Source organism: Panthera tigris, chromosome D1, assembly GCF_018350195.1.
Source record: "Panthera tigris isolate Pti1 chromosome D1, P.tigris_Pti1_mat1.1, whole genome shotgun sequence".
Classification (NCBI taxonomy): domain Eukaryota; kingdom Metazoa; phylum Chordata; class Mammalia; order Carnivora; family Felidae; genus Panthera; species Panthera tigris.
In genome coordinates, this window is record NC_056669.1 from 36,789,841 (window position 1) to 37,078,198 (window position 288,358).

At 36.3% G+C, this 288,358-nt stretch overlaps 1 protein-coding gene and 1 non-coding gene across 2 annotated transcripts; one reads left to right on the forward strand and one right to left on the reverse strand.

Annotated features, from left to right (window-relative positions):
* Nucleotides 1–67,686: 67,686 nt before the first annotated feature.
* TRNAR-CCU lies at nt 67,687–67,759 on the reverse strand. The gene has a single exon. It is a non-coding gene; the product is annotated as a tRNA-Arg (tRNA).
* A 10,074-nt stretch (nt 67,760–77,833) lies between these two features.
* Nucleotides 77,834–218,760, forward strand: LOC122231472 (60S ribosomal protein L10-like). Its single transcript, XM_042959597.1, has 5 exons — nt 77,834–77,956; nt 79,783–79,926; nt 97,288–97,347; nt 206,990–207,067; nt 218,059–218,760. The coding sequence occupies exons 1-5, from the start codon at nt 77,834–77,836 to the stop codon at nt 218,758–218,760; spliced, it is 1,107 nt and encodes a 368-aa protein (XP_042815531.1).
* Nucleotides 218,761–288,358: the final 69,598 nt, after the last annotated feature.

Below are 288,358 nucleotides of genomic sequence, written 5' to 3' on the forward strand. Positions count from 1 at the left end.
AAGAACAGCTCTCTTTGTTCTCTGAGATTTTGTTTGGTTTGTGATCATATTTTACTGTCACACTTTAATTATCATAAAAGCAATTTTTAAATGAATGTCTGCCTCTTTTATCAGGGAATAATAGTAATTTTGATCTCTGTGAAATATGAATTCAAGTGTCCTTCACGCTTCAAACATAATGTACTGATTCAGGCCCCATTGTCATTCTCACCTGTCTATAACTATAGGAAACAAAGCTGTTTTTATTCAAAACAACAGGAGCACAAATATACCAACCCTGATATCTGGTGCTGTCGTTTTACAATGCTGCAGTCTGAATGCATTGTCATTTAATAGCACCAACTAAATTGATAGCTATTTTTTACAATTCAAAAAAAATTATACTAACAGGGTTCGAAGCCATGAAGAATTATGGTTTGTAATGACCAATTTTAACATGTTTTATAATCCATCAAAATGGGAATATTACCTTAGGGTACAATTTATTTTTCCTTATCATAAAATTCTACCATAGTTAGAACAGTCATATAAATAAAAAAATGAGTCCCTTGCAGAGGTAATGAAAGAAAAACTATTCAATCTTCCTTCTGATGTTTCACTCTAGCTTTTTTGACAGCTGAAGACACCAAAGTGCAATCAAATGCCTTTAGCACAGTAATGAAAAATGTAAGCATTAAGCAAATTTGTCCACATGAAATAATTGACAGTCATATAAAGATATTCAATTCAGAGATTTATAAAATATAAGGATCTGATCTAAATTAATTTGAAATTGCAAAGCATGAGAAGCATATGCTATTTGGCAAACTAAGGAAGTAGATTCATGTGTTTTCTATTTGTATTTATACTGTCTACGTTTATTCCTTTTTAAAAGAAATAGAAGTACAACACATGTTATGATTTTTAAAGAATGTTCTTAGCCCTGCTTCTCTGGCATTCTTTTGAGATAATAAGTAAGCCTGTTTTCTGAGCAAAGCTTCATACATGAGAAGTGGAAGCCAAAGAGAAATGAAAAACAAAGACATAGAATATTGATGAACTGAATCAAGTGATTTAGATCCGCTTTTTTTTGGAATGTCCCTTAATGACAATTGAACACAACGGCTTACTTGTGCAAAGGGAAAAGTGATTTAAATTTAAGCATGTTTATGAAAAAAAATTGTTTTCCCCTTTAATAGTGACCTTTTATTCAAAAAAAATTTAGTGATACAACAACTCAGAATGAGGATTTTTTTTCTTTAAAGTTTAATTTTATTTTGTTAGACAGAAAAAGAGAGAGTATGAGCAGGGAAGAGGCGGGGGGTGGGGGGGGGTGGAAAGGATCCCAAGCAGGCTCCAGCACTGTCAGCACAGAGCCCAATATGAGGCTCAGACTCTTGAACCACAAGATCATGACCTGAGCTGAAATCAAGAGTTGAACGCTTAACCAACTGAGCCACCCAGGTGTCTCCAGAATGACGATTTTAAAAAACAATGTAATTTACTCATTAACTAAATCCACGCTAATGAAACTCACTCTTTTAAGCTTAGGATTCTCAATATGATGAAAACAATGTAAGTTTGCACCACAGGATATTAGACCACAATGTATATACAAAGAATTTTTCTACATAGGCAGGGTTACAGTGTTGAGGATCAAGATAACTAATTATTCTCTCTGCCTAAAATTATAGTCCCTCTAAAAGCAAAAGAATTTTCTTGACCAATTGGGGCGCCTGGGTGGCTCAGTAGATTGGGCGTCCGACTTCCACTCAGGTCATGTTCTTGTGGTTCATGGGTTTGAGCCCCGCATTGGGTTCTGTACTGGCAGCTCAGAGCCTGGTGTCTGATTTGCAGATTCTGTCTCCCTCTCTTTCTGCCCCTGCCCAGCTCATACTCCGTCTCTCTCTCTGTCTCAAAAATAAATAAAACATTAAAAAAATTAAAAAAGAATTTTCTTAACCAATTGATAGAACACTATAAATGATTTCTACTCATTTCAACGAAATTTTTAAAAAGACATAAATATTGAATGTGATGTTAGAAAATCTGTCTTCTTTCAACAATATGTAAAAAGCCAAAAATTAAACTTTATTTGCACTAGAAAATAAAACACCTGCTTATTTTCATTCTTCACTGTTGAGAAAATACAAAATGGCTGATGAAAAAGTCCAATGAGCTCTTTTTCTAGGAAACCATTCATCTGGAGTACAGCTTTTGCACAGCTTTTCTTTATTGGCATTTTATGTCAATATCAAATAAGTTTGAGGCGTATTCAAGTTTTCATTATAGCAATGTCTCCAAAGATTTTGTGTATTTGAAATCTTTTGTTTTATCATTTGCATAATTCATTTACATCAGTAGCATCCTGATTAATTTCATTTTATGGCCTAGGGGTATAACAAATGCTCTTTGTTGTTTTTATTTATTTGTTTTCCTTCTAGTTTTTTTGGAATCTTTCTAACAAAGTAGAATATTGTAAATCCTTGATTAGCATTAAGCCCACCAATTTTTTTAAATAGCTTCTCACTCCAGGGGTTTATGAGCCATCAACAAAATGTGAGGAAACATGAACTAATGTTTGTTGAATTAGAAAATTCTGAGATTTTATATGCATTGTAATTTTCATCACAATAGTACAGCAAAGGTTTTATTTTATCCCTAATTTATAGGTGATAAAACAGAGTATCAGAGACATTAAGTAACATGCCTAGGGATGCCTGGTGGCTCAGTCGGTTAGGCGTCCGACTTCCACTTAGGTCATGTTCTCACAGTTCGTGGATTTGAGCCCTGCATCCAGCTCTGTGCTGACAGCTTAAAGCCTGGAGCCTGCTTTGTATTCTGTGTCTCCCTCTCTGTCTGCCCTTTCCCACTCGTACTCTGTCTTTCTCTCTTTCAAAAAAAAAATAAACATTAAAAAATTAAAAAAGAAAGAATGAAACTTGCCTAAAATCACATAAAATTAGAAGTAAGAACCAGGTGATTTAGCCCAGATCTACTTAGCTCTAAAGATTAAACAATGTAAATACCAAATCTAACTAATAAAAGAAAGAAAAACATATGATTTTTCATTTAAAAAGGCACAAAAATATTCAGTAAAAATGACTAGATATTTGGAATAAAAAAATAGGAGGGCTGGAAATACAAGGGAATTTTTATAACATGATAAAGTGTATTTACTGTTAGTCTAGAGCAAACATCATACCAAATGGTGGTTTTACGTAGAAAGTCTCTTTTAAAAATCATGAGCAAGACAAGGACTGATGCTATCACTATTCTATTAAACTTTGCCCATAAGGTAGCTGCCTCGAATTAAGAAAATAAACATATACTTTTTAGATTGACACAATCTCATTTCTTTTTCATTTTGTTACTTGTGCACTAGGGTGTCATAACCAAAAAATTATTGCCAAGACTCATGTCAATGTATTTTGTTTTTCCCTATGTTTTCTTCTGTGATTTTTATCATTTCAGGTCTTACATTTAACCCTTTAATCTATTTCAATGTAACTTTTATGATCATTAAAGACCATAAGGGGTCTAGTTTCATTCTTTTGCATGTAAATATCCAATTTTCCCAGCACAATTTGTTGAAGAGACTGTCTTTTCTGCAGTAAGTATTAGCTCCCTTATCAAATATTAGTTGGCTATACATTTGGGCTTATTTATATACATCTGTTCCACTGGTCTACAGGCTTGTTTTCAAGTCAGTATCATACTATTTTGATTATAGTAGCTTTGCAATATAGTTTGAAATCAGGAAGTGTGATGCTTTTAGCTTTTTTCTTCTTTCTCAGGATTGCTTTAGCTATTGGGGCCTTTTGTGGCTCCATATAAATTTTAAGATTGTTTTTTTCTATTTCTGTGAAAAGTGTTATAGGAATCTTGGTAAAGATTGCATCAAAAGTATAAATGTAACATCTTTGGAGATTATGGACATTATAACATTTTTAATTCTTCCAATTCATGAACATGGGATTTCTTTCCATTTCTTTGTGACCTCTTTCATTTCTTTCATGAATAGCTGATAGTTTTCAATGTAGAGATTTTTTTACCTCCTTAGTTAAATTTATTTGTATTTTACTGTTTTCATGCTATCATAAAAACGGTTGTTTACCTGATTTCTTTTCCAGTTAATTCATTCCTAGTGTATAGAAATACAACTGATTTTGTATCCTACCACTTTTATGAACTCATAGATTAGATCTAACAGTTTTTTGAGAAGAGTTTTTAGAAATTTGTATATATAAAATCATGTCATCTGCAAATAGACAATTTTACTTATTTCTTTCTGATTCTGATGCATTTTATTTCTTTTTATTGCTTCATTGCTCTGGCTCAGATTTCCAGTACTGTGTTGAATAAGAGTGGTGGTAGTGGGCACTCTTGTCTTGTTCCTCATCTTAGAAGAAAAACCTTCAACCTTTTGCTGTTATGATGTTATATTTGAGCTTGTCATATCTGTTTTTTATTATGTGGAATTATCTTCCTTCTGTCTCTAATTTGCTGAGGTTTTATCATGCATGGATATTAACTTTTGTCATATAGATTTTTGATATCTATTTAGATGATCATATGATTTTTATCTTTTATTCTATTAATGTGATGTGTCACATTCATTGATTTGTGTATACACAATATCCTTGTGCATGATGAATCATCCCAGAGATGAATCCCACTTGATAATGGTGTACAATCTTTTAATATGTTGTTGAATACAGTTTCCTAGTTTTTTCTGGAGAATGTTTGCATCTATATTCATTAGGGATATCGGCTGGTAGTTTTCTTTTCTTGTAGTGTCCTTATCTTTCTTTGGTATGAGGGTGATGCTGACTATGGAAGTGTTTCCTGTCCTTCAATTTTTGGAAGAGTTTAAGAAAAATTGATTATGGGGCACCTGGATGGCTCAGTTTGTCAAGCATCTGACTCTTGATTTGGGCTCAGGACATCATCTCAGTGTTCATGGGCTCGAGCCCCACATCAGGCTCTGTACTGACATCATGGAGCTTGGGATTCTGTCTTTCCCTCTCTCTCTGCCCTTCCCTAACTTGTGCACACTCTCTCTCTTTCTCAAAATAAATAAGTAAACTTAAAAAAAAGAAGAATTGGTTAATTGGTTTTTCTTTAAATGTGTAATGAAATTAATCAGTGAAGCCTTCTGATCCTAGGCTTTTCTTTATTAGGAGATGTTTTATTACTGATTCAATCTCCTTACTAGTAATTGGTCTATATTGGAGATTGCTAGAGGTGGGGGTGGAGGGTGGGAAAATTGAGTAAAGGTGATCAAAATGTATAAACTTCAAATTATAAGATGAGTAAGTTCTGAGGATATAACATAGAGTATGATGACTATAACTAACAACACTCTATTGAACATTTGAAAATTACTAAGAGTATATCTTGAAAGTTTTCATCACAAGGGAAAACATAACTAGGTGAGGAAATAGACATTAAATAAATTGATGTTAGTAATCAATTCACTATGTATACATATATGAAATCATTATAGTGTACATTATAAAGTTATGCAATGTTGTATGTCAATTACATCTCAATAAAACAAGAAAAAATTTTAATTAATAGTCCAGCTGAGTAACATAAAATTCTCTGTGAAAACCCTAAGAAGAATTTCTTAAGGTATGACAATTATTTGAAGCTTGTTCATTTTAAGTTTAATTTGTATCCCAAATAATATTAATAGTCAAAAAAGATTCAGAATTGAAAATGTATACCATTTACATAATATAAAAAACAAAACTGGAAATAAGTTCATTTACTAACAAGCAAATTAACACTATTTATTTATTTACTTATTTTTCTAATATGAAGTTTATTGCCAAATTGGTTTCCATACAACACCCAGTGTTCATTTAACAGGTGCCCTCCTCAATTCCCATTATCCACTTTCCCCTTCCTCCCACCCCCCATCAACCCTCAGTATAGTCTCAGTATTTAAGAGTCTCTTATGGTTTGCCTCCCTCCCTCTCTTTTTTTCCTTCCCCTCCCCCATAGTCTTAAGTTTCTCATGATCCACTTAAGAGTGAAAAAATATGGTATCTGTCTTTCTCTGTATGACTTATTCCACTTAGCATAACACTCTCCAGTTCCATCCACATTGCTAAAAAAAGGCCATATTTCATTCTTCTCATTGCCAAGAGTGTTGCTGCTTCCTGGAGTTTCTTTTGAGGAGAATTCTTTTTTTTCATCATGTTCATCATGTTCATCAGTTGATGGACATTTAGGCTCTTTCCATAATTTGGCTATTGTTGAAAGTGCTGCTATAAACATTGGGGTACAAGTGCCCCTATGCATCAGCATTCCTGTATCCCTTGAGTAAATTCCTAGCAGTGCTATTGCTGGGTCATAGGGTAGATCTATTTTTAATTTTTTGAGGAAACTCCACACTGTTTTCCAGAGTGGCTGCACCAGTTTGCATTCCCACCAACAGTGCAAGAGGGTTCCCATTTCTCCACATCCTCACCAGCATCTACAGTCTCCTGATTTGTTCATTTTAGGCACTCTGGCTTGAGGTGATATCTCAGTGTGGTTTTGATTTGTATTTCCCTGATGAGGAGTGAGGTTGAGCATCTTTTCATGTGCCTCTTGACCATCTGGATGTTTTCTTTAGAGAAGTGTCTATTCGTGTCTTCTGCCCATTTCTTCACAGGATTATTTGTTTTTCAGGTGTGGACTTTGGTGAATTCTTTATAGATTTTGGATACTAGCCCTTTGTCCGATATGTCATTTGCAAATATCTTTTCCCATTGTGTTGGTTGCCTTTTAGTTTTGTTGATTGTTTCCTTTGCAGTGCAGAAGCTTTTTATCTTCATGAGGTCCCAATAGTTCATTTTTGCTTTTAATTCCCTTGCCTTTGGAGATGTGTCAAGTAAGCAATTCCTGCAGCTGAGGTCAGAGAGGTCTTTTCCTGCTTTCTCCTCTAGGGTTTTGATGGTTTCCTTTCTCACATTCAGGTCCTTCATCCATTTTGAGTTTATTTTTGTGAATGGTGTAAGAAAGTGGTCTAGTTTCATTCTTCTGCATGTTGCTGTCCAATTTTCCCAGCACCATTTGTTAAAGAGACTGTCTTTTTTCCACTGGATACTGTTTCCTGCTTTATCAAAGATTAGTTGGCCATACTTTTGTGGGTCCAATTCTGGAGTCTCTATTCTATTCCATTGGTTTATGTGTCTGTTTTTGTGCCAATACCATGCTGCCTTGATGATGATAGCTTTGTAGTAAAGGCTAAAGTCTGGAATTTTGATGCCTCCCACTTTTGTCTTCTTCTTCAATATTACTTTTGCTATTAGGTGTCTTTTGTGGTTCCATACAAATTTTAGGATTGCTTGTTCTAGCTTCAAGAAGAATGCTGGTGCAATTTTGATTGGGATTGCACTGAATGTGTAGATTGGGGTAGTATTGACATTTTAACAATATTTATTCTTCCAACCCATGAACATGGAATGTTTTCTTATTTTTTAATGTCTTCTTCAATTTCCTTCATAAGCTTTCTATAGTTTTCAGCATACAGCTCTGTTACATCTTTGGCTAGGTTTATTCCTAGGTATTTTATGCTTCTTGGTGCAATTGTGAATAGAATCAGTTTCTTTATTTCTCTTTCTGTTGCTTCATTATTGGTGTATAAAAATGCAACAGATTTCTGTACATTGATTTTGTATCCTGCGACTTTGCTGAATTCATGTATCAGTTCTAGCAGACTTTTGGTGGAATCTATTGGGTTTTCCATATATAATATCATGTCATCTGCAAAAAGTGAAAGCTTGACTTCATCTCTGCCAATTTTTATGCCTTTGATTTCCTTTTGTTGTCTGATTGCTGATGCTAGAACTTCCAACACTATGTTAAACAACAGCGGTGAGAGTGGGCATCCCTGTCATGTTCCTGATCTCAGGAGGGAAAGCTCTCAGTTTTTCCACATTGAGGATAATGTTAGCTGTGGGGTTTTATAAATGGCTTTTATGATATTTAAGTGTGTTCCTTCTATCCTGACCCTCTCAAGGGTTTTTATTAAGAAAGGATGCTGAATTTTGTCAAATGCTTTTTCTGCAGCGATTGACAGGATCATATGGTTCTTCTCTTTTCCTTTATTAATGTGATGTATCACATTGATTGATTTGTGAATGTTGAACCAGCCCTGCAGCCCAGGAATGAATCTATTCTGAATGACAATCTTGCTGGATAAAGGATTCTTGGCTGCATATTTTTTCTGTTCATCACATTGAAGATTTCCTGCCTTTCCTTTCTGGCCTGCCAAGTTGCAGTAGATAAGTCTGCTACTATTCTTATGTGTCTACCTTTGTAAGTTAGAGCCTGTTTATCCCTAGCTATTTTCAGAATTTTCTCTTTATCTTTGTATTTTTCCAGTTTCACTATGATATGTCATGTAGAAGATCCATTCAAGTTATGTCTGAAAGGAGTTCTCTGTGCGTCTTGGATTTCAAAGCCTTTTTCCTTCCCCAGATCAGGGAAGTTCTCAGCTATGATTTGCTCAAGTACACCTTCAGCCCCTTTCTCTCTCTATTCTTCTGGAATTCCTATGATACAGATATTGTTCCATTTGATTGCATCACTTAGTTCTCTATTTCTCCCCTCATACTCCTGGATTTTTTTATCTCTTTTTCTCAGCTTCCTCTTTTTCCATAATTTTATCTTCTAATTCACCTATTCTCTCCTTTGCATCTTCAATCTGTGTTATGGCCACTTCCATTTTATTTTGCACTTCATTTATAGTATTTTTTAGCTCCTCATGACTATTTCTTAGTCCCTTGGTCTCTGTAGCAATAGATTCTCTGCTCTCCACTCTGCTTTTTTCAAGCCCAGAGATTAATTTTATGACTATTATTCTAAATTCTTGTTCTATTATATTGCTTAAATAGTTTTTGATCAATTTGTTAGCTGTCACTGCTTCCTGGAGTTTCTTTTGAGGAGAATTCTTCTGTTTCATCATTTTGGGTAGTCCCTGTGGTAACTCCAAACTGCAGGGCACTTCCCCTGTGCTGTCCAGAGAAACTTGTGTTGGGGGGGGTCGCAGTTAGACTCGATGTCTACCTCCAGCCCACCGATAGGGCCACAGACTGGTGTGTACCTTATCTTCCCCTCTCCCAGGGCAGAACTCACTGTGGAGTGATGTGGCCCCTGTCTGGGCTGGTTGCACACTGCTAGGCTTGTGGTGCTGCTTGGATGGGTTCTGGCTAAGGGCATATTAGCCGGGGTGGATCCGCAAGGTGCACAAGGGCGGGAGGGGCAGGCTAGCTGGCTTTGATGTAGGTGATCCCCTGCAGGAGGGGCCCTGCAGCACCCAGAGGGAGGCAGGTCCATCGGAGGGATGGATCCACAGAATCACAGTGTTGGGCAGTGCAAACAAGTTCAGTGACAGGAACTCGTTTCCTTTGGAATTTCAGCCGGGCAGGGGGGGGGGGGAGGGAGGTGAGAGAGGAAAATGGTGCTTGCCAGTGCATTTGTTCCCCTGCCGAGCTGAGCTCTTTCTTCCGGGGCTCAACAACTCTCCCTCCCGGCGTTCTCTTGCCCTCCCCGCTCTCTGAGAGCATAGCTGTTGACTTCTAACATTCCAGATGTTAAGTCCCTCTGGCTTTCAGAACTCATGGAGTCTGGCCCCTCATCTTTTACAAGCCATACTTCAGGGGCTCTGCCTGGCCAGGTGGACTGCCCCTCTACCTTCCCCCTCTATCCAACCAGTCTGTGTAGCACGAACCAGGTCTCTGCCCTTCCTACTCTCTTCTGTGGGCCTCTTGTGTAAGCTTGGCTCCAGAGCGTCCATTCTGCTAGTCTTCTAGTGGTTTTCTGGGGTACTTAGGCAGATGTGGGTGGAATCTAAGTGATCAGGAGGACGAGGTGGGCCCACCATTCTCCTACACGGCCATCTTCTCTCCCTCCCTCAACATTATTTGCTTTAAACCAAAAAAAGTAAATAGAAAAATAATGGGTTTTTTTACATACATAAAAAGAAGGAAAATAAGTAATAGATACAAATATGGGACAGAAAGAATCAAAAGAATCATTGGCTATAGATAATATGGCTGTCTACAAAGAATAAAAAGAATCTATATATTGGATCAGGGAAAATGGCAGAGTAGGATGACTCTAAACTACCTAGTCCCATGGATACAACTCAATAACACCCAAATCGAGTAAACAACCCAGAAATTGACCTGAAAACTGGAAAAACAAATTCCCCACAGCTAAATTTAGAAAAGAGGCCACAGTGAGGAAGGTAGGAAGGGTGGAGATACGGTCTTAGCTAAATGGAACAATGGGATGTCTATGGGATGAAGGGACACCACTGGCATGCATAGAAAAAAGAAACAGAGTCTCACAACAGGGAGACCAAATGGGGAAGACAAATCCCCATAACATTTGGCTTTGAAAACCAGAAGGGCCGAATTTTGTGAGTTCTTAAAATCAGCAGGGCTTAAAGCTTAGAACTTCAAATTTCAGCAGGCTGTGGGAGAGCCAGGAAGGCAAGAAGAAATGGAGTCCCCACCCTTAAAGAAACAGCAAAGCAAAAACCCTGCAGAGATGGAGCACAAAAGCAGCAGTTTGAAAAATACCTGGAGTATATAGGAGAGATATTTGTTTATTAATCCCAGAGTCTGTGGTGGAGGGGCAAGGATAACTAGAAGACTTGTTGAGGAGCAAAGGAGTTGGAGGGTGTCATTTCCCTCCCCTGCCACCCATCATAAACACACAGAAAGCTGCAGTAACAGGCTCAGCACCAACATTCACTACCTAACTTGCTAACAGTGCATGCTGCCCATGTGTTCTCCTATGGATATGCCCCCATAGCCAGGATTCTGCTCCAGTTTTCCTCCCACAACAGAACCACATAAACTGCCCGACATGCTTCTACTGATGTACCACCTCCAATCCTGCCTGCCCAGATCCTGGCAATTATAGGTCTCCTTCTGTTAGTGAAGAACTTTCTGGCACCATGTGACCCGCTCTTGCATTTTGCCACAGTTTGGTGCCACTGCATCTCTGGCAAATGCCTGTTATGACTCATCTCAAGGCAAAGGCAGCCCCAGGCTGGCCCACTAACAACAGAGAGACAAAACCTGCCCATAATAGGCAAAGAGAGACACTGAAGATGACTGGACTGAAGGCAAAAGTGGCTCAGCCACAAAGCAGGGCACAAATAACACACATAGGAGACACCCATGAAGCTCCAGATTCTGATAAAAAAGGACATTGCACTACAGGGTACTAAAAGAACTCTTCTTCATAAAACCACTAGTATCAAGAGCAGAAGAGACAGCTAATTTTCCTAACACAGAGAAACAGACATAAAGATTTAGACAACATGAGAAGACAAAGGACTACATCTCAAATGAAAGAATAGGACAAAATCACAGCAAGAGACCTAAGTGAAACAGAGATAATTAATATGCTTGATAGAGAATTTAAAGTATGAAGATATAGGACTTGAGAAAAGAGTGGAGAACCTCAGTGAGATCCTTAACAAAGTGAAAGAAAACACAAAAAGAACAAATCAGAGATGAAGAAATCAACTAAAAATTAAAAGTACATCAGATGGAATAAGTGGTAGACTAGAAGAAGCATAAGAATGAATCAGCAATCTGAAGGACAGAGTAATGGAAAGCAATGAAGCTGAACAGGAGGAAAAAAGATTAAAATAGAGCTAGGGAATTCAGCAGCATCATAAGTAAAATAACATTCACATTATAGAGCTCCCAGAAGAAGAGAGAAAGAAAAGAGGACATAAAATTTATTTGAAAAAATAATAGTGGAAAAATTTTCCAAATCTGGAGAAGGAAGCAGATATCCAGATCCAGGAGGCACATAGGTCCCCCAATAAAATCAACCCAAGGAGATCCACACCAAGTACATAGTAATTGAAATAGCAAAGGTATTGATAAGGAAAGAATTTTTAAAACACCAAGAAAAAAATACAAGTTACACGTAAGGGAAACCCTATAAGTCTATCAGTTGATTTTCAACCAAAATTTTGCACACCAGAGGGAGTGGCATGATAGATTCAAAGAACAGAAAGGAAAAAAAAAAAAAAAAGCTGCCTAGAATACATAACCCAGCCAGGCTATGTCATTGAAATCAAGGGAGAGATAATGAGTTTCACAGACAAGCAAAACATAAAGGAATTCATGACTACTTAACAAGCTCTACAGGAAATTTTCAAAAGGATTCTTTGAGTGGGAAAAAAGATGTTAAGTAGAGGAGTATGAAACTGAAAGTAAAAGCAGCAAAAATATGTATATCTATAAAAATCAGTCAAGTTATTCACAAAATAAAAGGACATAAAGTATGACCTCATATACCTAAACTGTGGGGAGGAGAGGAATAAAGAATAACTTCAAACTTAATCATCAACTTAATATAGACTCCTATCAGCATAAGATGTTATATACAAACCAAATTATAACTACAAATCAAAAGCCAGTAATAGATACACAAAAAATAAAGAGAAAGGAATAAAGAAAGCCAACAAACCATGAGAGAAGAGAGCAAGAAAAGAAAGGAACAGAGAAGAACTACAAAAACAATCACAAAATGAATAACAAAATGGCAATAAGTACATACCTATCAATAATTAGTTTGAATGTAAATGGACTAAATACTCCAATCAAAAGACATAGGGTGAAAGAATTAATAAATGCTGCCTACAAGAGACTCATTTCAGACTAAAGACACATGCTGATTAAAAGTGAGGGGATTGAAAAACATTTATCATGCAAATGCAAGTGAAAAGAGCTGGGGGTGGCAATAGTTGTATCAGACAGAATAGACTTTAAAACAAAGATGGTGACCTTGACAGCCCATGGAGAGGAGGAGCCCACTGAGTTTCCCTTTGAATGAGGAAGTTTACACCAAAGCTTCATTCCTGGAAAAGCAGGACAAGATGGCAGTTGCTGGCAGACATTCACATGGACAAGTCCTATCACCATAATTGACATCAAGGCCCTCTATGGATCTTGGGGAAATGGCAGGGTAGGAAGACCCTGAGCTCACCCTATCCCACTTTTTCAACTGGATATCTTTCACATCCAAGTCAATAAACTGTAAAGGGATCTGAAGACAGACAGAACAAACTCCACAACTAAATATAGAGAGAAAACTGCATCTGAAAGCTTAGGAAGATCAGAAAGACTCAAGAAGGCTGCCCATAGGAAGGAGGGAGCTATGTGTGGTGAGGGCAGAGAAATAGTCCTTCATACCATGGAGCTCACAAGGGGAAGACTAATCCTCATAACATTTGTCTTTAAAAACCAGAGGAGTTGAATTCTGTGAGTTTGTAAAACCAGTAGGGTTTGGAACCTGAAGGTCTGGAGGTCAACTGACTCAGCACTGGGTGAGTCAGAAGGGCTAGTGATAGCTGTTCCCCACTTTTGAAGAAATAGCAGCCTGCTTGAAAAGGCAACATAAAAACAGTAGTTTACACAGCACTGGGGGCAAACAGGAAGCATATCTGTTTATTCCATTTTCTGAATGTGTTGAGGGACTTCTCGGAAAATGAGGGAGCTGGCAGGTGCCAAATTCCTCCCTAACCCCTGAGCACAAGGAGAGACACTTGCAAGAAGCAGGGCTGCCCTGATACATGCTACTTACCCTGCTAGCAGGACACCATGCCCAAGAAATCTCCTGAGAACTCACACACTCCAAGTCTGTTGGCTTTGACCCTGGAGTGAAAGCACATGGGCAAACTGCCCAGCTGGCCTGGTGCACAGTAGCGACAGTGCTCAGTCCACATCATCTGCACCACACCCAGCATATTGCCCCCAGTCCCCCTCACGTGCCTCACCCAGCCTTTCACCCTGCTGTCACACTCTGCCCAGCTGTGTACCCCCAGCCATCTTTGCACCCCAGGGTGCCCTAGCACACAGCCCCTAGCCACTGTAATATGTCAGGGGATCTGGCATAGGACTAGTGTCCCAGTGTAAATTTTGCTAACACCACCACCCTGCTCCCAAGTTCCCCTTCAGACATGCTACCCCACAGCTGGCCTACGTGGGTCCCACTAATACCACAGAAAGCAAGTACAGCCCTCAACAGAGAGTCAATGCTGATGCCTGTACAGAAAGGAAATGCAACTCAGACACAACAACTGGGAATAGGGATATTCTCTTAAAGTTTCAGTTTTGGTAAACTGGGGACACTGCACTACTGGGCACTCTAGGACCTCTTCTTCATAAAGTCAATACTTTCAAGAGAAGAGCTTGAGAGAAGAGTGTCACACAGCTGACACTCTTAACATAGAGAAATAGATACATAAGGACAGACAAAATGAGGAGACAGAGAAATTTGTCCCACATGAAAGAACAGGACAAGGCCACAGCAGAGATCTAAGTGAAACAGATATAAGTAACGTGTGTGATAAAGAATTTAAACCAATGATCATAAGATTACTCACTGGACTTGAGAAAATAATGGAAGACATAGGAACCTTAACACACTAATAAGGAATAACATAGTAAAGATAGAAAAACACAATAAATGAAATGAGAAACACACTTGATGGAATAAACATCAGGTTGGAAGAATCAGAGGGACAAATTAGTGACCTAGAAGACAGAGTAATGGAAAGTAATAAAATTTAGTAAACAGAGAGAAAAGAATTATGTAATGCAAGAATAGACTTAGGGAATTCAGTAATTCCATCCAAATGTGATAGCATTCATATTATAGAATACCCAGAAGAAGAAGAGAGAGAAAGGAGGCAGAAAATTTATTTGAAGAAATAATAGCTGAAAATTTCCCTAATCTTGGGAAAAAAACAGATATCCAGAACCAGAAGGCACAGAGAGCCCCTAACAGAATCAACAAAAGCAGACCTACACCAAGATATTTTTTTAAGGTTTATTTATTTATTTTGAAAGGGGGAGGCAGAGAAAGAGGGAAACACAGAATCTGAGACAGTTTCCAGACTCTGAGCTATCAGCAGAGCAGGATGTGGGTCTCAAAGCAATGAACCGTCACATCATGACTTGAGCTGCAGTCAGGCATTTAACCAACTGAGCCACCCACGCACACCCACACCAAGATATATTGTAATTAAATTTGCAATATATAGTGATAAAGAAAAAAATCTTAAAAGCAGACACAAAGACTACAAGACACAAGTAGTTCCTAACTTACAAGGAAAGACCCATATGGCTAACTGAAGATTTCTCAACAGAAACTTTGCAAGCCAAGAGTGGCATATTCAACATTATGGATGGGAAAAATCTGCAGTCAAGAATACCCTATCCAGTAAAGATGTTATTCACAATAGAAGTAGAGACAGAGTTTCTTAGGCACACAAAAACTAAAGGAGTTCATAACCACTAAATCAGCCCTGCAAGCAATATTAAAAGGGGAGTCTTTGAGTGGAAAGGAAAAACCAAAACTCACAAAGAATGGATAAGAGAAAATCTCTGTAGTAAAACAAGTAACAAAATGGCACTAAATATATATCTATCAATAATCACTATGAATGTAAATGGACTAAACCCTCCAATCAAAAGACATAGGGTGCCAGAATGAATGAAAAAACAAGAACCATGTATATGCTGCCTAGAAGATATTCCTTTTAGGCTTAGAGACACCTTCAGTTTGAAACTGAGGGAATGGGGAAACATTTATCATGCAACTGGGTGTCCAAAGAAAGCCAGAGTAGCAATACTTTTATTAGACAAACTAAACTCTAAAACAAAGAAAATTGTAATAAGAGACACAAAAGGGCACTATTATAATAAAGAGAATAATCCAATAAGAAGATCTAACAATTGTAAATATTTATGCTCCCAACAAGTGGCACCCAAATACATAATACAATAAAAAACATAAAGGAACTAATTGATAATAATACAACAGTAGTAGGGGAATTTAACACCTCACTTACATCAATGAACACATCATCTAAGTAGCATATAAACAAGAAAGCAATGGCTTAGAATGGCACACTAAACCAGATGAACTTAAGATATACTCAGAATATTTTACCCTAAAAACAAAAGAATACACATTCTTTTTGATTGTACACAGGACATTCTCCAAAATAGATCACATATTAGGCCACAAAACAAGCCTCAACAAATTCAAAAAGACTGCAGTCATACTATGCATCTTTTCTGAACACAATGGTATGAAACCGCAAGTCAGCCACAAGAACAAATTTAGAGAGAACACAAATACAAGAAGGATAAAGAACATGCTATTAAACAATGAATGGGTCAGCCAAGAAATTATAGAAGAAATCCAACAAAAATAAAAACACAGCCCAAAATCTTTAAGATGCAGCAAAAGCAGTTCTAAGAGGAAAGTATATACCAGTACAGGCCTACATCACGAAATAAGAAAAATCTGGACAACACAACCTAACATTACACCTAAAGGAGCTATAAAAAGAACAACAAATGAAAACTAAATCCAGAAGAAGTGGGGAAATAGTAAAGACTAGAGCAAAAATAAATGATATAAAAACTCAAAAAACAATTTTTCAAAGAAGCCAAGAGCTTGTTCTTTGAAAAAAATCAATAAAATTGATAAACGTCTAGCCAGATTTATCAGAAAGAAAAGAGAAGGGACCCAAATACATAAAATCATAAATGAGAGAGGAGAAATAACAACCCCCACCATAGAAATACAAATAATTTTAAGAGACTATTATGAAAAACTATGTGCTGACAAATTCAACATAAAATCACAAATGGGAGAGGAGAAATAACAACCCCACCACAGAAATACAAATAATTTTAAGAGACTATTATGAAAAACTATGTGCCAACAAATTTGACAAATGGAAGAAATGCTAAAAAAACATGTAAATTACCAAACCTGAAATAGGAAGAAATAGAAAACTTGAACAGACTGATAACTAGCAAAGAAATTAAATTAGTAATCAAAAAACTCCCAACAAAGTCCAGAGCCATATGACTTCACAGGGATATTCTACCAAAGATTTATTTTTATTTTTTTCTGACAGAGAGAGACAGAGACAGAGCATGAGCAGGAGAGGGGAAGAGAGAGAGAGGGAGACACAGAATCTGAAGCAGGCTCCAGGCTCTGAGCCGTCAGCAGACAGCCCAACGTGGGTCTCAAACTCACAGACCACGAGATCATGACCTGAGTTGAAGTCAGTCGCTCAACCAACTAAGCCACCCAGGCGCCCCGAAATTCTACCAAACATTTAAAGATGTTAATACCTATTCTTCTCAAACCATAGAAGAAAAGGAAGAAAAAAAAATAGAAAAAAATAGAAATGGAAGGTAAACCTCCAAATTCATTCTACGAAGCCAGCATTACCCTGATACCAAAACAAAATAAAGACTCCACTATAAAAGAGAACTGCAGGACAATATCCCTGATGAACATGGATGAAAAAATTCTGAGTAAAATAACTAGCAAACTGATACATTAAAAAATTCATTCGCCATGACCACATGGAATTTATTTCTGCTTTGCAATGGTGATTCAATAGTCACAAATCAATTAACATGATACATCATATTAATAAAGGAAAGGATAAGAGCCATATGATCATGTCAATAGAAGCATAAAAAGCCTTTGAAAAAGTACAACATCCATTAATAGTGAAAACTCTCATCAAAGTGGGCTTAGAGGGAACACATCACAATATGGTAAGGCCATACCTGAAAAACTCACAGTCAAAATCATCCTAAATGGGGGGAAACTGAGAGCTTTTCCTCTATGGTCAGGAAAAAGATGGGGATGTCCACTCTTACCACTGTTGTTTAACATAGTACTGGAAGTCCTAGCCACAGCTATCACACAACAAATAGAAATAAAAGGCATCCAAATCAACAAGGAAGAATAAGACTTCACTATTTGCAGGTGACTTTATACACATATATAGAACCCAGAAGATGCCACCCCAAAACTGCTACAACTGATAAATAAATTCAGTAAAGTCACAGGATACAAAATCAACACACAAAAATCTGTTTCATTTATATAATGAACAATGAAATGACAGAAAGAGAAATTAAGGAATCAATCTCATTTACAGTTGCATCAAAAAGAGTAAGATACCTAGGAATAAACCTAACCAAATAGGTGAAAGTCTTATACTCTGAAACTATAAAACACTGCTGAAAGAAATTGAAGATGACACAAAGCAATAGAAAAATATTCCATGTTCATGGACTGGAAGAACCAATGTTGTTAAAATGTCCATACTACCCAAAGCAATCTACAGATTGATTGCAATCCCTATCAAAATATCAGTAGCATTTCTCACAGAACTAGAACAAACAATCCTAAAATTTGTATGGAACCATAAAAGATCCTGACTAGAGAAAGCAACCTTAAAAAGGAAAACAAAGCTAGAGTATCATAATCCAGACATCAAGTCATATTACAAAGCTGTGGTGATCAAAACAGTATGGTACTGGCACAAAGATAGACAGAGATCAATGGAACAGAGCAGAAAACCCAGAAATGAACCCACACTATGTGGTCAATTAATCTTTGACAGTGCAGGAAAGAATATCCAACAGGAAAAACACAGTCTGTTCAACAAATGGTGTTGGGAAAACTGGACAGGATCATGCAAAAGAATGAAACTAGACCACTTTCTTACACCATACACAAAAACCAATTCAAAATGGAATAAAGAACTAAATGTGAAACCTGAAAACTATAAAAATCCTAGAGAAGAGCACAGGCAGTAAACTCTTTGACATAGACCATTGCAACTTCTTTCTAGATATGTCTCTAGACGCAAGGGAAACAAAGGCAAAAATAAAGTATTGTGAAACATTAAAATAAAAAGCTTCTGCACAGTGAAGGTAGCAATCAACAAAACTAAAAGGTAGCCTGTGGAATGGGAAAAGATAGTTGCAAATGATGTATATGATAAAAGTTTAGTATCCAATATATGTAAAGAAGCTATATAACTCAACACACAAAAAAAGAATAATTCAATTAAAAAGTGAGCAGAAGACTTGAACAGACATTGTTTTCCAAAGAAGACATACAGATGGCCAAGAGACACATGGGAAGATACTGGAAGATCACTCATCATCAGGGAAATGCAAATCAACTCCAATGAGATATCATCTCACACTTGTCAGAAGGGCTAAAATTAGCAACACAAGAAACAACAGGTGTTGGTGAAGATGTTGAGAAAGAGGAGCCCTCTTGTACTATTGTTGGAAATGCAAACTGGTGTCTTCACTCTGGAAAACAATCTGGAGTTTCCTCATAAAGTTAAAAATAGAACTACCCTATGATCCAGTAATTGCACTACATGGCATTTGCCCCAAAGTTATCAAAATACTAATTCAAAGGGATACATGGACCCTGATGTTTATAGCAGCATTGTTGACAACAGCCAAGCTATGGAAACAGCCCAAGCGTCCATGGACTGAGAATGAATGTATAAAGATGTGAAAATTACTCAGCCATAAAAAAGAATGAAATCTTGCCATTTGCATTGATGTGGATGATGTTAGAAAGTATTATGCAAAACAAAATAAGTCAGTCATAGAAAAACAATCCCCATATAATTTCACTCATATGTGAAATTTAAGAAACAAGCAAAGGAGAAGAAAAATAGAGGCAAACCAAGAAACAGAGTCTTGAACTATCACATGATTTCACTCATATGTGGGATTTGAGAAACTCAACAGATGAACATAGGGAAAGGGAAGGAAAAATAAAATTAACACAGAGAGGAAGGCAAGCCATAAGAGACTCTTAAGTACCAAGAACAAACCAAAGGTTGCTGGAGGGGAGGTGGACAGGGGGATGAGTTAAATGGGTGATGGGCACTAAGGAGAGCACTTTTCGGTATGAGCGCTGGGTGTCATATGTAAGAGATAAATCACTGGGTTCGACTCCTGAAGCCAAGGGTACACTGTATGTTAGCTAACTTGAATTTAAATTAAAAAAAGAAAAAAAGAAAAGAAGCTATTTGTGGGAGAAAAAAGGAAAATAAAGTGATGGTTACCAGAGAGGAGGGGAGTGGGGTGACGAATGAAATAGGTGATGAGGATTAAGGAGTGCATTCATTGTGATGAGCACCAGGTGTTATATGGAAATGTTCAATCAATATATCACACACCTGAAATTAATATCACACTGTATGTTAACTAACTGGAATTTAAATAAAAATTTTAGGGGCTCTGGGGTGGCTCAGTTGGTTGAGCATCTGACTTCAGCTCAGGTCATGATCTCACAGTCCGTGAATTCGAGGCCCCGCGTCGGGCTCTGTGCTGACAGCTCAGAGCCTGGAGCCTGCTTTGGGTTCTGTGTCTCCCTCTCTCTGACCCTCCCCCATGCATGCTCTGTCTCTCTCTGTCTCAAAAATAAATAAGCAAGCATTAAAAAAAATTAAAAAAAAATAAACTTTAAAAAAATAAAACAAGAGACAAAGCAGGACATAAAGGTAATGATCCAACAAGAAGAAATAAAAATTGTAAATTTTTAGGCACCAACATTGGAGCAATCAAATATATAAAACAATAACAAACAGAAAGGAAGTAATTGAAAGTGATATAATAATAATAGGTGACTTTAACACCCTACTTACATCAATGTAGAACATCCAAGCAGAAATTAGGAAACCATGGCTTTGAATGACAGAGTGATCAGATGTATTTAACAGATATATTTAGAATTGAATCTCTTTTCCTTCCTTTTTGATAAAAATATCCATTCAATAGGGGGCCTAAGTGGCTCAGACCATTAAGTGTCCGACTCAATTTTGGATCTCACAGTTTGTGATCAAGATCTCAAGGTTTGTGGGTTCAAGCCCCTCATTGGTGTCTGCACTGACAGCATCGAGCCTGCTTGGGATTCTCTCTCCATCTCTCTCTCTGCCCTCCGACTCATGCTCTCTCCCCCTCTCCAAGTAAATAAATTAAAAATAATAATAAAAATAAAAAAATAAAGATTAAAATAAAAAAAATTGATATACAAATTACAAGAATTAGTAAGAGAATATGTAATTTATTAGATATACAATCAAGAATCAGAAAGCACTGGCATTGTAAACACTGACAAAAAATAAAATATAATGTTTAAATATATCATTTATAGATGTGGAGAAACAGAAACCCTCTTGCACTTTTGGTGGGAATGCAAACTGGTGCAGCTGCTCTGGAAAACAGTGTGGAGGTTCCTCAAAAAATTAAAACTAGATCTACGCTATGACCCAGCAATAGCACTGCTAGGAATTTACCCAAGGGATACAGGAGTGCTGATGCATAGGGGCACTTGTACCCCAATGTTTATAGCAGTGCTTTCAACAATAGCCAAAATATGGAAAGAACCTAAATGTCCATCAACTGACGAATGCATAAAGAAAGTGTGGTTTATATACACAATGGAATACTACATGGCAATGAGAAAGAATGAAATATGGCCTTTTGTAGCAACACGGATGGAACTGGAGAGTGTGATGTTAAGTGAAATAAGTCATACAGAGAAAGACAGATACCATATGTTTTCGCTCTTATGTGGATCCTGAGAAACTTAACAGAAGACTATGGGGGAGGGGAAGGGGAAAAAAAGAGAGGTTAGAGAGGTAGGGAGCCAAAGCATAAGAGATTTAAAAACTGAGAACAAACTGAAGGTTGATGGGGGGTGGGAGGGAGGGGAGGGTGGGTGATGGGTATTGAGGAGGGCACCTGCTGGGATGAGCACTGGGTATTGTATGGAAACCAATTTGACAATAAATTTCATATTTAAAAAATATAAATATGATTTACCATGGCAATATATATGTAGATACATCTAAAATGATAGCATTTTACTGTAGTACACCAAAAGACTAAATGAGTGGAAAATATATCATAATTATAAATAAGTTGATTCATAACAATTCAAGTTCTCTCCATAGTGATTAATGCCATTGCAACCTTGTAGATTCTCGTAAAACTGTTAAGTTCATTTTAAAATATACATAGAAATGCAATGACAAGAATAATAAGATATTTTGGAGAAAAAGAAAGGTGAGCAAAGGACGGGCTTGGCCTAGAAGCTGTAAAACATTATTTAAAAACTATAATTCAAGCACTTTGGCATTGATGCATAGACAGCTACATTGGTCAAAATAGAGGAGGGGTTGACAAACTCCAGCCCGTGTGCAAATTCTGGTCTGTTGTCAGTTTATGTAAGTAAATAATTTTTTTAACACAGCCATACTCATTCATTTACCTATTGTCTATGGCTGCTTTAATGCTAAATGGCAGATTTGAATAGCTGCAAGAGGGATTATAGGGTTTCAAAAGCCTATAATGTCTGCTATCTACCCCTTTAACAGAAAAATTCTGCCTACTCCTAGGGAATCTAGAAACAGACCTATTTACATATATGAAAACATGATGTATGATAAGGGAGATAGATGGTGCTGCAGGTAGGTGGGGGAAAATAGACTTTTCAATGAATAATTCTCAGGCCTTTCATTTTATAGGCCATAGGTCATTCCAGTACCATCATCACTAGCTTCTTAACCTGCTTCATATCACACTCTATTTATTGTCTGCCCCACCCCCCACTGGAATACTAGTTTTATAAAGACAGAGATGTTGTTTCACAAACTGCTATATCTACAGCTCCTAGAATAATTTTGACACATAGTAGGTATCCGGTTAATATTTGTAAATGAATAAAGGCAGAAATGAGATACCACGTAGTAAACATAAGAAGGGCAAAAAGTAAGATCTAAGAATATCAAGCATTGCAAAGATATTATATAAAGGAAGTTCTTATATAATGATGGTGGAAGTATAAATTGGTGTGAGAATTTTAATATGGGTCATCTACAACACATTAAACCAAATTCCAAGTGGTTAAAGACCTAAATTAAAGATCTACAATTTTTAATAAAAGAATATCTTCTTTATTCACACCCTGGGGAGCCTGGGTGGCTCAGTCAGTGACTCATGATTTCAGCTCAGTCATGATCCCAGGATTGTGGGGTAGAGTCCCAAATCGGGCTCCACACTGAGCATGGAGCCTGCTTAAGATTTTTTTTCTCTCTCCCTCTTCCCCTTTCCCTTACTGTCTCTCTCTCTCTCTCTCTCTTTCTGTCTCTCAAAAATTAAAAAAAAGAAAAATATCTTCGTGAAGCCAGAATAAGAAAGAATTCCAACAATGCTTAAAATTCATAAAGCTTTATAAAGGGAAAGATTTTGTTGAAAATTTTTATTATATTCAAATTACTAATCAGGAAAATGACAGTGAGTCTGCACATGCTATGCTTGCAACATAAAATTATCTTCTCTCAGATTATCTGGATGGCTAAATCCTATACCATATCAAGTTGCCTCTGAAGCAAACACTGAGACATAAATTTCACAGCAAGCAGTTTATTTGGGAAGTGGCATAAGAACAGGTAGATTAATTTTTTGAACAAGAAAGTGAGCAGATTGTTGGTATTGGCAACTGGGACTCAAGCCCTCCAGGGTCCTCTGAGAGGCTATGTGGGGCAAAGAAGCTGGCACATTGGACCCTACTCTCATCCATCATTACCTTAAGGTTACTCCTCAGATTATTATCTACCTAACACTTCTGGTATGACCCGCATGCAGACCAAGCACAGGCCTGCAGCCACGGAACACCCCCAGGCAGAGCCCCATCTGTTGCAGGATCAAGCCATCAACTGCACAGAAGTGGCAAGTGCTTGAGGGAACATGGAGACCTGGACTTCTGTACAAATATTAGCTCATCAGAGTGACTTTGTCTGATCACCCGCATGAAATATTATCCCAGTTCCATAGTCACTGTTTTCTTAACTTGCTTCATATTACACATCTCTTTATTTATTTGTTCCTCACCTGTCTTTCCTCCTTACTAGAATGCGAGTTTCATAAAGACAGAAATGTCGTTTAATAGGCTTCTCTATCTCCACCACCTAGAATGATTTTGGTGTTCACATAGTAGGTATTCAGTTAATTTCTGTAAAATAAATAAATGCACAAATGCAATGCCACTTCATAAACATTAAGGATAACAAAAAGTACAATCTGACAATATCAAGCGTGGCAAAGAGATTATATGAAGGAAATTCTTATATGATATTAGTGGAAGTATGAATTGGTGTAAGGATTTTGAAGACCAGTTTGGTATCAACAAGTACAAAGGGAAATACACTTACTCTAAGACCCGGCAACACAATGATATAGCAAAAATCTCACTCCTGGTTTATAGCTTCTGCCAATGTGTAGGAGACATATACAAGAATGTTTATAAGAGAAACATCATGAGCATATTATTTGTTGGAAGTCCTTTTATAAGTACCAAGCATTCTTGATAGTGCCTCAAATTTATAAATTTTTCTTTCTCCTTCTACCTAATGGATATAAATATTATGAAAATTGCAACTTAGATTTGTAAATCACTTTAGAATTTACAAGGCATTATTTCACTTCATGTCCATGACAATCCAGTGGCATCAATGGTGCTAAGGAAAGACTAGTAGAAAAGACATAATTCATATTATCAAGGAGACTTACTCTACATAGGTGAATAATCTATAGACAATATTAGGATTTCATTTTATAGATAAGAAAATGCAATCGCAGTAGGATTAGTTGCATTCTCCAATGATAGGAAAGTAGTTGGTATAGTCAGATTTTAAATATATTTTCACACTAAATCCATGCTTTCTCATTGTGGTAAACTAGCTATATTTTTAGTAACAACAAAATAAATATCTCAGAGAAATTAAAAATTAAATGTAATGAATTTTCAAAATGCTGGTGGTTTCTTCTATAAAACTAAAGCCAAATCAGAAAAAAAAAAGAAACTCTATCCTTATGAAAAGTCTTAGAGATGTTCATGTAAGATACAGAATTAGAAATCTGAGTTTTCCACTTATGAAACTGCAAAGACATATAAGCATATTCCACACTCCAACATATATTTTGTTTTCACTGGCAATATTTACACAATGTAACATTGTTTTTCCTTTTAAGTGGTTATGTTTGAAATTACCGATTTTTTTTAAAGCTTAAAGTTAAAAAATACACTATTAAAGAAAACAGTGAAATCATTGCTATTTTTGCTTGTTTTTAATCCCTTTGTTTAATTCTAAATGTGAAAGTGTTATTTTGTTGTAAAGGCTATTAAAGGATTAGAGAATGGAGTTGAAATCCAAAGATGTTGTGCAGGCCAGACTCTAAAATTTCAATTATGTCTTTCTGAAAGTGCTGGATAAGGACTCTGCTACAATAGTTAGTCCAAGATATTACAGCTGGAAAAATTGTCTTGCATTTAATGCCACATAATGGAGTTGCTTTATTAGGACTCTTCAAGAAGGATCACTTGGTATTTCTAGAAGGTTTTGAGCCCTGTGGTCCTCTAAATGTGAAACTCATTGTGGTGGAGAAGCAAGAGTAGAAAGAAAGTAGAGGACGTAAAAAATCGGAAAAAAAAAAGAAAAAGAAACCTTTCTTTGGCCATTAAAAACAACAACAACAACAATAACAACAACAACAACTCTGATTCAGTTCCAAAATTTTCCATAACTAGTTATGTGGTTGTGGACAAGTTTTCTAAAATGGGCCGAATTCTGTTTTCTCATTTGTAAATCAAAATTCCTACCTTATCTATGAAAAAGTTTTACTATTAGGATTGGAAGAGCTAATATATATGACTGAGTTTTTAATTTATACAAAGTTTTCATTGAAAATACTATTATAATAATATGAAAAAGGCTTACCTCACATAACTTCTTGTAAGTTTTAAATAAGTTAATGTGTGTGAAAATTCTGTCATTCATCCTTGAACAAATATTCATTCTACCTATAAGTACAACTGAGTGCATGTAGTCCTGCAGGTCTCATGTTAGATTCTGAAAATATATTAAACAGGAAATTACAGTTTCTTTAACTCAAAATTCTAGCATGTGAGAGACAAACAAGCAAATTATAATAAAAACATTCTGCTAAATGCAGTGGTGGCTTTAGAAGCACTTACAACTGGAAGACCTTACATATGAGGTAATATTTGAGGGGTGCCTGGGTGGCTCAGTCGGTTAAGCGTCTGATTTCAGCTCAGGTCATGATCTCACAGTTTGTGAGTTCAAGCCCCGCATCAGGCTCTGTGCTGACAGCTCAGAGCCTGGAGCCAGCTTCAGATTCTGTGTCTCCTTCTTGCTCTTCCCCTCCCCTGCTCGTGCTCTGCCTTTCTCTCTCAAAAATAAATAAACATTAATTTTTTTTTAAAAAAAGAGGTTATATTTGAACTGGATCTCAAAGGAGGAGGAAGTTTACACAGGCATAAATACAGAAAGTCCAATTCCGTTTCAGAAAACAATATATGCAGAAAAGCATGTGGCAAGAGAAATGTGCTATCTTCTAAAGAAACCACATGAAGTTTAGTGGAGCAAAAGAAAAATAAGCAGAAACTAGTTTGTGAATCACCTTGCATGTCAGAGAAATAATTTAGAACTTTATCTTGAAATGATGGGTGGTTAATGAACAATTCTAAGGAATGAAATGAAAATTAGGTTTGTATTTTTGGTAATGGCACTCTATATACACCATAGAAAGAATCCGCTATGTAGGAAAACACCTGGAGTTTAAAAACCAGTTAAAAGACTATTGCAATAAACAAAGTAAAACATAATGAAGATCTCAACCAAAATATTAGCATTGAGAGTAAAAAGAAGGGGTAAGAATATAGAAAAATCTGGAAGGAGTATCAATAGGGACTAATTGGAGAAAAGGAAAGAGCCAAGGGTGGTGTAAAACCAACAATAAAGGGGCACCTGAGTGACTCAATCTTTTGAGCATCCAACTTTGGCTCAGGTCATGATAGCACAGTTTGTGGGTTTGAGCCCCATGTTGGGCTTAGTGCTGACAGCTCAAAGCCTGGAGCCTGCTTCAGATTCTGTGTCTCCCTCTCTCTGTGCCCTTCCCCTGCTTGCTCTGTCTCTCTCTCTCTCTCACTCTCTCTCAAAAATAAATAAACATTTTAAAAAATTGAAAAAGAAAAACCAACAATAAAAAGGACAAATGGAGGGGCGCCTGGGTGGCTCAGTCTGTTGAGTGTCCGACTTCAGCTCAGGTCACGATCTCACGGTTCGTGAGTTCGAGCCCCGCGTCAGGCTCTGGGCTGATGGCGCAGAGCCTGGAGCCTGCTTCCAATTCTGTGTCTCCCTCTCTCTCTGCCCCTCCCCCATTCATGCTCTGTCTCTCTCTGTCTCAAAAATAAATAAACATTAAAAAAAAAATTAAAAAAAAAAAAAGGACAAATGGGTATGTTTGAGTTTATCTTGAAAGAATGAATCATGTTTAATTTACTGATCACTTTGGGGTGCCTGGGTGGTTCATTCGATTGAGCGTCCAACTTCCACTCAGGTCATGATCTCAAGGTTTGTGATTTCAAGCCCCGCGTCAGGCTTTGTGCTGACACCTCAGAGCCTGGAGCCTGTTTTGGATTCTGTGTCTCCCCCTCTCTCTGCCCCTCCCATGCTCATGCTCTGTCTGTCTCTGTCTCTCAATAATATATAAATGTTAAAAAAAAATTTTAATGTTTAATTTACTGATCTAAAACCTAGATACCTCTCTCTATATATATGTATATATGTATATGAAAATATAATTTTTCATATATATGAATATTACTATATATATTACTATGTGTTTTACTATATATATATATATATATATATTACTATGCATTTTGGTCCAATGATAACTTCTACTTCCTTTTCATTGTAGATTATTTTATTCAGATTTATGAAAATTTTTCTATCCTGATTCTGTTAGATCTGATGTTGCACTAAAAACTAGCTGTTGCTTCTATTGTTCTATTCTACTTACTTCTTGACCTTTTTATCCTGTCCTATGACCTGTAAAGATTTACTTACTAGAAATTTTTAAATATTATTACATATACCTAAATAAAGTTTAAAATAAAGATGTTCTTCCTGCAAAGAAATATTTCTGAAAAATATTAATTCTGCCACACTATTCCAAAAATGGCTTCTTTGCTACCATATAATCAGATTTGTTCTGTACCTCTGACATATAGCGTTTGGAAGGGTGTTTATTCTGCACCATGAGTCTTGGCAGAAAAAGAAGAATTTGTAGTTTTAGTATGACCTTTAAAAATCTCTGCCACATCACAAACATCTTAAGCTTCATGATTTAGCCCACAATGTGATTTCAAATGCTGTCTCTAGATACAGCCTTTTGGGCTTTTGAAAGTTAACAGGTTCACACTGCAAGTCAAGGTGACAGTATTATTAATATTATGTTATTATGATTAGTTTCTGACACAGAAGGACTTTACATAAACAACATTATTTAACATCATATTTTGTTAACTTTTTCAATACAGTTTAATAGCTTGATACAACGATAAAATGGCATCAGTGTCTGATAAATACGCATTGGATACATTAATGAATCAATTCATATCAATATTGTGAGACAATTGGTTGTTTTTATTCAGGCAATTTAACATGTGTCCACATGATACCATATAGATATTTTTTAAATCTCAGGGGCACTTATCAGTCATAGTTCTTGCTGACAATTAATAGATACCTACTCTAGTTGTCTCAAGCAGCGTTCACAGAATCAAGGGCGGGCTTGACAAAAAAGAAGCAACTATAACAGGTCTGGGGTGAGCCAGTGGGAAAAATATTGCATCACTCTCTGTAACTCCTGTGCTGTGTACCATTGTCATTGCTTCACACAACAACTGCCACTGGGCACCACTGAAGTACCCCAAGCTGCTATTGCTGGCTACCACAGTATTTTATTAATTTTTTCCTCTTTGTATCACTCACTCAAGTGACAAGGGGAGAGATGTGAGAGATATTTCTGCCGGAAGAATTTGTTCGATTGACCACAGGTCACATGCCCAAACCTTGGCTTCCAGGACTTTTGCTCTCAGGTTCTCTGGTGGGAGATGGGCATTGCATCCCACCAGTATTACACACAGTAGAGATTACTCCATAAATGGGAAGGAGAGAGTATGTTACGATGTAAGAACACAGTATGTTAGGGAGACCGTAGTTATAGTGTTCCCTCTGTGTGTGTGGTGTCTATGTGTGTGTGCAGAGCACAGGGAGAGTTGTAGGACATTAACAAGGCTGCACAATACCATTAAAGCTATTACTTTTACAACATCACTTATCACTGTGAGTCACAGTGTCTGTTTCCTCAAAGGAGTTCCTTCAGGTCAAGGAAGATAAATGGACTCTTTAAAGAGTGATATTAATTATATTAACAATAAAACAAGTTGTTTCTCCTGTACTTACTTGGTGCCTAATATATATATATATTTTATATAAGAATTTTATGTAAGAATTCACATATGCATGATTTTAAGATGTTCTTTTGGCATTTCCCATCTAATTATTTTTTAAGATCATATCATGGTGGCCCCTAGTCAAAGGGGGCTTATGAAAATAAAACAATAATTGTTTTTTTGTTGATTCCAAATAATCCCTATCCCAAAATGTGTTTGGGTCATAAACTTCCAACAGTCCCAAATGCCCACTCCATGCTGGAATTTTACCTAACAATCATGTGTGCCTTAACGTCTGAAACTGACAGTTTAGTCCCCTGAGTGTAATAATGGTCGGGAGACAGCGTTTAGTAGTCTTTTGTGTTGTTTTTAATAGAAATGCATTATCTTTACCTGTCTAGCAAACTTCTTTATAAATTGTGTTTTTGTATTTGTGGTCTTTATAAAAATGAACAGTAGGACTCAAATCATATTTGAGAGCTCAAAGTTCAGCCAAAAATTCAATTATGTAAATTGGAAAACTAATGCCAGCAAAATGAAAGCTAACCACTCAATGTTCCTTAACTCAGGTCGGGGGTAGAGGGTGCAGGGCTGTAAATAGGGAAAGGAAAAAGCTTTGCTGTAGCACTGAGAGGAGGATAAACATTTGTTATATTCAGTCTTGCAGTAATAAGGATCATCATCTGCAGCCCCTTCCATCCTAAATATATCTGCAGCCATCATTTGAGCCATTGATCTGCAAGTGTGCTTTGTACTCTCAAGGTGGCTATGCCTCACAAAGGGCCCTGTTCTCTCATTTGTGTGAATATAGATTTGTACTGCTGAACAAACAAAACAAGGCAGAAAACAAGCAATCAATGAACCCTGGGGGTAGGGTTTAAAAGACAGACAACTGGATGATGGCTGGGCATTGGCACATAGGCTAAAGGGTTTATTTCTATGAATGCACACTTCAGTTTGAAACAGATCTTTGGAAAACTGGTTTTAGATGGAAGTTAAGAGATAGCTATATTTTTTGTATTTTGTTCTGCTTTAATACTGGCTTTGGATTCTATGAGACTCAAGAGAGGCATCTCAGAAGCTGCTTTGGGGAGGGGAACATAGGAGGTTAGACTCAGAGGTCCTCATCACCTTACCTTACTTACCATCACAGCATTTCTTTTATCTGTTGAACATGTTATCTCTCCACTTAATTGAGGGATAGTTTCCTGTGCTAAGAAACTTTTTTAGATCACTGGTCTAGTTCAAGTAAATATTTCATTTTATAGTTGGCGAGGTCAAAGAGTTTAAGGTAGTAGACCAAGGACCACAGCTGGTATTAACAGAGCTGGAACTAAAATCCTATTCCCCTTTCCCAGCCTATGTGTTTACCAGGTCAAGTTACCTTTTATTCAGTTCACTAAGTGGTAGTCACTCCATCCTTGATAGTCAATCAAAGCACTCTAAGCAGACAAATTTGAGAAAGGGATTTTGAACTCTGTTATTGTTAAAGAAATAACAAGGATATTTGATATAAGACATATTTGATATTTGATATATTTGAATAATAAGGATAAAGATAACTAGAATTATTAATCTGCAAAAGACATGAAGATATGTATGAAAGCCTTCTGTTAAAATCAGTGGTCAATGACTCTCAAATTTGTCTCAGTTACACTTTATGGAAATATCTAGAAAGAAAAGAATATTTCTATGTATAAAGAATAATGGCTGGGACGCCTGGCTGGCTTAGTTGGTTAAGTGTCCAACTTCGGCTCAGACCATGGTCTCACAGTTTGTGAGTTCGAGCCTCGCGTCAGGCTCTGTGTTGACAGCTGAGAGCTTGGAGCCTGCTTCAGACTCTGTGTCTCCCTCTCTCTCTGCCCGTCTCCCGCTTGAGTTCTCGATCTCTCTCTCTCTCTCTCTCTCAAAAATAAATAAATGCTAAAAATTTTTTTAAAGAATAATGGTTAAAAAGAGGAAAAGTATTATAAACAGAGGAAAGAACATATAAAGGTAGGAAAGCATGCTAACTGCATTGATATATTTACCAATGAGGGAATAAATTAAAGTCAGTGCATTATTAAAGTAAATGTGCTCAGGTGATATTGACAGACACTTTTGAATACAAGACGTGATTCACATAAGGTACTATCTTATCATTGTAAGAATGCTGACATATGAGGAAATGATAAACACCCAGAATGCTTTTCTGTCTACAGGTTAATACCTGAGGTCTTCCTGTATAAGGAAAAGTTTAAGTGATCTTTTGTAGACAGTTATTTCCTTACTATAACCGTAAGGACCATAAGCCATTTGCCAGCTGAGAAGACAGTTTATGCCACTGTCTTCACTAAATGGCATGCATATTTTACAAGCTCTTGCCTGTCTGGTTTGTCTGAATAACTGATTCACCTTTGAGCCCAGGCAACCACGCCGCTCAATTTTAGTCAATCAGGGTCCATTTTTCATCCTGTTTTCAGGTTTCAGGTTTTAAGGTAGCTGTGTTGGATCAGCTAAAACGCAAAGCATTCGATGAAAGCTTTAAGCATGTGACCACAACTTCAAATAAATATGTCCGACTCAAAGCGTTAAGATAAAGTGCCACACATTCACACACATTCAATCAGACTATAGTTCAGAAGCACCGCTTAAGGAGATAACAGTTGTCCATGGTGTCAATTAACATTTCAGGTCATTTGAATAAGGTCAGGCATAAAGAGGCTGTAGCATTTTATCACAGATCTTCCATTTTACCACAGATCTTTCTATTTATTATAAGCTAAACATAGTTCAGGTTAATATTTTTAAAAAGAGGAACCTAACTTGGGACCCTTCCATTTTTCTTTCACAGTAACTATGTCAAATCTAATAACTAATAACCTGAAATGTAATTAGGGGAATGAATGGCCAAAACCACTGGCCTATGAGAATATTCTATTAATTGACTATATTGCAATTGCTTAAATTATTCCCATCTCCTTGTCCCAAGGACATATAATTGAATTGAAAACCATTGTTGTGAAATGAAAAGTTGGAAAAACAGCATAACATGGAAAACCCACATGATGCTTTTTTTTGAAAAGGCAGTTAGGATCACCAGGCCTCTGACACAACACACGGCATCAGCGTTAGCAACAGGACTGTGGCACAGCCCAAAAGCAAGAACTAACAGAGTGGAAGGCAGACCCAGAGCACAGTACTAGCAGGGAAATAATTTAAGTAGAAGCTAAGAAGAAGAACAGCATCTAGGGACAGTGATAAATTTGATATATGTCTAAAAGACAGAGATAAGAGGGGACTTTGTGGTCTTTGCACTTTGTTATTGATCTGCTTGCTGGGCTATTTAATGTGTCTGGTAATAATACATTATTTCCCCAGCTTCAGACTTAAAATGTGCTAGTAAAAATTAATAGAGTAAAGACTATTTTTCTCCTTTCTTGTGCATTTTTACTAGACTGCATTTGTCATGGGAATAGTAAGAAGTTACACACATTAAATAGCCCTCTTATGAGCTGTGATGATTAGTAGTTTGAGCATCAGCAAAAGGGTGTGGATAATCCTGACAAGTTAACAAAGAGCCTTCATCCTACTCTCTTGAATTCTAAGCATCCTTTACTGCATGAATTTGTGGAGTGAACATAAGCTTTGAGTCAGGCAGACCAAGCTTAAGCAAGTTATTTAACCTCATTCAGCTCATCATAAAATGGGAATAATAAGATGTAACTCATAGAGTCATTGGGAGGATTATAATGATAGAATGCTGCAGAGAAACTGCTTAACAAGTACCCGCCGCTCACAAAATGGTAGCCATTGTTATTGCCTAAAGAAGCAGACCATAAAGAATAAATATTTATAAATCAGTGTTCTAAATCCTGGTTGTGCATCAGAATCACCTGTGGAAATATTTTAAGCTGGAGACGTCATCCAATAAATATTTATTCAATAGGCACAGCACAGTCATCTCTATTTTTCAAAGAACTCCATAGGTGATCCCTATGATCAGCCAGGAGTGATAGCCACTCTTTTAAAAGTATTGTCCATAGTCAAAGAAGAACTCAAAACTTTAAAAGTGGAGAAGACTTTAACAGTCAAACACCCTTCTGCTTTTCTATTGCCATCATATTGTATACATCACATAGGAAAAGGTATGTATATACATATAAATGCTAGCAGTTGCATCTCACAAAGGAGATGTTCCTAAGTGAAACATAAATATTTGAATCAACTACCAGACACCTAAACAACTTCATCTTGGTATGACTCTGAGCATTGCTAACTCTGTTAGGACCGTGATCAAAAACACAAAAAAACAGGAGTCTGAACTCTGGCTTGTGCTTGAACTCCGGCTTGTGCTGAACATCTGGCTTGTGCTTCTGCCTTGGATTCAAGAGTTGTAAATATAACAGGTGCAAATTCTCATGCACTCCATACACAGCACTGCTTCTCTCCAGCAGCTCTACCCTCCCTTTATGTTTCAGAGCGGCATCTGGTACCTGACAAACTTCATAACCACAACCATAGTAAAGAGAAGCCAGAATTGAAAGAAATCCAATATTAAGCTAAATGCCATCATGTCTCTCAGACTATAATGATGGAATACATCAGGAGTGAGGGAGAGTGGTAGATCAGGTGTAGGAGGGCTCAGAGCAGCTGATATCAACCGTATTATTTAAACCTGAATCAATGAAAACAGTTTAGGGTAACATTTAGGTTTTTATTCTACATATTCTTTTTCCACATGAAATGAAGGAAACATATTACTTCATTAAATATTACTCTCTTTGGATACTGTTAGGAATGTTTGGTTAAACCACTACCATAAACATGTCAAAACAAACCTGTTGGAGACTTATGAATGTTCTCCATTCAGTCATTACTAATAAGAAAAATGGCAGCAATCACTTATATAATGCTTAATATTTGCCAGACATTGTTCCAAGTGTTACTCATATATTAACTCATTTAATCTTGACAACTACCATATGAAGTAGGCCATGTTTTTATACCCCTATGTGGTGTGCCACCCAGATCTCCTTTAGGAAGGAAGGACATATTTCCCCCAACTGCTAGAAGATGGCCCTCAGCAATCAGCTGTCTTTGGAGATTGCCTTCACCGAGAAATACTGTTTCACCCAAGATCATACCTCCTTCCAGAGTCAGCTCTGATCCAGTGATTAATTATGGGTATAAAGTCCTGATCCTCTTGCTGGAAGCTGGGGAAAATGCAAGGCTATCCCAGTTCCATATCTCTCCATAGATTGCCTGAAAACTTCCTTGGAAATGCATCAGAGCTTAACTTCTCTCTCTGTCCAATCTTGCTTCCAATCTTTTCTATCCATGTTCCCAAGAACACTTCCTAATAAATTTCCTGAACACAAATCTCTGCTCGGTGTTAGCTTCCCATGGGATATAATCTGCAACAAGCCACTTAGGTAATTTGGTCATCTTGATAACCCCTCAGAAATAGATGTATACCTGACATATGCTACTGATGCTGCTGAACTTGTCACTCAGCATTTCTCATTGTCTCCTTCCCTCTCCACTTCTCACTTGACTCTAAACAGAATGTTAAGATCGGGCTGGTTGCTTAGTGACCATCTAATTGGGCTTTTCTCTGTAAGAGAGACTGCATCTTAGAAAGCCTGGTATTCCTATGTCTAGCCTATAAATATTGCTAATGCTTAGAGTTCAAATTTCTGAGTCCAATAAATCACAGCTAGGTTAGCAGGAATACCAACAAGACTGGAAATTTATGACTAAGAAACTGTCTCTCGCTTATTAGGACAAAGAACTGGAATTTAGATTTTTGTTGTTTCACTATTTTGCTAATTTTGAGATTATAATAAGTCATTTTCATTGTTTTCCACCAATCTTCCCAATTCCATAGAGTTGTACAAATGTAATTCTGCATAATCTCTTCCATTGCCTCCCATTATTTTCTCCGCTCAGTATATTGCTTTCTGCTGAATCTTTTTTGATACATTGCTTCTTACTCATACACCAATCATATAGTACTGGTTGGGTCATCATGTTATTATATTACTCCCTCTCACTGGCTGTAGATGATGACTCCAGAGTGAGAATTTGATCTATAGCAGGCCAATAAGTTTTCCCCCAGCATTTTCCTGGTTGGAACTGAGTAAGAACATTACCCCAGATCTAAGATATAGCCATCATGCACCAAATCCTTCAACTCATGGAGCATGCTGGTCTGTAATGTGACAGAATAAAGACTATGAAAATGAAAGAAAGTACCAAGGATGATAAGTACCTAATTCTAGTAGTTTCTAAGGTTCAACTATGGCTCTCTTTCCCAAAATGAGTTTATTTACTCTTCAATTCATTAACCCTCCCTATTATTTAATTAAATATTTATAATTATATTTGTATTTATAATTATATTTAATGGTGACTAATATAAAATTAAGCTATATATATATATATATATGTATGTGTGTGTATACATATATATTTATATAAGGGAAGTTTGGTTTTCACATTTTTTAGAAACCTTAGAAGACATCTTATTTATAATAAAACATTACCATCTGGTGGTATTAATTTCAAACTGCAGGCAAAAGGTCCTATAGGGTCTTATATCTAACAACCATTTCCTCTATAACTTTTTCATTCTCTCCTACAGACACTGTGCAAAGAACTATTGCTGCAAAAATCTTTTATGCTGAGCCATTTATATTCTAAAAATAAAATATATAAAACTATTACATTATGACAAATGCTATAATAAAATTTGTAATATAACCTATTCATTAATTAGTTCAATTGTTATTTATTAACACCTACTATGTATCAGATACTGTTCTAGACACTGGGAATACATCATTAAGAAAGACTAGCAAAAGCCCTGCCAACATGATGTTTATGTTCTAGTGTAAAAGAAGGTAGAAAACGAACAACAAAAAATGGTAGTATATTGTGTCATAACATAATGAGTGATTTACATAAAATTGAAGGGTATAGAGAATGTTAGAAATAAAAACATAAAAATTAAATAGAATAATCAGAGAAGGATATGCTGATATCTTTGCTGATATCTAAACAAAGACCAGAAGGACATGAGAAAGTAAACTCTACAGCTGTTTGGAAAAAGGCATAGAGAAGAAAAAGTGCAGAGGCCCTAGTGAAGGAGCTTCCCTGGCATGTTTCAGGAACATTATAGAGGCCCTTTTAGCTGGGATAGAGTCAGAAAGAGAGAAAGAAAAAGAAAGTAATTCATAGAGGAAACAGGGGAGACAGAATGTATAAAGCCATTAAGGCTCCTTCAGGACTAGACTTTAAGTGATGTGTAAGCCATTGAGAGGTTTTGATATGATCCGTCTTATGTTTTTAAAATGACAGTTTAGGCTACTGTGATTAAGAATAAAATATAAGATGTAAAAGCCCATAATCAGAAAGACCTTTAGGATAGTGATACTCAAATTGTGAGTTAACAACTAGATGAGAAATCTGTGCCAAAATATAAATGAATATACTGCTTCCTGAATTGAGAAGATCTTGCCAAGGGAAAAGGTTGACTGAATTACATTGTATCCATAAGGATACTGTTCATTTATATTATGGCATAAGCTCCTCATCTCCTCATGGACCAACAGGCTATTCAATGGCTCATACTTTGAGAAACACTGCTTTACGATATTATTGCAATAACCTAAGTAAGAGATGATGGTGTCTTAGACCATGGTAGTGGTATGGATGAAGAGAAATTACCCATTTACATATAAATACAAGTAGATAGATAGATAGATGTCCACATTCTCACATGATTTGCTAATGAATTAATTACAGGGTATAAAACAAAGAAAAAAGTCAAAGAGAACATCAGTTTCCGACTCTGAGAAACTGGAGCTGCATTTACTGAGATGGGAAATACAGGAGATGGGAAAAGTTTGGGGAAGAAATCAGGATTTCAGTTTGGGGCACATTAAGTGTAAATGTCCAAAGAGAGATAACAGGTAGGCAGTTAGATATAAGATGCCAGAATTGCCCTGAGGGCAAGGTCAGGATAAGTATATACCTGCTTACATGCCATCATCATATATATGGTATTTAAAGCCTAAAACTTAGATGATATGTCCAAGTGAATGAGTGAGTGATATCTATTCTATATGTATAGACTAGAGCAGTGATACAAGAACTAAACTCTGGGACACTTTGAAATTGAAAGGTCTAAAACAAGGGCTGTCAAACTATGGCCACTGAGTCAAATCTAGACTATTTTTGGACAGACCACAAGCTATGAATAGTTTTTACATATTTTAAGGGTTAAAAAAAAGAAGGGATGAATATGCAACAGAGACCACACCTAACTCACAAAATCTAATCTGTTTACTATGTGACCATTAAAGAAGTAAAGTTGGCTGACCACCAGTCTAGAAGATATAAGAAAATGTGATCTGTAACATAGAAAGAAAACCAGTGTGGAAATCAAGTGAAGATAGAGTTATATGGAAAAGGGAATAATACTTATTTCAAATGCTGATTATAGGTCAAAAAAATGGAAACTTAAACTTGATTATTGATTGAGCAATATGGAAAGCACTGGAGACCTTGACAACATAGTGTCCAAGGAGTCATGTGAATCAAATCCTGACTGGGAAAAAAGGGGTTACAAAAAAAAAAAAAATAAATAAGGATCATTTTCCAAAGAATTTTCTATAAATAAGATCTGAGAAATGAAGCAGTCACTGGAAGGGTAAGTGGGCTTAAGATTATATAGATAGATTAGATATAGATATATATAGATATAGATATATTAGATATATAGATATAGATGACATTTTAAGAAAGAGCAGATTAAAATACTTGTTCCTAAGATTGAAAGATTAAATGACTAGGAATTATAATATCTTTGCCATCCAACACTAAGGGACAATTTAAAATAACCAGTCATGAATTGAAAGTAGAACAATAATCATGGTCTACTGCACAGAAAGAGGAATTGAGTAAGAGGGGAGCTTGATTTAACCAGCCTTGAAGTTTTGTCAACTGCATACAACAAATCAAAAGGGGGCAATTAGTTGGATGTGATAAAAGAGAGTGATCATGAAATCTAAGCTGAGTAAGAAAGAAACATTAACATGAAACATATAAACATTTACTGAGTTTTACACTTATGATTTATGCATTTTCTCTATGTACACTATACCTCACTACACATGCTTACCTAAATCTAAAAGAAGAAAGAAAGAGAAAGAAAGAAAGAAAGAAAGAGAGAAAGAAGAAAAAAAAAGGAAGGAGAGAAGATAGGAAAGAAGGAGAGAAGGAAGAAAAGACAAAATAAAGAGGACTCCAGCAGGATTAAATATAACTAAAAAGAGAAAACATTAACTGTAGGCATTCTCTTCAGGAGGTTATTAAAAAAAAAAAGAGTGAGCCATATAGGGGCAATAAGAAGAAGGGATAGGTTCCAATGGAGAATATGAAAAGACTTAGAAAGAGGGGTACCTCGGTGGCTCAGCCGGTTGGGCGTCCGACTTCGGCTCAGGTCATGATCTCATGGCCCGTGAGTTTGAGCACCGTGTCGGGCTCTGTGCTGACAGCTCAGAGCCTGGAGCCTGCTTCAGATTCTGTGTCTCCCTCTCTCTCTGACCCTCCCCCATTCATGCTCTGTCTCTCTGTGTCTCAAAAAAAATAATAAATGTTAAAGAAAAAATTTAAAAAGATTTGAAAGAATAGTTTCAGAGCGATTGAACAAAGAATGTATTAGCTCATTTTAGGAATTGTATATATGTTATAGTCAGCAAAGCTGCTCATATTAGCATTCACATCAGTCACTTTGAACTAATGGAATGGAATCCAATCATATTTCTAATATTTTCAGAAAATAACACAAAGAATCAGAATTCAAAATAACCATAGAAAAAGAGACAGATTGTAAAACAAAACAAATTCAATTAAACTAGATAGCCTTGGGAACAAAATCCAAGTGTACAAATTAAAAGGAAGGAATGGTTCTTAGGCCCAAAGTAAATGAAATTTGAGTCTTACCTCATACGTAATATGTCCATGGACCAAATAATTTATAAATCTAAGAACCATAAAATCCAAAGAAAATCTGCATCTTCTGATTCAGTATGGTCTGGTGACCAATATGTGGCAGTAAAATGGGAAGGAATGGGTAGGTTGTATCTGCCGTGCATACAACAATGCACAGACAATGGTAAGGATATAGGCTTTCTTCTTGGTATCACACCAAACAATACAGTTCAAAGTTGGCTGCATAACTATAAGATAGAGGTCATGAGCAAAAGCTAAAGAAGTTCATTTATTCTTCCAGGAATTTTTTTAGAGTGTTACTGAATATTGATTAAATACAGAACAGGCTTTTCCCAACCTGCTTATTTTAAATTCTTTTTGCCCCTTCTGAACATAGGCAAAGAAGTAAATTTGATCTTCAGTTTGTAGAATTAATTATAAATGTCAGGATATGGAGAGAAGATAGAGAGTAGAATGTCCTGATGGAACAAGGGCTGCCCCTCTCCTTGCTTCTCTCTACTTCAGCTTTTAATAGGTATAGTTTTCTCTGCCTATAAATTAAAGTGGAGGCATATTGTGTCACCAGCAGGCCAGAAGGCAGTTCCTCCTGTGCTAGTCAGGTTCATAGTCTATTCCAGCAACAATGGCTTCAGCTGCTACCCACAGGGAATTTTATTATATGGAGCCTCATTTCCTTGCCTGCAAGGCAGTGCTGAGCTTCCTCTGCCAAGATAGTCTTCTTCCTGCTGTTGTTTCTCAGCTTTGAACATCATTACATTGCTTTATACTGTTTCCACATGAATTTGGAGCTTTTCTTCTTCCTGTTTCCTGTGTCTTGCTGAGTCTTCACACATACCCTTGGACACTTAGGACATCAACAGCACCACAGAGAGGGATGCGATGAAGTCACCTAGGAAGAGCTATATCTAGCACTTGCTATGTGTAAAACTTTATCTTGCCCGGAATATGAATAATATCATGCATTCATAAATCTTTTCTAGGATTAATCAAACAAAACTTGAAGAATACACAAAAACTCATCTTAAAAATTAGAAAAATTTCAGTCCAAATTTCATGATGTCAAAGATATCTCCTGGATTCTGTGAGACTGAAGTTAGAAATCATATAAGGAGACAATTGACTCGCTTCAGCTTGTTTCTTGTATGTCCTAGCTTTAGTCATTTTGCACAATAGGTTTATTGAATTGTTCACTTCAGATCCACTTCCTTTATCTGAGGATCTCTGGGATAGAGAATCCATGGGACATGATGATCTTTGTAATTCTTGATATTATTCTCAAAGGTTAGGATGCTCCTTTGCAATACACCCATGATTTAAGGCTAACCCACATAAAATCTAACTCCCAAATGCTTCTAGGAGGAATTCTGTTCTAACTCACAGTGAGTTTTCTAAATTTTCATCTTTCTCTATCCCTGCAACCATCCCCCAGTCTATTCTAGCTTTTTATTTCCCACGTAACTAAAAAGATGGAGCAATGCTTTAGACATTTATTGAAATGTGCATGTAAATAGCTAAGTGAATTTATAGATTACATTTTCTGGTTTAAACTAAATCTTATTAAAAAGACAATTGAATTAAAAGTAGTTCATGCAAATCTTGTAAGTATCTATCCTCCCCTCCTTCCCAACACATTTTGGAGAAAAAGTCTTCCCTAAAATTAATCACAGAGATTTCACACCAATGAAGGAGCAAATGTGACCTTCTACAAAGTACTCATTCCCTACATTTTATCTTTCCTATTCACTGCTGAAGAGGCAAAATCTCTACCATGAGAAACTGCTTCTAGAAATCATGGCTTGAAATTTTGGATGTTCATTGCAGGCATTTTTATGCTTTCAGTAAGTTGCACCCCATATGGCATAGCATTAAAAATTCATCAGTAATGGGAGGAGTTAAGATAATTGAGGAGTAGGGAGACCCTAAGCTTACCTCATTCCTTGAACACAGCTAAAAAAATATCAAGATCATTTTGAACACCCAAGAAACTGATCTGAAGACTGACAGAACAAAACTGCATAACCAAAAGTAGAAAAAAATGGCCACGTTGTGGAAGGTAAGGGCTGCAGAGAGTTGAATTGGGAGAGAAAAGAAGTGCAGGTGCTGTGAATGGAAGGAAGTCCTGAAAACAAAGAGAGAGGGTCAAGAGAGAAAGGGAGAGAGAAAGGGAGAGAGAGAGAAAGAAAAAAAAGCCCATGCAGGCAATTGCACAAGAAAAACTCTTCCTGAAAACCATAGACTGGGAAAAGGAGAGGGGCCAATTACTATAAGTTTTTATAAACACAGTACAAAGTCTGAAGCTTTGGAAGTCCGTGACATTGCCAGGGTCATGCCAGTGGCCTTGGCAGTACTCCAGTGGGGAAAGAGGGCAAAGACCAAGGAGTGGGCAGTGTGGTCTAAGGATCCCCTGGGTAGCACGGGAGAAACAGTTCCCCTAATTGGAGTGCATTTGGAAGTGGAAGCACAGGGGCAAAAAGAACCAGAAGCACCAACATGCCACCCTGTTTCTTAGAATAGGAACAAAAGACACTGGGTGAGGGCAGCAAACGTTGGTGCCAGCTTTGTGCTGCACTTTACCATAAACTCCAAACCACTGTGAAGTCATGTGACCACTTTTCTGGGAAAAACAGGAAATGGCAAAGCACTGGTGAGACCCTCCCCTGGAACATTAGCATGGGTCTCCACCCAGTGGGTCCCTAAAATTTGGAGTTTGGACTTTTGAAATCCAGCCACACACCTGAGATAAAACACATGAATACTATGCTGCCTGGCAAGCAGACAGCTCTGACACAGGCAGGGTGAAGGCAAGGATCTGATGGAAGCCAGAGACAAAAGAGAGATGATTGTTTTCTCTTCTGTGAAAGCTTCCTGAGGAGAGGCCAGTGAGAACTTCCCACTCCAGGGATGAGAAAGTGTGCAATGCCATTTTTGCCCCAGCCCTTCAGCACTGACTGACTTTAGTGAGGGAAACAGGGTCACCCACTGGAAGCTGGAGCTGCGTACACTAAACCCTGCACCCCTTGTTCCCTGCAGGTGCATCTCCACTAGGGCAAGTCCACCTGAGAATCAGCGCAGCAGGCCGCATCCTCAGAAGACCAGTATAGGCCCCTCACATGCACCAAATTTACCGATCATAGAGTATTTCAGAGTGTCAGCTCTAAGGGAAATAAGATCTAGCTTCCTTTGTTTTATTTTGTTTTGTTCTGTTTTTGGGTTTTTTTTTTTGTTTTTTTTTTTTTTGATCTAGCTTCTTTTAACAAGCAGATCAAAACACACCTAGGATCTAGATTCTTATTTTATTTTATTTTATTTTATTTTATTTTATTTTATTTTTTGTTTGTTTGTTTTTGGTATCTCCTTAATATAGCCATTCCTTTAAGGAGCAGGAATACAACAGGATTTCCTAACAATCACACACAGAAGAAAACCAGTAATTTAGACAAAATGCAAGAGGGAGGAATTCACCCCAAAAGAAAGAACAGGAGGAAGTCATAGCCAGGGATTTAATCAATACAGATACAAGTAGGATGCCTAATCATAAGAACACTAGTTAGGCTTGAGAAAAAGCATAGAAGACACTAGAGAATCCGTTACTGCAGAGAGAAAAGAACTAAAACCTAGTCAGGCCAAAATTAAAAATGCTATACAATGAGATGCAAGGATGGATGAAGCAGAGCAGCGAATCAGTGACATAGAAGATAAAATTATGGGAAATAATGGAGATAAAAAAAAAGGGTAAGTAAAGGCAAAACCAGGGCAGCAGACTTAGGGAACTCAGTAACTCTTTAAAGTGTGTAATATTCATATTATAGGAGTCCCAGAAGAAGAAGAGAAAGAAAAAGGAGCAGATTTACTTGAGCAAATTGTAGCTTAAAACTATCTTAATCTGGGGAAGAAAACAGACATCCAAATCCAAGAAGTACTGAGAATTACCATTAAATTCAACAAAAGCCAGCCATCATCAAGACATGTCATTGTCAAATTCACAAAATACATAGATAAGAAAAGAATCCTGAAAGTAACAAAGAAAAAAAGTCCTTAACCTACAAAGGAAGAAAGATCCAGTTTTCAGCAGATCTGTCCACAGGAACTTGGTAGGCCAGAAGAGAATGGCAGGATATATTCAACACGCTGAATGGGAAAAATATGCAGCCAAGAATAGTATCCAGAATGGCTGTCATTCAAAATAAAAGGAGAAATAAAGAGTTTCCCAAACAAAAACTAAAGGGGTTTGTGACCACTAAATCATCCCTGAAAGAAATATTAAAAGTGGACTCTAAGTGAGGAAACAAAAAGACCAAAAGCAACAAAAAATAGAAAGGAACAGACAACATCAGCATAAACACTAACTTTACAGGTAACACAATGGCACTAAAGTCATATCTTTCAATAATCACCTTGAATGCAAATGGACTAAAGTCTCCATCAAAAGTGAGGTGATCGAGAACCATCTATCATGCCAATAGCTGCCAAAAGAAAGCTGGAGTAGCCACACTTATTACATAAAAAACAGATTTTAAAACAAAGACTGTAACAAGAGATGAAAAAGGGTATTATATCATAATGAAGGGGTCTATCCATCAAGAAGATCTAACAATTGTAAATATTTATGCTCTCAACATGATAGCACCCAAATATATAAATCATTTAATAACAAACATAAAGAAACTCATTGATAATACTACAATAACTGTAGGGGACTTTAACACCACACTTACAGCAATAGATCATATAAGTAGAAGATCAATAAGGAAGTATTACTATTCTTGATAAAAACCCTCAACAAAGTAGATATAGATAGAGCATAGCTCAGTATCATAAATGCCATAGGACAAAGACCCACAGCTAATATCATCCTCAATGGAGAAAAACTAAGAGCTTTTCCTCTATGGTCAGGAACAAGACAAGGATGTCTACTCTCACCACCCTTGTTCAACACAGCAATAAGACAACAAAAAGGAATAAAAGACATACAAATTAGCAAGGACGAAGTCAAACTTCCACTATTTGCTGATATCATGATATTCTATGTAGAAAACCCAAAGACTCCACCAAAGAATTTCTAGAACTTGTACATAAATTTAGAAAAGTTGCAGATATAAAATCAAAATAAAGAAATATGTTGAATTTCTATACAATAATGAAGCAGCAGTAAAAAGAAACTAAGAAATTAATCCCATTTATAATTGCACCCAAAACAGTAAGATACCTCGGAATAAACTTAACCAAATAGGTAAAAGATCTGTACTCTGAAACCTATAGAGCACTTATGAAAGAGATTGAAGAGGACACAAAGAAATGGAAGGAAATTCCATGTTCATGGATTGGAAGAACAAACATTGTTAAAATCTATATACTACCCAAAGCAATCTACACATTTAATGCAATCCTTATCAAAATACCAACAGTATTTATTACAGAGATAGAACAAACAGTCCTAAAATTTGTATGGAACCACAAAAGACCCCAAATAGCCAAAGCAATCCTGAAAAAGAAAAGCAAACCTTGAGGCATCACTATTCTGGACTTCAAGCTACATTACAAAGCTGTAATCATCAAGACAGTATGGTACTGGCATGAATACAGACATATATATCAATGCAACAGAATAGAAAACGCAGAAATGGACCCAGTCAATGTATACAGTCAACTAATCTTTGACAAATCAGGAAAGAATATCCAATGGGAGAAAAAGACAGTCTCTTTAATAAATGATGTTGGGAAAACTGGACAGCAACACAGAGAATGAAACTGGACCACTTTCTTACACTATACACAAAAATAAATTCGAAATGGATGAAAAACCTAAATGTGAGACAGGAAACCATCAAAATCTTAGAGGAGAAAACAGGCAGCAACTTCTTTGACCTCGGCCATAGCAACTTCTTGCTACAACGTTGCTGAAGGCAAGGGAGGAAACAAAAGCAAAAATGGGAAATTTGGGCTTCATCAAGATAAAAAGTTTCTGCACAGTGAAGAAAACAATCAACAGAATAAAAAGTCTGCCTACGGAATGTGAGAAGACTTACAAATGATATATCTGATAAAGGGTCAGTATCCGGGAGTGCTTGGGTGGCTCAGTCAGTCAAGTGTCTGACTTAGGCTCAAATCATGATCACACAGTTTGTAGATTCAACCCCATGTTGGACTCAGCACTGACACTGCAAAGCCTGCTTGGGATTCTCTCTCTCCCTCTCTCTATGCCACTCCCTGACTCATTGTTTTCTCTCTCCCTCAAAATAAATGAATATTTTTTGTTAAAGAAAACAAGGTTAGTATGCAAAATCAGTAAAGAACTTATCCAACTCAATACCCCAAAAACAAATAACCAAGTTAAGAAATGAGCAGAAGACACGAACAGACATTTTTCCAAAGAAGACATCCATATGGCTAACAGACACATGAAAAGATGCTCAACATCACTCACCATCAGGGAAATGCAAATCAAAACCACAATGAGGTACCACCACACACTTGTCAGAATGGCTAAAATTAACAATACAGGAAACAGTTGTTGGTAAAGATGCAGAGAAAGAAGAACACTCTTACACTGTTGGTGGGAATTGAAACTGGTACAGCCTGTATGGAAAACAGTTAAAATGTTAAAATATTAAAAATAAAAATACCCTATGAACTAGCAATAACACTACTACATATTTACCAAAAGAATACAAAAATGCAGGTTTGAAGTGATACATGCACCTTGATGTTTATAGCAGCATTATCAACAATATCCAAACTATGGAAAGAGCCCAAGTGTCCACTGAATGAGGAATGGATAAAGAAGATGTGGTATATATAATGGAATATTATTCAGCCATAAAAAAGAATGAAATCTTGCCATTTGCAACAATGTGAATAGAGTGTATTAGACTAAGCAAATGAATTCAGAGAAAGACAAATACCATATGATTTCACTCATGTTTGGTATTTAGGAAACAAAAGAGATGAAAAAGAAAACAGAGAGGGAAACAAATCTCAAGAGACTTTTAAGGATAGAGAATGAACTGAGGGTTGATGGAGGGAGGTGGTTGGGTTATAAGCTACGTGGGTAATAGGCATTAAGGAGAGCACTTGTTATGATGAGCAATGGGTGTTATATTAAGTAATGAATCACTAAATCATCCTACTGAAACCAATGTTATATTATATGTTAACTAACTAGAATTAATTAATTAATTTTTAAGTATTTATTTATTTATTTATTTATTTATTTTTTGAGATAGAGACAGAGAGTGCAGGAGGCTCAGAGAGAAGGGGAAAGAAAGAAAATCTCAAGCAGGCTCCATGCTGTCAGCGCTGAGCCTGATGCGGGGCTCAAACTCACAAACCATGAGATCATGACATGAACTGAAGTCCAGAGTCAGATGCTTAACTGATTGAGCCAACCCCCTAACTAACTAGAATTTAAATAAACATTTGGGGAAAAATAATCCATCAGTAATTGGTAAAAGCCATCATCACTGTGTCTGTCATCTTGAGAAATGACTCAGATTGTTCAGCTGTTGTCTTATGTTGAAGCAGACACTAAATAAAATGAAGACTAAAAGAGAAAAAATAAAAATAAATAAAAATGAATAAAAGTAGTTCAATTGAAAATAATATTCGTAAAACATCACGGCAAACTAAGAGAAGGACAAAAACAAATACAAGCTTTTTATCAGCAACACTTCAAAGGATAACAATGATGATTTCATTATATCTGAAAGAAGTTAGCAAAAACAATCAAATCATCAAGAAGACTACTTGAAATGTTGATTTTCTCTGTTTTTAGTGAACTTGAGTGTATAGTGTACCATTAGATATTGACTAATTCTTGTAAATTATATGTGTTACATAAATAAATATATGCATACGGAATATAGGTACTTGTTTTTGTCTCTATTGTTACAGGTATCATGCAAAAATGTTCAGAGATCTTTGTAGTATGGGTTTGTTAGATACCATAGGGTAGAGATCGAGTTATCTCTGCTATCAAACTTATTTGATGTTGATCAGAATGCTTTCTGGTTCCACCTCTGAATATTTCTTGCTTTCAGACCCCCTGGTATGATGTTCATTCCTTGATAACTGTACCATTTCTATTAGATAACCCTACCACCAACCCTCTGCCAAGGTTAATAACCACCTCTGTCAGTCCACTTTTCAGGTATCTCACTCCACCGGTATGATTGGAAGTCATCCCCAAACCTGCCAATTAGTTTTCCTCCAACATCTACATTTCTCAAATGGACATAGCTAATTTCCCAGTTTGTTATTGTCTGGTTCTCTAGCCTATCTAACTAAATGCCTCAAGCCTCTGTTCCAACATCCTATAATTTAGCAGACATCTACAAGATATAGTGACTGGAAGATGATAAAGAGCATATCCATTATAGATATTTGACTCCACAAAAGGAAAGCTAAAATGGGGGACTGATTGAGCTTTTTATCAATTCTTCTTTTCAGTTGATTGATTACATTTTTACCTCATTAAATGCTGTAACTCAAAACATTAACTTTTAAATGGGTCAAACTAAAATGCATATTTTAAAATTCAAAATATATCTGTCAACTTTCTGTGTGCTTGCAAAATAAACATTCCCCTTTATTGTCATTGTTATTGTTTACTTTTAAATACCATGCAGGGTGAAGCTTTTATAGTAATGAAAATATTTTTTTTCTTATTTTATAAAACCCTAATATATTTTTACAATTTATCTATCCTTCCTTTCTTTATTGGCAATGTTTGAGTCCATCTAACATTCCCTGAAATAATTCCTACTGTTCTAGCTTTTGAATTTAACTTCAATTGAAATACTTACAAGACACACTTCAGAACTAATTTTTATTTTTCATAAGCAAATGAATGTGAAATTAGCATTGGGTCAGCAGTGAAGACATCCTCTGCATTTGCACTGAAAAGCACAGTAATAAAATATAGTCTAAATGCACTAATTGACATTAGTGAATAATACAGTCAATTCCCAGTTTACCGGGATCCTTCATGTAGGTACATTTTGTTTGTGACTTTGATCCATAATCATGGCAAAATCAGACTTTCCTCTAAAACAATTCTTTCCCTAAAGTAGTTCTAGCTGTGTTAGACATGGACAGTGATGAACTCTAAATGACTCACTCCTGAACATTTGGGGAAAATACACTCAGATCTTCCTCAAAGGAGTCTTTAAAATTTTTTGCTAAATTTTCTTTGTAAATAAGAGGTGAATAAGAGGTATTTTCATTTCTAAATATCAGAAATAGATAATTTAGTAAATACATTTATAATATTCTTTATCGCACAACGAAAGGCTAATATGTGCAGTCTGACTCCCATCCCAGTCTGTTTCCCACAAAAGACAAGATTGTTGAATTATGCTCCTTTTTTAAGCCATGAACTCTTGGATTTCAATTTGGACACAATAAGGAAGGTTATAAAAGATTTTTATGATCTTTTTCCTCCAGTCTCAGAGCCAGTTATTGTGTTCTTTGTATATGAAGCAAATTATTCAAGTATTAGTCATTTCCCTTGTTATTAGCTTCTTGCTCAAACTGTGTTAAAATAAATTGTGGCCACATTTGCAGTTAATGTATTTAGATTCATTTTCTGTAATGTAGCTACAAGTAGTCAAACTACAGTGCTTAATTGGGTGGCAGTATGGCAGATTATTTCTGACAGAGGATGGGTTCTAGGTCTGATGTCAAAAGTGGTCGTGGTCAAGATGAATAGGGCAAAAAGTTCCTTTGGGGCAATAATTGGAGATGCAAAAGAGAATGTTGCTAACTCAGATTTTAAATTTCCATAAATGCCGAAGGCATATATACCCAAAGACGTGGGCTTCCTGAAGTTGTTCCTAGTTGCAACCTGGGTGAGCTTCTGTCATGTTGGGAGGCAGAAATTTCAATTATCTAGGCTTGAAATGTAAATACTTAGACTTGGGTATCAGCACTTGGAATAAAAAAGAAGGAAGAGATGTGAGAAGTATGTTAAAGAATTTGGCAAATTGATTTTTGTAGGAACAATAGTCAAATTTGACTGGCAGTTTGGGAGATGTATGACGTTAATCAATTAAAAGGGAAGTCAGAAAGGACAGAGATTTAGTGAAGGAGATGATAAATTTGTTTTAAATGTGTACTGACAGTGGCAATAAGACATACATATAGGGATATCAAACAGGCACTTGTGGGAGTTCAAGAGGACAAAAAAGGTAGTGATAGCCTTTTGTGTCTTGATCTTTAGTATGCAAAAAACAAAGCAGTAAAGTAGGAAAATGTGTGCACAATTTCAAGTCTTTTTCAAGACGTTCAGTGAATGCCTGAATTAGGTCTATGACACTCTCTAATCCATTCACTCCTTGATTCAAAAAGCATTTATTGATCACATGTTTTATATCAGGGATGAGAATGGTAGAGAAGCAACATATTTAAGCTCTTTCAGAGGTAAAACCAACAGAATTTTGTTAGAGTAGACTGTAGGAAAGACTTTCCAAAAACGTCCAGGCTTCTTAACACAGCTTCTAAGCTGACTGGAAAAAAGCATAGAGAAATTAGCATTTGAGTCCTCGGGGACAAACAATTCAGAGCTATTCCTCCAGTACTGTGATACCCTGAGTGGACTGATATGCCTAAAGTCTTTTGCTTGTCTTTGAGACTAAAGAGTTTTATCAAATCAAAAGAAAATTACTCCACTCCAGGTCATTCATTCATTCATTCATCCATTCAACATATGTTTACCTCATATCCATTTGTGCCAGGCACTGTGCAAGATGTGCTCTCTCCTCAGTGGTGTTTACAGTGTCGTATTTTCACCTGTGACAGATCAAACCATCTCTTAAGAGCATGTCCAGATCCAGGACGCTCTCCTGATTACCTGTTTTCATCCCCATTACCCTAACCATTATTTAGATATATTAACATCCTTTTAGTGAAGAATTAAGACCTTCTGAGACTAGGAATTCAAAATGCCCACTTAAAACACTTGAGATGGACGAGTATACTCTATCTAGTGTGTTTCCTTGAAATAGAAAAACACTATAAGTTGTATACCATTAATTTTTTATTAAGATTATTTTTTCTTGGAAACACCTCATACACAGGTAATATAACCTGAAAATATTCTGATTAAGAAAGAGGTAGTCTCTAATCTTTCAAAGTACCTCAAAAACATGAAATTTTACCGTGGGAGTTTTGTTTTCTACTAAAATTTCTAAGAATGTATATTCAGGCTTTAAAATGAAAGCATCTTTCTTATAAGAGAGCTTTTTTCCTTGCTGAAAACTCAGTTATGCATCAGTATTAATTGAAGGCAAATGTTCACTGACATTTTGGACAATGGCTTCTCTATTTGTTTTTAGATTTGACCTAAAAATAACCAAAGAAATGCAGGAAAATAACTTTTGCATGCCTGTAGGCAAAAGATCATCCTGTTCAGGGAAAAAGGCTACTGAGTAAATGGCTTTATCTTTTAATTGGTTAAATTCCCACCCGTTTTGTTGTGGTGTACCCTTTATAAAGGTTAGAACTTCCATCTGCCTACCCTTCCATCGGAGACTCAGGAAAGTCTCAGCTGCAGATGTGGTAGTCCCAGGGCAAAATGAGGGGAGGCTGAAGCTGCTTCCCTTCCAGTCAGAGAAGAAGACAGCATTTTCTTTTAAAAAGGCTTTTTTTCCAATCAGTTTTTTACTAGCAGCTCACTGGTTCCATAAATAAAAAGCAGCATCCTCTATAGAGTGGGCTTTCCCGTAGGTGACCTTGTGAGAACATTTCACAACAGCCCATTCCCTGAATTATGTATCTCTGGAGACCAATCAAGATCCCTTCCTTCTTCCTTCCATTTAAGTTTTAACAAAATTTCAAGATGAGAATATAATGCTTACATGACATCTGGATCATATCACCGAAATATTTTTTTTTACGTTCTCACACTTTAGAAATCGATTAAGTTGGTCCCCAACTCTATAATTAGAGAAAGTATATCTTTAAATTCTAACAGGAGGCAAGTGCAGTTTGGTCTAGAATTGTGGAATGACTAAGCCAGGCCATGCAGCTTGCAGATCTAGCTTAGACTGCCTTTTTACTAAAGAGAAGGATGAGATGAGGTTGATGTTAAGAAGAACTAATCACTTTTTCAAATACAGGAAGGAAACACATGAATGATTTATGTCAAAAAATTATATAAATGGTGTAAATCGGTCATAAGCTATATGAAATTAGAGATGGTGCATATTTATGCCTGCAGTGGCCAACACAATAATAGAGGTGACAGTAGTGGTGGCATAATAACTGTTAATGAAAAAGAAGAAAGAAAGAGAGAGAGAAAAAGATTATAGATTCCCTTGTAGTCTGGTGGAAATTAAAGATACTACTAGATAAAGGACCATAGATAACTATGCAATAATGACTATAAATTAGAGCAGCTATCCTTGGCTAACTCATATTCACCAGAAGCTAGTATTCTGATAGATACACAAGATATTCCTGTGGTGACCAGTGCACTTTCAGTACAAAAAAGAGAGAAATTTCCTATTGTTTAGATCAGCAGTTACAATTATTTCCTTTGTTTTCAGAAATGTCTAATAGGAAAAATGATCCCATAATCTGGGAGGACCAGACTTAATATCTTAGTAACCAGGGAGAGGTTAGAATAGGTGGGATGTGCTTTTGAAAAAGAGCCACAAAGAGGTAAATGGTGTCTATATCCAGCAGTCTTGATATTCTTACTAAAGTGACATTGGCAACTTGAGAAAAACAGAAGATTTAAATAAAATATGTCCAAATAAATTTCTTTAGAAACAATTAAATGAATAAAATATTTCTAGTTATCAATGAACCAGACGAAATTCAATAGCATGAATATGTAGAGATTCATTAAGAAAAATATGGCTTTTCCAAAGATATATAAACTAAGAAATACAGGCTAAAAGAAAGATGACCATAGGGACCGAGGAAACTCTAGGCATAGAGGAGTACAAGGGATTTAATGGTACTTGTTAGCCAGCACATTATGAAGATGGCTTACGGTGGAGAGAGAGGCAGTTGAAATCCAGAAGGAGTAATAAATTGAAACAATAACAAAAAAAGTGTTGTGAATGTAAAATATAGCTATTCATTTACAGTGAGTAAGTAGGAGAAGTGAGAGGCATAGAAGTGGTCATAAAAAGGATGATCATAGATCTTAAAGGTTGAGTGACTCTAAGGACAGAAGAATGCATGCACACACATTGTTAATGCCAGCATTTACTAAGGATTTACACAACATGCCAAGCTTTGGGCGATACTTTTAGCAGATAATTTCTCACTTAGTTCTAGTAACGACTGCATTATAAAGATACCGTAAGTAAATCTTACATATGAATAAACTAAGGTTTACGGAGGACAACTCTCTCAAGGCCATATGGCTAGTAAACCACATTTTCTAATTTAGGTCTGTCTAACTTTAGAGTTGATATTCTTTATCACTCAGCTTTGTTCCACCCTCTATGGTAACAACAATGAGTTGCCAAATATGAAATAGTGGTGAACATCACCCTGACAATTTTGTGTAATTGTGAGATTAAAAGGGTTTAAGGATTATCAACACATGTTAAAGGTTAATGGCAGAGGAAGAATAAGCACAAAATTATAAAAAGGGGAAAAGGGAAGAGACAAGGATAATCCTCCCCCAAAATAGACACCATAGGCAAAGGAATGACATTCAAAAGATAGCCAGTGTGGCAAAAGAGTGACCCAGAAGGACACAAAAAGCAAAGATTAATATATGGGTTCTAGAAAGTAGGGAACAAGGGATTTTCGTTGGGGAAGTAAATATGATGAGAGGGAAGTAAACATATATGAGAGGGAAGGAGAGAACTTGGGGGTTTCAAACAGTGTGTTTCTCATAAAAGAGAGATCCACAGATCCAAATAAGAAGCAGTGGGATGGAAGCAGATGAGCCGAGGAGTGGAGTTGAGGCTGAGTGGAGTGAGGGTGGAATTCTGCCCTCAGGACTCAGAGAGACCTGTGGAGTCCCCTTCATCCACTTCCCAGTTCTGTGACCTTGTGTCAGTTACTCTAGCTCTCTTGTTTCTGTCCCCTCATAGACAAAATAATAAGAAGAAATAGTAAAATCCCACAGAGTTGTTTAAATTTCTGTGATAGACCACCACATTCTAAGAAAGGTGGAACAATAAGATCAGAAGCTATGCCTTCTGATTGCCTGTGTCCCATCACTCAAACTTTAATCCACTTGTATCCAGTTTCAGCAGGATTAAGGTATGTAAAGTTTATTGTCTCTGCTTTACTAAATATATGAAATTTCCTAAAATAAAAAGGCTAGAAATATGTAATTTTTCTAGAATCCCATAAATCAGCAACATTCTCTGGAAAAAGCTACCTGGCACCGATTTCTTCCCTCTAAGAGAAATAAAATCTATTTTTTTACCTTACAGTTTTCTAAGAAGTGTGGTTTTATAAATGCCCTTGTTAATGTGTTTGCTCTCAGTAGATTCCACGGTATGAATCATATGAAAGAAAAATGCTGGGGGTGCCAAAAACTTGAAACCAACTGTCCACTGCTGAGATGCTAAGTAGGCAGGATTGCTAATTCATTATGCTGCCTTTGTCTTTATAGAGGTCACCATTACAGGACAATCCGGAAAGAGGTGATACCTACCAGTGAGTAGTGATTATTCAGTGTCATGGTGTGAAAGATCACACCATGTGAACTTGAGCCAAAGGTGCTGATTATAGAGTGGTGTAAAAATAAAATGGGTCAGAGCCAAAAATATTGCAGCTACCTAAAGAATGAGACTATGCTTCACTTTGATGGTTTGCTTAGTTCTTTCAAAAGGAAAAGTCTTTTATTTATTCCTTCACTGAGTCAGTCCAATAATCACTTATGGAGTGTCCTGACACTGTTCTGAGTGCTGGAAATACTATGCTGAATTATGCTGACGTGATGACTGATATTGAAGGGAAAAAAAGTTTATTTTTTAGACATAAAGATAATGTACTGCTATGATTTGAAGGAGCCAAATTAATAATAATGCTTTCCCTAGCCCTCATTCTAATATAGTAGAGAAATAGATAAGCAGTGAGGCAGATGGAGGTCAAAATGTCAGCTCTACTCCTGGCATCCCTGATAAATGGGAAGACTGCACCCCAGAATCAGGTATGTACGGATCCAGGCAGGTATGTACCTTCCCTGGCTGTCCCCCCTAAACGACCTGTTCCAGAAAGACCTGTAGGCATGGAGGAACAGAACAGAATCCTGGAATTTACTATCTAATGCAAAATTGATTGCCAAAGCAATTGTATCAATTACATTAGTGCCAGCAGGGTCAGAGAAGCTGCCACTACAATTCATCCTCCCAAACACTCAGGATGATATATTGATTACGATGCGGCTCAATTGAGCACCCTTCCCTGGTACTCTTGCTTTTTTCCAATGTGTCTTTGCAACTCTACTTATCAAGAGTCTGTGTCTCTAGTCCTAAAATCTGGGTTGGACTTGAGATTTACTTTAGCCAAAGGAATATGGCAAAAGAGATGGTGTGCCTTTTCCAAGGCTAGACTTAAAAAGGCCTTGCATGTTTCTCCTTTTTCTTTTAGGAACCCCAACTCTGGATAAGAGCAAGAGTGAGAACAATCCGAAGTTAGCCTGCTCAGGATGAGGTATGATGCCGAGCAGAGCTGAATTTGCCCTAATAACATCATCCTGGCCCATCCAGTCCCAGCCCACTCAGCAACTGATGGTTAACACGTGACAAACCCAGGAGAGATCAGCTTAGCTTGGGGCATATAAGCAGAATAAATAAGCTGTTCTCCAAAGACCAGCATTAAGGCACTAATATTTTAAGATGTTTTGTTATACGGTTCATTAATAGCTTGCTATTGTCATACTTATTTTCTTTAATTAATTATAATGTGATAGTTCTCAAATGGAACACATGTACATGTTCAACAGAAGATATAAACAGGTACGTACTGTGCCATGACTCTTTTGTAACAGCGAAACAAAAACAAAAGCAGAACCAAAAGAACACAAACTAAATGTCAAAAAAGGGATTTAAAAAACTGTAGTATATTGACACAACTGGAATATTACTCATCATTACAAATGAATAACAACAGATACAAGCATCATCATGAATAAATTTTAATTTTTATTAAGAGCAAATCGCAACAGTTAAAAAGACTCATTTGATATAAGAATAAAACTTAAAAGATATTATTTAGAGATACACACAGGTGGGGTAAAACTATTTTTAAAAAAGCAAGGGGATGATTAACACAAAATTCAGGATATTAGTTATTTCCGGTGGGGTAGGAAGGAGAGAAGATTGGGCTGGAGCACATGAAGGTCTTCAAAGGTCCTGCAAATGAGGTTTATTTTATGGCTTTCATTAATTCTATATCGAGGAGTTAGATTCTTTGTATGTACATTTTATAATAAATAGTGTTTTAAATAAGGTGCATTAAAGGGGAACAAACATGGAAATGAGGGAACTAGTTAGGAGGTTACTTTAACAGTCCACATGAGATATGGTAGTTTGGCATTGCCTATTAATTGTAGGAATGAATAAATGTAGATAACTTAGAGATCTGCAGCTCTACCAGTTGCTAGCTGTGTGACTTTGGACAAGCTACCTAACCTCTCTACTCCTTATTTTGTCTGTTAAACACAGAGAATTTTAGTAATGAGTCATAGATACAGAACTCTTAAAAAACTCTGGAACTAGTACACTCCAGGCATTCAGTAAATAATGAATTGTTTGGCATAGGTTCAATCACCATTTTAAGAACATTGAGATGCTGAAGCATAGAGAAATAATATTTAATAGTGTCTCTAAAGACCATGTCATCAGCCAGATGGAGGAATTAGACTTATTTATTCTAAATCTATGCAAGTTCAGAAATAAATGACAATTTTTGTGTGATCCTAAGGGGTAAAACTGTGAGCCAGAATCCGATTCCAAATGAAGAACTTTCAAACAAGAAGAGTTACAGATAGTAAACAGTGAAGTGATCTGCTTTATAAACTAACGAGTTTCTTGCTAAAGGAAGGATTCGAGATGAAAATAAATAAACATTCAGTAGTGTTGCTAATGGAGGAAGGAAGGATATCTGCCCATACTCAGTGGGATCCAATGCAGTATTCTAGAGATACAAGATGGGACTCAGTCTCAGATAGACAAAGTAATAAAATTTGGGCAGGGGCCAGTGCCTCTGTCAGTAGCCTAGAATATAGATAGGACTTATCAGTTAGGATCTGGAATAATGGGAAGTACAATGGGTCAAAACTAAAAACGAAATCAACCAAATAATTGGAATAACATTTAGAAAAGAGACAGAAGATACCAAGAATTGTGTTTCTAAGGGCCATAGTGGTGCTTATAACTCTGAAGACACAAGGGTTTAACCAGTTTTTTTTTTAATTTTTTTAATGTTTATTTATTTTTGAGAGAGAAAGAAACAGAGCATGAACAGGGGATGGACAGAGAGAGAAAGACAGACAGACGGACAGACAGACAGACAGAATCTGACACAGGCTTCAGGCTCTGAACTGTCAGCACAGAGCCCCACACGGGGCCCGAACGCATGAACTGTGAGATCACGACCTGAGCCAAAGTTGTAGGCTTAACCGACTGAGCCACCCAGGTGCCCCAGGTCTGACCTGGTTTTTGGTGAAGAAAATCTCCGTAGTCACTGTAGGGTCCAGGAGATCTATATAATACCAAACTTCATACCTGAGATAAAACAAACTGAGAGGCAAATAACACGGATACCAGTCTTTAAGTATGGTACTATATCTACTGCTAGATTTACAATTATTAAGGAATTCAGATGACAGAGCAAGGGGGAAGTGCCGTATTCCATGGCAAAAAAATACATGCTCCAATTATCAGTAGTATCTGACTGGTAATCTATTTTTGGCTTAAGCCTTTCTGTAACCAATTACATAATTTTATGATACGCTGATTTTGTGTTGTCAAAGTTCAAATGATCCAAGTAAAATTATTACTAAGCAACTTATTATTTCACTTAATAAGACAAAAGCATCCTCAGGGATAGATTTCCCATCATAAAATTTGTATTTCAATTTCTTTGCTTGTGAAACTTTTTAAAAATAAAGAATTTTGGTATAATTTTACAAACTAATAAATCCTTAAAATCTTTACATAACTAGTTTGCTTTATCCCTGAATGACAAGAAACTTCTCTGAATAATTTACACAGAACCCCAAATTTGAGTTCATCCTATGAGTTAAAACAATATTCCTCTAAGATTGTATATGTATGATTTCTAATATTTTCAAATTGTGTTTGCAAATCTATTGTTTGTATTAGTTGTAAATTATTTTTCTGAGACATAAAAATAATAGATATTTTCAAACATCTTAGTTGTGTTTATCCAATTATATTAAATAAATACTTGTTGATTAAAACTTTATGTCAAATACTGTATTGGACAATAAAGATTGAGCAATAAACAAGACAGACACAATCCCCGCCAACTGAAAGCCTCAAACCAAATGGGTAATACGGATGAGGCCAACAACCTAAAAGTTCGATGAGTGTAATGAAACCATGCTTTTGAAATATATAACACAAGGTGTTCATTGGGGCTTAGCGAAGTTACACAACTTCCCGTAACTAAGTGGTGAAGCAGGCATTGTGAATCTAGTTCCATATTATAAAACACAAGACTAAGCTATTTAACTAATATTTATGTTCATTACATAGAATTTGGAAAATGCAGAGAGGTATTAAATTTTCTATTAGTGTTTTGATTGGGGGGGTTAATTTATTTATTTTTTAAAAAATTAGACAATACAGGTTCCTGATACAACAATTCTCTTTTATTGTTTGAAATGGTATACAACAAAATGTCCTCCTTTGTCTTCCAGTCACCCTGTTCCCTGCCCCAAAGACACAGGCTGTACTCAGCTACTTATATATACTTCCAGAATGTCCCATGCATTCTAAAATATCACTTCCATATAAAGAAATAGAAAGTACTCTACCAATAGTCCACACCATGCTTTTTCATGACATTAATATGTAACCGAACATATCAGTAGGAAGGTAGATGATAGATTGATAGATGATAGACAAAGATAGAGATATAATTGCTATAAACTGAATGTTACTCCCCCCCACCACCAAGACTCGTATGTTGAAATCCTAATACCCAACTGTGATGAGATTAAGAGTGGCGCCTTTGGGAGGTGATTAGGTCATGAGAGTGGAGCCCTCATTATTAGGTTAAGTATCTTTATAAAAGAAGCCCTAGAGAGTTCCATCACCCCTTTCTGCCACATTAAGTTACTATATGAGCCACCCGTCTACAATATCTTGTTATAGCAGCCCAAATGGACTAAGACAATAATTCTTTTTGATAGCCTAACATGAAACTCCTCAACAAGCTCCCCATGAATGGATACACAGATTGTTTATTGTCTTTTGGTCTTATAAAAAAAAACCCTGCAATTAAAATCCTGAACATGCGTGTAAGTCTGAAGATTGCATACCTAAAAGTGGAATTGTTGGTGCAAAGGGTTGATGCATCTCTATTCTGAAATAAATAGCTAAATTTCCCTCCATTTGTTTGCATCAGTTAATACTCCCACCAGCAATGCTTGAGATTCCCTAACTCGCCATACCCTTACTGAGTGCATTTTCAGAATTTATACTATTTGGCCAAATAGATGAAAAATGTTACCTTGTATTTGTAACATTACAGATGAGATTGAACAACTTTCTTTTGTTTAAAATGAAATTTATTTATATTGACTGTTAAAACCCATGTCATCTGAATATTATGCTGAAGTTCTCATTCCTCTTGATTTGAATGCACTTGAAATATATTAAATAAATTAGGTTTTTGTATATGATATTAAGTGAAGCACACTTTTACAGACTTTCTTTTATCTTTGACAGAGGTGTTTTATATAATGAGGATACTCTTTGAAATTTTTAAATACTCACATTTATCAATCCTATCCTTTCTGGACTAATTTTATCTTACTTAAATAAACCTATCCAACTATAAGGTTAGTCACAATAAGTCTCCCATGTTTTCCTATAATACTTTTGTGATTGTTTTTTATATTTAAGTTTTTGATTCATATGAGAGTTTATATACATGGACTGTGAGAAGTAGGAATCTAATTATATGTTGTTCAAGATGATAATTATCAAACTATTTTTGCACTTTTGTAAAATGTACTAAGTGTCCATATGAATTTTGGTGTATTTACAGATTTTAAAATTTTATTCCACTGATAAATTTGTATATTGCTATATTGGTACCACTCTGAAAAATTGTATTTTTATTATATGATTTAATATGCTAAATGCCCATTTTATTTAGTTATTTTTATTTTCTTAAAGTTCCTTTGTATCTTCTTCCACATGAGCTTTAGAATTCTTGTACTTAGTTCAAGAAAAGAAATACCTTCTACTTGGCAATCAGGTTAAAATTTATATTGTAAATTAAGTTTTTTGGTTTGTTTTTGTTTTAAAGAGAGATGAAAAAATCTTGTTGGTATTTAATTATAATTATATTAAATGTATGAATTTATAATGTTTTTTTCTTATGAATTCAATTAAGCATCTAAGTTATTTTGGGAGAATAGACATTACAATATTGAGTGTTTCATCCAAAATATATCTCTCCACTAAATCATGTATGTTCTTATGTCTTTCAATATTTTTTTGACCTACACAGAGCTTCAAAGACATTTTCTAGGTATTTTATATTTCTTATTACTTACTGATGAGAATTTTTCTATTCTAAAATAATCACTGCTAAATTTCTTTTTATACATTTATTTGATACCTAACTTGTTTAAGAAACTCTTATTATTTCTATTTTTTAAGTTTATTCACTTTGAGAGAGAGGGACAAAGTGTGGGGGAGGGGCAGAGAGAGAGAGAAAGAATCCCAAGCAGGCTACACATCGTCAGCCTGGAGCTTGATGCAGGGATCAACCATGAGATCATGACCTGAGCCAAAGTTGATGCTTAACCGACTGAGCCACCCACATGGCCAAAACTCTTAATATTGCTAATAGTTTTCCAGTTACCCTCTTTTGTTAAGGTTTTTATACTATACATATGGTTTCATATGTATTTTTCTTTTCAATAATTATAATTTTTAATTACTGTTTCATGACCCAGAACATTGGCTGTGAGTTATTGAGCAATAGTAAAATAATAGTAGTGAAAGAGAAGTTTTTGTCCATTTTAAGTTTCAAGGGAAATGTCTCTAGTGTCAATATAAAGTGAAGAATACATAAACATAAGAAAGATTATGTTGTAAAATATCCTTCTATCACTAGTATGCTAATTTTAATTCAGAAAAGGACATTCAAGGTTTCTGTTTTGTTTTGTTTTATTTTGCTTTTAGACATCCAGTAAGAAGAGTTGTTTTTTTTTCTTTTTACATATTGACATTATAAAATAAAAAAACAACTGTGAAAAGAAAGAGAATATAAAAATATTTATGTTCATTTAGTTTGACACAATTAACTAATCATTCTCTCTACAAATATTAAACGTATGCATATTAGGTATGTCTGTGTTCAGCAGACATTCAGTAGCATTTGTCAAGAAGACAGTTAGAATTTACTCCCATTCTTTCACTTTTTTAATGCTCCCAAATACCTAGGTGAAAACTGTCAAAAACTGTGTACTGATAGGCATATTTGTTGGCTTTGTATATTTTTGTAAGGAATAAATTTGTATCTGTTGAACCCTTACTCTACGCATGAAAGTACAGTGATGGGAATAAGCAGGAAGGCTCTGGAAAAAAGATTGCCTGGATTCTAAAGCCAAGTTCTCCCACTTGCTAGGTGTCATATTATTTCATCAATTAAAGGATGCACATTTTTTAATATTTTGACATCTCTGAAATTGGTTTGCTTCTTGAAATCAATGACACAAGTCATAATTATAAACTAGAGTTTTGAAAATGAAATTATACACCTTTCAAGGACTCGTGCAATGGAGTCAATAAATTAAAATATGTTGACTTTGGATATAAGTGCCATCACCTATAAAATGTAATTAATATAACATTAATGTTAACATTAAAGGTTAATGGTAAAATATTAGATATGTTATTGCATAAGGCATTTAGTAAGTTCTCAATAAATTGATATATATTTGCTTGTGCTTAAAGATTAAAGATTCCATGCACAAAGTGCTTGATACCATATTAAGTATACTCTATTAAGTGCTAAGCAAGAACAAACTAGATACTTTTTAATGTTTCTTTTTTTTAAGTTTGTATTTATTTATTTTGAGAGAGAGGGCCTGCATGAGTGGGGGAGGGGCAGAGAGGGAGAGAGAGAATCTGAAGCAGGTTCTGCACTCGCAGTGCAGAACCCGAGGAAGGGTTTGATCTCATGGATTGATCTCATGGACGGTGAGATCATGACCTGAGCCTAGATCAAGAGTTGGTCGCTTAGGTGACTGATACTTTTTAATGTTCTCTTAAATGTAATCCACATAACAACATCATAAAGCATATTACTATCCCCATATAATAGGTAATAAAAGGTAAAATACACAGTTACTTCCTGAAAATCGAATAATGAATGCAACAAAATGATGATTCAATTGTAGATCTTTTTCTGAGTTCGGTAGTTATCCCTTTCACATTAAAAACAAAACTGCTTACAATATATAGTGATAATAACTAAAGAGATACAATTCCTTAATGTCTTATATGGCATTCAAGCTATTTATAACAGGAAAATGTAAATCTTTAGAAGTTGTAAACACCATTAATACTTTCATTGGATATTTTCTCTGATATTATATTCATGGCTGAAAGATTAATCCATTTGAGAAAATCTATGACAAATTTCTAATTAAATCCAAATAATTTCATTTTCTAAAATTTTACAACTTCAAAAGGTTCTAAATCTTAAGAGTATTTAGATATATTTATGTGTGAGGGTGAGGTGTGTATTTATCATATTCTAGTTAATAACTGAGTAACAAACAGAAAGCAACACAAATGTAAATGTTAGGGGCAATTTCTTTTGATGTTGACATAATCATTTTGGTCAATCACAATGTCCACGGATTGCCTTTAATATATAAATCTTGACTAAAAAAATGGTATCCTATTTAATATATCAGGCTTACTAAAATGTGTTTGTCTGCTGACACATTGTGATATAAATTGGTAGGATAGATTATAAGAAATGCTGAGAGGCTGAGTTCCTGAAATCTCTGAAATATTCATCATCAATTTTTTAATCTGCTATTTAGTAACTAAGCTTTCATATCATGATGGCCAAACTGAATATGTAATTCATGGAATAATGAAATGTCAAGGAAAAGGCAGCCAATGACTTGCTTATTTAAAATATTGTTTCATTAAAAAGTGGCACTTTAATGTTTGTTTATAAAATTCTAATAGTGACTGTCCTAATCTTCTATCAATATCTTAATAGCCTTATATTTGTTCCCCCAAATTTACCTTCTTCTAATAAATTACTCTTCAAGAGCTTCGCATCTAATTACATATTTGAACTTATTTGTAATATCAACTTATAATGAAGATGAAACCTTATCAGAGCAAGCAGTTCACTGCAAGTTCAAACACTGAGTGGCCATAACTCAGTAATTCAGCAAGCTGATCTGATGCTCAAAAAGTGATGATACGCAGTACCAGTTCATGCGATTACGTGGCATCCTAATGACGGCTTTGAACTTTCCCATTTAAGACTCAAATCCTGAGCCAGAATTTCAGATCTTTTAAAATTTCTGCTCTTATCCTCCTTCTGCCAACAGGAATTCATTATCTATCCACTAACAGCAAATAATTGCACAAAATAAACAGGGAGTTAATTAATTGGTATAATAAACACTAAGTGATTCATCTTAACACACTAAAATAGTAATGGGAGCCATTCTGCCCTCTTATTTATCATTGAAAATTTCTTCCTAAAGACATGAGAGGAATGTGCTTTCAGTAACATGAGCACAGATGGGCATGTCTTTATGATGAAATTGGACCCTACTACTAGGATTGATGACTCACACTACTGCATTTTCCCTCACTGAGAAGGAACTCAGTGATATTTTGCTTCTGTTATTAGTTTTCATTCCTAAATAACTGCATGGAAAGACTCCTCACCTAAGATGAAGAAAGATCCCATGTATTAAGATGAACTTTGGAAAGCTGAATTTAAATGATACAACCTTTGCCAGCTACCCTAGTCATGCCTCTAACCCAAGTTTTCACTGTTTTCTCTGCAAACCAAATGATTGGAAATTAAAATTGTCAAGGCCCTTTCAATGCTTTAAAAAGAGAGTTTAAAATTCTAGTCTAGTTGGAGTGCCTGGGGGACTCAGACAGTTAAGCATCCAACTTCAGCTCAGGTCATGATCTCATGGTTTGAAAGTTCGAGCCCTACATGGGGCTTTCTGCTGTCAGCACAGAGCTTGCTTTGGATCCTCTGTCCCACTCTTTCTTTGCCCCTCCCCCGCTTGCACTTTCTGTGTCTCTTTTAAAACAAATAAGTAAACTAACTAACTAAATAAATAATAAAATTCTAGTCTAGTGTTTGAAGAAATAAGTAATTGAAATAAAAAGAAGATCAAGAGGGAGAGGGCAGAGAGATTAAATTTGGATAAGTACAGGCCACAAGAAGGGAAGGGGCTCCAATTTGAGTTTGTGACATTTTCCGAAGGACTAAAGGGTAAAATAAATCTTAGAGGACTCAAGAAGAAGTATTGCCTTCAAAACCAAAGGATGCTGAGTCTACTGGGGAAAAAGAAAAGTCATTAACACTGAGCTATTGCTAACTTTGTATTCTGGACAAACAGCAACATATCTCATAGCTACGTTATCAAAATTATGTCTCGCCCTCAGGAGTGGATTATCCTCTTACTCCTTATGAGTTCTAAGATAACACTGCAGAACAAGAAGAAAATCCTAATTTTTCTTTTCCTCCAAATATCCTTAATGTTTACAGCATTTTACACATACTTTTACAATCATGCTAACTCAAAGAGACATACTTTATCCACAAGAGACTACAGATAAAAAAGAATTCTGCTACTGTGAGTGTTCAGAGTATGAAGTTCTGGCTTCCCGTTCAAGAGAGCCCCCATATTCAAACAAGAATATGGAAAAATCATTTAGCTATCCATTTACCATGATATGAGAACAACTCAAGAAAAGAGCATGATGAAATTGTCAGCTTTAATCAACAATCTGGGAAATCTGGGAGACTGAGGAACTTATTTCCCTGTTTTATAGAACTGTCTGCAGAACATTTTAGGAATAACAAAAATAACTTCTGCTTTACTGTTCTTTGAGACTGTCTGAAGTCTCTAAAAGTATTTGATAAAAGGTTATCTTGTATCTGTGGCAGTAATAGGACAAATACTGAACACATCAAAATTGTGAATGTGACAAATATTATGACACAATTGTACAATCACAGTGACATATACAATAAAGTATTCGAAATAAAGAAAAACACTCTGACAAGACTGTCAAGTGAAGACACTTTCATATCAAAAGAGACAACAAAATACGATCACAGTACAGGAAGAAAATTTTAAAAAGGAGAGGAGAGCACAAAAAGGCCTTGGAATCAAATGCCAAGATTTCAAAGTGAATTTAACAGAAAGCAAGACTGATGTGACTTTGGCTACAAGAGTGACAATGACATAATCAACACACCCTTGGGGGGAAAGAAAACAATAATTGGTTTTATCAGGCAGAGGAGAAAAATAACATCCAGAAAGCAGTGACAGAGGTTATGGTTAGAGGCTCAGCCACCAAAGAAAAGCAAGGGTCTGCCCTATCTGTGAGAGGGCAAGCAATGTGATCATGGGCTCCTTGGAGCACAGGATGTACAACAAACCCAAAGAATACCATGACATGTTTCTCATATTTTTTCAGTTGGGAAACTGGGTTTGTATATATCACTTTATTTATGTTTGATGTATATTGCTGGAAATTAAATATCACAGTAGTTCTCAATGGAAGTCTGTCTCTAGTCAGCAATAGTAATGTGTGTATTTTGGCTAAGAAGCTTTGTGTGACCAATCCATAGAGCAGTAACAAAATTATTTGTAGGAAAAAAAGGCAGTTCTTAGCAGTTGACATGTTGGAGACAATAAAACTTGGGCACTGAGTTAGGTTATGGCCAAACAGGTTTGAGCTGAAGAGTTCTAAGGTGAAGAAAATAGAAATACAATGATCTAGCAAAGTGTTAATGGGATATTAAAGGGATAAAAGTAAAAATATTTAAAATCACTGGAAAGCCATGAACAAAATACTTTCATTTACAAGATAATCATGACCATTATCAAAAAAAAGCAGAGAAAATCAATGGAATCTGAGTTTCTCTTCACTTCTGTTCTATTTAGATTCAAATTAAAACACACTGGCTCCCTCTCTACACTATATGTATCACTCCTTTTACTCCTAAGTAATTGGAAAACCTCATCCCAGCCTCAGAAAGAATCCCACCTTTGTTGAGCTAAACAAAAAATCTGAAGTTGAAAGAAAGGTGAAAAGGTTTTTTTTTTATTCTACACCTTACGTCACCTCAGTTTTCTGCTTCTCTGCCCCACAAGACATCAACTGCCTCTTGCAATTGCCCCTTATATTTCATCTGGCAGACCTGCTTGAACCCTCACATTCCTTAAAGCGGATTATCTACATGGCAAAGGATTTCCTCTTGTTATTATTAATCAACTAACATAAAATTCCTTTGATATCTCACTATGATGTAAACCACCAGGGTTAAGATTCAGAAGAGACAGAGGTGTGAAAGAGACAGCTTCTCATTTACTCTACCTAATCCTCATTGGGCAGGATGGTATTGTGATTAATACTATAGTCTCTGAAGTAGACTTCCTGGGTTCAAATCTAGACTGGCTTAACATTATTTGTGTGATAGTTATTTGTCTAGTTTTCATTATTTAATATATCTTGGCCTCAGTTTCTCCATCTGTAAAATGGAGATGGCTCCTACTTCAATGGAACTATCGTGCGAGCTAAATGAGAAATTACACACAAAATGCCCAGTACATAAAAAGTCTTTAATTAAAATTAGCATAACGGTATTACACGTGACTTTTTCTCACTGTCTTGGAGTTTAAATTGAGGGTCAAAAGGCTAGGAACATTATCAAAGGTATTTGGTATTTCACACCCTAAAATAAGGCACTAGACCTTCCTAGAGTCAGTTTGTGGAACAGATTCTGCCAGTATTAATAGCCCATTGCCAGCCCCAAGCTAAATAAGGGAAGATAAGGGAGACTTCAGGAAGTTAAAGTGAACTATAGCACAGACTTCTTTACAAAGAGTTTGTGGAGGTCTGTGGCAGGGAGAGGGTTGCTTGTCTACAGCAAACCTCAAGAGAGACCCTCAGAGAAATATTTATAGAGTTGGACACATGTTTCTGAGGGTTATGGAGACATCTGTGGGTACACAGGTTGTACCTGACTTATGACAAGAAGCCTAAAAGATAATAAGAGATTGGCTAGAGTGGGCAGAAAAAGGAGAGAGGGCTATAAAAGAACAAGGTGCCCATTAACTGATGGCAGAGCCCAGGGTACCAGATGTGGACTGTGTAGAGTTGGAGAGGACAGTGATCAATCTTGCACAGCACACCTACCCGGAAGAGCTTTCTGCATGGAATGGAGTGAGCTCTGCAGAAGGAGGCTAGAGGTGAAGCTAAGAATACAAATTCCAAGGCAAAGGCCATGGCTCACAGCCAGAAGAGGCACCACTTGTGCCAGAAACTTCAGAGAGTTTCTTGGGGTCCCAGGGGCAGGGGAGAATGGCATAGAGCTGCTCTGAGAAGTCCTCAAAGATGCTCCGTGCAAGAGAAATCTGGAAGTGTGCATCTACCACACTGAAAACTCTAGTGCCAAGTACTAATTGTACCCCACCAGTTGACATTTTTCTGTCTTTACCCTTCTTTTCCTGGATCCCCACTATTCCTGGGCCTGGAATTAGACAACCAGATTCCCTGTCCTCATGTGCTAGGGCTAGGCCCACTTCATGCTTGTGGTGTAGGCCTCTTTTTCTTTTACTGTTTATTTATTTTTGAAGGAGAAAGAGACAGGGTGAGTGGGGGAAGGGCAGAAAGAAAAGAAGACACAGAATCTGAAGCAGGCTCCAGGCTCTGAGCCATCAGTGCTGAGCTGTCATGACCAGAGCTGAAGTCAGATGCTTAACCAACTGAGCCACCCAGGTGCCTCTGAGTCTCTTTTAATAACATTGCCCCTTGCTCACAAGAGTGTCCCAGTTTAGATAATATGCTAATGCAGTCAACATTCTCTAGAAGAGACAGAAAAATCCTAGTGAGTGAGGAATGAGGAGGAAAGAGCAATGTGGGGAAATTATGAGCAGTCTACCAAGTCTTTCTCCCTTGCCTTTTCCTACTACAGAATTCTAAGAATGAAACAAACCCTAGGGCAGAAGAGAGCTTTCCATTAGATGACAGTCTAGAGTTTTGGGTTTTTGTTTTTAAGTAAGCTCAATGCCCAATGTGGGACTTGAACTCACAACCTTGAGATGAGGAGTCGCATGCTCTACCGACTGAGCCAGCCAGGCATATCTAGAGTTTTTATATATAAAATAAGCCTAAGGTTTTACTTCATGAAAGCAAAGGGAAAAGCTATTCAACTTGATGGAACTTTTATCAATAAGGGAAAAAGAAGTTTATTGAATAGGTTTGCAAAGTACTGGAGGAAAGTAAAACAGCTTTCTCACTCAGTCCACTGTAACCAGGGCCTTCAATACACAATTTTGCATCACATATTATTTTGTATTTGACAAATATTAACCACTGTGTGCCACTAGGAATATAGTTGTGCACAGACAAGGTGCCTGCACTCATGAAGCTTACGTTAATTGATAAGAGATAATAAACAAAAATAAACATAGAAACAAATGATGTAAACATAAAAAATACCAGATAGTGATACTTTACACACAATTAATATAAATGGATATGATAGAGAATCAGTGCGTTGTTAATTTACTTGCAACGCCAAGGAAGGCTTCTCTGAAGATACTGTAATTAGCTGAGGACTAAATATAAAAGGGACTGAGTTATCCTGAAATCCAGAAGACCATTCCAGCAAAAGGAATTCTTAAGGGAAACAAGCTTGAAAATTTTAAGGATCTAATAGACGTCTACTGTGGTTTGAGCATGCTGGAGAAGAGAAGAGGGATAGTATATGTTTTTGTAAGCTCATTACTTTATATGTCCATGGTAATAGAAGAAACCCAGGATAATTTCTAAAGTTTCAGCTTGAGCAGCTGGGTGGGTAATGGTGTCATTTACATAAACTCAGAAGATTGAAGGAGAAGCAGGTTTGGAAAGAGGGGGCTATTGTTAAGGTGCCCATGAGAAAGTCGAAGGTTTGTATCCAATAATTGGAGGACACGGGCCTTTAATTAAAAGTAGACAACTAACATTCAATGGGTACCTGGGAAAATCTCTAACTTAGAGAATCCAGAACAAACAAAGATAAGTTTAAATTTGGAAGAAAAGTAGAACGTTCATAAGAAACAAAACATTCAATATAAAATCACAATTAAGATCCCCAGAAAATGAAGATATGGTACTAAAAATGAAAAATTCAAAAGATGATTTGAAAAACAAAGGGAAATGGTAAGAAAATACCCTAGAAATTTCAATCAACAGACAAAGGCAAAAAACAGTAGAGAAAATCAAGAAATTAGAGGTCCTGTTCAGGTATAATATGAGTTCCAGACAGAGAATAAAGAAAAGGAAGAGAAGAAAACTGTCCCCATGCATCATTCAAGAGAATTTCACCAAAGTGAATTTAAAAGGCTAGGACTTATTAACAACTTAATATATGCCAGGTACTAAGTGCTCAACTCTGAGTAGTTCATTAAATGGTCACAACATCCTGTGTGATGGGTTATTATTATCACTTCTATGCAAAAGATCAGATATCCAAATGCAATATTTATGGAGAATAAATGAAGACAATGAAGTCTACAAAAGACAAAAAGGAAAATTATGTCTAATATTGAATTTTATATAACTGAGAATGAAATAAATATTTCCAACAGACAAGCTCTTGAAAAAGTTAACTCCCATCACCCCCTTTCTTCACAGCTAATAGAGGTTGTGCTCCAACAAAGTGAAGGAACACATGGAATGCAAAAAAATAGGGCTTTTAGCAGAATAAAGGAGAAAAGAAGCCCTGGGATGCTGATAAGGGAGTTCTCAGAAGACCCCTCCACACGCCCAGTGTCAGATTAGAAACCAGATTAGAAAGCTCAGAAAGAGAGCTTCAAAAACTTGAAACTGCCAAATTTTTATATCATCTAAATATATTGAGATTTAGACAACTGACAGGATTTGGGGTAGAATTAATGATAACTAAATAGAAATCATTTTACGTGAAAATGAGACAACTATTAATTTATAAGGAAAAAAAGTTTGCACCTTAAAGAGTATGTGTTATAACTTTGATAAAAACAGAGACCAGCAAGTACAGGAAGAAGGGAGAAATGGAAGAGAGGGAGGGAGGGAGAGAGGGAGGTTCAAGAAGTTGGCTATTTGAGGCACTTGGAAGGCTCAGTGGGTTCAGCATCCAACTTCAGCTCAGGTCATGATCTCACAGTTCGTGAACTCAAGTCCCACATCTGGCTCTCTGCTGTCAGCACAGAGCCCACTTTGGATCCTCTGTCCCCCTTTCTCTCTCTGTGCCTCCCCTGCTGGTTATCTCTCTGTTTCAAAATAAACAAATGAACTTAAAAAAAATATGGCAATTTATGCTGTTAATTATTTCAGCACATAATTTATTTTTTTAAGAATTTTTTAATGTTTATTTTTGAGAGAGAGAGAGAGACAGAGAACGAGTGGGGGAGGGGCAGAGAGAGAGGGAGACAGAAAATCTGAGACAGGCTCCAGGCTCAACTGTCAGCACAGAGCCTGACGCAGGGATTGAACCACGAACCCACTGTGAGATCATGAGCTGAGCCGAAGTCAGATGCTTAACCAACTGAACCACCCAGTGCATAATTTAATACATTATCAAATAATTACTTTAATAAATGGCTTACATTTTAAAATGATAAAAAATACCCTGAATTACCCTCAAAACCCGAAATCCATTATTTAATTATTTTTTTCTATTTCCCTGATGCTATTAAACATTACTCATCCCCAAGTAAAAACCTGTGATCAGCAGACGCCATCCTTGAAAGTTACTTTTCGTTGTTCATTGTTTCTCTACCCATCTGCTCCATGTCAGTTCAGGTTAGGAGGACTTGTGCAACTGAAATCTCCCTCAGAAAACAATTCCCCCAGCAGGTGTTACCTGTGAAGAGTGTGACTTCCCTTCTGATATCATAGAATCTGCCTCTCCCTCACACTGTGTACCTTGTGAGAGATTCCTTCTCCCACATGCTCCAATCCCAGAGGCCACTGAACTGAATAGCAAATGGGCATGAACTAATGAAGACAAAGCACTTATATCCCAAGCTGAAGGCAAACACTAGCAAAAGTGAAAAATAAAATTGTTTAGGAGCAGCAAAACGTCCAAATGGATATTTTTAAATCTGGTGGATTAATGTCTACTCCAAATGCATAGCTACATTCCTTGCAAGACCAAAGAGCATGAAGAACAACAGTATTAATGAATGTTCTTCTCAAAGCAAGCAGTGCAGGTCTCAAATATCTCTCTCAAAACTTCGATTTTGCAAGTTCCTCATCATGCGAGCTGTACAGAAATGAGCTACAATCCTCAGGATCACCTTTCGATGGGCTCAAATCCCAAATGTGCTTGTATAAAAATTAAGAAGGCAGCAGAGACTAGATTGGAAACACAGATAGATTTTCAGAATTGTGCCTTGTCTTTAGGGTATTTGTATCAAAGAGGAGAAATCCACAGACTGTAACACCATTTGTTTGCAGCATAAATACCGTCAGTGTGGTTCAGTCACATCTACAACACTCCATCTGCCAGCTGTGAGAAAGAAAAGGAAAGCAATTAGGCATATTATTAATCAAGGCTTGAAGTGGCAGGTTCAAGCACCACATGATTCATGATATGTGAAGAAAGATCTAGATAATGTGTTTTCTTTAACTGAAACACCATAGAAAAAATTCAGGATTAGTTTTTAAGTTTTTGACTTATTTATGGGATAGAATGACTGACCACCCAGTTACAGAAATACATAGCAAATTTATTGGAACAGAATCAGTTTTTTCCTTAACACACATGCACACGTACGCACACCATTAGTAATTCTTTGTCTCCTTTACGTGCCACCCCCGCATCCTTCTCGCCCCCCAGGATTTTCACCCTCACAATGATGAGAAACAGATGAAACACCAAAAGGACTAGGACTGTGGAGACAGAATTCTCTTCTTCTTCTAATGACCAAGCTTAGACTGGCAGGTAGGTGGCTGCCTACTAGTATGATGTCAGTCTGACCACCTCCAAAATAACTGCTCTACTGCTCACGTATCTAAATGGTCAATGAGTAAAAGACAGTGATTATACCTTCATTTGTTAGGCTGGGAAAAAAGATGGGTTCTGCTTCTTATTGTAATATGAAGGCCCATGGGTGGTATTACACACTAAGCCCCCTCGGTCACTACTGAAAAGTTTGTCATTTCACAAGAGCTGGTAGAGAGAGGAGAGAGGGAGGACATAGAAAGCACCAGGGGCTGAGAGAGCTAGCCTGTGGAGGACAGACAAGGACACAGAAAAAGGATTGTAAGGTGCAAAACACAGATGTCACCACGGTCCACAAAACACTGTCTTCTGGCCCCTTCCTACCTCTCCCGTTCTGTATTTCTGTCACTCACAGCAATATAGCCATTCTGGCTTCCATTTTCAGATTTTCAGTTTCCAGTTTCTAATCTTCTTAGGACCCATCCATATGCTGTTCTTTTGTCCATAATACTACTCCACACGCACCTGGCCAACTTCCAATGATCCTCAGAGCCTTAAATGTGGCCTTCTCAAGTAATGCTTTTCTGAGTCCCCCAGACTAAGCCAAATAATTTTATCATGCAGTCTCATGATAAAACGAACCCTCCTGAAATATTAGCTAGTGGGTTAGGCAGCAATGTTTTGAGATTCCACTCTGTGGAAAGCATATTTCTAGATATGTGACTTATCTGTAAAGTTTCTGACCTCTGGGTTCTGCCAATCAAATATGGGAGTCAAATGAACAAATATAACTAAGACGTTAAATCTCCAACAGAGAAAACCCATACATGAATGTAAGCTAATGCAGCTTAGAGTTTGGTGATGAACAGTACATAACTGAAGCCAGATGGCCTACTTCAGAATCCACTCAGTCTCAATCTTTATCAGCCATTACTTCAGGCATGTTATTTTACCTCTCCATGATTCATTTTTATTATCAGTAGAATGACTGTAAGAAAAGATCCTGCTTTTTAGAATTGTGTTCACTTTGTAAATATGTGTCCAAAGTGCTTAAAGACAGAAAGCCTGGGATAGATGTATATACTTATATAAATATTATATATTTATCATATTATAATATTTAATATAAAATACTTTATTATATTACACTTTATACTACATGTTATTATATATAATTAATATAATTATACATGAATATATATTTATATATTATAGCTAAAATTTAGTGAATGCTTAATGTTTTAAGCTAAATCCTCAGCCCTAAAAAACTCAATTCCAAAAAGCTGAGGAAATGCCAAGGTGAAGGGACCTACCAGAATCTAGCTAATCAGAGAAGTTAAAGTTCAGCAGAGAAGAGAATTTGAAGGAAAAATCCTGAAGGACGAGGGCCACACAGTTTAGTGTAATGCAAAAGAGTACATTTTCAAAAGGGACAAAAAGAAGCCTGTAAACTCAGAGACAGAAGTGACTAGGTGTGTTTAGATGAAAAGATGGTTTATTCTATCTGAATATGTGCACCATGGAATAACACCAGTAAAATGAGCAACAGGAGTTGAAGGCCTTGGGGCAGATGCTGGAGAATTTGATTCAAGAGCTAATTAAGAGCTACAATGGTTTCCTGTGCAGGGAGTAATCTGATTAAGATAATTTAGGGAAATGATAATTGTTGCTTTAATTAGAATGGATTAGAAAGGCTGAGAAATTGTCCAGCTATGATTTGATCAGCAGCAGGACTCAAAAAGAAAACTATGAAAACTGAGAAGGTATGTTTCTGGGAAGAGATGCAACAGAATTGTATTGCAGAAGCCTAATGTAGACTAACAGAAAGGATATAACCTAACAAGGATCAGGATATACTGTTATACTTGTTTGTAATAGAACTGTGTACTTTATTAATATTTAATGCAGTTTATAATTCAATGCTCTGATCTTTTTGTCGAGAGAAGAAAAATCTTCTCAGACCAGTGTTACTCGGTAATAGAATCTCCCGTATCCTTTTTTAGCCAAATTGCTAGAACAGCCTGCAATGACTGGTGACAAATCAGACCTATCAGACATATCCGCTACTTTGAAGACATTAGCCGTTAGGAGCTCAGCTGACTCACCAAATTCATTTTACATAGCTTACCAAACAGCTGTCAGACTTCAATTGATTTTGTGTCACTTGAAATCCAAGAACTTAGAAGTTAAAAGAACCATATCACAAGGTTGACACCTTAATCTTACTCACCTCTGATTCTGTGACTGACATTATTAAGAGATTAATGAGCACTTGTTCAGTGCTATTTTTATGCCTATGAACACTGTGTTCACTATCAATTCTAGTTTATCATCTGTACATTTGGTCCTTTTCAATTATCAAGTGACCCATATTCTTAAAAACGCTCCATGTTTTGAATATCTTATCTATAAGATGGATAAGAAACTATTCTTTTGGTGATAAATGACATCCTGACACCTCTCAGGAGGAAAGAGGGGAAAAGTACTTTGCATTGAATACAATGTGTTGAGTGACAAGATTTGCAGAAATTGCTTCACATTTTATGTCATTTAATCTTTTACTGAATTCTATGATGTAAAAATAACCATTGCTTTTTCCCAGGTGGAGGTGCAGAGGCTCCGGAAGGCTGAGGACCACACTCAGTGTCACGTGGCTAATAAACGTCCGGGTTAAAACATGAAGTCTGTTTTGTAAGCCTTGAATGCTTTCATATGATGCTGCCTCTCTCCTCCCCTTCTCAAGGACAAACATTCCTTGTCCTCAGAGCATGGTCATAAATCACACAGTACCACATCCCCTGCCAAACTACAATCAGGTGGGAGAGATAACCAGCCACACTGTCAACTAAGAAAACAATCAAAGGGGCAGCCAACAGCCAGTGAGGCAGAGGTGGACTGTCCTCTTGATCCAGAGAGAAAATCCACTTGCTCTGTTCACAGATTCTAAGTGTCACCCTAATGCTTGTGTGCTGTGCAGATGAAGATGGCACAGGCCATGGTCCTGAAGGCTTGAAATTTAATGGATAAAGCGAACCTCCAAACAGTGGACCCATGTAAGAATGAAGGAGAAAGCTGCTGTTTCGGAGACTAGAAATGCTTTCTATAAAAGGCGCTTTGATGGGAAGCTAGGGTTTTATTTAAATAACAACAGAGATAGGGCTTTCTTAGTAAGTGGAAAAAATAGCAGAAACAACTACCACAGCGGTACAAAATGACTTGGCTTGCTTGGAAGGATGAGCAAGCCAATGTAGACGTAGTATAAAGTGTGTTTGTGTGTGCGTGTCTCTGTATGTATATGTTGTGCTCTGCCTGTGGCTAATTCCATGACCCCGAATACACACTATTAAATTTTAAGTTTCTTTCATGAGCAGAATGAAGTCACTGAAGGGTTTTATACAGAATAGTGACATAGTAAGGACTACATTATTATTTTCACTATTACTAGCATTATTATTACTCACAGTAATAACAGTAGTCAATAATAACCAACTTTTGTTAAATGCTTATGAAGTACCAGGCACTTCGCTAAGCACCTAATAGGAATTTTTCATTGATTTCTTACACTGGTCTCATAAATTAGGAATAATTTTATTTCTGTTTGATAATGATGGAAACCAAGCCTTAGGGAAATTATCACTCTCTCAAGTTTTCACTGATAGCAAGAGCAAAATGTATTTTACCTCCTGCTATTACACTCGAATTTGTCTTTCTACAAAAATCTATTCTTAACTACCATGCTCTACTGTCCCTGCATTACATATAAAAAATGAGGTATGTAAAGGGGCAAGCTGGATCTCAGTGAGACTTGGCAGAAAGAGCAGTCATTCACCATTGGTAACAGGTATTTTCACTTCCTTCCTGTCTTCGTGAAAATTATTACAAAAGCAACTTAAGCCTTCTCCACAGTTTTCTGTAGTTGCTATTCATTTCCTTGGTTTTCTACATACTGAAACACTGAAAAAAATATGCACTCCCTGGAGATGGAAGAGGAAAATTGAGATTTCTGATATTTTGCTTTCTACTAGCATTTAAAGATCTCAATGCAATGTGCCAACATTTTCTCATTCATTCTTATCTCAGTGAAAGAGGAAGGGCAATTTCACTGATTAAAGGATGCTGTTTCTTCTAACTGCATGATTTCAGTGGCTCAAAGAAGACATGTGCCAAGAAATTTTCTAAGGTATGGTGGAAATCATACCTTAGATTTCCAAAGCAATACCATTGACTTTAAAACCCAGGGCTAGCAAACTCCAAGTTGGAGCTTTAACTTGTTAGGTAAAACATACGAAAAATCTCTTGGTTGAAAAGGAAAACAGTGAAATTACATTCTAGCCAATTCCTGAAGGCAGAGCTTTATTTTTTATAAGCTATCTCTTTGGCCTACTGTTTTGTTTTGTGTTTTTGTTTTTGTTTTTGTTTTTGTTTTGAAACCAGATACTAAGGACAGTGTCAGGATGGGAATGGAAGTGGCCATGTAGACTATGGCGGTATTCCTGAGTGTAGTGGATAAAAGCCCCAGCTTTAACCATATATCTGCCATTTATTGGCCAAATGATCTTGAAAAAGTCATTTATCTTTGCTGTTCTTTTTAAAAATTTTTTTTAACGTTTATTTATTTTTGAGACAGAGAGAGACAGAGCATGAATGGGGGAGGGTCAGAGAGAGGGAGACACAAAATCTGAAACAGGCTTCAGGCTCTGAGCTGTCAGCACAGAGCCTGACGCGGGGCTCGAACTCATGGACCACGAGATCATGACCTGAGCCAAAGTCGGCTGCTTAACCCACTGAGCCACCCAGGCGCCCCTATCTTTCTTGTTCTTAGAACAACACTGGTTTTAAGACACAACTATTAAATGAAGGCATGGAAGTCAACTGTTTCAAAGTTCCTTTTTAGTTCTCATGTTTATCATATCCATTATACCATAAATTGCTTTTCTAGAAGTATAACTAACAATCTCCATTAATTCAAATTGAAGAAACATGCATTACAAATGTCAGTATTCTAAAATGCCTGCAGGAGAAAGGCAGGTAATGTAAATAAATGTTACAAGATGGATAAAAGATAATAGGGAATTTATGTCCTCCCTTCATTCAAATCACATTTTCAAAGTCACATTTTTTTAAGAACATAACGTTAGCCAAGCAAAGGACATCTGCAGGCTAAAAAATGTTCAGGCTCTTCTTATGCAAAAGTTAGATTATATCATTTGATAATTCAGTTGTCCCCAGCTTGCTGCTTCATGTGCGTTTTTTCTTTTCAAACTTCTCAAAATAATCATCTATCTCTCCAAATAAAAAAAAAAACTTGGATTCATCTTATTTCAGTCTGCTTTAAATCAGGAATATATATTGCCTTTATTCATGTCTTTTCTTGCTAGTTGATTTGACTCTGGTGATCTATCTATCCTTTACCAATATTTACTTTTTTTGAGAGAGAGAGAGAGAGAGAGAGAGTGAGGGAAAGGGTAGAGGGAAAGAGAGAGAGAGGGAGACAAAAAGACAGTTTCAAGCAGACTCCACACTCAGCATGGAGTCCTACATCGGGTTCTATCCCACAACCCTGGGATCATGACCTGAGCCAAAGTCAAGAGTGGGATGCTCAGCTGAGTGAGCTGAGACGCCCTGTATGAACATTTACTTTTTAGGCTCCTGTGAACCTATCACCCTTGATTGTCTTAATCTGACTTCTTCTAGATCTCATGTGTGGGCTTCTCATCTTCTCTGATCAACTCTCAAATAACTGTGTTTCCTCTGGCTCTTGTTTTAGCCCACTAGCCTTCACTCTACGTGCTCTCCTCAAAGACCTCACTCATGTGGATAACATTTATGCCTATGTTAAAACACCAAAATATTTCTGAAACACCATATCTAAACACTATCTAAAACACCATAACTAGTTGTGTACCTCAGTGTTTTACAGGCACCTTAATCTCAATGCCCAAAACTGCACTTGTCATCTTCTCTGCACTAGTTACAATTCAGTCAACTCAGCTCCAAATCAATTCTTTTCCTTGCTTTATGATACTGGATCTGGATTCTGTAAACATCTCTCCTTGGTCAGCCAGCTTATTGTTAGGTTTTGTTAATAGAGGGTAATGGAGGGACATTGCAAAGCTGTAGTAGAAGCAAGGATTTCACTTCTAGATTCTAGTGTGCAGTTTTTGTTTTGTCACCAGCAGATTGGTGTGTGTGTGTGTGTGTGTGTGTCCCCAGTATTGCTTATAATATCCTTCACGGAACTATGGTCTACACTCTCCAACCACCCACCTGGCTATTCCTATGTACCAGCTTGTTGGTTCATAAACTGGTCCCCGTACATGGAGGGCATGGAGAGATGGAAGAAAAAGGAACCCACTCGAGACTGGTAGGCAGTAGGTTTATAACATAAGGGAACCTACATAGGAGTCTTATGTTGAGCAACTGCAAGACGAATAGATCTTTGCACCTATCTACCAGAATCTTAAAAGTTTATATAAAGGCTTTAATTGGGCTTAGTCATGTATACCTTCCAGATGGTCTCAACAACACCTTAATCTCTCAAGGCTATGACCTCAGAACAGCTCCCACTGTGGGAATGGTGGGCAGGACATAAATTCCAAAGACAAAAGATAGAGTGAGGAGTCTTCAATTGCCTGGTTCCAGCTTTCATGTCAACCAGCTATCACATCCTCTTGATGACCTCCTCCAGTACAGCTTAAGCCAGTGACCTCTGGCAAGTCTTTCCAGCCACTTGGCAGACCACTCTTATAGACCACTTCTGACTTTCAACCTTTGGCAAATTTCTTACAACCAGTAAGCTACATATTCCTGTTGCAACCACCTCAGTCCAGAAAGATTTGACTCTCAGTCTTGGAGTGAGAGAAATGTGCTAAGTTCTTAGTTCTTTCTTGTTTGTTGTCCCTAAACCCCAGAGGAAGTGACAATGTTTTGTTTTTGCTACTAGTAACTATACTAAACTATACTATACTACACTATACTATACTATACTATACTATACTATACTATACTATTACTGGTGTCATTTGTCCCGACTGAACCCTTACTGGTGCAAAATTAATACCAGAAGTAGTCCCAGGAGACAGACACTCAAAGATGAGATTTGGGGACATGTTTGGTCCTTCCCTTAGATTTGAATATGGTGCTGAACTACTTCCTAATGCAAAAATATATGTTGATAATGCATGGCATGCAGTGGCATCACATTTAGTCATAGTATCACTGTACTTGCTTATGATGAAGTTCTAATTTCAGTTGGACTAGATGTCTTGGATGGTCATGTGGCTGCTGCACTTAGCTGCAATAATGATAACTACAAAGACTGTAGTATGGATCAGAATCTCCTGAGTCCCAAGTATACTTGAACGCTTACAAGGAAACAACAACAACAATAACAAAAGAGATCTCTTATGGATTGATATTATTGAAAAATTAAAATCTAAATTCGGTTGTGCAGGTTGAAGGATTAAAGCATCATTAAATTCACATTATTTCCAAATTGTACATTTTAATATTAGAACATTGATTAGGAAACAATAGGCCCTTAAAACTCTGAATGAAGATGTCAGGATGGATCAAATAAAACTGAACATCTTGAACCACCGAGACACATTGAAACTCCCTTGTTAGCAGAAATAGCTTAGATTCCTGTGTCTGAAGAGACTACTCTTCCTTTGCATGAAAACTGGTAACTTCACCTGGGGCAGATGCCTTGTAAGGTTATGCTCTAGGTATCAGCTACATGGTATGACCCAAGAAGAAATAGCTTATACTCCAAATAATTCAAGAATGTGTTAATAGTTTTCAGCAAAACCCTGGGGAATATATGTGGGAGGATGGACTATAACACAAAACCAAGCAAAAGACATTCATATGTTTGCATTTGCATTGTTAAATAATCTGAATTTAATAAATGATATTCATGCACCTAGAAGTAATATCTTACTTGGTTGGTTGACTGAAACTAGGATTTAATGGCTATGTTTAATGAGAATGAGATGTTGGTACTTCCCTTGAATGATGAGTACAAATTCAAAGCTTATAGAGATGGGAATTTTGGAATGGATTAATGTGTGATCTATACAGCCACCCACAAAGGCAACCCAGAAGATGCTCCCTTCACTATGAATTGCCAATTACATTACTAAGTATAGCATATTTATCCTTTTAAATCTCTGTGGTTCCTCTTCTTAGCCAGATATGACAATGCAATTGAGATGGGCTCCTGATTTCAGTGAAGATGATAAGATTCCCAGAGTGGCAGGGACCAAGTGGCAAGACTTAACTGCCAAGGACAAGCTGAACATGTTTGCCATCAACATCAGCAGAGCTATTCCAGTAATCAAAATATTTTGGCATTCAGGGATCTCTGACAGTGACATAGCTTTCCTAGGAATGAAACAGATGGGAGGCCTACAGGGACACAATTGGAACCTATGTAACTGAAAAAAACTTTAGGGGTATATGGGAAAAGTAAACATCTAGACTTTCTGGGGATAATTAAGCATGCTGAATTGTCAGTAATTTCTTAGGGGCTCAAAATGAGACTGTACCCCATGAGTCAAAGTGGGGATTTATAGTGGTAAGGTAATAAAAGGAGTCTTAGCCAACATCTGAATGATAATGGGCTCAATAATTACACAGATTCACCCTGTTTTTTTATTTTCAACAGTCCCTGATTGTGTAATTAAAATAGACATACTTGGAAATTTGTAGAATACCTAAACTGACTCTTGGACACATAAGGTAAGGTCCATAGTAGAAAGGGCCAAACTGAAAGCCCCTGGAATTTGCATACCTACCAAAGTATTAACTCAGAAGCAATGTTATATCCCCAAAGGAATTCAAAGATTACTGCCAACACTGAAGACTTGTTAAGATGCAGGGATGGGTAATACCTATCATATGTTCACCTAAATCATAACATTGGTTGGTGAAGAAACTTGTTGCATAGATATTGGAGGATGACTGGAATATCACGAGCTTACTCAAATAATGAACATAATTGCAGCTGTTTTCTCAGGTGAAATAACTTTACTTGAGTAAATCTACACAGCCTCTGACAGTTAATATTCAGCTATTGATATGGCTAGCATATCTTCCCATAGCGGTGTATAAGGACAAATAAAAGCAGTTTTATTTTACCTGAGAAGGGCAAGAATACACCTTCACATTCTCACCTAAAGGCTTGCAGGAGACACCTCTTAGAGATGCTGACCATGTCAACATTCTGCAAAATATCCCATTCTTCCACTATGGATGATTGAAACTGATAAACAGGGAGTAGCAAATACCTTAGATTCCTTAGTAAAACATTCAGTCCAGAGAATAATCCCACAAAAATTCAGGGATCTATGACTTCATTGCAATTTCTAGGGGTACAAGCATGTGGATGGAATCCTTGCTAAGGTGAGTTGCTGCATCTCTCACCATCTATCATGAAAAAATAGGTACAACACAAAGTCAGTCTTTATGGATTTGGGAGGTAACAGATACCATAGATAAGTGTGTTACTTTGATTAATCTACTGAATCACCAGGAAATTTGACAAATTTGAGGAAAAGAAGATGCTGCAACAAGTCCAGACTACAGTGAAAACTACTTTTCCACTGTGGCTTTTTGAATGGGTAGATCTAATTACACTTAAAGCATTTTTGGCAAATAAGGATGTTATAGGGAGCCTTCTGTAAGTACAAATAGGAGAATCTCAAAAACCGTAAGTTTGGAGCAACTCTATGTTTCTTCTGCAGATTATTGCCTTTCTTAAAAAAAACTGCTTAACATCAGTTGGCTATGCAATCTGAGCTTCCTATCAAAAACAAGTGTTGGGGATGTTTGACAATAGTTTATCATCAAAGAGAAAGAGTTTAAAAGAGACTGAGTTCACACATGTATAGAAAATATAAGTTGATGGGGCACCTTGATGGCTTAGTCGGTTGAGCATCCAACTTTGGCTCAGGTCATGATCCTATGTGTCTTGAGTTCAAGCCCCACATTGGGCTCTGTACTGACAGCTCAGAACCTGTGGTCTGCTAAGGTTTCTGTGTCTCCCTCTCCCTCGGCACCTCCCCTGTTCACACTCTGCTGTCTCTCTCTCACACACAAAAATAAATAAACATTTTTAAAAAATTAAAGAAAGAAGATATAAGTTGTATGAGCAATTAGCTCAGACTTCTTATAACAATAATTCATGCTGCATTTCTTCTCCTCACTTAATTTATACCTATAGCCTCATAGAGAGTTCCATAAACAGGAAGAAATAAAGTGGATGGATGCAGTAGCAGAGACAGACTCAAGGATGACAGAAAACAACAGCAGTAAAGGAAAGTATTCCCCGTGGGCAGAGTTCAAATAGTGAATTTAGTTTTCCTCTTTGTCGGGACTAGAAGATGGCTGACTCATAAGCAGTTTTTTGATGGTTTAGTTGGGATGAAAATAGACTTGGAGGGAACAGGGATGGAAGAGAGTGACAATGTCTGGAAAGACATATATGGATGAGCCTTGAAGAATGGGAAAATACTATAAAAATATTGTTGTCCCATGTGAATGTTTGCCAAAGGAGACTTTCAATAGTATAGTGGACAAAATTATACAAATATCAGTCATTCCTTACCCCCAGCCACTTCATTACAAGGTAAATGAGCCCATGTAGAAAGTGTTCTCAATCTTAGGGATGGAGGCAATGCTTGGGTTCAAAACTTGGAATTTCTCTAACCAAATCTGACCTAGATGCTACTAATGCTAAGTATCTATTCTGCCAACAGAAAAGATCAACCCTAAACTCTTGCTAATACCACTTCCCAGTATGGGGGAAAATCAGTCAGTGAATTGGTGGCAGTTGATTATATTGGATCTTTTCCATTATGAGGAAGCAGAGATTCATCCTCGCTGAAAAAGACCCATATACTTTGAATGTGGATTAACTTTCCCTGTACATAATGCTTTTGCAAGCACCACCATTCACAGACCTATGATATTTTGCAGAATGTTGGTCCTGATTACTCACTGTGATAGTATTCCAGAGTTGCTTCTGATCAAGTAAACCTTTCAAAACAAAGGAGTGTATAAATGGGCTCATGCCAATGGAATCACTGGTCTTTTCTCTTTGCTTGTCGTTCATCTATATTTATTTATACATTGACTTTATTATTCTTCTTTCCCTTACTATTTTTATATACAAGTTGTTGGAGATCAACTTTAAAATATAATCTTTAGCACTGACCAAGAGGCACTAAATGTCCCCTCAGCTTGACTAGGTTTTAGACAGCTTTCTTTCTGACTGTAACCCATTCTACCTCCAACTTTCCATTTCTTTTTTTTTTAATTTTTAATGTTTCATTTATTTTTGAGAGAGACAGAGAGGCAAGTACGAGTGGGGGAGGGGCAGAGATAGAGGGAGACACAGAATCCAAAGCAGGCTCCAGGCTCTGAGCTGTCAGCACAGAACCTGATGCGGGGCTTGAACCCACGAATCGTGATATCATGACCTGAGCTCAAATCGGATGTTTATCCGACTGAGCCACCCAGGTGCCCTGGCAAATTTCCATTCCTTAAAGCACTTAGTTTAGAAAAGGTATTATTCTTTCTCTGACCCTTTCACATGATATCTTTTTTAAAACTTGCCAATTTTGCAACCCAGGAATTTCTTTTTCAAGGATCTAGGAGCCATCCTTTTAAAATATAATCATCAAGGCAGATAGCACTTTCATCTCCCAGTTTCTATAGGAGAGTAGAAGCCTAAGTTCTTTAACCTTCATTTGAGCTGTTACAGTAGTCACCTAATGGTTTCCACTCTTCTCCTTCAAATTCATCCTCATCTCTTGCCTCTGAATATTCTATTTAAAGAAGAAATATGGGTGTGTTACTACTTTTCTACCATCTTTAAATTGGACTCATAACCTAAAGTGATACTTACTTCTCAAACCCAGGCATGCCTATTACCACACATACAGAGATGTACCAAGAGGAATTCAAAGTATTAACATGGCACATCTTTCTGGAACCAATTTTATTCAGATATTTTTGGAAGTAATGTAACAAGCAAGTAATTTTTAAAGTGTTACTATATTAATAAGTAGGTATGTAATGAAATAGAATCCAAAATTCACATGAAATTTTAGACCAACTGATAACTAACTGATTGATTGCTATCAGTGCAGTATTATTGCAGTCTCTGTTGTTAGGTGCACTTCAGTGTGGAAGATGAAGAAGCACCAACGGACAGAGTAAAATCCAATCTCTATAATATTACATAGATTGCTGTCAGTGAGTTGTCTTCCACCTATAGTCCAATCTCATTTGCCAGAACACTGTCTCTTTACCTTTTTTTTAAATGTTTATTTATTTATTTATTTATTTATTTTGAGAGAGAGAGAGAGAGAGAGAGAGAGAGAGAGAGAGAACAAGTAAGGGAGGGGCAGACAGAGAGAGAATCCTAAGCAGTCAGCGCAGAGAGAATCCTAAGTTGTCAGAATGGAGCCCAATGTGGGGCTTGAATTCATGAACCATGAGATCATGACCTGAACCAAAACCAAGAATCCCATACTCAACCGAATGAGCCATCCAGGTGTCTCCCAGAACAGTTTCCTTAAGCCTCACCTCTTAGATGTTTAGAATTGCTTTTTCTTCTACAAATGGAACATAATTATATAGCTTCTTGTTGTCATTGCACATTTTGCCCTCACTTAAATTGTATGCTTTGTGCCCCTATACACCAAAAGGCTTCTTCCAAACTCATTCTATATTCATCCTTTAATGTGAAATTTATCTGTCACCTTCATGTTTCCCTAGCCCATGGGAAAACTAAGCTAGGATCCCTCCTCTTTGCCCACAACTACAACTGTACTTGCCATATTGTATTCAAATCACCTTCTTACATATTTATCTACTTATTTAAACAGGCAAGTTTGAGGCATAGGAACTGCGTGTCATCTATGTGTTATTCAACTATATATCCCTGGCGTATACTATCATATCTGTCAGATGGTTAATATTCCAAAAAATATTGCTTGAACTAGTAATGAACCCCATAACCAAGCGTGTATTAGGTGCTTTCACAGATATAACCTGAGTTTGATGATAATAAAATTTTTAAAATTAAGAATCTAAGGCTTTCAGGATCAATGACTTCATCTTAAACTATGCATTCTCACTGGGGGTAATAATGTCACTAAGGGGATGAAAATTAGTTTTGGGGAGGAGGAATATATTTTAGTGATTACAATGGCTCTCCACCTGAAAAAATATTATTCTGTCATTCAGTTGTCTTGGAGATCACTCAATTACCAATGATATTAAGTTCATGAAACATGCATAAAATGTATTTAAGATCAAAATATGCACAAAATGTACCTAGATCAAAAATAGATGGCTGTGATTGGAAGGCTATTTCCAGATTGATTTACTTAACCATAAATCATATCATGAGGAGCTGTACATGTCTATTGTCTGCCATTGGCTGCCTTATGAATGTTATTTATTCCTCAGAGCTTTGGTGTGTGCCATGGACTTTGAAAATAAATAACTGTATATATTTTATTATTTAATTTTATAAATGTTATTCAACCAAACAATATTTTCCCCAGTAGTCAAAAGAAAAATGTTGATAATATTTGGATGAATATCTAGCAACTAGTTAAAAGTTCTTTCCTTAATCTCAAGTCAAAAGTATGTTCACTAAAAAATAATTTTAGGAGTTTATTTGTTTTACTCTTCCTGGAAAAGTAACTGTTTTGAAGGATTTTTCTAAAATTTGATTACATTGCTATTATTATTATGTATTTATATAAATTGCTAATTTATATATGCAATTTGATACATTATAATTTATATAAGTAAATAAATTACATTAAAAGTTACTCAACAAATATAGTTAAAAGTGATATGCTAACTTCTCAATTTTTAAATTTTCTTATAACTTAAAACTGTTATTTAGTTATTCTTAACTCTTTTTTGAATAGAATAAGTCTTCTGCTTACTCATTTTAAGTATGAAGCACAGATATAAGTATAGTATATAAATAAATATACAGTATTTCTGATATTATTAAAATTTTCTGGAAGAGTAATTAGGAAGACATGTAAAAAAAGGCTCCTTAGTAGGGCAGTAATGAAAAACTAGGCTGAGAAACAGAGTCTTAAATTACACAGTCAAGAAGTGTGGAAGCCAGCATTCAATCCTATTTTTTAGCTGCAAATCCTTTTTTAAATCTCATCCCAGCTGGCTCCTGGCAATCAGAAATCTGATGGAAAAGTCATTCTACCACAAAAGCATGTTGATTTTTCCACCTCTACCTAGGGCCCCTAGTGCTCTCTTAATGGCCTATGATTCCCTGCTCAGTAGAAAAGCATTTTCTCTGCAGTCATCCTGGGAAATGCTCTTCTCAAGACCAAATACATTGCAAATCACAAAAGACCTAGAGCTTGACTTAAAATTCTATAATGTCTCTCTGGCCATCTGTGCCAAATAGGAGCTAATTAAAAAACAGTTTAAATAAAGTAAGTCCATATTAAAAGGGGGGTCACCTACAGGTGGGCCAATTCACTCTTCTAATTAGTGTCTAGGCCTAGCAGGCTGCCCACTGAGCATGCATCACAAGACATTCAACAACCATGTAGGTGAACAAACCTGAATTCTATCTTGCAAAACAAACAGACAAACAATAAGCTTAATTCCTTATATACAAACTAGCAATGTCTTCCTATTCATCTTCCCCACTTCCAAAAAGCTTTAGTGTATTGGAAATCCCTAATAGCTTTTCAAAAAGAAACTAACATGTCTTACACCCCATTTGGTCATTCTACCATGAATTACACAAAACCAGAGAAATGCAACATAGGACAAGTTACCCCTTTGTAAATTGAAGCTAAAATTACTAAATAATGAAATGCTATCCAGTTAATACAATGTGAAAGATACACAACATAAAGTAGCAAATTGTAGTCTGCGGACATTTTGGAAAGCTGAAACTAGTGACTCCAAGCCAAAGGCTGTTTTGAGGATTTGGCCAATCCGGTCAAATCTTATAAAGTTACCAACATGTTTTGTTTGCAATTATCCTGTGAGGTAAAGATTTAGAATGGGTCCTATGAAACAGAGCCCCCAGGAAACTACATGGTGAAGACACATTGTTTTAAACTAGACATGTCTGTATTTCCTGGAAGAAGTAAGGAAATAGACTTTGAAGAAGATAATTAAGAGCTGGTTATATACAACCTCCGCTGCAGTAGGGTTAATTGGAAAAACAATGTGCTACAAAGTGATTTCCACCCAAAGACATTCTTCACAAGAATATAGCAGAAGTAGATATATATGTGTTTCAAGACAGTTCACAACATCTCTCAGTTTGGGGTTGTTTTACTTTGTACAAATTTAATGAACATTTTGGCTTTCAGACCCTTCTAGGCACGGGGCTGTTGCATAGAAGAATAATATCTAGTTTCTCACAACTCACAACTAAATGGGATATAAAGCCATATAAGTCAATAACGGCAGTAAAATTTAATAAATGATACAAAAAGAGGTATATGCAAAGTGTTTTCAGAGTAAAGAGTAGTTAAGAACTAAACATTCAGGAAAGTTGCAGTTTTGCAGAGGAAGTCACGTTTGAAATTCGTCTTTTAAAATGAATGAATAATTTTTTTACATGAAAAAATCAAGGAAATTATTTCTGGTAGGGATTTGCCAATAAAAAAAATAATGAATGTGTGTAAGAAAATTTGAAAATAATTAAGTCTGTCCAGATCAATGGATGTCTCTGTGGGTAGTAAATGAAGCTGGAGAGGGAATTTGAGGTTGACTAGATCACAAAGAACTAAAGTGAACCAAATATAGGTATATAAGACTTCACTTGAAATCTGAATTAATCCATAATGATATAAATAAACAAGTGAGTAAGTAAGAATGAAGAGACAAATATCCTATGCAGAAAAATTCCAAAGATATTATGGAGATAAGTCTATGTAATAAGTTATGTTGATAAATAGGTATCCTTGATATGATGTAATAATGAAAATAGGACTTTATCTCTGTGATCTTTCTCCCAAAATCCCATAATCTCAGTCTAATTAGAAAAACCTGAGACACATATAATTTAATACTTCTCTTTATTGTCAAGATCATAAAGAACAAGTTTGAATTATTTTCTGCATCTATTGAGATAATCACAGGGCCTTTATATCATTTGTTAATGTGATGTATCATGTTGATTGATTTGCAAATATTGAATCAATCTTTCATCCCAGGAATAAATCCCACTTTATCGTGGTGAGTGATTTTTAGTGTATTTTTGAATGAGGTTTGCTAGTATATTCTTGAAGATTTTTGTATCTATGTTCATCAGGGATATTGGCCTATAGTCCTTCTGTCTCTCTCTCTCTCTCTCTCTCTCTCTCTTTCTCTCTCTCTCTCTCCTTCTGTTTTTGTCTGGTTTTGATATCAGAATAATTCTGGCCTTGTAAAATGAATTTGGAACCTTCCTTTTCTCTTCTATTTTTTGAAGTAGTTTAAAAAAAATAAGTATTAACTTTTCTTTAAATGTTTGGTTGATGATTGTTTCCTTTGCAGTGCAGAAGCTTTTTATCTTCATGAGGTCCCAATAGTTCATTTTTGCTTTTAATTCCCTTGCCCTTGGAGATGTGTTAAGTAAGAAATTGCTACGACTGAGGTCAGAGAGGTTTTTTCCTGCTTTCTCCTCTAGGGTTTTGATGGTTTCCTGTCTCACATTCAGGTCCCTCATCCATTTTGAGTTTATTTTTGTGAATGGTGTAAGAAAGTGGTCTAGCTTCATTCTTCTGCATGTTGCTGTCCAGTTCTCCCAGCACTATTTGTTAAAGAGACTGTCTTTCTTCCATTGGATATTCTTTCCTGCTTTGTGAAAGATTAGTTGGCCATATTTTTGTGGGTCCAATTCTGGAGTCTCTATTTTATTCCATTGGTTTATGTGTCTGTTTTTGTGCCAATACCATGCTGTCTTGATGATTACAGCTTTGTAGTAGAGGCTAAAGTCTGGGATTGTGATGCCTTCCGTTTTGGTCTTCTTCTTCAAAATTACTTTGGCTATTCAGGGTCTTTTGTGGTTCCATACAAATTTTAGGATTGCTTGTTCTAGCTTCGAGAAGAGTGCTGGTGCAATTTTTATTGGGATTGCTCTAAATGTGTAGATAGCTTTGGGTAGTATTGACATTTTAACAATATTTATTCTTCCATTCCATGAGCATGGAATGTTTTTCCATTTCTTTATATCTTCTTCAGTTTCCTTCATAAGCTTTCTATAGTTTTCAGCATACAGATCTTTTACATCTTTGGTTAGGTTTATTCCTAGGTATTTTATGATTCTTGGTACAATTGTGAATGGCATCAGTTTCTTTATTTCTCTTTCTGTTGCTTCATTATTAGTGTATAAGAAAACAATTAACAAAACTAAAAGGCAACTGATGGAATGGGAAAAGATATTTGCAAGTGACATATTGGACAAAGGGCTACTATCCAAAATCTGTAAAAAAACTCACCAAACTCCACACCTGAAAAACAAATAATCATGTGAAGAAATGGGCAGAAGACATGAATAGACACTTCTCTAAAGAAAACATCCAGATAGCCAAGAGGCACATGAAAAGATGCTCAACCTCACTCCTCATCAGGGAAATACAAATCAAAACCACACTGAGATATCACCTCAAGCCAGGAAGAGTGCCTAAAATGAACAAATCAGGAGACTATAGATGCTGGTGAAGATGTGGAGAAACGGGAACCCTCTTGCACTGTTGGTGGGAATGCAAACTGGTGCAGCCGCTCTGGAAAACAGTGTGGAGGTTCCTCAAAAAATTACAAATGGATCTACCCTATGATCCAGCAATAGCACTGCTAGGAATTTACCCAAGGGACACAGGAGTGCTGATACATAGGGACACTTGTACCCCAATGTTTATAGCAGCACTTTCAACAATAGCCAAATTATGGAAAGAGCTTAAATGTCCATCAACTGATAAATGGATAAAGAAGTTGTGGTTTATACATACAATGGAATACTACTTGGCAATGAGAAATAATGAAATATGGCCTTTTGTAGCAACGTGGATGGAACTGGAGAGTGTTATGTTAAGTGAAATAAGTCATACAGACAAAGACAAATACCATGTTTTCACTCTTATGTGGATCATGAGAAACTTAACAGAAGACCATGGGGGAGGGGGAGTTAGAGAGGGAGGGAGGCAAACCATAAGAGACTCTTAAAAACTGAGAATAAACTGAGAGTTGATGGGGGGTGGGAGAGAGGAGAAAGTGGGTGATGGGCATTGAGGAGGGCACCTGTTGGGATGAGCACTGGGTTGTATGGAAACCAATTTGACAATAAATTTCATATTTAAAAAAAAAGAAGAAAAAGCCAGCAAATGACATTTTAGTGTCACAACCTTAAAATCTGGAAAAATAAAAACCAGCAGCCAGATCATCTGACAGTGGGCCTATAGATTACCATAGGACAGGTGACTCACAATTGTAGCCATTTCCATACATGATACAGTCATATGAACACATCGTCAATAAGTGAGCAGTTTCTTTCAATTATAGGAGGATTATAGATTCATTTGTCCATTGTACATAGATGACAAACATATATCCTGTGTTTGGGGGGATAGTTTCAAAATCAAATATTTTTTCTATTGATTCCATAAATCATTAAAATATTCCAAAAAAAAGTAATATTTCAGAATCTGTTATATTTCAGTCTGGCATTTTCATGTGAAGTAGCATAACATTCTTTGATAGACCATATCTCTTATTTATAAAATGTAAAGGAAGAGTCACTATACTGAAACTGCACCCTTGAAACTTAAACTTATGGTCTAGTTTCTTTTAAGAAACAAACAAAACAAAACACTTTACAGTGAAATAGTATTCATACAATAAATTAAGTATAAATGTTCACATTAATAAATTATTATAATTACCAACAGGAAACCATTACCAAGGTCAAGAAATTTAGAACATCAACAGTATTGCTGAGGCTCTAAGCATGATCTTCCTGCTCACAAAAGTCTCACTGTCCTCAAAAAATAATTACTATCTTAAACTTATGGTGATCAACTTCTTGCTATTTTTACAGTTATATTACCTATGTGTGTAATTCTAGGGATGCGGATTCGTATTTTCACAGTATGTATTATGCCTGGTTGTTTTTCTTGTAATTCTTCTAAAATAATTTGGCTGTAGGATTCATCTGTATTGTTGAGTGTAGGGGTGCCTGGGTGGCTATGTCAGTTAAGTGTCCAACTTTGGCTCAGTTCATGATCTCGTGGTTTGCGAGTTCGAGCCCGGCAAGGGCTTTGTGCTAATAGCTCAGAGCCTGGATGCCTGCTTTGGATTCTGTGTCTCCCTCTCTCTCTGCCCCTCCCCTGTTCATGCTCTCTCTCTCTCTCTCTCTCTCTGTCTCTCTCTCAAAAATAAATAAAGACTAAAAAATTTTTATATTGTTGAGTGCATCTGCATTTATTACTTTAATTGCCATGTAGTATTACATTATATGAAAATACCACAGCTCATTTAGTAATTCTACCGTTCAAAGATGTATGGGTTATTTGCAACTTAGAGGTAATAATGAATATTTCATCTACTTTTGTGCATATTTTAATGCATATATTTACATATTTCTGTTGACTATATATCTATAAATGGAATTTTTGGGTTATAGATATACTTAAATTCAATTTTAGTAGATAACATAAACTATTTTCTAAAGTAGTTGTACCTATTTACAACACCAGCACTGTTTGTGATAATTCCTGTTGATCTACATCTTTGTCAACCTTTATTATTATCAGTTGTTGTTGTTTTTTTTAATTTTGGCCATTCTGATCACTGTATACTGGTATCATACTCTGATTTTAGTTTGCATTTTCTTAATAATTACTGAAGATGAGCAGTTTTCTTTGCTTAACCGACTGAGCCACCCAGGCACCCAGCAGTTTTCTTTGCTTATTTGGATATCCTCTTTGTGAATTGACTTTGTTTTTCTATACATTTTCTCTATTCATTTATCAGTTTTATCCTCATTAATTTGTAGGGATTCTGAATTAAAAGTTCTTTGATGGTGAGGAGCCTAAGTGACTTGGTTGCCTAAGCATTTGACCCTTGATTTTGGCTCAGTCATGATCTCAGTGTTCATGTAAGCCCACGTTGGGATCCTTTCTCTCCCTCTGTCTCTCTGCTCCTTTCCCACTCACATGTGCTCTCCCTTTCTCTCTCTCTCTCTCTCTCTCAAAAATAAACAAACATTGGGGCGCCTGGGTGGCGCAGTCGGTTGGGCGTCCGACTTCAGCCAGGTCACGATCTCGCAGTCCGTGAGTTCGAGCCCCGCGTCAGGCTCTGGGCTGATGGCTCAGAGCCTGGAGCCTGTTTCCGATTCTGTGTCTCCCTCTCTCTCTGCCCCTCCCCCGTTCATGCTCTGTCTCTCTCTGTCCCAAAAATAAATAAATGTTGAAAAAAAAATTAAAAAAAAAAATAAATAAAAAAAATAAACAAACATTAAAAAATTTAAAAAGAAAGTTCTTTGACAGTTATATATGTTGCAAATATCTCCTCCCATTATGTGTTCTGCATTTTTACCCACTCAATAAATAATATTTAGTAAAGAGAAGTTCTCAACTTTCCCATAGTCAATTTGTCAATCTTCTAATTTATCAGTCTTCTCCTTTATGGTTAGTGCTTTATATGTTCTGTTTAAAAAAATTTTTTACTACCACAAGATCATGGATATATTCTTCATTCATATTCTCAAAGCTTAGTGGTTTTGCCTTTAACAATTGGAATTGATTTTTGTATATAGTGGGAGATATGAATCAAGTTTCAATTTCTTCCAAGTGGATATCCATCATCCCAGTATTTTTATTGAAAATCTAATCCCTTTCATACCCCTGTGCAGTCCAATCCTTGTCATAAATCAGGTATCCATATGGAATGAATTTAATTCTGGGGGATCTCTCTTATGCTCTATTATTCTTTTGTTCCTCTCATTGTGAGTGTAAGATACTGTCTTATGTTTTGTAGTTTTTTATTAAGATTTGATATCAGAATAAGAACCCCACCTTTTTTCTTCTTCAAGTAGAGTTTTAGTTATATATGATAAATATGTGTATATATTTATATAATTATGTAAATATAATACATATTTATACAAATATATAATAATATTATGTTCCACTAAAAAATAACACTAAGAATTTGATCAAATAGATAATGCTGGAGAAAAGTGATATCATTTGATGTCTTTCAATCCATGAAAAGATAAATCTCTTTTTTATTCAGGTGTTATTTAATTTTTCTCAATAATGTTTTAACTGCAAAGACAGTGAAGAAAAAATGTCACAACCATTTAGGCAGTGAAAACAATTTAGTTATAAGAAAATAATGTAGCAAATTTTTCAGATTTCTCATGAATAATACAGCATATCCAAAGAAAACAGAGAACTGTAAGTTTTAAGGAAAACATATCTTGATGCAAAAATTTGTATGTGTTGAGGGCACCTGGGTGGCTTAGTCTGTTAAGTGTCTGACTCTTAATTTCAGCTCAGATCATGATAACATAACATGGTAGTGAGATCAAGCCCATGTTGGGCTCTGTGCTGAACGGAGCCTGCTTGGAATTCTCTCTCTCCCTCTCTCTGCCCCCCCCCCCTGCTCGTGCTCTCTCTCTCTGTTTCTCTCTCTCTCTCAAAATAAATAAATAAACTTTAAAAATAAATAAATAAATAAAGTAAAATGTATTTTGGGAGCCTTTGTGGCTCCGTCAATTTAACATCTGATTATTGAGTTTGGTTCAGGTCACGATCTCACAGTTGGTGAGATAGAGCCCTATGTCGGGTTCTGAACTGACAGAGTGAAGCCTGCTTGACTTTCTTTCTCTCCCTCTCTGCCCCTCCCCTGTTCTCTCTCTCTCTTTCTCAAAATAAGTAAATAAACGGTTTAAAATTTTTTTACATGTGAAGTTCTTATTTGTGTGTCAAAGTAAAACACATGAATAGTCAAGGCTCTGAAATAACCACTCATATCTTCTCTAAGAAAATTTCTTGGGGCACCTTCCTGGCTCAGTTGGTGGTTATACAACTCTTGATCTTGGGGTTGCAAATTCAAGCCCCACAGTAAGTATAGAGATTACTTTTAAAAAACTTAAAAAAGAAAAAATTTCTTGTAGACATATTCTAACTGATAGAAATAAAACTCAAAATCAAGAACTCAGTAAAAAGAAAGTCAATATTTTAAAAAACTAATTTTGAGCTTTGAAAACAATAACATGTCAATTTAGGCACACAATACTGAAAGTGTGATTTAAAAAATAAAATATTGCTTTTCGGCCTTTTGGCTAAGATCAAGTGTAAAAAATAAAAGACAGGATCCTGAAAATAGTTTTTTTATTCTTTTTAATCAAAGATTCTTGTGGTAAACAATAATCATCTTAATAAAAATGTTTAAAAATAAAAAATAAAATAAATAAAAATGTTTAATAATCTCTCATAAGAAATATATAGGAAAAGGGGAAAGATACAAGTATAGGAAAAACAAATTTCTCCTCCTAAATATGGGTAAGTCAATCTTTTTTAGTTTTTACTCAGATAGTTACTAGCTTAAAAGAGATTAAATCTTAGAGATTTAAAATTAATAAATTTAAAGCAAGGATTAACTTACTTAAAAATAATTTTAGAAATTATAAACCCAGTAGGAGTTGGGGATATGGTGAAAAATATGACATAATTCCTGTTCTTAAGAGGAATATAGTCTAGTAATGAAAACAATTAATTAAAAGTTTTAAATGTCTTTTTGTAATATTTTATAATGTCTATTGGAATTATCTAATACTTCCAAAACAAAGCATTAAACAATTGTCAGCCATTTTTTCTCCTTGAATATAAAGGGATTGCTTTTGATTTTAATCCTAAAGCACAGTCTTGACATTTAATTTGAGATATAAATCTGAACATATTTTAAGCATAAAATAATGTATTTATTTTGGCCCAACAAGGTTTCTTCTTTTATTGAAATATTAAATGTTACCAAATAATTTTCCACATGCTTTAAAAAAAACACTTTTGATTAGTTAATATGCTCATTGCATTCTTAGATATTCTAATATCAAACCATCCTCTATAGTGAAACAAACCTCACATTGGATTTTGATGTGTTTTAATGGACTATGGTTTTAGATTAGTAATATTTTGACATTTTTACATGCATATTTACACAGGTAATTTATTTTTTGTGTTGTATATGCTTTCATTTACTTTATTTATTTATTTATTTATTTATTTGTTTTGAGAGAGACTGTGTGTGTGAATGCGAGTGGACGAGGTGCAGAGAAAGGAAGAGAGACAGAATATCAAGCAGGCTCCACACTGTCAGCATCAGTGCAGAGTACAACCTGGGCCTCAAACCATAAACCATGAGATCATGACCTGAGCTGAAATCAGGAGTTGGACATTTAACCGACTGAGACACCCAGGTGGCCCTAATATTATTTTTATGAGCATCATTGTCTGGTATTTACAAAAGAATGAATCTCACTGATCTCAAAAACAATAATTTGGCACAGAAAATGCTTTTGCCTGTCACTTTAACAGCCAAGGGATGGTCTTTTAGATAACTTTCTCACTGTCTTACTTGGATATTTATTTTTTCTAATTTTACTGCATTTTAAAGTTAATTTTAATAATTCATGGTTTCCTAGGGATGATGTAGACAGTCTAAAGAATAGTGAATTGACAGTGATTACTAACTAAATGTAAGAGAAGAATGGAAACAAATAATTCTTCCAGTAGCTGAAGAAGGGAAATATGTGAAGTGAAAAAATCAAAAAATAACCTAAGAATGCATTTTTTTCTCACTATAAAACAAACCAATACTGTTAGATACTTAGAGCTAATTTCATGTGCCAGTTACTGTTCTGAACAGAGTAGCCATTCTAGATTCTTTAGGCGGTAAACTGCACAATTGCAGGGCACCATTTACACTGCAGTCTATAGGAATGATACTGCTGGAATTCTTAGTGTAAAAGCAGAGTGCCAAACATAATGGCTTTCATTAAAGCACTTTCTAGATTAATATATGTAATCCTCATAACAATCCTAAATAGTAAACACTTTTATTACCTCACTTTACAGATAAAGAAGCAAAGGTAGAGAGAAATTAATTATGTTGCCTACGATCCCATAGCTACAAGGGTAGAGCCAGGCTTCAATCCAGCTCCAGACCACCACACTACTACCCAGAAAATAAAGTTCTGTTGAATTAAACTAATCAGTACAGCATTACAAACAAACTTCTGTAGGTGAAGAGGAAAGGAAGAAATCAGTTCAGAGTGAGGAAATCACACAGTGAAAGAGATAATATAAAACTGTCTTGAAGGAATGAGTGGAATTAGATGAAAAGGCAGGGAAAGGGCTCTTTAGATGGTGGGAACAATGGTAACAAAGCATGGCTGCACCCTGTTTTACCTATAAGAGTAAGTGACTGAAAGAAACGTGCAAAACAAAATGGGAATTACTGTAATCTACTGGTAGGTGAGTAAACTTGGAAGCATTGGGTATATAAAAGTAATTGGTAAGAAGGGTTGCAAAAATCACAAAGGAAATAGGAACATCATGTGGGATGAGGAACATTAAAGTAACTGAAGGATTTTGCTATGGTATGGACAGTTAATTAGGAGGATTAGAAAGGAAATCCAACTGCAAAGTGACGTCTATTCTCACTGTGGCCCATCAGTTCTAATGGGGAGAAAAAAGGCGTCAAGGAAATTACCAATAGGATATGATAAACTGATAATGTGATCATTAAAAAGAAGTAATAAGACAATCTCCTAGAAAACGCATGAACTGTGAGTAATCACTTTCCATGTTCACAGTTCAACCTCATACAGTGGGGTGCCCACATTTTTCAAGTGATAAAAGTTCCCCGAAGGAAAACTTGTTCTCTAAACAAGGTATCTTTAAACACTGGCATCACCTTGATGTGAATTAACAATGCTAACTGCACGAAGAGATACAGCAGCACTACTGGGCCCTAGAACCTTCAGTACATTCTGTATCCAGAGCTGCATTGCCTTAATTAAGGCCACCAGGTTCAGGGGAACTCCTAAAATCAGGTAAATAGAAGAAGAGCAAGACAGAAAGCTTGTATAAAATCCATTTCTTTTCATAATTAATTGATGGGACAAAGAAGAAACAAAAGCCTTGTGACCTGGACAAATTACTTGAAATTTCATAGACTAGAATATAACAAGCTCTCTCAAGGACTTTAAAGAACTGTGGACTGAAATGTGTGTCAGGAAAGAAATTAAGATTTCCACTCAGCTCTGTGCGAGGTATATGATCTCTACTAAGTTACTGTCTGCAAGTGTTTACAGTCACATATATCCATGTAATGTAAGTGAGCAAATTTATCCTGTCTTTTAAAATTAAAATATGTGTATATTTTAAATTTCATTCATTCATTTGTTCATTCATTCATTCGAAAGCCCATTCCACATGAGGTTGTAGTCTTGGCTTTTTAGTGGAATTTTACCTTCTCCAATTTACCTCTAATTCCAAGTTTCTACTTCTACTGAAATGTTAATGCCTGATGTCATTCAGTATTTTTTTAATCTAGGCATCTCAGTTCTTTACCATGCTACATTGCCTTGTATGCTAATGTGTTGATTCCTTTAATCCCCCAAAGTATCCACAGTCTCCAGAGTACTTTGACAATAGACTTCAGGAAAAGCTTGAGGAGCAGAAGGTATGTACACCACAGACTGTGTAGCATGGAAAGTTTCCAGTTCATTCTTACATATCCATGATTGTAGACATCTTCCTCCTGGAAAATTTTCAGGAAGTATTTTCTATTTGATCTTCAACTGCCACTATTTGAAATCTCTTTCCCACATTCTTCTCCATTCTATTCTGTCTCCCTTCTCTGGAACATTTACCATCATTCCTAAAATTCCATATCACTGGTGAAACTGAGAAGTTTAGTTCTTCCTTGATTGTGTCCCAAACATGGTTCATAATCAAAAGCCTCATTAAATTGTACTCCTAAAGGAGCACCTGGGTGGCTCCATTGGTTAAGGAATCAACTTCGGCTCACGTCATGATCTTGCATTCTATCAGTTAGAACCCTACTTTGGGCTCTGTGCTGACAGCTCAGAGCCTGGAGCCTGCTTCAGATTCTGTGTCTCCCCCTCTCCCTCCCCCTTCCCCACTTGCACTCTCTCTCTTAAAAATAAATAAACATTAAGAAAAATTAAATTGTATTCCTAAAACATGGTAGCCTTACTTCTTAGAAGTAATTCTAAGAAATACTTGGTATTATCAGATTTTTAAATATTTGAATGAGTACAAACTAGAGTCTCATTGAGGTCTTGATTTGTGTTTCCCTGATCACCAAAAACAATATATTTTTTATGTACTGTAAAACTGTTTTAGATTTTATTGCATTTGGGTTTCAGTTCAAGAGCTTTTTATGCCACTAGACCAGGGCATGTATTTGACATGGATAGTAAAATCTGAAAGCAAAAGGAACTTATATTTTGTCTGAGACCTTGTAAAATGTCACTCTCAGCATCACTGAATTTCAGTCATTTTTATATATAACTATACCATAATTAGTCTTATTTCTGTGATGTACATAAACATTTGAGAATGAACTTTCTACTTTATGAATGAAAATTATCATGAAGATGATCAATTGTATATATATATATATATCATTTAAAAAAATTTTAAGTATATTTATTTATTTTGAGAGAGAGAGCGTGTGTGCATACAAGTGGGGGAGGGGCAGAGAGGAGAGACAAAGTCCCAAGCAGGCTTTGCACCATCAGCACAGAGCCAGATGTGGGGCTTGAACTCATGAACTGTGAGATCATGACCTGAGCCAAGAGAGTCGGACACTTAACTGACTACGCCACCCAGGTGCCCCTATATACAAATATATCTTAATCACATAGCTCTACACTATCTTCTAAGACTCCACTTAAACTTTTAAAATCAAAGTTATTTTTGAGTCATAGGGTAGGTCTATTTTTAATGTTTTGAGGAACCTAGCACTGCTAGGAATTTACCCAAGAGATACAGGAGTACTGATGCATAGGGGCACTTGTACCCCAATGTTTATAGCGGCACTCTCAACAATAGCCAAATTATGTCCATCAACTGATGAATGGATAAAGAAATTGTGGTTTATATACACAATGGAGTACTAGAGGGCAATGAGAAAGAACGAAATATGGCCCTTTGTAGCAACGTGGATGGAACTGGAGAGTGTGATGCTAAGTGAAATAAGCCATACAGAGAAAGACAGATACCATATGTTTTCACTCTTATGTGGATCCTGAGAAACTTAACAGAAACCCATGGGGGAGGGGAAGGAAAAAAAAAAAAAGAGGTTAGAGTGGGAGAGAGCCAAAGCATAAGAGACTCTTAAAAACTGAGAACAAACTGAGGGTTGATGGGGGGTGGGAGGGAGGGGAGGGTGGGGGATGGGTACTGAGGAGGGCACCTTTTGGGATGAGCACTGGGTGTTGTATGGCAACCAGTTTGACAATAAACTTCATATATTGAAAAATAAATAAATAAAATAAATAAATAAATACAAAGTTATTTTTGAAAGGATCACACTTTTTCAAGTTGATGCAAAACTGTAAACTGATTAAAACTTAACATCAATTGTAAAATAAAGGCATACAAATATTTATATATACTTATAGTACACATATTTAAATGCTATTGAAAGATATTGAAATTAGTCAATTATGCTGTGACACAGAGCTCCTTGAGGTAGAGATTATATTATCTGACCACAGAACCCTACATCGGAAAATGAAATAAAATACATGACATAGAATACTGTCACCAAAACACACTAGATTTTAATAAAGAAAAGTTGCCATCAAAAAGAACACAGGGACAGGCGTCTGGTTGGCTCAGGTGGCTAAGCATCTGACTCTTGATTTTAGATCAAGCCCTGAATAGGGCTCTGCAGTGACAGTGTGGAGCCTGCTTGGGATTCTCTCTCTCTCCCTCTATCTGCCCCTCGCCCACTTGCTCTCTCTCTGTCTCAAAATAAATAAATAAACTTCTAAAAATTAAAAAAAAAAACCCACAGAAAGAATAGACTTAACTTTTGGTAAAATGGAAGCATAACTTACAATACCTCTCTGTCACCTAAAAACCAAAGTATAATTTCCTTAGCTTGATACTCAGATTGCTCATCGTCTTGCCCACAAACACACAGATCCTCTATCAGATCTCTCACTCCAGTTTCCATTTTACTCAATATTCAGTGAATGCCTTTGTGGTTTCAGGTCTTCTTGGCTCCACTCATACAAATTCCTTATCTGTTTAACAGGATTTTGACTGAGATAGATATTAAATTCGATGTAAGAATGATGTGTAAACTCAGGCCACAATTTTTCCAGCAGATATTGATAACAGGTACAGACTGGCCGCATTTCGCAACTGTCATGAATAGTGCTGCTTCTGAGCATTTGTGTACAAGATTTTGTCTGTAAATATGTTTTCATTTCTCACGAAGTGGCACTTTTGTAGTTTTTTTAATGTTTATTTATTTATTTTTGAGAAAGAAAGAGACAGAGAGAGAGAGAGCATGAGCAGGGGAGGGACAGAGAGGGAGGGAGAGGATCCCAACAAGGATCCACACTATCAGCACAGAGCCCAACGTGGGGCTCGATCTCATAACCATCAGATCATGACCTGAGCCAAAATCAAGAGTGGGATGTTTAACTGACTGAGCCACCCAGGAGCCCCTCATTGTAGTTTTGATTTGAATTTCCCTATTGATTAATAATATTGAGCATTTTTTGTGTTTTATGTGTGCATATTTCTTTCAAGAAAAAGCTATTCAAATCTTTTTCAATTTTTCAATTGTTTTCATTTTTGTAATGTAAGAGTGTTTTGTGTATTCTAGATATTAGTCTGTTATCAGAAATATTTATAAATATTTTCTCACATTCAGTGGGTTTTTTGTTTCATTTTCTTGATGGTGTCTACTAAAGAACAAAAATTATTAATTTGATATAATTCAGTTTACTTTTTTTCTGTTGCAGCTTGTGGTTTTAGAGTCGTATCTAAAAGACTATTGTCTAATCTAACGTCATAAAGATTTGTGCCTAGTTTTTTTCTTCATTTTCATAGTTTTAGTTGTTACACTTAGATCTTTGATATATTTTAATAATTAATTTTGTATATGGTGTGAGGTAGAGGTCCAACTTCATTCTTTTGCATATAGATATCTGTGGCCTTGATCTATTGTATGTGTATCCTTCTGCCAGCACCACATTGTCTTAATTACTATATATTTGTAGTACATTTTGAAATCTTAAAATGTAAGTCCTACACCTTTGTTCTGTTTTTTGAATCCACTATAATTAACATACAGTGTTATAATAGTTTCATGTGTACATTAGAGTGATTCAACAATTCTATATATTACTCAGTGCCCATCACAGTAAGTATACTCTTAATCTCCTTCATCTATTTCACCCATCCCCCCCACCCAACTCCCCTCCAGCAAAGACCAGTTTGATAACTGTATTTAAGGTCTGTTTTTTGGTTTGTCTCTTTTTTTTAGCTTGTTCATTTTTTGTTTCTTAAATTCCACATATGAGTGAAATACTCTGATATCTGTCTTCTTTGATTTCACTTAGCAATATACTCTTTAGATCCATCCATGTTGTTGCAAATGGCATGATTATAATCTTTTTTATGGCTAAGTAATATTCTATTATATATACACCACCTCTTCTTTATCCATTCATAAGTCAATGGATACTTGGCTGCTTCCATAATCTGGCTATTGTAAATAATGGTGTTATAAACATAGGGGTGCACATATCCTTTTGAATTAGTGTTTTTGTATTCTTTGAGAAAATACCCAATAGTTCATTTGCTAGATCATATAGTAGTTCTATTTTTAAATTTTTGTGGTACCTCTATACTATTTTCCAGAGTGGCTGTGCCAGTTTGAATTTCCACCAACAGTGCATGAGTGTTGCTTTTCCTCCACATCCTCAACAACATCCATTGTTTCTTGTGTTGTTGATGTTGGTCATTCTGACAGGTGTGAAGTGATATCCCATTGTAGTTTTAATTTTCATTTCCATGATAGTAAGTGATGATGAGCATTTTTTCATGTATGGCTATCTGTATGTCTTCTTTGGAGAAATTTCTGTTCATGTCTTCTGCCCATTTTTAAATTGGATTATTTGCTTTTGGGGTGTTTAGTTTTATATCTTCTTTGTATATTTTAGATACGAACCGTTTATCAAATATGCCATTTGCAAATATCTTCTCCCATTCAGTAATTGACTGTTTCCTTTGCTGTTTATTTTTGCTAACTTTGTTCTTTTTCACAATTGTTTTGACTATTCAGGGTCCCTTACATTTTCATGTCACTATTAAGATACACTTGTCCATTTCAGCAAAGATGGAAGTTGGAATTTTGATAAGGATTGCATTGAACCTGTAGATCAGTTTGGAAAGTATTACCATCTTAACAGCATTGAATCTTCCAATTTATAAATACAAGATGTCTTTCAATTTATTTAGGCCTTATTTAATTTCTTGCAATGATGCTTTGTAGTTTTCAATGTACATGGTTTGTACTTTTTGTTAAATTTATTCCTCAGTATGTTATTCACTTTGATGAACTTGTAAATGCAATTGTTTCCTTAAATTCATTTTTGGATTATTTGTAATCTAGTAATTCTATGGGTTAGAATTTCAACATGAGTTTCACTGGGATAAAAGCAATGTATCAGCAGAATTATATTTCTTTCTGGAGGCTCTAGGGGAGACTGGGTTTATTTATACTTTCCATTTTCTAAAGTCTGCTCATATTCCTTGGATCATGGCATACTTCTTCCCTCTATTAGCAAAAACAGTGGAATTATTCTTATATCATATCAGTCATGACTTTGGTTCTATAATCACATCTCTTTCTTTGACCCTTATCCTCAGCCACCTTCTCCTCCTCTTTCTCCTCCTTCCCCCTCTTCTCCTCCTCCTCCCTCTCCTTCTTCTTCTCCTTCTCCTTCTCATTCTTCTTCTTCTTCTTCTTCTTCTTATTATTATTATCTTGTTCTTGTTCCTGTTCGTCTTGTTCTTCTCCTTCTAGTTCTTGCTTTCATTCTCCCTCTCATTCTCTTTCTTCTTTTTTTCCTTCTTCTTTTTCTTCCTTTTCTTCTTCTTCCTCTTGTTCTTTTCTTGGAGGCTTGTGATTAAAATAGCTTTACTTTGATAATTTAAGATAACCTCTATGTTTTAAGGTGTTGAATGTTTTAATTAGCAACTTTGATTCCATTTGCAACCTTAATTTCCTTCACCATATAGTCTAAAGTATTTAAGACTCCAGAGATTTGAATGTGGATATCTTTGGAAGCCATTATTCTACCTACCATGGCAGATATTCCTTTTGGAATGTTGCTAGGTTTAGTTTACTAGTATTTTGATGAGGATTTTTACACCTATGTTCACAACAGTTATTGGTCTGTGGTTTTCTTATAATGTCATCATCTGGTTTTAGTATTAATAATATACTGTCCCCACAGAGAGAGCAAGAAAATATTCTCTCTCTCTCTCTCTATCTGTCTGTCTTTAAGTTTGAGAAGCATTAGTTTCAATTCTTTTTTAAATACTTGTACAATTTGCCAATGAAGCCGCCTGGTCCTGGGATGTTATTAGAAAAAATTTTCTGACTACTGCTTTAATCTTTTTACTTGTTATTGGTCTGTTTTTGTTATATGCAGTGTTCTATAGATGTCTATTAAGTATAGGTGGCTTATACTGCCATACAAGTCTTTTAATTCCTTTTTGATCTTCTATTTAGTTGTTCTATCATGAAAGTGGGTATTGAAGTCTTCAACTATTATTATTACTGCTGAACTATGCATTCATTTCTTCAGTTCTGTCCATTTTTACTCCAATTATTTTGAGACTGTAGTATTATTTGTGTATATACTTACAATTGTTTTATCTTCTTGATGGATTAACACTTTTATCTCTACAAAATGTCTTTAATTACCTGTAGTAAAAAGATTTGTTTTAAAATCTATTTTGACTAATATTAGTATAGACACTCCCACTCTCTTTGGTCTACTATTTGCATAGCATATCTTTCCAATTGTTTTACTTCCAACCTATTTGTATCTTTGAATCTGAAGTGTTTCTCTCGATCTTCTTCTCGATCTTCTTGGCCCACGGTTTCTCCCACAGGGGAAAGTCAGAGCATAGCAAGTGTTTATCCAGATTCTCCAGCCATGCAGGACATTGCTGATGAGGCCCACTTCTTTCTCATCCCATTTATACCACTGAGGTGATTGGCATGACAGAAAGACTTTAAGAGTTGAGGGGTAAAGCAATCAGGGCTTGAAACTGATTAAAAGGCTGTGGATCTCAGAATTTCCAAAATGATCCTAAGTAAGGACAAAGCTAGAAGCGTCACACTTCCTGATTTCATACTATATTACGAAGTTATACTAATCAAAACAGCTTGCTACTGGCATAAAAACAGATACACAGACCAGTGGAACATAATCAAAAGCCCAGAAATGAACCCACAGATTATATTCAACTAATGTTTGACATGTGCGCCAAGAACACAAAATGGGAAAATGATAGTCTCTTCAATCCATGGTGTGAAATCATTCTCATACATTTGTTCTTTAATCATTTTCTGGGGCACCTGAGTGACTCAGTTGGTTAAGCATCCAACTCTTAGTTTCAGCTCAGGTCATGATCTCACAGTTTCATGAGTTTGAGCCCTGCTTGGGATTCTCTGTCTCCCTCTCTCTCTGCACCCCCACCAACCCATGCTGCCTCTGTGTCTCAAAATAAATAAATAAGCTTTAAAAAAAGAAAGATATCATTTTCTTTAGGTTTTTTAATGTATTAAAATAGCTAAATTAAAGTCTCTGTCTAGTAAATTCACAAAGGGCTTTCCCAATGATATTTTCACAAGGATTTCATAAAACTTCTTTTTTTTTCCTCTTTAGGGACCACTCTTTTTGTTTCTTCTAATAACTTTTACTAAAAAGTGAGCATTTTAAGTAATATAATGTGGCCATTTCGCAAATCAATTAGTTTCTTCTCTCGAGGGTTTGTTGTTGTTGTTGTTTATGTTGTTATTGCTGTTGCTGGGTATTTGGTAAGTTTTCTAAGCTAAGTCTGTAAAGTTTGTGTTTTTTATAGGGTCACTGAAGTCTCTGCCTAGTTGTCTTAATAACCAACTAATGATTGAACATAGATTCCTTTAAATACCTGTAACCACTAAGATCCCAGATTTTCCCAAAGCACTCTGTTGTCTGTTGAGTCATGCCTTTGCACATCTGTCTTATCTGTCACTTCCTTCATCTACAGAATCTCCAGGTCAGTCAGAGAGGTAAGAGTACAGGGCCTTCTGAGGTCTTTTTTAAGCATGCACAGCCTCATGCATGAGCACAGTTCTAAATATAAGAGATTCCAAGGACTTTTCAAAGAACGTTCCAAAGATTCTCTAGATATATCCAGAAGTTGTCCCTTTTAAATATTTTGATCAGTTTGTCATTTGCCACAAGAGTTATTGCCTCAGGCAATTGCCACTGATTTATTTTCAACAAATGCCCCTAGAAAAATGCTGTTTACACTGGATGAGCTCTGAATCAGATTAAAGACAGACCTTCTGAGTGGATTTTCTAGGGAAGTGCCACAAAAGTCAAATAATGATAGGCAAGAATAGGTCTTTGGAGGAGCTCCAATTCCATACACACTCCCCAGTGGCTGCTAGACAACTTTTCAACATGACTATAGGACTGTCGCTTTTCAAGAGGTAAGAGGATAATAGGGTAAATTAAAATGCCACAACGCTAACCCTCCTTACCAACACTGAACCATTTTTCTTGAATAAACATTCACAAGACTATTGTAGACTTTTGGTTAATTTTGAGTTCTGGAAATGTTGATTTTTATCAAAATTGCTTTCATGAAGGAGGACATTTTCAAAGGTTTTTACACCATCATTTCTACTCATGTTTCTTTATAGAGACACTAGATGCTGGTACTCTGTGGTATATCATTTTAATCCTAAGGAGCTCTTGGATAAATTTTTCATGAAATTCCTGTAAAGAGTATATAGAAATGTAGATTGGATAATAGTACAATTAAGCAAATTCACAGATAACTTAGTATAACCAATGAATTGATTAATAAATTTGTTTAAAACTAGAAGGAGGTCTCCAATGGCTTTGTTTTTGGTTTTATATCACTCAGCTTCTGAACAATTTGGATAAATTTGAATAAATAAATAAGATTTTTAAGTCAAATTTTCAAAAGTAGTTTTATATTTTTAAATGAAGTATCTTATTTTTTAAAATATTTTGATAGGCTGAACCACTGAGCAAATGTATTTCAGTGTTTTTAAATATGTTGATAAGCTCAAACAGTAACATGACCCAATAAAGTCTTTTATTTGACTTTTAAAATTAATTGCCTTTTGCATATTAGAAGGAGAAAGTTAATGGCAATCTGTGGTAGAAAAGGAAGAAGAGAGAAAAAGAAAAGAGGAAGAAAAGAAAACTAATAGTTTTAGTTGACTTTTGAAATGCTATGTGTTAACAATAGCGCAAACTTATGACTGGTATACACACATATGCACACAACTTCTCTCAGAAATATTAATTCTTAAGATATTTGTTGAGCACATAATATGTGCAATCTACTCGGTTAGATACTGTATTTACAAAGATTTATGGCAAAAGTACAGGCTTTGCCCTCAGTGAAATCATTAACAATCAAGATAAATTAAAACAAATCATAAAACAATATAGTAAATGTTACATTACAAGTAAGCAAAAAGTGGACACTCAAACAGAAGGATTAATTCTGTTCAAAGAAATTTGGTGAGTAAGTACACTTTAACAGGCACACACAGGTTTGGAGAGCTTTCCAGTGACTAGAAATAAATTGGTGTGTATTAAGCATTTAGTATGTGTTCGGTGTGTAATAAAAAATCATAATAAAACAGGCATTTCTTGGCTTTGAGGAGCACAATCTACTGAGACACTTCTCACCAGCAGAGAGAACTTCCTAACCTCCTTCAAGTGAAAATTTGCTGAAGGATCTTAATCAGTAATTAAATTGGCAAAAGTACCCTCTGCAGATGACCTCCCTCAGTTTCACACTGGTGAAAAGTAAAACTTCAATTCACATTGTAACAATTTCTATGGAAATGTATTTGGGTGGATTAGAGATGAACAAAAAAGATTAAAGTCCTATGCCACTACTCATAAAACTCTATACAAAGTCAAAACAATCATCCGACTTTTAATTAAAGCTTTGAAAGTAGTTCTACCTCCATAATGTGCTAGACTCCTCTGAACTTCTTATTACACAAGCATTTTTTCCATCAAATGGCTACAGCAACTCTAAGCCCTGAACAAGATTTACAATATCACAGATTGGATGACAGATAATGGCAAAAGCTAAAGATACTAAATAATTATTGGTGCCATCTATACTCTTTGAAAAACATCCTTTTGGAGAGTGCATTTCCGAATCTTACAAAAATAGAATTTGTGCAAAGAAAATAAAAATGTTAAATTTAAGTTACATGAGAGAAAGGATACTAAGAATTCACAGGGAGGAACATAGATCTAATTTACAAGAAATTGACACAAAATTATTTATAACAGGATAGTTTTTCAGATAAGCATCCACACTGACTAAATAGGTTACATTTTCTATTCATCTCTTCATATCAGACATAGCAAATGCCACCTAATCCTTAGTCATGCGGTCATTCTGATAGTTTTTCTACTCTACAAACTGAAATTTTGGTTACTCTTGACAGTGGTACACAAATATTCAATGTGAAAAAATATATAGTAACTGTATATGCATATGGTCTTTTCAGATCTTTCTGCGTCGATAGAGTTAATCATAAAAAAATGTAAGTAGATGTCTTTGTAAAAGTATCAAGTTTGATGATTACTCTAAACCCAGAACAGCATGTGTTTTCTTGGTTTCTGGCTCTTTCCTAAAGAGAGAGGAAAAATATCCCAGAATACCTACACTCACCTCTATCAGGGTTTCTTCAGAAGCAACTCACAGGAAGAAATGATAAAGAAAAAGAGTTTTAAGGAAGGTAGTTGCAGCAAGTGCACATTAGTATTTGCCAGGTGCTTATAAAATAGAACACACGTATTTTTACACAGAGCACTTTGCATGCACCCTGTTTTATTTAATTCACGACAAATACTCAAAGAGGATTGTTGTCGTTTTTAAATAAGAAAATTGAGTTAAATTACTTACTCAGACTCAGATCTTTCTGTACTATTTCCATCATATCACACAGCTGATGAAAACCTTGAGAAGTGGTTAAATTGAATCACTGAAAAGAGAGAATCTAGAGCAGATTGGAAGCTAGAGAAATGCGAACAGTATCAACATGGAACAATTAAAACATGTTATACTTACTGTGTAAGAAGGTAAGATTCGAGAAGACTCATTTTAGAGGAGTGTAGCATTCTCCCAATGACAAGAGCTTAAAGTGGGAGGACCATGAAGAATGATGCCATTATCATATGTTGACAAATTTGCTATCCAATAAATCCTTTTTTACTTCTCAGAGTTGCTGTTGCAGTTTAGCAAAAAGTTTCAACTCCTGCGGAAGTGAAACTACTTTTACATTTATTTATTTATTTATTTATTTATATTTAAAACCAATTTAGTTAACATGTAATGAAATAATGATTTCAGGAATAGTGATTCATCACTTAAATATAACACCCAGTGCTCATCCCAACAAATGTCCTCCTTAATGCCCATCACCTATTTAGCCCTTCCCGCCACCTAATACCTCACCAGCAACCCTCAGTTTGTTCTCTGTATTTAAGAGTCTCTTATGGTTTGTCTCCCTCTCTGTTTTCATCTTATTTTTGCTTCCCGTCCCTTATGTTCATCTGTTTTGTTTCTTAAATTCCACATATAATGAGCACATGTGTTTTTCTTACTGACTTGTTTTGCTTAACCTAATACACTTTAGTTCCATCCACAATGTTGCAAATGGCAAGATTTCATTCTTTTCATTGCCAAGTAGTATTCCATTGCATATATGTATCACATCTTCCTTATCCATTCATTGTTTGATGGACATTTGGGCTCTTCCCATAATTTGGCTGTTGTTGCTAGTGATGCTATAAACATTGGGGTGCAGGTGCCCCTTTGAAACATCATTGTTGTATAAAAAACTGGATAAAAACTTGTAGTGCAATTGTTGGGTCATAGGGTAGTTATATTTTTAATTTTTTCAGGAACCTCCATACTGTTTTCCAGAGTGGCTGCACCAGTTTGCATTCTGACCAGAAGTGCAAAAGGGATCCTCTTTCTCTGCATCCTCGCCAACATCTTGTTTTGCCTGAGTTGTTAATTGTAAACATTCTGACTGTTGTGAGTGGTATCTCATTGTGGTTTTGATTTGTATTTCCCTGTTGATGAGTGATATTGAGCATTTTTTCATTTGTTTGTTAGCCATCTGGATATCTTCTTTGGAAAAGTGTCTACTCATGTCTTTTGTTCATTTCTTTACTGGATTATTTGTTTTGGGGTGTTGAGTTTGTTAAGTTCTTTATAGGGATACTAACCCTTTATCTGGTATGTCATTTGCAAATATCTTCTCCCATTCCATCAGTTCCCTCGTAGTTTTGCTGATTGCTTCCTTCGCTGTGCAGAAGCTTTTTATCCATTTCCCTGAACTCTACAACTCTAACACCCTGTTCAGTTTATGACAATCCCTATTCTAATCCCAAAGTATCTCTTCAGTCTATTTCTATCTCCATCACCGCATTAATCTGGCCATCATTAACTCCTGGTGGACTTTTGAACAAATTCCTAACAGATTTTCCCACTTCAACTATTCTTTTTAAAATATTAACATAATTATGTGTTTGCTTAGGCATCTTATTTGCCCGACTCCTAGAGAAGGAATGCAATCCTCTCTGATATACCACTGCCTCCACAGCACTCCACAGTTCATTTGTGTTAATGAATAAACCCACATACATTCATTCACTATTTTTTTAACTTGAAGTTGAGTGATCAGTCCCAAAGAGACAGTATTCGTACTATATTAATTCTTCAGATTTGAGGTTATGTAAAAGGTATATTAGGCTATCATATGCACATTATTATCTAAACACCATTAAAATGTTCCTTACTCATCTGCATACATATTTTCTTGCACTTAGTTTTAGTATTTTCTATTTCTAACCAAAGATGTAATAATAGAATACACTGTCTACTACCTAGCTTTCAAACTGCATGAAACTGATGTTTGGCATTGCTTTTTTGTAGATTAGTAAGATAGATGTTGGTGCTGTTGGATTAACTTCCCAAGATTGAAAGAAAATTACATTTTTTCACTGTTCTTATTAGTGTTAATAATTAGTACCATTTATTATGATACATGTTTCCAAAACAGTGGTAATTGAAGTGGGAAACACGCCTTAAAAATGTGTCTGTCCAGAAACCTTTTTGTAAATCCCTTCACACAGCTTTGTGTGTGTGTGTGTGTGTGTGTATGTGTGTGTGTGCGCGCGCGCGCGTGTGCGTTTCTCCTATATATATATGTCAGTATATGTGTCACATAATTTTCTTAACACATGCCTTTCCCCACAAAGGTGAGTTATTCAAAACTATATCCTGGGATCACCTGAGGGGCTCAGTCGGTTAAGCACCTGACTTTAGTTCAGGTCATGATCTCACAGTTTGTGACTTTGAGCCCCACATTGGGCTGTCTGCTGGCAGCACAGAGCCTGATTCAGATCTTCTGTCTCCCTCTCTGCCCCTGCCCCACTCTCATGCACTCTCTATCTCTCAAAAACAGACATTAAACTTTTTTTTAAAAAAACCTATCTTCTGAACTTTTAATTCTGCCATGACAGAGTAATTGGTACAGCACTTACTTGGATCATACTATGAACAACTGTAAGATGTGACAAAATATGTAAGACAAACTGTTATTTCATTTTTCCTTTGTTGACATTTGCACTGAAGAATAAAAGATGAGTAAAACTTCTCACAACTTAATGTCAATCACAGTACCAAATTCTACAAAGAGCATTATATTCTTCACTGCTATGCATTACAGCATATTAATATTAATATTAATATTATTTACATATATTTTAATTCTACTTAATGTCCTTGATAAAGCAGTATAATTTTTAAATTTTATTACATTTTGAGGCTGCATATATATTTTATTAATAGTCTTTGTATGTGAATAAAGCTCTTTTGCCATACACCAAAATATAATAGTTGTTTCAGTTAAAAGCATTTATCCAACAATTTGAGTTGTGTGCTGACCTGATTATTTTTTTCATGAAACACCAACTTTACCTGAAAGATTATTAGCCAAAAAAAGGTGATTGGCTATTCAGATTTGGATATTTTGCAGACATTTTCTAAAAACTTAATACAGTGAGCCTGTCTCTTTAAGAAAACAATGAATACTACTCATGACTAATGAGAAAATTTTAGCCTTAAAAGAAAAATTATCAGTTTGGAAATCTTGTCTCTGCCTCTATGAGCATGACAACTTCCCACATGTAATGAGGTAATGAGTAGGTGGTATTGGTGAATGTAAATTTCTGATATGGTATAAGAAAATGTGTCAACACTTAGAATAGCTTCATAACTCATGAACCAATATTTTCCAAATTATCCATATGTGATGTTACAAAAAATGGGAAAAAGATTTATTCAAACTACAAGAAAGACAAGTGGATTTAATATATATAAAGCCAAAAAGTTGTGGCTATGATTTTAGATTCCACATTACAACTAACTTCTAAGAAACTACCACTTGTCAGTTTTGGGTTAGTGTCAAAGGGAAATATCTATAATTATCTGGGGAAAAAAAGCTATTATAATTCTCAACACTTTTAAAAATACATTATCTATGTGAGATAGGATTTTCTTCACATACTGTAACCAACGCAATAAATGAATGCAAAATTAGATATGATAATCCAGCTATCTGCCGTTAAGCCAAGTATTAAAGAACTTTCCAGAAAAGTAAAGCCATGCCATTCTTTCCACAAAATTTTTGTTTTGGAAAATATAGTTATTTTCATGCAACTGTTATTTATGTTAAAATTTAACTCATATATTACTGTTATGTTTAATAGATTTGTAAATAAATACTTCAAAATTTCTCAGTTCTAATTTCTAATATCATACATAGAGATAACTCGCATAAACAAAGGCACTTGAGAATACTCAATAAACTTTAAGATGACAAAGGGGTCCTGAGACCAAAATGTTTGATGAATGCTGCCCTAGGGTAAGGGTTATGTTTTGTAATTAATGATAAAACTGAAACATATATTGCCTAATTAATAAAAGCTAACTTCTTGGAACTAACTGATTTTAGCAAACATTGCTAACTGCCTGATAGAAAAAAATTCATTAAAGTTTAAAAAAGAACAACATAATATCAACACGTATCTTTTCATCTACAATGTCCAGCAGATGACTGGAAATATTAAATATTCTAAAAATTAAAAAAAGGGCCAGTAATCAAGAAAAATGTTAGCGACAGAAACAGACAGATCCCAAGATGATTCATATGTCGGAATCAGAAGACAAGTACTTTAAAAGAGTACTAAACGTATCAAGGATCTAAACATATTCAAGGATTAAGACAAAGGAACACAAAGGAAATATCAGCAGAATAGACACCATTAAAAGAACCAAATGAGAGTCTATAGTGGAAAAGCACAACATCATACAAAAATAAAATAAAATAGACTTAAGAGTAGATTGGAAATGGCAGAAAAGAAGGTGAATGAATACGAAATGAGTAGATGAGTAGGAACCATCTTCCCAGAGGAACAGAAAGGGGAGAGAAATGGATAGAAACACAAAATAAATAGAGCCTCATTTTACACTGTATTTCAGGGAAGTGTAAACAATTCAAAGTGGTTCAATTACCTGCAGTTGGAGGCCCCTGGCTGGCTCAGTCAGAAAAGCAGGCTACTCTTGATCTTGGGGTAGTGAATTCGAACCCCACACTGGGTGTAGAGATCACCTAAATAAAAACCTTTTTAAAAATTACCTGCAGTTGGAATTTCAAAAGAAAAGGAGAGATAGAATGGAACAGGGGGGAAAAAAGTTGACATTATATGGCCAAAATTTCCAAATTTGGTAAAAAATACAAGTATCTTTGTATCCTGTGAGCAGAAAGTCATATCTATGCAGTTCATACTCAAAGTACTGAAAACTAAAGGAGAAAGAACAAATAAGAAAACATTCAGGGGTGGAGAAAATACATTTTACCATCAGGAAAGCAATGACAAAAATAACATGCAATTTCTCAAAGAGGGAACAAGAAAAAGGAAGCCAAAATAAGATGAACAACATCTTTACAGCACCAGAAGATGTCTTAGAGGGGATCCAAAAAGCACAAACCAGTTATAAACTGGATTTTATCCAAATTAAAATTGCTGGTCATTGAATACACCATTGAAATACATCATGAAAACTTAAGCCTCACACATGGAGAAAACATTTCAATTCATGTATCTGATAGAACATGGAAAAAACTTCTATAAATCAATAATAAGAATAGACACAACTCAGCTTTTCAAATGGGCACAAAATTTGACCAGACACCTAGCAAAGGATGACCTCAAAATTATTGATAAGAATATTAAAATACTCTTAATATTAGTCATCAGGTAGATGCAAATTAAATGATAATGTAATACTACATCACACTCACAATCATAGCTAAAATCAAAAAGGCTCACAGCACCAAATGGTAAGGGTGTGAAGCAAGTGGAGTCTCATTTATTGTTAATGAGAATATAAAGTTAAGTGGACAACCACTGTGAAAAACAATGTGGCCATTTCTTATGAAATTAAATATATAAATGCATCTACTCCGTAATTCAAAGCATATATCCCATGTTGCCAAAAATTGGAAACATCTCAAATGTTCATCAGCAGGCGTATGGATAAACAAATCATTGTATGCTAATATAATGAAATACTTAGCAATATGAAATAAATCCCAAATCCATTATATTGACCAAAAAGCCAGACACAAAAGAGTGCATACTATGTGTTTTCATTAATATGGTACAAGAGCAGGCAAAACTAATCTATGGTGATTGAAATGCAAATCACAAGGAAACAAACTGTAACTGTGAGGAATAGATGTTAATTAAGCTTATTGTAGTAATCATTTTGCAATATATACATCTATCAGATCATTATGTTGTACAGTTTAAACTTATAGAATGTTATTTGTCAATTATATCTCAATAAAACTGGAAAATATAGGTTTCTTACAGGCATCTAGGAAGTTTTCTACGGTGATAGATATGTCCTATCCAGACTGGAATTCTTCTTACACAAGTGTACCCATTTGTCAAAACCTCATAATATACACTGAAAATTGTTCTTGTACACAGACTTGAAGTGTTTGTTAATTTTACCTCAATATAAAGAAAATTATCTTCTTGCCAAAGCATCATCTGATTGACCCTACTTAACCCTGAATAAACAATCTGCAATTATGACTCACTAATTCAATTCCCACCCTACTTGAACCTAAATCTATGCCGTTTAAATACCTGATTCCTCGTATATGAAATTGTACAATTGGAACACATGGGTTTATAGTATAACTTTCTCATATAAAATTTATATGGCCACACTTACTAAGTGTCATTCAAAAGTTAACCCAGAAGGCCTGGGTGACTCAGTTGGTTGAGCGTCTGACTCTTGGTTTCAGCTCAGGTCATGATCTTACAGGTTATGGGATTGAGCCCCACATCAGGCTGTGTGCTGAGTGTGGACCCTGCTTGGGATTCTATCTCGCCTTCTATCTCTGCCCCTCCTCTGTGTGCATGCTCTCTCTCTCTCTCTCTTTCTCTCTCTCTCTCCTCAAAATAAACTTTTCTTCAATGTTGAATAACGCAGGTTGAATAATAGCTCCTAGACTGTTGATAACAATTATGTCATGTATTTTTTAATATCCATACTTCCAAAAACAAGCTTTTCTAAAAAAATCAATAATGGAATCTGATAGCAGATTATGCATTTTCATCTGCCTTTTACACAGCATCAAGATGATGTTGTAAGAGGGGGAAGGGGGGGGGGTGTAAAAGAAGCATATCTACCAAGAGTAAAAAGCCCGGAGAGGTGACTGAAGATAAATAAATCCAGATTGGAGGAAGCAAACGTAAGAACGAAGCAGGTTTAGAAAACTAGATTTATAATGGGATAGTATTAGCAGTCACCACTTTAATAATATATGATTTTCCACACTCCTTGCTTGGATGGCAGGGAATATTTAGAGATATTCAAAAATTAAATTTTAATATTAGTATCAAATAATTTTTTTCAGGTTTCCAGGAGACATGTGATCTAAGTGTATAACTCCATAAATCTGTTTGCTTGCACAAGAACTGTTCATCAATGGTGGTATTAATTCCATGAGATTCAGTATAATCTTAAATTATAGTTTGATGTTAGCTTTATTTCAATTACTATGCTCAGGACAGCATAAATAATACCATTTACATTTATTCAAGTTTACGTAACACACTGTAGAAAAAAAGTAAAATGAGACAAAAATGATATATTATTTTATATTAGACACAAAATTGAATAGGATCTTCATGTTTTGAAATCTGGTTTTTCGCCTCTAAGTATATTCTGTTTTTGAAGTGAGAAAAGTGTGATCTATCTATATTCCTCCTTTTTGTAGAGCTCCATTAATTGTATGCCTAGAATGTTATGAGCGTAAAATTGTAATATAGAACAATTAAAGAAAGAAAAAAGAGAATAACTTTGTCTCTTTTTGAACTTCCATAATAGAATCCTATAGTATGATCTCATTTGTTTTTGTTTCTTTGATCAGCATTATATCTCCAACCATGATTTCATGAATAAGACCTGATGATTTATTTCACTGCTGTGTTCGTTGTCTTCTATTGAACAAATATCCTATACTTTATTTATCCATTCCCCTATTAATGGAATTTTGAGTTAATTCTAGTTTTTTTTTTCTTCTACATGTAAGGATGTTATGCACATTCTAGTTTTTGTTTTTGTTTTTGTTTTTGTTTGGTTCCTAAATGTATGTATTTCTTTGAGGTATATATCCAATTGTTAAATTCTTTGGTCACAAGATATGCATTTGTTGAAAATAATGCTAAACAGTTTTCCGAAGTGATGGTACCAATTTACACTCTCATAATAGAGAATGAGAATTCAGTTGCTTTACATACTTGCCAACACTTGATATTATGTCTTTTTTGTGTGTGAATAGTGACTTTAATTTGCATTTCCCTGATGACCAATAATATTGAGCATTATTTTATGTTTATTAGCCACTTACATATTTTATTTTAATAATGTTGCCTGTTCAAGTATCCTGAACACTTTTCTATGGGCCATCTTTTCTTTTACTCATTGATTTGTTGTTTTCCTAAATATTCTGGGCATATGTTTTACATATATAATATAATTTTATTTACTGCAAATATCTTCTACCACACTTTTTTCTTCAGTCTCTTTTCTTCATGGGTGGTCCTTTTCTGTATCCTTTTTGAGAAAACTTTGATTACCACAAGTCAGCTATTTTTAACTTCATAACACAGTAAAACTTAATTTTTTTTTACTTTTTAAATTTATATATAAAATTTCCCAATAATTGATTTATGTGTATGGTATGAAGTAGAAGTAAAGATGCACATTTTTCCATATGGATATATAGTTGATCCACATCTTGAATTGATAAGACTGTCCTCCATCTTTGCCCATTGGCAAATTTGTCATAAACCAATTGTTATTATATATGTGGTTCTCTTTTTATTTTTTTCTTCCAAATTTTTATTTAAATTCTCGTTATTAAACATACAGTGTGATATTGGTTTCAAGAGTAGAATTTAGTTATTCATCACTTACATATAACACTCAGTGCTCATCATAACAAGTACCCTTGTTATGCCTTGTTAATATTACCTCCCATTTAGGCCATCCCCCACCCACCTCCCTCCGTCAACCCTCAGTTTGATGAGTCTCCTACGGTTTGTTCCCCTCTCTCTTTTCTTTCCCCTTCCCATATGTTATCTGTTTTGTTTCCTAAATGTCACATATGAATGAGATCATATGGTATTTTTCTTTCTCTGACTTATTTTGCTTAGCTTAACACACTCTAGCTCCATTCTTGTTATTGCAAATGGCAAAATTTCATTCTTTTTGATGTCTGAGTAATATTTCATTACACACACACACACACACACACATACATACATATATATCACATCGTCTTTGTCCTTTCATCAGTTGGACACTTGGGCTCTTTCCATAGTTTGCCTATTGTTTTTAATGCTGCTATAAAGATTGGGGAGCATGTACCCTTCAAATATGTATTTTTTCCCTTTGGGTTAAACACTCTATGTTCATTTCTTTACATTTCTATATATTTTTAAATCAACTTCCATTTAAAATTTTACTTTTGATTTCTATTTTGACTGAATTTTGATAAATTAACAGGTACATTTAATATCTTCACAAAATTGATTCTTCCAATTCATGAACATGGTTTATTTAGTCTTCTTTAATTCTTATTAGTAATACTGTGCTGTTTTCTGCAGAGGCTCTGGATATCTTAAATTAGATCTTAAGCATTTAATATATTTCAGTGCAATTGTAAATGGTAATTTAAATTATTATATCTTTTAATTGTTTGAGTTTGCACAGAGAAACACAATAACTTTTGGATATTGGTCCTGTATTTAGGAAAATTTCTATATTCATTTATTAATTATAATAGTTTATCTGTATATTTTTAACTATATATGCAACCATGGCATCTGTGAATAAGTTTTTTTCTTCTTTTCCAATTTTTTTCTTTGCCTTATTGTACTACCCTGAATCCTTTATAAAATGTTGAATAGAAGTGTTGACAGACATTCTTGTTTCATTCCCATTCTTAAGAAAGAGCTTTTTATGGATACTCTTTATATGGATACCCTTTGTATGAATACTTTTTATCATATTAAGTATAGAGAGGTCTTTGGTGTCATACGCTTACTCAAGATAACTTTCAATAAGAATCATACTATATATATATATTAGAAAAAAGGATACAGAATATCTATTATTTTGTAAAACTAGGAAAAGTTTTGGTAATTCTAAATTATCTTTCTCTAATCTTTTGTTTTATTCCACTGTGTCTGCAACATCCATTTCTGATGCAATATCATTCAAAGTTACCGGTCAAAGTATCAAGAAATACTTGCCTTGATTTGTAAGTCTATCACAATATGGATAATCATTTCTTTTCTGTTAAAATGTGACTTAGCTCTTCTCCAGGGTTGTATGTCACCAAATAAATTTAATAACACTTTGTAAAATAGTCAAATACCATGTACTAACAATAAAATCATCTGTATGTGAAATATTCCATGCTTCACTAAGGAAATGATATGACTAATTACATAATATGCCCTTCTACAGTCATATCCTACGGAGAAAACGGTATAACAATAGGATCATTTCACCAACCTTTATTCCCTACCACAGATAATGTCCTATCAGTTTTTATCTTTCTCATTACTAGCTGTAAATGGAAGAAACCAGGTGATCAATGTACTTTTGTTCACTTCAGTAACCAGAGTAATTCATAGTGGCCCCAAAAGACAATCATAATGACTTAATATATTCTTTCTTTACAATTTTTATTTAAAGCTATATCATGGAAATTGGGCCTATAATAGTCAATGAAAAAAATAATTACTCTCTCTAGGACTCTGTGTCAATTTCTCATCTATATATGGATTTTTATTAATTTTCATTATAATTTCACATATGCATGAAGAAACTAACATTTTATTGCAATTTTAAAAGGAGAGAAAATAAAAGTAAGTATCCTACTTGAAATGACCTGAGTGGTACTATGAGAAAAAAGCCATTTTCTCAAACTATGCACTGCTCTTCAGTTTTTAACTTCATTCCCTGAGAAGTATAGGAAATCAATAAATTCTGACTAATTATGATGTTAATGTTACATGTCATAGAAAATGTATTGAATTAAAAATATATACATAAATGTGTGTGTGGTTTTTGCAAGAATATTTTATCAGGGCCATGCCACAAAGAGCCAAGTGAGATCTTGTCTAAGAGAAAATGGTTATTTGATTAATTCATAAATGCAGTTCCTTTGAAAAAGTCTCCATCAAAATACACTACCAACTGGAAATGTTTAGAGTCAGAATAAAATTTCAGATAAAACCAAAAAAATGCAATGAAAACAAACATTTTTTGCTAATAGGTTGAATGCAAGCAATATTTATTTTCTGAAAGAAAATGGCTTATTTAGCAAATGTTTGCCAACAGGGGCCGAATCAGCTGATATGTGATGGAACTGAAAATAAAAACTAATTTTTTTGAACGCAGTTCAAAATTGACAGCCTTAGATCATTCATCCTTTCCAAAAATACTGACTTTCTGAGAACAGAATGAAATTAGTTTACTTAAATGAAGAAAGAAAAAAAAACAACCTTTATTTGTTTAGAATCACTGTTTTGAATGCCCATCTTCTAGTCCACTCCCAATTTCAAGGGGAAAAAGTCAATGCTAGTTTCAGAGACTATTATATTTACAGTGATATTAAAAGAAAACCCCACTCATGACTGTCTACCTTGTCCCTGGCACTGTTACAACCTAGAGGAAGAGAATTATCTATAGTACTGATAACAAAGATAGTGCTAGCTGTTACACTCAATTCTTATCCACTGCTAAGTGGTTTAAGGCTAGTTTACTTGATATCTGACAATACTACCACCACTACCTCCACCCCCAAACTCACTACCCATAGATTCATGGAAAACAAAATGTGTGATCTCTGTCATCACCTAAACAAGAGCTTTATAATTTTACCAAAAAAATACTTGCTATGATAATAACATAATTCCTATTAGTTAAAGATATGACCTAGGATGCAAATGATAAGCAACTTTATGGACACCAAAATTTAATTTTCATACCATTTTCACGGGTCACAGAATACTATTTTGTTTTAAATTTGTCTCCAATCATTAAACAAAAAATGTAAAAGTTCATCTTATTCTCAAGACATACAAAAACAGGTAGCAAAATGAGGTTGCCCATCAGACTTCTATTTGCCAGCCCCTGCTCCAGAGAACAGATTGGAGGTAGAAAGTGATAAATCAGAAGACCCATTTAAAAGACTAACACAGAAGCCTACATAATAGATGATGGTAGCTTAAACTAATGTTTTGCTGTACAGATGGAGACAAGTAAATGAAAGTTAGATATATTTCAGATAAAACAGTTATAAGACCTGGCTATGTATCAACTTTAAATAGACTATATTCTATACTTTTTTTTCTGGTTAATATGCTTCACATAAAATCTCTTAGGTTATTGAAGAATATCTTTTCAGTTCTCTGTTTGTTTTGTTTTGTTTGCAAGTTATCCGTGATACTGCTGACCTTGACTTTGAAATTAGGGCCATGTTGCTTGTTACAAATAATATAGGATCCTAACACTTTAGAGCTAAAAGGAGTGGTTGGGGTTGGGGAAGATCTCATAAGGAACATGGGATTTGAACTGGGTCTTGAAGTCTGTCAGAGAAGGACAAGGAAAGGCCTTACAATTAGAGAAAACAGCTTAGCAATGTGTAAAGTTATAAGAATACGCAGTATTGGAGAATTTTCAAACATTCCTGTAAGAGAAAAAGCTATAAAAGAGTGAAATAGAAAAGATAATATTGAACTTGAGTATAGAGTACTTTTTAGGCCATCTTAAGAAGTTTATGTAGTTTTGTTAGTTTAAATCAAGGTTAAAGTATGGAAAAAAAGCCCTAAATATGAGCAAGAAAAGAAAAAAAAGTCTTCTGTTTCTAAATATCTGCTCTGGTGAGCTAAAAATTCATAAAGCTCATAGCCTGCCTGAAGGCAATAATAAAATAGAACCAAAATACCAGTAAGACCTCATTATAGCCACTCTAGCAGTTAGAACCTTATTTCATGGAACAAAAATGCAACATTAAAACCTCACCAGGACAATTTAGAATCCTGCTCTTTTTAATTTCATGTAATGATTTTCTAACTATTTCAAGAATTGAACTAGCTGATCGATTCATGATACCAATTGTCATAATTTGTAATATCAACACATTGGTTCTGCATAAAACATCCAACCACCCAAATCCTCATAAATAAATATTCTATGATTAAAATATATTGTTTTCTAAAACAAAGGGAACTCTGTTTCCTTGTTTTCATATATTTTTTCTAAGCATCTTCATTTGATCCAAACTTTACAAAGTCATCCTAAAATCAGCATATCTAAGATGTATCTTAATATATTCCTGTACAAACATGTTATTTTTCCCAACACAAACAAGTTATACAAGACAATACACTAGTAGTTATCTTAAGCTTTTCCTCACAAACAATCTATTACTGAATTCTAGATTTTATTACTAAATAAGTCTCAGGGTTTTCTCTCAATGCCTGCCTCATTACCTCTGGTCTGCTTCAGATCCTTATCCAATGTAAAAATGCAATAGCTTCCCAACTATTTATTTCCTTTTTCATTCCTGCTTTCCTTCAATAATTCTGCAGAAATAATCCTTCAAAAATACAATTCATAACATATCATTTCTTTGCTTAAAACCCTTGAGCACTTTTGGTTCACTTAAAGAATAAAATTACAATACAGGGCTAAAAGAGATGGCTTTAATGAAATTGACTTGATCATTGTTTTCAAAAATGTTATCTTATACTGGGAGACAGAGGGAAAAAATAAATAGATAAGAAAAATCCATGGAAATAAATACTAAAATGAAAATAAACCTGGGTGATTTCAAGCGAATTACAGGATGCAGTTAGTTAATGTAGTTCTTTTGGATTGTGTGACAGAGGTGAAGTTATTAGAGGTGATGTCCAAGTGATAATAAGGAATCAGCCATGCACAATATGGGGCAAGGGGATTCCACAGAAAAGCAACAGTGATTTCAAAGTTCTTATGGCAGTAATGGACTAGGCATGCTTAAATAAAAGAGAGAGGCTGTGCAGCTGAGCATAGGAAGCAGTAGGAAGCAGTGGGGAAAGAATTTTAACATGAGTTGGGAGAAGTAGGCAGGAGGTATATCATGTTAAAAACCTTTCAGAACATAAAAAGGAGTTTAGGTTTTGTTCCTATACAGTGTGAAACTGAGTAGTAGTAACATGATATGGTTTACATATTTAAAAATGTTTTTTTTCTTGCACTAAGAGGGGAATGGATGCATAAGAAAAGAAACAAGGGAACTGTAGCCGTGTAGCAAGGAATGATAATGACTTCGATAGAGGTGATAAGGTGCAGATGAAAAGATACAGATGCATATGGAGGATGTTTTGAAGATACAGTCAATTGGAATAGTGAGAGAATGAATGTAGAGCATGAGAAAAAGGTAAACCTCAAGATAAATCCTAGATTTTTGCTTATCTTCTGGATAACAGATGTTGCCATTTACTCTGAAAAGGAAAGGTTTGGGGCAGAGTAGAGAAACAGGAGTTTTATTTTGAACATGATAATTATAAGACATTAGATTACCAAGTATATATTTCAAATAGGTAGTTACACACACAAGTTTGGGATTCTATGGGGATGTCCTAGATGGAGATAAAACATGGGAACAAGAGATGTACAAAAATTTAAATCCATTGGGATAGATATAATTTCTGAGACAAAAAAAAAAAAGTATCCCAAAGTGGATTACTGGAACATTCTGGCATTTGAAAATTGAGTAGTGAAGATAATCTCATCCTCTCTTGTGTCTGGTACCTATCTCAATATGTCACCAGTGATTGCTGAGTTAAATTGTGTCTTCTCCATATCATAGTAGGAACAAATTGTATGAAAACCTTGATTTCTATACAAAAGTTTTATAAAAACTATCATTCCTCTTACATTTCTAGATAGGTTTATCATTATAACATATTATGATTTGGGAAAGAAATTTTGTTATTGTGTTACATTTTTCCTACACCATCAATGAATCTGGTACATGGAATGAATAGTAAACTATAATTCAAAAATAATTCACCCCTATTTGTGTCTAATAAAAATCAAGCAGAGCACAAAATCATAGTAATATGGCATAATTTCTGTTCTAAGGCAAATAAATATGTACAATGCAAACTTTTGTAAGAAATTTACAGGTTTCATCACAATCTGTTATACCCTTTAATATTATTGGTTAAAAAAAAAAAAGGTAGTTACTTCAGCTACACATTCAAACCTGCCATTTAGAGTGGAATTATAGGCTGAGGTCTCTTTCAAAATAAAACTTGTAGAAACCCTTCAGATCCACAGCTTGCATACAACAGGCCCTCTATGACAACAAAGTTAATTTCTCCTTCATTCATTAATGTATTGTAAATCATTCTTGCTTCTCTTCCTCTCTTTTCTCCCTCTTTCCCTTCATCTATCTCTCTTTCTTTCTCTGGATACATGCATGTATGGATGTATGCTCACTCTCACATATAATTCATATATAAATAGATTTAGATATGACAATATCATTCCTCCCTTTTTCAGAGTGAAAAGCATATATGTTTCAAGTCAACATTTATATACAATCAACATAAGGATTCAATATTTATACACAGTATGATATGATCATAATAACAAGTCACAATATCATTGACTATATTCCCTATGTTATATGTATCTCCATAGCTTACTTATTTTAGAACTAGAAGCTTGTACCTTTTAATCACTTTCATCTGTTTTGCCCATCACCCCAACCCATTCCTTGCAACAACCATCACGTTATTTTCTGTTTTAATGAGTCTATTTCTGTTCTGTTTTGCTTGTTCATTTCTTTGTTTTTTTAGATTCCATATATAAATGATATATGGTATTTGTCTTTCTCCATCTGACTTATTTCAATTACCATAATATCTCTTAGATCTATCCATATTATAGCAAATGGCAAGATTTCACTAGTATTTAAGGCTGAATAATATTCCAGTGTGTGTGTGTGGTGAGGTGTGTATGCCACATATTTATCTATTCATCTATTGAGGACACTTAGGTTGCTTCTATATCTTGGCTGCTGTAATTAATTCTACAATAAACATAGGGGTGCATAGATCTCTTTAAATTAGTATTTTTGTTTTCCTCAGATAAATACCCAGAAGTGGAATGCTGGATCATATGATAGATCTATTTTGAACTTTTAGAGGAAACTCCATATTTTTTTTTTCATAGTAGCTGCACCAATTTGCATTCCCACCAACAGCACATGAGTTTTCTTTTCCCCATATCTTTGCCAGTACTCGTTATTTCTGGTCTTTTTGATATTAGCCATTCTGACAGGTGTGAGGTAATATCTCATTGTGGTTTTTATTTGCATTTCCTTGATGATTACTGATACTGAGCATCTCTTCCATATCTGTTAGCCATCTGTATGTTTTCTTTGGAAAAATGTCTATCCAGATCTAATGTCCATTTTTAAATTGGATTGTTGATTTTATTTGATATTGAGTCGTGTGTGTTCTTCATATATTATGAATATTAATCCTTTATTAGATATAACATTTGTAAATATCTTCTCCCATTCAGTAGGTTGCCTTTTCATGGTTTCCTTTGCTGTGCAAAATCATTTTAGTTTGATGTAGTCGCCATAGTTATTCTTGCTTTTGTTGCCATTGCTTCAGGAGACAAATCCCTAGAAATATTGCTAAGACTGATGTTCAAGAGCATACTGCTTGCTTTCTTCTAGAGGTTTTATGATTCCTAGACTTACATTTAAGTCTTAACCCATTTTTTTAATATTTGTTTACTTTTGAGAGACAGAGAAAGAGAGAGAGAGAGAGAGGAAAAGTGGGGGAGGGGCAGAGAGAGACAGGGACACAGAATCCAAAGCAGGTTCCAGGCTCTGAGCTGTCAGCATAGAGCCTGAAGCGGGGCCCAAATTCACAAACTGTGAGATCATGACCTGAGCCGAAGATAGTCACCCAACCAACTGAGCCACCCAGGAGCCTCAAGTCTTAACCCATTTTGAAATTATTTTTGTATATGGTAAAAAAGTGGTTCAGTTTTATTTTTTTTTTTGCATGTAGTTGTCCAGTTTTCCCAACACCATTTGTTGAAAAGCCTGTCTTTTCCCCCACTGTATGTGCTTATAAGTGTGAGTTTATTTCTGGACTCACTGTTCTGTTCCATTGGTCTACATTGTCTGTTTTGGGGCCAGGATCATACTGTTTTGATTGATATAGCTTTGTAGTATAGATTGAAATCAGGCTGTGTGGCACCTACAGCTTTGTTTTTCTTCTTCAAAATTTCTTTGGTTATTGACTTCTGTGTGGTTCCATGCAAATTTTAGGATTATTTGTTTTAGTTCTGTGAAAATTGCTGTTGGTATTTTGATAGGGATTGCACTGAATATGTACATTGTTTTGGGTAGTATGGATATTTTAACAATATTAATATTTCTGATCTATGAACATGCAACACCTTTTTTTTATTTGTGTCTTCAATTTCTTTCACAACTGTCTTATAAGTTTGCAGAATATAGGTGTTTCACCTCCTAGGTTAAATTATTTGTAGGTATTTAATTATTCTTGGTGCACTTGTAAATAGGATTATTTTCTTAATCCTTTCTGAGTTAATTGATTGTGTACATTTTGAAATGCTACAGATTTATGTATAATAATTTTGTGTCTTGCAACTTTACTGAATTCATTAATTAGTTCTAGTAATTTTTGGAGGAGTCTTTAAAGTTTTCTATATATAGTACCATGTATCATCTACAAATAGTGACAGTTTTACTTATTTTCCAGTTTGAAACACTTTTATTTCTTTTTCTTGTCTAATTGCTGTGAGTAGGTCCTCCAATAGCATGTTGAATAAAAGAGGCAAGAATGAACATCCTTGTCTTGTTTTTTATCTTAAAGGTAATGCTCTCAGCTTTTCATCTTTGAGTATGATGTTCATCATTGGTTTTTCATATGTGGTATTTAATATGTTGAGATGTTACCTCTATACCCACTTTGTTAAAAGGTTTTATTGTAAATTAATGTTAGATTTTATCAAATGATTTTCTATGTATATTGAGATGATCCTAAAACTTTTATCCTTCTTTTTATTAATGTGATGTATATGTTGACAGATTTGCAGGTTTAAACCATTCTTATATCACTGGAATAAATCCCACTTGATTATAGATTCTGATCATTTTAATGTATTGTTGAATTCACTTTGCCAGTATTTCACTGAGGATTTTTATCGAGGAATATTGTCTCCTAATTTTTTTTTTTTTTTGTGGTGTCTTTGTCTGGTTTTGGTATTGGGGTAATTCTGGCTTTGTAAAATGGGTCTGGAAGTGTCCTTCCAGTTCAATTTTCAGGAATAGTTTGAGAATTATACATATCAGCTTTTCTTTATTTTTTAAATGTTTATTTATTTATTTTTAGAGACAACACAAGTGGAGGAGAGGCAGAGAGAGAGGGAGAGAGAGTGAGAGAGAAAGAGAGAGAGAGAGAATCTCAAGCAGGCACAATCCTCAGCATGGAGTCCAATGTGGGGCTTAGTTCCATGACTGCGAGATCATGACCTGACCCAAAATCAAGAGTCAGATGCTTAGCCAACTGAGCCTCTCAAGCACCCCCATATTAATGTTTCTTTAAATGTTTGATAGAATTCATCTGTGAAGCTGTCTGGTCCTAGACTTTAGTTTGTTGGCAGTTTTTTGATTACCGATTCCGTTTCATTACTAGTAGTCTGTTCAGATTTCCCATTTCTTTCTGATTCAGTATTGGGAGATATGTTTCTAGGAATTAATTCATTTTTTCTAAGTTTCATGTTTGCATCAAATTGTTCATAGTAGTCTCTTATTATTCTTTTGTATTTCTGTAGTATTGAATGTAACTTTTCTTTCATTTCTGATTTTATTTGAGCCCTCTTTCTCTTTCATTCTTAAGTTTATCTAAAGGTTTATCAATGTTTTGTTGTTATTTTGTTTTGTTTTCTTTAGTTTTGTTTTGCTTGTCTTTTCAAAGAACCAGCTCTTAGTGTCATTGATATTTTCTAGTTTTTTGTTTGGTTTAGTTTTGTTTTCATTCTCCATCTTATCTATTTCCACTCTGATCTTTATTATTTTCTTCCTTCTACTAGACTTCGGTCTTTGTTTATTCTTGTTTATTTCTGGTAAATTTAGGTGGAAGTTTAGGTTATTTATTTGAGGTTTTTCTTGTTTAATCAAGTAAGCCTGTTTTACTATAAACTTCCCTCTTAGAACTGCTTTTGCTGCTTTGAACTGCATTTGGGGATGTTGTGTTTTCATTTTCATCGGCCACAAGGAATTTTGTTTCTTCTCTATTTGATTTCCTTGTGGAACCATTGCTTGTTTAGTAGCATGTTGTTTAGCCTCCACATGTTTGTGTTTATTCCAGTTTTCTTGCTGTAATTTCTTGTTTCATACCACTGTGGTCACAAAGAAGCTTGGTATGATTTCCATGTTTTCAAATGTAGTGAGACCTGTTTTGTGGACTAACGTGATCTATCTTGGAGAATGTTTCATGTGCATTTAAGAATATCTATTCTGCTACTTTGGGATGGAATGCTTTGTATATATTTAAGTTCTCTGGTGTGGTGTATCTATCCATTGATGTAAGTGAGGTATTAAAGTCCCTTATTTTCATACTGCTATCAATTTCTCCTTTTCTGTCTTTTGTTATTTGCTTTATGTATTTAGGCACCCCTATGTTGGATGCATAGATATTTACAAGTATTATATCTCTTGATGAATTGATTCCTCTATCATTGTATAATGCCTGGTTTTGACGTTACTTACAAGTTTTTTTTTAAAGTCTATTTTATCTGATTTAAGTATAGCCATGCAGCTTGCTTTCCATTTCAATTTGAATGGGATATCTTTCTCCATCCCTTCACTCTCAGTCCCTGTGTGTCTTTAGATCTGAAGTATGCCTCTTCAGCAAAAATAAGCTTTTGCTTTTTTTTTATCCATCCAGCCACCTATGTCTTTTGATTGGAGCATTTAGTCCATTTATATTTGAAGTAGTGATTCGTAGGTACTTATTTTGCTTATCATTTTCTATTGTGTTTGTAATTCTGCTCTCTTCCCTTGTGATTTAATTTTCCTTATTGTTATGTTTATATTCCTTTTTCTTTATTTTTTGTCTATCTATTGTGGGGTTTTGATCTGTGGTTACTGTGAGGTTCATATATAGTATTCTGTGTATATAGCAGTCTATTTTATGTTGATAGTCACCTAAGTTTGAGTTCACTTTAAAAATACAAAATTTTTAGAGGGAGCCAAGATGGCAGTGTAATAGGAAGGGCCCAGGTTTGTCTTGTTCCTCAGACACAACTAAATAACTATCAAATCATTCTAAATACCCCAGAAATCCACCTGAAGACTGACAGAACAAACTTCACAGTTAAAGGAAGAGAAGAAGTCACATAAACAAAGGTAGAAAGTGCAGAGACATGGTTTGGGAGATAAACGGACCACAGGTGCTGCAGAAGGAAGGGAGCCATGGTCACACAGAAAAGTGAAAGAGAGATGAGCACACAAGGGAACATGCAAGAATATTTCCCCCAAACCATTGACTGGGTAAATAAGAGGGGCTGAGTTTTGTGAATTCCTTCCACCACTAAGACTTAAATACTGGAGTTTTAAAGATCAGTGGACTTAGCTGAAATAGAGCCCTGAGGGTGCTGCCCTACTCTTGGAGATAAGGCAGGGCAGAAAGATTGAAAAAAGCTATATGAAGAACACTTGGGACACAGTGGGGAGATATTCGTTCTTCTTGGAGCATTTCCCTGAAAGCAAGCTTTCACTGAGAACCTTTCCAGGGCCAAAGAGTCAGCCAGTGCCATTTCCTTCTCCCACTCAGCATAAACACAGAGTCACTTGCAGAAAGCAGCTTAGCCTGAACACTAGCTACCTAACTTGCTTAAACCAAGTCTCAAACCTCAGAACTCTGGCTCAACTGCTTCTCTCCGTCAAGCTTGCCTCAGACCCAGGATGGTGGGCCAGTTCGCCAGAAACCCTACAGAAACCCCTGCCGACACCACATATCCTGACCAGAGAATTCTGCAGGCTCCAGTTCTAGTGGAAGTAGTATCAGTTTCATTTAACAGGCAGACCAAACTACACCCAGTTCAAACTCACTATGTTCTGGCCAAGGACCAAACACTGCCCACTGCAGGAAAGACCACTGGTCTAAAAGCTAGAACAGCCAAAACATAATAGCAGAGTGCATACAGCACACACTAGGGAAAAATACCTGAAATGCTAGGTCTTGGGCAATATATGACCTCTTCTTCATAAAACCATTACTTTCAGGAGCATGAAATATAACATACTTTTCTAACACATAGAAGTCAGAGACTTAGACAAAATGCCAAGATGGAAGAATTCATCTCAAATGAAAGAACAAAATAAGGTCACAGTAAGAGCTCTAATTGAAGCAGACATAAGTAACATGCCTGATGGAGAATTTGAAGCAACAATAATAAGGATATTCACTGGGCTTCAGAAAAGAATAGAAGACTTCAGAGAGACATTTACCACAGAGATAAAAGAATTTAAAAAGAATCAATCAGAAATAAAAAAATATATATAATAACTGAAATTGGAAACAGTCTTTATGCAATGAACACAAGGATGGAAAGGCAGAGGAATAAATAAGTGACATAGAAGAAAACATAATGGAAAACAATGAAACGGAACAAAAGGGAAAAATAAGAATTATAGAACAGGAGAAGACTTAGGGAACTCAGTGACTCAAATGTAATAATGTGCATACCATAGGAGTTCCAGAAGAAGAGAGAGAAAAAGGAGTAGAAAATTTATTTGATGAAATAATAACTGAAAACTTCCCTAATTTGGAAAAGGAAACAGATATCCATAACTAGAAGGCACAGTGAAGTCTCATCAAAATAAACAAAAACAGATCAACACAAAAACATATTGTAACTAAATTTTCAAAATACAGCATGAAGAGAAAATCTTAAAAGCAGCAAGACAAATGAAGTCCCTAATTTACACAAGAAGACTCAGAGGCTAGCAGTACATGTCTCAACAGAAACTTGGCAAGCAAGAGGGAGTGGCATGATATATTCAAAGTGAGTGCTGAGCGGAAAAATCTGCATCAAGAACACTCTATACAGCAAGGCTATCATTAAGAATAGAAAGAAAGATAAGGAATTTCCCAGACAACCAAAAACTAAAGGAGTTTATGACCACTTAACCAGCCCTGCAAAAAATATTTAAAGGGACTCTTTGAGTGGGGACAGAAAAACCACAGGTAACAAAGACAAAAAGAAAAAAGAAACAAAGAAAATCTCCAGAACAACAACAAAACAAGAAATAAGGTGGCATCTGATACTTATCTGTCAATAATAACTCTGAATGTAATTGGATCAAACACTCCAATCAGAAGACACATGGTGTCAGATGCATAAAAAAACAAGATCCATCTATATGCTGTATTTTAGAGTCTCATTTGAGACCTAAAGACACTGCAGACTGAAAGGGAGGGGATGGAGAAATATTTACCAGGCAAATGAATTTCAAAAGAAAGCCAGAGTAATAATACTTATATCAGACAAAGTAGACATTAAAACAAAGACTGTAAGAAAGGCACTATATCATAGTAAAGGGGACAATCCAACAAGAAGATCTAATAATTATAAATATTTATGCACCCTACTTGAGAGAAGCCAAACATATAAAAAATAAATAACAGGGGCACCTGGATGGCTCAGTTAAGTGTCCAACTTTGGCTCAGGTCATGATCTAACACTCATGAATTTGAGCCCTACATCAGTCTCTGTGCTGACAGCTCAGAGCCTGGAGCATGCTTTGGATTCTCCCTCTCGCTCTGCCTCTGCCCCACTCACACACTCTCTGTCTCTCAAAAATAAATAAATATTAAATATATATATATAACAATTAATAACAAACATAAAGGGAGGACTCAGTTGGTTAAGCGTCCAACTTGGGCTCAGTTCATGATTTCATAGTTCGTCAGTCTGAGCCCCACATTGGGCTCTGTGCTGATAACTCAGAGTCTGGAGCCTGTTTTGGATTCTGTGTCTCCCTCTCTCTCTGCTTCTCCCCCGCTCATTCTCTTGTCTCTCAGTCTCTCAAAAATAAATAAAGGTTAAAAAATAATTTAAAACAACATAAAGGAACTAATTGATAATAATACAATAATAGTAGGGGACTTTAACACCTATTTACATCAATGGCCATATCATCTAAAGAGAATATCAACACAGAAACAATGGCACACTGAATGACAAATTGGACCAGATGGACTTAACATATAGATATAAAACATTCCATCCTAAAGCAGCAGAATACACATTCTTTTTGAGTGCACATGAGACATTCTCCAGAATGGATTACATACTAGGTCATAAATCAGACCTCAACAAATACATGAGGATTGAGATCATACCATGCATGTTTTCTGACACAACAGTATGAAACTTGAAGTCAACCACGAGAAAGATTTGGAAAGACCACAAATACATGAAGGCTAAAACAACGTTCTGCTTAACAGTAAATGCATCAACCAGAAACTTAAAGAAGAAATTAAAAAATACATGCACACAAATGAAAATGAAAGCATAACAGTCCAAAACCATTGGGATGCAGCAAAAGCAGTCCTAAGAGGGACGTATATAGCAATACAGGCCTACCTGAAGAAATAAGAAAATTATCAGATAAGAAAAACTAATCTTACACCTAAAGGAGCTAAAAAAAAGAGCAACAAACAAAGTCTAAGTCCAGCAGATAAAAGGAAATAATAAAGATGTAAGTAGAAATAAATGGTATAGAAACAAACAAACAAACAAACCCAGAGATGAACAGATCGATGAAAACAGGAGCTGGTTCTTTGAAAAAAAATAATAAAACTTATAAATCCCTTACCAGACTTATCAAAAAGATAAAACCTAAATAAATAAAATCACAAATGAGAGTGGAAAAATGACAACAAACACCACAGAAACACAAACAATTATAAGAGATAACAAAAAACTATATGCCAATAAATTTGGCTCTCTGGAAGAAATTGGTAGATTCCTAGAAACATATACTATCAAAACTGAAACAGGAAGAAATATAAAACTTGAACAGATTAATGAACAGAAATTTAATCAGTAATCAAGAATTCCCAACAAACAAAATTCCGGAGTCAGATGGCTTCACAGAGGAATTCTACCAACAATTAAAGAAGAGTTAATATCTCTTCTCCTCAAACTATTCAAAAAAATAGGAATGGAAGGAAAATGTCCATATTCATTCTGGGAGGCCAGCATTAACCTGATACCAAAACCAGATAATGACTCCACTGAAAAAGAGAACGGCAAGCCAATATTCCTGATGAACATGGATGCAAAAATTCTCAATAAATTACTAGCAAATGGAAACCAACACAACGTTAAAAGAATCATTCACCAAGATCAAGTGGGATTTACTCCTGGTCTGCAAGTGTGGTTCAAATATTCGCAAATCCATCAACATGATATAACACATTAATAAAGGAAAGAATAAGAACTATATGCATACTCCGCAATGACAGCTCAGAACCTGGAGTCTGCTTCAGATTCTGTCTCCCTCTCTCTGCCCCTCCCCTGCTCATACTCTGTGTGTGTGTCTCTCTCTGTCAAAAATAAATAAACATTAAAAGAAATTTTTTAAAAATGGGGTGCCGGGTGGCTCATTCAGTTAAGTGTCCAACTTTAGCTCAGGTCATGATCTCACATTTTGTGAGTTCACGCCCAGAATAGGGTTCTGTGTTGACAGCTCAGAGCCTGGAGTCTGCTTCAGATTCTGTGTCTTCCTCTCTCTGCCTCCCCCCTCCACCTCCATTCACACTCTGTGTCTCTGTATCTCTCTCTCAAGAATATATAACATTAAAAATTTTTAAGAAAAAAACTATATGAACCTTACAATATATTGCAGAGAAGGCTATTGACAAAGTACACCATCCATTCATGATAAAAACCCTAAACCATGTAGTTTTCAACATAATAAAAGCCATATATGAAAAACCCACAGCTAATATCATCCTCAATGGGAAAAACTGAGAGCTTTTTCTCTATAGTCAGCAATAAGGCAGGGATGTCCACTATCATCACTTTTATTAACATACAGATATCTGTTGCATTCCCATATACCAATAATTAAATATCAGAAAAAGAAATCAAGGAATCAATCCCATTTATGATTGCATGAAAAACCATAAGATATCTACAAATACACATAACCAAAAACGTGAAAGACCTGTACTCTGAAAACAATAAAACACCATTGAAAGAAATTGAGGATGACACCAAAAAATGGAGAGACATTCCATGTTCATGGATTGGAAGAATAAATATTGTTAAAGCGTCTATATTACCCAACGTACACATTTAATGCAATCTCTATCAAAATACCAATTTTTTCACAGAGCTACAACAATCAGTCCTAAAATTTGTATGGAACCACAAAAGGTCCCGAGTAGCCAAAGCAACCTTGAAAATAATGAGGCTGGAAGCATCACAATTCCAGATTTCTGGTTATATTACAAGCTGTGGTGATCAAAACAATACGGCACGGGCTATGACTGTTGCAGGCACTTTAGTGTGCAAGCTGACCTCCAGATACACTGTTAACAGTCCAAACACTTTTGTTTATAAAAACTAAACTGTTAGAATTTTCCCTCTATAAATATTTTTTTGATACAGCTATGTTCATCCTCTTTCTTTCTGCCCAAGACGTATTGCCCCAGCATTTTTGAATCATTATTGATTATTTTCCAATTGGCCTTTCTGGTTGTTTTTAGTATCAATAATATTTTTTAAAGTTTATTTTGAGAGAGAAAGAAAGAGACCACGACTGGGGAGGGGCAGAGAGAGAAAAAGAGAGAGAGAGAGAGAGAGAGAGAGAGAGAGAGAGAGAGAATCTCAAGCAGGCTCTGTGCTGTCAGCACAGAGCCCAATGTGGGGCTCAAACTCACCAAACATGAGATCATGCCCTGAGCCGACATCAAGGATCTGATGCTTAACCAACTGAGCCACCCAGGTGCCCCAGTGTCAATAATATTAATAATGTTTCTTTGTAATTTAAACACATGCTATCTTTTTTATTTTCCTTACTGATAAAAATTTATTCTTAATTTTATATTCTACAGAAAAAAAACTAAATATTAAAAAGGTTTTTTGGGGGGTGAGAGGGAATGGGCATTGCTAGGTTGAATAAGTTCTAGTTAACCTTGTTTGGAACAAAGCTTAAAAAGCAAAAGGGGACTTTTTAATGAAACTTATTATCTAAAAATTGGTTCCAAAGGTCAAGAGTATATACACTGTTCTAAGTACATCTTTATTTTTAGGGCACATGAGACTCTCCTAGATCATGCTGTTTATAATCATTAATAGGATTACTTGCTTTTATGGACAATGTTGTCCTTTATAGGAATTTTTGAACTTATATTGAATTTTTGAAAATAATTTATAAGCTTTTTGAGCAATTATGGCATGGCTACAATTCTTTATCCATAACACAGGAGCCTATCATTTGCCTGTTGCCCTGCCAACAAGGTGAGTCATCAAATAAATGTCAATGTGGCTTATAGCTAGCACTTCTCTTCTGCTAAGCCTCTCTCAAATGTCTAGTGGTCCATGCTACCCATGAACTATGCAAGGAATAGATTGTGGAAAACATAGTTCCAGCTGATATAGGTTGACATAATACAAACACATATAGTATTTATCCATTTTAATTATTGAATAAAAATACACATTCCGCATTCTGAAATAGTTACACACATCCTTGCCAATTTTTCACAAAAGGAATAAAAATTATTTTACATATATTGAATGCTATATATTCCACAAATTGTCACTGTGTGAATTATGAGTGTTCCCAAGTCATAGAATAGCTAAAGAGGTAAGTAGACCTAGGAGAGATCATACAAATCATGTATTCTATTTTGTTATCTCTGTTGTATAATTAAGGAAACAGGTCCAGTGAGATTGAGTTGAACACAGTCTACAACCTTTTTCAATCAAGAACCAGAACGAGATAACATATGTCATATCTACCAGTCAAGTGTTTTTATATGTATTTCATGTTTTTTTATAAATTAAAAACCACAAATATAAAATTAAAACTATTATTACTTAGTATTGTTATTATTTGTACTGAAATTTTTTCTTTTCCCTTCACTTGGGAAAAAGCAGAGGTTGAATTTTAAGACTGCCTCCACACAGTCTTTCCAAATCTAATATGATTTTTTTAACTTTCTCTATAATAATTTCTTCCTCAAGATTTCACAATTTTTTGCCTTATGTGTTTTTAACTTGTACAACTGTTGGAATTTATGAAGTAGATTTATACATGTTTCTGCTTTGAAATCCATGGTGCAAATGAATTAGCATCAATAAAAACAACATGATTTCTTATTTATCTACAGAATCTCTACCTTCTGACTTAGACTTAAGTTCAGCTTTATATTGCTGTAGACATAAAATTATATTGGAAAGGGAAGCACACCTTAATGAAATCTGATCTAAAGTCATTCCCCTGTACAGGTTATTTTTGCACTGACAGTGTTTTCTCCTGCATAAGCTGCATCACCATCCTTGTTCAATGTAGTCTTGACTGAAGTACTACCTAAGCATGGTAATTAGTTCAGAGAGACATAAATGTGTGAGCAAATAAGATAACATCCAGAGGACAAAATATCCTATTTATAAGACAAAATATAACCAATATGCTCTTACTTTAATGTAAGAAAATTTTCACTAATGTTTTCTATTTTGTGTTCAAATCCATTCTTATTCTTGTATATCAATATTTAAAATTTAGTTCATGTTGTGCTGTGATTGCGAAGGTGAAATGAATAGATTAGGAGTTGCACAGCTGTTTACGGTTTTGGTTTATAGCTCTGGGACATCCCATTCTTGAGACATTCCGTTCCAGTTCATTTTAACAGTAATTAGAAGTACCCCCATAACGAGGTACTTGCTGTTGGAAATAACTTCATTAGTTTGGGTGATTTTATTGGTTTCCTTTAGGGTGAGGAAGTAGCACTAATAGTTGTAATTTAATAGGAAAATTACTGAAGCAAGAAAGATTCCACTGAATCTTAAATGAGGCATTAGACAGAAATTTCCTTTCCAAATAATAAAATATAAGAGAGCCACATTTACCTAAAAATTCTTATATAAATGATATGAATTAGCATTAAAAAGCCATTTTGTTTAAATGTTTAAATATTGCTTCAATAAAATATTAAGTACATATACCAAAAAACAGGTAACAGTGGCAAAAATTTGTTCATTTAAAACATTCTTCTTCACAATTTAAAATGAAGTAACGCCAACAAAATTGGTCTTTGGAAAATCTGTCTTCCTTTAGATAAAAATTCACTTTTCTAAGCCTGCTATTTTTTCTTGTTTTCATTCTTTTATTTCCCTGTTTTTCCCTCACATGTCAGCTCCCTAAGAAGCAACAATTTTTTGTCACTAAAAGAATTAATGGGTCAATATTACCACCTTTGGTACACACATGATTTTCTATCTGCAAAATACATTATAGTCACTTAGAAATCTTTCCTGTCATTTCCAATGTAGTTCAACATTACTTTCAATATTTTATAGATGACAAAATAGAACCAGAGAAGAATTTACACATGATTTCAAAGCAAATTAATGGCAAATTAGTAATCTGAGAATAACCTATCCTTTTCTTGGAAGCTATATCATGATACCACAATCATTTGGACACAATAATCTTCAATTATAATAGAGTGTTTTAAAATTTCAAAATGTGTGGAGTTCATAATGCCTGGGCTCTAAAATATGGAAGCAAATATAGGAGACAGTTTGTATTTTGGCTTCAAAGTAGTCCTCAAGGGATAAAATGATAATCTTATATCAAAGGTGTGCTTCAAGATCTATGGATTGCCAGTTCCATGGAACAGGGACTATGTCTGTCATGGTAGTTTTTATACCCTAAGTATGCAGCACAATGCCTGAGTATAGCTATTTTTCCCATAAATATTGGTTGAATGTATATGGGGACAAATAAAAGAATAAATAAAACGAAATGTGAGCAACTCTACTGACCTTCAGTAGCTAGAGTTTCCCTCAATTTGTTGAAAAGCAGGGTGTCTATGAATATTCTTCTCACTTCATTTCCACATTTGACATTCCCAATCACTCTTTTCCACTTCAATCCAATTTCCACCTTCTTCACATTCCCCTTCCTTACCACACAGAGCTCAAGAATAATAGACTCTTTCCTAATTACCTTTTTTTCATCTGTATTAAGGGATTTCTCACTTTGAAAACTTTCGGATCTTGGATCAGTAGACGTCACTGACATTAAGTGGAAATCCAAAATCACCATTCTAGATTGAATGGTTTAGATTTCAAAATAAAAACACAGGATGGGGGGTACCTGAGTGGCTCAGTCAGTTAAGCATCTGACTTTTGATGTCAGCTCAGGTCATGATCTCATGCTTTGTGAGTTTGAGCCCCTCATTGGGTTCTGCACTAACAGAATGGAACCTGCTTGGGATTCTCTCTCAATCCCCCTCTCTCATAACCTCTCCTGCTCTCTCTCTCTCTCTCTCTCTCTCTCAAAAATAAATAAATAAACTTAACAAAAAAAGAAAAATACAAGTAAAGGACAGTTTACTTGGAGTGACTAAACGCTTCTCTGTGGTTAATAGTACTGTTTCCTAAGAAAGTCATACAGAAAACAAAGAAAAGGAGAAGAGAAAAATAAATTGAGGGCCACTCAGGAGAAGATGTATTTTGTAAAAAAAAAAAAATACCTTACTCCTTAGATGTTTTCTCTTTGAAGTATTGGGAAAAGGGATCATTTTTCACATACCTTTAACTGTTTTGATGTCAAGTTGTAATCCCTTTTTGAAATTATTGCAAGTGCTCAGTAAAGAATGTCACATACTCTTACACAGAATTTACAATAGTCCCAGTATACCCAAGTAGAAAATATTGTAAATGGGAAAAGAATACTTTTACCTCTCCCATATTCACACTGACCCCAGTGGGGAAAAAATCATTCTTACAGACTTCTCAGAAGATGACCAGGTAAGAGGATCCTAAGATCACTTTGTCCCAGAGACACACTTAGACAACAACCACATCAGTACAACTAGCCCAGAAAACAACTCAGATATTGGCAGAACAAACATTCCACAGTTAATTATAGAGAGGAGGCCACATCAAAAAGGCTAGGAGTGGTGGAGACACAGTCAAGAATCAAACTTCTGGCAAGACTAACCAAAAATGGGAAGGGCAACACAAACATGAATGGAGAGAAGCAGACCCCAGACCAGGCACTGCACACATGGGGGACCTACACTAGAAAGTTAAGTGCCCATAATATTTGGCTTTTAAAACCAGTGTGTCTGAACTTCTCAAGTTTTTATGGCTATCAGGGATAAGATCCAGGTACTTTAAAAATCAGCAGGCCTACCTCTGGCAGAACTGGAGAGCAATAGGAAATGAAGTCCCCACCCTTTAAGAGACAGCGTAACAAACATAACAAACAACCCCACCGAGACACAACAGAGAAGCAACAGTTTGAAAAGCACCTGGGTTTATGTGAGATTTATTTACCAATCTCACATATACAAGAGGGACAGGAATCTTTAAGAGACTTCTCCAAAAACAAAAGAACTGGTGAGTGCCATTTCTCTCTCTCCACCAAACACAGATGGTTGGACACTGTCAGGAACTAGTGAGAACACTCTCCACCTACCTTGCTAAAACCACACACCCAACCCCTTCAAGTCAGCCCCATCCCATCTTCCCTACTCAACAAGAGTTCCTCCAAAGCAGTTCCACCTCTCATCCTGTAAACAGCCCTGGCAAGGATAAGCACCACACCAAAATGACTCATGCTCCAGGGGAACACACACCTGCTCAACTGCAGCCCCAGCAGCCAAATCTTATAACTGGCAATGCAGAGAGATCATTGTATCTGCAACCACAGCAGTGATCTGATATGACTGCCAGCCTCACCTACCAACAAAAACATCTCAGGATGCAGCATAGGGACAGAGCCCTTCACTTTGGGGTCACTGCTATGCTGGAAGACAGAATGGGGGTAGGCATCGTGACTGCTGAATTTACCCACTAATGAAAGCTTCTCAAGGTACAGGGTAGGGAGAGTGCTCTGCAGTTTGGTGTGATGATAGCAACCAGCAAATGGGCTTAAGGCAGACATCATCTGGTCTGACTACTGACATCACCTAACTACAAGGTCATGGTGGCCCCAGACTGTCCCCTTAATAGCACAGGGACCAAACCTGGTCCACAACAGGCAAAGCAAGCCATTGCAGTTGACTGGAATAAAGGCAAACATGGCTTAACTGCAACAGTAGTGTTCACAGAGTCCACATGGGAGACATTGGTTAAACTATTTGGTTCTGGTGAACAGGAGACATTGTGCTACAGGGCATCACAGGACCTCTCCTTCATAAGGCCACTACTTTCAAGATCAGGAGATGTAGCTGACTTTCTGATACAGAGTTAGGCAAAACGATGAGATAGAGGAATATGTCTCACATGGAAGATGAAGACAAAACCATAGCAGAAAAGCTAAATAAAATAAGGACAGGCAATATGCTGGATAAAGAATTCAAAGTAATGGTTATAAATGTACTTACGTAAGTTGAGAAAAGAATGAAGGATCTCACTGAGAACTTCAACAAAGACATAGAAAATTTTAAAAAAATTTAAAAAAACGAATCAAAGATGAAGAATTCAACAACTGAAATAAAAATGCAGTGGGGGAAATCATAAACATATTAGAAGAGGCAGAATGGATCAGTGAGCTGGAAGACAGAGTAGTGGAAAACAACCTGGCTGAATAACCTGATATTAATAAATAAAACTAGGTTGAGAGAACACAGTGACATCATCAAGCATAACATCCACATTATAGGGTAACAGAGGAGAAGGGAGAGAAAAGGGGACAGAAAATTTATTTAAAGAAATAATAGCTGAAACTTTTCTTAACCTGGGGAAAGAGTAAGACATCTAGATCCAGGAGGCACAGAAAGCTCCCCCAAAAATCAATCAACCCAAGGAGGTCCATACCAAGACATATAATTAAAATGGCAAAAAAATAGTGATCAAGAGAGAATTTTGTTTTATTTTTAATTTTTTAAATTTATTTATTGTTTTGGGGCACCTGGGTGGCTCAGTTGGTTAGGCATCTGATGTAGGCTCAGGTCATGAGCTGACAGTTTGTGGATTCAAGCCCTGTGTCAGTCTCTATGCTGACAGCTCAGAGCCTGGAGCCTACTTTAGATTCTGTGTCTCCCTCTCTGTCTGCCCCTCCCCTGGTCGTGCTCTCTCTCTCTCTCTCTCTCTCTCTCCCAAAAATAAATAAACATTAAATTTTTGATTTATTTATTGTTTAATTTACATCCAGGTTAGTGAGCATATGGTGCAACAATGATTTCAGGAGTAGATTCCTTAATCCTCCTTGCCCATTTAGACAATTCCCCCTCCCACAACACCTCCAAAAACCCTGTGTTCTCTGTATTTAAGAGGCTTTTATGTTTTGTCCCCTACCTGTTTTTATATTATTTTTGCTTCCCTTCCTTTATGTTCATCTGTTTTGTTCCTTAACTTCCTCATGAGTGAAGTCATATGATATTTGTCTTTCTCTAATTTCGCTTAGCATAATACCCTACAGTTCCATCCACGTAGTTGAAAATGGCAGGATTTCATTCTTTTTGATTGCCAAGGAATACTCCATTGTTTGTGTGTGTGTGTGTGTGTGTGTGTGTGTGTGTACCATATCTTCTTTATCCATTCATCCATTGATGGACATTTGGGTTCATTGAGGTGCATGTGCCTCTTTAAAATGCCATACCTGTATCCCTTGGATAAATACCTAGTAGTGCAATTTCTGGGCCTCAAAAAATTTTTAAATTTTTGAGGAACCTCCATACTGTTTTCCAGAGTGGCTGCACCGGTTTGCATTCCCACCAGCAGTGTAAAATAGATCCTTTTTCTCTGCATCTTTGCCAACATCTATTGTTGCCTGAGCTGTTAATGTTAGCCATCCTGACAGATGTGAGGTGGTATATCATTATGGTTTTGATTTGTATTTCCCTGATTATGAGTGTCTATTAGCCATCTGGATGTCTTCTTTGGAGAAGTGTCTATTCATGTATTTTTCCCATTTCTTCACTGGATTATTTGTTTTGGGGTGTTGAGTTTGATAAGTTCTTCATAGATTTTGGATACTAACCCTTTATCTGATATGTCATTTGCAAATATTTTCTCCCATTCCATCAGTTGCCTTTTAGTTTTGCTGATTGTTTCCTTTGTTGTGCAGAAGCTTTTTATTTTGATGAGGTCCCAGTAGCTCATTTTTGCTTTTGTTTCCCTTGCCTCCAGAAACATGTTGAGTAAGAAGTTGCTGCCCCCAAGGTCAAAGAGGTTTTTGCCTGCTTTCTTCTCTAAGATTTTAATGCCTTCCTGTCTTACATTTAGGTCTTTCATCCATTTTGAGTTTATTTTTGTGTATGGTGTAAGAAAGTAGTCCAGGTTCATTCTTCTGCATGTCACTGTCCAGTTTTCCCAGCACCATTTGCTGAAAAGCCTGTCTTTATTCCATTGGATATTCTTTCCTGCTTTGTCAAAGATTAGTTGGCCATATGTTTCTGGGTCCATTTCTGGGATCTCTATTCTGTTCCATTGATCTGAGTGTCTGTTTTTGTGCCAGTACTATACTGTCTTGATGATTACAGCTTTGTAATATGTCTTGAAGTCCGGGAATGTGATGCCTCCAGCTTTCGTTTTCTTTTTCAGGATTGCTTTGGCTATATGGGGTATTTTTTGATTCCATACAAATTTTAGGATTGTTTGTTCTAGCTCTGCGAAGAATGCTGGTGTTATTTTTAAAGGGATTGCATTGAATATGTAGATTGCTTTGGGTAGTATCGACATTTTAACAAGTTTGTTCTTCCAATCCAGGAGCATGGAATATTTTTCCATTTTTATGTGCCTTCTTCAATTTTTTTCATAAGCTTTATATAGTTTCCAGTGTATAGATTTTTTACTTCTTTGGTTATGTTTATTGCTAGGTATTTTTGGGTTTTGGTGCAATTGTAAATGGGATTGATTCCTTGATTTCTCTTTCTGTTGCTTCATTGTTGGTGTATAGGAATACAACCAATTTCTGTCCATTGATTTTATATCCGGTGACTTTGCTGAATTCATGGATCAGTTCTAGCAGTTTTTTGGTGGAATCTTTTGGATTTTCTATATAGAGTATCATGTCATCTGCAAAGAGTGAAAGTTTGACTTCCTCCTGCCTGATTTGGATGCCTTTTACTCCTTTGTGTTGTCTGATCACTGAGAATAAGACTTCCAATACCATGTTGAATAACAGTGGCGAGAGTGGATATCCCTGTCGTGTTCCTGACCTAAGGGGGAAAGTTCTCAATTTTTCCCCATTAAGGATGATATTAGCAGTAGGTCTTTCATATATGGCTTTTATGATTTTGAGGTATGATCCTTCTATCCCTACTTTATTGAGGGCTTTTTATCAAGAAAGGATCCTGTATTTTGTCAAATGTTTTCTCTGCATCTATTGAGAGGATCATGTGGTTCTTGTCCTTTCTTTTTGATGTGATGTATCATATTGATTGTTTTGCAGATACTGAACCAGCCCTGCATCCCTGGTATAAATCCCAGTTGGTCTTGGTGAATAAATCTTTTAATGTATTGATGGATCTGGTTGGCTAGTACCTTGTTAGGGATTTTTGCATCGATGTTCATCAGGGAAATTAGCCTACTGTTCTCCTTTTAGTGGGGTCTTTGGTTTTGGAATCAAAGTAATGATGGCTTCATAGAAAGAGTTTGGAAGTTTTCTTTCCATTTCTAGTTTTTGAAAGAGCTTCAAAAGAATACGTATTAACTCTTCTTTAAATGTTTGGTAGAATTCCCCTGTAAAGCCATCAAACCCTGGACTCTTGTTTTTTTGGGATGTTTTTGATTACTAATTCAATTCTTTTACTGCTATGGGTCTGTTAAAATTTCCTATTTCTTCTGTTTCAGTTTTGGTAGTGTATATATTTCTAGGAATTTGTCCATGTCTTCCAGATTGCCCATTTTATTGGTGTATAATTGCTCATTAAATTCTCTTATTATTATTTGTATTTCTGCAGTGATGGTTGTGATCTCTCCTCTTTCATTCTTGATTTTATTTATTTGGGTCCTTTCTTTTTTCTTTTTGATCAAACTGGCTAGGGGGTTATCAATTTTGTTACTTCTTTCAAAGAACCAACTCCAGGTTTCATTGATCTGTTCTACTGTTTTTTTGGTTTCAATAGCATTGATTTCTGCTCTAATCTTTATTATTTTCTATATTCTGCTGGTTTGGGGTTTTATTTTCTGTTCTCTTTTCAGCTCTTTGTGGTGTAAGGTTAGGTTGTGTATCTGAGACCTTTCTTCCTTCTTTAGGAAGGCCTGGATTCCTATATACTTCCCTCTTATGACCACCATTGCTGCATCTCAGAGGTTTTTGGGCTGTGTGTTATCATTTTCATTGTCTTCTATGTACTTTTTAATTTCCTTTTTAATTTCTTGGTTAGCCCATTCATTCTTTAGTAGGATGTTCTTTAGTCTTCATGTATTTGTTATCTTTCAAATTTTTTCCTGTGGTTGATTTCAAGTTTCATAGTGTTGCGGTCTGAAAATATGCACGGTATGATCTCGATCTTTTTGTACTTGCTGAGGGATGATTTGTGTCCCAGCATGTGATCTATTCTGGAGAATTTTCCATGTGCACTCGAGAAGAATATGTATTCTTCTGCTTTAGGATGAAATGTTCTGAATATATCAGTTACATCCATCTGGTCCAGTGTGTCATTCAAAGCCATTATTTCCTTGTTGATTTTCTGTTTATTTATCCATTGTTGTAAGTGGGGTGTTGAAGTCCCCTACTATTATGGTATTATCAGTGAATTTCTTTATGTTTGTAATGAATTGAATTATATATTTGGGTTCTTTCAAGTTTGGAGCATAAATGTTTACAATTGTTAGATCTTCTTGGTGGATAGACCCTTTAATTATGATATAATGCCCTTCTTCATCTCGTTACAATCTTTACTTTAAAGTCTAGATTGATATAAGTATGGCTACTCCAGCTTTCTTTTGGCGACCATTAGCATGATAGATGGTTCTCCATCCCCTTATTTTCAATCTTAAGGAGTCTTTGGGTCTAAAATGGGTCTCTTGTAAACAGCACATAGATGGATCTTATTTTCTTATCCATTCTGTTACCCTATGTCTTTTGATTGGAGTTTGTAGACTATTGACATTTACAATAAGTACTGAAAGACATGAATTACTGCCTTTATGTCACCTGTAGAGTTGGAGTTTTTGGTAGTGTTCTCTGGTCCTTTCTAGTCTTTGTTGCTTTTGGTCTTTTGTTGTTTTTTTCCCTCCCTCTTTTCTCCCCTCAGAGAGTCCCCCTTAAAAATTCTTGCAGGCCTGGTTTAGTGTTCATGAAGCCCTTTAATTTTTGTTTATCTGGGAAACTTTCTATTTCTCTTTCTATTTTGATGACAGCCTTGCTGGATAAAGAATTCTTGGCTGCATATTTTTACAATTTACCACACTGAATGTATCCTTCCACTCCTTTCTGGCCTGGCAAGTGTCTGTGGATAGGTCTGCTGCAAACCTGATCTGTCTTCCTTTGTAAGTTAAGGACTTTTATTCCCTTACTGGTATCATAATTTTTTCCTTGCCTCAGTATTTTGTGAATTTTACTATGATATAACTTGTTGATGGTTCTTCCTGTTCTTTCTTTCCATCATTTTGTAATTTTTGGAGGAAGAATAATTAATAAAGTAAAAAAATTAAAATTAAAAATTAAAAACAACACAAAGAAATCAAATAAAGGATACTAGATCCTAGGTGTGTTTTGGTCTCGCTGTTGAAAGAAGCTTGATAGATTAGAGAAAAAAGGGAAAGATAAGAAAAAAAAGAAAAAAAAGGAAAAAGGGAAAAAGTTTGAAAATTTGAAAAAATGAATACAATGTAATAGAATAAAATGTAAAATAAAAGTTGAATTTTAAAAATTTACAAAAAAGTAAAAAATATAGTAGAAAAAATTAAAAGAAAAATTTTTTTAATAAAAATGGAAAATAAAAATAGATATTTTTCTTTCCGTATTCAAGAATAAGAAAAGAAAAAGAAAAAAGAATTTAATAACAGGACCAGAAAATAGAATGAAGTACGATTGAAATTACATTTGGTTTCCCATAGAAGTCAAGGTATGAAGCACTTTATAGTCCATAAACTAAGCACGTGGAGAGTTGTGTTTGTCAAAAGTGCTGTTTCCCTCCAAGAGAGAATTTTAAAAGCAGCAAGAGAAAACAATTACATACAAGAAAAAACCCATAAGTCTGTCAGCTGATTTTTCAGCAGAAATTTTGCAGGCCAGAAGGAAGCATCATGAGATGTTCAACATGCTGAAAGAAAAAATGTTCAACCAAGAAAACTCTATCCAGCAAAGCTATAATTCAAAATGTAACGAAAGATATAGTTTTCCAGAAAAACAAAAGTGAAAAGAGTTAATTACCACTAACCCAGACTTACAAGAAATTTTGGAATTCATTGTGTGGGAATAAAAGGCCATAATTAGGAGTAAGCAAATTCTGAAAGAAAAAACTTTCACAGGAAAATACAAATATAATAAAAGTAGTAGGTTAGTCACCTCTGAAACTAGTATGGAGATTAAAGCACAAATGCAGTAAAATCAATTATATTTATAAAAATCAGTAAATGTATTCACAAAAGGATGTAAAGTATGACATCATATACATAAAACATGAAGGGGGCATAAAATTCAATGATTTTAGAATGGGTTAAAATTAAGCAACCATCAACTTAATATAGACTGATACCTGCATAAGATGTTATTCACAAAATGAATTGTAGGGGCGCCTGGGTGACTCAGTCAGTTAAGCATCTGACTTCATTCCAGGTCATGATTTCACGGTTTGTGAGTTCTAGCCCTATGTCAGGCTCTGTGCTGACAGCTAAGAACCTGGAGCCCACTTTGTATTTTGTGTCTCCCTCTCTCTCTGCCCTTTCCCTTCTCTCACTCTGTCTCACTCTCTCTCAAAAATAAATTTAAAAAAATTAAATAAATCTAACCACAAATTGTAGAAAAAATTGAATTGTAACCACAAATCAAAAATTTCTACTAGATACACAAAACATGAAGAGGAAAGAATCAAAACATATCACACACACACACACACACAAAAAGCCCTTAAACCACAAGAAGAGATCAGGAGAAGACCTACAAAAACAACCATAAAACAAGTAACAAAATGGCAATAAGTATGTTCTTATCAATAATTACTGAATGCAAAAACTAAATGCTCCAATCAAAATACATAGTGATTCAATGGAGAAAAGAACAAGACCCATCAATTTGCTGATCACAAGAGAGTCATTTCAGACCAAAAGGCACATACTGATTGAAGGAAATAAGATGGGAAAATGTTTTTATAAAAAAATGGAGGCAAAAAAAAAGCTGGGGTACCAATACAAAATGAACAAGATAAACGTTAAAACAAAGACTACAACAAGAGACAAAGAAGGACACTACATAATGGCAAAGGGAACAATCCAATAAGAAGATATAACAATTGTAAATGTTTATGCACCCACATAGAACCACCCACTCACATAAAGCAACTATAACAGAAGTAAAAAAAAAGAAATTAATAGAAATACAATAATAGTAGAGGACTTAAGCACCTCAATAGATAAATCATCTAGACATAAAATCAATGGGGAAAACAGTGGCTTTGAATGGCATGTAGGACTAGATAGATCTAACAAATATATTCAGAACATTCCATCCCAAAACAGTGGAACACACATTATTTTCAACTGCATATGGAACATTCTCCAGAATACATTATATATGAAGCCACAAAACAAGTCTCAACAAATTTAAAAAGATTGAAATCATAACATGCATCTTTTCCTACCACAACACTTTGAAACTAGAAATCAGCCACAAGAAAAATCTGGAAAAAACACAAATACATGGAGGCTAAATAACATGCTACTAAACAATAAATGGGTTGATCAGTGTGTCTAAAAATATTTTAAAAATACATGGAGAAAAATAAAAATAAAACACAACAGCTCAAAATCTTTGAGATGCAGCAAAGCTTTACCAAGAGGGATGATTATAGCAATACAGGCTTATCTCAAAAGCAATAAAAATCTCAAATAAACACTTAATCTTACACTTAAAGGTGCTGGAAAAAAGAACAAACAAGGCCCAAAACCAGTAGAAGGAAGAAAAAAAAAAAAACTAGAGCAGAAATAAATAAAATAAATACTAAAAAAAAAAAAAACAGATCAATAAAACCAGGGGTTAGTTCTTTGAACGTATCAAAAAAATAAATAAAATAAAATAAAAAAGCAGAGTACATGAATAGACATTTTCCAAAGAAGACATACAGGTGGCCAATAGACACATGAAAAGATGCTGAATATCACTAATCATCAAAGAAATGCAAATTAAAACAACCATGAATTATCTTACCTCTGTCAGAATTGTTAAAATCAAAAACAGAAGAAATAGCAAATATTGACAAGGATGTGGAGAAAAGTGAACCCTTGCACATTGTTAATGAGAATGCAAATTGGTACAGCCACTGTGGAGAAGAGTATGGGGTTCCACCAAAATTAAAAACAGAATTACCATATGATCCAGTAATTCCACCACTCAGTATTTGCCAGAATAAAAGAAAAAAAAACTAATTGGAAAAGATATATGCATCTTTATGTTTATGGGAAGCATTATTTAAAATAGTCCAGATATGGAAGCAACTCAAGTATCCATCCATAAATAAATGGATAAGGAGGATATATATGTATACACACACACACACACACACACACACACACACAATGAAATATTACCCAGCCATAAAAAACAATGAAATCTTGCCATATCCAACAACAGATAGACCAAGAGGGTATAATGCTTAAGTGAAATAAGTCAGTCAGAAAAAGGAATACTGACAAACTCTGGAAGATGGCGGCGTAGGAGGATGCTGGGCTCACTTCCTCCTGCTGATCACTTAGATTCCACCCACAGCTGCCTAAATAACCCAGAAACTGCCAGAAGACTAGCAGAATGGACTTCCCGGAGCCAAGCGTAAACAAGAGGCCAACAGAAGAGGGTAGAAAGGTCAGAGAGGCAGTGCGCACTACACAGACTGGCGGGAGGGAGCTGGGGCGGTGTTGGGGCAGCCCTCCTGGCAAGACAGAGCCCCGAGTCTGACTCGCAAAAGCGGAGGGGCCGGACTGCATGAGTTCTGACAGCCAGCGGGACTTAACATCTGGAATGTTAAAAGTCAACAGCTCTGCTCAGAGAGTGGGAGGGCGAGAGGACACTGGGAGGGAGGGTTGCTGAACCTTGGAAGGACAGAGCTCAGCTTGGCAGGGTACAAAGGCGCTGGTCAGCACCATCTCCCTCTCCAATCCCCCAGCCGAAAACCCAAAGGTAATCAGTTCCCATCACCGAACTTGTTTGCAGCGCGCAAACACCCAATGCTGTGCTTCTGTGAATACATCCCTCCAACAGGTCTGCCTGCATCCCTCCTGGAGCTGCAGGACCCATCTAGCAGGGGACCACCGACAGCAAAGCGAGCTAAACCTGCCCCTCCTACCCCTGTGCACATTGCAGATCCACCCCAGCTAATATGCCAGATCCCATCAAAGCAACACCACAAGTCTGGCAGCATGCAAGCAGCCCAGACAGGTGCCATACCAGTCCACAGTGAGTCCTGCCCCTGGGAGAGGGGAAGATAAGGTACACACCAGTCTGACTGTGGCCCCACCCACCAACACAAGTTACTCCAGACAGCACAGGGGAAGTACTCTGCACTTCTGCGCCACCCAGGGACTATCCAAAATGACGAAATGGAAGAATTCTCCTCAAAAGAAACTCCAGGAAGTAGCAACAGCTAACAAATTGATCAAAAACGATGTAAGCAATATAACAGAAAAAAATTTAGAATAATAGTCATAAAATTAATCGCTGGGCTTGAAAAAAGTATAGAGGACAGCACAGAATCTATTGCTACAGAGATCAAGGGACTAAGAAATAGTCATGAGGAGCTAAAAAATGCTATAAATGAGGTGCAAAAAAAAAATGGAGGCGACCACAGCTCGGATTGAAGATGCAGAGAATAGGTAAGTTAGAAGATAAAATTATAGAAAAAGAGGAAGCTGAGAAAAAGAGAGATAAAAAAAGGGAGCTGGGGCATGAGGGGGGAATTAGAGAACTAAGTGATGCAATCAAACTCAACAATATCCGTATAATAGGAATTCCAGAAGAGGAAGAGAGAAAGGGGCTAAAGGTGTACTTGAGCAAATCACAGCTGAGAACTTCCCTGATCTAGGGAAGGAAAAGGCATTGAAATCCAAGAAGCACAGAGAACTCCCTTCAGACGTTGAATTGATCTTCTGACGACATATCATACTGAAACTGACAAAATACAAGGATAAAGAGAAAATTCTGAAAGCAGCTAGGGATAAACACTCTCTAACATATAAAGGGAGACCCATAAGACTAGTGACAGACTTATCAACTGAAACTTGGCAGACCAGAAAGGAATGGCAGGAGATCTTCAATGTGATGAACAGAAAAAAAATATGCAGCCGAGAATCCTTTATCCAGCAAGTCTGTCATTCAGAATAGAAGGAGAGATAAAGGTCTTCCCAAACAAACAAAACTGAAGGAATTCATCACCACTAAACCAGCCCTACAAGAGATCCTAAGGGGGGTTATGTGAGTGAAATGCTGCAAGGACCACAAAGTACCAGAGACATCACTACAAGCATGAAACCTACAGACATCACAATGACTCTAAACCCATATCTTTCAATAATAACACTGAATGTAAATAGACTAAATGTTCCAACCAAATGACATAGGGTATCTGAATGGATAAAAAAACAAGACCCATCTATTTGCTGTCTACAAGAGACTCATTTTAGACCTGAGGACACTTTCAGATTGAAAGTGAGGGGATGGAGAACTATTTATCATGCTACTGGAAGTCAAAAGAAATCTGGAGTAGCCACACTTATATCAGACTAACTAGACTTTAAATTAAAGGCTGTAACAAGAGATGAAGAAGGGCATTATATGATAATTACAGGGTCTATCCATCAGGAATAGCTAACAATTATAAATGTCTATGCACCAAATACTGGAGCCCCCAAATATATAAAACAATTAATCACAAACATAAGCAACATTCTTGATAAGAATGTGCTCATTGCAGGGGACTTTAATACTCCACTTTCAACAATGGATAGATCATCTAGACACAGGATCAATAAAGAAACAAGGGCCCTGAATGATACATGGGATCAGATGGACTTGACAGATATATTTAGAACTCTGCATCCCAAAGCAACAGATTATACTTTCTTCTCGAGTGCACATGGAACATTCTCCAAGATAGATCACATACTGGGTCACAAAACAGCCCTTCATAAGTATACAAGAATTGAGATCATGCCATGCATACTTTCAGACCACAATGCTATGAAGCTTGAAATCAACCACAGGAAAAAGTCTGGAAAACCTCCAAAAGCATGGAGGTTAAAGAATACCCTACTAAATAATGAGTGGGTCAACCAGGCAATTAGAGAAGAAATTAAAAAATATATGGAAACAAATGAAAATGAAAATACAACAATCCAAACGCTTTGGGACGCAGCGAAGGCAGTCCTGAGAGGAAAATACATTGCAATCCAGGCCTATCTCAAGAAATGAGAAAAATCCCAAATACAAAATCTAACAGCACACCTAAAGGAAATAGAAGCAGAACAGCAAAGACACCCCAAACCGAGCAGAAGAAGAGAAATAATAAAGATCAGAGCAGAAACAAACAATATAGAATCTAAAAAAAAAAAACCAAAAAACTGTAGAGCAGATCAATGAAACCAAGAGTTGGTTTTTTGAAAAAATAAACAAAATTGATAAACCTCTAGCCAGACTTCTCACAAAGAAAAGGGAGATGACCAAAGTAGATAAAATCATGAATGAAAATGGAATTATTACAACCAATCCCTCAGGGAATACTATGAAAAATTATATGCCAACAAACTGGGCAACCTGGAAGAAAGGGACAAACTCCTAAGCACCCACACACTTCCAAAACTCAAACAAGAAGAAATCGAAAACTTGAATAGACCCATAACCAGCAAAGAGATTGAATCAGTTATCAAAAATCTCCCAACAAATAAGAGGCCAGGACCAGATGGGTTCCCTGGGGAATAATACCAGACATTTAAAGCAGAAATAATACCTATCCTTCTCAAGCTGTTCCAAAAAATAGAAAGGGAAGGAAAACTTCCAGACTCATTCTATAAAGCCAGCATTACCTTGATTCCCAAACCAGACAAAGATCCAGCAAAGAAAGAAAACTACTGGCCAATATCCCTAACGAATATGAATACAAAACTTCTCAACAAGATACTAGCAAATCAAATTCAACAGCATATAAAAAGAATTATTCACCATGATCAAGTGGGATTCATTCCTGGGCTGTGGGACTGGTTCAACATTCGCAAATCAATCAATGTGATACATCACATTAATAAAAGAAAAGAACCATACGATACTGTCAATAGATGCAGAAAAAGCATTTGACAAAATTCAGCATCCTTTCTTAATAAAAACCCACGAGAAAGTCGGGATAGAAGGAACATACTTAAACATCATAAAAGCCATTTATAAAAAGCCCACGGCTAATATCATCCTCAATGGGGAAAAACTGAGAGCTTTCCCCCTGAGATCAGGAACACGACAGGGATGTCCACTCTCACTACTGTTGTTTAACATAGTGTTGCAAGTTCTAGCATCAACAATCAGACAACAAAAGGAAATCAAAGGCATAAAAATTGGCAATGATGAAGTCAAACTTTCACTTTTTGCAGATGACATGATACTCAACATGGAAAACCCAACAGATTCCACCAAAAGTCTGCTAGAACTGATGCATGAATTCAGCAAAGTTGCAGGATACAAAATTAATGTCCAGAAATATGTTCATTTTAATACATTAATAGTGAAGCAACAGAAAGAGAAATAAAGAAACTGATTCCATTCTCAATTACACCAAGAATAATAAAATACCTAGGAATATACCTAACCAAAGTTGTAAAAGATGTGTATGCTGAAAACTATAGAAAGCTTATGAAGGAAATTGAAGAAGATATAAAGAGATGGAAAAATATTCCGTGCTCATAGATTGGAAGGATAAATATTGTCAAAATGTCAATACTACCCAAAGCTGTCTACACATTCAATGCAATCCCAATCAAAATTGCACCAGAATTCTCCTCAAAGCTAGAACAAGCAATCCTAAAATTTGTATGGAACCACAAAAGACTCCGAATAGCCAAAGTAATTTTGAATAAGACCAAAGCGGGAGGCATCACAATCCCAGACTTTAGCCTCTATACAAAGCTGTAATCATCAAGACAGCATGGTATTGGCACAAAAACAGACACATAGACCAATGGAATAGAATAGAAACCCCAGAATTAGACCCACAAAAGTATGGCCAACTAATCTTTGACAAAGCAGGAAAGCATATCCAATGGAAAAAAGACAGTCCCTATAACAAATGGTGCTGGGAGAACTGGACAGCAACATGCAGAAGAATGAAGCTAGACCACTTTCTTACACCATTCACAAAAATAAACTCAAAATGGATGAAGGACCTGAATGTGAGACAGGAAATCATCAAAACCCTAGAGGAGAAAGCAGGAAAAAAACCTCTCTGACCTCAGTCGTAGCAATTTCTTACTTGACACATCTCCAAAGGCAAGGGAATTAAAAGCAAAAATGAACTATTGGGACCTCATGAAGATAAAAAGCTTCTGCACAGCAAAGAAAACAATCAACAAAACTGAAAGGCAATTGATAGAATTGAAGAAGATATTTGCAAATGACATATCAGACAAAGGGCTAGTATCCAAAATCTATAAAGAGCTCACCAAACTCCACACCCAAAAAAACAAATAATCCAGTGAAGAAATGGGCAGAAAACATGAATAGACACTTTTCTAAAGAAGACATCCAGATGGCCAACAGGCACATGAAAAGATGCTCAACGTTGCTCCTCATCAAGGAAATACAAATCAAAACCACACTCCCAGATACCACCTCATGCCATTTAGAGTGGCTAAAATGAACAAACCAGGAGACTATAGATGCTGGTGAGGATGTGGAGAAATGGGAACCTTGTTGCACTGTTGGTGGGAATGCAAACTGATGCAACTGCTCTGGAAAACAGTGTGGAGGTTCCTCAAAAAATTAAAAATAGATCTACCCTATGACCCAGCAATAGCACTGCTAGGAATTTACTCAAGGGATACAGGAATGCTGATGCATAGGGGCACTTGTACCCCAATGTTTATAGCAGCACTTTCAACAATAGCCAAATTATGGAAAGAGACTAAATGTCCATCAACTGATGAATGGATAAAGACATTGTGGTTTATATACACAACGGAATACTATGTGGCAATGAGAAAAAATGAAATATGGCCTTTTGTAGCAACGTGGATGGAACTGGAGAGTGTTATGCTAAGTGAAATAAGTCATACAGAGAAAGACAGATACCATATTTTTTCACTCTTATGTGGATCCTGAGAAACTTAACAGAAGAGCATGGGAGAGGGGAAGAAAAAAAAGGGTTAGAGAGAGAGGGAGCCAAAACATAAGAGACTGTTAAAAACTGAGAACAAACTGAGGGTTGATGTGGGGTGGGAGGGAGGGGAGGGTGGGTGATGGGTATTGAGGGAGGCACCTGTTGGGATGAGCACTGGGTGTTGTATGGAAACCAATTTAACAATAAATTTCATATTAAAAAAAAGAGAGAGAAAAAGGAATACCATGCGATTTCAGTCATATGTGGAATTTATGAATCAAAATGAAGGATAAAACAAAAAAAGAGACTAATAAAAACAAACTCTTAAATACAGAGAATTGGTGGTTGACAGAGGGGAGTTGAGTTGGGAGATGTATGAATTAGATAAAGGGGATTAAGAGTTACACTTACCTTGATGAGCACTGAGAAATTGATAGAATTGTTCAATCATTGTATTGAAAACCTAAAACTAATGTATCACTCTCTTTTTAAATTTTTTTATATTTATTTATTTTTGAGAGACAGAGAGAGACAGAGCACAAGTTGGGGTGGGGCAGAGAGAGAGGGAGACACAGAATCCGAAGCAGGCTCCAGGCTCTGAGCTGTCAGCACAGAACCCACCACGGGGCTCAAACTCAAGAACCGTGAGATCATGACTTTAGCCGAAGTCAGACACCCAATTGACTGAGCCACCCAGGTGCCCCTAAAACTAATGTAGCAGTTTTAATTATACTTGAATAAAAACAGAAACAAAAAATATCATTTTCATAGTTGATCTAAGCAACAAGTGTTAAACAGCACAATACAAATGGTAGTCCTCAACGGAAAAGAAGAATTTCTCCAGTGTGTTAAACTCAAAAGAATAAGACAGAAATAGCTGGTTATCCATTAAACATCAGTATATTCCTAAGCCTATGAAAATGGTATCACTATGTAGACTACAGGAAAAAAAGAAAATTCTGTCTGAAAACAAAAGAGCAAAAAGAATTTACTTGAACCTGAATTTCCATTCAGAATGGTAGTAAAATAGGAGATTTTATATGTAATAACAGTAATAACAAGATAATTTTAATATGTAATTTAAGGTAGTGTAGTATAAACAAAAGAAAATAAGCAATTGTGTGTTAACAGTGGCTCACAGCAAGTTCATATGGGTATTATGTAACGAAGATATTTCTACTCTTAATTACTAAACCTTTAGAACTAGGGTGATAGATGCAGTTCATTATTATAACAGAAATTCCAGAGCATGAGACTAAAATAAGTTCTATACAATTTCAGACACTGTTACATTGTATGTCAAGGGTTGGTTTGGTAGGTCCATGTATTTATCTGCATATGAATCTAATCAGCTTAATAAGAAGAGAAAAATTACTAAAGCCTTTTATTCTTTCATTTATTCCTCAGATTAGCTCATACGTCAAATACCCCTCCCAGTTCTATAGACTGAATAGGCCTGTCAGTTATTGGCACAATAATGCTGCAAAAACAAACTACCTTAAAACACAGTGACATACAACAACTAAGTGTTTTTTCACTTAGAAGTCTGCAGGTCAGCTGGGATTTGGCTATTCTAAATTGGGAAGGCTTAGAAGCAAGCCTTGGCTCCAGGCTGTGGTTTGCATCCTGGTCTGCTCCACGTGTTCGTCATTTTCCTTTGACCACTGGCTACCCAAGTCATATTCTCTTATGGTGAAGGTCAGGAACTCAAGAGGGTGGGCATGCCCAACCATACAAATCCTTTCAAGCCTCTATGAAAGTTGTATCTCTAACATACTTTAACCGAAGCAAGCCATAGGACCAAGCCCGATGGCAATAAAGTAGAGTATACTCTTTCCATAAAGTGAATATTTTCTAATCAATATTTAATATACTACAGTAAGGAAAGAATTTACCACTGGAAGTAAATGTGTTACAAGCTCAATAAGTGAGGAGAGTTGGAACAGCAGAAAAAGAAAAATCGTTAAAATGTCAGAGACAATTTGCTTTAAAATAGGCATATCTCCCTTTAGAAAACTCCAAGAGAATTTAGAGTAGAAATTATAGTAAACAGTAAGTGAAATAAAAATTGTATTAATTCATTTAATAAGCACCCTAGAATGTGCCAAGCATTTCACCAGGAACTGAAGGAAGATGAAAAAAATAGGAACTTCTCCATGAATTTGAGAGGACAAAGGAGCAATGAATTGTGATTTAAAATATGGGCCTTAAGGGCACCTGGGTGGCTCACTTGGTTGAGCATCCAACTCTTGATTTTGGTTCAGGTCATGATCCCAGGATCATGGGATCAAGACCTGCATTGGGCTCCGTGCTGAGAATGGAGACTGCTTTAGATTCTCTCTCTCTCTCTCTCTCTCTCTCTCTCTCTCTCTCTTCCCCTGCCCCTCTCCTCTGCTCTCTCTCTCTCAAACATAAAATAATTAATAAAATAAAATAAATAAAATAAAATAAAATAAAATAAAATAAAATAAAATAAAATAAAATAAATTAGGAGCCTGAAATGGCAAATAGCACATCATGAAGAGTGGGTGAGAGAGAGTGGAAGCATCAACATTAGTTATACAAAGGTTCTCATGGAAGAATCAGAAGTCAAGGATGCATACCTTTGCAATATGAGAGGCATGATAAACATGGAAGATGGCATTTATTACTGCAAGGAGTTCCCACATGGAGGTATTGGAGCCATAAAGAGGGATTTGAGAAGGCTGAAGTTCCAGGAGGCTGTGGTTTGTTTGAGTCCCTATTTCAATTCCAGCTTGGGAACAGTAAAAACATCTGTGTTTATTTTATACCCAGAAAATACATTATTTCATCACTGACTTGAAGGAAAAGCGTTGGGGCATATTTCAGAGCAGTCCTTTTTAAGATAAAACAGAATAATTTTGTTTTATCCATAGATAAACAGACAAGGGAAAATATGGCATCATGACTTCCTAGACATAAGGGGAGTTTGCTATGAACTAACCTAGAGGCTTCTTTCTTGGATCCTATGCTTTTAATAATAGCTTTGTCATTTTCATTGTGATCGTCCTGACTACTGACATCTTTCAGAGTAGCAGATATTGTATTAAGTGTCTGACCTGTATTAGCTCATTAAATTCCAACCATATGAAATATGTATTATTAATTCCTTTTAATGAAGGCATTCTGTGTCAAAGTAACTTGTGTACAATCACGCTAGCAATTGGAAAAGTCAAACTTTAAACTCGGATATAGTCTGATGTCAAAGCATTGGCATTAAAATGATTTATCACACATTTTGCAGATATATAATACAAGTATTGTTTGGATTTGGGTTATAATTAGGGTGTACCATGACTGAGGTATCAAATCAAGTTTTGATTAAATGTGTACCACACTTCATGAGGAGAGGTGAGCATTAATGTGCTCTCTAAATTTAACATCTGATGTTAACAGAGATTTTTCACACTGTTAAATGGAAAATGAAGCTCATAGAATGACAGTTGTCTTTCATTGATCAAATAATGTGTTTTGATGATTTACACAGGGGCCACCATAATCTTTAGTGCACAATAAAAGCCAAGCTGATATTATTTTGAACATTTCACCCTGATGGGCTCAATAATCTGAATTTCTCAGCCCCTTTATTGATAAGAAATGCCAGAATAAATTGAAGGGGAAAAAACTTCAATATAATGCAAAAAAAAAATAAAGAAATGCTGCCCAAATAATATGTAATAAGGACTCTGCAAAGCAGGATTTTGCTATCTGAATAGTAAGGCAATAGAGAAAACGTTTTTTAAAAAACGATCTTTGATCTTCGTTCAAAAGAAGGAAATGAAAGAAATCTGCCTGTCTCTTTTTGGCAGATCTGTCAAGTCTCGTTAAATACGTGACAAGTTTAATAATTTATGTCCAGCATAAGAAGATGCTGGTTTCAGTAATAAAACTTTATTAATTTTACTCCAGCAGTAATTAACATATTTACTCCAAATATATTATGAGTAAATTACAAAAAAAATAATAATAAGCACACTTTTTAAATCAAATGTTTAAACATTTTATAAGAAGATTTCGGGAATTAAATATATTTATAATTCTGCTATTTACAATTTACCCTCTTTTTACAAAATATTCCTTTATAAAATTCTTTTATCAGCTTTGTTACTATGGGCATGTCTGTTACTTGAACTTCTGAGACAGTTTTCCCCCTTTTGCATTAAAATGAATACATTTTCTAATTTTAATCTTCACATGGTCTTCCTGAAGCTTCTTTAAAGTCTGATAATTCCTTTAGGACCACTCACATAACTTTATCTTCCGTTGCATGTTATTTCATCCATCCATAGATTTTTCTCAATGCCACTTTTTCTGGGCCATCTGGAACGATTGCAGTATCATCTATATCAGGTATCAAAGAAATTTCTTCTATATTCTTTTTTTCTATTGTCCATGGGTTTTCTTGACTTATCTTAAAATCACTTTAGTGTGAATTTATTTTTCTTACCATTATACTTCTTCCCATAAGCAAATTATTATAAACAACGAACAACTGTAAAATGGCTCTGACCATTTATATAACCACAGTGTTTTAGGCTCATCATTTATAACCTTCAATATTAACCAAACTCACTCACTGGCAAGTGAAGTAAGCTCAACTAAAACTATCTTAATAAAAAATGTATTTTATTGTTTAGCTGAGACATCCAGAGGTGGAATTGGCCTCAGGCAAGTTTGGAACTCAAGATTAAAGGATGTCATAAGGCATATTTCTCTTGCTCCCATTCTCTCTCTCACCCTCTCTCCATTTCTAGGCTTAATTCCCTCTTATATTGGAATTATTTGCTCTGACTACAGACAGACATCATTTATGAAGCTAATGAGGATGGTCATTGGCAGTTCTTCATTTTTAATATCCAGCTTCCAACTTCAACAAAAAGATATAGAGTTTTTTTTGTTTTTGTTTTGTAGTTATTATTGATTTAATCTATATATACCAATACAAATACCAATACCAAGGAAGTTCTCTGATAAGTCAGCTGGGTCAGTGGAAGATATTGGTGATTCATTATTCACTATTGCCAAAAGCATATTGTCCAGTCCTAGGATCCATGCCTGGGAGAGAGGGAAGACATATCACCTTAACTGAAAATCACATTATAGTTATGGAATGGGGTTGGTTGGATATTTTTTAAAGAAAGAAAGAAAGAAAGAAAGAAAGAAAGAAAGAAAGAAAGAAAGAAAGAAAGAAAGAAAGAAAGAAAGAAAGAGGGAGGGAGGGAGGGAGAAAGAAAGAAGAAAATGGAAAGAAGGAAGGGTGAAAGAGGGAGAGAGGGAGGAGGGAAAGAAGAGAAAAATTCTGAGGTACAAAAACCAATATTTGCATGCTACATTTCACCTTATAGTTGTCAAGTATCCATGTACATTCTGTCTTATAAATATAATCATAAAATTCTTCTTTATTAAAATAAACTTCCACCTATTAAAAAAATAGAATCAGAAGATCAAGTAAGATGGCAAGACAGTAACACAGAAAGCTCCTGTGCTACCCTCCCCCAATGGATGTAACCAAATATATAACTACACACAGAGCAATTCCCTCTGAAAAAGATCCAGAGCTAGATGAGGAACTCCTACATATCAGGCAAAGAAAACAAAATATAAACAAAAACAAAAACAAACAACAAAAACAACAAAAAACAAAAACCATACTGAAATAGATAGTGAAGTCTGCAATATATGCTTGTCATAAACCCCACTCTAGCACAGAACTATATAATCAGGAGGGAATCTCTAACTCTTAGCTTCTCCCAGAAGAGCAAAGGTGTTTGGAGCCCATATATATCCTCCTAACTTTTGAGATTCTACCTGAGGGATGGGCTCCAAAATGACTCATTCTGAAAACCAGTGGGGCTTGCATTCACAAGATCCACAAAACAATAACAAACAAAACAGCAGTTCTTAATGGGCACAGAGCACTAGCCATGACTATTCCCCTAAGGCTCAGTACAGAGGGAGGAGGCAAAAATGCCCATCTCTCAGTCTTTTGCTAAAAGGAGGTCCATCTGCATGCTTTCAAAGCTGCTGCCTGAAGGCCAGCCTACTACTTAGGATGCAACAAAGGATTTGTTGTGATCCCTCCACCTCCCAAGAGATGAGAGAAACCAATGAATACTTCCTCCATCTCCTTTGTCCATTCTGTTTTAAATCACCAGTATCTCACCTGCCTCCCAGATTTTATGGCTACAGCCTGAGGAATGGGCCCCAGAATAACCAGCAGGGCTTCCATTCATGAGTACCACAGTAATATAGCAAAAAGGAAGCAGTTATTAACTAGTTATTCCCCTACACAGAAAGAAAGCAAAAACATCACTTCCCAGTATTTCCCTGAAGAAAAACACCTCCCCTGGTTAATCTGCCTATTTTAAAAGTTGCTGCCTGAGAGCAACAGCTTTAATAAGCTTGCATTAAGGTACTGACTGTAATCCTCATCTTTGGGACAATGATGGGTCGTGGCATCCCCTCAAGTACTGGAAGCAACTAAAATCAAAGGAGACAGTTTGGACAGTCAGGAGGTGGAGAGACAATAAGGAGCACAAGCTGGGCTGATTGATACGGTTCATCTCCTAAATGAGACCACTCTGTCAAGACTGGGAGGAGTAGCTGTCTCATCTATTGCACAGAAATCAACACAGATTTAAGAATAATGAGGAAATAGAGTATGTTCCAAACAAAAGAACATACTAAATATCCAGACACCAATGTTAATGAAACAGAGATAATGACATCCCTGAAAGAGATTTCAAAATAATGATGATGAAGATACTTACCTAGTCAGAACAGCAATGTATGAACAAAGTAAGATTTCAACAGAGATAGAAAATATAAAAAGCAACATACGGAAATCACAGAGTTGAAAAATACAATAACAGAACTGAACATTTTTGATATAGGATTTCAACAGAAGACTAGATAAAGTGAAAAAAAGGATCAGAAACTTAAATATAGAGTACTGGAATACATTGATAGAAGCAAAAAGAAAAAAATGAAACCTTGAAGAGAGCTTAAGGGACTTATAGGACAATAAGTAAGTGGGCCAATGTATGCATTTTAAAAGACCCAGAGATGGAGGACAGAGAAAGGGGCAGAAATTTTATTCAGAGAAATAATGGCTAAAATCATCTCTAACCTAGGGAAACAGATATCCAGATCTAGGAAGTCCAAAAAGTCCCAAATAAGAAGAATCCAAAGAGAAACATTAAAATTAAATTGTCAAAAATTAAAGAGATATAATAATTAAATTACGCAGTTTAAAAACAAGGAGAGAATCTTATAAGCAGCAAAAGAAAACCAACTTGTTATATAGAAGAAATCCCCATTGACCATCAGCAGATTTTTCAGTAGAAACTTTGCAAACTACAAGGATTAGCATGATAAATTCAAAGTACTTTAAAAAACAAAAATACAAAAAAATATTACCAGAGAAAAACCTTAAGGCAATAGTAAATCCATACCTATCAATAATTACTTTAAATGTAAATGGACTAAATTATGTTTTTACTAAAACAGAGTGGCTGATGGATTTTTCAAAAAAGACAAAACTGTATATTGCGTATAAGAGACTCACTTAAGATTTAAGAACACACAGAGATTCAAAGTAAAGAGATAGAAAATGGCATTTCATATAAATTGAAACAAAAAGAGAGCAGGAGTAACTATACTTAGGCAAAATAGAGTATAAGCTAAAGACTATAGCAAGAGACAAAAAAGTTATTATATTATGGTAAAGGACGCAATTCATCAAGGTTACAATATTTTAAAGTATTTATGCATGCAACATAGGAGCACATAAACATATAAAGCAAATATTACTAGATCTGAAAGCAGAAACAGACAGTTTCTCAATAACAATAGTAGAGGATTTCAAAACCCCACTTTCAACAATGGATAAATCATCCAGACAGAAAATCAGTTAGGAAACAATGACTTAAGCAACAAATTAGAACAGATGGCTTTAACAGATATATACATAGCATTCAATCCAACAGCACCAGAATACACATTTTTCAAGAGCACGTGAAACATTCTGCAACATAGATCATTTGGTAGTCCATAAAATAAGCCTTAATAAGTTTAAAAAGATTGAAATACATCAACATCTTATCTGACCACAATGGTAAGAAACTGGAAATCACTTAAAAGAAGAAAACTCACAAATGCATGGAGATTAAATAACATGCTTCTGAAAAAAAACACTGGGTGGGAAAGAAATCAAAAGAGAAATATAAAATAACTTGAGAAAATTAAAATGGAAACACGGCATAGCAAAACTTATGAAAGGCTGCAAAAGCAGTGCTAAGACGGAGAATTACAGTGATAAAAATCAACATTAAGAAAAAAGATCAAGCCCAAATAAACAAGTTATCTTTACACCTCAGGGAACTATAAAAAGAAGAACAGGGGTGTCTGGGTGGCTTAGCAGGTTAAGTGACCAATTTAGACTCAGGTCATGATCTCACAGTTCATGGGTTCAAGCCTCACATCAGGCTCTGAGCTGACAGCTTGGAGCCTGGAGCCTGCTTCAGATTCTGAGTCTCCCTCTCTCTCTGCCCCTCCTTCATTCATGCCTTGTCTCTCTCACAAAAATAAAATAAACATTAAAAAATTTAAAAAAAGAACAAACCAAGCCCAAAGTTAGAAGAAAGGAGGAAATAACCAAGATCAAAGTGGAAATAAAAGAAATAAACTAAAAAGATACTATAAAAGATCACTGAAACAAAACAAACAAACAAACAAAACCTGATTTTTGTTTGCAAAGGTAAAAGAGACAACTCTTTAGCTAGACTCACCAAGAAAAAAGAGAGGACCTAAATAAATAAAATTATAAATGAATTACAACCTTGAAAAAGAAAAACAAAGATGGAGGCATCACAATTCCAGATTTCAAGTTATATTACAAAACTATAGTGACCAAAACAGCATGGTACTGGCACAAAAATAGACATCTAGACCAATGGAATAGAATAGAAAGCCTGGAAATGAACCCACAACTATATAGTCAATTAGTCTTCAACAAAGCTAGAAAAGAATATCGAATGGGAAAAACACAGTCTGTTCAGCAAATGGTTTTAGAGAAAGTAGACAGCAACATGGAAAAGAGGTAATTGCACGCCTTTCTTACACTATACACAAAAATAAATTCAAAATGGATTAAAGACCTGGGGCACCTGGATGGCTCAGTTGGTTAAGCATCCAACTTCAATCAGGTCATGATCCCATGGTTCATGGGTTCGAGCCCCATGTTAGGCCCTGTGTTATCAGCTCAGAGCCTGGATCCTGCTTCAGATTCTGTTTCCCTCGCTCTCTGCCCCTCCCCCTCTCACAGTCTGTCTCTCCTTGTCTCTCTCAAAAATAAATAAACATTAAAAAAATGGATTAAAGACCTAAATGTGAGACTTGAAACCATAAAAATCCTAGAAGAGAGCACAGGCAGTAACCTCTTGGACATTAGCCATAGCAACTTCTTACTAGATACGTCTTCTGAAGCAAAGGAAACAAAACCAAAAATAAACTATTGGGACCTCATCGAAATAAAAATCTTTTGCACAGTGAAGGAAACAATCAACAAAACTAAATAACAGCCTATGGAATAGAAGATATTTGCAAATGACGTATATGATAAAGGATTAATGCCCCAAAATATAAAGGACTTATCAAACTCAACATTCCAAAAGTGAGTAATTTAAAAAATGGGCAGAAGACATAGACATTTATCCAATGAAGACTTACAGATAGTCAAGAGACACATGAAAAGATGCTCAACGTCACTCATCATCAGGGAAATACAAAGCAAAACTACAATGAAATCTCACCTCCCACCTTGCAGAATGGCTAAAATCAAGAGTACAAGAAACAAGTATTGGTGAGGATGCAGAGAAAGGGAAACCCTCCTTTTTTTTTTTTTTTTTTTTTTTTTTTTTTTTTTTTTTTTTTTTACCCTGAAAGGGAAACCCTCTTGCATTTAGGTAAAATGCAAACTGGTACAGTCACTGTGGAAAACAGTATGAATGTTTCCCCAAAAAGTTAAAAATAAAACTATTTTATGATTTAGTAATTGCGCTACTGGGTATTCACCCAAAGAATACAAACTTACGAATTCAAAGGGAAACATGCATCCTGATGTTTATAACAGCATTATCTACACTACTTATACTATTGCAACAGCCCAGGTGTCTATCGATTGATGAATGGATAAAGACGTATTACATAGACACAATAGAATATTACTTAGCCATAAAAAGAATGAAATCTTGCCATTCGTGGTGATGACATGGATGGAGGTAGAGAGCATTATGCTAAGTGAATTAAGTCAGTAAGAGAAAGACAAATGCCATGCGATTTCACTCATATGTGGAATTTAAGAAATCAAACAAACAAAGGTGGAAAAAGAGAGAAGAAGGCAAACCAAGCAACAGACTCTTAACTATAGAGAATAAACTGATGGTTACCAGAGGGGAGGTGGGTAGAGAGATGGGTAAAATAGGTGATAGGGATTAAGGAGTGTACTTGTTGTGATGAGCACTGGGTGATGTATGGAAGTGTTGAATCACTATATTGTACACCTGAAGCTAAATGAAAGTTAAGAAAAAGAAAAAGAAATGAATTATGAGACATTGTAATTGATACCAGAGAAATGCAAAGATTATAGAGACTACTATGAACAATTATATACCCAAAATTGGACAACCTACATCAACTGATGAATGGATAAAGAAATTGTGGTTTATATACACAACGGAATACTACTTGGCAATGAGAAAGAATGAAATATGGCCTTTTGTAGCCATACCAGTTTGAAAATAAATTTATCTGAAAATAAATTTCATATTTAAAAAAAATTGGACAACCTAGAAAAAATGTATAATGTCTTAGAAACATTAGAAAGATGCCAAGATTGAATCATGAAAAATTTAGAAAATCTGAACAGACTAATTACTAGTAAGGAGAGTGACCCAACAATCAAAAACTTCCCAACAAAAAGGAGTGTCTGGGTGGCTCAGTCATTTAAACATCCGACTTCAGCTCAGGTCATGATCTTATGGTTCATGAGTTTGAACCCCATTTTGGGCTCTCTGCTGTCAGCACAGAACCCACTTCAAATCCTCTGTCTTCCTCTCTCTCTGCCCGTCCCCCACTCTCATGCACAGACTTTTTTTCTCTCTCTCAAAAGTAAATAAACATTAAAAAAAAAAAAAAACTTCCCAACAAAGAAAAGTCATGGACCAGACAACTTTACTGGTAAATTCTACCAAACATTTAAAGAAGAACTAATACCAACCCTTGTCAAACTCTTTCAAAAAATAGAATAGAAGGGAACACTTCCCAACTCATTTTACAAAGTCAGCATCACCCTATTACCAAAGCCAGCCAAGGACACTGAAAAAAAAAGAAAAGTACAGACCAATATTCCTGACAAATAAAATTAAAAACCTCTCAACAAAATATTAGAAAATAAAATTCAACAGTACAGTAAAAGGATCATATATGATGATACAGTGGGATTTGTTCTAGGGATGTATAGATGATCCAATGAGATATACCACATTAACAAAGGATGAATAAAAATTATATGATTGTCTCAATAAATGCATAGAAACTATTTGACAAAATTTAACATCTATTCGCTTAAAAACTCTTAACAAATTAGGTACAAAAAGAACATACCTTAACATAATAAAGACCATTTAAACCTACAGATAACATCATACTCAATGGTGAAAATCTGAAAGCTTTTTCTCTAAGATCAGGAATAAGACAAAGATGACCACTCTTACCACCTTTACATAACATAGTACAGGAAGTTCTAGCCAGAGCAAATAGACAAGAAAAAGAAACAAAAGGCATCCAAATCAGAAAGAACGAAGTAAAATTATTTCTATCTGCAGATGACATGATCTTAAATATAGAAGGCACTAATGGCTCCACCAAAATTCTGTCCAAACTAATAAAGTCAATAAAGTTGCAAGATACAAAATCAATATACAAAATCAGTTACATTTCTATACACTAGCAATGAACTATCAAAAAGAGAAATTAAGAAAATCTCATTTACAAGTGTCAAAAGCAAGAAAATACTTAGAAATAAATTTAACCAAGGAGATGAAAGATATCTACACTGAAAACTATAAGACATTTATGATAGAAATTGAAGGCACAAATACAGTAAACGCTTTGATTACAAGTAACTTATTCTGTAAGTGTTCTGCAAGGCAAGTAAATATTTCTAATAAATTTTAACTTGATAAATATGCGATGTCTTGCAATAGGAGTATTACATGATGTCAAATGTTACATTATCAGATCTGAGCCAATGGTTCTTGAAACTCACTTAGAAAAAAAAAAAAAAAAAAAGAAACTCACTTAGATATACAAGAGCTTTGGATTAAAAGCATATTTCTGGAATGAATTATCTTTGCAACCCAACGTTTTATTGTAAATTGAAAGATACTACATGTTCAAGGATCAGAAGAATTAATACCATTAAAATGTCCATACTCTCCAGAACAATTTACAGGTTCAATGCAATCCTTATCAAAATTTCAAAATCATTTTCACAGAAATAGAACAAACATTTCTAAAATGTGTATCAAACCACAAAAGACCTCAAATAAACAAAGCAATCTTGAGAAAAATAGAACAAAGCTAGACACATCATACTTCCTGATTTCAAACTATATTACAAAGCTACCATGATGAAAAAAGTTTGGTATTAGCATTAGAACAAACAGATCAATAGAACAGAATCAAAAGCCCAGAAATAAACCTATTTACATATCGTCAATTAATTTATGTCAAATTTATTAATTAAAGCCAAGAATCAGGGGGAAAGATAGTGTCTTCAAAAAATAGTTTGGGGAATATTGGACAGTCACACAGAAAAGAATGAAACTAGATCCCTATCTCACACCATACACAAAAATCAACTCAAAATAGATTAAAGACTGAAACCATAAAACTTTTAGAGGAAAACATAGAGAGTAAATCTCTTAACATTGGTCTTGGCAATGAATTTTTGGATTTGACACTAAAAGCAAAGGCAACAAGGGCACCTGGGTAGCTAAGTCAGTGGACAGTCTGACTCTTAATCTCAGCCTAGGTGTTGAACTCTGGATATGAATTCAAGTCCCACATTGGTCTTCATGCCAGTGTGGAGCCTACTTAAAAATCAATGATTAAATAAAAATAAAAAATACAAGTAAAGGTAATCAATTCAAAAATTAATGAGTGAGACTACATCAAATTAAAAAACTTCTACACAACAAAGGAAACCATCAACAGAATAAAAAGATAACCTACTGAATGGGAAAGAATATTTGCAAACCACATATCCAATAAGGGGTTAATATCCAAAATATACAAGTAACCCACAGAAATCAATAATAATAAAGAACCAATAACCCATTTTAAAAATTGGCAAAGGATCTGAATAGGAATTATTCCAAAGAAGACATACAAATGGCCAACAGGCAAATGAAAAGGTGTTTGACATCACTAATCATCTGGGGAATGCAAACCAAAACCACAAAGAAATATCATGATATCATCTCACAACTTTTAGGTTATATATTGTCAAAAAGATAAGATATACATTGTACTGTTGAGGATGTGTAGATAAGGGAACACTTGTACACTGTTGATGGTAATGTAAACTGGTACAGTCATGAAAACAATACAGAAGTTTCTCAAAAAATCAAAACTATCAAAACTACTATATGATACAGCCATCCAACTTCTGGGTATATATCCAAAGGAAGGAAAATAATTATCTCAAAGAGTTATTTGCAGTACCATGGCCATTGAGTATTATTCACAATAGTTAAGATATGGAAACAAAGTGTCCATTAATGGATGAGTGGATAAAGAAAATGTAGTGTGTGTGTGTGTGTGTGTATATATATATATATATATATATAATCAAAATATTATTGAGCCTTCAAAATAAGAAAATCCTTTTATTTGCAAGAATATGGATAAGCCTAGAGGGCACTTTTCTTAGTAGAATAACCAGACAGAGAAAGACAAACATTACATGCAATCACTTATATGTGCAATCTAAAAAAAAAAGAAAAAAATCAAACTTAAAGAAAAATAGAATAGACAAGTAGGTTGCCAGGGTCTGGTGAGTGAGGGAAATAGGGGAAGACTGGTAAAATGAGACAAACTTTCAGTTATAAGATAAATAAGTTTTGAGACTCTAATGTATAACAAGGTGACTATAGTTGATAACACTGTATTGTACAACTGAAATTTGATAAGTGAATATAACTTCCATGTTCTTGTCAATCAATCAAGGAACTATATGAGGTGATGAATGTGTTAACTCAATGAGAGAAAATTCTTTCATGATGTATAATGTGTATCAAATCATCACATTTTACATTTTGAATATCTTACCACTTTATTTATCAATTATACCTCAATAAATCTGAAAATAAGAGTAATAAAAGAAAAATTTAAGCAACTAAAGGCTGGTAACCCAAACTCTCATCCAATACTGTATCCAACGTAAGTTCCAGAATCACTTACACATTTCTCCCACATTTGGTATCAGTTGAGAGATAGACGCAGGAGTCAGACAGATATTAAAAATAAATATTATTACTGATTAAAAAGTAATTACATAATGTGGTTTTAGTTCTGAGTCAAAACCTTGCTATTACTATCACCTGAATTAAGCAGAATTGCCTGTAGAGTCTTAGGGAGAGCCAGGCAACAGCAGGTATAGGGCCCATATTTTTCAGCTTAACTCATGGCAAAAATCAAACGTAACAGATGTTCTCCAAGATTAAGAAGCTCTCATTGAGAAGAGAAGAGGATGAGCCATGCATGCCCAGTGTCTTCAGTCAATCTGACTTTAATTAGTTGGTACTTCTGCCTCGAGAGAAGAAATGATTAGAAGGACAAAGAGAATTCAGGAGTGCTTCCATCTTTTTTTGAAGATTATTTATTTATTTATTTTGAAAGATCAAAAGCATGAGCAGGGGAGGGGCGGAAGAGAGAGGGAGAGAGAGATTCCCAAGCAGGCTCCTCGCTGTCAGTGCAGAGCCTGACAGGGGGCTCGATCTCACAAACCATGATATCCTAACCAGAGCCAAAATCAAAAGTCAGGAGCTTAACTGAATGAGTTACCCAGGCATCCCAGGAGTGCTTTACCTTTTGTTTTTTAATTTTTATGTTTATTTATTTTTAAGAGTGGGAGAGACAGAGCGTGAGCAGGGGAGGGGCAGAAAGAGAGACACAGAATCCAAAGCAGGCTCCAGGCTCTGAGCTGTCAGCACAGTCGGACGCTTAACCAACTGAGCCATCCAGGTGCCCCAGGAGGGCTTTCATCTTAATGACAGTTTCTCCACATAGAAATATAGAAGTGAAAAATAATTTCCCCACCTCTAACAATGAAAAATAGATGTTGCTTCTCCAAGAGCATTAATCTATAATTAAATGACATCTGGAAAGCAATAATAAATAGAAATTGTAAAAGAGGATGTATAAGTCAAATAGGGTAGGTTATTATAGGGTAACAAATAACCTAAAACATCTCAATGGCTTAAAACAGCAGATCCGTCTGCATTTCCATCAGTGATCACCTCAGAGATTGGCTCTGATTCTTGTCATTCCCATGATTAGGTGGTGCTAAAAATTACCTTAGAGGTTGAATACCCATGGTTCTTGTTTTCCCAATTTAGGATTTTTCCATGTTATTACTCTAATAAAACATGGCGGTTCATCAGTCTGTTCAGTTTTGGGCAACAACATTAGCTAATAACTACAGCCATAAAACCTAGAAGATCCTGACTGTCGCAAGAAGCCATGAGCTTCTTCCCATAATCCTAGACCTCAGGCTAACTAGTTCAATTCTTGCCTCTCAAAAAAGGTAATATGTTGACCAATCTGCTCCTTTGCTCCAAACTGCATCCTAGTGGAAGGTGCTTTACCGTGAGAGGCATTATAAATTCTGCCATGCAATGAGTACACAGCAAAAGACATTAGCAAGAACCTATACTATCATTTCTTCCATTTATTTGGCTCTTTCTGGGTCCCACTCTTATTTCTGACTGTGGTTTTTATCTTCCTCTATTTTATTGCACCAGCTTCAGAATAAGAAGTAGAATCTGAATTTTGCAAACATTAGCCTTGTGATTATTTGACCTTCAGTAGTCTGAAATTGTTGAGTACAGGCAGAAAGGGGTTCTCTTTACATAGTTAAATGCCTTATTCTTCTCCTTCCAAATAGTTCAATTATACTAATGTCTATCTATTTCTTATCAGAACTGGAACTTACCAAACCCTCAAGAACTTGCCAGACTCATTCATATTTTTTTAATAACACTCACTTTAGAACTCTGGTTTCTATAAGTCTAAGTTCCAAAGAATGAGAGGTGATTTATTAATATACTGTTTACTACATAGTATGAAGCAAGCTTCCCACAAGGGATAGCAGAATCCTCACTAGCCATAACCCTTAATCAATTCAGCCACTTCTGCATCTCTGGTTCTGTTACACACAACACTTTTAGGTATCAATTTACACTTTGTTTATAAGAAATAAAAATACAACTCCAAAGAACTAAATGATGACGAGGTTTTGTTTGTTTTTTATGCTTAGAATGTAAGATATACATAGTTTTAGGCAAGATGAGGACTCACTGCTCAAGAACACACTCAGGGTCTGTTTCTCTCTTCTTTTGTTACTTTCCTTGGTGTTGACTTAATTATCTAATGAGCCTCTTCCAAGAACCTTGAGAAAAGATCCATCAACTGCTCCAAGCTAACAGTGGCCATCTCTGCAAACCAGCAAGACCTTAAGACCAGCAGGTATATATCAGCTTCTGGGATGGTGCTCATTACCCTACTGTGGTAGGCAGAATGATGGCTTGCAAAGATGTCCTATCCCCAGAACCTATAAATATGTTCTCTTATATAACAAAAAGAACTCTGCAGATGTGGTTAAGGCTATGGAGTTGTTATATGTGGGGATTATCCTGAATAATTTCAGTGGGCCCAATCCTTATACAGACCGTAAGACAATAATTTTGTGTTGTTAAAAGCTACTAAGTTTATATAATTTGTTACAGCAGCAATAGAGAATGAATACACCCATTTGGTCATGAGTCCACCCCTTGGACAATTACTGTTTGCCATAGAGATTGGCCAAGTCCATATTACCTGCATATCCCTAAAGCCAGAGAGATGTAGAATATTATTATTGACAGCTCAATTAAAAGTACAGGGGATGGGGGAAGTGTGGAAGAAACGAAACCCAGACAAGACAAGAAAACATCCCCCCCTTTACTATGCTATGTTGTCATTTAATCTATTACCATATTTTGCTACTACCTTCACAGTATTTTTTTTTTCAAATATGGCTTCCTATGTCTACCAACAAAAGGCTGCTCTGCATTGGTTAGCAGCGGTTTTAGTATGAGCAAAGAAAGAATAATCAAAAGAGAGACAATTGTTACACATCATCTAATTTTGATCCTAGTTTAATATCCAAAATGATCTTCAATTTATAAACATTTCATCTATTTTCAGATATTATAGAATTAATAATGGAAGGAAAACTTCAAAGTTCGAATCTTTTAGAGTCTTAGGTCTCACATTAATAAGGAAGAGTGTTCCAATACTAAATCTCTTGTCATAAATTCATTTTAGCAGTAGTCAAAATGCACACCTTCCTACAACAGTGTGAACCGTTGCTTTGCTGTGTCTTTTCCCTGGTGCACAGCTTCCACAAGGCCTAATACAGTGGTACTAGCAGATAAAGATAATGATGGTAATAATGATAAAAATCAAAATAGTCATGTCTACCATATTGTTCCTTACTACGGCTACATTTCAAATTCTAAATAACATTAAGTCTTGCCTCATTGGAAAAATATACAGCCATGTATTTCCAACTACAGAACTTTAAAAGAATTATCACTAGTGCAGAACTTTTTTTATGTTGTCATAAAGCTAAGAGAAGTCAATTAGGTCTAGAACTTCATTAATGATTTCCACAAATCACGTTTATAGCCAGCCCCATATCCAGTGTGATACTAAGAAATGCCATTTAGAAAGACAAGTTTTGACACCCTTATATTATGGCATTGCAGAAACTGTGGGGGTAATTAATTTTTACTTGTACTGTGATGAATCCAAGCAAAACTCTAAAAGCCATTTGGCCAATTACTGACTCTTTAGGGCAATGAAGCCTCTGCAGAAAGCTTGAGTTTATATTACTAGTATGATCAAAGCTTTAATGAAATTGCTGCATGGCAGAAACTACTGGACTATTAAGAGAAAACTACAAAAATAAATGAGTGCCTAGCTCTGAATCTACAAAAAAATGGGAGCCTTCTGGTTTTCTTTGATTGTCTATTAATTTCTCATGATAGAGCCCCATGTGGCATTGCTCTGACAAATTTCACTGAAGCATGTTTTCTCTTCTGCAAATTAGTAAAGCAAAATCCTACATGTGATCTTCCTAATGGGACTTTGTATCCCACTGTTCTTTATTATTATTTTAAGAGGAGTAGGTGTTTTCTCATTCTCAAGAGAAATGACTGGACTAGTTGGAGCTCTTTTATGGATATTGCAGTATATAACCCAATAGGTGTCAGGAAGAATTCGTGCTGTGTTGCAGCTCCACAAGTACCCATCCACCACTAATACTTGTGGTGCTGTAAAACTCAAAGTGAAATCTAAATGGTACAGTAAACGAAGAACTTACTGAGACTTAACTTTCTATTCTTCCTGAATAAAAGCTTTATCAGCTTGGGTGTCATATAACTCTTTAAAACAGGCATTCTTAACAGCTCATTCACAGGCTCAGCTCAACTAGACATTTTTTTTTTCCTACACTTTTTTGAGAAATCAGTGGAAGTACTGATTAAGAATGCAAACCACAACGAGAAGAGAAATGAATCCATAAACATGGATTTAATCTTTAAAGTCTAGGTTTCTGTTGGCTCTGCTTCCAAAGTAGATACAGGATTTCACCACTTTTCACCACCTGACTAAATATATCCCCAGTGCAAGGCACCATCACCAATTACTTAGGATTATTTCAAGTGTCTCCCAATTAATCATAGGCTTCCAACTTTCAATCATTTATTCCCAACAGAACAACCACAGTGATGCTATTAAAACTTAAATCATGGGGTGCTTGGATGGTTCAGTCGCTTGAGCATCCAATTCTTGATTTTGGCACAGGTCATGATCTCACAGTTTGTGAGCTTAAGCTCTGCATTGGGCTCTAGGCTCCATGCCGACAGTGTGGAGCCTGCTTGGGAATCTCTCTCTCTCTCCTTCTCTCTCCCTGCCACTTTTGCACTCTCTCTCTCTGTCAATATAAACATGTAAACTTAAAAAAAAACTCAAATCATATCTCTCCTTTGCTCAAAACCATATGATGGCTCACCATTTCATTGGGATAAAAAGCCTGAGTCCTTACAATGATCTGCAAGACCCTACATAATCCCACCTCCTTACCCCTCTACTGGGTCTCCTATTCTTCCCCACCACCCCACCCCCGTCAATCCACACCTAACAATCCACTAAGCTATTTCTCAAAAAGACAGGCATGCTTCTGCCTCATGGCACAGCATTTCTTTTTTCTGCATCTAGGACTTTCACATGTAGTTAATTCTCCCATTGATTCCAGGTCTTTGCTCGAATATTATCCTTTCAATAATGAAAGTATTCCTGTGCACTGCATTGTATATTTCAACTGCCTTCCTTGCATTTTCTCTCTCTTCTCTACCTTAGTTTTCTACATGGCACTGTCATACTATATTCTTTATTTTTATTTATTTATTTATTTATTTATTTATTTATTTATTTATTAATTATCTCTCTCTTCCATTGCCTCACCAAAATGTAAGTTCCATAAAAGAAGGAATCTCTGTTTTATTACTGATGTACTCACAGTAAATGAATATAATCAGCAACAGGAAATCTACAGCTATAGCTCCTACACTCCCTAACTGTGGAATTGTCTACATAGAAGATAAAAACAGCCAAAATGAAAAAAAAAAAAAAAAAAAAAAACAGCCAAAATGAAAATTCAACACGCAAAGTATTTATTAATGCTTACAAAGTACCTGGCAAATTTGAGGGTACAATGATGAGAAGAGTGACCTGTTACCACCCTTCATGGAAGTGCATTCAATGGATTTATACTGTGGTTTGAAAATGTATTGAATTAAGGTTCACTTCTTGTGATTGAAAAAGACAAAAGAGAGTGAGATATATTTTCCCCTTCTTAGATCCTAAAAAGTCAAGGTTTTCTTCTTCAGAGACTATTATTAGCTTTTGCATTGCCTAGTTAGAAGTTGCCAGTCACCCAGAAAAAAGTCTGTTCTAGACGGAGAAAGAACCTGATTCAGAGAGTTGAAAGGAAAAGGAGATATAACCCCTGAGAAAATGGTGATCTGGGGACATCTGCACATTTCCACAAATAGTGGAGACATATGTTCTTATATTTAGTCACCAGCATCAGGCTTCAGATGTTAGATATGGCTGGTAATTAAGCACCAAAGTCCTAAGAATGAATGAAGTCCTACACAGCGCAATTATCAGGCAATGGAGAAGACTGCCTTAAGTAGTGTCTTTAAACACACTCAAGTGATCAGTGTCCAGATGATGATAAAGGACCAGCTTCAGCAGAGGCATCACACAACAGATGGAGCAAAGTAACAACAAATACCACTAAGGAATGAGAAATTTCTAATTTGCTTTATAAACACTCTGCTAGCTGTCTCCCAATCCCAGATTGTTATGAAATCTAGGTAGTGAGGAACTTTATCCAAAATTAAATTTGATTTTAGATTTGTTTCACCATGTTAGCAAACGGAGTCTCTGAGCCAAATTTAACTTCGAAAAGGAAAACTAATATTTTCTCTCTTTCTTGCCTCAAAAGATTATAATTTTATACTTTTTATTCATTGAGACCTCACTCCAGATTACTAAAAATATTCCTATAGACTATGGCTGCACTATGACTTAACTGTAACTATTATAATTTGGGTTCATTGGTTTTTAAACCATAGCCAAGATCAAGTTGAAAAAATAATTCAGACAGATGAGAAATGATAATAAATAACTTTTAACTTTGAGAATAACTATAATAAGAAACAACTCTAAGAGAGCCATTCTAAGATTCCGTTTAAAGAGAAATTTTACGAATGCTTACCAATACTTCTAGATAGATATATTTTGAGGGCACAATATTCAAAAGGAAGAGAGCACACACACCACTGAAGATGATTTTTAAGGTCCTTTGTTCAGGCTCTGAATTTCTAAGAGAGAACATTTTCTTTCTTTCTTTCTTTCTTTCTTTCTTTCTTTCTTTCTTTCTTTCTTTCTTTCTTTCTCTTTTCTTTCTTTCTTTCTTTCTTTCTTTCTTTCTTTCTTTCTTTCTTTAATGTGAAATTTATTGTCAAATTGGTTTCCATACAACACCCATTTCTCATCCCAAGAGGTGCCCTCCTCAATGCCCATCACCCACTTTCCCCTTCCCTCCTACCCCCTATCAACCCTCAGTTTATTCTCAGTTTTTAAGAGTGAGAGAACATTTTCTTGAAGAAGGAAGTATCAAAGGTCATAGATATGGGAACACCGTGACATCCCAATCCTGAATTATGAACTCAGTTAAAGTCTAATGTTTTAAGATAATGTGTTACAAAAATGCCTTTCGCCTGTGACAGAAACAATGAACTGGATAACAGTGGTGTCTTCTGGGGGTGGAAAGCCAGTTCTGGAACAAGAGATAGTTGAACCTGGAAGACAGCCCGTTACTCAGGTGCAGCAACTCTTACCCAAGGGCAGGCAGCTGCTCACCTTTAGAAGCAGAATGCTTTAGGGACTCAGTCTCTAAGGGTATTACAGCTCTTGTACCTGGGCGAATTATCTGAGTACTTTAGGTCCAGCTTTGACCGTCTTGAAAACCAGAAAGCAGTACAACTCAACCATATGAATACCCATTTAGGTGAAAATAAAAATATATCTGCATTTAACTGAAGCTAAAAACTGATACAGAGACCTCTGACCACAAAACATTCAGAAGCACTTAGCCAGAGGAGAAGGGATATTGTGTTCCAGAACAATGGTCCAGATTTTGCCAGCTACAGCAGATAGCAACTGAGCAATGCAATGAAAAGTCATGGCCGCTCTCAACATCGTTCTGTACGTCCCCTAAGAGCTCACTACAGAAGAGAAGTAAACCTGGTACCCTGACAAGTAATACTATCTCTTAATCTGCTATTGATATTGTGCCTGGGAAACACACACATATACACACACACACACACACACACACACACACACACACACCTGTGAATCAGAAGAGAAGAAGTAAACACAAAGTGAAGATAAAAAGAGCACTGTTTAGGTGCAAAGTAAAGCATTTCAGAGATTACTACCACTACATGTTTATAAAAGTCAAAATACCTCTTTGATTTTGTGTGCTCATGAAGAGAACCCTAAATAAGTACTGCAGAGCTAAGAGACACTTGGTGAATATTGATAAACCAGAGAGGAATGAAGAAAACAATTCGACCTGGTCCTAAAAGAATTTAGACTTTTTGGAACAACTTCAGTTCTACGTTTGACCCAGGAAATAGAAATAGAAGGGGTCTAAAAGACCAATCCAATAAAAAGAAATGTCAGTTTGAGATAAAGTCTCTCCCATTCCATCAATTAAAAGATCCATCATTGCAAGGCAATCCATGTCAGATCCCAAAAAAATAAGAAATGAGTTTCCCAAATGCAACAGGGGCTAAAGAGCACGGACAAGGAGGATAAAGAGATGATAGGTGTAAACAGCCTCTAAATTAATGTTCTTATTGTTTTTAAGTCCAGAATTATGAAAAAGATCTAAATGCAATCAGGAAAAGATATTCAACATCACTTATCTTCAGGGAAATGCAAATCAAAACCACAATGAGATATCACCTCAAGCCTGTCAGAATGGCTAAAATCAACACAAAAAACAACACGTGTTGGTGAGGATGTGGAGAAAAAAGAACCCTCTTGCACTATTGCTGGGAATGAAAACTGGTGCATCCACTCTGGAAAACAGCACTGAGTTTAACTCAAAAAGTTAACAATAGAACTACCCTATAATACAGTAATCACACTAGTGGGTGTTTACCCCCAAAATATAAACACGCTAATTCAAAGGGATACATAGATCCCAGTGTTTATAGCAGCATTATTTACAATAGAAAATTATGGAAGCAGCCCAGTTTTCCAGTGATAGATGAATTGATAAAGAAGATATAGTACATGTATAGAAATGAGGTTTATAATATGCTATTCATGATTGTAAGTTTTACATATACTTTATTTCAATATTTTGTTACCTCACCCCATTTTTTAAGATAAAAATATTAATTAATTTATGTAACAAATATATATTGAGATTATAATATGTGCCATACACCAGGATATATCAGTGACAAAAATTTTTTTTTTTGCCTGCATGGAGTTGACATTCTAGAAAGTTGAAAAAGTTTCCATACCTTGACCAAAGTGCCCAATAGCAGAGCCATTTTCAAACCCAGATACTTCTCACCCTAAAACTACTCTTCCTCTGTGCTTCACTATTCTTGATGATATGCAGAGATAATAGGAAAATTTGAGATGTGGCAAATTCTTACAAATATCATGATAATATATCTTGCTTCCTAAAAAAGGAATTTGCTAGCCGAACAATTAGATTCTCATTAAGTAGTATATCAAAGTTGGTGATACTCAAAAGAGGAAGCATAAAAAGAGCCATTAATAGTGTTGTCATAACTAAGCATATTTCCCAATATGAGCAAAAATGGCATTTATTTTTCTATATCCTGTAAGTCACTACAAAGGAGAACTACAGAATTAGAGATGAGGTGCAGTTTTGTCTCCTAAAGAATAATACACCATAAAAGAATTTACAGGAATAGATGAATTTTACTTAAGCATTCACAGATATTTTTGCTCCTTTATTTCACTTTACGTGTAATTTTTTTTTTCTATTCAAGGTTTGATCTTAGTCATAGTTTTAACAGATGTTATCTATAATCACCTATATAACTGTAATTTGCTAAGTCAAGGAAAAGAAAGCAATGGTTCCAGACTCTCATTTGCAAGTAAGTATAAAAAAACAAAATTAGAAATTGAATAAAATCTTTTGATTATAACAAGAAATTCAGACTTCGTACAAATCAATCATTTCTTCATTCATTTACTGAATATTGACGGCCCACCACATGGCAGGCAATTTACTGAATGCTGGAGATTTAGCCATTGACAAAAAAGACAAAAGTTCCTGACCTGCTGAAGCTTTTATTCTCGTGAAAAGAGACACACAATGAATAAAATAAATAATTAAATTCCATTGTATACTGAAACTTGTTAATGGTTATGGAGAAAAATAAAGCAGAGAAGGGGACAGGAAGTTCAGGGGGAGAGGCTACAATTTTAAATAATCAGGCAAGTTCTTTCTAAGAAAATGACATTTTAGAAAAGACTACAAGGAGGACGAGCCAGATATAGAGGGAAAAGAAAATAGGAAGACCCACAGGCAAGACCATTTCTGACAGGCTCAAAGAAAATCAAGGAAGTCAGCAGGAGCAGAAAGAACAATGGGAGAACAGAAGGAGATATGGGAGAGATGGCATGGAAGAAGATCATATAAGCTATGATAAGATCTGAAAGAGGTTGCAAACAGCCTCCCAGCAGAGGAGTGACTTAATGTGTGCTATATTTGAATAGGTCTATATTGATGCTAAATCAAAAATAGAATATATGGAATCAACTGTAAGAGCAGAGAGTCAGAGCTAATGCAATAATCCAGGTGAGAGGTGATGGAAACTTGGACTGGGGTTGTAGCATTTGGAATATGAGAAATGATTACATTCTAAATACATTTTGATGGTAGAATTGACAAATCGTGCGAGAGGTATAAGAGAACAAGAATCTCTCAGAATTTCTTCTATGCATGTAAAGTCTCCTTGGATAGCTGTGATACATTCTTCCTAATATGTATGACAAATTTTAGTTACTTTCTAAAGCTATTCTGCAAGATAGTTTAATAGACTTCTATCAAGACAAACTAATAATGAGGCGTTAGTCACAGCAAGGAAAAACATAGACTTTCCTCCTTTTGCCTGAATCTGCTGGCAAGCCCAGACACAGACCCTCCAACTTCCTGTCCGTTGTCTCACGATTGATTACTTAAGATTAGAACTGGTTATCCCACTGGAACTAGATAACCTCACAGAAAAACATTTCCTGTTCAGAAAACTGAAGGTGAGTTCAGATAACTCACCTTCTTGCAAAACAACCCCGGTTGTAAATCGTCCCATTTGTAACTGGTTTATCTCTCCTTAAGAAAGTTTTTAGATACTGCTTAGGCACTCTGATGTGAGGTGTTTTCTCTTATTATAACAGCCTGAATAAAAACAATATCCCTTCTTACCCACTTTTTGCCTTTGATGGTTTGGTGCCTTGAGTTGTGCTGGACTGAACTTCCTCTTCTCCACCCAGGTGCTGAGGCTTCTTGATCCTGTTTTGTTCCTTCCCTGACTGGCAATTCAGGGATCCCACTCTGAGTACAGATCCTGATTCCTGTACTTCAGATCCTTCTCCCTGGTACAATGGTAAAGGTTTGATTTTGATTTTTTTGTTTGAGCATTCTTTGGTATGCTTGTTTTTTAGTTTTTTTTAGTATTTATTTATTTTTGAGAGAGACAGAGACAGAGCATGAGCTGGGGAGGGGCAGAGAGAGAGGGAGACACAGAATCCAAAGCAGGTTCCAGTCTCTGAGCCATCAGCACAGAGCCTGACGCGAGGCTCGAACCCACAAGCTGTGAGATCATGACCTGAGCTGAAGTCAGACGCTTAACCGACTGAGCCACCCAGGCGCCCCTCTTTGGTATGTTTTGTTGCCAGTTTTTGTTTAACCTTTGTACTATGGCAAATTCTCAACCCTCTTCTCATCCCTTGCCAAAGCCTCTGCTAATTAGATGTTCACCACTACCGTAACACTTCAGTTATTTACTTCCAAACATAGCTGGATTTTACTAAGGACAGTTTAGAACTCCAGTGGCCTTCTTGGGACACCTTGGGGACTCTCTAAACTTCTTCATCTGTGAGGTGCCCTCAAATCCCGGGCTCTATCATTTCTTCTCACCAATGATCAGCTTATTTTGTGTGGCACAACAAGGCTAAAAAAAATGAGACAATACCTCTAAAATATCTCAAACTGAATAATCCCTTAAGGGACTGCTTACCTCACCACCAACCCATTCCTCCTGCAAAACCGCAGAACCTCGAGGCTTCTTCACCCAGACCCTTCCATGTGCACTACCACAGGCCTTCCCCCACCCACTACTCCTCCTTACTCTGTGAATTGCCTTTTCCTTTTCCTTCTTCAGTCCCTACTCCTCCTCATTATCCCTACCTGCCTCCATTACAAAACCTTGCTCCCTAATTCCCCACCCTAACCAGCAGCCCTTTTCCCACCTGTGGCTGAAGGTCAGTGACCTGAGTGCCCACCTGAACATGTACTCTTTAAGCTTTAGCTATGCTAAGATTTATATGCCATTGTTACTTTCTGGACCTTCGTAAGAATAGAGAAGAATTTATTCATCAATTTAAGGACTCAGTCCCCACATTCAGTCCGTGAAATACCCCCATCCTCCAAGTAAAGAAGAGTATTAGCAAAGGATGTCAGCTAGTTCAAGACTTAAAAGCAATAAACAAAAGAGATCCACGATTTTCTAGTTTCTAACACCATTCTGGCTTCTAGTCAAACCAATACCATTCATTTATAGTCATTGCCTTGGGTACTAATTTATCTTTCAGTATACCTCTTTAACCCAACTCATAATATCTTTTGGGGGGGTTCTATGAAGAAATCAATAGTACACTTTATGCCTGTGTGTTTACTGCTACTTATTTGTTTTAAACCCTAAATGCAAACCCGAGAAACTTAACCTCATTCTGAAACTCTTATGTAGTTTGTAGATGGCCTTCTTTACTCACCTAATTTTGACAGCCTGCCTGTTAATATCCAATATTTACTCCCAAATTCTTGCCCACATGGTGCATAAGGGCTCTAAAGATAAATGCAATTATGCAGCTCTTAAGTGTGTTACCTAGGACATGGTATCTCCTCTGAAGAGAATATTTATCACCTAAATGAATTAATGACTTCATCAATTTCCCTATCCCCAAGATTAAAATATAACTCCAGGGTTTATGGGATTAATTGGCTATTGCTGGAATTGGACTCCTGACTTTTCCACTATCACCTTCCCTTTACATGCCATGACTAAGAGTCCATCTCCAAACGTCTTGTTTAGGACTCTCCTTTCATGTCCAAGTATTAAAACCTCACATCCTCTCTATCCTCTTCCCTCATGTTTGGATTCCCCAATTATGCATTGTCTTTTTACCTTTTTGTAATCAAGGAGAAAGAACATGCTTTAGGGGTCTTGAGATGACCCCTATGAGATCACAATGGAAGCCAAAGACCTATTGGATACTTCAGCATCACTTTGGATGCTACAGCTTAGGTATTACCCCCTCAGTTATATTGTACCCCAGGTGTCCAAATTTGCTACTGCTGCAAAATTAATTAATGCCACTGCTGACTTAGTGCTGAGTCATTCACTCAATCTATATATACTTCATGCAATTAAAACCCTGCCACTTACTAAGAACACTCAACATTTTTCTGCCTAGAGCACATATCCTATGAAATCCTACTGCTTTCTCCCTCTCACATCATTATCCATCACTATCTAAACCTCAGTGCAGTTAGTTTTCTTTCCTTCCTATCTGAGAAACAACTTCATAACTGCATCACCACCATATCGTTTATAATTTCTCCTCATCCAAACCTCACTGAAACTCCTCCCAAAGACTCTCTGATGTCATCTTCTTTGCACATGGTACTTATGTCAGACTTACAAGTGGGAAATTTTTTTTAATGTTTATTTACTTTTTTTTTTGGAAAAAGAGAGATAGACAGAGAGACAGAACATGAGCAGGGGAGGAGCAGAAAGAGAAGAAGACACAGAATCCAAAGCAGGTTCCAGGCTCCAACCTGTCAGCACAGAGCCTGACACCGACTCGAACTCACAGACCGTGAGATCATGACCTAAGCCAATTTCAGATGCTTAACTGACTGAGCCACCCAGGCACTTTGAAATGCGAAATCCAAGCAGGATATACTATCACAGATTTTCAACAACTCATTGAATTCAAACTCTTACCTCAGGTTAGTTCAGCCAAATAGCTAAACTCATAGCCCATACCAGTCTTGCATAGTAGCACAAAATAAGAAAGCTGGCACTTATACATGTAGCAGACATGCTTTTGATGTTAGACATGATTTGAGTATGGTACGGAAACAAAGAGAGGTCATGGCAGCTGCAAGGACACCCACCCAAAATGGAAGTGAAGTAGCTAACCTATTAGAAATCTTACTACTACCCAAGGAATTAACTATTCTCAGAACTGAAGTTCACACTGGTAGCCAGACTCTCGACAGTGAAGAAAACCACTTTGCTGACAAATATGCTAAGATAGATGCTTCACAAGAAAATTCTGCCCCAACCACCTGCATATTTCCCCTCATCAGCCTCCTTTAGAGCAAAAAAAATTGCTACTTAAAGAACCCTGGACAACTGCTAGTGCCTGAGGCTGAATATCTAATGGGAACAAGCTGGATATCTTATTTACTCAAATGGGCTTTGGAGAAGTGGCCACTTGTCTCTCCTTGGCCTTGTCCAAAATGTAGCCAACAACATCAGCAAAGCCAATGGTAAAGAAAATTCCAGGGCACCTGGGTGGCTCAGTTGGTTAAGCTTCCGATTTCAGCTCAGTCACGATCTCACGGTTCATGAGTTCAAGTCCCACATCGGGCTCTGTGCAGAAAGCATGGAGCCTGCTTTTGATTCTGTCTCCCTCTCTCTCTGCCCCTCCCCTGATCTCTCTCTCCCTCTCTCTCTCTCAAAAATAAATAAATATTTAAAACAAAGAGAAAATCTTAAAGATCCCTTCTACAAATATTGGCATGCATACTTCAACTTTTATGTTGTGCAGGTAATCTTGATTTTCCTTACCTTCTAGGAAAACAATCCTGGTAAAAATTTAAAAGTAAAGCAAGGATGAGAGTCAGCACCCTGTAGTCCCTTTTTCATTGGCAAATGGATTTTACTGAATCCCTAATGTCACATAGTTATGTATATGTCCTAGCCACAGTCTGCATGTTTTCAGATAGAAGTTTTTCCCCTACAACGAGACTACTGACACAACTCTAGCTAGGTTGGTACTAGAAATAATTTTCATCATTTGGGGAACACCTTTGTTCCTCAAGCAATGGAAAAAGTCCCTTCACTGGTAAGGTTATTTAAGATATTCATAATTCTTGGACATTAGGAGACTCTAATCTAATCCAATATGATATCCTTTAATACTCCCAAGGTATTGCTAAATGCACTCATACTTATTACCAATTGGTCAAATCTGCCTTTTCCCAAACAAACTACCAGAGCCCTGACATCATCTGCAAGTCAGAGACCTATTCTTTTGAAAGATACCATTAAAAGACCAATCCTGAACCCAGGTGGAAGAAGCATTATATGGTCTTCCTAACCACCAAGACCAATAAAGAACTATAAGAAATACCACGTTGGGTTCACATTTCATAATTTTTAAAATACAAATTTTATTACAAATGGAATTACACACCAGTAAGAGACCTTAAACTGAAGCTCTTTCAAGAGCTCCCAGAAGATGACAACATGAGGCACACTGCTTTCCCAAGAAATTGAGACCAAACAGGTGACATCACAAAGTGGTCAGCTTCCACCCAAGACTCTGGAACCAGATGGCCTAGGATTCCATGTTTAATATTGTCTTTAGTCCTCTTTTATCTCTTTGTCATCCTCTTTTAATTTGTTTTTATGGAGATATAGTTCACTATAAAAGTCATCCTTTTAAAGTGTATAATTCAATGGTTTTTAGCAGAATCACAAAATTGTGCAACAATCACAATGGTCTAATTCTAACATATTTTCATCACCCTAAAAGGACACACTTAATTAGCTGCCACTCTCTATTTTCCCTTCCCCTTACCCCGTGGAAACTACTATTCTACTTGCTGTCTCTGTGGATTTTCCTATTCTGCCCATTTCATATAAATGGAATTATACAACATGGGGCCTTTTGCTTCTGGCATCTTTCAATTGGCATTATGTTTTTAAGGTTCCTTTATATTGTAGCATGAACTGGTACTTCATTCCTTTTTGTGAATGAATAATATTCCATTGCATGGATATGCCATACATTGTTTATCTGTTTGTCAGTTATGGACATTCGGGTTATTTCCAGTTTGAGGCTATGATATTATGAATAATGCTTCTATTAAAATTCATTTCTAAGTTTATGTGAACATCTTTCAATTATCTTGGATATGTACCTAAGAGTGCAATTGCTGAGTGATATGGTAATTCTATGTTTAATTTTTTGAAGATCTGCCAGACTGTTTTCCTTTTTTTTCTATTTTTTTTTTTTGAGTGAGCACACGTGTGTGAGTGCGTGAGTGGAGGAAGGGCAGAGAGAGAGGGTGAGTGAGAATCCCAATCTATACTGACAGCATAGAGCCTGATGCAGGGCTCGATCCCATGAACCATTAAGATCATGACCTGAGACAAAATCGGGAGTCAGACATTCAACCAACCGAGCCTCTCAGGTGGCCCTGTCCATCTTTTTTATTATGAACATCCTACTGGGTGTAAAGTGGCATCTCATTGTGTCTTTAATTTGCATTTCCTTAATGACTGATAATGTTGAACATCTTTTCATGTTCTTATTGGAAATTGGACTATCTTCTTTGCAGACTCCTTTTATTTTTTTCATCACCCATTTACTTCAATACTTCCTTAAGTCATGTCTTTCCTTTTCCTTTTGGCCCACCCCACTGTTTCCTTATTCTCCATTCCTTATTTACTTGTAAATATTCAAGACCTCCAAAATCTTTGGATGATATTTGCTGAACTAATTACTCAGTCTTACAATCTTTCTTATAGTTGTTGGTTTTGTTGCTCCTTCCGCTTGGCCCTACCATATTTCCCCAAAGTCCTCTTCCTGCCCTAAAAACCTCCACAGCAATTAATCTAGCTATTTTTCCACATGCAATGTTAGGAAACTCTCCTCATGCTATGTACATTATATGGAAATCCAAATCCATTAGATGGACTGTCTTTAGATGAAGTCATACCCACCTCTCTCACAGTTTCACAGGTGGCCCTTTTCTAAGTTCCAATTTCTGTTGATATAGCTTGTATGCTACCAACTCTTATGACTGTACTTGTAAAGCCATTATTTCCTCACAGAAAATGAAACCTTACATTAAACAGCTCCACCATGAGGTACAGCCATATAGGGCATATTCTCTTTATAGCCAAAGATGACCTATGGCAAATGTACTTCCATTCCACTTGGATGGCCCCAAAAGGCACCTATGTCATTTGTAGAAATTGAATCTATTGGTATCTCTCAGAAAACTGGGCAGACTCATGTTACCTAACCAATCTTGTCAGTCCCTATCAGATGCTTAACTTGACCCCCTTTATTAAGCTATTTAAATTCCTCGTCGTTTTTCTCAATGCCCAATTATCAATATAAACAGTCTACTAGTAACTACCACCCAAACACACTGAGACAGACACCAAAACATTAACTGTATTCTTTCTTTTACTCTGAATTTGGAGACACCCTTAAAAAGGAAGCTAAGTACTTTGCAGGATTTGACTGTTACATTCAAGACATTTATACCACTGTACCTGCAGAAGCTATAGAATTGCAGTATGAGTTACTCAAGAAGTAAAATTAAACTTTTGGATCTTCTACATCCTATTACAAGAAATATCCATTACTGTGAACAATGTGACAAAGAACATTGACCTCCTCCCTTAAGAATTTCAAGAGACTTGGGGCACCTGGGTGGCTTAGTTGGTTAAGCAGCTGACTCTTGATTTTGGCTTAGGTCATGATCTTAAGAGTTCGATCCCCTTTTGGGCTTTGCATTCACAGCACGGAGCCTGCTTCAGATCCTCTGTCTCCCTCTTTCAGCCCATACCCTGCTCACGTTCTCTCCCTCTCTCTTGCTCTCTCTCTCTCAAAAATAAATAAATGCTAAATTTTTTTTAAAAAAGAAAAGAAAAAGAACTTCAAGAGACTCAATGTGCAGGACTCCATAACCCGTACTTATATGATATTCGTCTCCAGAGATAGAGTATGTGCTATAGCAGAAGCAATTACTACACCTTTGTTCCAAAAATTCTCTGACTTCTACATCATACACAAGAATATTTGGTATACTAAGCAAGAAGTTTGTTGCATTGCCACCACTGTTCTTATCCTAGCACTGAAGGACCTTTCCACACTAATTTTCTATAAACCACTAAAATGGTTGCTAGCTGGCTACAAGTTTTCATTTTATTCCTCAATGTAGCCTCAAATAATCAATTTTCTGCTTCTCCTAATAGGTATTCTATAATCAGATACCTTGTCTCAAGAATCCTTTTTGAATTACAAGGAACTTCCAGAACACAGCACATGGTTCAGCTACTTCTCCAAGAACAGAGCAAACACGTGATTGCTAATTATGTGAACTATATCCCCAAACCTTGATCCAAAACCCAGCAGAAATTACACAATTTCTTCGTAATTGACATTATTGAAATCATTTTATACAGATGATGTTTGTCCCAAACGATAGTGGGGGACAAAGTTTAACAGTCTTATCCTCTTTTGTTTGGACCTGCTGACAAGGACTGACTCAGACTTTCCAACTTCCTGTACTTTGTCTTATGATTGATTAGCTAAGATTAGAGCTAGCTAACCACAGAGAGAAACATTTCCTGCTCAGATAACTGACTAAGCCTTCTCTTCCTTGAAGAACAATGCCAAATATAAATCATTTCATCTGCAACTGGTTTGTCCCTCCCTATAAAAATCTAAAGCAAAACTACCTACTGAGACATTCTGATCTTTCCATCTGGGGAATTTTCCTTATTGCAGTAAACTGAATAAATCAGTCTCCCTATCCAGTTTTTAATTTGTTAGTTATTATTTAGAAAATTTTACCAATATAACTAATGTGAATAATGAGACCTATTAATAGCTACTTTCTTACCCCAATCCAGATATAACTAAATAAGAAGTTTGTTCAGAGACAGAGCAAATTTATGTTATTATCTAATAACATTCAGGATAATGAATTAAGGCATGCTATTTAGATGCTACTATGTAAAGGACCCAGAAGTATTGAAACTCTCCTTGACCATCTCATCCTTCTTTTCTCCAAAATCTCCAATGGAAATATGGAGTAAAAGCAAAACAAAACAGAAAAATACATTATTATCAAAAGAATGTACAACTCATACTCTATTGTAAAACTTCAGTGCTTTGCTGGCTATATACAAAGCTTGTTTTCCCTAAGTATGAGAGGCATCAAACCAAAGCAATCACTAAGATTGCTCTGTTTTGGCCTCCAAAGCTTAAACTTTATTCTCTAAACTCTTCCATTCCAATTCGACACCCAGGGATAGATAAATCAGCAGAAGAAAGAGGATGTTTATCTTATGAAAGCATATTTATAACCCTTAAACTTATTTTTTTTTTTTTTTACAATTTTGGCATAACAATTACCCTGGAAGTGAATTAAATCCAGATCAACACTCTTCCTTGTAGGTCATGAAGGAAAAGGAAGGAATACAAATAGTATCCTTGCTTTCCTCATGCCAAAACCAGCAGCGGACAGAGGATGACTCATAAGAATGAAATAGAAATGAATTCTACCACAGAGCTCTCATTGTCTGTTTGCTAAATGGTTAAAGTTATCAGGAGTCTCAAAATACCTAAATTAAGGATTCTTATAATGTAGTAAAGGATTTAAAAGTCTAATTATAAGCTAGAGTGTTTGTGCTTAGGTATTATTGCAATTAATCCTATCTTAATTGACTTAGATTAAATGTATGTGTTCATTATAATATGACTATCAATATAAAAAACTATATTTATGAAATTTGTTTTTTAGACTCCAAAGTAATAGTTACCTTTTAAGCTCTGGAAATCCCAAAGAATTAAATGTTAACATTCATTCCATCTTAGAACAGAATTTGGAAGAGAAAGAGAAAGATTCTCTAACTTTTTCTCCCTGCCCCCTAAAGAGTAATGTAGAAGTCCAAGCTCACAGGAAGGTTTGCAGCAATAGGCTCTTAAGGGCTTTTTCTAATCCAAACAGCAACAAAACAAGCACAAAGTCCAATGCAAAACTTTAAGTGTGATGTGATGATAGAGAATAAAAAAGGATTTAAGTAGAAAAAGAAAAGGCAACTGAGCTCCTGAGGCAGTAAGAAATTGTTCTTTGCAGATGAAAGAGGAGGCCTTACAAATAAATCTATCACATTTCAAGTAGTAGTCATAAAGCAAAAGCAAAAATACCCAAAAGGAAAAACAGGAAAATGACCTCTGTGCAGATGGAAAAACGGTTTCTGAAAAGTCTGCATCCCCATTCAGTACAAAATAGAGATAGTGTCCCATCACCACCTATAGTGAACTATTCAAACTCATACTTTCATCCAAATGAAGCATTGTTAGCATTTTTTCAGATCCTAAGAAAAACAGCCTGCAACCTTAAAGTAGAAATATACTATTATACCTCAAAAGTACACTGTAACAGAATATTCTAGGTATTATTATTCTAGTAGGATATCTTTACAGTTTGCGGGTGGTTCCACCTATATGTACACCTTCAGCCTCCTCCATGAGGAAGTAAGACATTATTTGTATGAGTGAGTGACTTCCTTACCCTCCTTCATGTTTTTAAGAACACTTTAAACCTACCCTTTATCAGCTGACTGCCAAAGCATATAGACAACTCATTTAAAGATTATACATGGGGCGCCTGGGTGGCGCAGTCGGTTGAGCGTCCAACTTCAGCCAGGTCACGATCTCGCGGTCCCTGAGTTCGAGCCCCGCGTCGGGCTCTGGGCTGATGGCTCGGAGCCTGGAGCCTGCTTCCGATTCTGTGTCTCCCTCTCTCTGTGCCCCTCCCCCGTTCATGCTCTGTCTCTCTCTGTCCCAAAAATAAATAAAAAACGTTGAAAAAAAATTAAAAAAAAAAAAAAAAGATTATACAGAATATCTAGATCTCAGGTTCTTGCTAGAAATGTAACCCTGAAATACATGTTATGTAACTCTTGTCAAAAGTCTGATTCCCAGACACGATATTTATAAATGATGTTCTGAAAGGTAGACAGTCCATCTACTCCCTCCTCTATTCTCACATCAATACAAAAGTTCAAGATCTGAGGGTGTATACCACATTCTGATGCAGCATCCCCTTAAAGAACCAGTGTAACAAGTAGAGCTTTTTCTTCACGTGTTTAAATAAACAGCTCACTCAGAGATAATTCTGTGTACGTCAGGAACAAGAAAAGTGATGCTTCTCTAATAAATTGATTGGCTCTAATTTATGAATATCCCAAATCTTATAAATTATTTTATTTCTACCTTTGTTTTTCCTGATAAATCTTAGGACCACATTTGCATCTCACTTCCAGCAAGTGCAGATAACACCTATATCGATCTGTGCTAATTATTTTCCTCCCGATTTCCTGTCCTTAGACCCTATGCCTCTCAATTACCTTTAGTTACAAGGTACAACAAACTCTTAAACTGAGAAGTGTTATTATTAGTCTATCCTCAGTTGAATGACACATGGGGTAGTAATTAAAGAAGTTTCCCAAAATATAGTGAAACTTCATAGAAATATTCAGAAACAAATGATAAATTATCTTTACTCATGTCTATTTTTTGTTCTTCCCTGTAATTGGCAGAGCAATCAGGTCATGCTGATAATATCACATTGGTTCAATGTCAATGTTGTTGTGCACTTTACATTTCAACACATTGAGAATAAAGGTTTCATCTTGAACTGTGCTAAAAATATTGTTTTCCTGGTGACATAACTAATGAGCCACCAAAAAAGCATGTCTATCACCAGGAAGGTATTAAATAACAACTGACACACTCTTATAATAAATTGCTATATTTTGACATCTAAAGGATTATTTTCAATTATTTTTCTTGGACAATTAAGCTTATTCAAATTCCATAATGGGTTGTGTCAGTCATCATCATACATAAAACACTTTAATGGTGTACAGTAAGCTTTTGCTCCTCATACAAATATCTTGGGACCTGTAATTACACCTCATTAAACCTTAGCACCATAATTTGGAAATCTCATTCATAATATTTAGTCTAAAATTGTACTAAATAAATAAAGTATATTGTCTCTAAAGCATTCATAAACTTGTTGTCTACAGGACAATTTGTAAAGTTGTATAAATTAAGTAGGGTTTCAAGCATTAGTACCAGAAGGTGATTAAATGAAATGGTGAGAACTTTTGCTTTTTTCTACCATAAAGTAAGTGTACTTGATCAATTTCTTAATATACCCTTTTATACACATTATACACATTTCTAAAAGTAAATCTAAAAGATATATTTGTTACCTTACCTATAATTTTTTATCACGCTTAGTTAACCAATATTTTACTCAGTGCCTAATATAATCAATGAATAGATAAAATTCAAGAAAGTATGAAATTCCAAAAGTTTGGAAGTGACTAACGTTTTACTCTATTTGCAACCTAACAGGAAAGTATGCCACAAGTTCACTGATGCTGGCCAACTTGGTCAAAGACAAAGGACTTTATTACTGATAGGATGAGCAATAGCCAGAGTATCAGCACTTTCTAAATTCCCTGAACCCCAATTTCCGTCAGTTGATATACAGAGAGATAGGTGCGCCTATCCACACATTAGTTGCATTACAAAGGAGGAACTCAAAACTTAGGGAACTCGAATCTTTTATAATGGATGGTAAACATGTTTGATCTTTGTTTTAGAGAAAGACATCTTTATTACATTGGACAATAAATAAACCTACCTTTTGCTCCAGTGAGAGACATGCTATCTATTTTCACCATGCAAACATCCTTGAAAAGAGAGTCCAAAACAAGGACAGCCCATTGGCTGGTTGCAAGACCAGAAGAAATATGAGAGACCCATAGTGAGATGTGTCCCAACATGTAGTGTATGAAAGAGTACAGCATGTCAAACAGTGACTGACACGTGGTTGGGGATGATAAATATCTGTTGAATGAATGAATGAGTAAGCTTAACTAAGGTTAGAACAAAACGAAAAATTGTATTTGAATAAAAATCCTGTCTATAGCATAGTTCACACTAGAAAAGAAATAGAAATGATCTATTATTAATCATATGGAAAATTAATGAGATATTAGATACGAGAGGTTCTTCTATTTTTTTAACATAAGAAATTATCATTAATAATGTACTGAGTCAGGGGGCGCCTGGGTGGCGCAGTCGGTTAAGCGTCCAACTTCAGCCAGGTCACGATCTCGCGGTCCGTGAGTTCGAGCCCCGCGTCGGGCTCTGGGCTGATGGCTCGGAGCCTGGAGCCTGTTTCCGATTCTGTGTCTCCCTCTCTCTCTGACCCTCCCCCGTTCATGCTCTGTCTCTCTCTGTCCCAAAAATAAATAAAAAAATAAATAAAAATAATGTACTGAGTCAGAAAGTATGTCAAGACATCATATAGTGTTTCATGTAAAATTACATGTATATACTTCATGTATACATGTTTACAGAGAGATGTGCCCAGAAGGATAGTAACCAAAATGTTAATAACGGTGTTTTCTCAATTATGCAGTTTAAGGACATTTTTACTTTCTTCTTTGCCTCTTATGTAATTTGAATTGTTTTATCATGGACATGTATCATTTTTTTAAGTTAAAGTTATTTTTAAAAATTAAAACCAAATTATATTAAAATTACACTTGCAACCACCATCCAAAGCATCTTTCACTGCCATTGAGCTTTAACACTGACAAAGATTTACTGGGTAGAGAAATTCTAACAGCCCTAATAAAAGCAATGCCTAGCATTAACATCCATCTATTTTATTTTAGAGCTTAATTTACCATCTGTTACATTCAAACTCTTCATCTCTTTACAATTCAATGTATGTTGTGATAAATAGAAATCCAAATATGTATCCAAAATCCACCACAAAAGAAATGTCCAAACGTAAAACATTTACTCAAACTGAATGCAAACACCCACGGACATCTTCTCAGATTAGAGTCTTTTTCTTACTTTATCTTAATTTGGAAATATAAAAATTAAGTACTCTGTACTTTAAAAATGGGCATAAAGCCATTTTTGATTTGCCTGAAGATGAAAAAGGGAGTTCTTGCAGACACTTTGCATCCAGCCATATACAATTCTTCTAAATTTTGCTTCTGTGGTACTTAAATGGACTGACAAAAGAAGTACATTTTCATTGTATACCGAGAACTTTCAGGTGTAGTTATCAATGATTTCTCCAACAAATAGAGGGTACTAAATACGCCCACAGCCTTGCATTAGGTGCTCTGTAGGAAGAGGAAAAAATCATTAGACACAATCTTTGTTCTTGAGGAGCCCTCAAATAAATTAGGGAGATAAAACGATTGGATAGATAAATGTAAACAATTCGACAACCTGTGAGCAGGTGGTAGACAGAGTGTGCATGTGTCTGAGAAAAGTAGATTAATGTTTTAACAGCTGTTATCTAGAGATAACAATAATCTAGAGATGCAAAAGCAAAATTAAGAAGACATGAGCAAGGACTAACTAATAGAATTGACACAGATCAAAACAAGTACAACCTAACTGATGAAACCCCATCCCCCATACTGTGAGGTCTGCACAATTCTTTACTCAATACTCACAACGTGAGTATTCAAGTTTCCGCTATTAAAATATTACAAAACTATACATTCTTTTTAGAATCTGTATTAGTTAGGGTTCTCCAGAGAAACACCATTAATAGAAGATAAATATAAGCATATATTACGTTGATAAGAATATCCTAAATATGTGTGTATATACCTATGTTTGAATAAAAATCTATTTGAAAAATCTATTTGAAAAAAAAATTTATCATACTGAATTGGCTCATGTTATTATGGAGGCTGAAATCCCACAATTTGCCACTAGCAAACTAGAGACCCAGGAAAGCTGTTAGTACAACTCCATCCAAGTCTGAAGGCCTGAGAACTAGGGGCACTGACAATGTAGATTCTTGTCTGATAACAATTACAGTCCTCATTTCTGTACCTGGTCATGTGACTGTAGCTAGTATTTATAACTACCTTTTGGTCATAATTCTTTACCTGATAAGGTGACCCAGACCTTCACTCCTGAACCATCTGATCCATTAGTTATGCTGCCCAAGTTGGGTGTTTGTAGTTTTCCACTGACTGTAATCACAGGGCATGGAAATACATAGATTCCCTTAAGTGGTCTCCTGTATTCCAGACATTCTTTTTCTTAATTTCAGGTGGAGTAGCAGTCCAGCTTCCATTGGTAGTCAGCATTATTCACCCCAGACAGCACAGTAACTCCCTTCTTTGGCTGTTGATTCAAAGGCATGAGGAAACCAAAGTGGCCAGGTGGCAGTCTTAATTTCCAGTTCAGTGAAACCATGTGTCTCCTGGTAGAAATATCCCTCCCTTTAGAACTAAGACCTCTGGACAAGCAGAGCATGAAATCATGGGAAAAGAAAGAAAAATTCTGCAAGTGAGGTCACTGAAGTAAGTAATATAAGAGTCATCAATACCAGTTTCAGTGGGAGCAAAAAAGGAGGGGCGCTTACTCCAAACTAGGGGAAACTGGGAAAGGGATCAAGTGAAAACAAATGTTTAAGCAAGTTGAGTCTTAAAGGATGAATCATAGCTGGCTGTATAAGGAAATTGAGATCCAGAAAGAAAAGTGTCTGTGCTAATTATTTGCCTATTTGCTTTTAGCTCTGTGTCCATTCTACTAGATTGTACTGCATTCTGAAATACTAAGTTGGAGTCTGCAAATTCCATTTCCCAGACACCCTTTCTAGCTGGTTTCCAGCTGGCTTCTGCCAATGGGAAGCACGGGAGGGATATTGGAAAAGAGAAAAACGGGAAACACTTCAAATCCAAGTCTGCCAGATGGTGACACTTCCTTCACGGTCCCAGCTCCTGAAGTTGTGGCCCCCACATCCATGGTTTCAGTTAGTACAGCTGCAGCCTGTCCTCTGATTACTTACTTCTTCCCTTCTTTTTGTTTCCGTAGGCCTAGAGGTAGTAGTTGTTTTTTGCACTTACTAATTTTATCTTCTCCCTTATGATCTTCTAGCTCTTCAATATCTGTGTGATAAATGCCATGCATTAAATCCCCTTTTCTGAAACAGACTGTGTAATTTTTTTTCCCTCACTAGCCTCTGATTGATATGTACTTAAAAACGAGCTGTAACTCTTGAATTCAATTGCTTACTTTTTGAGCTTGAATGAAGTAAAGGCATCCTTATCAAAGTCAACTGGTAATTTGTGACATGCAATGACATCATGCTTACTTAAAGTATCATGTGTTTGCTTAGAATGAAGTATATACTAAAAGCAAGATTTTGGGAGCCCAACTGGTTATGGCACTTTGCCACTATAATACAAATGATGACCACAAGAACTGGGAGGTTATCTGATTATTTCTGAGTGTTCTAGAGAGCTTATGAAAAATAAATGATGAGTTCAGTGTTGAAAGAAAGAAAGAAAGAAAGAAAGAAAGAAAGAAAGAAAGAAAGAAAGAAAGAAAACCCACAGGCCCAAATGGCATCACATAGGTCAAGTCCCCAAACTGGGGTTAATATCTTACCTAATTGCAGTTTCAAAGTCCCCAAGGAGAAACTTAGGCTTAACCACATCAGTCAGGAATTTTCTTATCAGCATCAAGACATCTGCCACTGGGGCCCCCTTCTGGCCCGGAGGAAGAAAAGGTAATCTTGGTGATAAGGCCCTCTGCTCTTACCCCTCAGGGAAAGCAGCCTTGCCAGGAAAAATTCTTTTCGTTTGCCTATAACTTTCTCAGTCCACCCTCCTTCCTATAAAAACCTTCTATTTTGTACAACTCCTCAGAGCTCCCCTCCACTTGCTAGATGAGCCACTGACCGATTCATAAATTGTTTAATAAACCCAGCTAGATCTTCAAATTTACTAAGTTGACTTTTGGCTTAACATCAGTAATTTAAAAAATCTTAAATTACAAAAAAGAAAAGCACTCCTATTTCTTGTCACTACAGGACAAATATGGCTGAATGGAAAATCCAATAAAGTTAAGAAACTTGAATCCTGAAATTTCCCTGTTATTGTAAAATGATATTTACAGTATCCTTGCCAGTAAAACAGGTCTTCTTCCCCTAAATGAACAGACCGATTTTCTATTGCTTGATGATACTGTTATGGCTTCTCCAGAGGTAATAAGCTTGAAAAATAAAATCCCTCAAGGGCCCACCCATCACCCTTCCTTTAGTGCTTCTAATCCTATAAATGTAATCAGATACAACCAAAATGATATAGCTTATACTCCTAAACTCTGAAAGACTTAAAATCTGTATCAACAGAATAGTTTTTTTCAACAAGTGGTGCTGGAACAAGTGAATCCATTCAGTGATCTGCTCCAATGTTATAGCCTATCCTCCTTGGGTTTAAAATGCCTAGAATGCAATTATATATATATATACTGTGCTTCTAAAATATTTCTGTTCATTAATTTATATACACCTATGCATATATCCTACCTTACAGGGACACTGGGCTTGAGTCACCACCACTCCCAGATTTAATATAAAAGAAAGAATAAAAGTTTAGGAAGATCACAATGTTGGAGTAGTGTTAGCGGCACAACCCGAAAAATCATACGTCACTATGTCCCCCATAGAGGGACCATAGGATGCTCTCTTAACTAAGGCATTAGGAAATAAAGGGAGCATTGCATCAGTTAGAAAGCTCTGTGATGGCTGTTCTCTGAAAGCTGGAGTGGTGGTAGGAGATACTGTCATTGTAACCAGATTCCTTATTGTAAAGGGAATAGGGGAACTTTAGCATGAACAAAGTTTAGTGTCCGGCCTTAACTCCAGTGGCAAGATAGGCAAATTAGCATAATAGGAACCAGAATCATAGCAGCAATCAGGTTTTGATCTCCTGTCCCTTGACTTTTGGTAGTGACTAATTGATCAAAGAAAATTGGTGAGTATCTTCCTAAAGTATTATTAAAGTATTGATCTAGATAACTTAAACTCTAGTTCTAGGAGGCGCTATAATACAGACTCACAGTTCTTGCTCAGTTACCCAACATAATGGGATCCCCTTGAGGTAGAATCCACAATGCATCCCAAGAACATGCTATAAATATCACTTCAAGCTTGCCCTAAAGGAACATAAAGCTATTATTCGGAGTGACTCTCCACAAAAGAAAAGACTCTTCCAAGCATTATTAGATAATGGCTCTGAGTTAACATTAATTCACCAGTACCTAAAACTTTACAGAGGTCCACCAGCAAAGTGAAGGATTATTGGGGTCAGGTGATAAGAAGAATTTTGCCTCAGTCTCATGATGAGCAAAGTAATTCCACAAAACCATTGTGCACCATTTCTCCAGTTCCTGAATATATGATTTCAAGAAGCATATTTTGAAAGTGGCCAAAAGGAATGAGGTGAAGCTGTTATGGTGGAAAGGGCCACGTGAAACATGCTCTAGAAAATTCCCTCCATCCGGGAAGATAGCACTCCCAGAGCAAGTCACGTGGTATGGCTTCAGTGATTCCAACACTGGCAAAGTGACACAGTCCCTTAAATGTCCCAGCAGCAGTTGCCTGCCCCACTCACACATCCACCCAGTCTCTGAAACTATGGTTCCTCAGGCACTGTGCTGGCTGCTGAGATGGATGCTCAGGAAATGATGGCAACTCCTCAGGCAGTTTGAGCTTTTGAGGATTTAGCCCCTCTTCCTCACTTGCAATTGTGGTAATACATCTTCTCTTGGTTGATTTCCCAGATTTACAGTTAATAACAGCTTCCTACAGTGTCTAATCTCTTAATTCTTTTAATCTTTCCAACTTTCCAACACCTGCATTACCAGTTTCCTGAATTACACCCCCACTTCTTGAAATACTTGGCATAGTCCTTTGTTCCTGAGAAGAATGTAACTGTAACAGTCCCCAAGGCCCAGGGTGGTTTTCATGGGATGAGAATTAGTGACCTATAAAGTCATCATTTAATATATTTCACACTCTGCTGTGTGCTTCCAGGAGTATGCCTATGTCTGTAGAGAATCACAGAATTAAGGAACTATTATCCTGTAATATTTTTAAAAGTGTTGCCATGGTGCATCAATAGCATGTGCAAAATGACAAAAGGAAAAATATGAAAAAGAGTCAAAGCATCTCTAATAATCTGGAAATGATGGCCTCAATCGCAGAAATGAAATACAGTGGGATATCTCTCAGAGAAGGAAAATGAAAGAGTCTTAAAAATACTTAAATATAAGGTGCCTGGGTGGCTCAGCCGGTTAAGTGTCCGACTTCAGCTCAGGTCGTGATCTCACAGTTCGTGGATCTGCAATGCATGTCGGGCTCTGTGCTAACAGCTCAGTGCCTGGAGCCTGCGTCAAATTCTGTGTCTCCCTCTCTTTCTCTGGCCCTTCCCTGCTGGCACTCTGTCTCTCTGTCTCTCAAAAATAAATAAACATTAAAAAAAAAACTTAAATATAATAAGGGTGAACTGTTGTGATATTTATTTCATTAGATGACAGAAGTTCGAAGTCACCTTGCTCAGGGAAATATTCACTTCTCTGTTAACTAGATGGCACCTCCCTACTTCTAGCATCATACATTCTCTTTGTATTTTATTGTCTCCTTTTTAATAACAGGGAACAGTTAGTCAAAACTCAGATATTTAAAAAGCTTACAATCCTAGTATTTCCTGCATGTTGTTTAAGACACAGTTGTACACATAAACACAGTCAAAGGCAAGGAAACAGACATTGATATACTCAAAGCAGGACTGACAGCCTCCATCTGACACACAAGGAGCCTGTTGGATGAACTACAAATGTATCCAAAATTTATTATTCAGTTCTTTTGGACAACTAATAAACAATTATATATAGACTTTCATTTTTACATAGGAGAAAATTGTTTACTTGTAGTCTACTAAATAAGATATTAAAATTCGATTTTTTTTAATGTTTGTTTATTTTCCAGGGAGAGAGAGAAACACAAGTGGGGGAGGGACAGAGAGAGGGGAAGACGCAGAATCCGAAGCAGGCTCCCGGCTCTGAGCTGTCAGTGCAGAGCCTGATGCGAAAGCACAAACTGTGAGATCATGATCTGAGCCGAAGTCAGACATTCAACCAACTGAGCCACCCAGGTGCTCCTAAAATTGAATCTTCTAAATTAAAGCATTTCTAGTCAAATTTACTAAAAGACTGGCATTAGTATTCAACCAAAAAGTCTGGCTGTAGATTTCCTGCCAAAACACCGGCAAAGATGATTGGAAAAATTTACGATTTGGGAAAATACTTTATTAACAGTATATTATCAGTGTTATCTTAAGCTGGTCATGGTTTTTCCATACTTTTGCTTTTTTTTTATTGTTTTACTTTAGCTTCATTGGTGCCAATTTTGTTATTAGAGTAATCAAACAAAATCAGCAAGCTGATAAACTACTAAAGTTAACTATGGATCTCACGAATGGATGATCTTATGTAAATATTATACAGAGACCCAAAAGATTCATAATTTGGATTAAAGGACAATGAAAAGTAAACATGGTGACTCCAGAAATTCCATTTTCAACATAAGCAAAGAGGCAGTTATTTTATCCTGGACCAATTCAAGGTGGTTTCATAGATTGAGGAGGCTAAGGTGCTGTAACTGACAGAAAGCAATAACCCTACAGAAATCCATCAGAGTCCCAGAGTTTCAGGTTGCTGTCTCTTTGATTATTTGAACTTTCATTTCTTTTACCACTTAACGCTAACTTATAACATGTCTCTTTATAGGTTGTTTATTTGGTAGGTCAATCAGCCAACAAGGAATTATCGAGAGGGGGGCTAACGTGTTCTAAAGTGGATCTGAATATGTTGTGAGCAGGGTACTAGGTGATAGAAAACCAAATCCCTGATCTAGAGGCCAAGGGCCAGACTGTCACTGTATCTCACATAGCACAGGACAGCGTCTCAAAGAAGTAGAATAAATTAGCCAAAGTATATTTGATCATTTGAAAAGTATCAAATGAATGCATTAATAAGTAAAAATTTTCAAGAAATATTCTCTTTAATTCATGAATCATATTAACTATTAATATCTAAAGGATAGAAGAAGGGTACAGATTCGAGCTAAAATGCACTCTGTCAGAACTCATGGTGGTGGAGATTCATCCTGGAGCCCATTCCGATCATAGGGCTTCTCCTGCCCCCTGGCACTGCAAACCTGTCAGCCCTAAGCTGTTTCTTTCTCTCTCTGGAGAGATATTGCTGAAAGAGAAGCGGACATCATTGCCTTCGCCATGCTATCCTCTCCTGCTTCCTTGGCAGCAACAAGAAGGCCAAAAGAAATTATCCAAAGAGCAAGAGCTAAAGCTGGAGACTCACAACCTAGGCTTCTAGAGCCATTAGAATGCCAGGGTCCGTGGCGGACTTGAGAAAGTGAGGAGTTACAAAGTAGGAAGAAAAGCATAGTATATATACCTTGCCAAGTACATGGAAAGGATCATATGTCCCTTGAATTACAAAGGGGTGATTTCTGCAAAGAGCTGGAAATTGAGTCCTGCACTCAGCTGATTTGTTTAACTGCAGGAAATCTAAGGTATCCCATTAGTTCGGACTTTACTGTATTTTTAAGGGAAGGTTTTAGGGATACAAATGTCTCTGAAATATGAGAAAGCTCTCTTGCTGCTGTAGGAGAGCTTATCTCCCGGTCATCATCTTCCCAACTCAGCTTTAACGTCTGGAGTACTGTTACCCCAGACACAACAGTCACTTAATCTCATTTCATTTTTCAATGTCAGGGCACATTAATATTTTATAAATAGAAACAAAGTCCATAAGCTAAATTTTTCTCTTATAAAAAAAGTACAGATTTATTTTTTAAAGTGACATGACTAATTTTATCATTACAATTTTATGTTCTGTGAAAGTATCAAATGGTGGAAATCGGAGGTTCTTCCCTCTATTTTGTCAAATTCCCTGATAACACTTGATGTATGGAAACCAGCTATCTTCTCAATTCATCAATACCAAAAACAGTGCTGCAAGAATATTTAACTAGAAAAAAACTAAGAATGTATGTCTAGAAGTAGAAGTATTTAAGAGCTACAACTTAAAATTATTCAGAAAAAATACATAGGATCACACTGCTTTATGATATTTGAATGGATTTTTGGTAATTAAACATTAATAAGGTAATTTTTAAAGGGAACATAAAATAATAATTGCAAAGGACTCACTTATGTGATGCCATTCCAATTTTATTTTTACTCCATGTGGTAGACAACTTAGTAGGTTTCAGCTAAAACAAAATAAAACAAAACAAACAAAGCGAAACAACTCTCATGGGGACAAATCTCTCTTGTTTGTTACTTAATAGGACCCATGTCTGAGGGGGTAGAGAAAGCTTAGACTTGTGACACACACAGTTCAGATTAGATACAGTATGGCTTTATTTCACTAGACTCTCATAATTCAGGGGTTTTTCTCCCACTTGCCTTTGGAAATTTTCTATCAACCAGACTCCTTCATCACTGAATTCTTCCCCAAATCACAGTCACCATCAGCACCGCTACCCACCAACAAACATAACACCCCTTTCCCCACATACTTTTAAGCTTCTAGTACTGCATCTACTCATATGTTGGTAAGAAAAATTATCTGAGCAATGATCTACGACAGGTGTCTCCAAGTTGTTTCTCTAAGCCCTAGATTTCCATGGCAGATCCTTAGTGTCCACTGAAATGGATGACAACAGTGTCCCTTCAGGCTGGAATGCTGGAGCTTGAGACACACTTTATCTCTTTTTTATCTCTTATCCCTTCAATGAGATTCACTATTCTCTCTCCCTCTTTACTTCGGAGTTCATCATAACACCATTTAAGAGGAAAAGTAAAAGTTTCTACTGTTACAGCCTTGAAAATCTTTTATTCCCAGATTGATTACATCTGGTTGATTACCAGGGAGATTTCTTTTCTTTCTCTGGTATCTTAACTAAAGAAAATGTGTATGTTGCATCTGGCAGATAGGGGAACAAAGGCAGATGAACATAAGTATGTGTAAGTCATTTATTGCCTCTTAGTTATTAATGTCTTTACCCAAATAAATTATAAGTTTCAAGAGGGCTAGAATCTCTCCCCATACTGTTATTCTTTGGAGCACAAATACAGTGAAGAAGGACAGGAATACTTGGTTAAAACTAGTTGGCTATTTTAGAGGCACCTGGGTGGCTCATTCGGTTGGGTGTCCAACTCTTGATCTCAGCTCAGATCATGATCTCACAATTCGAGAGTTTGAGCCCCATGCCAGTCTCTGTGCTGACAGCAGGAAGCCTGCTTAGGCTTCTCTGTCTCCCTCTCTCTCTGCCCACCCCCTTCTCAAAAATAAATAAGTAAATAACCATTTTTTAAAAACTAGTTGACTGTTTCCTTCTTCTTTTATTCTCCATCAGTACTGAAATCCCTGTAAATTCAGAGTGATATTTATTTTTGGATAAGCATGCTCAAATACTCGAGACCATCAGTAATACCTACTTACTGGGCAATTTAAAGTACCCTTCAACAAGATCCTGAGAGTCAACTGTGTTTTACGCACAGAGAGGGAAAATTAATTCTGTGTCTATGTCTATCACAGTATGTCACATTTCTGATTGAATCTTTTCAACCTGCTTATTAGACATATAGCACAGGGATAAATTTGTCTTTATAAACTTCATATGTGTCACCAAAAATAGCTTCAGGATCACTATAACCCAATGAACTAAGAACGTCCAATAAATGATTAGGCTGCATTTGACAATGAGAATTGCATACACTCTTCTTTAAAATCTAAAGCACAATATTTCTAGGGAGAATCTAGTTACCCAGAAGTTCCTCTGAAAATTACACCTATGATATTTTAACAGCAGCCAGATGGAAAGCCTTCAGCTTTTGGAACTAATTTTACTGACTTTGTTCCACAAAGCATCCATAAAAATCCTTTTAATCATAGTCATGATGTGTTTTTTTTTTCCCAACTAACTAACCCTACATAATTTTGTATTCTTGCCAAATTGACAGTATCCAAATTTTATGATTTTAAAACTGTATTCACTACAAATCTGATACAGAACAACTTATCTAAATATTTGAATCTATAAGTACTTCAAGATCAATTGTTTTCAGAAGAAAACTAGCCTGAGTTTATGGAGATAAGTAGTATTCTCCAGTGTTAAATTACTCAGGTAAGAATTTAACAATAAGGAAGCTTTTTGTAATTAAATATAACTAATTATGTAAGTGAGAACAGTCAAAAATCATTTTATCAAAATACATAAGTCACAGAATTGTTTTGGCCATTCAGGAACTGTAGTATATTAATTCAAGTAACTTTCCTAAGTCTATGATGATACTGATGTGCATTGTCACATTACATTAACCCTGAAGGCTTGTCTATCACTTTATTTTCAAACGTAATATGATAGTATAGAGAAATAATACCTGCCCTGAACATGTGAAGGTGAAGTTATTGGCTCACTATTGCTGGGGTATGCGTGTGACAATTGTTCCATGAATGGAAATTGACTTGAGATAGTCCAAACATGCTTTCTCATCAGGTTCTCTTTATAACCAAAGCCATATATCTGCAGGTTAAGAGGCCAATGTACATGAGGTAACCTCAGGTTACAGGTATATATGAAAGCAAACTGATCCATACAAAGAGAAACTTATTAGTTTAGCCTCATCAATGTGATGTTTTTAACCAACCTAGCAAGGCAGTTTGACTCAAGAATGCAAAAGCATACATAATAGGAATGAAACACAGCATTATTTTTATTGCCAATTCTAAGGATCTCTGATTATCTAGAAAAAAATGTAAATCATTAGCAAGATATAGAAGACCCACTTTGAATTGATGACTTTTTATTTCTTGCTTCCTCATCAACCATTTCCTCATTTATTAACAAATATCTGTAGTGGGTGTATGCTAAGCCAGCACTGTAGTTGATATAGTGGATACAAAAATAAGCAAGTAATAATTTCTGCCCTTGAGGAGATTTCAGTTTAGTGGGAGAAAAAAAACAGGCAATAACTAACAATAGCAGTGCAAGATAATAAAGTGTTTTTTGTTCAAATTGCTAAGGACATGTTAATAAAAATCATCTTAATCAAAATGGGAAAAGGTTGGATTCTCAAAGAAGAAATTGAGCTTGATAGATGCCCGGGAATCAGCTAGGTAGAGAAGCTGTTGAAAATGCCAGGCACTCAGATCTGTTTGGACCTTCAACCTCCCTAATTCTTCAAATTCAAATTGTACATACACCACGTGTGCTTCCTGGACACTTCTCAATTCTCATGATAAGTCTACAACTGTAATTTCCTATTTATTTACTTCCACCTGTCATTCTATGCAGTAGCTTCTCTTGGTTTGCTTTAAAGTCCCTGTAGTCCATAACCTACATAAAAGGAAAGACTGCATTTGTCATTTTAATAGGTATGACAATCCCCAGTATCCTGAATTGCTGTGGCATAAAACAAGAGCTAAGTAAATCATTGAAGAATTAAAGCTGAGGGAAGGAATAGTTTGTGCAAAAGCACTAATGTGTGAAACAACATGACAGAAAGTTGGTATCTCTAGAGGAATATACAATGGGGAACAGGATAGAGATGGTTCTAATACTAATCCTTGACAAGGCTGTGCCCGTTTTGCAGCATAGATTAATGGGTTCAATTATAGCTCTGAAGCTAAACTGCTTAGATTGTTTCCTAACTCCACCATTTACTAACTGTTTTATATTAGGGAAGATATTTAATCTCTCTATGCCTCGTTTTCTTTATCTGTAAAGTACCTACATCAGGATTTTGTGATGTTAAAGTGAATCATCTATACACACTTGGAATAGTTACATTACGACATTGGTAGTTACATCGCTATTGAGTAATAAATGTTAACTAACATTTCTAGGCAAAGAGATTTGCCATTTTCTCCTGAAGAATAGGAAGGGACTCAAGATCGTTAGGCAGCAGTGAGATATGATCCCCTTGGATTCTGTGTCGGTCAGGATTCACTGCAAGAAATAGAAACCATTACTTACCGCCCTAGTTGACAGCCATCTCAAAAATTTGCTCCAAGTTGTGTTTTTTAAAGCACATCTTATTTATCTTTGACTCTACATCTTCCATGTATTCAGGCACATAGTAGGTCCTCAATAACACTGACTTAATGAATTAATGCCTTTGGAATGAAGAAGAAAGGTTTTGCCAAACTGTTTTATTCTACTAAATTCTTTCTAAAACCATTCCTCTGAGAATGAATTAGGATCGTTTGTTTCATCCTCTTATGCCAAATACTAAATGCCACGCAAAAAAACGTCCACAGTGGTAGAAAATATAATTCAGACAAAAATCCATGCAGAGTTGGAAGAGATTAGTAACATAATTTAGAGTGGTGCCATGCTTTGTGAGCCACATCCCACTTGCCAGTAAATTCAGGACACGGAAGTAGGAGCCATTCATAGACTCATCCAAAACCACTGTAGTGATCAGCCCCCACTCTAGCAAGTCACCGTCCACATTTTTGCTCTTTGGGTTCCAGGTGTGTAATTACCAACTTGTGCATTTATTCAAGACACATATCTGCCAACAGCTTTCTCCATATAGCTTCTTTTAACCACTCTGGTTGTCCAAAATCAAGGATATGTTGCCGCATATGCTCAGTCTCTCAGGACGACAAACAAACTATGGAGCAGTAACGGATAAATATCTCATCCCCAACCAAGCCTCATATTCCAAACATGGCAAGCTTCAATTTCCCACCCTGTGGCCAAAATCTTGGCAGCTGCCTTTGGCTTTATACCCTGCTGGTTCTAGGGATTCTTGCTGCAGTATGTACTCACAGGCGAGATCATATCAGAAGGACATCACTTGAGTCTTTCTACTACTATTCCCTGTAATATTGCCTACAGAGAGACATTAATAGCACTTTAGAGCAATTTATCGTATAGAAAAGTGTTTATATATATTAAAATCTGCCTCAAGTGTCTGTCTCTGGTACCTGTGCATAAAGTCCAGAAGGATATGCTGCGAGTTAAAAGCAATTAGAACAGGTTTGGGGTGGAAGGAAGTTTACAAAGTCATGGTAAAGATCAAGCTTCTCAAATCCCAAATGGAGAAAATTTCATTTCCTAGTTCAGAACAGAGACTTTAACAGAAGATTTTGTGTCAAGCCAAGTGCCATGTGTCTGTGTTGTCCAGGGAATACCCTGCTCACAACTCCTTCAAGAGGACCCGTTGCAAAGAGCGAAGTTGACTGACAGGCTCCAGCTGCTCCATCTTTAATCCACTGCCATATGCATATCAGGCTGCTTCCAGCAGATGACTGGGCACAGGGGGAGCTAGAACAGAACATTAGTGCATGAAGCAGGACAAAATTCTGGCTCCAGAGTTTCTCCTAAGCCTAGCTGGAATTCTCTCAGAACTAGGCTTCACTTGGAGTCTCTTCGTACCCAGACTTTCCTTTCCTTGATTTCTTTTCAGACATCAGATCCGTATTTTAGTTGATTATATTAAAAGCAGAGAAATAGGCCTAGGGCCTGCTCGGATGGTTTGCAGTGAATGCATGCATTACCTTGTTCATGTTTTAGCTTTGCTGCCAATGTTTTGAGTCTCTCTTCTGTTGTATTCTCTAGAGGGCCCAGTTGGTTCGGCATCTGACTCTTGGCTTCAGCCCAGGTCATGATTTCACAGTTCCTGAGATCGAGGTTCACATCAGGCTCTGTGCTGGCAGAGCAGAGCCTGCTTGGGATGATCTCTCTTCCTCTACCTCTGCCCCTCCTATGCTTGTGCTCTCTCTCAAAATAAATAAAGAAACTTAAAAAAAAAAAGAAGGTTCAGGGGTGCCTGGGTGTCTCAGTTGGTTGAGCGTCTGACTTCGGCTCAGGTCATGATCTCACGGTCTGTGAGTTCGAGCCCCGCGTCGGGCTCTGTGCTGACAGCTCAGAGCCTGGAGCCTGCTTCGGATTCTGTGTCTCCCTCTCTCTCTGCCCCTCCCCCACTCATGCGCTCTCTCTCTCTCTCTCTCTCTCTCTCTCTCTCTCTCTGTCAAAAATAAATAAACATTAAAAAAAATTTTTTTTAAAGGGTTCAAGTTACAAAACTATTCAGCATGGAAGAGGCTAGCTCTCCTCCCCTTCATTCTTCTCAATAGTAAAAACATGCAGAGGTTTTGTTATCAAGGCCCTCTCTCATACAATTTTCCTTACTCCCAAGAGATTTTATGATCCAAACAGGACCTGTCCAATAAGTATTTGGGTACATCCAGGGATGTCAGATCTGTAAAAGGATTCAGAGAAGTCCAGACCTTGCTAAAGAGCACACTGTAGAGAACAAGCAGCTTACTGCCCCACAGGCCATTGTTTGGAGCCATTGTTAGAGACAGACTACATACTGATGGTCAGAATGGATCACAGATTTGGCAACTTTCTTGATGCTGCTACCTTGAAAATATTTTGTAGACCTTAAGTAGCAAACACTGTGGGTCTAAGAATAATATCAAAAACCATATTTCAGTAGGAAATATCATTCTTTTCTCAGTGTGGGCATCCAGACTATTGAATTGCATCCCGTTAATTTACAATGCGAGCACTTTTTTTTTTCTTTTTACTTTTGTCTCTGATTATTACCTTTTGTTCTCTCAAGATATGTTTGATTTCTGTACACGTATTCCTACCTTAATATTAACAGAAAAGAACAATATATTCTTCCGCCACCTGAAAGCATGCTTATGGTGCATACATTTATAGACACTCCTAACTCTCTTCCTTTTGTGTTTATATTTTATCACAGCCTTTTGGCCCCTGCTCTTTCACCTATTTCTTTTAATTCTATTCCTTTGCATCTTACCACTATTTGTTGGCTACTCATAAATGCATAATCCTGTGTCAGTCATCTCAAAAATAATTTAAAAGGCCATGGACCCTGCCTGATATATTGGATCAAATAGTATTTAGGATATGTCTTCTGAGACATCAGTATATCAAGCTTACCTAAGCATTCCCAGACCACCCAAATTTTTCCCCTTTCTGGATTCCAGTCATCTTATCATATTTTTGGATCTAGGCATATGATTTCTTGAATTTTAACTAGAAAAGATTGCTTACATTTTATCACCATACTAAATTATAAATCTTTTTGAGAAGATATTATTTATGCACTCCTATACATCCACCACTGTACATTATATCTTATACACATTAAGCTCTCAAGAAAGTGAGAAGCGATTTGTTACCTGCAACACACCTGGGCGGGTATAAGCCTTGTTAAGTCTCCATCTGAATTCTCATTCCTCCCAATATAGACTGGCCACACTGGCCGGACTTGGGAGCTGGCCACGGACTTCCTGCCAGAAGCTGGATTCCTTGTGGCCAAAATGAGGGTAGAAGAAGCCTGAAAAGGATGCCCCCGCTACAAAAAAGAAATTGACTCCAAAAATGCTCTAATGTACAGCACAGTACATGTAGTCAACAATTAATTATACGCTTGAAAGTTGGTAAATGTTCTTACTACAAAAAAGAAATGGTAATTATCTGAGATGGTGATAATTAGGATGTGTTAATTAGCATTATTGTGTAATCATTCACTATACATGTGTGTGTGTGTGTGTGTATCAAATCATCACTTTGTATACCTTAAACTTATACAATCTTTTATGTCAATTATAGCTCAATAAAATTTTTTTAAAAGGTCTAAATCATTTTCAAATGCCACCATTTTACTTTTTAACCCTTTTGCTCTTCTAGTGTAGACCACACCGGTTTGGCACTACATAGTTCTGCGTGAGCTATTTAGAGATGTAGCTACTTTTCCAAGTTTCTCTGCTTAGAATTATTTTCCTCAAGAACTCCAACTTATCATTGCTTTGGCAATTCCTTTTATATACCAGATTTATCCTTTTGGATAATCAAAAATTTGGAAATCAAACTTTCCAAAGATTCTAACTTGTGCTCATCAAGTTGAAAAAATGTACACAGCTGGGCATATTCATGTCTAAGACTGATTAAATAATCACCCACAGTAGTTCACCCTTGAACTAGAGTCAGTGTATTCTAAGGCACCTGAAAGTTCTTTATTTTATAACATCTTATTTTCCATTTTGATAATAACTAAAAAAGTAACATAAATATATGTTAGGTATTCACTGACCAATATGATACCCACCAGTCATAATTATTTAAATTTAAGTGTAAATTCATTTCAGTTAAATGAAGTTAAAGTTCATTTCCTTAGGCACTCTAGTCATATTTCAGATGCTCATGAGCCATGTGTGACTGACGACTACCATATTAGTGCAGATATACAACATTTCCAGTGTTGCAGAAGTTTCTATTGGACAGTGCTATTCTGTATCACTTAAATAATACTATAATAACCAAGTACAACCACACATTTTTGGCATCTATCCTTATATTTTTTTGGCATTATGTAGTGTTACTATAAATACTGCAATGTAATAGAAAAAATAATTGAAACAAATTAATGTATAAAATATATATTCGTGGAAAATGAAGAATAAATGACATCGATAGCTCTAAAAGGATATGGTTTTACTAAGGTGCTAAAAGAAGAGAATATTTACATGTGGAATTCAGAAGAGCCTTCCCCAGTTTGCCATTTACATTCAGAAAATCAACTTTATCCACCAAATTAAATTAATATTTTTTGAATTTTATTATGTAATAGTTGTACTTTATTTAATTTTTTATAGTTTTGGTTTTCAAAGTCAAATATGAGCCACAGGTATAAGAAGTTCATAGCTAATTTGTGCTTGTCCATAATTAAGTAAAAGCAAAATAAATACTATTTAAGTCAACACTGGTGATACTCAAAAATTTACCTTTTGTTTAAGGCATATCTTTCCATTACATAAGCATTAGAAACTCTGAACTAACATACAAGACATTAAGAGCTGAGAGCAACCTTTGAATTGTGCATTATTAGCATGGCATAAATATTAGTCCCCAGCAGTTGTGTGTTACTTTGAATTTTTCTTCAAGGCTCTATATATTCACATTGCAAGTTTATTCAGCTTGAGTTTGTTGAGTCTCTACCCCCAGTTTTGTATTCAACCTATGTACTCAAATTCACTATTAGAAATTATGACATCCTATGATATCCACAGTCTAGTGAGAAAAAAAGGGGTCATATCACACCCCCATAAAAAGTTTAAAACATATTCTGAAACTGAGAGAGCCTGCAACCTCTTGGGGAGGATGGGATGGGGGTGCGGTGGAGAAAATACCAGGGTCCTTAATGGACATCTCTAGTTTTTAACTCCTCCTTGTACCCAGTGCTGTCACATGTTCAGCCTCAGAGTATTCAGCCACTTTGCTTTATTTTGTGCATTCTCTGGGCTAATATTCGTGACTTTTCTTTAACTTCTTTATTTAGCATGTGTAGCTGACATAGAACAAGGCATCAAAGGAGGCTTAATAATTTTCCACAGAAATTCAAAGGTTACTCTTAAGTTTTGTTGACATCTTTGCTCGTAAAACAGGTCATATTTTATGAATTTGATTACTGGGACTTTGTGCAATTTTCTAAGTCAAGCAAGGAAGCTTAAAGCTTTTATATTTTATTCCCCTTTTGGACTCTAAAGGATAAAATGGAACTCACAGGAGAGCAGAATATGAGATTCCATAAGCCCAGTTCAAAGAATCAGGATAGAATCTTCGCTGAATAAAAAAACAATTCTATTAATTTTTAAAAATGAATCTGGCTATGAAAATAACATAATGTGTCACACATACACACACATGCCTGTAGTGATACACGCATATCTTATACAAGAAAACAAAATAATGCAGATATATATATCACACACATATATATGCATATGTTTAAATCTTCCTTGTCTTCTGAGCAAACACTAGACTATTATATTAATTGGAAGTTGTATAATGAACTTTGCCATTCATTAGATTTGTTTTTCATCTTGGGTTCAATTAAATAAAATCCTAAATATTTGTGGGTAACCTCACATGGGTTTTAATTATGATTTAATATAAAGATTCCAAATACCTCTGCCTTTCTGCCTTCATGGTAATTAGATCCTAATAAAGGCTATATTGCAGAATGAAATTCTTTGAATATGCAATCACTGGCCTACAGACCATTAACAGGGTATTTGCTTAAGGGGATTTCACAAGCTGAACTGTGGAAATAGCTTGTGCCATTGCTATGTCATCTTCTAGATAGACTATCTGCACTGAAAATTCAAGATTAAATTATTCTAATTACTGTTAAATGCTTCCAAGTCACAAAAGGCTGTGGTTTTCACAGAGTTTGAAGACTCATCGCAGACCCCTCCTCCTTACAACCCGACCACTAACCCCCAATCTCACCACTCTGTGGGTTTGTGTATTTTGAGTTGCTACTGGCTTACAAGGAAAAAAAGCTATGAAAAAATTTTTAAAGATTTTTTAAAATATTTGTAAAGATACTTGCTAATAAAAACTGATGTGAAGTAGCCCTTGTCAGTTTAGAAGGAAGATATTTTCCAGTGACCCTGCTAAACAGCCTGGGAAAAGTTATTTACAAATTTAATGCGACCCTCACCGTTTCCTTCATCCTTCCTGCTTAAACCTACACACTTAATTTTTCAAATAATATTCACCTTTTATTTTCTGAGCTAAGAGAATTTAGTTCTCCCCGTTCATAAATTTTAAAAATAGATCTACTGAACCTCTCCTAACCTTGGTTTTGCAGAATCAAGGCACACCTAGAGAAAGACAGGGAAAAGTGTATATTTTTTAATAAAATCTTCTTCCTGATCTCTTTGGGAAACCTCCTGAATTTTAGCCTACTTACTTACCGATGAAAAACAAATAGATGAGGCAATATGTGTTTGCCTATATTCCTAGGGAGTCTGAGTTGGCAACAAAACACGAGGCAAGAATCCAGAAGTTCCAGACTCTAATATCAACTCTGGGAGAAACTAATCTCAAATTCTCACATTTTTCACATTTAAAATTGGAATGGGGTTATTGGGAGGCAGTCAACGAAAACCATCGTAAGTAATTCTGTAAGTATAATATGCAAATAATATGGCAAAAAGCCCAAACCTTATTTTTATTTCATTTCCCCCAAATTTTACAGTTTTCTTATTTCCGTTTTCTCTTGAACTCTCAATTTTTTTCCCGGAGGAACTGTAAGGTTAATGGTTAAATATTATATGAAGACCGATAGGAAGACTAGGGGCCCAAGGTGCATAGCACATGTGACACAAATCACCTTGTTTGGCTTGGTGGTTGAACAGCATAACCTCAGAGCCCGTGACATATTAAAAGTAAAAAGACATCCCAGGCTGGAGGAGGGCTTCTGAGATAAAACCATAGGTACATACGGAAGGGTTAGCAGCAGCGGCCTCCTTAGAATAAGGGAGGGGATGGAAGAAATGAACAAGCGCTGATGTTTGCGAAGTACTTCTTACATGTGCCGTGTTCCTGTCCTCCCCCCAACAGCCCATATACATAACAGCCTTAGCACTTACCACAGGAGTGGTGTTGTCTATCTTCTCCACTGAATTATATGTTCATGGAGTAGAAGATCAAATATAATGTACGATCTACCTGGGACAAAACGTTACCTACCAGTGACCGGCACAAAGCAGGCAATTAATACATATCTGTTGACTGAATGAACAAAGCCATGTGTTAACAGTTAACATTCCCATTTGATGAGTAAGGAGATGAAGGTTCAGGGTGATTAAGTGACATAGGCAGATCACAGACATCACATAGGTTAGTAAGTAGCTGAAGAGGGAAACCCAAGCTTGTCTGACAGGGAACCACACTCTCCACTAGAGCAAGCTGCCCCACGGAAGTCAAAGTGGGACCAACTGTCAGAGAAAAGTCTCAGATTTTTTTGTGAAAGGGTGGCAGTGAGAAAGGAAGCTTCCACGCATCCCTGCCTACAACCAAAAGATGTCCAAGAAGCAAAAATGGATAATTTGGTTCCTGGGTACAGTTCAAATGAGGATAAAATCAGAGCATTGGGGTGGATTTCCTGGCAGCTTCTTCAGTAATGTTTTTTTCCCTCCAATGGCTTGTGTTTGTTTGCTTTTCTCTTTGCGTCTCCCCTAACTCTTTCACCCAAGCTTCTTCCTTTCTGTCGTTCAAAATTCCTGGGAGACAACTTTATCCAAAGGTCAGGAGAAGCCACCAAGAGGTCTTGACTGATTGATTGCACAGGCTCTGCAGTCCAGCCACCAGGGTTCCATCCCAGCTCAACCCCACCCTAACCAGGTGACATTGGGCAAATTACTCAGCTTCTCACTTTCCCAGTTGCTTCCTCTGAGAAATGAGGCTGTTAGTAATAAAATCTACCTACTGTTATAAGAACTCAATGAGTTAATACCTGGCAATTGCTTAGCACACTATCTGGCATATACTGGGAACTTAATGAAGAGTAGCCATTCCTATGCCATTAGCCCTAAAATTCAGGACCAGAGCCAGCTGCATGCATACTACAGCTCATTAATCCCCAAACACATCTGTCATACTCCAGATTAGGCTTGCTACATCAGGTTCCAATACAAAACTCTTTTCCCAAAGGCAGCAGTGAAGTGTTGCTGACAGTAAATGAAAAAAAAAATTTTTTTTTCTTGTATCCCCTGACTTACATAGTCAATGGCTTGGGACACAGGCAGCTGCCTTTGGGGTCATTCTTCCATACTAGCTGCTACACGTAAAAGCCTCCTGGGTCTGGATAGAGAAACGAAAAAAGAGCAACGTTCTTATTTTTCTCTTGCATGTATTTTTCCAATAGTATCGCAAGTTCATTTGAATTCAAGAATGAATCTCCACATCACTCGACCTGAAGAACAGAGGACTAGAAGGTAAGGGAGGAAACCAGCTCACTGTGTTTGGAGCTATTGACAGAGCTGGGGTCATGTCATGATCAGCAAAAGCAGTGATTGGGGTGAGATAGGAGGAGCTGGACTAACTAACAGAGGCTTCTTTTTCTCCTGTAATGACATGTCCTGGGGTGTGTAGTCCAGAGTTAGTGCAGTTCTTTAAGGGAGTTATCAAGAACTTTTTCTATCCTTCCACCCTGCCCTCTTTAAGATGCATTTCCAAGCTTTTAGCTATAATGTGGTCACTATACTGTCTGACATTGGGTCACAAACCACAGTAGAAGAAGTGAGGAAAAAAGGCAAAGGACAGAAGGTTGAAAACACAGGCCAACAAAATAGAATTCTTTTAAAATAGCCTCCACAAAAATTCCACCCACTGACTTGCATGTACAGATCTTCTGGGCCAAAAATATTAGGCTCAATCACATAAAATTGCTGATAGTCAACTGTGCTGATGTACAAAAAATACACAGCATAGGATTTCATCTAATATAGCATATGGTAACCACAAGAGAGACTGAGACACGGGGTGTTTTATCTGGACCTACTGCTATTGAACAGAATCAAGATTTGGTTAGTAATAATAAGTGGCTGAAATAATACTGAATAATAACTAGCAGTGTCTCCTCTATCTTCACCAAAGAGGAAGTCTATGTTAATATCAGAGTAAATACATTATACACAAAGGCACTCGAGGACAAAGAGGACATGACATAATCACAAGTGCAATTAACAAGATAATGCGTTTAATAACATAGCTTCAAGATTTATAAACCACTATTAACAGAAGAACATAAAAATATTGACAAATTCACTTTCAAAGTGGGATATTTTTACATGTTTTTCTCAGTAACCAATAAGCTGGCCAAAAAAATGAGCAACACGATTAATAAACTGTCTTCACAATCATGGGTAGAACTCTGTTCCCAACAGAAGGATTATTTTCTTTCAAGCACATGGGAACACTTCGGAAATGACCACATGTTCAGCTATTAAACTCATCTGAACATATATCAAAGAATTAATATCAAACAGTCCATGTTCTCTGATAAACATGCAATTAAGTTAGAAATGAATTTTAAAAAGAAGTAACTTTTAAGAGTTCAAATGTAGAGAGGGGCACCTGGATGGCTCAGTCAGGTAAGCGTCCAACTTCGGCTCAGGTCATGAACTCAATGGTTCATGAGTTCAAGCCCTGTGTCAGGCTCTGTGCTGACAGCTCAGAGCCTGGAGGCTGCTTCAGATTCTGTGTCTCCCTCTCTCTCTGCCCCTTCCCTGCTCATGCTCTGTCTCTCTCTGTCTCTCAAAAATGAATAAATGTTAAAAAAAAAAAAAACTTTTTTTTTAAAGAAAATGAAAGAACATTACTTGTTGAAGTTAACATTTTATGATGTTAACATAATCATACTAAAATCTAACCAGAAATAAAAACGGGAAATAAAATCAAAATCCAATATGATTATCATAATAAATATTTGCTCTCAATATGATCATCATAGAAGCACTAAAGGACTACTCAAAATTAGTGGTCATGGATTTAAAATGCTTATTTATTTTGAAAGAGAGAGAGAGTGGGCATGTGCATGAGGGAGGGTGGGGTTAGGGGAGTGGTTGAGATGGCTGTGGGGAGGGGCAGAGAGAGAGGGAGAGAATCCTAAGCAGACTTCCTGCTGTCAGTGCAGAGCCCAAGTGGTCATGAATTTAAAGTGAAATCACTCCTCATGATTTTATGTTTCTACACCTACATTTAGTTTTCACAAATGCAGGTGCAAAGTATGTTGGGTTAGACTTAACTAAGGTGGTTTTCCCAAACAAATTGGAAGAAGCCAAGAGGAGCAAAGCTGCTGAGAACATAAAAAAGGGAGTCATTAGAATGACAGGCCACAGATTCTGTTCTGAATAAGGAAGGAAGAATGGATAGCAGGGGAATGAGGGATGATTTAAAAAAGTATGAAGATCAATGATCTGTAGTCCTGGTGGGGATGAAAAGCTGATTTTATCAGTAATCTTGAGAGGTAGGAGAGGTCATACTTATGCATGAAGCTACTGAGACTCAGGTATGTTAATGTTCTTTTCTAAAATGAGTATAATGCAGTAAATAAACAGAAGAACTTTCACTCCAGCCTGAATAGTTTGGCTCTAACTCCTTTTCCTGGACCTGCAAAATTATTCTGCAGCCCTGTCCAACACTGATTTGCTGTAACTTTCCTAGCTATCGCAAGCTCTCAGGGATTAACTCTCACTTAGGGTCAGTTTAGGATTCCTACATCATCAGTCAGACCCTGATAAAGTTCCGATTATATTGTTATTTTTGGTAATGATTTAAATTCTAATTCGCTGAAATAAATGTTTTCAGGAGAGAGGAAACATCTCTTTAAGAAAATAAAATTAGTTCCATGGCCATAAAATATCCATAGTGAATAAGGATGGAGATTGCAGCCCAACATTCCCCAATCCCTTTATATTCTAGCACAATTTAACGTTCCTCCAAACTTACTCCTCTTGGATAACCCATTCGCAATGTTTCCTCTCTCCTTTTTGGGATGTTAAATTTTGAACACATTATTTACTACCTGCAGTTTTGCTGTTTCTTCATTCTATACAACAATTTGTCTGAAAAGTGCCAAGAATCCTCTTCCCTAAGTGCCTATAAATCTCCTCATAGTGTCTATTTGTCGGGTAGCCCTCCTCCCCCTTGCTAATCTTACCAAGAATTCCTTCAAGGTCATCAAACTTGAAATATGAATTTATAATCATTATGTAATAAGATCTGGGGAAACTTCAGGGGGATACAAGGGAGACTTGTTTGGACTTTTGGGGGGGGGTACAAACTGATATTTATTCTTCTGCCAGTATCAATAAATAAGAGCAGGTGCAATTTATGTGTGTGTCATCATTCAGAAAATTGACAAAAATGACTACCAAGTTGTCTCTTAAGTAAACCGGTTATCATTTAGGATCAGGGTCAGAACAGGTAGAGTGGTTATGTTGATTTATCTTCTAAGTTGTGTGCCACGTTCTCTGATCATCAGTTTCCTGAGTGTGACCTATCAGCCTTGAGAGACACCCTTTCAAGTAAACAACACCAGCACATTATGTCTTTGAGCGGCTTCATCACAACTGTAAAACAATAAATCAAGAGCAAATTCCTCCTAAACTTATGTTGCTAAGATATTATGGTGAGAAAACAAGAAGTACCCTGGAGAAATTAAAATAAAATACTTTTTCATAATTGGAATGCAAAACTCTGTCTGTCCTCAGTGTCCAAATTGCTGTCCTAAAGAGAATCTGTGTTTAGAAAATACACTTGTTATCTTAGTATTTTCTCCTTTTTTATCACTCCTAAAAGGCCTTATTTGCCCTTGTTTTTATTTCTCTTTCCCTATTCCACCATATAATTTTCTCTTACACTTATTTATTTTTGATTTCTCAGTAGTTTACCCTACTTGATTTTCTATACAATATTGAATTCCTGCCAGTTCTGTAAAAACTCATTTCAGATCGCTTTAAAGTGTGATTTTTCTCAAACCCCAGATGCAATAAATGTGAAACACTGTGCCATGTGGAAATTCCAGTCACTGCATTTGTTTGGTTAAGACAACTTAATTGCTTGCAGAGCCAGCTCCAGTTTCAGCTAAAACAAATTCAATGGCTGTTGTGAGTAAGGTGAGAACAAAAAAGAAATAATATATCACCTGTCTGCCAGGGGCTCTTCACGGCACCTATCATTGGCAAGAAGTCAATGTTAGAGGGAGGGGTGTCAAAGAGGGTGAGAATAGAGAATGGAAAACTAATGTTCCTATGAAATTATTGCTGAACCAAAGGTAGAAAAATCATATCAGTATCAAGCAAACTTTTCAGATAAGAGACAGTTGCACAGAAGAGGCCACGGAGAGACGTTATCACAGTAAAATGTATTTAAAAAGAGAGAAAGACATTCTTTGTTCAAAATCTGAGTCTCTAGAGATATCAAATCAAAGAGATCTGATAAGCTGTGGCTGAAGTAGAAGCAAGTTGACATTGCCCAAGATGTATAATTTTTTAATGTATACATTGTTTTGAAATCTCATTATGACTCCCCTCTAACTCAGAAACTTCTATTGTGTATTTAAGAGAAGATTGAGGTTAGGAAATGAGAAATGGCTTGGCCCAATCCCAACCAAACCACACAGATCCCACAGGTAAGGGGGCATGGTACAGATAGATGTTGATGAGAGAACCCCGATGCCCACTGGAACTTTGTATCTTAAGACTATCTCCCATGTACAGGACTTTAGGGCAATAAAGGGGACTATCAGAGAAATCTTAGGGAACCAGTATGCCCACTTTGGGCAAACAATATATTTTGATAGGCTGTGCAGATTTACTTCCACTGAAGGTCATGCTCAAAAGAAACCATAATGTTCAAATGGGTGATATTGGCAAGAACTGTGCCACAGGGGCCAAATGACAGCAGCACATGTCTTTGAGAATAATTCTGGGCTCCTTCCACCCAGCAGTCCCTAAGGATATTGTTTTATCTCTATCATCCAGTGGGACCTGTGAAAGCCTGGAGCATTAGAGTTCCCTTTTCAAGTAAAGTACTTGAAAAATTAATCAAGGAGAATCCATAAATTCTCTATCTAAAATGAGTTGATATTAGATAGCAATTTGTATAGCAGTTCACTATACAAATATCTTTGAAAAGATAGTTCAGAAAATAAGGGCATCTAGCAATTCACCGTGCAAGACATGTAGAAACGCAAAAGACCATAGAGAAGAATGTCCCCTACCACAGCCTCTCACTGAATGGCTGTCCCAGAGATTAATATTTATGTAAACAGTATCTATAGGGCAAAGCAAGAACCCCCATCCCACACTTTCTATACTCTCAGAGATTGTCGGAAAAACATATATTCCAAATGCAGTCCTCGGGGCCTGTTGCAATTTCTATCTCCTCATGTACTTCTCTATCATTTTGTAATAACTGAGTGGCTCTATTTCGTAGTAGAATGCTCCATATTATTTACTGAGTCTTTTTATCTGATGGGCATATTGTCAAGCATTCTATGTGACTTATATCATTTAAGGTTTGCATTAAGGTTATAAATGAGATATTATTATCCCTATCTTACAAAGTAACAAGATTTTCATTCAAGACTGTATGGTAAATCTTCTCTGTGACCTACATACACACTCACACATAAACACCCGCACAAACTTATACACATACTCAACCTACCCCCACTGATACCCCAAAAAGAGTTGATAAAATTTAAAAAGAAACACTATAAAGATGTAGCCATTCTCAAATACAAAATCAATACCTCTATGCACGGAAAAAGTAACAAAGCTATATAAAGCAGTGAGTAGGACTAAAGACACAGCCTCCTGGGCTCCACATATGAAAGCAGGCAATGGAATTTAGGTACTTGAACTGAAGGTACTCCCATACGGTAGGGTTTCAGAGCCAAAACCATTGCTTAAAACAGGGGTCCTACTCTTTTTCTTAAGCATGACACTGAACATCCTAGTGTCGCCATGGGCCACTGCCCTGCCCAGCGTTATTGTATTGTAAGAACAGGCCATATCCAAACTCTCCCTTCTGCAGAGATGTCCCTGGTGCCAAGATCCACATCTTTGACCTGGGGCAGAATAAGGCGAAAGTGGATGAGTTCCCACTATGTGTCCACATGGTGTCAGGTGACTATGAGCGGCTCTCCTCTGCAGCCCTGGAATCTGCCCATATATGTGCCAATGAGTACACGGTGAAAAGCTATGGCAAAGATGGTTTTCACATCCAAGTGCGGCTCCACCCCTTCCACGTCCTCTGTATCAACAAGATGTCCCATGTTGGGGCTGATGGACTCCAGACAGGTATGCGTTGGTGCCTTTGGAAAGCTCTGGGGCACCAGTGGCCAGGGTCCACCATTGGCCAAGTCATCATGTCCACCTGTACCAAGCTGCAGAACAAGGAGCATGTGATTGAGACTCTACTCAGGGCCAAGTTCAAGCTCCCTGGCTGCCAGAAGACCCATATTTCCAAGAAGTGGGGTCTTACTAAGTTTAAAGTGGACAAATTTGAACGAATGGTGGCTGAAAAGTGCCTCATCCCAGATTGCTGTGGGATCAAATACATACCTAATTGTGGGCCCCTGGACGAATGGCAGGCTCTGCACTCATGGGAAACTCGGCAATGCCCCAATAAATCCTACCTCCTGCAAAAAAATAAATAAAAAATAGAGCCCTACTGGTGAAGAGGACTTCAAAAGGTGACCATTGTCACAGAATGGAACTTAGATAGAGCTACATTTTGATAGAACCATAAAGGGCAAAAATTCCTTCCTTCCAGCACTGAGGCTTAGATGACCAGTGGTTCAGTAACTAGTCTGTGATATGCACGGTACCAACACAGGCCATAAAGATGGAACATATGAAACAGTCCCAGAGGGGCCACTGACGAAGGTAAGTAAAAACTGAGATGAGGAAGGGGCATTTGGGTGGCTCAGTTGGTTGAGTATCTGACTTGATTTCAGCTCAGGTCATGATCTCATGGTTCGTGAGATCAAGCCCTGGGTCAGGCTGCTTGGGATTCTCTCTCTCCCTCTCTCTCTGCCCCTCCCCTGCTTATTCTCTCTCTCTCTCTCTCTCTCTCTCTCTCTCTCTCTCTCTCTCTCTCAAAATAAATAAATAAATGTTTAAAAATTGAGGAAAAAAAAAGGAGAATGACAAATAGAAACTAAAACAAGATGATAGACTTAAACCCAGCCATACTAGTAAGTATATAAAATTTTAATATGATAAACACTCCAATTAGAAGAGAAAGATTTTCAGAATGTATTTTTTTAATCCAAGTATGTACTGCCTAGAGTAAATATGCTTTAAATATGAAGATATAAATGGGTTAAAAGAAAAAAGACGGAAATATATATACCGTAAAAACATTAATCAAAAGAAAACCAGTATGACTTGATTAGTGTCAAAAGAGACTACAACACACAGAAAATTTCCCAAGATAAGTAGAGGCATTTCATATTGGAAAAATGGCTAATTTATCATGAAAACAACAATGCTTAATGTATAAGAAGGTAACACAGACAACCAAAGTAAGTGAAACAAAAATTAACAAAATTAAAGGGAGATAAAGATCCACACTCATGATCAGAGACTTGAATAGTCCTCTATCAATCATTGATATAACAACTAGACCAAGAAATAAATATAAATTTTAAAAAAATTTTTTGAATAACACTATCAACCAGCTTGTCTTAATCATATTATAATGCGACACATCCAGCAGCTACAGGATACACAGCATCTCAAGTGCACATAGAATATTCACCATGATAGACAACATGATAAGCCATAAAATAAGCCTCGAAAACTATCGAAGTATTGAAATTATACAGTATGTTTTTGACCACAAAGGAGTTTAATTAGAATTCAACAACAATGATGTATCTGGAAAATTTCCAAATATTTGACAATTAAGCATACACTTTTTAATAAGCTAGAGGTCAATAAGGAAATCACAAGTAAAGTTAAAAAATATTTTGAACTTAATAATAGAAACACAATTTGTCAAATTTTGTCAAATGCCACTAACGAAGTGCTAAGAGGGAAATTTATAGCTTTAAATGTTTATATTAGAAAATGTTGAAAATCAAAGATGTAACCTTTTGTCTAAAGAAGCTAGAGAAAAAAGAACAAAATAACCTAAGTTAAACAGAAGAAATGAAATGATAATGGTAACAAAATAAAAATAAATAAAATTATTTAAAAATCAATAAAATAAAAAACAAAGAAAAAATCAAGAACAAAATTTGTCTTTCTGAAAGATAGTAAGATTGATAAATTCCTACCAATTCTGAGCACAAAAAAAAAGAAAGAAAACATAAACTATCATTAGCAAGAGAAAAAAACAGTATATTAATAGACATTAAAAATATACCAAGAAAATATAATTAAGACATTTAGACCAATAAATTTGACAATGTAGATTAAATTGACAAGTATTCTGAAACACACAACTTATCAAAACAAAAACAAGAAGAAATAGACAATCTATATAACATTGCCTTTGTTAAAGAAATTAAATCAGTCATTTAAAATCTTCCTAAAAAGGAAGATCCTGCCCAGATGGATTCATTCATGAATTCTATGAAACACCGAAGAAAAAGAAAATGTCAGTATTATTCACACACTTGTGGAAAATAGAGAAAGAAGGTACACTTTCCAACTCATTCTGAAACCAAAAATACCTTAAAACCAAAATCCAACAAGGACATCACAGGGAAAGAATATGATAGTCGAATATTCATCATTCATACAAACGTCCAAATACCTAACAAATGTTAACAAATCAACCCAAAAGAATACTAAGAAGGATAACACATCAGGAAATGAGGGATTAATTCCAATAATTCAAATGGAGGAACTATATATCTCAATAAATGCATTAAAAAGATAATTCAAAATCCACCACTGTTTCATGATTTTAAAAATTTTCAGAAAACTATAAATGAAAGGAAATATCTTCAATTTGATAGACGATTGTTGCTTCACAAACTGGCCCCATACACGGAAGGGCAAGGAAAGATCAAAGAAAGAAGCAGACCACTACTCCAGATTGGTCAGTTGCATGGCTGCAAGATAAGTGGATCTCTGCACTCGCTGGCCAGAATCTTAAAACTTTATATAAAGGCTTTAACTGGGTTCAGAATAGAATCCAGAAATAGGTGGGAGAGGTCAGCAAGGATTTCTTAAATCAAATCCAAAAAACTCTAAACATAAAAGAAAAATTATAAAGTGCACATTAAAAAAATTAAAAACTTCTGTTCATCAATAGACATTAAGAAGAAAGAAAAAACAGGCTAGGATAGGAGAAAATATCCACAATATATACATTCGATAATATGAATTTTGTAAATCAATAACAAAAGACTGACAACCCAATTAAAAATAGGCAAAAGTAGGGCGCCTGGGTGGCTGAGCCACCTCTGACTTCAGCTCAGGTCACGAACTCGTAGTTTGTGAGTTCAAGCCCCACTTGGGGCTCTCTGATGTCAGCTCAGAGCCCACTTGGTATCCTCTGTCCCCTCTCTCCATCCCTCCCCTGAGCATGCTTGTACACGCACCTGCACATGCCCTCTCTCTTTCTCTCTCAAAAATGAATAAACATTTTAAAAAATGGGCAATACATCAAACATGAGTATACAAATAAAAGATGATATGCAAATGAAAATATCTTTCAGATGATAGGCCACCAGTGAAATATAAGTTAAAATGTGTTGCTCCACACCCACTAGAATGGCTACCATTAAATTGACTGACTATAAAAAAAGGATGTAAAGCAATTATATCTCTCCTTTATAGCTGGTGGGAGTATGAAAACCATTTGTGGAAACTATTCAGTAGGTTTTTAAATAAAAGTATATACACACCTATGATATAGAAACTCCACTCTTGGGTATTTATTAAAAAACACCATATGTGTGGGTGCCCTGCTTTCCAAGTGAAGACAGTATTTCAAAGAGGTAGTTATCAACTGTATCGAATTCTGATGTTTCGAGCAATATGAGAACCAAATTGACCATTGCATTTAGGTAAGCCATTGAAACCTAAATAATATTAAATAACTTAAAGTTAGATACAATTATTAAAAGTTATTTTGTTTAATGACAAATATTTCAATTTTGAGTACAATTGCATTGCAATCTATTTTCCATTTTTCTGCTGTGTAAGTTCATGTCAATATACATTGGAGGAAAAAAGGATATAATGTTCCTCCTAAAATTAGCTAATATACTCTTTTAGTGTTTCCATAATAATCAAGCCATTTACCTAATTATCATATTATTTTAATATCCTTAATATTCAATGTTTGCACAAAATTTTTTTTTCAATATATGAAATTTATTGTCAAATTGGTTTCCATACAACACCCAGTGCTCATCCCAAAAGGTGCCCTCCTCAATACCCATCACCCACCCTCCCCTCCATCCCACCCCCCATCAACCCTCAGTTTGTTCTCAGCTTTTAACAGTCTCTTATGCTTTGGCTCTCTCCCACTCTAACCTCTTTTTTTTTTTTTTCCTTCCCCTCCCCCATGGGTTTCTGTTACGTTTCTCAGGATCCACATAAGAGTGAAACCATATGGTATCTGTCTTTCTCTGTATGGCTTATTTCACTTAGCATCACACTCTCCAGTTCCATCCACGTTGCTACAAAAGGCCATATTTCATTCTTTCTCATTGCCACGTAGTATTCCATTGTGTATATAAACCACAATTTCTTTATCCATTCATCAGTTGATGGACATTTAGGCTCTTTCCATAATTTGGCTATTGTTGAGAGTGCTGCTATAAACATTGGGGTACAAGTGCCCCTATGCATCAGTACTCCTGTATCCCTTGGATAAATTCCTAGCAGTGCTATTGCTGGGTCATAGGGTAGGTCTATTTTTAATTTTCTGAGGAACCTCCACACTGCTTTCCAGAGCGGCTGCACCAATTTGCATTCCCACCAACAGTGCAAGAGGGTTCCCGTTTCTCCACATCCTCTCCAGCATCTATAGTCTCCTGATTTCTTCATTTTGGCCACTCTGACTGGCGTGAGGTGATATCTGAGTGTGGTTTTGATTTGTATTTCCCTGATAAGGAGCGACGTTGAGCATCTTTTCATGTGCCTGTTGGCCATCCGGATGTCTTCTTTAGAGAAGTGTCTATTCATGTTTTCTGCCCATTTCTTCACTGGGTTATTTGTTTTTCGGGTGTGGAGTTTGGTGAGCTCTTTATAGATTTTGGATACTAGCCCTTTGTCCGATATGTCATTTGCAAATATCTTTTCCCATTCTGTTGGTTGCCTTTTAGTTTTGTTGGTTGTTTCCTTTGCTGTGCAGAAGCTTTTTATCTTCATAAGGTCCCAGTAATTCACTTTTGCTTTTAATTCCCTTGCCTTTGGGGATGTGTCGAGTAAGAGATTGCTACGGCGGAGGTCAGAGAGGTCTTTTCCTGCTTTCTCCTCTAAGGTTTTGATGGTTTCCTGTCTCACATTCAGGCCCTTTATCCATTTTGAGTTTATTTTTGTGAATGGTGTGAAAAATTGGTCTAGTTTCAACCTTCTGCATGTTGCTGTCCAGTTCTCCCAGCACCATTTGTTAAAGAGACTGTCTTTTTTCCATTGGATGTTCTTTCCTGCTTTGTCAAAGATGAGTTGGCCATACGTTTGTGGGTCTAGTTCTGGGGTTTCTATTCTATTCCATTGGTCTATGTGTCTGTTTTTGTGCCAATACCATGCTGTCCGGATGATTACAGCTTTGTAGTAGAGGCTAAAGTCTGGGATTGTGATGCCTCCTGCTTTGGTCTTCCTCTTCAAAATTACTTTGGCTATTCAGGGCCTTTTGTGGTTCCATATGAATTTTAGGATTGCTTGTTCGAGCTTCGAGAACAATGCTGGTGCAATTTTGATTGGGATTGCATTGAATGTGTAGATAGCTTTGGGTAGTATTGACATTTTAACAATATTTATTCTTCCAATCCATTAGCAGGGAATGTCTTTCCATTTCTTTAAATCTTCTTCAATTACCTTCATAAGCTTTCTATAGTTTTCAGCATACAGATCTTTTACATCTTTGGTTAGATTTATTCCTAGGTATTTTATGCTTCTTGGTGCAATTGTGAATGGGATCAGTTTCTTTATTTGTCTTTCTGTTGCTTCATTGTTAGTGTATAGGAATGCAACTGATTTCTGTACATTGACTTTGTATCCTGCAACTTTGCTGAATTCATGTATCAGTTCTAGCAGACTTTTGGTGGAGTCTATCGGATTTTCCATGTATAATATCATGTCATCTGCAAAAAGCAAAAGCTTGACTTCATCTTTGCCAATTTTGATGCCTTTGATTTCTTTTTGTTGTCTGATTGCTGATGCTAGAACTTCCAGCACTATGTTAAACAACAGCGGTGACAGTGGGCATCCCTGTCGTGTTCCTGATCTCAGGGAAAAAGCTCTCAGTTTTTCCCCATTGAGGATGATGTTAGCTGTGGGCTTTTCATAAATGGCTTTTATGGCGTTTAAGTATGTTCCTTCTATCCCGACTTTCTCAAGGGTTTTTATTAAGAAAGGGTGCTGGATTTTATCAAAGGCCTTTTCTGCATCGATTGACAGGATCATATGGTTCTTCTCTTTTTTTTTGTTAATGTGATGTATCACATTGTTTGATTTGCAAATGTTGAACCAGCCCTGCATCCCAGGAATGAATCCCACTTGATCATGGTGAATAATTCTTTTTACATGCCGTTGAATTCGATTTGCTAGTATCTTATTGAGAATTTTTGCATCCATATTCATCAGGGATATTGGCCTGTAGTTCTCTTTTTTTACTGGGTCTCTGTCTGGTTTAGGAATCAAAGTAATACTGGCTTCATAGAATGAGTCTGGAAGTTTTCCTTCTCTTTCTATTTCTTGGAATAGCTTGAGAAGGATAGGTATTATCTCTGCTTTAAATGTCTGGTAGAACTCCCCTGGGAAGCCATCTGGTCCTGGACTCTTATTTGTTGGGAGATTTTTGATAACCGATTCAATTTCTTCGCTGGTTATGGGTCTGTTCAAGCTTTCTATTTCCTCCTGATTGAGTTTTGGAAGAGTGTGGGTGTTTAGGAATTTGTCCATTTCTTCCAGGTTGTCCAATTTGTTGGCATATAATTTTTCATAGTATTCCCTGATAATTGTTTGTATCTCTGAGGGATTGGTTGTAATAATTCCATTTTCATTCATGATTTTATCTATTTGGGTCATCTCCCTTTTCTTTTTGAGAAGCCTGGCTAGAGGTTTGTCAATTTTGTTTATTTTTTCAAAAAACCAACTCTTGGTTTCGTTGATCTGCTCTACAGGTTTTTTAGATTCTATATTGTTTATTTCTGCTGTGATCTTTATTATTTCTCTTCTTCTGCTGGGTTTAGGCTGTCTTTGCTGTTCTGCTTCTATTTCCTTTAGGTGTGCTGTTAGATTTTGTATTTGGGATTTTTCTTGTTTCTTGAGATAGGCCTGGATTGCAATGTATTTTTCTCTCAGGACTGCCTTCGCTGCATCCCAAAGCGTTTGGATTGTTGTATTTTCATTTTTGTTTGTTTCCATATATTTTTTAATTTCTTCTCTAATTGCCTGGTTGACCCACTCCTTCGTTAGTAGGGTGTTCTTTAACCTCCATGCTTTTGGAGGTTTTCCAGACTTTTTCCTGTGGTTGATTTCAAGCTTCATAGCATTGTGGTATGAAAGTATGCATGGTATAATTTCAACTCTTGTAAACTTATGAAGGGCTGTTTTGTGACCCAGTATATGATCTATCTTGGAGAATGTTCCATGTGCACTCGAGAAGAAAGTATATTCTGTTGCTTTGGGATGCAGAGTTCTAAATAGATCTGTCAAGTCCATCTGATCCAATGTATCATTCAGGGCCCTTGTTTCTTTATTGACCATGTGTCTAGATGATCTATCCATTTCTGTAAGTGGGGTGTTAAAGTCCCCTGCAATTACCGCATTCTTATCAATAAGGTTGCTTGTGTTTGTGCGTAATATTTTTATATATTTGGGGGCTTCCATATTTGGTGCATAGACATTTATAATTGTTAGCTATTCCTGATGGATAGACCCTGTAATTATCATATAATGCCCTTCTTCATCTCTTGTTACAGCCTTTAATTTAAAGTCTAGTTTGTCTGATATAAGTATGGCTACTCCAGCTTTCTTTTGGCTTCCAGTAGCATGATAAATAGTTCTCCATCCCCTCACTTTCAATCTGAAGGTGTCCTCAGGTCTAAAATGAGTCTCTTGTAGACAGCAAATAGATGGGTCTTGTTTTTTTATCCATTCTGATACCCTATGTCTTTTGCTTAGAGCATTTAGTCCATTTACGTTCAGTGTTATTATCGAAAGATATGGGTTTAGAGTCATTGTGATGTCTGTAGGTTTCACGCTCGTAGCGATGTCTCTGGTACTTTGTCTCACAGGATCCCCCTTAGGATCTCTTGTAGGGCTGGTTTAGTGGTGATGAATTCCTTCAGTTTTTATTTGTTGGGAGGACCTTTATCTCTCCTTCTATTCTAAATGACAGCCTTGCTGGATAAGGGATTCCCGGCTGCATATTTTTTTCTGTTCATCACATTGAAGATCTCCTGCCATTCCTTTCTGGCCTGCCAAGTTTCAGTAGAGAGATCGGTCATGAGTCTTATAGGTCTCCCTTTATATGTTAGAGCATGTTTATCCATAGCTGCTTTCAGAATTTTCTCTTTATCCTTTTATTTTGCCAGTTTCAGTATGATATGTCATGCAGAAGATCGACTCAATTTACGTCTGAAGGGAGTTCTCTGTGTCTCTTGGATTTCAATGCCTTTTTCCTTACCCAGATCAGGGAAGTTCTCAGCTATGATTTCTTCAAGTACACCTTCAGCAGTTTTCCCTCTCTCTTCCTCCTCTGGAATACCAATTATGCGTAGATTATTTCTCTTTAGTCCATCACTTAGTTCTCTCATTTTCCCCTCATACTCCTGGATTTTTTTTATCTCTCTTTTTCTCAGCTTCCTCTTTTTCCATAATTTTATCTTCTAATTCACCTATTCTCTCCTCTGCTTCTTCAATCTGAGCCGTGGTTGTTTCCATTTTATTTTGCAGCTCGTTTATAGCATTTTTTAGCTCCTCCGGACTTCCTCAGTCCCTTGATCTCTGTAGCAATAGATTCTCTGCTGTCCTCTATACTGTTTTCAAGCCCAACGATTAATTTTATGACTATTAATCTAAATTCACTTTCTGTTATATTATTTAAATCCTTTTTGATCAGTTCGTTAGCTGTTGTTATTTCCTGGAGATTCTTTTGAGGGGAATTCTTCTGTTTGGTCATTTTGGATAGTCCCTGGAGTGGTGCAGAACTTTTGGGCACATCCCCTGTACTGTCTCGAATACCTTGCATTGGTGGGTGGGGCTACAGTCAGACTTGATGTCTGCCCCCAGCCCACCACTGGGGCCACAGTCAGACTGGTGTGTGCCTTCTTGTCCCCTCTCCTAGGGGCAGGATTCACTGTGGGGTGGCGTGGCCCGTCTGGGCTACTTGCACACTGCCAGGCTTGTGGTGCTGGGGATCTGGCTTATTAGCTGGGGTGGATCGGCAAGGTGTACAGAGGTGGGAAGGGCAGGCTCAGCTCACTTTCCCTTCAGTAATCCACTTCGGGAGGGGCCCTGTGGCACGGGGAGGGAGTCAGACCCGCCGCTGGAGGGATGGATCTGCAGAAGCACAGCATTGGGTGTTTGTGCGGTGCAAGCAAGTTCCCTGGCAGGAACTGGTTCCCTTTGGGATTTTGGCTGGGGGGTGGGCGAGGGAGATGGTGCTGGCAAGCGCCTTTGTTCCCGACAAGCTGCACTCTGTCGTCCGGGACTCAACAACTCTCCCTCCCGTTGTCCTCCAGCCCTCCCGTTCTCCGAGCAGAGCCGTTAGCTCATATCCTTCCAGATGTCAAGTCCCTCTTGCTGTTGGAACACACTCCGTCCAGGCCCTCCGTTTTTGCCAGCCAGACTCGGGGGCTCTGCTTGGCCAGGGGGCCGCCCCTCTGCCCCAGCTCCCTCCCACCAGTCCGTGGAGCGCGCACCACCTCTCCACCCTTCCTACCCTCTTCCGTGGGCCTCTTGTCTGCGCTTGGCTCCAGAGACTCCGTTCTGCTAGCCTTCTGGCGGTTTTCTGTGCTATTTAGGTAGGTGCAGGTGGAAGCTAAGTGATCAGCAGGATGCAATGAGCCCAGCGTCCTCCTAAGCCACCATCTTCCTTCCTTTTTTCCTTGCACAAAAATTTAGCAGCTTTCACAATCATTGATATTTACATTTCTCTCTTTTAGTAGTAAATTTACACCTATACTCCCAAGTGACTCATGAGAATCTCAACATAGAAAGCATTTAAGGAGATTGTTTTCATTTCACGCATACTTATAGTTGAAAGTAAAATTTTTAGATAACGATATAAACCAAATTAAATTCTTTGTTCAGTCAGTCATATGGTTATGCTGGTGAGATAAGATGGTAACTTCCATGAGCATATCAATATGCCAGAAATTACTTTAAAATGAGCATTTAGCTCTCTGGCCTTCCTAAGAGCAAGTGCACCAACAAAGAAGACCTCCATGGAGAGTTGGCTGGGGCTAGGCTGTGGAAGGCCTGACATATCACCCCAGGAACCTGCCTTAAGTATTGTGTGAGTGGGTAAATTGGATGACCTTTAAATACCTCCCGCTTTGAGTGTTTATAGCTCTATGATTCTAAGATTATTTCTCTCTGGGATCATTATTCAGAAGAGAAAGATGTTATATGAGTCCCAGCAAAATTTTACTAAGCACTTAAGGAAACCATCTATCAGGCATTGCCTCTCCAAACCATAGAATAGTCTCCAAAGTATTTGAAAGTGAAAAGTTATGACTCAGTACCCAAGAAATACGGGTAGAAGGATAAATAAGAAAGTCAATTATCTTATAATAATTTTTGTGGGTGGTTTTGTCCTATGTATTTGAGCCATGCACATCTTAAAGTAATCAGTCAGTGTATAACAAAGTAGATTGTTCCCACACTGTTCAATTATCAGCCATCCTGGGCTTGACTTCTGCCCTCCGGATCCTGCAGCTCCCATAAACTCAAGACACACTTGAATACAAAAGCCAGTATTGATCCCAGAAGCCCTGAGACCCAGTTATACTACATGGAACATCACAAAGCAGCCCTGGACTAGAAGCCAGATGAACTATATTTGTTATACAAATAACAACTTGTTATACAAAATAACAACTTTGTTATACAAAAAACAACTCCTTTGTTTTTTTTAATTTTTTTAATGTTTATTTATTTTTGAGAGAATGAGAGAGAGAGAGAGAGAGAGAGAGAGAGAGAGAGCATGAGCAGAGGAGGAGCAGAGAAATGGGGAGACACAGAATCCAAAGCAGTCTCCAGGCTCTGAGCTGTCAGCACAGAGCCTGACGCAGGGCTCAAACTCACAAGCCACGAGATCATGACCTGAACTGAAGTCAGACACTTAACCAACTAAGCCACCCAGGTGCCCCTATTTTACTCCTGGTGAGTATTTGTTACAATAGAAAAGAATATTCTCTGAACCTCAGTTTATTTGAACCCTTTTTTTATTTAACACCTTTTCTTACCTCCACTTCCAACAGTTCTTTGAGTCCCTTGAGGAACTCAATGCAAAATGAACAAGAGTTTTAGAATTTCTAAAAGGAGAAGGAGAAGGAGGAGGAGGAGGAGGAGGAGGAGGAGGAGAAGGAGAAGGAGAAGGAGAAGGAGAAGGAGAAGGAGAAGGAGAAGGAGAAGGAGAAGGAGAAGGAGAAGGAGAAGGAGAAGGAGAAGGAGAAGGAGAAGGAGAAGGAGAAGGAGAAGGAGAAAGAAGGAGGTTTTATTCAAGCCCAAGTTAAGATAGCTACCTGGGATACATAATCTTCACAAAGAAAAGAGTGCTCCCGTAAGGGAACACTTAGTGTAGGACTATATACATTTCTTTTTATATAAAAAGTTACAAATTATTAGACAAAGAACATTTCAGAAAGTTGCAGACCTTATCTTAAGTTTCTGGTGTATGCAAGGCTGTATGGTTTTAATCTTATGGGAACCAGGGAAGTCTCTTCCTTTTTCTTATGTGTTCAGAATGCTCTTTTTGGTTATTTTCTTTAACAAAGCTGATGTACACCGTGTGCTCGGGGCAGCTAAATAGAGTCCATACTTTGAGGTTTTGCCAAGTCATTTTGCCCTTGCTAAATGCTAAAGTATACCTTCCCTGGGAGCCCAGGAGTGGAGCCCACAAACATTAAAAGTTGACATTTTCCCTTATGAAGGTCAAGAACCATGTTTATTCCATCACTCAGCATGTGCCTGGTGCTTTGCCTGGAAATGGAATAATGAACATACCAGATATTTACCACCCAACAAGTCAGTCAACAATAATAACACATGATAAATATTCTTAAGATAGTAAGACAATGTGGCATCAAAGCACAAAGATTCACCAGGCTCAGTGAAACTTCTCCCTAAAAATTAGCCTAGCTTCTGAAATCAAGTAAAGGAACACTTCTTCAAATCTACTATTTTTTTCTGTGCATATCCGTATCAGTGCATTTACTAAATTTTACCAAAATGATTTCTTTATGTTTCCTCTTTCATCTGACTGTACATTCTTGAAAGGCAAGGGCTTTTTTTAGTTTTTGTATAATCCAGCATGTATTACAGGCCTGATACTTTGGAGGTGCTCTAAAATACTTAACACATGTATATTGTTTGTGGTTTCCCAAGAAGAGAACCAGCTTCTTTTTATATATGGAACACCTGAAGAATATCTGGATAATGAGACTAAGTAAACACTGGGAAACAAAGCATAAAAAACACAATGGACTCAGAAGACAAGTAAAAATGAAAGCCGTTAACATTTGAAAAATATATATCCTTGCAATCTCTCTATTGTTATTTTCAGAGTCTACATTATACAGCACCTAGGTAATTCCTGCCTAGATGACTTTACCTTGGCTTGTTGTTTAATTGTTAGTTCAATCTCCAGCCTTCTTTGTGTGTCCTACTGCGTTATAGGCTTCTGCATTTATTTTACAAAAGTTGGATCACATGGAAACTTTTTTGTGGGTAATAAAATCCCTCCTGCTCAGCTGGCCTGCTTCGCTGGTAGAGCTCTAACTCATTCTTACCAAAGGTTACATAATATTCCATGGCATGTTGCTCATTAGAGTAAATGCCAAAACTGCTAACATAAAGCAACCCAAAAACCTCCAATGACAAAAACAAAGAAAAAACCCGCAAAGCTTCTCTCTCACCTGATAATTCCAGCCAGCTATTCCCTGTCCACCGGCAGCTTCATTCCATGCAGTTGCTCCTTGGCAGTTCTGTGATCCTCAACACACAGTTCCAAGGTTGCCCCTGTTGCCGCAGCCATTGCCATTTCCACCCTGCCGCGCAGAAGCAAGCAGGAAGCAGCACAGGTAGGAGGTAGATAGGTTGGCCCCAAATGGGGCACACCTGACTTCCATTCACATGCCCTTGACGAGACCTGAGTTACAAGGCCACCCCTAGATGCAGGGGGACCTTGGAAGCCTCAGGGCCAGGCAGCCACATCCCAGCTATGATTTCATTACTACAGAAGAAGAAGAAAATACATTTTGGTGGGTAACTAGCACTTTTCACCCCGATCTGGATTTACCAAAACGTGTCCAACCTCTTACCTAATGGTGAGTCTTCAGTTTATTTCTTATTTGTCCTTACTTACCTGTCCTTTCGTTTACAAGGATTCCAAGAAATGGAGGTATGATTTAATAAATGTGCTCACACTGTTTTCTCGGGCGTGCGGTAATGTTTGCAGTTCTACTAGTGATGTATGCAGGAGGGCTCTGCTTCCCCCACCATATCTGCTCCAGCAGTAAAAGTAATCATCCGGTATTTCATTGCCATTCTACTGGGTGGCAATAAATAAATAATAGCTCATTGTTAATTTAGATTACCATGACCATTAGGAAACTGTAGCCACTATTATGTATTTACTGGTCACGTGGATCACTCTTCTCTGAATTAGCTATTTGTATGTATCCTTTGTGTATTTCCTCTAACCTAATGGTTAAATGTCTCTCCTCTATCAGGTTTATCTTGCTGACTTTATATTTCAGTCAAGGCAAAGAGCGGCACCTGGGTGGCTCAGTCGGTCAGTGTCTGACTTCAGCTCAGGTCATGATCTCACAGTTTGCGAGTTTGAGCCCTACATCGGGCTCTGTGAAGCCTGGATCTGCTTCAGATTCTGTGACTCCCCCTCTCTATGCTCCTCTCCAGCTTGAGCTGTTTCTCCCTTTCCGTCTCTCTCTCTTTCTCCTCTCTCTCAAAAATAAACATTTAAAAAAATGCAAAGAGATTTGACAGCCCTGGAAATACGTATTTTTAGATTTCTCTCTTCTCCTAATTCAAAAAAATCATAGGCCTTAATATATTCTACAAGGTAATGTTTCAAATGCATCAGAATGTTCCCAAATTCCCTTATAAATCTGAACATACAATCCCTGGGCTTAACCTGTTCTTCAAGAATAATGAATAATCGATATTCCAGGCTGATATTTCATTTAACAGTTTTAAAATACATCCACAGAAGTTAGGCATCAACAAGTCTTCTCTTGTCAAGAAGTGCACGATTTGCAGCCCCCCCCCCCCCCAGTAAAGTCCCACTCTGTCCATCACACATTGTAGAAGAGCTCATTCATTTAGAGAGGAGAGCGATCCTCTAGTAAATAAAACACCAGGCCCCCATTTCAAGTACAGCGTGATTTGAGATTGATATTCAAGGCATTTGATGGGCTTAATTTGTTCCCCAGTGATATGTAATCAGCATTACAAAACCTCTCACATATCACTTGGATGAATTTGTATAATTTTCCATTCTGCATTCAGAAAAACCCCTAAGCAGCGTCTATCTGTAAGATCCAATAATTATGTCTACCCTTTTTCAGAAAGCTCGGAGAAATCTGCAAGCAATAATTAAGCCCTGGAACATTTATAAGGGAGGGGAAAAATATTATTGTCTTTTTTATACACAAAGAGCAGGATGAGAACAGTTAAATGATTAAATGAAACAGCTAGTTTAAGACAGAATCCCTGAAGTGCTAATGTCAGGATAATACTCCAGCCACCAGATCCCTCTTCTCTCCTTGTTATTTAAGAGGTAAGTCTCTTCAGGTCCTGGTTTAGCAGATGCAAGCAAGATAAAGAACATTGCACTGAGGATAGTCAGCAGATAAATAGGACAATTTCACTTTGCTGCACTACCAGACTTTACTCTTCATAAACCTAAGCTGTTTCACACAAAGGAAGATGGAAAAATAAATAAATCTTTTTTTGTAAGACTTAAGATATCTTCTTTTGAACGTATGATAAAATTTCTCAAATTTTAAATATTACTAATTGGGTTTGGAATAATTTGACTAAATAATTTGACTAAAATATGAAAACCATTACTTTCTTTAACAATGCATTTAAGAAGGGCTATCTATAGATAGGCTGGCAGAATTCAAATAGATGCATTTTAAAAATATATATGACTAGTAGAATAATCTTCTCCTCAGGTAGTTTTAGTTTTACCACATTTAATAATTATAATAAAATTATAATATATAATTAATATATTATTAGTAAGCATGGAACAATAAGTATAGCAATAGTATATAGGTGCTTGTGTTTTATGTTCATATTTGACATAAGATACAGACCTCTGGATAAGTGTTTATTTAGCTCTTGGCATTTTAGAATTTAAGTCTTTTTCTTCAATGTATAGAGACTGATGAAAGAAATCATTTATTAAATCTGTTGAAGGTTTTCAAAATACTACTCATACCACTGAGTAGGAGAGAACAGGTCCCTTTTTTATTGCACAGTGCATTCTTTATGCAAGAATAATGTTTAACATATTGATAAACATTTTCACAACTAAGACTTAGATGAGATTAGATGACTTGCAAACAACTTCCGTATATGCCATTTAACTTAATGCTCATGACAATCTCATGAGTTACATTTTAATATTATTCCCATTTTACTGAAAAAGGAGTGAAGATTCAGACTAATTAAGCGATCTTTTCCAAGGCCACACAGTTTAGTGATGCAGCAGGGACTGGAAACCAAGTCTTCTGGTTCCAAATCCAGCATATCACAGCATCGTGTCACTTGGCATGGCTTTATTTTCAAATAGAATTTTTTTTTAAGGGTAGAGGGGTTTTTAACTTAATCATAGGACTGTGCTGACTGGCCTTACTTCACATTTATGACCACAAACTCACAGATGCTCAACACCACATAGCAGTCCTTCCAGTTTCCACTCGTAAGTTTGCTGTCTAGTCTCTGACACAATTTCAAGTTTCTCCCCTACTCTTCTCTCCTCAAACCTTCACCCCAAACCCTTCCTTCTGCTCTTCAAACTTGCCAGATGTGTCCCTGAAAAAAGTCCCATGGGAATTCCACTACTTCCCACCCCCCGAATCTAATAGTCTACCTCATCTGAGTCCCCCGTCTCTCTTTCAGTGGAAGACAACCCCACATCCCGCTCCTCTCAGAGGAACATCCCTCCAGTGGTCCTCTGTAGGCCGTGTCCTCTCACTTGCTTGGAACTTGCCTTCAATTAACTCAATTTCCCAACCTAAAAAAAAGAGAAACAAGAAAGCCTCCTGTGTCCAAGAAGTCCCATCTCCCAACTCCCCTCTCTTTCAGTGTAAACTTAGGAAAGTATTACCTATACCCATCACCTCCACTTCTTTACTCTCCATTCCTCTCTCAGGCTCCTAGTCCTTGTACTTTATATAAAACTTTCCTCTAAAGTCACATACAATGTCCTTATCACCAATTAAATGGTCACAACACTGCCTTCATCTCCCTCAAACTCAGTTTCCTTCATGAAGCATCTCCTTTGTTGCTACACTCTCTCACCTCCCTCCTTCCATTAGAGCCATTCCTTCTCAGTTCTACTGGTGGGGTCCTCCTCCACTGCCGATCTCCAATCTTTGGAATGTCCACTTCTCAATTTTTGGTTCCTGGGCTCCATTGGCTTTGATTAACATCTATATGTTGACAAAGAGAGACAGAGACAGAGCATCAGTGGGGGAGGGGCAGAGAGAGAGGGAGACACAGGATTGGAAGCAGGCTCCAGGCTCTGAGCTGTCAGCACAGAGCCCAACACGGGGCTCAAACTCACGAACCATGAGATCATGACGTGAGCCAAAGTCAGACACTTAACTGACTGAGTCACGCAGGCGCCCCTGGATGTGTCCATTTCTGCTAGAGGGATGTTGAAGTCTCCAACTATAAGAGTGGATTGATCTATTTCTCTTTGCAGTTCTCAGTTTTTGCCTCGTATACGTTGACACTGTTAATAGGTGCATACACATTAAGCATTGTTTTGTCTTCTTTGAGAATTGACCCCTTTATCATTGTTCAATGCTCTTTATCCCTGATAATTTTCTTTACTTTGAAGTCAGCTCTGTCAGAAGTTAATATAGCAATTGCTATCTTTTGATTAGTGTTATCATGGTATATATTTCTCCCTTTATTTACTTTTAACCTATGTGTGTCTTTATATTTAAAGTGACTTTCTTGTAGACAACATAGGCTAAGGTCTCATTTTTTTAATGCATTCTGACAATTCTCATCTTTTAACTGGTGCATGTAGACACTGACGTTTAGTGATTATTGAGGAATGATGTCAACATGATGGCAGGGTGAGTCATTCCTTTTTTCTCTTCCTTTCAGTTTACAACTGATTGGAAATCCCTAACTAAGCAAAAGTGCCTCTGCACTTTACACCAGAACACCTGGAATATTCTACACACCTGTGTATCCAAAGTGGGTTGATAGGGGGGAACTAAGATGGTGGTATAGTAGAAGGACCTTTGGCTTGCCTCATCCATGGAACATTGCTAGATAACTATGAAATCATTCTGAATATGCAAGAAATCAACCTGAGAACTGATAGAACAAACTACACAAGTAGAAGGAGAGAAGAGACCACATCAAGGAAGGTAGGAAGTGCAGAGATGTGTTTGGGGAAGAAACAGATTGCAGTTGCTGTGGAGGGGAGGGAGCCCTGGTTGTGGAGAAAGGGGAGAGAGAGGAGAGTGCACAGGGATACCCACAAGGAGAATACTTCCCAAAGTCAGCTGGCTGGGAAATTAGAGGGGATGATTTTTCAGGAATTTTTGCAACTAGTGGCACTCAAATACTGCAGTTTTGGAGGTTGCCAGGCTTGGCTGGGATAGAGACCTGAGGACATTGCCCTACTGCTGGAGATGAGGCAGATAACCCCATGGCAGATTGCAATCTGAGGATCATCTAAGGTGCACAGGGAGAGACTGTTCATACTTTTTGGAGAGCATCCGTGAGAGGTGGCATTGCCTCTCCAAGGAAAGAAGAGCCACTGGATGCCATTTTCCTTCCCTCCTCTCAGCATAGGTGCAGAGACACCTGCTGAGGGAAGATAAATGGGACATTGGCTGTTTAGCCTGCTTTGCTCCAAATCCCATACACCTACACCCTGGTGTGACTGACCTTCAGGGTCAAACCTGCATCATGCCCAACGTAGTGGGACTCTCTCTGAGAAGACCGGTGCAGCTCCCCACCACACCAGGTCACTACAATTCGGACTTTCAAAACTCAGGAAGCTTGATGGGGATAGAGCCCGAAGTGCACTGCACTTGTCCAGGCAAGCAAGCAACCCAGAGGCAGACAACGTGAAAGCAGTTATCTGAAAAACACCTGGGATACACAAGGGGAAATTATTCACTCTTTTGGGAGTGCTTCTCTGAGATAAGCAAGCACTGAGTCCCTCTCCAGAGACAAAGTTTCTGACTGGTGCCATTTCCCAGGCCCTGACCCTCATCATAAGCCAACTTCAGTAAACAGCTCAATACCAACACAGGCTGCCTAACCCTCTTACACCAAGTTCTGCCCTTCTGCACTTTGTTGGTACTGTTTCTCTCCAGCAAGCATGCCTAAGGACCAGTGCAGTAGGCCCCATTCCCGGAAGACCAGCACAAACCCCTCATGTGCCACTTCTACTGACCGTAGAGTTCTGCAAAGCTTCAGTTCTGGAAATAGCACCAAGTCTCATTTAACAAGCAGACCGGAGCACACCTAGTTAAAATTCACCACACTCTGGCCAAGACCCAAACATTCCTCTTGGCAAGCAAGGAGAACCTCTGCAAACAACTGACCTGAGGGAAAGAGCAGTCAAAACACAACAACAGAGTGCATGCAGCATACACCAGAGACACATCCTGGAATGCCATGGACAGTGTATGACCTCTTCTTAATAAAGACATTACTCTCAGGAGTAGGAAACATAAAAGGCTTTTCTAACACAGAGAAGAAGGTAGAGACCTAGACAAAATGCCAAGACACAGGAATTCATCCCAAAAGAAAGAACAAGAAAAGGTCATAGTCAGGAATCTAATTGAAACAGATATAAGTAACATGCCTGGTCCAGAATTTAAAGAAACAATCATAAGGATATTATCTGGACTTGAGAAAAGCAAGGAAGACATCAGGGAGACACTTTCCACAGAGATAAAAGAGATAAAAAATAATCAGGCCCAAATGAAAAATGTCATAACCAAGATTTGAAACCAACAGTATGTAATAACCAGAAGGATTGAAGAAGCAGAGGAATAAATAATATATATGGAATATAGAATTATATAAAATAATGAAGATGAAGAAAACAGAAATAAAAGTTTTGGATTATGAAAACAGACTTAGGGAACTTACTGACTCCATCAAATGTAATAGCATTCATATCATAAGCATCCCAGGAAAAGAAGACACAGAAAAGGAAGCAGAATGTTTATTTGAAGAAATTATAGCTGAAAATTTCCCTAATCTGGGGAAGGAAACAGACATCCAAATCCAGCAGGCACAGAGACCATCTATCAAAATCTACAAAAGCAGGCCAACATTAAGACATATTGTAATTAAATTTCCAAAATATAGTGATAAAGAAAAAATCCTAAAATCAGCAAGACAAAAGAAGTCCCTAACTTACAAGGGAAGACCCATAAGCTAGCTGCAGATCTCTCAAAAGAAACCTGGCAAGCCAGAAGGGAGTGGCATGATATATTCAAATTGCTGAATGGGAAAAATCTGCAACAAACAATACTCGATCTAATAAGGCTATAATTCAGAATCAAAGAGAGATAAAATGTTTCCCAGGCAAACAAAAACTACAGGAGTTTGTGACCACTAAACCAGCTCTGCAAGAAATATTAAAGGGGGACTCTTTCATTGGGAAGAAAACACTAAAAGTGACAAAGACCAGAAAGAAACATAAAATCTCTAGAAACAATGAGAAAACAAGTAATAAAATTCACTAAATACATACCTATCAATAACCACTCTGAATCCAAACAGACTAAATGTTCCAATCAAAAGACATAGCATGTCAGAATGCATAAAAAATAAGACCCTTCCATATGCTGCCTACAAGAGATTAATTTTAGACCTAAAACATCTTCAGATTGAAAGTGAGGGGATTAAGAAATATCTATCATGCAAATGGACATCAAAAGAAAACCAGAGTAGTAATACTTATATCAGACAAACTAGATTTTAAACCAAAGATTGTAAAAAGAGATGAAGAGGGGCACTATATCATAATAAAGTGGACTATCCAACAAGAATATCTAACAATTGCAAACGTTTAACCCCCAACTTGGAACATCCAAATATATAAAAGAATTAATAACAAACATAAAGGGGGGCACCAGGGTGGTTCAGTTGTTTAAGTGTCTGCTCTTGGTTTCCACTCAGGTCATGATCTCACAGTTCATGAGTTTGAGCCCTGCATCAGGCTCTGTGCTGATGGTGTGGAACCTGCTTGGAATTCTATCTCTCCTCTCTGCCCCTCTTCCACTTATGTGCTATAAACAAACAAACAAACAAACAAACTTAAAAAAACATATATAACAGACATAAAGGATATCATTGGTGATAATATAGTAATAGTAGTGGACTTTAACACCACACTTATATCAAGGACAGATCATCTAAGCAGAAAATCATCAAGGAAAAATGGCTTTGAATAACACATTGGACCAGATGGATATAGCAGATATATTCAGAACATTTCATCCTAAAGCAGCAGATACATATTATTTTCAAGTGAACATGGGACATTCTCCAGAATAGATCACATACTAGGTCACAAATCAGGCCTCAACAAGTACATGAGGACTGAGATCATACCATGCATATTTTCAGTCCAAAACTCTATGAAACTTGAAGTCAACCACAAAAAATAATTTGGAAAGAACACTAATACATGGAGGCTAAACAACATGCTACTAAGCCATTGAATGGGTCAACAAGGAAATCAAAGAAGGAATAAAAAAAGTATATGGAAACAAACAAAAATGAAAACAGAGAGGTCCAAAACCTTTGAGATCCAGCAAAAGAAGTCAAAGGAAGGAGGTATATAGCAATACAGGACTATCTCCAGAAGCAAGAAAAGTCTCAAATACACATTACCTTACACCTAAAGGATCTGGGAAAAGAACAATAAACAAAGACTAAAGCCAGCAGAAGAAAGGAAATAATAAAGATTAGACCAAAAATAAATGACACAGAAACTAAACACACACACACACACACACACACACACACACACAAAACCAGAATTTGTAAGTGACACCAGGAGCTGGTTCTATGAAAAATTTAATAAAATTGATAAAACCTTAGCCAGATGTATCAAAAAGAAAAGAGAAAGGAACCAAATAAATAAAATCACAAATGAGAGAGGAGAAATTACAACCACCACCACAAAAATACACACAATATTTAGAGAATATTATAAAATCAGACATTCTGGAAGAAATCAAAAATTTCCTAGAATCATATAAACTACCAAAACTAAAACAGAAGAAATAGAAAACTTGAACAGATCATTAACCAGGAAAGAAATTGAATTAGTAATCAAAAATCTCCCTACAAAAGTCCAGGGCCAGATGACTGAAAATTCTACCAACCACTTAATGAAGAGTTTTCTTTATTCTATTCTTCTCTTCATTCTATTCTCCTCTTCATTCTATTCAGTTCTATTCTTCTCAAACTATGCAAAAATTTAGAAATGAAAAGAAAACTTCCAAAGTTGTTCTATGAGGACAGCATTACCCTGATAGCAGAACCAGACAAAGACTCCACTAAGAAAGATAACTACAGGCCAATATCCCTAATGAACATATATGTAAAAATTCTCAACAAAAGTTGCAAATAGAATCCAACATGAAATTAAAAAAATCACTCCCACAATCAACTGGGATTTATTCCTGAGTTGCAATACTGGTTCAATATTTGCAAATCAATCAGCTTCATACACCACATTAATAAGAGAAAGGATAAGAGGGGCACCTCGATGCCTCAGTTGAATAAGCCTCCAATTCTTGATTTCAGCTGAAGTCATGATCTACAGTTCATGGGATTGAGCCCTGTGTCAGGCTCGGAGCTGACAGCATGGAACCTGTTTGGGATTCTCTCTTCCTCTCTCTCTGCTACTCCCCCACTTCCACTCTAAATAAATAAATAAATAAAATACAGTCATTAAAAAAAAAGAAAGGATAAGAACTGTATGATCCTTTCAATAGGTGCAGAAAAAGCATTTGACAAAATTCAACATCCATTAGTAATAAAAATACTTTTAAAAAGTACGGACTGGGACGCCTGGGTGGCTCAGTCAGTTGGGTGTCCAACTTCAGCCCAGGTCATGATATCGCAGTTCACAAGTTCGAGCCCCGCATCAGGCCCTGTGCTGACAGTTCAGAGCCTGGAGCCTGCTTTGGATTCTGTGTCTCCCTCTCTCTCTGTCCCTCACCTATTCTCTCTCTCTCTCTCTCAGAAATAAATAAACATTTTTAAAAATGTCTTTTAAAAGTAGGGATAGAGGGAACATAAATGAATATCATAAAAGCCAAATATAAAAATCCATAGTTACTATACTACTCAATGGGCAAAAACTGAGAGCTTTTCCTCTGCAGTCAGGAGGGAACAAGACAGGTATATCCACTGTCACCACTCATATTGAACATAGAACTAGAAGTTCTAGCCTCAGCAATCAGACAATAAAAAGAAAAAGCAAGGAAGAAGTCAAACTTTCACTATTTGCTGATGACATTATACTCTATATGGAAAACCCAAGACACTCCACCAAAAAACTGCTAGAACTGATAAACGAATTCACTAATGTCACAGCATACAAAATCAATATGCAGAAATCTGTATCATTTCTACACACAAATAATGACATGGCATAAATAGAAATTAAGGAATCATTCTCATTCACAATTGCACCAAAAAGAATAAGATACCTAACCAAAGATCTGTACTCTGAAAACTATAAAATATTTGTGAAAGAAACTAAATATGACACAAACAAATGGAAAAACATTCCATGCTCATTGATTAGCAGAACAAATATTGTTAAAAATGTCTATACTACCCAAAGCAATATACACATTTAATGAAATTCTACCAATACCACCAGCACTTTTCACAGAGCTAGACCAAACAATCCTAACTTTGTATGAAACCACAAAAGATCCCGAATAGCCAAAACAATCTTGAAAAACCAAAGCAAAGCTGGAGGCAAACACAATTCTGGAATTCAAGTTATATTACAAAGCTGTAGAGATCAAAACAGTATGGTACTGACACAAAAATAGACACAGATCAATGGAAATGAACAGAAAATCCAGAAATGAACCCACAACTATATGGTCAACTAATCTTCAACAAACCAGGAAAGAATATCCAATGGGAAAAAGATTGTATCTTCAACAAATGACATTGGGAAAACTGGAGAGTAACATGCAGATGAATGAAACTGCACCACTTTCCTACACCAAACACAAAAATTAATTCAAAACGGTTTAAAGATCTAAATGTGAGACACAACACCATCAAAATCCTAGAGGAGGACATAGGCAGTAACCTCTTTGACATCGGCCATAGCAACTTCTTACTAGATATGTTCCCTGAGGCAAGAGAAACAAAAGCAAAAATGAACTACTGAGACTTAATCAAAACAAAAAGCTTTTGCCCAGCCAAGAAAACAATCAACACAGCTAAAAGGCAACCTATGGAATGGTAGAAAATATTTACAAATGATTTATCCAATAAAAGGTTAGTATACAAAATCTATGAAGAATTTAGCAAACTCATCATGCAAAAAAACAAATAATCCCGTTAAAATTGGGCAGAAGAAATGAATACACATTTTTCCAAAGAAGACATACAGATAGCCAACAGACACAGTAAAATATGTTTAATATCACTCATCATAGGAGAAATACAACTCAAAACTATAATATCACACTCACACCTGTCAGAATGACTAAAATTAAAAACACAGAAAACAGGTGTTGGTGAGGATGTGGAGGAAGAGGAACTCTCTTACACTTTTGGTGGGAATGCAAACTGATCCAGCCAGCCACTCTGGAAGGCAGCATAGAGTTTCCTCAAAAAGTTAAAAATAGAGCTACCCTATGACCCAGCAATTATAGTACTAGGTATTTACCCAAAGGATACAAAAATACTGATTCAAATGGATACATGCACCACAATATTTATAGCAGCCTTATCAATAATAGAAAAAGTATATAAAGACCCCAAATGGCCATCATCAACTGAAAATGGATAAAAAAATGTGGTGGGTGTGTGTGTGTGTGTGTGTGTGTGTGTGTGTGTGTAATGGGATATTGCTCAGCCATAAGAAAGAAGAGTTCTATAACTTTAAGTGAAAGCACCCTATCAGAGCTATAAGATTTGAGCAGACAGCCAAAGGGCAAGAGTTTATGTAAAGAAATAATAGGTGAGTATTTTCCAAAGGTGGGGAAGAAATTGGACATAAAATCCTATATACTATTACCTCAATGCAAATAATTTTCCTAGGCACATAATAATGAAACTGTCAAAAATAAATGGTCAAAAAAAAGGTATTTAAAGCAGCTGGGGAAGAGGGCAGGGGGAGGGAATGTAACCAAAAAACAAACTCCCATTATTCTATCAGTAGATTTCCAAGCAGAAACTCTACATGCCAGTAAACAGTGGAATGACATATTCAAAGTGTTGAAAGATGAAAAATGCCAGCCAAGAATATTTCATGTGGTAAATTTATCATTCAGATATGAAGGACAAATATAGTCTTTCCCAGACAATCAAAAGCTAAGGGAGGTGTACCTGGGTGGCTCAGTCAGTTAAGTGTCCAACTCTTGGTTTTGGCTCAGGTCATGATCTCACAGTTTATGAGATAGAGCCCCACATCAGGCTCTACAGTAACAGTGTGGAGCCTACTTAGGATTCTCTCTCTCCCTCATTGTCTGCCCCTCCCACATTCGTGAGCTCTCTCTCTCTCAAAATAAATAAACAAACATTTTTTAAAAAGGCTGAGAGAGATTACTACCACAGGACCTACCTTACAAAAAATGCTAAAAGGAGTTCCTCAAGCTAAAACAAAAAGATGCTAATTAGTGCCATTAAAAACATACGAAAATACCTAACACTCTGATAAAGATAAAAAATATTCAGATTAGAAAACTTTTAAGTCTATGCTTGGACAAGGTGTTAAAACCTTAATTATACAGGTTAAAGGAAAAGAGAGTTAAAAATAACAATTGTTACAGATCTTCCTCTACTCCTCTACTTATGATGAGGTTACATCCTGATAAACCCATCATAGGTTGAATTGTAAGTCAAAAGTGCATTTAATATACCTAACGTACTGAATATCATAGCTTAGCCTAGCCTATCTGAGAACACTTACATTAGCCTGCCCTGGGCAAAACTATCTAACACAAAACCTATTTTATAATAAAGTGCTGAGAATCTCATGTAATTTATTGAATCCTGCAGTGAAAGTGAAAAAAGAGAATGGTTGCATGGGTTGAGAATTGTTGGAAGTGTATGGGTTGTTTACCTTCATAGTAACATGGTTGACTGGGAGCTGTAGCTTGCTGCCACTGCACAGCATCACAAGAGGATCACCCAAAATATTGCTGGCCTGGGAAAAGATCAAAAGTCAAAATTTGAAGTGCAGTTCCTATCAAATGCTTATAGTGTTCACACCATCCTAAGTCAAAAAATCTTAAGTCAAACTATCGCAACTTAGAGACTATCTGTACTATAATTTGTTAACAAATTCACAGCATAAATAGAAGTAAATTGTGACATCAAAATATAAAAGGGGGAGGAATAAAAAGGTGGAATCTTTATAGAAAAATGGAAATAAATTGCTATCACCATAAAATGGAGTATTTTACCTACGAGATGTTTTATGTAGGCTTCGTAGTAACCCAAAAGTAAAAATCTAGAGTAGAGTCACAAAACATAACAGAGGCAGACAGAGCAAATCACCATGGAAAACCACAAACTTAAATGAAGGAAAAAGAAAAAATGGAGAGACAAAATAACCAGAAGTTAAAAGATAAGATGGCAGCAGCAAGTTCTTACATATCAACAATCTCTCTAAATGTAAATAGATTGATCTTACTAATCAAAAGGAAGAATGGCTGACTGGCTGGATTTAAAAAAAAAAAATCCAGGGTTCCTGGGTGCCTCAGTTGGTTAAGCATCTAACTCTTGATTTTAGCTCAGGTCATGATCTTGAGGTCCTCAGATCAAGCCCCACATCAGCCTCTGTGCTAGGTGTGGAGAGTGCTTAAGATTCTCTCTCTCCCTCTCTCTCTCTACTGCTCCCTGGCACACATACACAGGTACTCTCTATATCTCTCTTTCCCCAAAAATTCCAATCATATGCTGCCTACCAGAGTCTCATTTCAGATTTAGAGAAATACATAAGCTCAAAGTAAAAGGATGGAAGGTATTCCATGCAAGTAGAAATCTAAAGAAAGCAGGAATTACCATACTTGCATGAGACAAAATAAACTTCAAGCCGAAGTGGTAATAAGAGACTAAGAAAGTTATTATATAATGATAAAAGGGTCGATACATCAAAAAGATATAATAATTGTAAATATATATGCATCCAACCTCAGAGCATTGAGATATTAAGCAAGTACTAAGAGGTTTAAAGGAGAAATATACAAAAATACAATAGTAAAAAAAAAAAAGGAATACCCCACTGTAGCATTGGATAGACTATCCAAACAGAAAATCAACAAGGAACATTAGAAATGAACCATATTTGGGGATAAAGGGTGGCTCAGTGGGTTGAGTGTCTGACTTCTGCTTAGGTCATGATCTCATGGTTTGTGGGTTTGAGCCCTGCATTGGGCTCTGTGCTGACAGCTCAGAGCCTGGAGCCTGCTTTGGATTATGTGTCTCCCTCTCTCTCTGCCTCTTCCCTGCTCATACTCTCTCTGTGTCTCTCAAAAATAAATAAACATTAAACAAATGTTTCTTAAATGAACCATACTTTAGACTAAATGGAATATATAAATGTTAGAATTATATATAATATATAATGGTTTTATACATAATATATATTATAAGATATAACGTAATATAGTGGATTTTATATATACATATAATTTTATATATGTACATATATATAAAATTCTGTCAAACAATAGCAGAATACATATTCTTCTCAAGTGCACAAGTAACATTCTCCAGGATAGATCATTTGGTAAGACAAAAAGCAAATCTTAGCAAATTTAATAAGATTGAAATCATAGCAACTATTTTTTCTGACTACAGTGGTATTAAACTAGATATGAATGAGAAAAGCTGGAAAATCTACAGTTATGTGGAAACTACATGACAAACTTCTGAACAACCAATGGATCAAAGAAGATATCAAAAGGGAAATAAAAAATTATCTCAAAACAAATGAAAAGGGAAAGACAACATATCAAAACTTAAGAGATATGGTAGCATTTCTGAGAACAAAAGTTTATAGCAATAAATGCATATATTAAGAAATCAGAAAGATCTCAAATAAACAACCTAACTTTACCTCTCAAAAAACTGGAAAAGGAACAAATTAAGCTCAAAAATAACAAAAAGAAGGAACTAATAAAGATTGAATAGAGAATAATAGAGATTGAATCAGAGATCAAAAACTTCCCAACACAGAAAACCCCAGGACCAGATGGCTTTACTGTGACTACTACCAAATATTTAAAGGAGAATTAACACCAATCCTTCTCAAATTCTTCCAAAAAGATTGAGGAGTAAGAAACTCTTCCAAACTCATTCTGCAAGGCCAGCATTATGCTGATACCAAATCCAGATAAGGACATAACTACAAAACTATACACCAATATCACTGATGAATATAAATGCAAAAATTCTCAACAAAATGTCAGCACACTGAGTTCAAGAACACATTAATTGGACTATACATATAATCAAGTGAGACTTATCTCTGGAATGCAAGGATGGTTTAACAAATGCAAATCAATAAATGTAATATGTTGCATTAATAAAAATAAAAAGCACATGATCATCTCAATAGATAGCAGAAATACCATTTGACAAAATACAACATACTTTTATGATAAAAACCCTCAACAGATTGGGTAAAGAAGAAACATACCTCAATGTAATAAAAGCCATACACAACAAATCAACAGCTAACATTATACTCAATGGAGAAAAATTGAAAATTTTTCTTCTAAGATCAGGAAGAAGACAAGGATGCTCACTGTCACCACTCTAATAAAAGTTTGTATGGAACCACAAGAGACCCAAACAGCCAAAACAATCCTGAGGAAAAACAACAAAGCCAGAGATATCACACCAACTAATTTCAAACTATAATACAAATCTATAGCAATAAAAACAGTATGATACCGGAAAAAAAATTGATAAACTGAGAATAGAGAGCTCAGAATTAAAATCTCACATAAAGTTCAACTACTATTCAATGAGAGTCAATCATGCCAAATGGGGAAAAGATAGTCTCTTCAAGTGGTGCTCAGAAAACTAGATAAGCATATGCAGAACAACGAAAGTGGACCCCTATCTTACACTACTCATAAAAATTAACTCAAAATGGAACAAAGACTTAAACATAAGATTTGATGTCATAAAACTCCTAGAGGAAAACACAACAAAGATGTTCATCAATATTGGTCTTGGCAATGATTTTTTGGATAGGACGCCAAAAGTATAAACAACAAAAGCAAAAAACCAACAAATTAGACTAGATCAAACTTAAAAACTTTTGCACAGCAAAATTAACTTCAACAAAATTAAAAGACAACCTACAGAATGTGAGAAAATTTTTGCAAACCACGTTACTGGATAAGGGGTCAATATCTAAAATATATAAAGAACTCACACAACTCCATTACAACAAAACAAACAATTCTATTTTAAAATGGTCAAAAGAAACAAATAGGCATTTTTCAAAAAAAAAAAAAAAGACATCCAAATGGCCAAAGGTACGTGAAAGATGTTCAACATCACCAGGGAAATGCACATCAAAACCACAACAAGATATCACCTTACATCTGTTAGAATGGCTGTCATGAAAATAGAACATAACAACTGTTGGAAAGTATGTGAAGACAAGAAAACCTTTGTACACTGTTTTGGGGAGTGTAATTTGGGTCAACCACTATGGAAATATGGAGGTACCTCATAAAATTAAACAGATTTACCATATGATCCAACAATTCCATTTCTAGGCATATTCCCAAAGGGAATGAAAATAGGATATTGGAGAGATATATGTACTTCCATGTTTATGACAGCATTATTCTCAAAAGCTAAAATATAGAAGCAACCTAAGTAAGTGCCCATTAGTAGATGAATGAATAGAATATTATACAGCCGTGATAAAGAAAAACATCCTGCCATTTGTAACAACATGGATGGACCTTGAGCATATTCTGCTAAGTGAAATAAGTCAGATAGAGAGACACAAGTACATATGATATCATTTATAGTGTGAAATCTAAAAAAAAACAAAAACCCAAATTCATAAAAACGTAGGGTAAAACTGTGGTTCTCAGTGGATGGAGCGTGGGGGATAGGACAGTTATTGTTTAAGGGCACAAACTTACACTGAGTACTAAATAAGCCCTAGAGATCTAACGCACAGAATAGTGAATATGGACAATATTGTATTATGTCACCAAACTTGATAAGAAGCTAGAATTTAATTATCTGATCACTAAACAGAAAGGATAATTATGTAATGCTATAGAGGTGCTAATTATCACTATAATGGCAATCATATAACAATACATAAATATATCAAATTAATATGTTGAACATCTTAAAACAATGTGTCATGTAAAATATATTTTAATATTTTGTTTTATTTTTTTTAACATTTATTCATTTTTGAAAGGCAGAGAGAGACAGAGCGCAAATGGGAGAGGGGCAGAGAGAGAGGGAGACGCAGAAACAGAAGCAGGCTCCAGGCTCCAAGCTGTCAGCACAGAGCCCAATGCAGGGCTCCAACTCACAAGCTGTGAGATCATAACCTGAGCCGAAGTCGGCCGCTTAGCTGAGCCACCCAAGCGGCCCAATTTTAATATTTTCTTTAAAAAACAAAGTGATTATTGATATAGTTAGATTTATATGTACCACATTTGTTACTGTTTTCTATTTGTTGCTCTTGTTCTTTATTCCTGTTTTTGTCTTCCACTATTTTTCTGCCTTTTGTGGTTTTAATTGAGCATTATATATGGTTCCATTTTCTTTTCTTTCTTAACATATCTCAGCTTCTTTTTTTCACTTTTTTAGGGGTTGCCCAGGAGATTATAGTATATATTTACAGCTAATCCAAGTCCATTTTCAAATAACACTACAGCACTTCATAGGTCATGTGAATACCTTATAATATCAAAATAATCCTAATTCCTCCCTCCTGTCCCTTGTATCTTTGTTGTCATTCATTTCACTGATAAATAAGTATACATATGATACATAGGATATATACATAGGCATACATAATCAAATACATTGTTGCTATTATTATTATACACACTTCGATCTGTTACATCAATTATGAATAAGAAAAGCAAAAGTTTTTCTTTTACCTTTATTGCTTCTTCATTATTCTTCCTTTTATTTATGTAGATCCAAGTTTCTGACCTATCTTATTTTCCTTGTCACTAAAGAACTTCTTTCAACATTTCTTACACAGCAGTTCTACTGGCAATAAAGTCCCTCAATTTTTATTTGTCTGAGAAAGTATTATTCCTTCACTATTTTTTTAAAGTTTCTTTATTTACTTTGGGGGGGGGGGGGGAACAGAGAGAATCCCAAGCAGGTTCCATGCTGAGAGCATAGAGTCTGACATGGGGCTCTATCTCATGAACTATGAGATCATGACCTGCGCAGAAACCTAGAGTTGGACACTTAAGTGACTGAGTCACCCAGGCACCACAATTTTTCCTTCACTCTTGAAGGATGATTTCATAGGGTACAGAATTCCGGGTTGGTGGTTATTTTCTCTCAACCCTTTAATCATTTCACTCCTCTCTTTTCTTGCTTGCATGGTTTCTGAGAGATGTTGGATGTGACTCTTTGTCACCTTTGTCACCTCTATAGGCTTGGAGGTTTCTATTGTGATATCCTCAAGCACAGAGATTCTTTCCTCAGCGGTCCTCAATCTGCTAATTAGCTTCTCAAAGGCATTCATTTCTGTTACAGTATTTTTGATATGTAGCATTTCTTTTTTTTTGTTTGTTTTTCCTTAGGATTTCCATCTCTCCGCTCACATTTGCCCATCTATTCCTGCACATGGTCTACTTTATCCATTAGAGCCCTTATTAATAATAGTTGTTTTAAAGTCCCAGTCTGATAATTCTAATTTCCTTGCCACTTCTGGTTTTGATGCTTGGTCTGCTCTGTCTCTTCAAATTGCGTTTTTGCCTTTTGGCATGTCTTATAATTTTTCCTCTGTAGTTGAACATGATGTATGGAGCAAAAGGAAATGTTGTAAATAGGATTTTCATAAAGTGTAAGCTGTGTGTGTGTGGGGGGGGGGGTAAAGTGTTCCATAATTCTGTGATTAGGTCTCAGCGATTAGTGAGCCTATGCCTTTACACCGTGAACTTCACAGGTGTTTTTAGGTTGTTTCCCCCATGTACTTTACAGAGAAGAGGGTGGCAACAGTGGGCTGCAGTTTGGTATTTCCTCTCCCCCAGGTCAGTTAGGCTCTGATAATTCTGCAGCAGGTGAGGCTCCAATTAACTAGTATCCCCTGAGGTCAGGCCTTGCTAAGAACAAAGTGCTCTGGTGTATTTCAAAATAATTGCTTTTCCCTCACCCCCCCACCCCCCTGCTGGAAGCACAGGGAATTTTTCCCTGATACTTATGTGAACCTGGTTGAACAACACCTGGAGATAAATCTCACAAAATTGTAGGGCCTCTCTTATTACTGGGACCCCTGATGTTTTAACTTGCAGACTTCTCCTCACTGAGCCTCATCAATTGTCAGTTGTAGTTCAGATTTTTCTATCCCAGTGCTGGCTTGGTGGAGATTTCTGCTCCAGTAAGCTGTGACTCCCTATACTTGCCTGCCCGTCTCTCTAATCGTGGGGGTTATGGTGTGCCCTCTGTACTCACTGCTTTCACAGATCGAATAACAGTTGTTGATTTTCAAGTCAGTTCATCTTTTACTTGTTGTTGAGACATAATGGTGACTTTCAAGCTCCTTACATGCAGAACCAGAAACTGTAAGTCTGTTCTTTTAATCTGCACCAAGGCTCTGGGAGGTGGTTTATTGTTATGTCTATTTCACAAATGAGGACATGTGGTAAATGAAACTTGCCTAATGTCACTCAACTAATAAAAAGACAGATTCAGATAAAAAGAACTCGTTTTGAATGATCATGAAGCCCAGTTTTTACACTGCCTCTCAGCAAATACTTTATAGATATTAACATAATTTTTACATTATCTCAAAGGGAAGCATCGAAAGGTTTTATATGCCAGCACAATAAAGCTTCAGAAACAGAGAAAATATTCTTCTGTAGAATAATCTGTGTGTGTGTCTGTGTGTCTTTCACACAAATACACACACACACATACACACATACACACACCCAACAAAACAATAGCAACCATGCACTCCAATTGAAAATCAGGAAAGATAATGCCAGTGCTCATTGACAATAGCACTATGAAGGAATTTGATATTTTATCTGAATTAGCATCTATCTGCTGGCAAGCAGGTCCACAAATCATAAGGCCTTTCTGAAATCTCCCTCCAATTCTTAGAAATAGCACTGGATTCCAGCATTTTAGAATAGTGGCAGCTTGAATTGGAAATAGCTTCTCTGAACCTTTGAACTTTCCTGAGTGTCTGGGGCCAGTAGGTAGATGGGTCATGAAGAGTGCAATAGAGCCTCAGGCTCACTGAGTGTTTCTTACAGAAAGCCTTGGTATGGAATTTTCTCTGCCCCGGTCGGGAAGAGAACATGGGAACTAACAATACAGGGCTCAGAGCACAGATGCTGGAGCAGTGGATATGCCCTTGATGGTGTGAAGAAGCTGCGTAGGTGAATGGAGTCTTTGAAATCCCTAAGGCTATGAAGTTCCAAGGAAAGTGCTTTGCAGAGAGATTTCTCCAAGTCCCCTTAGGCATAGGAAATTGAAAACCTACCTATTGCTAGCCCACCAGCCCCAGTAAGCAGAGGCCTCTGTGTCCCAACATCCACAGGGGGAGCTCTACTCAAGATATCCTGACTTTTCAACATTAGCAAGAGAAGCTGGTAGTTAGAGAAAAAAAAAAAAATAGCTTTCCTATGCCAAGAGAAAACAACTCTCCATCTGGAATTCTATGCCAAGCTAAACTATTTTTCAAGAATGAAGAAAAATGAAGACATTTCCACACAAACAAAACTAAATGAATTTATCTACAAGAGACTTCACTAAAAGAAATTCTGAAAGATGTGATTCGAGTAGAAGGAAAATAACTCAAAGCGTGGGATCTGGAAGATAAGAAACAAAGTACAAAGATTTGATAAATAGATGGGTAAATCCAAACTAACATAACCATATAAAAATAGTTACAATGTCTAATTTGTGAGGTGGGGAGGGGAAATAGAATCAACCTAAAGAATTTGACATATGTATTGGATATATTTATGGCATATATATTGAGAAAGTAGTGATCTGAGTTGTTACTTTCAGCACTTCAAAGCTTTGCTTAGAAAAGGTAAATAACTTGGTTTACTTCAAAAGTTGCCAATGAATAAGTAAATATAGGAAAAATAACCACCAAAAAAGTGAATAAGGGAGTTGTAGTGAAAAACAAAAGAAAAGAAACATTGACTACCCCATAAGAAAAAGAAGAAAAAACAAAAGAAAAAAATTGTAAAGAGAGAAGGAAGAAATAGGACAAAAACAAGATTTTAGAAAAATCCAAATACATCAGCAGTATTAATATTTTTAATCACCTCAGTTAAAAGACAAAGATTATCTACCAAGATAAAGAGTCTACAAAGATTTTAAAAAATGTAGCCATATTCTATTGCAAGAAATAGACACTGGAAACTTAACAAAGCAGAAAACATTTAAGTGACAAGATAGAAAATATATGCAAGTTAAATTCAAACCAAAAAAGTTTGTATTATCAGATATAACAGCAAAAAGTTATGGAACTAAAAAGATCCATATGTAACTAAAGAGTTTGATTCACTAGGAAAATAGAAAATTAGAAAATATTTCTAACTGAATAATAATGAAAATGTTACATATCATTAGATACTCAACTAGCATTCGACAATGAATTAATTACCTTCAGATTGATTAGGATATCACTTAAGGCAGGAAACACCTTTTTCAGCTTATAAAACTTAGTTTAACATGGAAGTAATGTGTAAAAAGTGCTTGGCATGATACCTGGCATTCAGCAATCACACAATGCTAATTGGCAGAACTTCTGCTGTTATTGACAAAGTGATCTAGGACAAGTCAGAATTTCTTAAGCCAACCTATCAACTGCATTTAATTAAACAGAGGTTTATGTGCAATATTGAAAACTCAGAAAAATGTGAAGTAGACATATAAAAAAGGAACATTATGAATCCTTTACTACTCCATAGTTAGAAGGCTGAACATGATACCTGATTAAAATCCAGTGTGTTCAAACCCAGAAATGAGACGCTCTTCATGTCAGGCTACCTCTGTCAGAGATACTACAAGTAGACATAATTACATTTGAGGGGAAAATTGGGATAAAATATATGCAAGAATGCATGTCAACCATTAAATAAATCTTATCAACTTGCTTATGCAAAATTAGACTTTTTCCAAACTCTATCATCCTATTCTCATGCATCAGAAATACCTCAAGCCTTTCTCATTAAAAAATAACCTGTTTTTCTGCAGGGATGTATTCAGTTTAATACCATTGAATCAACAGATCAAGTAATGGTTTTTGAAGGTTATTTTCTTCAGGTATAGAGCATCCTAAACTCACAAATTTACAAACAGATTGTCAAAAATTTGACTTGTAAAACATACAAATATACATGTAAATGTAGAATTTCTCTGGAACATTAATTTTTTGCTAGAAAATTTCCTATAACATCATGTAGTGGAAAACAAAGCTTTAGGATCCTGCCAAGTTGGATTAAAATCTAAGTCAGTAGAGACTTCTGAAAAGATTATAGAGTAGGAAGGCCCTAAGCTCAACTCATCCCATGGAAACACCTAGAAAACAGCCACATCAGAAAACAACCTGAAGACTGGCAGAACAGACTTTCCCTAGTCAATCATAGACAGGAGGCCAGTTTGAAAAGGTAAGAGGGCAGAGGTGTGGATGGGAACCAAACTCCTGGCATGCCTAACCACAAACAAGAGGGCTACCACAAGCATGAAGAAAGAGGAGGAACAGACTCACACCAAGCACCCCAGACATGGGGAAACTAATAAGAAACTGAGCCCCTGTCCTTAAAGATCCAGCTTAAAAAACAACTCTGCTAAGATACAACATAGGTGTAGCAGTTTGAAAAACACGGAGGAGATACATGAAGATTTATTCACTAATCTCAGAATGTGTGCTGGAGGGCCAGGGTTCTTTATAACTCCTCCAAGAACAAAAGAGCTGGCAAATGCCATTTCTGTACCCCCCTTTCAGCCTACATAGCTAGACACTTTTGCAAATGAGACTAAACACTCTCCACCTGCCTTTCTAATACTTCATACCCTGCCCTCACATTCTCCTATGGATCTGCCCTATCCAACCCGCCCCCCTTGGCAGGAGTTCCTTCAGAGCAGCTCCTACCATATCACATTCTGCAAGTGTGCCTAAAGGGACCAGTGCCACTCCAAAGTGCCCCCTTCCCTGGAGACAGGAGAGAGAACCACACACACGAGTTCAGTTGTAGCCCCAGCAGATAATTTAGGGGCAGACATGTGATTTGACTGCAGGTTCTACCCACCAATAAAAGCTGCTCAGGGTACATTGCAGAGAAAGCACCCTGTAATTCAGTGTGACCACACCCCTGGAAAACTGGCTGAGCCTAAACCATAAGAGACTCTTAAAAACTGAGAATAAACTGAGGGTTGATGGGGGGGTAGGAGGGAGGGGAAAGTGAGTGATGGGCATCGAGGAGGGCACCTGTTAGGATGAGCACTGGGTGTTGTATGGAAACCAATCTGACAATAGATTTCATAATAAAAAAAGAAAAGAAAACTGGCTGAGGGCAGGCATCTGGTCTGACTGCAGACACTACCCAACTATAAGCCCAGGGAACCCCCAGACTGGCCTATTAACAGCACAGGCACCAAACCCTGCCCACAACAGACAAAATAGGCCACTGCAATGGATTGAAGGTAAATGTGGCTCAGCCACATGCAACCCCCATAGCAGATAGCCCTGAAGCACCAGTATTGAACAAGGGGTATTGCACTACAGGGTACCACAGAACCACTTCCTTATAAGGTCTTACTTTTAAGATCAGGAGATATAGCTGACTTTCCTAATATATAGAAACAGAGAGTTAGACAAAATGAGGAGACAAGAATATGTCCCAAATGAAGGAACAGGACAAAATCACAGCAAAAGAAATAAATGAAATGGAGATCAGCAATATATCTGAAAATGAATTCAAAGCAATGATCATAAAGGTACTCAGTGTACTTGAGAAAAGAGTGGAGGATCTCAGTGAGACCTTCAACAGGGAGATAGAAGATATAAAAAAGAACCAATCGGAGATGAAGAACTCAAAAACTGAAATTAAAAATATGCTAGAGGGCATTAGAGGTAGAAGAACAGATCACTGAACTGGAAGACAGCATTTTGGAAAGCCACCAAGCTGAACAGCAAAAAGAAAAAGAAATAATAAAAAGTGAGAGTAGATTAGGGGAACTAAGAGAAATCATCAACCATAATAACTTGTATTATAGTGATCTTGGAAAAAGGAGAGAAAAGGAGGCAGAAATTTTATTAGAAGAAATTATTGCTGAAAACCTTCTCTATTATGGTAAAGGAAAGAGATATCTAGATACTGGAGGCCCAGAGAGCCCCGCCCCCAAAATAACCCAAGGAGGTCCAAACCAAGCCACATAAAATAAAAAAAAAAGGTAAAAAGTAGTGATAAAGAGAGACTTTTAAAAGCAGCAGGAGGGAAGCAAAAAATAACATACAAGGAAAACCCCATAGGTCTATCAGCTGAATTTTCAGCAGAAATTTTGCAGGCCAAAGGAAGTGATATGATATATATTCAAAGAGCTGAAAGGAAAAAACCTGCAACCAAGAATTCTCTACCCAACAAGACTATCATTTAGAATAGAAGGAGAGATAAAGAGTTTCCCATAAAAACAAAAGTTAAAAGAAATGGCTGCCCCTACACCAGCCTTACAAGAAATGCTAGAGAGAATTCATTGGGGAAAAAGACCATAATCAGCAGTAAGAACAGTAGGAAAGAAAAAAATTGCACAGATAAATACAAATATAAACGTAGATTAATCACTTCTAAAACCTGTATGAAGGTTAAACACAAAAGGAGTAAAATCAATTATATCTACAAAAATCAGCCAAGGAACCACAAAATAAAAGGATGTAAAGTATGACAGCATATACATAAAATATAGGTAGGAAATAAAAATTTAATGCTTTTAGAATGGCTTCAAACTTAAGTGACCATCTACTTAATATAGAAAGCTATATGCATAAGTTATATATGAACCTAATGGCAACCACAAATCAAAAACCTGTAATAGATAGGCAGAAAATAAGTAAGGTAATCCAATAATATCACTAAAGAAAGCCATAAAACCACAAGGGATGTGATCAAAAAAAGAAGAAAGGAACAAAGAACTACAAAAACAATTGTAACACAAGGAGCAAATGGCAGTAAGAACATACCTATCAATAGTGACTTTGAATTTAAATGGACTAAATGCTATGATCTAAAGGCATAGACTACAAAAACAAAACCCATCTATCTATATGCTGAAGAGATTCACTTCGGATCAAAGACACCTGCAGATTTAGAGTGAGGGGATGGAAAAATATTTATCATGAAAATGGAAGTGAAAAGGAAGGTGGGGTAGTAATACTTATATCAGACAAAATAGACTTTAAAACAAAAACTATAACAAGAGACAAAGAAGGACACTACATAATGATAAAAAAAATCCAACGAGAGGATATGACAACTGTAAATATGCACCCAACAGGGAGACACCTTAATATATGAAGCAACTATTAACAGACAAAGGAAGAAATTGAAAGTAATACAATAATAGTAGGGGTCTTTGACACTACATTTAAATCAATGAATAGATCATCCAGACAGAATATCGACAAGGAAATGGTGGCTTTGAAAGACACACTGGAACAAATGGACTTGACAGATATATTGGGAACATTCCATCTAAAAACAGTAGAATACACATTCTTTTCAAGTGGACATGGAACATTCTCCAGAATAGGTCATATACTAGGCCACAGAACAAGTCTCAACAAATTTAAAAAGATCAAAGTTATACCACACATCTTTTCCAAGTACAACACTATGAAACTAGAAATCAACCATAATAAAAAAATATAGAAAGACCAAAAATATATGGAAGTTAAAGAACATGCTACTAATGAATGGTTCAATCAAGAAATCAAAGAAGAAATTAAAAAATACACGGAGACAAATGAAAATGAAACCACAATGGTTCAACATCTTTGGGATACAGGAAAAAGCAGTTCTAAGAGAAAAGTTTATAGAAAAATGGGCTTAACTCAAGAAGCAAGAAAAATCTCAAATAAACAAGCTAACCTTACACCTAAAGGAGCTAGAAAAAGAACAAAAAACTAAACTCAAACAAGTAGAAGGAAGGAGATAATGAAGATTAGGGAAGGAATAAATGATATAGAAACTAAAAAACAATAGAAAAGATCATTGAAACAAGGTGATTGTTCTTTCAAAATATCAACAAAATCAATAAAATAAGCCTCTAGACAGACTCAAAAAAAAAAAAAAGGTGGGGAGGGAGAGGTGGTACTCAAACAAAATCAGAAATAAAAGAGGAGAAATAACAACCAACACCACAGAAATACAAATAATTGTAAGAGAATATTATAAAAAAATTATATGCCAAAAAATTGGACAACCTAGAACAAATGAATCAATCCCTAGAAACATATAACCTCCTAAAACTGCATCAGGAAAAAGTATAAAATTTGAGTATACCAATTACCAGCAATGAAATTGAATCAGTAATCAAAAAGTCCCAAAAAACAAAGGTCCGGGACCAGACAGCTTCACAGGCAAATTCTACCAAACATGTACAGAACAGTTAATACCTATTATTTTGAACCATTCCAGAAAATAGAAGAGAAGAAAACTTCCAAATTCGTTCTATGAGGCTAGCATTTCCCTGATACCAAAACAAACAAACAAACAAACAAAAAAAAGGCACTACAAAAAAAAGAGTACAGGCTAATATCTCTGATGAACATAGATACAAAAATCCTCAACAAATTATTAACAAACTGAATCCAACAATAAATTTAAAAAAAAATCATTCATCACAACCGAGTGGGATTCATTCCTAGGATGCAAGGATGGTTCAATATTTTCAAATCAATAAACATAATATATCACATCAACAAGAGAAAGGATAAAAATCATATGATCACTTCATTAAGTTCAGAAAAAGCATTTGACAAAGTACAACACCCATTTATAATAAAAATTCTCAACAAAGTAGGTTTAGAGGGAACACACCTCAACATAATAAAGGTCATATATGAAAAACCCACAGCCAACATCCTACTCAATGGTGAAGAACTGAGAACTTTTCCCCTAAGGTCAGGAACAAGACAAGGATGTCCACTCTCACCAATTTTACTCAACATCATCCTGGAAGTGTAGCCCCAGCAGTCAGACAAGAGAAAGAAATAAAAGGCATCTAAATTGGTAAGGAAGTAAAATTTTCACTATTTCCAGATTATATGATACTATATATAGAAAACCCTAAAGACTCCTCCAAAAAAACTTCTAAAGCCATTAAACAAATTAAGTGAAGTCTCAGGATACAAAATCAGTGTACAGAAATCCATTGCATTTGTATACCAATAAGGGATCAGCAGAAAGAGAAATTAATAAAACAATGCTATTTACAATTGCACCAAAAAGAATAAAATTCCTAGGAATAAACTTAACCAAGGAGATGAAAGACCTATATTCTGAAAACTATAAAACATTGATGAAAGAAATTGAAGATAATACAAACAAATGGAAAGACATTTCATGCTCACAGTTTGAAAGAACAAATATTAAAATAGCCATACTACCCAAAGCAATCTACATATTTAATGCAATCCGTATCAAAGTACCAACATTTTTCACAGAACTAGAACAAATAATGCTAAAACTTGCAGAGAACTACAAAAGACCCCAAATAGCCAAAGCAATCTTAAAAAAGAAGAACAAAGCTGTAGGTAGCACAATCCCAGATTTCGAGATATACTACAAAGCTGCATTAATCAAAACAGTACGATACTGGCACAAAAATAGACATATGGTCAATGGAACAGAGTAGAGAGTCCAGAAATAAACCCATGCGTTTACAGTCAATTAATCTATGACAAAGGAGGCAAGGATATAAAATGGGGAAAAGACAGTTTCTTCAACAAATGGTGTTGGAAAAATCGGTCAACTACCTGCCAAAGATTGAAACCTGACCACTTTCTAATACCATATACAACAATAAACCCAAAATGGTTTAAAGACCTAAATTTGATACGTGAAACCATAAAAGTCCTCAAAGAAAACATAAGAAGTAATTTCTGTGACATCAGCCACATATATATTTTTCTAGATATGTCTCCTCTTACAAAGGAAACAAAAGCAAAATTAAACTATTGGGACGACACCAAAGCAAAAAGTTTTTGCACAGCAAAGGAAACCATCAACAAGATAAAAAAAAAGGTAATTTACTGAATGGGAGAAGATATTTACAAATGGTATATTCAATAAACAGTTAATATCCAAAACATATAAAGAACAGATACAACTCAACACAAAAATATAAACAATTGAATTGAAAAATAGTCAGAATCCCTTAATAGATATTTTTCCAAAGAAGACCTACATATAGATAGGCAACGGACACATGAAAAGATGCTCAACACTGCTGATCATCAGGGAAATGCAAATTAAAACCACAATGAAATATCACTTTGCACCTGTCAGAATGGCTAAAATAAAAAAAATACAAGAAATAATGAGTTTTGGCAAGCATGTGGAGAAAAAGAAACCTTGTGCACTATTGGCAGGAAAGCAAATTGGGGCAGCAATGGTGGAAAACAGTATGGAGGTTCCTCAAAAAAAAATGAACAGAAATATCATATGGTCAAGTAATTCTAGTACTGTGTATCTGCCCAAATAAAATAAAAATCCTAATTGGAAAAGATATATACACCCCTATGTTTATGGCGGCATTATTCACAATAGCCAAGATATGGAAGCAACTTCAGTGTCCATCCATAGATGAATAGATAAAGAATGGTATAGCCATAAAAAAAATGAAAGCTTGCCATTTGTAACAACATGGATGAATCTAGAGAATAAAATGTTAACTGAAATAAGTCAGTCAGAGAAAGACAAATACCATATGATTTCACTCATTATGTGGAATTTAAGAAACAAAACAAATGAACAAACCAAAAAGCAGACTCTTTAATACAGAGATCAAACTGGTGTTTGCCAGAGAGGAGTTGGGTGGGGGATGGATGGAATAGGTGGTGGGGATTAAGAGTACACTTACTGTGATGAGCTCTGAGTAATACATAGAATTCTTGCATCACTATATTGTGCACCTGAAACTAATAAAACAGTGCATAGCAATTATACTTGCAAACAAATAATAAGTAAATAAACAATAATATCTAAGTCAATATCTTAGTAAAAAGGGAATTATAATACTCCACCTCTTATCATTGACTTAAAAATGGAATGAACTGTAAAAAACAACTGGGACACTGCTCGCAACTAAAATATTTTGGTAACCTGTTAGCTGTCTTCATCCAATAAAACAGTAACATAAACTCTCTCCTTATAGAATCCTATGAATTTTCCTTTTTTTTTTTCTAATATAACAAAGTATCTGAGCTCCTCTGATATTTCTGTTCACTTTAGTATCTCAACTTCCTGAACCTGAACCAGAGAGTTAGATCCTCATCTTAGAAGAGAATTTTTAGTGGCCAGTAAAAGGAAAAGTTCTCTCTCCTTAGTTTTATTTTTGGCTCTTCACAATCACTTTCTCTTAACAAAGGGTTTTTTTCCTCAGGTCCTGATATGCTTGACTCTCATTCAAGGTTTTTGCTCTGACCTGATGTAATTTAATTTACTACAATTCCACTATCAGCATTATTAGACAGGAACATTTCATTTTTTAACATTTATGTAGCCATTTTTAAACTTTTAAATGCTTTCACAATTTTCCTTTAAGTAATGACTTCCCAGAATAGCCCTTTGTAATAGTTAAGCTATATTTGAAAGAATGGTGGAGACACTGGAAATGGCCCAAAGAAGAGCAGGGAAATGATTAAAGGGATAGAAAATAAATTACCTCAGAATACGTTAGAGTTGGATTTAAAAAGAGAAAGCAAAGACAGATATAAAGGGTCTAATTCTCCAAACCCTCACACAAACCAAAACTAGTGGCATTGGAAAACTGTTGTGGAAAAGCCAACACACACACTTCTGAACCATAAGGATGGGGGAAAGACTTCAAGGTCTACCTTTAGTTCCAGTTCCTGAAGACTCTAGCCCTTTTCTGATGGTTCACCAAACTTATAATGTAAATCAGAAATAGCAAATTGATTGCATTCTATGAGCTAATTCTGATTAATTGGTGACTGTTGATATTTTAGGGATTATGAGTTCATTTATATAATGAGTTGGGTTTTAGAAATTTGGGGGATTAATTTCATATCCAATGGTGACTCATGAGAGACTAGGATATATGAGAATCCTGTGGTAATTAGTACTTAGGTCATCCAAGGAAAAGACCGTCTTGTGTTCTCACTTAAACACCTGTCCTTATTCTGGGAACAGGAATATAGCTAACAACACTCTCCTAGGATCTAGTCCCTAGAATCAGTGCTTATACGAACTCTACCCTCTTGTTTGTCGCCATGTTCTATGCCCTGGGAAGTTACATCAGATGGTCTTCATGCCTTCTAGCTTTCAGTTGGTTTCACCCAATGGGAGGTACTGGCAGGTAAGGGAGCAGAAGGAGAATGAAATCAAGACATCTCCTCCTTAACTCACTCCCTGCCACCTAGCACTTGTTAGTTGAGGTTCCAACAAAGTCCATTGTTCCTTTCAGGAGATGCTCCCCAAGTAGCTATCTCTCCACTTGCTGACAGCCACTTCATGTCCTTGGTAACAGCTCCCTATAGTGACCAAGCCTAGTTACAACTTTGTAAGTAATCCCCTTGTTATACTCTGCTTAAGTTGTGCAGTTTGAATGTGCAAAGTGTTTCTTCCACTCATACAAATACTCACACAATACTCCATAAAATTGTATGCATATTCATAGTCAATGAATATGGACGTTTAGGCAAGCTTTTCCTTAAACTTCACAATTCAGAATTATGTTATATATACATGCCTAATATTGAAATGATTAATAACCTCTTAATAAACTTCACAGTGTTGTCTGTATTAAACTGATGCAAATATCAGCTTTCACTTTATTTTTTTATCTCCAGAGTATTCTGTTGATATAACAACATTGGTCAGTACAGTTCTGTGACATAGTTTTTCTGAAGCATCTGCTCAAAAACAGTTTTGATTTCCAAGGGCTGACAATGTACTGGATGTCTGAGAATATTCCTGTGTTTTCCTTCATCCTCATATTCCAATACTTTTGATACCACATGTGTGGATTTTTCCCCACACCAACCAATTTTCCAACACCAGCTGGGTGTCCTACAATGCAGTTCAGTTCTGACACTACCCATCTGGAGTAACATCAGATCCCACAACTTAAGGGGTCAGTCACACAAGACTCCTCCCAGTTCAGAAGCCAAACTCCAACCCCAAGTTATTACCTGTGCTTCTGACTGGCCAAGTATAAATCAAGGTTCCCATGACACCCTCTCCAGGTTGGATCATTTGCTGGAATAACTCACAGAATTCAGGTTAACACTTACACTTGCCAGTTTATTATGAAATAAAGAATATGATAAAGGATACAGATGAATAGTCAGATGAAAAAATACATAAGATAAGGTCCAGAAGTATCCTGAGCACAGGAACTTCTGTCCCCATTGAGAATATACCATTCTTCCAGCATGTGAATGCATTCACCAGCCAGAAAGCTCTCCAAATCCCATACTTGGGGGATTTTTATGAAGGATTCATCATATAGGCATGCCCAATCATTAATCCAATCCTAATCCCCTCTCCTCTCCCAGGAGAATGGAGAGTGGGGCTGAAAGTTCCAAGCCTATAGTCATAGCTTGGTGTTTCTGATGACCAGCCTCCATCCAGGAACGTACAATCACCTCATTAGAAGAAAAGGCATTCATATCACCTAAGAAATTCCAAGGAATTTAGGAGCTCTGTGTCAGAAACCAAAGTCATAGATCAAAATTATAAGAAACCATGTTCCTAGTGATCTGAGCACTTAGGAAATTATAAGGGTTATAAGGGTTGTAGGAGCTCTGTGTCAGGAACCAGAGGCAGAGACCAGTATATAAATATTTTCTATTATTTCACAGTGGGCTATTTTCTGAACTCTCTACCATGACTAAATGTCCAAATTTTTCCAAATTCAATCAAAGTATGCTAAACTTCTAATATTCCCAGGTGATATATTATTGGGGGGGGGGGGAGGGCAGGTATAATGGCAATCCAGAATCCAGAACAGAATAAAATGAAAAAGTCACTTTTCCAGGTCTCCCTCCTTCAGAGAGCTCATAATCCAGCAGATGAGGTAGAGATATAAACTATCAAACATAAGAAAAGACAGACTGTAACAGTAATTCAATATTTATTCATTGAACATGTAATAGGCAAAGTGCTCGGTACTGAAGATAAAAACACTGAATAAAAATGGCCCCAATTCTCAAGATGCTCACAGTCTAATAGGAAATCAGACACATCACAATTCTTATTACTGAAAGTGTAATAAGTACTTAAAGAGATACAAACAAAAAAGCAACGAATTCTTGTCATGAAACATTTAAGAGGGCATCATGAAGGAGATGACATTTGTGGAAGATAAGGGACCTGCCTAGGTAGAATCAAAGAAAAATGAAATCATGGGGAGTGTTTAGAGAATAAAAAGTAAACATGTGAGCAGAGCAGGAGGTAGAAATCAGAGAAGCAAAAGTATACACAGGCATTTGGCATCTGGACCATGGAGGAATAAATAGAATAATAGAAAAAGTTACCACCAAGGATGAGTTATTTACTGGGCAACTGTAGCAGTTGTAAGAAAAGTAGCAATGACATGTATTTGAATGAACTCAAAACAGGACAACACCGCAAATAGGTTGAGATTTTCCCTACCTAATGTTTAGTTCCCTCTTCCCTGACTTCTCTCTTACTTTGCAATAAAATAAACAGGTAAAAGAAAGCAAGAATCCAGTACACGTCCAAGACATAAATGGCCTTGACTTCAATTTAACAAAAATATTGAGACTTTATTATTTCTGAAGCACTATGCTAGGCACCAAGGCAAATACAAAGGAACAAGTTACCCTTTGCCCCATCATTTCATAAAACAAACAAAAAAGGAAAACAGTTCTGTGAAATAACTTGTTCAAAGTCATTCAGCCATGTGAAGCAGCCTTAGAAACACTCCCAACGGCTAGGATTCTGCTAGTCGATTTGAGAGCAGATAACATCATTTTGCTTCCCTAGTTGCTTTGAAAGTATCTAAATGTTGTAAACAATGCTTATCAAGAAATTGTACCATTCCATCAGTTATCCTGATGATAATAATAAAAACTTTACAAGTTGATGAATATTCTGAGTGATTTTTTAATTTTTTTCATGTTTATTTTTGAGACACAGAGTGTGAGCAGGGGAGGGGCAGAGAGAGAGAGAGAAAGACACAGAATCTGAAGAGGCCCCAGGCTCTGAGCCATCAGCACAGAGCCCGGCGCGGGGCTCGAACCCACATGCCCTGAGATCATGACCTGAGCCGAAGTCGACGTTCAACCTACTGAGCCACCCAGGCGCCCCCTTCTGAGTGATTTTTTTTTTTAATTTTTTTTCAACGTTTTTTATTTATTTTGGGGACAGAGAGAGGCAGAGCATGAACGGGGGAGGGGCAGAGAGAGAGACACAGAATCGGAAACAGGCTCCAGGCTCCGAGCCATCAGCCCAGAGCCTGACGCGGGGCTCGAACTCACGGACCGCGAGATCGTGACCTGGCTGAAGTCGGACGCTTAACCGACTGCGCCACCCAGGCGCCCCCTGAGTGATTTTTTAAATGACTACACCAGGTTAATTTTGCCTTGTAGATACTTTGATCAGCCACAGAAACTCTCAGTCAAGGACTAGAAAGAATAATACAGCCTTCACCATTTTCCCTCTGTGTTACTCCGTGCCCAGCCAAAAACAAAACAAAACAAAACAAAACAAAACAAAACAAAACAAAACAAAAATGACCACACCAGACGAATTTAATAACGAAAATCAATTACAAAGATTTTTGAAGTGTGTAAAGAGCTGCTTAGCAAAGGCAAGGCAACCAAGATCAACAACTACAAGAAGCAGCTGAAACCCCAACAGTCACCAGGGCTAGAGGGACAGAGGAAGGCGGTGGAGTTACTGAAACTCCAAAGCTTAGCCACTGGTGGGAGCTGGATTCTGTCTGGAGGTGAGAATTGAGAGGAAAAGGCTGACTAAAGGGAGCTGGAACCACACAGAAAGTGTGCTCACTGTCAGAGAGGCAGAGGGAGTGAAGGAAGGAGACCGAGACCTTCCTTTCTTTTCATTACGTACTTATTCCTGGAGTGGTGGGTATTACTGTATACAACCACTGCCTGAATATTTATCCATCGTCACCAGTTCTTCCCAATGGCAAGTGGGACGAAGAAGCCTGAGAAATATAGTTTGCAGAATTTTGATCAAAACAGGGTAATGGCAGCGAATGGATCTGACCTCAAACAGGCCAAGATCCTACACGCTCTAAAATTTCACCCTTGCCGTTAGTAAGATGTCTCAATCTCCTGGCTCCTCTTTCTCCATCTGTGTGCCTTTCCCCAAGAAGCGTGAAAATTTGTGACCGTAGCCACTTATTTGTGAGGAGTCACTGACCCCTTAGGAATAAGATAGACTGCAGGTTACTGCAGGAAAAGCGGTGTGATCACTTCCAGAAGAACAGATCAGAGATTGTTTATTTGACAGTTTAATATTTCAGAATCTCCAGAAAGAATGCTTAATAACATCATCAAGTTATTTCATGAATACTTGGTCCTCAAAGCAATGGTGGTCACTAATAGATTCAGAACATTAAAAACTGCCTCCTTTTTTTGAACTATTTCTTTTTTTATATATTTTTTAATGTTTATTTTTGAGAGAGAGAGAGGAACAGAGTGCAAGAAGAGGAGGGGCAGAGAGAGAGAAAGAGACAGAATCCGAAGCAGGCTCCAGGCTCTCCGCTGTCAGCACAGAGCACGACGCGGGGCTCAAACTCACTAACCACGAGATCATGACCTGAGCTGAAGTCGGACGCTTAACCGACTGAGCCACCCAGGCGCCCCTTTTTCTGAACTATTTCTAACGTGGTACATCTGGACACCCCCTCCTGTGAAGCCCAACTGTGACTGTGATGTACCATAATCCCTGGCGTTCTCTGAGCACTTTAGAATCAGGTGCTTGGCTAAGCACTTCTGTGGATCATTTAATGCTCCCAATCACACCGTGAAATAGGTACTAGTAAAACACACCGTCTAGAGATGAAGTGAGAGGAAGTTAAATAAATTATCCAGGGCTTCATGTCTCGGCAGGCTAATACTCTAACGTGGAATTTAAAGACACTAGGGCGCTTCCTTTTAATCATTATACTGGCTGGGAAAATATTGTACAGCATTTGTTTGTGTGCATATCTCTCGTCTGCAATAGAATACGAACTAAAAGGAGGATCCTGTCATATTTATACTCATATCCTCCTCATCCACCAAAAGGAGTCATTTTCCGTAAGTGTGTGCTGGATGAATAAAGATTCAACGTGCTTTAATTTTGTACAAAAGTGAACAAGGTAAAAGAACAACACAAAAAGGTGCATTCTCACCAACTATGCAAACCTAAAATATTACAATTGCCTTCCTAATCTCACAACAGATTTATTGTAAAACTCAATTTTCTCTATAACAACTCTCATGCCATCTAATATTGAAACATTTATTACCAAAATGCATTTAAGTGCCTATCTGTGCATTCTAAACTCAAGCTCTGCAGATCAATAAACCTCAAATTGCTTTTTAAAAAGAGATTCTAAAACTTATTTTTTAAATACTTCAAAAGGAAGATCAAGATTACAAATTGAGTTCAAACTATAGAAAAATGCTAAGGAAGCTCAAAAAGTTTTCTAACTGATGCTTGGAAATTAGGAGATTAGGAAAGATGAACAATGCATCTAAATAGGCATTATTGCAGGGCGTCTGGGTGGCTCAGCCAGTTGAGCATCCGGCTTCGGCTCAGGTCATGATCTCACAGTTCGTGAGTTCGAGCTCCGTGTTGGGCTCTGTGCTGACAGCTCAGAGCCTGGAGCCTGCTTAGGTCTCCGTGTCTCCCTCTCTCTCTGCTTCTCCCCCCACTCATGCTCTCTCTCCTTCAAAAATAAATAAAAACATTTAAAAAAATTTTAAATAGGCATTATTTCAAACCATCGTTTGGAATTATCTACACTTCATTCAGATTCACTGTTAAAACTTCACTGTTAAACTATCTTTTGAACTTCTTCCAAGAACCGTCTTCAGAATGTACACAAAAAAGTCACTCTCGCTAATACCTATCTTGCTATTCATCTCCATTCTTAGTCCCTTAGGATCAGTGACTATGTCTGGTTCACCACTATATTCCCCATAGCTCCCAGAGCACATGTGGCTCACAGTCAATGTTTGTAGAGTGAAAAATTAGAGAATGAAATCATCCACACCTGAGAAAGATTGAGATGTTTTTCCTTCTCACTCAAAAGAGGGTATAATTTGATAGAAAAACTCTCAGCCATCCACTGACTCATCCTGGCTTTCATGTCACTGTCCCGATGTCAGTACTTAAAAGTTTGATAGCAATTTAAAAGAGGAACTTCTCCCTTGTTGGACTACCATGGCCATCCATGGGGAGCTTAAAAAAAAGTTAAAGAGCTATAGATACTCTTAGACCTAGTAATTAGCACTTTATATGGTAGTCATAAGAAGTGATAACAATCTGAAACAAAAAGATTTGGAAAGATTACTTAAACTAGCATGACCATCCTTCTCTGTTTGCCTGGAACAGTTCACATACTACCTGTTGTCCCAGCAGAAATATCTGCTGTGCCCATTCCATTCTCAAAAGTACTTTGATTTAGGTGACTAATTATATGATTGCTCTCATTTTAATTCATTAATAGTTTAGAACATCCCAAATCTCCTTCTTAATTGGTTATGGTCTCATTCTATTTTTCAAAACTGTTTTTCTTATTTTTCAGACTGTTTTCCTCTCCCATTATGTATTTATTCTGCCATTACCAAAGTGAATGAGCAATGAAATAAATACTATTTATTATTAAAACAAATTGCCAAAACATACACTTTTGGTAAATAAAGGTAGATGCTTGGCGTGTCTAAACCTGCATAAATGATGATCATAAAGATAATAGAATTTTATGAGGTCTGGCACAAATGAGAACTCATTAGAAAATACAGCATCAATTTAAGACCAAAAGAGTGAATATCTCACAATATGTAAAGATTTCTAGCTTCCCCTCAGCAAAGTTTTTCTCAGTATTATAATTTTAAGACCAATTTTACCATAAAATTAAGGAAACTGCCTCACAGTTGTTTCATTTGTTTCAGCGATTCCTGCCATCCATGCAGACCCCTCCAAAGTCAATGTGGCCATGAAATCAGTTTGATCATGAAGACAATTGAAATTAATAAATCAAGCTCATAAGATTATAAATATGACCTTGCTTCAGTGAAAAAATAAATACATATGTCTAATGTGTCTTCACAAAAGATGTTTCATAGGTCTTTGGTAAAGAAGAATTTCTTCTGAACCTGTTCTGTGGCACAGAATGTGGGTCATTTCATTAATTCTCATTTGTTCATTCATTCTTGCATAAATAGTAATTTTCTAATGCCCTAATAAGTGCCAAGCACTGTGTTACACACAGAATATAGCAAAGACACTATCTAAGAACTTACAGTATAGTGGAGGAAACAGATATATAAAGATCATGCAATCTGTTCAAGAGAAATATGCTCCAAAAGTAATGCAATCACCAGAAAATAAGTGAATACTGCATCCAGGGACAGATAAGTTCTCACAGAGAAAAAAAATTCCATAGCATTGAGGGTTCTTCTCCATCTGCCCAGCTTTCTTCTTTATCTTTATCTAATCTTTCCCTTGCCTGTAATACAACACCACTGGCAGATTCCCCAATATGCCATACTTTTCCAGTTTCCCAGATTTACTCTGCTATATAGTATATCCATATGTCATGCCTCTGCACAGGGAAATTCCTGACTGCTGTGTCCTCACACAATATCTGTCTGACGGACTCCCATATCTTCTTTAGGACCCAGCTTATGCCATTACTGACTACCAATCCTGAGACATTCCTTCTTTAAAATGTTTGCATTTTGTTTTCTGTGTGCTTTAAGGTAGGGATTGTGTTATATTCACCTATGATTCCCTGATATCTTGCACAGTGCATACAACAAATATTTGTTGGGGCACCTGGATAACTCAGTCGGTTGAGCATCCGACTCTTGATTTCCACTTGGGTCATGATTCCAAGTTATTGTAAGGGTTGTAAGCCCGCTGTATCAGGCTCCACACTGAGCGTGGAGCCTGCTTAAGACTCTCTCTCTCCTTCTGCCCCCTCCCCTAACTTGTGCACACTCTCACTCTCAAAATAAAAAAAAAAAAAGCATTTTTAAATCGAAATCAAAATAAATAAATATTTATTGAATGAATAAATTAAAATTTGACCTAGATCTTCATGAGTACCATAAGACAATTAAAAGTTAAAATGTCGTATGTGTATACTAACCATATGACCCAGCAATTCCATTTCCAGTTATTTACTCAGGAGAAGTAAAAACATATGTCCATGTAAAAACATGCAGATGAATAGCATTTTATTCATAATAGACAAAAAGTGGGCATAACCCAAATATCTGTCAAAGAATACTACTCAGCAATAAAAAAGAATTGATGATTGGCTCTTATGACATCATAGCTCAATATCAAAAATGCCACGCTGAGCAAAAGAAGCCAGACACAAAAGGGTACATAGTGTATGATTCAATTTACATGAAACTTTAGGAAAGACAACAAATCAGTAATGATAGAAAGCAGTTCAGGAGTTGTCTAGAGCTGGGAGTGATGAGTAGGTATTGACTGAGAAGGGACACAAGAGCACCATTCAAGGTGAATAAAATATTCTATATCTTGATTGTGGTGGTGGCTACGTGGGTGTTTACACTTGTCAAACATCAAGAAACTCTACACATAAAATGTATGCATTTTATTGTATATAAATTATGCCTCCTTAAAAAGTTCATTTGCAAAAACTTGATGATAATTTGCATCTACAGGGGCATATTAGATTCGAGGGACCTGATGCTCATAGAATTTCAGTAACCTCTTTAATAAAAAATACAAAATTAAATTAAAAACTACCATTTATTCAGAATGAGAAATTAAACCCCACAAATTACAGATATATAAAAAGTTGACAGATACTATAGACATTAAAAAACAAAGAAAAACCATATAACATTTTTATTGACTAACTGTATGATGTACCACAGGAGCACATTTTTCCTATAGTTTTTGCTACATATTCTGATTAACTCTTTATAGAAAAATGATTTTGTAATATTTTCTATAGAAAGAATGAAAATATCATTCAGTCTTTTCTCTACCCTGATTGATGAAAATTTTGTTTTACTATTGATGATTTATGAAAGTTTCTTTTAGCATCATAACTCATTACTGATAATGTCATGTGACCTTTAAAGAGGTCGTCAAATACCTCTTCCATGCTTCTTTCATATATGAACTATTACAGTTATACTTATTGTTTGTGCCTTCATGAATTCTAATAAGTTCTATTTAATGCAATTCTCATTTAAAATTTAAATGTATGGTACACTTACATTATATGTCCTATAATCAAATATACTACTGAAAAGAGGAATTTTGACCAGGCACTGATGAGATTTGAATCCTCAAGAGTTTACACATTCTGGTTTGGGGAAAAATTCTTCCCAAGTAATTTCTTTCTTCTATTTTCAAAGTTTTTGTCTTCTCTGCTACCCACACTCTCCTGATACCAGGTACTTTAGGAAACCTTCATATCAACATGCGATCTCTAGCACTGGAATTTCCTGACATAACTCTGGTGAAACTGGTACAGGGTGTAATAGTAGAATGGAACGCATCTTGCAGTGATATCTTGCAATAATTTATCCAAACTGAAAAGTGACTGCAAACCACATAAACATCCCACCAAACCCAAACTCAATGTGTCTGCAATTATATGTCCTCTTAGATTCCAAAAGTGCCCACAGTCACTCCAGTGTCACTGACATGAGGGTGACAAAGAGAAAATCAGAGGGGAAAGAGACAGCAATTAGATTTTAACTTATTTCTCTTAGAAAGTACAGCTTTTGCAAATTTTTCAAAACCATATTACCATAAGAAGAGATTACTAAAACCCATTCATTAGCTACACAGTAAATGCACTCTATTTCTTATTCATTCACTTATTCATTCATTCAACAGATATTTGTTTGCTGGAACATGCTAGCCTGCAAATTTTTCCCTTTAATTCTGACAGTCTAGAAAAACATAACTAGAAAAGATACATGTGGGGGCACCTGGGTGGCTCAGTCAGTTAAGCGGCCAATTCTTGGTTTCAGCTCAGGTCATGATCTCATGCCTTCGTGGGTTCAAGCCCCACATCAGGTTCCTTGCTGACAGTGCAGGGCCTGCATAGCATCCTTTTTCTCCCTCTCTCTCTCTGCCCCTCCTCTGCTCCCTCTATCTCCCAAAATAAAATAAACTTAAAAAAGAAAAAAGAAAGAAAGAAAGGATACATGTGAGCTTCATTTCTAGCAAAGAAAAATTACAAAGAATTCTTTCTGGGCCTCCTCATGAACTTGGTAACCCTTCCTGAAATTCAGCGTGAAGCTGTGTAATTCTAAATTGATGATGTAGGTCAAAATGTTTCATATAGAGAACTGAAGAGGCCTGAAAAATGAGTTTCTTGGTTGGTTTCAATCATGATAGTTACATTATATCTGCCAAACATCTGAACATTTCACATGCATCTTATGTCAGACTCATAACAGCTTCACAGAAACATTGAAAAACAAAGTACTTGCTGTGAAGCAAGGGAAATATATTTTGTGAGATTTGAAATCTAGGTACAATGTTCTTCAAACAACTTAAAGAATGGAATGACCTGCTTTCTGAAAAGAGTTTTCCAGTAAGCACTCCTCAAGAGGTTAGACAGCAATCTATATATGTAATATATAGATGTATAGACATTTACAAACACTCTTTTCCATTGTTTCTGGGGAAATGATCTTCCTCTGAGGTTGTAAAGTGGGTGATAGGGAGTTGATAAGCTGATTGATCAGTCTGAGGAGACTAGAATGTGTGAATTGGAGTGATATTTGCAATAAGTCATGTATTTTTCTCAACACCTTGGGATTACTCAGAGCTCCAATCTGATTGCTACATATTTTCCTGCCTTCAACAGATATTTTATCTCTTTGAAGCTAAAGGTTTGTTTAGTTAATTTTTTAAATATTAGTTAGCAAGTTTTATTAAGTATTTTACTTCAAAAATGTAAAAAAAAAAAATTTAATGTAGGTTAGCCTTCAAAAATGAAAGATTTCCATCAAGTGATATCCCCAAATGTAAATGGTTCATAGCTTATTTGATTTTACAGTTTAAGCAAATATAGAAACAAAAAAGCAGTAAGTCTTTCTTGCTCCAAAAGCAATATCATCATTTGTTCTTCTCTGTTTCCTTCTCCATCTACCCAATGATCAATTAGGGTTACTGGTTGCAGATTCTACCCGCACAGCATCATTCAGTTGCTACTATCAATGGACTCAGACCTGCCCAAGAAGGAAAAAGACTTCTCTCTTATAAGCTTAAAATGCCACAGGTAAAGGAGAATGAAAAGATTAGTCCTATGTTAGATCCCTAGGAGGCCTAGCTAAACTAATATCATAGAAGCCCTTAATAACCCTCAACTACAGCTCACCCTTCTCAGGGAATGTATTGCTTCCTTATGAGATGCTAGGATTTTCTGCTCTGCTCAAGTTCCCAAAACCAGCTCCATGTCTGTCTCGTCCCAGTCCCCACTCCCATTGCCTTTCCCATAGGCCCTTATCTTCTCTGGTAGATGGACCCTAGTTTTATCCTTGGGCCAACCTTATGAACTTGGACTCTTTCTTCCCTTATGACTAGATCTTTCCCTGAAAGTTTCCTCAGTCCCTGTTGCTAGGAGGACATCCTACCAGGCTTATAGACATGTCTGGATACACCTGAATCCTGAGGGAAGCATAGCTTAGCTCCAAGGGATGAACCACACTACTTTGAAGTAGAAATAGAAAAAAGCTTCCAAACAAATAATTCTTATAGACAAGATTAATAAATAGAGGTTAACTGTGTGTGTGTGTGTGCGTGTGTGTATGTGTGTGTGTGTGTGGTTAAAATAAGTGGAGTTTATGTATAAGTAATTTAAGAACATTGTCTTCTGAAAACTGACAGGAGTAAATCATTTTTTTTAGTAAAGTACCTGTTGATATAATGTACATTTGTTCTTTTAGAGTCTCATTTATCTGTTACCTCTTGCAGAAAATGTAATAGTCCCCTGGGGTCCACAAAGAAATAACTTCCCTTTCAATGAGTGGTTAAGTCATTTTAACTTGCATCTGATCCTTTACAAAGAGACTAAAACCCACAGCAGATACTATTGTTTTATTTTATGTCACAAGACAATATTATTGAATGATAGCTCTACTACTGAGAATAAAAGAATTCAAAATTGGCTAATTCCCTTTCTAGCTGGATAAGTGAAATATAATAACAATGTGGAAATATTTAAAAATTTTTAAGTTTATTTTTGAGAGAGAGAGAGATACAGAGAGCGAGCACATGCACAAGTGGGGGAGGGGAAGAGAGAGAAGAACAAAATCCAAAACAAGCTCCAGGTTCTGAGCTGTCAGCACAGAGCCCTACACTGGGCTCGAACTCAGAAACCATGAGATCATGACCTGAGTTGAAGTCATATGCTTAACCGACTGAACCACCCAGACCACCTAAATTTTATATATAAGAAATTTCTAAGACTTCTGCTCGATACTTCACACAGGAATGAAGATTTCTATGAACTCTGATAATTTATTTATCTTATTTCCACTTATAAATTGGGTTTTGTGGCTATTGCCATCTCAGAATGAAGACTACTTCTAGATCTCAGGTTCAAAAATTAATTGAAAAAAGGAAACATAACTAGGTCCAAACATGCCATTTTTCTTTTTTGGTAAGGCTTATTGATATTAATTTTAAGTACATCGGCTATATAATATTACCAAGAATTTTCCAAAAGCTTGTAGAACCAAAGAGAAAAAAGAGATACAAAATTAATGAAACCCCACCAAAGCAGCAAACTTGCCTGTATACCATGTGCAAGACACTTCAAATACATTTTCTCATTTAATGTTGACACAATGGTAAAAACAAGTGAGATTATCCTGGATTAATGAATGAGAAAATTTTAGGTAATCTTATGTTATATAACTAGTAAATAGCAGAGAAGGCTTTGGTAGAGTTTTGCTTGATTCAAAACCCAGGCTTTTTCTACCACACTATGCTGCCTTCAAGAAAATTAACCTCTGAGAGGTAATCAAAAGGTTTTCAAGGTTAACTGTTGTTATGTCTTGATTTATTTTACAGGTTACAAAACCCAATAGTGGGTAAAAGCATTTTTAGACCCCACAATGCTGAGGTTAATAGATAGTTGCTTCTCTGTTGGTTTCAGTTGCATTAATATGTTGACTTCAGCATGTTCACTAAATATCCTCAAGTTCCCGTGTTAGCATTTGCTAAATAATGTGTTCAACTCAAAATTCCCAATGAGGATCCTCTGGTACAATGTTCTCATTGATCATTTTTTCTAAAAATAAAATAATGAGCCCTCATGGCATTGATATGCATTAGTAAAGCAAAGAAAATGAAATTTGCTTTTTGATTTTTTTTGAGACCGAGGAAATTAACATAAGTCCTCTGAATCCATCTCATTGATTCATCCATTCTTCCATTTACTCACTCATTTATTTACTCATTTATTCACTTATAAAAGAAACTTATTGGGGTGCCTGGGTGGCTCAGTAGATTAAGCATCTGACTTCGGCTCAGGTCATGAGATGCGTGAGTTTGAGCCCCGCCTAGGACTCTGTGCTGACAGCTCAGAGCCTGAAGCCTGCTTGGGATTCTGTGTCTCCCTCTCTCCCGCCTCCCTGTTCGCACTGGCACTATTTCTACTATACATACAAGTAAATGTTTCTTGTTTCTCCCCTCATTGAGCGGAGGGTGGAGCAGAGTGAAGTCAGGTATTTATTCACCAGCTCCTTCCCCACAAGGATTACGGATGTTGGCTATGTCCCTCCATCTTTTATTGCTCCTTCGGGTGACCCTTTCCACCCAATTGCTCTCTCTTGATTCTAGGACGTAGAAAGGGTACTTGTCATAGCTAAGGCTATTGCAGTGTCTCTTGTGGGTTATTTTAATACTGCCCACATCTTTAACAAACTCCTCTCATGACCGTGTTTAAGTGTGTCATGTATTTCCATGATCTTGGGGCCTTTGATTTGTGTATTTTTCCAAATCATTCTCTACTGCCTATTAATACTTCTAAGAATTTACATAAGGAAGAGAAATGTAGGCTAATTATAATTATAACATCATCAGAAACAAAGATAAAGAACATGAAGTTGAGGGAAAAAGGGAAGTGGTTAATAAAATGATACAATGGCAAAAGAGCCAAAGAAACAAAGGTGTTATGAAACCAATTATGAAACAGGATGTCCTGGCTTACTAGCCCCCTTTTCAGGAGCCTTCCCTGGGCCAGTCACATAGTCAATCTCTCTCTCTGTCTCTCTCTCTGTCTCTCTCTCTCTGTGCTCTGTGTGTGTGTGTCTGTGTCTATGTCTGTGTGCGTGTCTCTGTGTTGTTCCCTCTCCTTATGTTTCTTCATTGAAAAGCTCTGGTGTTTTCTTTCACAACCATAATAAAGCTGCTTAAAACTGAAAAAGATGTGTCTGCTCTTCCATTCAATTCATTGGTTTATCTTAGGAAACACACCAGTCAAAATAGAGGGATAACAGAAATAGAAAAATCACTAATTTCCAGGCCCAACGTAATATTTGATTTAGGCAAAGGTTACTAGTGCATACAAAAAGCATTGATAAAATGTTGTTTGTTGTTATGGAAAAGATATTCACAAATTCCAATGTATTATATTATGGATTGTTTAAAACTTACAAAGGGAAAATATACCTTTATAATTGAGACTTCCAGGAGTCAGCACCTTAAATAAGTAATCCAATTTATCACCACTTGTCAAGAATAATCTGATATTGCATACTTTAGAATGGGCTGTGCTATGAAGTATAGATCACCACCTGTTAAGCACTCTTGTCAAAATGCTTAACCTGTAGCTCAAAACTCTGGATCTAACATTCAGTTTCCAGGAGAGACAGAAGGTAGAGGAACAAGTTAATCAACACTATGAGGAAAATAATCAGATGAAAGGAACATTCTTTAAGACAGCTGATTAGAACCCTTTAAAAAGTCATTATCAGAAGACCCATAATGGCCAAAGCAATATTGAGAAAGAAGGACAAATCTAGAGGGATCACACTTCCTGATTTCAAACTATATTACAAATTTATAGTAATTCAAACAGTATGGTATTGAGATAAAAACAGACACATAGATTCAATGGAACAAAATAAATAGCCCATGCATAAACCCATATATATGTGCTCAGTTAATTTACAACAAAAGAGTCAAAAATATACAAGGGGGAAATGACAGTCCCTTCAATAAATGATGTTAGGAAAACAGGACAGCCACATGCAAAAAAAAAAGAAACTGAACTCCTATCTTACACCACAAACCAACAAAATTAAAAGGTAACTTATGGAATGGGGGAGATTATTTGCAAACCATATATCTAGTAAGGGTTATTATCCAAAATATACAAGGAATTCACACAATTCAATAGCAAAAAAAAAAAATACTAGTAGCAAAATAATAATAACAATAACAATAAGTAATAATAACCCTATTAAAAAGTGGGTAAATATTTGAACAGACGTTTTACCAAGGAAAATATTCAGATTAACAGCAGGTACATAAAAAGCTGTTCAACATCACTAATCATCAGGGAAATGTAAATGAAAACCACAGTAAGATTTCTTCTCATACTTGTTAGGATGGCTATTACCAAAAAACCAAGAGATGACAAACGCTGGTGAAAATGTGAGAGAAGAGAAATCTTGTACAGTGTTGGTAGGAATACAAACTGTTTCATCCACTATGAAAAACAATATGGAGATTCCTTAAAAAATTAAAAATAGAACTACCACAGGAAACAGCCATCCCACTGCTGGGTACATATCAAATGAAATGAAATTATATCTCAAAAAGACATCTGCACTCTTATCCTCATTACAGCATTATTTTCAGTATCCAAGATATGAAAACAATCTAAGTGTTCATTGATGGATAAATGGATACGCAAACACGCACATACACACACACACACACACACACATACACATATACACAATGGAATATTACTCAGCCCTAAAAAAGAAGTCAATCCTATCATTTGTGACAATATGGGTGAAACTTGAGGGCACTCTGCTAAGTGAAATAAGCTAGACAGAGAAAGACATATACTGCGTAGTACCACATGTGGAATCTAAAACACAAAAGCAAACAAAGAAAAAACAAGTTGAACTCAGAAACAGAGTGAAAAAGTGGTTTCCAGGGACTAGGTGTGGAGGAAAATAGAAAGAGGTTGGTTACAGTTGCAGACTTTTGGTTATAAGATGAATAAGGCCTAAGGATGTAATGTATAACATGGTGACTATACTTGATAACACTGTATTGTATAATTAAAATTCTGAGGGAGTAGAATATGAATATTCTCACACACACACAAAAGTAAACACATGAGGTGATGGAAGTGTTAATTAACTCAATGGAAAGAATCCTTTCACAATGTATGCATATATCAAATCATCAAGGTACTTGTAAATTAGACCTCAATGAAACTGAAAAAAATATATATCAGTAAAAAATATGGGAGGACTATTTTGGATTAAAGGAGAACAAAAAAATATCTAACAACAAAAAATGTGTGCATCTTGATTGGATCTTAGATGTTTAAAAACAGCTATACAGACATTTGGTAATATTTAGAGAAATTTCAAATATTGACTATTATCTATTATAGAATCATAGAGTTTATAGCAGATTGTCACTATTCTTAGAAGATACACGATAAAGTAGTTTATGCTGAAATCTCACAAAGTCTGAAATTTACTTTCAAATGTTTTTTGGAATAAATATACACGGAGCTAGAAAGAAAAAGAGCAAAAGTAAAAAAAAAGTTACGAATTTAAATTTAGATGAATGGCTTGTAGATATTTATTGTTCTATTCTTTCTACTTTATCATAGGTTTGAAATTTCTTGTAATAAAAATTTGGAGAATATTGAAGACAAAAAGCATACTAACCAGTCAGTAAGAATGTGTTAAATGCACCACTGATCATAGGATATGGTCTAAGGACATTACCTTGAGTGTATTTCAGGAACACCAGTCACGTGATATGTCAGGAAAATAAATTCCCTGGTCAGACATGTTTATGGAACTTGCATAAAATTTATTTGTAGAAATTCACAACTGCACATTAATGATAGTTGCATATGCATCAATTCATCAATGCTTCCTAAAAATTATATAAATCTACCTATTTTATAGTCTAGCAACAAAAGTGCATAAAGGTTAAGCCATTTATCCAAAGTCAAAGGTCATGTAGCTCATAATAGAATTGAGATCTGAACTGAAGCAGCCTGATTCCAGACGCACAACTAGTCATCATTGCACCAAAGACTCAGAGAGTTCTGCACTAAAGAAACTTGTTTTTTCATTCTCACTTATTTCACTGAGCACAATTCCCTTTAGGTCCATCCATGGTGTCACAAATGGCAAGATCTCATTCTTTTTGATGGCTGGGAAATATTCCATTATATACTTATATAACACATTTTCTTTATCCATTTATGTATCAACAGACACTGGGTTGCTTCTAATATCTTGGTTATTGTAATTAATGCTGCAATAAACATATGGGTGCATATAACATTTTCAAATCAGTGTTTTTGTTTTTGTTGGGTAAATGCCGGTAGTGGAACTCCTGGATCACATGATAATTCTATTTCTAATTTTTTGAAGACATCTATACTGTTTTCCACAGTGGTTGCACTAATTTACATTTCTACCAACTGTGTGTGAGGATTCCATAGTCAACAATATTGTAACAACATAGTGTGGTGACAGATAGTGACTATACTTACCATGGTGAGCACAGAATAATGTATAGAATTGTCTAATCAGTATGTTGTACATCTGAAACAGATATAACATTGTATATTAATTCTACTTCAATAATAATTAAAAACAAACAAAATAGGGGCACCTGGGTGGCTCAGCCAGTTGGGCATCTGACTTCGGCTCAGGGTCATGGTCTCACGACTTGTGAGTTTGAGCTCCGCGTCAGGCTCCATGCTGTCAGCTCAGAGCCGGTAGCCTGCTTCAGATTCTGTGTCTCCCTCTCTCTCTGCCTCTCCCTCACTCATGCTCTGTCTCTCTGTCTCTCAAAAATTAATAAACATTAAAAAATTAAAAAATAAAAATAAAAAACCTTTTTAAAGAAGCTTACTTAACTCAAATAACACCCCATATTTATCATAGCTTTTATTTTCTGCATTTTTTCCTGTGCAACACTTATTAGCCTCCTAAAATCTCTGAGAAACTGTTTATGGTTGAGCATCTGACCCAGCAAAGTTCTGTCCCACGTCAGACTCTGTGCTGACAGCTCAGAGCCTGGAGCCTGCTTTGGATTCTGTGTATCTCTCTCTCTTCCCCTCCCCTGCTCGTTCTCTCTCTCTCTCTCTCTCAAAAATAAATAAACTTTAAAAAAAATTCAAAACAAAATGAGGCACATTCAAGTTAATTGATTGTGGAGAACAATCTATAGAGATATATTTTGTAAAAGGTAGAGTAATCAAGATATCTTGAACTAGGAAGATATTTTCCAAGTGCTTAATAGCCAAGACAAAAAGAAGAAATGATCCAACAAGCATGATTTTAAAATTGATTTTTGAGTTACAATATAAGAAAAGGTGCTTTTATAGCAACACTTGCCTCAAAATTTGGGTTTACTCTACTGTTGGTCACTGCTTGATTTTCAGCTAAACCAAGCAAGTTAATTTATTATTTTTAGAAAATGTGAATTTAAACGTGTCAAGACGATAATAGAAAAGACTATTAGACGGATACCTTTCATTAACCAAGCAGAAAGTTTCTTATCTACCTACTACCCACACTATTGGTATGACTGCCAAAATTGAAGACCCAATATTCTTCTCAGGCTCAAAACTGCATTGCAAGGATATGATAAAGAGTGTTCTTTTCATATGTATAAATGTATACTAAAGCAAAAATGAAAATTAAAATGCCATACCTTGAATTTCTCTAGAACTCCTTGCCTATTAAAACACTCACACGTGTTAAATCATTCTTCTGTAATATCCTCAGGTCCAGAAGCAACATTCAAAAATTATCCTCAGCAGTCCATTTGGTAGTATGAACGTTTGCTTCACCATGGCATTTTAAAGCATCATATTCTAGAAAATTCATAGAAGGAACTCTATCATAACTGAATACCATTGTGTCTTTAACAAAGACTTTTTTTCTAGAAATGGAACATTGCAAAATTGCACATTTATCTTTTTATGGGCAAAACTAGCGAGGTTGTGAGCTGTGACACTAGGTTTTCCATTGTAGTTTTCAAGAATTGGTATTAAATTCTATATCAAGTCTTTCTTCTTATTTTGATACCATTCTCCTTCTAGGTCATAGCGTCAGTCCCTACCTTCCTATGCTGCTTTCCACTTTTTCTACAAATACGTTTCTGGCACCAGGGATTCTCAGCAAGATTAATATGACTTTCCGATTTAATATAAATCTTTTGATTTGCTGCTGAATGGACTGTTCTTCAGCATTGCTCTCCAACTTCAAGGGACAATGTTGTTTATCATCTGTTCCTGAAAGCAGTCGACCACATCTGGATATTATAGTATTTTGAATTCAGAAACCATGAAATATAAATGTGCTACTATCAGCAGTGAGCACAAATCAAATGAATCACGTTGGTTAGACATCCAAAGTGGTCTACATTTCCTTTACATTTCTGATATGTTAGTTAAAAATAAAAGGCCGTTAACGTCGGAGGTAGGGATATTTTTGGCAATCAGGATTCAAGCAGAGTAAACTCAGGAGACATAATTAAGGATTTCTAATATTTCATGTTTGTACTCTTCCCCCAGGGTTTTTAAAGACTGGAATTTCAGCTAGTCTGTGCTACACGCCACAGCAAAATGTAAGGCAGCTTGCCAAATGCTCATCACCCAAATGTGTCCCTAGATATTAAATTGAAGTCAAATTTTATGAGAGTGTCACCCGACAGGATTTAGGTCTGTTTGTTTACCTTTCCCATCTTCTATTGCCTGTAATAGCATATACGAAAGATCGTCCAGAGCAAAGTTATGATGTGGACATGACTTTGCTCTAGTAACAACTCACTAAGCACAGCAACTTGCAGTCAGAAGCAACATGCAGGTAAGGAATCATTAGGTGAATTCGCTTATCCAAGCCACAGACTGATTCTGAACGCAGCTCTGAAAAAGGAGTTCCAAAAAGTATTTCATATATTCATTCACTCATTTATCCGTTCATTCACTCATTTCAAGAAGTGCCTGCTGCTGTTTTGTGTTCTAAAAATTTTCAAAGAGCTTATCATCATAGACCTTATGTTATGAATTACAAGCGAGGCAAGCAATCACCGCTAGACAAGTTTTCAATAATAGCCGCATTCTAGGGGTGCCTGGCTGGCTCAGTCAGTTGAACGTCTGACTCTTGATTTTGGCTGTGGTCATAATCTCACATTGGTGAAATCCAGCTCCGTGCTGGGCTCTGTGCTGATGGTGCAGAGCCTGCTTGGGATTCTCTCTCTCCTTCTCTCTCTGCCCCTCCCCACCTCACCCCCCCCCACACACACACACTCTCTCTCTCAAAGTAAATAAATAAACTTAAAAAAAAATAACAGCATCCTTTTAACAAGCTTACAGAATCCAATGAGACTCTTTTGGGGGACCATAAATGTATCAGTGTATAAATTAATTTACTCACTCAAAAAATACTAAATGAGTGCCTGTCATGTGACACTTTGCTAGACACTGGGGAATAAAGCTGTGAATGAAACGAACACGAGTATCTACCCTTCTGGAACTTACACTCTGGTGGAGAGAGAGGGCAGACACACAGTCAGTTATTTTCATTTTATTTTCTTGTTTTTTGGTTTTTGTTTATTTGTGTGTTTTTAGATAGTGTTAAGTGCAAAGAAAAAGAATGGAGCAAGAGAAAGGGGATGTGGAGTGTCAGGAGGGAGTGATTCTAGATAGACTGGCCGGAGAGGGCTCACTGAGAACATGACATGGGGGCGCATGTAAATATATTCTAGAGTAAACAATTTTAGTTTCCTTTTCATCCTCAAAGAGAATGGGTTTCTCACAAGGGGACATGTGTGGTGTTGACTGGGGACACCAAAGGCACAGGAGGCCACCTGCCAGCTCAGTCAAAGGATGCTACAGCTGGACCGTCTCCAAATAGCCACGGTGATATGAAAAATCTGGGCCTTACAGACCAGTTTTTACCTGAGGATAAAATACTCTAAAGCCTCACTAACTGGAACTTCTAGAAAACTTCTAGGATTATGCTGCTTAAACTAATCCCGAAGTGACATTCAGTACACAAACTTTGTATCAATAACTCTTTCTTCCACCGACATATTTGATTAGTGTTCTGTCTTTAAGCCACCTTCCCATTACTCTCAAGTTGCTTTTCTTAAAGAACCCATCCATTATCCAGGATGCTCTATGTTGTTCACTTAAGCCCTAGGGCATTTTTATTTCTGAAGCAGGAGAGCAGGCGTTGTTCTAAACTGACATCGTAATTGCTTAAACTGAGCGGTAGCACCCTCTGGGACCTTCAAAAAGCCACACACATACACACTGTGATTCTGTGGGGCAGCAAAACAGACATTAGAGAATCTACATAACACCCAGAGATGCAACCTTATCGTAGATACTGCATTAGCGTAGACAACGGAGACACCAAGATTTTTGCCCCGAATGCACATTGAACTCTCTAGCCTGAACAAACGACCTCCTAAAATTAGTAAGAGCGTAGTCCACGCTCTTATTGTTCAATTTTACAAACCATTTCTTGAGTAACTCCTGCACTTGGGAAATGTGTTCTACCTTCCCTTTTCAGGCCTTTATTAGTACTTCAGATTTGATGACGGATGCGGTTTCTCTGAACATTAAGTCCTGGGAATAATCCACTATTGCTCTTTCTACTTCTGTAGATCATTTTTCCTGGTCAAAATAGACCAACTGTCTAGCATGCATTCAGTGAACAAGTAGACGGTGAGCACTTACCATGAGCCAGGCACTCATCTAAATGCCCAGAAGATCATGGAAAATGAGACAGGTGAGGACCGTACTCTTGTGGAGCTAACATTCTAATGGGGGGAGAGATTCAGTAAGCAATGAATGTAAATGTACACATGATTTTAAGTAGTTATATGGTCCAAAATGAAAATCAAAGGAGATGTGGAAAGAAATGACTGACAGGTGTCTCTAAGGAAATTTTTTGAATAGGAGACATTTGAATGAGTCTTTTTTTCTCTCACCTTCCCTCTTGTTAACCCCTTATAATCACACCTCTCCTCACCCCTAATCCCTTATAACCATACCTCTCCTCACGCCTAATCCCTGGAATTAGTTAATACTTGTCTGTCAATATGGTTTGGGGTTTTTGAAATGTGACATAAATGGAATCATAGAGTATGTAATCTTTTGAGATTGGCTTCTTTTACTGAGTGTGTATGAGATTCATCTAGGATGAGGCGTGATCACTAGCTCATTCCTTTTTATTGCTGAGTAGTGTTCCATTGTACGAATGTACCATGGCTTGTTTATACATTTACAGTTTGAAAGAAATTTGGGCTGCTTCTGATTCCAGAGATTTAAACAAGAGCTGCTATACATATAGCAAATTGGTATAAACATAAATTTTCAGTTTCCTAGGGCTTAAATGCTTGAGACTAGAATTACTAGGTCACATGACATACGTAGTATTTACATGGTAAGAAACTGCCAAACTGTTTTTCTAGAATGCTATGCCATTTTTCATTCCCAGCAGCAATATGTGAGAGTTCCAGAAGCTCTACATCCTTGACAGCACTTGGTGTTGTGAGTGTATTTAATTTTAGACCCTCTAATAGATATGTGGTAGTGCCTCCTGATGGCCTTAATTTGAATTTTCCTATTGGCTAATGATGTTAAACACTTATATTTACTTGCTGCCCACATATCCTCTTTGGTAACCTATCTGTTCAAGTCTTGCATCATTTTTCAATCGAGTTGTTTGTTTTTCTTACTGTTTTGTTTTGAGAGTTTGGTACATATTGGAGTTAAGACCTGAGTCTTGAGGTGCAGTGACCAGCCCACCTGTCCGGCTTGGTGCAAGCTTTTCAAAAGGAACACAAATAGAGGAACCAATAGAGACACAGATATGGATACAGAAAGATATAATTCCTGTTTTATATATATTCATCTCACTGGAAATGAGAGACACTAAATATAGATATTATAGCAGTGAAAATATTGAAGAAGGAAATTTTTTCAGTATGATGTAGTTTGTTCATAATTAGAATAATAAAATACAATGGGGGCGCCGGGTGGCTCAGTCGGTTGGGCGTCTGACTTGAGCCCAGGTCACGATCTTGCAGTTCGTGAGTTCGAGCCCCACGTCAGGCTCTGTGCTGACAGCTCAGAGCCTGGAGCCTGCTTTGGATTCTGTGTCTCCCTCTCTCTCTGCCTCTCCCCCACTCACTCTGTCTCTCTCAAAAATAAACATTAAAAAATTAAAAAATAAATAAATAAAATAAATAAATAAAATAAAATACAATGAATTACAAGGATAAAGAGTAATAAGGGAGAAGGTGCCCCATTTCTCATTTTTAAAATACAATCATAATATGGAGTCATTATAGCAAATCTGAAAGGAGAAAAAAATATATGTTTAAAATTCATATCCAGAAACAAACACTGAGACTATTTTGATGACTTCTATCAAGGTTTTTCAATTCTGGTTGTATTTTTTTTTTTTTTTTGCATAGCTATATTAAAATAGATTTTGTGGGGCGCCTGGGTGGCTCAGTAGGTTAAGCCTCCAACTTCAGCTCAGGTCACGATCTCGGGGTCGGTGAGTTCGAGCCCTGCGACGGGCTCTGGGCTGATGGCTCAGAGCCTGGGGCCTGCTTCCGATTCTGTGTCTCCCTCTCTCTCTGCCCCTCCCGCGTTCATGCTCTGTCTCTCTCTGTCTCAAAAATAAATAAATGTTAAAAAAAAATAAAAAAAATAGATTTTGCAAAGTTATATAAGATTTTTAATATCTGATTTTATCTCATTATAAAGGAAGTACATATTTTCAGCTGTGAAACATAAAATTTGAAAAAAGTAAAATTTTTAAAATTCAGAAAAACACCACTCAAAGATTTCAGTGATAGCAATTTTCTTATTTCCTTATGGCATTTTACATGTGTGTGTTTTCTCCACCTATTTGGTATCATGCAGCCATATACTGATTTTAGACAGAGCTACCACAAGAATATTCAAATATTTTTGTTGGATCATGAAGAGCGTGGTAAGAGAGAATTAATGCTATTGTGTATTTTGTTAGTTTCTACCCTTAAGATCTTCTATAGAAAATAGAAAAAAAAGAAAATAATACTCAAGTTGCATGGAAAGGGGTATAAATGTGGGGTTGTAGGCACTTCTGTTGTTAGACTTGGGAGAGCTAAACAAATATTTTCTGTTCTCTGATTCCAGGTACATGGTACATTCACACTTCTTTCTCTCCTTCCCTTGTTCCGGTTTCATCACTAGTTCTAGCCAACAAGTTATGAACGGAAGTGTGCAGTCACTTCTGACAGCAACCCATTTAGCTGCCTTCCATACTTCTCCTTCCCCACATGGGTCTGGTGTGCAGTGCTCCAGGCAGTGGCCCTCTGACAGCGTGGCTCCTTGGAATACTGACTGCTGATGTGCTGTGACAAGCACGGTGGTGGTATTAGTGAGAAACAAACATTTCTTGTTTGAAGTCACTGAGATTTTTGGCCATGTCTGGACTGCAGCATCACCCTGCATAACCAATACAGATATTGGTGCTCTAGTCCAAGAGTTGCCATAAAAATAATCTAAAATATATGGCATTGGCTTTGGGCTAGGAAGCACGTTGTGAGAAAGACCAGAATGATGATACTTTATGTTAAGAAATGGGAAAACGCTGGGCAGAATAATCCTCTCTAGTCTGTGGGGTGCTGGAGCTTTCTTGTGCCCAAGAGAACTACTTGTGAGTATCTCTTTCCAACTCCAGGTTTCATGATGCTATGTTGGTAACTTGAATCTTCCATGGTGGGAGAACTATACCAATGGAACTGGGAAGCACTACAAATCACAGCTTTTTTTTTTTCCCTGAAGAGCTGGATATGAAACTTTTACCACCATAACATTGAATGCAACAATTGATAAGACAGACCACGCACCTAATGAAACTGTATTTCCCTGGAGAGATTGGAATACTATCAGTGTGTCCCAGTCGACGTGTGCTGCACTTTGCAAAACAAAAGGTAAAATAAAGGGGTAGTCTCAGAAAAGAGCTAGTCCAGGCATAAGCAGGAATAGCAGAGAATAGAGTTTATACATTCAGGGACTCAGAGCTGGAAGAAGCAAGTATTTCTCGATCACAAATAGGAAAAATAAACTTTGTCTAAGAGCAAGTATTAATTCAAGAATCTGTCTTTAAACGTATTGTTAAAATCTCTGAATAGATTGAGATGAAACCAATAAAATCCCTTCACTTTGTCAAAATTGTTCAAGGAGAAAAAAATTTCAAGCGTGGCTATTATATATCCATATGTATATCTGTATCTATATCTATATCATATATATATATACACACATATATGCACACAGAGAATGCCAAATATATATATATATATAGAGAAAGAGAGAGAGAGAGAGAGAGAGAGACAGAGACAGAGACAGAGAATGAGAGAGAGAGAGAGAATGTCAAATATAATGAGTGGAATCAAATAAATAAGAAGACTAAGTTTTAAAAACACCTATAATGTAAAATAAGTCAGGAGTCTATGAGGGAGGAGGACAGCAGAGAATGGGGAAGAAATTACTGAATCTTTGAGACTTAAAATCACACGTGGAGTCCTAACCTTTGCAAAGCAAGCAGACTGATAAGCAGCTCAAGAAGAAAGCATATTCTCTAATCCTCAGGTTTAGATGGAGTCATATTGGATAATGGGAAAGGCAGAAGCTCGGACAGGGTAGAGCTAAGGGCCTAGAGAAGAATGGACAAGGGAGCCCCTCCGGACAAGGGAGTCCAGAATCAGGACTAATGCAAAGAATAGTCTACATCTCCAGGATAACAGGCCCTTGCAAATTCTGCCTGGTAGAATTTCAGAATTGCTGTGAATCAATGACTTCTGTGACTCTTCCTTTCCTTCCATTTCCAAACAAGAATGTTTCCTCTAGTCGTCCTGCTCAATCATAGTATGTTAGGTTGGGGAAAACAGATAACTAATCTTCTCAGCGCTAGGTATCTATGGATCAAAAGGAGCCACAGCTGGACCCAATGAAGAAATCACTGTGGCTCTCCCTCCACCCCACAATTTAGAAACCACAGTGAATCATGCAAAGAACTTAGAAAACGACTTGATGTTATGACTGGATAGAACTTTTCAATTTTTTCCCATGGGGAAAGAGAGAATATATGTTGCTTGTAGGAAAGAATGAGCCAAGTATTTGTGACCAAATAGGTAAAATGTGATTGTCTTCAGTAATGTCCACTACAAACTTCTAATCTCTCACCTTCCAATCACAAGTAGGAATATACTCCTAGCCTCCTTCTCGTTGGTTGGGGTTATTAAATTCCATCTGGCAAATGATTTGTGAATAGAAGTAACACGAATCATTATGAGCCAGAACATTTAACTTCTAAGGCATGACCATCCAATGGTCATTTTTCTCCCTCCTCCAAGATGACTGCCCTGACAGCCTACATCCTGGAATGAGGTCATGCAGAGATAGCTCTCCTCGCCCACCCAAGATGGGCACGTGGCATGAGTGAGAAATTTTATAATTTGAAGC

Coding starts and splice junctions, on each gene's coding strand:
- LOC122231472 (XM_042959597.1), top strand. CDS start 77,834: ATGGTCTACACTCTCCAACCACCCACCTGGCTATTCCTATGTACCAGC. Junction 77,957..79,782: donor AAGGAACCCACTCGAGACTG/GTAGGCAGTAGG, acceptor TCCTCTTCTTAG/CCAGATATGACAATGCAATT. Junction 97,348..206,989: donor AAAAGCTTGAGGAGCAGAAG/GTATGTACACCA, acceptor CTCCCAATATAG/ACTGGCCACACTGGCCGGAC.